The sequence below is a fragment of the Puma concolor genome, chromosome E4 (genome assembly GCF_028749965.1).
Source record: "Puma concolor isolate L17-30 chromosome E4, mPumCon1.1.hap2, whole genome shotgun sequence".
Taxonomy (NCBI): Eukaryota; Metazoa; Chordata; class Mammalia; order Carnivora; family Felidae; genus Puma; species Puma concolor.
Genome location: NC_141683.1, coordinates 67,921,968 through 68,203,944, shown reverse-complemented (window position 1 = coordinate 68,203,944; position 281,977 = coordinate 67,921,968). Strand labels below are relative to the sequence as shown.

The 281,977-nt window shown below is 53.2% G+C and overlaps 4 protein-coding genes and 9 long non-coding RNA genes across 21 annotated transcripts in view; 6 read left to right on the top strand and 7 right to left on the bottom strand.

Moving 5' to 3' along the window:
* Positions 1 to 7,230: 7,230 nt before the first annotated feature.
* LOC147572771 (uncharacterized) lies at positions 7,231 to 17,902 on the bottom strand. 2 transcript variants are annotated; one of them, XR_015246333.1, is made up of 6 exons: positions 17,298 to 17,902; positions 16,567 to 16,759; positions 9,840 to 9,939; positions 8,875 to 9,628; positions 8,404 to 8,529; positions 7,231 to 8,018 (listed from the first exon to the last, which is right to left on the bottom strand). It is a non-coding gene; the product is annotated as an uncharacterized LOC147572771 (long non-coding RNA). The 2 variants fall into 2 exon arrangements; XR_015246332.1 differs by having other exon boundaries at positions 8,875 to 9,104; positions 17,298 to 17,892.
* LOC147572772 (uncharacterized) lies at positions 8,397 to 8,864 on the top strand. The gene is made up of 2 exons (XR_015246334.1): positions 8,397 to 8,519; positions 8,650 to 8,864. It is a non-coding gene; the product is annotated as an uncharacterized LOC147572772 (long non-coding RNA).
* Positions 17,903 to 28,915: 11,013 nt separating the features above from the next.
* Positions 28,916 to 31,942, bottom strand: LOC147572770 (uncharacterized). 2 transcript variants are annotated; one of them, XR_015246466.1, is made up of 3 exons: positions 30,974 to 31,190; positions 30,289 to 30,395; positions 28,916 to 30,201 (listed from the first exon to the last, which is right to left on the bottom strand). It is a non-coding gene; the product is annotated as an uncharacterized LOC147572770 (long non-coding RNA). The 2 variants fall into 2 exon arrangements; XR_015246465.1 differs by having other exon boundaries at positions 28,916 to 30,395; positions 30,974 to 31,942.
* An 11,376-nt stretch (positions 31,943 to 43,318) lies between these two features.
* Positions 43,319 to 76,825, bottom strand: ACBD3 (acyl-CoA binding domain containing 3). 2 transcript variants are annotated; one of them, XM_086694199.1, is made up of 8 exons: positions 76,465 to 76,825; positions 59,993 to 60,134; positions 59,207 to 59,347; positions 56,020 to 56,178; positions 54,355 to 54,529; positions 51,631 to 51,817; positions 49,046 to 49,330; positions 43,319 to 45,478 (listed from the first exon to the last, which is right to left on the bottom strand). In XM_086694199.1, the coding sequence occupies exons 1-8, from the start codon at positions 76,748 to 76,750 to the stop codon at positions 45,267 to 45,269; spliced, it is 1,587 nt and encodes a 528-aa protein (XP_086550325.1). In that variant the 5' UTR covers positions 76,751 to 76,825; the 3' UTR covers positions 43,319 to 45,266. The 2 variants fall into 2 exon arrangements, with proteins under 2 accessions (XP_086550325.1, XP_086550326.1); XM_086694200.1 differs by lacking the exon at positions 76,465 to 76,825 and having other exon boundaries at positions 60,067 to 60,126.
* Positions 75,418 to 83,711, top strand: LOC147572769 (uncharacterized). Its single transcript, XR_015246225.1, has 2 exons — positions 75,418 to 75,983; positions 83,502 to 83,711. It is a non-coding gene; the product is annotated as an uncharacterized LOC147572769 (long non-coding RNA).
* Positions 83,712 to 102,033: 18,322 nt separating this feature from the next.
* MIXL1 (Mix paired-like homeobox) lies at positions 102,034 to 104,534 on the top strand. Its single transcript, XM_086693966.1, has 2 exons — positions 102,034 to 102,318; positions 103,825 to 104,534. The coding sequence occupies exons 1-2, from the start codon at positions 102,034 to 102,036 to the stop codon at positions 104,128 to 104,130; spliced, it is 591 nt and encodes a 196-aa protein (XP_086550092.1). The 3' UTR covers positions 104,131 to 104,534.
* A 3,298-nt stretch (positions 104,535 to 107,832) lies between these two features.
* On the bottom strand, positions 107,833 to 172,621 carry LIN9 (lin-9 DREAM MuvB core complex component). 5 transcript variants are annotated; one of them, XM_086694229.1, is made up of 15 exons: positions 172,525 to 172,621; positions 164,875 to 164,907; positions 162,857 to 162,951; positions 161,513 to 161,617; positions 151,039 to 151,172; positions 149,135 to 149,260; positions 141,210 to 141,367; positions 136,866 to 136,999; positions 134,789 to 134,908; positions 134,402 to 134,503; positions 130,309 to 130,389; positions 114,645 to 114,770; positions 110,209 to 110,388; positions 109,953 to 110,050; positions 107,833 to 109,252 (listed from the first exon to the last, which is right to left on the bottom strand). In XM_086694229.1, the coding sequence occupies exons 1-15, from the start codon at positions 172,601 to 172,603 to the stop codon at positions 109,147 to 109,149; spliced, it is 1,677 nt and encodes a 558-aa protein (XP_086550355.1). In that variant the 5' UTR covers positions 172,604 to 172,621; the 3' UTR covers positions 107,833 to 109,146. The 5 variants fall into 5 exon arrangements, with proteins under 5 accessions (XP_086550355.1, XP_086550356.1, XP_086550357.1 ...); XM_086694230.1 differs by lacking the exon at positions 172,525 to 172,621 and adding an exon at positions 171,655 to 171,831; XM_086694231.1 differs by lacking the exon at positions 162,857 to 162,951 and having other exon boundaries at positions 172,525 to 172,606.
* On the bottom strand, positions 117,639 to 119,082 carry LOC147572767 (uncharacterized). Its single transcript, XR_015246229.1, has 2 exons — positions 118,669 to 119,082; positions 117,639 to 118,439 (listed from the first exon to the last, which is right to left on the bottom strand). It is a non-coding gene; the product is annotated as an uncharacterized LOC147572767 (long non-coding RNA).
* Positions 172,622 to 186,820: 14,199 nt separating the features above from the next.
* LOC147572766 (uncharacterized) lies at positions 186,821 to 190,043 on the top strand. Its single transcript, XR_015246118.1, has 3 exons — positions 186,821 to 187,049; positions 188,392 to 188,463; positions 189,907 to 190,043. It is a non-coding gene; the product is annotated as an uncharacterized LOC147572766 (long non-coding RNA).
* Positions 190,044 to 197,570: 7,527 nt separating this feature from the next.
* Positions 197,571 to 236,004, bottom strand: PARP1 (poly(ADP-ribose) polymerase 1). Of its 2 annotated transcripts, XM_086694303.1 has the most exons (23): positions 235,743 to 236,004; positions 231,230 to 231,395; positions 223,072 to 223,187; positions 222,063 to 222,277; positions 219,955 to 220,054; positions 217,944 to 218,060; positions 217,371 to 217,547; positions 214,654 to 214,798; positions 213,904 to 214,044; positions 211,547 to 211,789; positions 211,322 to 211,390; positions 210,966 to 211,098; positions 209,124 to 209,319; positions 205,971 to 206,099; positions 203,769 to 203,852; positions 202,266 to 202,388; positions 201,577 to 201,705; positions 200,745 to 200,843; positions 200,191 to 200,343; positions 199,708 to 199,835; positions 198,997 to 199,058; positions 198,329 to 198,443; positions 197,571 to 198,084 (listed from the first exon to the last, which is right to left on the bottom strand). In XM_086694303.1, the coding sequence occupies exons 1-23, from the start codon at positions 235,860 to 235,862 to the stop codon at positions 198,003 to 198,005; spliced, it is 3,042 nt and encodes a 1,013-aa protein (XP_086550429.1). In that variant the 5' UTR covers positions 235,863 to 236,004; the 3' UTR covers positions 197,571 to 198,002. The 2 variants fall into 2 exon arrangements, with proteins under 2 accessions (XP_086550429.1, XP_086550430.1); XM_086694304.1 differs by lacking the exon at positions 203,769 to 203,852.
* A 9,939-nt stretch (positions 236,005 to 245,943) lies between these two features.
* Positions 245,944 to 258,808, top strand: LOC147572765 (uncharacterized). Its single transcript, XR_015246114.1, has 2 exons — positions 245,944 to 246,076; positions 258,550 to 258,808. It is a non-coding gene; the product is annotated as an uncharacterized LOC147572765 (long non-coding RNA).
* Positions 249,413 to 281,977, bottom strand: part of LOC147572762 (uncharacterized) — a 174,324-nt gene continuing 141,759 nt past the window's right edge. Inside the window, exon 2 of the long non-coding RNA XR_015246115.1 lies at positions 249,413 to 249,734. This is a non-coding gene — a long non-coding RNA (uncharacterized LOC147572762). The remainder of the gene's footprint in view (positions 249,735 to 281,977) is intronic.
* LOC147572764 (uncharacterized) lies at positions 269,155 to 281,487 on the top strand. Its single transcript, XR_015246176.1, has 3 exons — positions 269,155 to 269,311; positions 269,806 to 269,902; positions 280,564 to 281,487. It is a non-coding gene; the product is annotated as an uncharacterized LOC147572764 (long non-coding RNA).

The following is a 281,977-nucleotide window of genomic DNA, read 5'->3' as shown; positions in this document are numbered from 1 at the left end:
TCCGCTCCCCTGCTCTGCACCCCCCCTCCCCTGCCTTCCTCTTTCCTCCCCTCTCCTGCGGACTTCCCTCCCCTGCCCTCCCCTCTCCGCCCCTTCGGACTTCCCTCTCCTGCCCTCCCCTCTCTTCCCGTTCCCTGCCCTCCCCTCCGCTCCCCAGCCCTCCCCTGCGGCCGCCCCTCCACTCCCTGGCCGCCTCCCCTGCTTTCATCTCCCCTGCTCTCTCCTCCCCTCCCCTGTGGTCTCCCCTCCCCCCTCTTCCCCTCCCTCAGGCGTCCCGGAGACCTCCCCACCGAGCTAGCAGAGCGGGCCAGCCCCCGCCTTCCTCCAGGCCCCCTCGCCTCTCCCCCGCACTCCGCGGGCTGCAGCGGCCGTCCCCAGACCACGCCCCTCGGGATCCACGCCCCTCGGGATCCCGCCGCGCCCTCCCTGACCACGCCCTCCGGCTTCCGGGGCGTCCTCGGGCCACGCCCGGGCCACGCCCCTCCCAAGCGCAGCTCCCGAGACCACGCCCCTGGAGAGTCTCGCCGCGCCCTCTCAGACCACGCCCTCCGAGACCACGCCCCCGCGCTCCCGCCCGGTCCCAGGCCACGCCCCTGATCACGCCTCTCCGAGTCCCGGCCGCTGCGCGCCCGCCTAGCGCTCCGCCCTGCAGCGCGCCCCGCGCTAGTCTCCCCCGCGGCCGTGGGGCTCGGCCGCCCGGAGCTGGACGCGGGCTCGCTGTCCCCGCAGCCCCTCTGGCCACAGGTTCAGGACCCCGGCCCGCGAGCTGCAGCCGCGGCCCTGAGAATGCCGCGCCTCCTGCCGAGGGCGCCCGGCACGCGGCCCCTCGGAAGACAAAGCTGCTTAGTGCTCGCCGCGTCCCGAGCAGGTGGGAGAGAATGATCTCTTAGGCGGCGGAGGAGCCCCCAGCAGCCGCGTCCCCCGGCGGGGCTGGGGGCAACCCCGGGGCAGCCCCCGCCCCCAGCTTCCCCCTACCCGCCGGCTCCCTTGCGCCGGGTTCGGCTTCGTCATTCCCGGGGCCGCGGCCTCGGGCTCGGCCTCTGCTAGGAGCTGGGACAGAGGATGACCCGGCGGCCCCCAGATCCCCGGTCGGGAGAAGGCTCGTCCTACGGGGACACGCGGGAGGGAAGGGGCTGGGACTGAGCGCTTGGCCAGGGTGTCATTCCCGACCGCCTCGACGGTGAGCAGGGCTTACACGGGTCAGGACCAGAGAGAAACACCCGGCCGCGCTCGGGCTCAGGATCAGATTTCACTTAGGAACCAGGCTTGCGGAGTTGCGGCAAAGAGGTCGGTTAGGAGGTCACCCCAAGGCCTGCGGAGCTGCCCCTGGGGAGGAGGGAATCCCAAGTCCTGGAGAAGCCAAGTCTTGGGGACAGGGAAGGTGGACGGGTATATAGGTGGCCTTCCACAGTCCCACGGTGGAAAGTCCCAAGGGCAAGGGCGCCTTAAAGGCTCAGCTCCCATTGTCTGGGGAGAGGGCGTGGGGAGGCGGGAGGAAGGGACCCCAGCACAAGCATCACCTGCAAGGCAGCCTTGCCCAGAGGTCTTAACAGGACCATTTTGTACATCAGAGACTGCCTCCCCGCCCCCCAACCACACAGAATCAAGCTATTTTTCCAAGGAGAGGGCACATCCAGCCAGAAGGTGCTTCCTCCCTTTGGGGATCTCAGCCCAGGATCTCCCCAGAGCCTCCCTCCCTTCCCCTCCGCAGGGGCAGGGGGCGGGGGGGGGGGGGGGGGGCACCAAGGAAGTATTTCCCACTCTGGGGGAGTAAAGAACAATGGCTGAGACCCAGATTTCCGGGGACCCAGGAACCTAATGTTGAAAATGGTTGACAAACCCCTTTCAGGGGGGAGATTTGGCCTCGTATTCGGGGTGAACAGAGATGTTCTTGAATATCTTCTCCACCACGAGCCAAGCACCGTGCTAAGCTTTCACGCTGCCCTCACAGCCACCCTCCCCCCCCCCCCCCCGGATATAAGCGTTGTCCCCCCTGTTTCAGAGACAGGGACGCTGAAGCTGCCGGTGGTGAGATGACAGGCCCCAATCACACAGCCATTAAGGGGCAGAGTCAGAATTGCAAAGCAATCTTGACCGCCTTCAATTTTAGCAGGAGAATGACTCCAGATACGGTACCTAGGAAAGGTGTGAAATGCTCGGTAGGTTTTGTGAGGCCGCTAAGGACGGACACGGACCCACTCTCAGGTCCGGTGAGCGGTGGCTTTCCGGCTGGACCGATGGGGACCGTACCTGGGCGTCTCTGCCCCGGCCCGGGTCCGAACCTCCTGCTTTCCTGCTGCCCCAGCAGGCTCCACTGGGAGCACTGGGAAGGAGGCCAAGGGGACTCCTCCCCCGTGGGCCTCCCGTGTTCCTTCTTGGGCCTCCAGGTCCCGGGCATGCCACCCCCAGTCTGAAGTGTTCAACCCGGTTCGTCGTCTGTCTGGCCTCCTCGTCACACGGCCGCATCCCCAGAGACATTAGCCCCGTGTGGACGGGGCCCCTTTCAGGAGCCCACCCCCCAGCCAAGGCTCAGCGCCCACAGAGCAGCGCCCTCTCGGAGGTCCCTGTGTGAGAAGTTTCCACATTCTCCTAATTCCTGCAGCCCTGGGAGGCTGGCCTTTTCCAGCAGTTGCTGCCTTCATGAAGCCTCACGGTTTTCTCCTTACCTTTCGGTTACTAGCTAACGAGTTTTTCTTACGTGCTTAACACTCCTGTGGTTTGTTTTTTTTTTTTTTTAATTTTTTAATGTTTATTTATTTTTGAGACAGAGAGAGACAGAGCATGAACGGGGGAGGGGCAGAGAGAGAGGGAGACACAGAATCGAAGCAGGCTCCAGGCTCTGAGCTGTCAGCCCCGAGCCCGACGCGGGGCTCGAACTCACGGACCGCGAGATCGTGACCTGAGCCAAAGTCGGACGCTTAACCCACGGAGCGCCCCCCAGGCATCCCAAGACTCTTTTAAAATAAATGTCCGTTGTGACACTTGCGGTGACTTCTGTCTCGGGACCAGGCGTGGGGTGTCCGGGGCTCTCCCGCCCCCTCCTGCCCAGGCCCGAGTTTTGTGGACGCGGGAGGGACAGCACGACACAGTGGGCTGTGATTCAGAGCCTCCGCTGGACCCCGGAAGCCAGGAACCCTTCCACAGTTGCTTCTGAGTGATGAGTGTGTGGTTAAACCAGTTAATTCCAGGGACATCGATCGGCCCCTTTGCTGCTGCGCTTCGGATGTGAAGCGACTTCCTTGATTGGAAGCAGTGTTGCGTGGAAGGTTAGGACATGAGCGAGGCAGGCCCGTGCATGGTGGTGCCGGGGGACCCCTTCCGGGCGGGAAGGACAGTTCCGTGTCCAGGATCTGGGTAGAATCTGCGGGGGACAAGTCTCTGCCCCTTCCACGAGGGGAAGGGACCGGTGTCATCAGCCTGCTGCTAGGAGGCCGGCCGGGCCCCGCGTGGTCGGTCTCTGCCGCTGGCACAGGGACAGCAGGTGGCCCCGTCGGCACTGGGGAGGGGAGGCCACGCAGAGCCCCACACCTGCCACCACAGCCGCTCGGCTGCCTCGTCCCTGGGACAAGACGCTGACTGATGCCCAGAGGACGAGTTTCCTCACCCGTCAGGAGCCTCTTCGGCAGTGGATACCCTCCAGGGGGCAGTCGCGTGGGACACAGGTACCCTGACATGCCTTGTGCATTTGGAGAGACCCGTCGGGTCCTTCCCCCAGCCTCCTTGTCACCAGTGCCCACCATATTCCCTCCCTACCCTCCCCCCCCAGCGGACCTGTGCGGATCCACACTGCTGGCCGTCTCTCAGTCCAAATGTGCCTCGGAGCGCTGTCCCGGGGGCAGGATCCCTGTCACCGCCGTCCGCCAGGGCTTCCCCGGACGAGGGCTGGAGGGCTGCCGCTGTCCCCTTGCTGCCCATTCCTGCGGAACCATCCGTAAACTACACCCGAATTCTTTCCCTCTCAGCTGATTACAGGAATTTTCTTTTCTTTTCTTTTCTTTTCTTTTCTTTTCTTTTCTTTTCTTTTCTTCTTTTCTTTTCTTTTCTTCTTTTCTTTTCTTTTTTTTTCTTTTCTTTTCTTAAGTTTATTTATTTTGAAGGAGAGAAAGAGAGAAACCCAGGCAGGCTCTGCCGTCAGCACAGAGCCTGATGTGAGGCTCGAACCCACGAACTGTGAGATCATGACCTGAGCCGAGATCGAGAGTCGGATGCTCAACCGACTGAGCCTCCCCACCGCCCCCCCCAAGGCGTCCCCAGGCCCGAGGATTATCGGATCTGCTACATCACCCGGTCCAAACAGAAGAGGACCTTGCCCCGCCCCCTGCCCTGGCCGCAGAACCTTCTCGCTTGCTCCGGTCCTCACTCGAAACTCTCGCCTCCTGTATTTCTTTACAATGACCCCCAATTTTTTTACCTGCACGATCGCAACCTCACCCTTAGCAGTGGTGTCTGGGATGGACTGATTGTATTTCTCCTTGTGTGTAAAACAAATACTTGATTGAAAATAAGAAGTTTCCATCTGAACGCTCCCGGAAATACCCCGGGCCCTGCAGTCCCCCCTGGGGACACGCTCGCAGGGGCGAGGCGGGGCAGGACGGGCACAGCTGTTTGACCGCACTTTTCAGTTCTTGTTTCTTGGAAGCAGCTGAAATCTGACTCTGAGCCCTTGGCCACCAAGGTGGGCAGAAATTTGATTTCGGCTGTGATGGCAGATGGGCCACCCTAGGTTCTTCTAGAACTAATGCCAGTCCCACATTGGGGGAGGGGGGGGTCTAGTTACCATCCCCCTGAACCTGGATGGACCCACGGCTCCCCTGTAGTCAGCGGAAAGCCGCGGAAGTGACTCTGTGCCACGGACTGTGACGCAAGGTGCACCTTGTGAGAGCCCGAGGCACCGGGTAGGCAATCTGACGCCCCTGAAGTGACCGGGCCCCAGGAGAGCCCTCTTCTGGGACCAGGCGTAAGCGACAGAGGCTTACGGGACCCAGGTCACCCCCAGCCCGGAGCCCCGGCCATCTCGGGGTAACAACAAGCGGCCTCACTGTAGGTTTGTTCTAAAAAAATTCTTTTTTAATTTAATGTTTATTTATTTTTGAGAGAGACAGAGACAGAGCGTGAGCAGGGGAGGGACAGAGAAGGAGACAAAGAATCCGAAGCAGGCTCCAGGCTCTGAGCCATCAGCACAGAGCCGGCCGCGGGGCTCGAACTCAAACCGTGGGTTTGTTTTTTTCTTTTTGAAAACTCCCGCCCCGCAGGAACCGTCTGCCTTCAAGACAAATGGTTGTTTTGTGCCACCAAGTCTGGGGGGTTTCTTACACGGCAGTAGGTGTGGGAGACCCTTCCCGGTGGCCTTCTTTAGGTGACCGTGGGGTCACTCCCTCAGGACCCATTGTCCCCTCGCCCCCAGCGGAAAGCTGCCTTGTGTCCAGGCTCTGGAGGTGGACATCGAGGCTCGGGGCCAACGTTGCCCACACAGTCCCCACGTCGGCACAGTCTCGGGCTCGGGGCAGGGGCCTGTGTGACTCATTTGGAGCCGATGACAGTGGAGAGGATATATGATGGGAACTTTTGCATTTCAGATTTTATTTTTAAGTAATCTCCACGCGCAGTGTGGGGCTCGAACTCACAACCCGGAGACCAAGAGTCGCACGCTCCACCCACCCGGCCAGCCAGGCGCCCCCGATGGGACCTTCTGAGAAAACAATGAGGATTTCTCCCTCTTTGGAGACAGATTCCACAGGTGCCCCCACACACGTACGCAGCCCCCCACCCCACGGCCAAAGAAGAGGCGCTGACGACTTCGCCGTGACCGTGAGAGGGAGCCAGCTTTCGGAGGAAAGTTAAGAGTGTCGAAACCAGATTCGAGGCAGAAAATAGCAACAAACCAGGCCCCAAAAGGGAGAGCTGTGCCCCTAAATCAAACCCAGCCTGAAGCTGTCTCTAAGTGACCGCAGGTGAAGCCGGGGGCACGTTGTCGTCTCTCAACCAAGGAAACGGGTCACGGGGAGGCATTTAAACTAAACACGTCCCATAAGAATTCCAGGACTTGGGGCGCCCGGGGTGGGGGGCTCAGTCGGTTGAGCATCTGACTCTTGGTTTCAGCTCAGGTCACGATCTCACGGTTCTGTAGGTTCGAGCCCCACGTCAGGCTCCACACTGACAGTGCAGAGCCTGCTTAGGATTCTCTCTCTGCCCCTCCCCTGCCCGTGCTCTCTCTCTCAAAATGAATAAACGTTAAAAAAATAAATAAAATGTTAGGGTAAAAACATTCTTTCTCCATCAGGATGCCCTTGCGTACAGAAGTGAGCCCTGCTCCGCGCAAGGGACGTCGGCGTGGGAAGCAAGCTAACAGAAGCACGAAGAATGAGAGAGGGGCAGAGAGAAGTAGCCAGGGCCTTGGTGACGTCAGAAACCTCTGGAAGCCCTCTCCACCGCTGCACTGCTCAGTTATTAAGTTAATACACTGCCACGATGTTTTTTTATCTAATTATTTATTTTTTCGTTGTTTTCAACGGGTTTTCTTACTTATTCATTTTTATGTAAGCTCTGCACCCAACATGGGGCTCGAACTCATGACCCCGAAATCAGGAGTCTCATGCCCCACCCGCTGAGCCAGCCAGGTACCCCAATAGGCTTTGTTTTCATTTCTCTATCATCTATCAATCACCTATCTATCTGTCTAAAGTTGGTCTCACTGCTCAGCACAAAGCCCAGCGCAGGGCTTGAACTCAGGACCCTGAGATCAAGACCTGAACTGAGACGCTTAACCATCTTACCCACCCAGGCACCCCTAGGCTTTACATTTTTTAGTAGTTTTAGGCTCCCGGCAAAATTAAGCAAAATGTACGAAGGCTTTCTCTACAGCCCTGCCCCACACAGGCACGGCCTCGGCCGTTTGCTGTATAGTTCAGCCCACTGTGAAACCCCCCCCCCCCCACCAGAGTGGGTCATTTGCTACAGTCAGTGACCCTGTGCTGACACATCACAATCGCCCGAAGGCCGCAGTTTAGGGTTCATGCTTGGGCTGTACATGCTATGAGTCCACCATCATTATTGTTTTTTTTAATATTTATGTATTTTGAGGGGGGGGAGGGGCAGAGAGAGAGGGAGAGACAGGCTCCCAAGCAGAGATCAGCGCAGAGCCCGACGCGGGGCTCGAACCTCGAACTCCCGAACTCCGAGATTATGACCTGAGCCAAAGTCAGACACTTAACCGACTGAGCCACCCAGGCGCCCCTTGATAAATTCTTATTTATTGAAAGACCTCCAGTAGAGAAATAGAGAAGTAATTATTAGGTAGGAATACACGGCACATGATTATGAGGACATTCCACCAGATCCTATTCCCAAATTATAGTCTCTCTGCTAAATTCCAGAGCATTTATACTAGGAAGCATTGATTTTTTTTTTTTTTTTTAATGTCATCAGATGCGTCTTTTTTGCAAATATTTTCTCCCCATCTGGGGTTTCTCTTCTCGTTCACTTGATAGCATCTCTGTCCCAGAGCAGAAGGTTTTAATTTTAATGAAGTCTGGCTTCTCGATTATTTCTTTCATGGGTCACGTCTTGGATGCTGCAGCTAAAAAGTCGTCACCAGGGGCGCCCGGCTGGCTGGTCAGTTAAGCGTCAGACTTCGGCTCAGGTCATGATCCGACAGTTGGTGGGTTCGAGCTTCATGTCGGGCTCTGTGCCGACAGCTCGGAGGCCGGAGCCTGCTTCGGATTCTGTGTCCCTCTCTCTCTCGGCCCCTCCCCCACTCACACTCTGTCTCTTGCTCTCAAAAATAAATTAAAAAAAAAAAAAACATTAAAAACATTTAAAAATAATAAAAAATAAAATAAAAAGTCGTCCCCAGACCCAAGGTCAGCTAGACATGCTCCTAAGGGTAACTTCTGGGAATTTTAGTTCCACATTGTACATTTGGGCCTGGGATCCCGTGAGAGTTCGCTTTGGTGAAGGCTGGAAGGTCTGTGTCTCGCGTCCCCTCTTTTGCATGCGGATGTCCGGCTGTTCTAGCATCACTTGTTGGAAAGCACAATTGCATTTCGGTTTTTGAATCTGCAGACAGCTGTCCCCCGCCCCTTATCCTTGGGGCACACCTGCCAAGACCCCCAGGGGACGCCTGAGACCGCAGCTGGTTCTGAGCCCCACCCAGACTGGTACACAGACACCTCCGAGGAGGTTTAATTTCTAAACTAAGCACAGCGAGGGGTGAACAACAGTAACTAATGATCAAACAGAACGATTATTACAATGTATTGTAATAACAGGTATGTGCAGATGGTTTCTCTTTCTCTCTCTCTTTTGCTTTCAGAATATCTTAATTGTCCTGTGCTCCCCCCCTCCCCCAAATCTTGTGACGATGTGAGACGATGAGATGCCCCCGTGGTGAGGTGACGTGCGTACCTGACGGAGCACTGGGCTACCGTTGACCTTCTGAGGCTGAGTCAGAAGAAGGACCATCTGATCCTGACTGTGGTTGACCACGCGTCGCCGGGCTTCGGGGACTTCCGGAAGTTTCCGTGAGCATTTCTGTACAGGTTTTGCATGAATATAAATTTTCATTTCTCTAGGGTAACTACGCACGAACGGGTCCCTTTATCTTTTAGGTCAGTTTAATTATTTGGGTTTTTTTTTCTTTATTTTTTTAAGGTTCTATTTTGGGGGCTCCTGCGTGGCTCAGTCGGTTAAGCTTCTGACTCTTGATTTCTGCTCGGTCCCGATCTCATGGTTTGTGCGATCGAGCACCGCATCCGGCCCTGCGCTGGTGGCGTGGAGCCTGCTTGGGATTCTCTCTCTCCCTCTCTCTACCCCTCTACCACTCACGCTCTGTCTCTCTCAAAATAAATAAAATTTAAAAACTTGAAGTTTACATACTTATTCTCCAGGGAAGGACGCTTGCTCGTGGGGCCCAGGCCCCAGGCGGGGAGAAAGCCCAGCAGCCCCGTGGCAGGTTCAGGTGCAGGTGCGTGGCCACAGGTGCAGCTGAGGTCCCAGCCAACAAGCAGCGTGTGATCCAGCCGTCCTCTCGGTGATTCCGCCCCCAGCCTTTGAGTCCAGGCCCAGGCCGATGCCACAGAGGAGAGACCAGCTGTCCCCGGCAAACCCTGCCCAAATAGCAGATTTGTGAGCAAAATAACTTGACGCTAAGTCCTGGGGCGCTCATTCTGCAGGAACAGGCAACCACAGCAGGACCCCTCTTCTGTCCCCGGCTCTCTCCTGCGGGCCTCACAACGTGTCCCCCCCGCCCCCCACCGGGGCACCCAGCTAAGGCCAGAAAGGACAAGGTGGTAACTTACTACCTTGCCAGGTGTGTCCCCAATACCCTCTCCCCTCCTCTATAGTCACGTGGCCCAGTTCAGGTTAGCCCGTGCCGCGGGACCACATTGGGCCGCATCCCTGGGAGCGAGCTACATCTGCCTGCTTCCATCCCAGACGACGGGGTGTGAGCGGATGTAACGCGTCTGCGGACGTCAGGCCTGGGGCACGTGCCCGCACGCCGGCTGGGACACAGATGGGCTGACCTCCCCTCCAGGGGGTGGAGGGACCACCGCACCCAGGAGACCGCGGTCCCTGAAGGAGGACAGCAGCGGACCCGTCCTGAGCCGCTCTGCTCTCCCGGCGTCGGTGCCTGGGACGGAGAGAAACCGCGATCTTGCCCGAGTCGCTGTCTCGGGGTTTCTCAGTTACCCCGGCTTAGCCTCCACCCAAGTAATACCGGAAGTGAGTGTCTCAAGCCCGGTGAGCTGACCCTCGCTGAGACGCAGGGCACAGGAGAGCCCGTCTGCTTCCTTAACACGGGACAGGAAACACACAGGCAGGAAACATAGCTGGACACTCACCTGCTGTGAGGAGCCCCGCGTAGCAGGTGCCACCGAGGGGGCCGCGGGAAATCGGAAGGCGGAGAGAGAGAGCCTTCAGAAGGAGCCGTGAGCAAGGGTCCTGCGGAGACAGAGGCCGAAATCGAAGGCCAGAACCGGGGAGACGGAAGTGGGGGCCAAGGGCAGTCCAGATAAAGGAAGGAGAGGCACAGGGCTGACGCGGGAGGGCGCCCGATCCTTCGGGGGAGGCGCGGAGGCCACGGTACGCGGTTCAAAGGGCTCGGTAAACACCGAGGAGCCGGTGCCGTGGGGCTTAAACCCAACGTGGCCAATCCTCAACGATTCTTTCCTGTTTCTATTCGGGAACTGTCTGCAAACAAATCTCTACTTGATGAGCAGCTTAAGCATAATTGCACCTCGTGTGTTACGTGCATATTTCACTGCTTTATTAAATCCTTCAAACAACATAGTTCTGGGAGGTGTAATTAACCTCTTGAGAACATTACCTCGCAACACAATAAATGAACCATACGCTTCGGTTAGTCTTTCGAAAGACCCCTCAGTCTGTGCGGTCTGCAGTGGCACTGAGTGGGGCCGTGTGGAGGACCCCATTCCCCACGCCTGAGTGATTGGGCCAGAGAGGGACACGTGGCCCAGGCAGGGCCAATCAGAGTCCTTCCCTACGATCCACCCACAAAGTCAGGAAGGGAAGTTTGCAGGGGACCTAATCGCAGGACTCTAAGGAGGGGCTGCCCTACGGGGGAAGAGAGCCTGTTGTCAAAGCCGAGGGGAGATGACAGATGGACAGAGACCCAACGGTGCCGAGTCCCCGGAGCCCCTCCCCCACCTGTTCCCAGGCTCCTGCCCGACTCTCGGGCTAGTGCATTCCTCCCCAAGTTGCATTTCTGTCACTTGCCACCAAGAATCCTGGCTCAGCGTGACCCTTAGTGCGACATCTCAACAAACTTCCAAACCCTTGACTGCAAAACATACTAACATGTCACGAGCCACGTCCCCCAGGGGGACAAGCTGCCAAATAGCTATGACAAGGCCCTGACCATAAGATGCATCCCGGTTTCAGAAACAGAAGAATAAGGGGGAAAAAGGGACTCCCTAGAACGGATAAAATATGGCAGCCGTGTGCCCGTGGATGCGTCACCGAGTCTCTGTCATCGTCAGTGTCCTCATCCACAAAGCAAGGACGATCATACCCACGACACAGGATCGGGAGGGTTAGAAATACAACACAGTGGAACTGTCTACACACAGACGTTCTTAGCAGCGTTACTCAAGAGTCAAAAACTGGAAACACCGTCAACTGGTTGGAGGGGTAGGCGGAGCGGGGGCCAGCCGGGCTCCCCAGCGAGAAGCAGGAACGACACCATGCTGTGCCACGACGTGCCTTGGAAACATTCTGCACTGGAAAGAAGCCAGACGTGAGAGACAGCACATCGTAGAATTGATTTATGTGAAATGTCCGGAAAAGACAAATCTCTAGAGACAGAAAATAGATGAGTGCTTGTCTGGGGCAGGAAGAAAGCAGGAGCGACAGAGAAGGGGCGTGAGGGATCTTATCTGCGCCGCAGACGCGTTCTACAAACCCACCCACCGTGACGGGCGCGCGGCCGGGCGATCTACTAAAAATGGGTTGGGGTGTATCCTCGAAATGAGTGAATCAGACAACATGGAAAACACGACTCGATAAAGTGATTACTATTATTATTTTTATTTTGAGAGAGAGAGAGAGAGAGGCTGAGCAGGGGAGGGGCAGAGACAGCGGGAGACAGAGAGAATCCCAAGCAGGCTCCGCATCAATAGCCCAGAGCCCGATGCGAGGCTCGAACCCACAGACCGTGAGATCACGACCTGAACTGAAGTCAGGAGTCGGCCGTGCAACCGACTGACCCACCCAGGTGCCCCGATAAAGTTATTATTAAAGAACTAGATGCCGGGGTGCTGGGGGGGAGGGGGCTCAGTCAGTGAAGTGTCCGGCTCTTGGTTTTGGCCCAGGGCACGATCTCACGGTTCGCGAGTTCTAGCCCCACATAGAGCTCTGCGCTAATGGCGTAGAACCTGCTTGGGATCCTGTCTCTCCCTCTCTCCGCCCCTCCCCTGCTCAGTCTCTCGCGCTCTCTGTCTCCCTCTCAAAATAAATAAAAGATTAAAAAAAAAAAGATGTCAAGTGTCTAGAACAGACACGGTGGGTGCTCAAGAAATGGCGACCCTCCTCTGATCCTGGGGTCCAGGTTCCTGACTCCACAAGGCCGCGCCTTCCTGGGCAGCTGGGTGGGAGGCGCGCTGTTCTTTGACGTGCTGCAGGGGCTCCCTGGGGGGCACCTGGAGGAAGCACTGCTTCTCGAAACTGCTGTGGTCAGAGACCGCAGCAAGGCCCCGTCTCCAGAGAGCCGACTGGGGAAACTCCCTCCACCCTCCGCCACCCCCACACACAGACCGAGAGGCTGGTGACCTACGGTGTCTCAGATCCGCCCTGGACTCAGTAAAACTCACAGGAACACCAAGAAACGAGGCTCGTTTCACGTCCTGGAAAACGAGTCGCGTCCCCGAGACTCTGCAACCCAGGTGAACCTTAGGCTTGTGCGCCTCCTGAGGGCGGGCCGGCAAAGACGAGCCTCGGGACCTGTCCGCCCGTCGGTTTAGTGACCCTCAGCGTGTCCAGATGCTCGGACACCGCCAGGAACTTGTGACACCGTCCCAGAGAGACTCTTCTCGGAAGGCCGTCCAGCACAAGGCGGGACTCGGCTCCAGGAGAGGCCCTGGCCTCCCTTCCCTCCCCCTGCCCGGCCGCTGGCCAGAAATGCGGGCTTCGGGATCAGGGAGCCCGCCAGGAACCACGGCGCTCTCTCTCTGCTGCAGACACCCAGCACGGGTCACCTTGTGGTGGACGACATTCTGGGACACTGTGAGTGGCCACACCGCGCTGGCGGCTTCCTTCCCAGGGCTCCTTCCCGGCACCTGCTGGGGCCGATGGGGAACTGAGAGGCAAGGGTCAGAGCGCCAGCAGCCATCTTGTGTCACGAGGCAGCCTCAAGAATGGTGAAGAATTAAATGAGAATTAAATGGTGAAGCCCGGGTTCCTGTAACCGTGGGGCTGCCGTCCCAGCCTGGAGTCCCTGCCTCCCGATAACTCCGTTCAAGTTGACATCGTGTCGCACGAGCCGCGTCTTCCTGAAACACAGCCTGCCCGTCAGATAAACTTTTCATTCACTGACTTCCACATGCAGGACGATCCTGGGTGCTAATCAACGGTCCCCTAAAACGTTCTGTGCGAATCATCTCTCCGCAGATTCAGTCGCTGTTCCCCGTGGACTCACTTTATGAGTCTCAGGGAGGCCTTTGGGAGTCGGTATTCCATCGGCAGTGATGCCCTGCCCGTGTTGGCACAAGGCTTACAAATGTGTCATTCCCCGCTCGGGTGGGCAATGACTAAACAGCACTGGAGAGTCCTGCAGCGTCACTCGAAAGAGAAGAATCTTTCTGCCAGATGGGTGTAATTCCCACCCCTAACGTGTGTGCGACCTTGCAGTCAATAGAGCAGCCCACGGCTGAGGGGAGGTGACCCCGGGTCCACCCTGGAGGGTGGGGTCCGCGTTTTGGGTAGATGTGGCCTCAGAGGCAGGCCCCCGGCCCAGGCCAGGGGACGTAGGAGGAGCGGGCTCACCCGAAGGCCCTCCCGGTCCTCCGGTAACTGCCCACCCTTGAAGCGGGTGCGTTGCAAGCCGGGAGGGTAGAGGCACAGCCCTGAGCAGGTGCATGGGGGGGGGGGGGCCTGAGCTGGCTGAAACGAGCCCCGGGGGAGAAATTCCCAGAGAGCGCATCCTCCCTAGGACATTCACGGCCTCGGGTGTTATTAACAAGCATTTTAAAGGGGTCCAAGGTCAGATCCATTTAGGAAAAGTGCCCACACGGATCTCTCCAAGCCTTGCCCTCGCCCCAGTCCCACTGTTCCAGGACCCTGGGGGTGGGAGAGCGCAGGGCACCCTCAGGGGGCCTCTGCCCGCCACGCAGGCCGGTGCTAGGTTAAGGCGCCGCTTCTTCCCAAGTCCCAGCTTCCTTTCGTTACCGACCACCGGGCACCGGGCACCGCGCTGGGCTCTGCTCAGCGGCCCGGGACCCAGGGTCGTAGGACGGCGGGTGGCCAGTGAGGCGCGAGGCAGGGGCTCCAGGCTCGGCGAGGGCGGCGCCCGTTGGGGTGCACAGATCCTCACGTGGAGGACTGCCAGCCGCACCCCTCCCCAGCACGCTCCCCGAAGGCGGATGGGAAGGACCAAGTTCCTTGTGTCCAGTGGGGCGCCAGGCCCCGCCCACAGCCCGAGAAGATGAAGTAACTCTGGGGGCGGGGCGGGGCCAGCTCTGCCCGAACGGGGGAGGGGAGAAGGGAGGAAGGGAGAGGGAGGAGGGGAAGGGAGGGGAGGGGGAAGGGTAGGAAGGAGGAGGAAAGGAGGGGGAGGGGAGGAGGAAGGGGGAGAGAGGGGAGAGGAGGAAGGGGGAGGGAGGGGCGCCCTGGGGTGCACAGGAAGCAAAGGAGAAATGCCACTTCCTTCTCCCCTGGCTACTTCCCTGTTTTGTAGTCAAAGAGATGAGCTCTCCTGGCCCAGCTCAGTCCCTGGAGACCGCTCTTGAGCTGAGTTGTGAGTTCGAGCCCCACACTGGATGTAGAGATGACTCAAATCTCAGAGAAACAAAGGCGGGCAGGATTGGGAGGGGGGGCACACCCACCTAGGGGCAAATCAGGTGGCTTCCGGCAGCACTGGAACAGCACCACCCAGCGGCCGGGCCACCCATCCGGACACCCACCCATCTGGCCACCCGCCCGGCCACCGCCAGGCCCCAGCTCGCTGCCTTGCCCTAGGTCCTGTGGACGCTTCACGCCCCACAGAAGGCCTCTGCTCTCTGTCCCTCAAGGGGACACGTCCTTGTCTCTGCCCCTCAAGGACGTGACTCCAGCCGCTGTCCCCTCTCCACCGGTCACCTCGGGCGGCAGGGACAGTGCCATTTCCCCCACTTCTCGGGCCACAGGAGCGCTTTCCAGCTCACCTCCCTCCCAGCTACCCGCTCCTCTCCCTTTACTGCGAAACTCTGCGGTGCGCCTCCCCCTTCCTCCTGGACCCGCCCTGGGCTCCCCTCCTTGCCCCTCCAGCAAGGCTCTTGCCACCTCAGCAGTGACCTCGTGGCCGCTGGACCACGTGCTCAGTCCTCATCGTCGACCTCGCGACAAGGGACAGGATGCTCACTCCGTCGTCCTGGCGACACCCTCTCAGGGGGTTGTGGGACACCACACCTGCCCGCCTTCCCACCCGGCTCCCCGCTCCTGCAGGCTTTCCCTCCCTCTGACCGGCTGTGTTATGGGGGGTCCGTGGCTCAGTCAGTCCGTGGACCCCTTCTCTCTCCGAGTCCCTCCCTAGATGGACACTGTCCAACGCAAGCCTAATATGAACCGCGTGTGTCCTTTAGCATTTTCTAGGGGCGCCTGGGTGGTCGGTTACGCGTCGGACTCCGGACTTCAGCTCATGTCATGATGGCGGGTCACGGGATGGAGCCCCGAGCAGGGCTCCGAGAAGCCTGCTTAAGATTCTCTCTCTCCCTCTCTTCTTCCCCACCTGTGCCCCCTCTCTCTCTCTCTCAAAATAGAATATAAAATAAAATCAATTTTCTAGGAACCAGGTTGGAAACGTAAAAAGGAAACAGCGAGGGGCACCTGGGTGGCTCAGTCGGTTAAGCGTCCGACTTCGGCTCAGGTCACGATCTCGCGGTCCGTGAGTTCGAGCCCCGCGTCGGGCTCTGGGCTGATGGCTCAGAGCCTGGAGCCTGTTTCCGATTCTGTGTCTCCCTCTCTCTCTGCCCCTCCCCCGTTCATGCTCTGTCTCTCTCTGTCCCAAAAATAAATAAACGTTGAAAAAAAAAATTAAAAAAAAAAAAAGGAAACAGCGAGATTGATTTTAAGACTACATTAACCCTAGGGGCACCTGGTATTCGATGTAAAAATTATTGAGATACTTTACTTTCTTGTACTAAACCTTCGAAATCCAGTTTGCATTGAACACCTGCAGCGTCTCTCAATGTGGACACTAAATTTTCACTGGACTTTTTATTTTTCGTAATCTCGACACCAAGGCGGGGGCTCAAACTCACCACCCCGAGGTCAGGAGTCCCATGCACTTGCAAGTGAGCCAGCCAGGCGCCCCTCACTGGAAACTCTTTTTTTTTTTTTTTTTTTTTTAATGTATATTTATTTTTGAGAGACAGAGAACGCGTGCGGGAGGGGCCCAGAGAGGGAGACACGGAATCCAGGCTCCAGGCTCCGAGCTGTCAGCACAGAGCCCGACGCGGGGCTCGAACCCCTGAACCGTGAGACGGTGACCTGAGCTGAAGTCGGAGGCCTAACCGACTGGGCCCCCAGGCGTCCCTCCACTAACTTCAAGTGCTCAGTAGCCACAGGAGGCTGGTGGCTCCCGCAGGTCACAGCGCGGAGCTAGATAATCCCAGCAAACTGTGGCTGTCAACGCCAGGAGGGCTGGCGGCCCGCGCATCTCCGCACCGCAGACCCGTCGGACCGGTGTCTGCTCAACCCTGCGCCTGGATCTCTAACGGGTGCCTCGGCCCGGCCTGTTCAAACCGGGCTCCCACAACTAGCAAGGCGTTTTCCCCGACCCAGTTAATGACAACGACTCTCTTCCGGTTGCTGAGGCCCAAACCGTAGTGCTCCTGGACTCCCTTCCCTCTCTCCTACCTCCTATCTGGCGCGGCCATAAGCCCTTCGAGAGACTTCCAGAATCCCACCGACCACTTCTCCTGTCCCTGTCACCCTCCTTGGCCACGCCCGGTCGGCTCTCCTGGGATTGGGATTTGTTCTGAGGACCTTCCGTCTGGGCCGGCAGCTCCGGGCGCGGCTCCTGCCGTCTGTTCCCCACTCAGAACGCTGCCTGGAAAAGAAGTCACACTAGTGCCCCCCTCCGCTCACAAGCCTGCAGGGCTCCCAACTCCCCCAGGAGAGAGTCAGCGGTGGCCCACAAGGCCATCCAGCGCGTGACCCTGCCCTGGTGCCCCTCCACCCCCAGCTCCTGCTGCTCCCGCCACACTGCCCCCCCCCCACCTCTCCCCCCCCCCCCCCGCGGTTCTGGAGCGCGGCGGGCCACCACGTGTCTCTCTCTGCATGACTGCCTCCTTCAGGCCTGTCCTCAAACTCCACCGTCGCCTTCCCAGTCACCTACCTGAAAGCCACCTCTCCTGTGAGCACATTTCCTATCCCCCCCTTCCCTGCTGCTTTTCCCCTAGCCCTCGTCGCCAACATGTGGCGCATTCCACTGAGGCTAGTCTGTCTCTGCCATCACAACCTCCGCTCGATCCCCAGGGCCCGGAACGGTGCCCTGGAACCTCTGAGGCCCCGCATACACATTTTGAACGAACGGATGGAGTCGCAGGCGGGGAAAGCCCTGGCGCAAACCCGGGGGCGGCTGCTACCTTCCGAGGCCTGGAGGCGGGGAGGCCTCGCGCGCCGGAACTGCCCTCTGCGGGAGGGCGGCGGGGCTGCGGGCGAAGGGGCTGCGGGGAAGGCGGGGGCGGCGACCGCCTCCGGGCCCAGGGGGTCCGGGCGGATCCGGAAACTCGGAAGCAGCAGAGCGCGGCTTTCAACGCCAGGTGGGGGGGTGGTGTCGAGGACCCTGAACGACGCACGGCCCCTCGGGCGGGCCGGGCTTTGTCCCGGGAGGAGGAGCCGCGGACCCCGGGCCCCGGTGGGCCCAGGGCCCAGGCGGCCCTCCCCCCGCTCCGTCCTCCGTCCCGCCCGCGGGGCCGCAAAGGAGGCGCGTGGAGGCCGCGGAGGCGCGCGCGAGGGCGCGGGGGCGCGCAGGGGCGCGCGGAGAAGGCGGGCGCTCGGCCGGGAAGGGCGCCGGCGCGGGGAGGCCTCGGAGGCGGGGGGAGGCGAGCGCGGGGGAGGGCGCGGGGGCGCGCAGGGCGCGGGGCCGTGCGCGGAGGGCGGGCGCGCCCCCGCGGGGCGCACAAAGAGGCGCCCCTCCCCGGGCACCTGCGAGCCGCTGAGGGCTTCCCTGCTCGCGGCCGCCGACCCCCCACCCCCACCCCGCGGCCGGTATTTATTTGCGCTGGCGGAGGGGGGCGGGGCCTCCGTCTGGGACGAGAAAATCTTTCCAGGAAGTTTGCTCCTATTAATACTCGAGTTCCTGGCAGCTGCTCTCTGCGCGGGGGGCGGGGCGCAGTCCTGGCGCCTCCCGGGACCGACCCCGTCGGTGCGGGTTCTCGGGAGCGGGGCGGGGTGGCCGGGCCGCCAGCTTTGGGCGATTAGCGGGCGGGTGGCGGTGGGACCCCTTCCCGGGCGGGGGCGACCTGGAGGCCCGAGGTCCGGACGCCCTCCGCGACCTTGGTGCAGCCACCGGGCGGGAGGACGCCGCGGCAGCCGCTTGACCTTTGAAACTTGCGTGCTTCTCGCCGCCACCTTGCAAGCTCAGCGTCAGCTCCAGTCTGCAGAAGGGGACAATGGAGCTCAGAGAAGTTCGGCACGCTGTCTGAGGTCACGGCGCCGCCGCCCAAGCGAGGGCCCAGGTTTCTGACACGTGTCTCGCGGGACGCGGTCCCTTGGAAGCAGGCGTAACAGGATTGATCCTGTCGTAGCGGCCAACGGAATCGGCCCCCAAAGGGGCACCGCGGGAAGCTGTCGGCCCGCACGCGGCATCTGGGAGCCTGCCGGGTGTCGTCGATCCCCTTCGGGCGCCGCAGAGAGGCCTGCGCGGCGCCCATCACCTCCCCGCCCCCCGGCGCATCAATCACTTCGCCAAAGAAAATTTGTTCTTAACATCCCTCAGGTGCATGTGTAGATGAGATCGGAAGCGGTTGACAGCCGCCTCTGGAGTCGTGGGTTCCTGACAAATGCTAAGGGACACGCACAGCCACATGGCACTGTCTCTTCCCCAGTATTTTCTTTCTTTTTTAAACGTTTATTCACCTTTGAGAGACAGAGCGTCAGCAGGGGAGGAACAGAGAGAGAGGGAGACACAGGATCCGAAGCAGGCTCCGGGCTCTGAGCTGTCAGCACAGACCCCCACGCGGGGTTCGAACCCATGAGACCATGACCTGAGCCAAAGTCGGAGCCTTAACCGACTGAGCTCCCCGGGCGTCCCTCTCTTCCCCAGTATTGTGAAGGCAGCCGTGGACACAAGGGCAACCTTTCCGCTCCGGGGTATCGGCCCCCACCTGCTCAGGGACTCTGTCCAGCTCCGCGTGGAGGTGGGTCACCACTCCAGGGCCGCACTTGGAAACTTGGGCCAAAGGAAGTTTGGCTCGTGAGCCTTCTTACTCTCGTCGCCAGGGTCCCCTCCCCCTCCCCGCCTCCTCCGCCACCCACCCGTGTATCTCCCAGGTGGCCGGAGGAGGATGGAACACATCCGGGCATTTTCAGGTGGGACCTGCCAGCCAGAAAGTCCTCCCCGACGCGCCCTCGCAGGAACAATACTTAAAGCCCCCTGATGGAGCACGGAGAGCCGGCTGTCGCATCTGTCTCCCTGGGACACCGGGCTTGGTGATCAGTGGGGGGAATCTCAGCCCTCTGCTGGCTGCAGTCAGCTGAGGAGGCTTTCTGGAAGCTTAAGTCCTCAAGCATGGCTGCCTCCGGGAGCTTCCCCCGCTGCCCTGAGCTGGACCCAAAGGGCCCTGCTTCTGTTTGCATTCATGCTACCAGAGCGGTCCGTGGGGGTGGGGGGAGGGGGGGTCCGCGACACAAATGCCCACTCCCCACTTGGGTGGCCCGGGCCCACCAGCTGCCTTCACTTTTGGTAGCATCAGCTATTTTAATGCAGAGTTAGGCACACAATCCTTGCTAAAAATAAATACAAAGGAAAACCCCAAAGTAGCTGAGCCTATTTCAATACCTTTTACTTTTCTTGTCCCTGGTTCTTTTGTCTTCTCCTTGTAAGTCTGGAGCTGCCTGTCGCACAGGGCCCACCCTGAACGGCGCGGGGCTCCCGCCCTTGTCCTGTGGCCGCACAGCCCAGACGTGACCATGGGCAAGAACAGAGTCAGAGGGACTGAGGGAAGGAAAGAAGGGAGCCCCGACAGCCATTTCTTGCAGCGCGGTTTATTTAAAAAAAAAAAAAAAAAAAAAAAAAATTTTTTACATTTATTTATTTTTGAGAGAGGGCACGAGTGGGGGAGGGGCAGAGAGAGAAGGAGACACAATCGGAAGGCGCCTGCAGGCTCCGAGCTGTCAGCACAGAGCCCGACGTGGGGCTCGAACTCACGAACCTCTAGATCGTGACCTGAGCCCAAGTCGGACGCTTAACCGACTGAGCCGCCCCAGCGGCCCCAGGGTAAAGGTTTTTCTTGGGTTGCTGGGTTCTGATTGCCTTGGGCTCTAAATAACCCACGGACCGGACCGAGGTGGCGTATTTTGGGGTGTTGTGTTCCCCTCTCCCACTGACGCAAAGAGGACAGACACCTTTGGGGTATCCACTCTTCCATTTAATTAAACAAGGAGGCCACGAGACTGATGTGGCGGCAATCCCCTGGGGGCCCACCTGAGCAAACCAAAATCCTAGTCTGTAAATGCCTCAAGGTCCCAATAACCAAGATGGAGACAGGATCACAAAGCGGGGGGCTTAGGCTATGGCCAAGTGCACCATTTCCTTTCTCTGCTCTGCACTTTCTCTATTTAAGTCCTGCCCCTGGCTCCTGGCCGAGCCCTCCTCACCACTTCCTGCTTGGTGCTGGGCCAGGCCAAACGATTTTTGCTCAAATAAATTCTTAAAATGCCTTTTTTTTTTTTTTTTTTTTTTTAATATACAACCTGGACTGGAGTCGATGACCCTTCTATTTTTCTGGGGACTGATCCTCATCCAAGGAGGTAATTTCCACCTGGCGTGTCATTATAGCCTTCCCAATCCCTGGTCCCCTAAGGTGGACAGCCTCAGGGGTGGACACACGGCCAGATCCCTGGAAGTTGGCACTGGGCAAGGGAGAGAAGGAGCGGGACAAAGTCCAACACCTGGGTCCCTCAGTGAGTTTCTACTCCCTCCCTTTTCAGAATACGGGTCAAACTTGCCTGTTTCTTTGCACGTCTCACACTTTTTTTTTTTTTTTTATTGAGAAATGGACATTTTATTTTCTGTCATGTTACGAATACTTTTTTTTTTTTTTTTACAAACGGACATTTTAAAGTTTATTTCTTTTGAGAGAGAGAAAGAGGGAGAGCTTGAGCGCAAGTGGGGGGTGGCGGGCAGAGAGAGAGAATCCCAAGCAGGCTCTGTCTGCACTGTCATTGCGGAGCCTGATGGCGCGGTTTGAACCCACGAGCGGTGAGATCATGACCTGACCCGAAATCGAGAGTTGGGCACTTAACTAACTGAGCCACCCGGGCGGTCCTACAAACGGACATTTTCAGTTTATTTATTTTGAGACAGAGACAGCGCAGTGGGGGAGGAGCAGAGAGAGAGAGAGAGAGAGAGAGAGAGAGAGAGAGAGAGAGAGAGAGAGAATCCCAAGCAGAATCCACGCTATCAGCGCAAAGCCCCAAGAGGGGCTCGAACCCACGAACTATGAGATTATGCCCTGAGCCCAAACCAAGAGCTGGACGCTCAACCGAGTGAGCCACCCAGGCGCCCCCCAGTGGACATTTTAGATAATACATGGTACCAGGTCTGGGTTCCGGGCCCTCCCCTTGCCGTGGTCATTGTTGGATTTGGGGCGTTCATTGGCTTGATAGGAAGAATCCTGTGGAGTGTGGCTCCTGCTCCCTGCTCAGTTTTGTCTTTTCTTTTTAAAATTTATTTTGAGAGACAGAACACGCGTGAGAATGTGAGTGGGGGAGGGGCCGAGGGAGAGAGACACAGAATGCGAAGCAGGCTCCAGGCTCCCACCTGTCAGCACCGATCCCGACACGGGGCACGAACTCACGAACCGTGAGATCATGACCTGAGCCGAAATCAAGAGTCGGACGCTCAACCCACGGGCCTCAACCCCAGGAGCCCCTTCTTGTTTTGTTTTGTTTTGAACAGTATGTGACTCTGTTGTGATTTTGCACGCCTCACTCTTGATACGAATTTGACTCACTTATTTACTTGTGTAGATGACACAGTCACGTGGTTCGGAATTGGAAAGGATCCAAAAGGTACCGAGGGCCAAGCCCCCTCCATCCCCGGGGCCCCGCACGCCAGCCCGGTCTGTGGAGGCCCACCCAGCTCGGCATGCCCAGCGGAAGTTTCCAGCTCCCAGCCACACGGCAAATGTGTCCCTGCCACCAGGGTGATGCGGCCACCGTGCAGGCAGGACCGCCTTGACCAGAGGGAGGCCTTGTCCTTCAAGGACCCAGCGTGTGTTCGTGGGAGGGGTGGGCAATCAAAGGGGCAACACCGTTTAACATTTTAACTCAGGGGAAACTGAGGCTCAGAAAACTCAGGTGACTTCCCAAAGGACACTCAGCTTTTTTTTTTTAATTTTTTTTTTCAACATTTATTTATTTTTTGGGACAGAGAGAGACAGAGCATGAACGGGGGAGGGGCAGAGAGAGAGAGGGAGACACAGAATCGGAAACAGGCTCCAGGCTCTGAGCCATCAGCCCAGAGCCCGACGCGGGGCTCGAACTCGCAGACCGCGAGATCGTGACCTGGCTGAAGTCGGACGCTTAACCGACTGCGCCACCCAGGCGCCCAGGACACTCAGCTTTTAAGGAGTCTTATTGGTTACCTACTGCTGGGTAACAAATTACCCTAAGACTCAAGTCACTTAAAAACAACACATCTTGGGGCGCCTGACTCTTGATTTCAGTTCAGGTCATGATCGCGTGGTTTGTGAGTTCAAGCACCACGTCCGGTTCCACACTGATAGAAGCCTGCTTGGGATTCTCTCCCTCTCTCTCTCTCTCTCTCTCTCTCTCTCTCTCTGCCCCTCCCCCACTCACTCTCTTTGTCTCTCAAAATAAGCAACAACAATAAACTAAAAAAAACCCCAATGCATCTTGCTTATGCCTCACATTGTATGTGGGAGTTCAGGTCTGGCTGTTTCTGGCTCCGGGTCTCTCGGGAGGCTGTCGCCAGGAGAGGAGCCTGAGCTACAGTCATCTGAAGGCTTGACCGGGGCCGGAGGCTTCACCCCCAAGGCCGCTCACTCCCGCGGCTGGCGAGTTAGTGTGGCCTGTTGGCGGGAGCCTCAGCCCCTCGCCAGGGGCCTCTCTGAAGGTGGCTCAAAGGGCCTCACGACACGCTGGCTTCTTCCCCCAGAGCGAGCAAGGCCAGCGAGAGGGAGGCACGCGGAGGCCATGACACCCTTTGTGACCCAGGCTCGGACGTCACCTGTCATGACCGCCACCTCCTGTTCCCTCTACGGGAGTCACCAGGCAAGGTCCAGCTGGCACCCCACGGGAGGGGACTGTGCCCCATCCCTGGAAGGGAGTCGTGCCGAGGAATCGAGGGCACGTTTTAACGCCATCACAGGGCCGATCCAGGCCTTAACTTTAGTGTGCAGGACCCCAAAGCCCTGGGGGCTCGTGGGGCCCGCTCTCAGGATGTGAGGCACTGGGGCGGGCAGTGAGGCCTTTGCCCTCACGATGCCCCCATCTGGATGCGTCACGAGGACAAGACCCCACGAGGCAACAGAGGCCCTGGCTTGAGGGGTGCAGACGGCGATCACGGCCAAGGCCAGAGTGGGCCCGGGGCCCGGGGGGAGACTGACATGCTGACATGACAGGAGGGAGGAGGTGTCCCGGACCAGGGCACGTGTGACAATGAACCCGGAGAGACGGAGCTGGGAGAGCGGCCAGGGGACACCGGGGGGGCCCCCGAATTGAGGGGGAAAGCCACAACCAGGTCCCGGGACTGGAGAGCTAGGCCCTTGTGTCCCAGCCCACCCCACACTGGCCGTGTCTCTTCCTGGAACAGCACGACCGTCAGCTGCCCGGGCCCCAGCATCAGGCTCCGTGGGCCCAGACCGGAACACTGCATGACTCTCCCTTCCTTCTGGGCGTCACGGCTCCACCTGGGCCCCGGGACGGGTGCCGGTGGCCTCACATGTGCCTTGTCTCCCCCGTGATCACAAAAGCGCCTCTCCTTTCTGGGCTCGGATTTCTGCTGAACCTCGTCTTCCTGCCGTGTCCCAAAGCCCTGCTCGGGGACCCGGCCTGTCAGGAAAGCGTCCCACTCTGGGTGTCTCTGACCCCCATCTCCAGGCAGCTCCCGAGGGTGACCCCCGTCCCTGGGAGAGAGGCCCCCTCTTGCCAGACGTACCCTGGATGATGCGAGGGCTGGTAGCCTTGGGGGGGTGGGTCCGAGTCGGGGGGGGGGGATTCTCCCCCGTCAGGTGATCCCGTTCCAGGGGGGGCGATGTCACCTCCTGAGGGGCAGTGTCTGCCATCAGCGGGGAGGTTCATTCAAGGAGCCCCCCCTCGACACTGACGGTAACGATGATGACTGTGAGGGAGCCGAGCCCATCAGCCAGGCCCCGCACCCCTGCAGGCTCCGCCGGGGCTCCTCGGCAGGATGGCCGAGGGGGAGGGCGATGCTCTGTGACATCTGTCACCCCTCCGACCTTGGGCTGCTGTGCGCTATGTTCAGGAAGGGAGGAGGGGGAGGGAGGGAGGGAGCGATATTCAGTGACAGGGAGAAGGGAGAAGGGAGGAGGGGGAGGGAGGACGAGGAGGCTTCTGAGGCCGGGCACCTGCTTTGGTGGGTAGGAGGAAGAGTAAAAGGCCCATTTTTGGGGAGCAGGAGGGAGTCTGAAGGAGGAGGCGATGGGTCGGGATGAAGCAAATGTCTTCCTGCTGACTGCAGGCAGGGAGACTGAGGGGCTTGGTACCTGCCTGAGCAGGCCCTGGGCGGGGGGGGGGGGGGGGGGGGGGGGGGGGGGGAGGGGGGGGGGCGCGGGTGAGGCCGAAGGCAAGAGGGCCCTTGGGGCTGAGCCAGGCGGGACAAGGCCTCCCGACTCTGCCGCTCTTGCTGTCCTCATGGGACATCTGTCCCTATCCAGACAGGGGTCCCAAGGGGCCGTGGCTATTCAATCAGTGGATAACCAGTCCTGCCTCCAGGAGGCGGGGGACATGTGGGAAAATGGAAGGAAGAAAGCCCAAGGGGCTTCAGGGAGGAGGGTCCAGGCTACGTGCACAGCCCCGAGCCCCAGGCTATCCTGCGGTGGCCAGAGAAAGTTCCACGGGGAACCTCTCGCAGCCTTTTGGCCAACCCTGGCGGTGGAGGTCTCTGGGCAAGGCACCCCTGGTCTCAGAGAGGCCGAGGGACTTGGCCCAGGCCACACAGCTCGTAAGCAATGAAATCAGAGTCCTTTGCCCCAGTATTAGGAAGTAAGAAGTGCTCTCCGGGAACCCCCAGCTCCTCGGGACAGCCTGATTCAGAGGAAGGGTCAGGAAGTGCGGGCAGGACAAATACACGAAGAACAGACAGAACAGGACGAATGAGATCTGCAGCACCAGGGCCTTCTGCACCTGCCACCCACGGGACGGGGCCCCTCTCTCCTGAACGGCCTCTAAAGCCTCCCACGTCGCAAAGGTCCGGGACAGTGGGGGAGTGTGCGGAAGGCAAGCAGGTGGCCCCAGGTGGCCCTCACCCTCCGGCCAGGGCAGGTAAGGCGTCACCCCCCCGAGGAGGCACAAGGCTGCTGGGGAGGGGGCTTAACAACCCAGACGGGTGTCAGCAGGGCCCCGCCAAAGACCGGCCTCCCTGGCCTCGGCCTCCTCCCGCAGCCCGGGAGGCCGCCTCTTCGGACTCGGGAAAAATTCACAAAGTGCAGGGGACTTCAACACAGCGAACTGGCAGTGATATCTACTAATGGACGGGTCCTGCCCAGCACCGAATGGCCCAGGGAAGGGCAGAGTGGCCACCCCCACGCTGGAGTCTCTCCTTGCCAGAGGGCCCACACCCCACATGGAGTCCTCGAGCCCAAGATGCCGTCTCCTCCATCCTGGAGTCTTGTCTGGACTGGGGTGGTGGGGAGCAGGGAAGGAGTGGGGGTCCCCACAAGCAGCACCCACTCCAGGCAGGGCTGGAGGTCCTGACCAGCACACCTAGGACAGCTGGCCAGTGAGAATGCTCCCCAGATGGTCTCCAGATCGCTTCCAGCTGGGGCATATAGAGTGGCCAAAGAATCTGTCCTAGGGAGTGGGGGTGTAGAAGGGGAAACTGAGGCAGGATGAGACCCCCCCCCCAGCTTTAGTAGCCCCGAGCTAAGTGGGCCAGGATCCTGACTCCCTTCTGGAAAGGACTGAGGGACCAGGAGGAAACTGGTACCTACTGACCAGCCCCGAGCCAGCTCCCCATCGCACACCTGCCCTTGGCCCCGAAGGGGTTCAGAGCAAGTGTCCCCAGAATGTGCCCCTCTGTGGGCTGGCTATTTGAGGTGAAGGCCATGAAGGCGTAGCTGACTCAAGAGACACTTGTGCCCTTCCTTTAACGTTCTAGAATGAAAATCGTCCTGCCCAGAATGAAGAGTTGTGACCAGAGAGAGATTCTATGCGAGTGGACTGCCTGTGTGGCCGGGCAAACATCTTACCCAACACCATCACCATTTCTTAGCGCCAGATGGCAAAAGTCTCACCCAACCTTTTTTTTTTTTTTTTTTTTTTTTTAATTTTTCTTTTCAACGTTTATTTATTTTTGGGACAGAGAGAGACAGAGCATGAATGGGGGAGGGGCAGAGAGAGAGGGAGACACAGAATCGGAAACAGGCTCCAGGCTCTGAGCCATCAGCCCAGAGCCCGACGCGGGGCTCGAACTCACGGACCGCGAGATCGTGACCTGGCTGAAGTCGGACGCTTAACCGACTGCGCCACCCAGGCGCCCCTCACCCAACCTCTTTGAACCTCTCCTGTGTGGGGTTCCGGGAGGTACGAGATTAAATTCGATGTGTTCCTGTTAGTCTGTCTCGTGTCAGTGTCGTTCGTAGAGCGGCCAGAAGGAACTTGGAAGGGTGAACATCTTCCTCCCAACAGCCCTCCGTCCACCTTAACCAGGGAGGCTGGTCTCCTGCCCCGGGTACTTAAGGGAAGGTCTGCCCAACGCAGCGCCCGGTCTATGCCTGCTCGGGGAAGGGCCACACAAGGGGCCGCCAGGGTGGGGTCCGGAGGACCTTCAATCGCCCAAGTTAGAGACAGACGGAAAACCTTGGCACAGGGAGGGCCAGCACCTGCCCTGAGGTCACACAGTGACCCAGCTGGGTTCTCCGATGGGTGACCCCGAGGCAGGGGTGGCCCGCCCGGGTCTGGGTCCCAGGCAGAGTGTGCTCCGGGGAGAGGGCGACGGCGCCGAGGCGCCCTCCGGTGGCCGCCGCGCGCGGAAGCCGGCCGCCGGAGTCCCCCGGCCGGCAGCCGGACGGGGGCGACAGCGGCCGGGGACCGCCTCGCGTTCGCGTTTCCTTTTTAAAAGAAGCACGTCGGCGCCGAAAGCGAATTTCTGTAAAATCGAGGAGATCGCTAGGGCCCCGCGGTCTGCAAAGCCCCCGCCGCCCAGCCGGCGCGGAAGAGCGAGAGCGGGGAGCGGCGGCGAGCGGCCCCCTCGCCTATTGTTGTGGCCGCGCGGGGCCCACCCCGGGGGGGCGGGGCGCCGGCCCGTGACGTCAAGCCCCGCCCACCGGCCCGCACCGCCTTTGTCCGCCGCCGCGCGACTCCTCCCCTGCGGGCGCCGTCCGCCGCGGGTCCCCAGCGCGGCCGGGCCCCGAGCTCCGGGACAGACCCCGGGCCCCTCCGCGTCCTAAGAACCGCCTTCCTTTGCGGACGCAGCGGGAGGCGCCCGGGCCTGCGTTCCGCTCCTCGTTGCTGCCGGGCGGGGGCGGGGCGGGCCCAGCCGGGAGTCACAGCGGGGCACTGCAAGCACCGCCCCGGGACCCGCACGCGTGGTGGCGGGGGTGGCCGAGCGCAGAGGACTGGAAGGGGGGTGGGGGTGGAGGCCGGGGCCTGAACCTGGCAGGTGCCCGGGGCCTTTTGGGAGGGGTGGGGGGGAACCGCTTGGAGGAGCAGAGGCTGCAGGTTGGCCAGGTATTGGGGGAATGGGGGGGGGGGGGGAGGGAATAAGGCCGAGGGTGCCACAGGGTAGAAAGGGCACCTGTGAGATGGCCCTCGGGGCAGAGCGGGGCCGAGCCTGGGTGAAAGGGTACTAAGCTCACGGCTCGTAGAAGTGGCAGCTTACTGCGGACCTAGGGACAGCACGGCAGCAGCCAACGTGGGCCAGGCGGCTCTTCTCTCGGGCTCCTTCCTGCGACGTGCTGAGGGCGACCACGGTCGGTCCTGTCGGGATGAGGCTCCCAAGTGACAGCTCACCAAACCTCTTAGGTCCTCAACTACTTTGAAAACCCGGCCATATCGCCTCCTGTGGTTGTGGAAACTGCCTTCATAAGGTCACACCCCCCCCCCCCCCCCCCCCCCGCAACACCTGGGTCCTGACCCTTCTTGCTAGGCCGCAGCCCCTCGCTCCGCAGACTACAGGTCGCTGCTCCGATCACGTGTCCCTCACACCTGTGGCACTTGGAAGGAACCCCTGAAAGGTGCCTGGGCCCCACAGGGAGGTGGCCGGCAATCACGACCAACCCTGGCGACCTTCAGCAGAAGAGTTATTGGTGGGGGGACGGGTGGCACATGTCCCTGCATCTCCGCCTCGCTGGCTCCAGGGGGAGCTCTCGGTGCGCCCCCTGGGTCTGGGTTCTGCGCCCCAGCTCCCCACAGGGGGAAAGGGTAGCTGGACCCTGTCACCCCTGGCGACTCACACGAGGGGGATCCCTCCCCATAGGAAGCTGGTGTGGACGCTGGAACCCCCCCCCACCTTAATTGGTGCAGCAAGACACAGGCCTCAGAGCCCCATGCTGGGCATGAGATGTAGGAAGGCGCTAGCATCCCAGGCTGAGGGCATCCCCAGGGGAGAGGAGAGGGCCACTGGGGGCCTGGTAGCCCAGGAAGGGGCGGAGTCAGAGGACGGCAACACGTTTTTGTTTTTGTCTTAGAAACTTTAAAAAAAATGTACAGAAAGAGTATATAAGAGGAAAGCCTCCCTCCCCCACCCCGCCCCCCACCCCCACCCCCACCCCCAGAGGCCCGTGTACTGACCAGCCGCCCCCACCCCCCATTTTCAAAATTCTAAGAGGCCAGGTTTGGGTTTGTTTCTTTCAGTGCCCACAAGCAGACTCAGGCAGGAGGGTGGCTGGACTGTGGATTTGGGACCCACAGGCCGGTGGCGTTGTGTGTGACAGGGAAGTGGCTGGTTTTCCTCCCTGCCATGAATTCCTTTCCCTTTTGTTAGTTTGGGAAACTCTCTCCTATTCTGAAGGATAGCCTTGCCGGCTAGTGTTCTTGGCTACTAGGCAGACCTTTGCCTCTTAGCACCTGAATATATCATGCTGCTCCCTTCTAATCTCTGAAGTTTCTGCTGAAAAATCCGGATAGCCTTATGGGATTTTCCTTGGATGTAACTGCTTTCTCTCCTCTTGATGCTTTTAAAATTCTCTCTTTATCCTTAGGTTTTGCCATTTTATTTACTGGCTGGCCTGGTATGGAACTCTACGGGTTGGTTTTTTGGGGGGCTCTCTGCGCCTCCTGGGTCTGGGTTTCTGTTTCCTTCTCCAGATTCAGGAAGTTTTCAGCTTGTATCTCCTCAAATAAATGTTCTGCCTCCTTTTCTCTCTCTTCTCCTGCTGCAACCCCTGTAACTCGACTGTTACGCTTGATGGTGTCGCGGAGTTCCCTAGGTCTGTTCTCATCTTGCACAACTTTTCTCACTCTCACTGGCTCAGCTTGGTGACTTTCCACTACTTTGTCCGGGGTGCTGCTCTGCCCTTGTCCGGTCTCTTCTTTCTTATTTTTTCCAGATGGTCTCTTGTTCGTTTCTTTTAGTGAGTTGATCATCTCTTCCCGGTCCTTTTTTAGGTGTTTTAGGTCTTTCTGGATGTTCTCCAGGCTTTCCTCGACTGTAGCCAACATCTTTAGGAGGGTTACTCTAAATTCTAGATCAGTTACAGAACACGTCTCCGTTTTGGTTACGTCTCTCGCTGTGGTTTTGTTCTGTTCTTTCATTTGGGACCTATTCCTCCGTCTCCTCATTTTGTCTACTGCTGCGTCTGTGTCTCTGTTAGCAAAGTCAGCTGCGTCTCCCGCACTTAAAGCAGTGGCCTTAGGAAGATGAGGTCCTGTAGTGCCCCGCGGTGCAGTGTCCCCTGTTAACGGGAAGATGGCGCTTCAGGGGCGTCCCTGTGTGCGTTGCTACGGTAGCAGTTGCTACTGCTGTGGCTGAACTGCGCTCGCTTTCCGTGCAGTGGCTCTACCTGTTGTGGGCAGGATCGGGTCCCTGTGCGGTTAGTGGGTGGGTCTGGGGCGCACTGGATCAGACCCGGAGTTTGCTAGAGATCCGGTAGCTCCAAACTGCAGGGCACTTCCCCTGCGCTGTCGGGGGGGAAAGTTTATTGGTGGGCAGGCCGCAGTCACACTGGTGTGTACCTTATCTTCCCCTCTCCCAGGGGCAGGACTCACTGTGGAGTGGTGTGGCCCGTCTGGGCTGCTCGCACACTGCCAGGCTTGTGGTGCTGCTTCGATGGGATCTGGCCACGAACCGACCGAGCGGATCCCAGGGGGTGGATCTGCACAGGGGCGGGAGGGACAGGTTTAGCTCGCTTTGCCCACGGCGGTCCCCTGCGGGACGGGCCCTGCAGCACCGGGAGGGCAGACCCGGCGGAGGGATGGATCCCCAGAAGCACAGCGTTGGGGGATTGCGCGGTGCAAGTTCGGTGGCGGGAACTGGTTCCCTTTGGAATTTCCTCTGGGGGATGGGAGAGGGAAATGGCGCCCGCCAGCTCCTTTGTTCCCCCGCCAAGGTCTGTCCTCCCAGGCTCAACAACTCCCTCCCGTAGGCCCCAGGCGCTTTTCAAACTGTGGTTCCGGCCGGTATCCCCGCGGCTCTTTGTCCCGCAGTCTTTGTAGAGGGAGGACTTGGCGTCCACTCGCCCTCCCCCCTCCCCGCTCTCCGAGAGCAGAGATGCTGACTTTTAAAATTCCAGAGGTTGAGTCCCGCTGGCTGTCAGAACCCACGCAGTCCGGCCCCTCCGCTTTCGCCGGCCAGACTCCGGGGGCTCTGCCTTGCCGGGCGGGCTGCCCCTCCGCGCGCGCCACTCCCTCCCGCCAGTCCGTGCAGCGCGCACCGGCTCTCCGGCCTTCCTACCCTCTTCCGTGGGCCTCTCGTCTACGCTTGGCTCCGGAGAGTCCGTTCTGCTAGTCTTCTGGCGGTTTTCTGGGTTACTTAGGCCGATGTGGGTGGAATCTAATCGATCAGCGGGACCAGGTGAGCCGAGCGTCCTCCTGCGCCACCGTCTTCCCAGCGTGTGCGCTTCCCGCCTCCAGGCTTCCCAAGTCTGCGCCTCCCGCTTCCCAGCGGGCAGTGCGGGGCTGCTCCGGCATGGCCACTAGAGGGCGCCAACGCCAGGAACATGAGGCCCCCGGGGGACGGGGGGGAGGGGCGGGCTCGTGATTCACTGCACTTCCGGGAGCACCAGCGGGGGCCCACAGGAGCGACTGCGGGGTCCGCGCGTCCCGTGACCTGCCCCTGCAGGGGAAGCTGGCGGGGGTTCTCTCCGCTGGGCACCGTGGTTCGGGATGGCTCTGGATGGCCGCACCCGGGGGGCCTGCCATCAGGTAGAGGAAGGAGACGCTGGACGGACCACAGTAGGCGTTCTGGGCCCTGCTCTAGTGGGTCGGTTCCCAAACAGGGTGACGTGAGGGAGACGCGCGGGAGCCCCCAGCCTGCAGCCAGGGGAGGGAGGAGGTGATCCTTGTCCCCTTTATCCAGGAAAGCAGTAGGATTCCTGTCCCATCCCCAACCTCCCTGTCTCCAAGTTCAGCGCCCCCAGCCAGGTCACCCACCCGCATCAGGGCCACGTCTCCCCTCCTCCCCGCGCCCACCCGGGGACTGGCACTCCTGCCTGCCTTTGTTAAAGAAACGAATTTGCAGGGGCACTCGTGTGGCCCAGGTGGTTGAGCCTGGGACTTCGGCTCAGGTCGTGATCTTTCTGTTAGTGAGTTCGAGCCCTGCATCAGGCTCTCTGCGGTCAGTACAGACCCTGCTTCGCATCCTCTGTCCCCCTCCCTGCCCCTCCGCAGTTCACGTGCGCGCGCTCTCTCTCAAAAATGAATAAGCATTAAGAAAACATGAATTTGCAGAGAAACATTAGCCCCCAGCCCCAGTTCCCGCACACTGTAGGTGCTGGAGGGGGGTTGTGGAGGAGAACAGAGTCCAGGCTGATTCGAATCCCCTCCCCAGAGTCTTCTGGCTGCGAGACAAGCTGTGGCCCAGAGGATTTCCCAAGGATGGGTGAGCACCCCCACCCCGGGGTGACCTTGCACACTTGTGCAATGGGGGTGTGTGTGTGTGTGTGTGTGCTCCGTTTCCTCCCCTCGGATCTGGGGAGCCTGGGACTACTTCTGAAGCCACGTTCGAAGATGGTAGTCCACGCACTGGCACTGGATGCTCTCTCCAGGGACATCTCACCCACCCTCCACGCTTGAGCGCCGCGGAGAAGTCCACCTACCCCGAAGATGTTGGGCGGCGGGACCGCAGGGAACCAGACACGCCGAGGCCTCCCTGTCCTAGTCTTAGTGGTGGAGTCACGGCAGCCTGAGCCAGAGGCAGCAGTGAGCCTTCTGGTGGCCGCACCCAGAGGTGACATAGATGGGCACCGATGGGCTGGCCCGACCCGAGCTGCAGATTCGCTACCGACATAGGTAGTTTTAGGTCACTCCATCCTGGCTTGGTGGGTCTCACAGCATCAGACACTGAAACACAACCCCAAAGCTGGGGATGACCGACCGTCCCCATTCGCTTGGGCCTGAACGGTTTGCTAAAACTGAGAGAGCCCCGGGACTGCGGAGGGGGGTGAAGCAGTGACTCCCAACTTGGTGTGTCCCTGCCCAAAAGGCTGCCAGATGGCAGGGCCCTTGCTGGCTCGATGCCCCAGTGTCACAGGCATCCACACCGCGAGGGCAGGTGCTCAAGGCTATTTGCTGTGACTTGTCACTGAATGTTGTAGAGTCCCCGCTCCAAAATGCTCCCGAGCCCCAACAATGCATTTGTGTGGCCTGGTGACCTCCCTGTCCCCGACAGCATCTAGTGTCAAGCTGAGATGATAGGGTGTCCCCCTCAACGACAGACTCAGCCACCTTCCCCAGCACAGTCCGGGGCGTCGGCCCCATCGCCTGCTCTGGAGGTGGGGGTGGGGAACGACACTCCTTGTAGGGACACCACCCACTCCTTACTAGGGTTTGAAGGTGGCCTGACGGTACCGGCAGGAACTGGTGGTTGCTGGAGGTGGGAGACGGATGGTCCTGGGCGCAGAGCAGGTGGGTGAAAGCGGAGAAGGCCCCCGCATCCAAATCTGGCTCATCAGGTTTCCAGAGGGTAACTGTGTCTCCAAACTGGGCGCCTCCCACTTACTGACCGCCAAGGGCGTTTACACACAAATCTCTCTGCGCCAGCTAAGAGGGCCAAGCAGGATCTCCCATTTCCTGGATTACAAAGGCAGACGCCCCTAAACCGGCCTCCCCTGGTCCCCGGGAACCCCGGCCTGAGAGACCCGCGGCCCAGGAACCGGCACAGCGCCAGCAGGACACTGGGGGCCAGCGGAGCAATGATCTTCAAGAAGCAAGCAGTCACTGGGGTCAGATACCGTAAAGCAGCTGGGCACAGAGGTAGCGATAGCTTTACCCACAGATCGTTGGTGACCTTCGGGGGCGGGGGCACAAGCCAGCCTCTTGTGGAGACCGCAGAGGCCAGGACTCCTTCCGCAGCGTGCGGTGAGGGGAGAACGGGCAGGAGCAAATGGGGGCAGGGCTCAGGGATCTCGAGTTTTCTTCCTCTATGACGACCGTGAACCTGCTTCCGGGCTAACGAGGAGCGCGGCCAGGTGGGGGCGGCGGGGACAAGGTCAGCAGAGGTGGGGGGGGGGGCGGGGTGTGTGTGCAACAAACAGGCTCCAGGCTTGCGTCTCTTTGCCCGTCCTGCAAACCTTCCATGAGCCGGCAGCCTCGTCCCCACTTTGTTGGTGGCGCGGCGCCCCGAGTGGCGCTCTTACCAATGAACCACAGTCACGGGCCTGTATTTACAGGAAAATGGTAAATCCACTGGAGCGCACATACCGAGGCCCACAGGATGAGAAGACCAGGGTTCCCGTGTGAAATGGTAGCTTCAGATCTAGTTTGGGTTCTGCCACAAATGACACGTTTGAGGGAGGTGTGGGGTAGCTGGAAGGGGGTGGGACAGGCCGCTGGGGACTGTGACAAGTCTGGACTTGGCTTCCGCTCATTTTTCCTTTAAATGTGTCTCCAGAACCTGGGGCTGTTTCTGGCCAGGGTGGAGGACGGACAGCTCTGTGGTAGGGGTACCAGCACGAACGGACCCCCGCGCCCGGAGGCTCCTCACCTCCTCTCCCGTCCTTGGAATGGGGCCCCGGGAGCCCTCTCCGGGAAGCTGCCCCAAGGACGGCCTTGAGACAGAGATGTGGCGCCGGGACCATCTGGAGGGTATGGGTGACCGAACCCCGTTGCGGCCGCTCTGTGAACTGTTAGGACGTGGCGGGCAGGTGCGGGGGTCCAGCATCCTGCAGCCTCGTAGGTCAGTTCCTTGTGTTCACTGCACCTGCCCCCTGCCCACCTGGAGCGGCCTCTTTCCTCCGTGTCTGGGGGCCGGACTCAGATCACGGCTGGGAGCCAGCACTGCGAACCAGCCCCCAGGAGGGAAGATCGGTCACGGGCATCTCAGACGTCAGTCGTCTGGTCCGACCCTCCTACTTCACGGGCAAGGAACCCAAGTCTGGCCCAGGGAAGTCTACCGTCCCGTCAGCCTCAGAGCTGCTGGCCGTGCGCACCCGTCGCGCTGGGTGACGGGTGGGAGCGGCCGTCCCGGGAAGACGGGGAAACTGAGGAAAAGACACACGCAGCCCGTTCGGACGCTAGCAACTAGCACATGGGGCCAGAAAGTACTCCCGAGACTCCAGCACACCACTTTTAGGCCAGGAGAAACAAAAACCCTTTCATCGTACGTGATCGCCCAGGACTGGCTGGCTGTCCGCGTGCTCTGTGCCGGTTTCCCCCGCGACTCCACGGACAGCCCCTCGGCCAGAGACAACACTCACAGAATAGTGGTAAATGGGACGTGAATGTTTGCCGCAGGATTTTCCAATCCTTTGAGGCATTTAATCATACAAAAGAGCTAAATGAGCCTGTTCCAGGAGAGATTCTGGCCCATTCTCCCAGGCAGCTCACCAGGAACGGCTTCTGGGGACAGGTATCAGCCCTGTCACTCCCCAACCCCCCACCCCACCCACAATTAACTGAGGCTTCAGGCTATCGCTGGTTGCATATTTACAAAAGGCTCGGCTCTGAGGACCCCTGACGACCACTGTGGGGGAAAACCACAGGCTGAGCCCCTCAGTCTCCTCCCAGACTGAGAAAAAAAAAAAAAAAAAAAAGCAAGGGCATAAACTCCTCGAAGAGCATTCAAATAAACGTCTTTGAGACGGCAAAGGAAATGCTTAACCGAGCGCTCACCTCAAAGGATCGGCCACCAGCCACGACAGGGCCGTCCCTCCGACCTGACGGGGACTCTGAAGTCCAGCGGGTGGGCTGGTGTGTCAGCCCCTCCTCTCCGTCCTCTGTGCTGGTCGTCGAACGGGTTTAGCAATCCGACTCATGCCACTCAGTCAAAAAGCAACGGCCTCCCCAAAATTCGTCCGTCCAACCCACAGCATGGGAGAAAATATTCGCTCATCACAGAGCTGCTAAGGAATGGCTACCCAGGATACAAAGAACCTCCACGACTCAAAGACAAAACGACCCGATTTAAAAACTGGCAAAGGACTCGAATAGGTGTTTCTCTGGAGCAAACACATAAACAGCCAAGAGGCAGACAAAAAGATGCTCCAAAGCACAGAGCTCCATGTGGGCTCTGCGAGCTTCCATATGTTGCCCACATGGAATTAAATTACAAACCAACAACAGAAAAACATTCGGGAAATACCCAAATATTTAAAAAGAAACCATGCACTTATCTAAATAACTCCTGCATCAAAGAAGAAATCACACAACAAACTAGAAAGTATTTTAAATGAAGGCAAAAAAAAAAAAAAAAAAAAAAAAGCCAAATACCAAACTTACGGGATGCAGCGTTTTAAACCAAAGTTTAACGGGCAATTTACATCTTCAGATTAAAGAAAGATCTCTAATTAATAACCTAAGTTTCTACCTTAAGAAACTGGTGGGAAAGGGTGACAATTAAGCCCAAAATAAACAAAAAGAATGAATAAGTAGAATCAATTCAATTTAAAACATAGAGACAATGAGAGGAAAAAAAAAAATCAATGAAACCAACAGCTTATTCTTTGAGAAAATCAATAAATTTATATTTCTCTAGCCAATGAGATCAAGAAAGAGAGAAGACAGATATTACCTATCGGAACAAAAGAAGACAACACTACAGATCAAGATAGTATATAATGTGAAAAGTTATGATAGAATTTATGCATAGAAGTGAGTTGATAAAATGGAAAAATTCCTTGAAAGGAAAAAACTACAAAGCAGCTCCACTCAAGAAGAAATCAATAACCCAAATATACACATCAAAGAAAAGGAATTCACAGGTAAAATCAATCAATAAATAAAATTCCAGGCCTACATGTAGCTTCTCTGGAGATTTCTCCCAAAATTTAAAGAAGAAATAACTATTGCAGCAAATAGAAGAGTATACTTCCTAATTCATTTTATGAGGCCTTCATTAGTGACACCAAAGGCAGACCAACACACTACCAGGAAACAAACTCCATATTGATATCCTTCATGAACACAGGCATAAAAATCCTTCATAGGTATTAACAAATTGAATGCAGGGGTATACAAAAAGGATCATTACCAAGTGGGATTTATCCTAGAAATACGAAGTTGGTTCAACATCTGAAAAGAAATCAGTGTAATTTACCACAGTAGCAGGCTAATAAAGAAAAATCACATGATCTCATCTCTGCAGATGCAGAAAAAGCATTTGGCAATATTCAACATATAATAAAAACTCCCAGCAAACTAAGAGTAGATGGGAACTTCCTCAACCTGATAAAGAAAAGCCTAGAGCAATCATCATCCTTCATGGTTCAAGACTGAATGTCTTCCCTTTAAGATGGAATGAAGAAAGGACTTCTTCCTACTCTAATACAATGTTTAGAGAGAGAGAGAGAGACAGACAGACAGACATAGGATATGAAGCAGGCTTCACACTGTCAGCACAGAGCCCGATGAGGGGCTCGAACTCCCAGAACCGTGAGATCCTGACCTGAGCCAAAGTCAGACACTTAACCGACTGTGCCACCCGGGAGCCCCACTACATAGACAGTCTTAAATAATTTACAAAAAAGTGACTAGATGTAAAAAAATTTAGCAAGTACACACTCCATACTAAAAAAGTCAACTGAACAACTGGAAATTGCAATTATAGGGAAAAAAAAAAGTACCATTTATAATATTATCAAAAAAACATAAAATACCTAGAAATAACTCTAAAAAAATGTTTAAGAACTGTACAGTATGAATCACAAACTACCGCTGAGAAAGTTAAAGGCTTAAATAAATGGATATATACCATGTTCATGAACTGGAAGACCCAATATTGTTAAGATGTCAATTCTCCCACACATATCCAACATGAGGCTTGAACTCATGATCCTGAGTTCAGGAGTCCCATGCTCTACTGACTGAGCCAGCCAGAAGCCCCTATGATCAACTCGTTTTTGACAAAAGATGCCAAGGTAATTCAAGAGGAAAGATCGTTTTTTAAATAAATGGTGGTAGAACAAGCAGGAGACAGGAGACCATGACAACACAGCTAAAATAAAAACGGTCACTCTTGAGGGGCGCCGGCACTGGGCGGCAGGCGGGGAACGTGGGGACTCAGTGGGTTAAGCGTCCGACTCTAGATTTCAGCTCAGGTCATGATCTCACAGTTCCTGAGTTCGAGCCCCACACTGGGCTCCGCACTGACAGTGCAAAGCCTGCTTGGGATTCTGTCTCCCTCTCTGCCCCTCCTCCACTCAGGTACCCTCCCTCTCTCTAATACACATTCCCACACTCAGTGCGGAGCCTGACACAGGGCTCGATCTCACAACCATGAGATCATAACCTGAGTCAAAATCAAGGGCCAGATGCTTAACCGACTAAGCCACCCAGACGCCCCACAAAATAATTTTCAAGTGAAGAAAGCTACAGAGTGTATTAAGGCAGAAGGTAGAAATGTGTACTTATCTCCTTGGATTTCATATAAAGTTCAAAAGCATTCTGCATAACCATATTATCTCCCTTTTCTGGCAACATACATTGTTATAATCATATGGAATTAAAACATCAAAATCAGGGTAACGATCTTTGGAAGGAGGAAAGAGCAAGTGTAATCAGGAAAAGGTCCATAGGGATCAAACTCTTTCATTAACGTTTTAATACTTAGACAAGCTCTGAAGCACAGAAGGCAAAGAAAAAAAAAAAAAAAAGGCAAATGTGACCAGTGTGGGTGGTAGGTACGTGAGTCTCATACTGCATACTTTTCCGAATGCTACATTTTTGTTAACTGAAAATTAGGGGAAAAAAAAAGACCAGAAGGAAATTCCCAAATGACAGCTATTCTTAGTGGTAAGTTTATAATTTTAGTTTTATGCTTTTCATCTGTATATACTGTCTAAATTTTCCACAACGAGTAGGACTCTTGTAATGGTAAAAAAATTAACGAGCTACGTGTTTCAACACTCACCTGACAAATGCAGTCTGTCCACTGGAACCCACTCCTTTTTCAGAGCAGACACGCCGTGTCTTGAGTTTTGGCTGGGCGTGAGTCTGCAGCTAGAGGGGGCCATGGAACTCAGTACTTGTGGGTGGAAAAGGAAGAGAAGTGAGGGTTCTCTCCTTAATAGTGGGCATGCACCCCACCCCCAAAGTGGAAATGTGTTCCAGGCAAGCCTGCTTTTTTGTTTTTGTTTTTTTAAATTTTTTTTTCAATGTTTTTATTTATTTTTGGGACAGAGAGAGACAGAGCATGAACGGGGGAGGGGCAGAGAGAGAGGGAGACACAGAATCGGAAACAGGCTCCAGGCTCTGAGCCATCAGCCCAGAGCCCGACGCGGGGCTCGAACTCATGGACCGCGAGATCGTGACCTGGCTGAAGTCGGACGCTTAACCGACTGCGCCACCCAGGCGCCCCATTTTGTTTTTTTAATTTATTTGAGACAGAGCGAGAGAGAGAATCCCAAGCAGGCTCCGCGCTGTCAGCACAGAGCCCGACATGGGGGTCGATCCCACAAACCAAACCGTGAGATCATGGCCTGTGTGAGACCACGAGTTGGACGCTTCACCGAGCCCCCCAGGCGCCCCTAGGCAGGTCTGCTTCTAACCATGCACACAAAACACCACCGTCCCAGGGGATGGTGCTGTGGAGAAACAAGATTAAAGAAACCTGGGGGCGGTGCCTGGGCGGCTCACTCGGTTGAGCATCTGGGCCCTTAATTTCGGACGATCCCAGGGTCACGGGATTGAGCTCTGCGTCAGGCTCTGCCCTGAGCACGGAGCCTGCTTGAACCTGTCTCTGTTCCTCTCCCCCACTCTCTCTAAAATAAAATTAAGAGAAACTCGGGGCTCTCACTCACCTCATGACGTACCAGACAGATTCGCCCTGCATTGCCTGCCTCCTCTGGCCTGTTTGTAAGATCAAATGATCTTATTTGAGCTACTTTATTTTCGAGCCTCTGTTGTCCCAGGTTAGCCCGCATCATAACTAATGATGGCAGGGAAGACCGCTACAGGGCTGCGTTTTCCATCTCTGCTACTGAAAATACCACCTAAGGACACGGAACTATCAATCTTTTATTTATTTATCGTTTAAAAAAAAAATTTAAGGGGGCGCCTGGGTGGTTCAGCCGGTTGAGTGTCCGACTTCGGCCCAGGTCATGATCTCACGGTTGGTGAGTTTGAGCCCCGTGTCGGGCTCTGTGCTGACAGCTCCGAGCGTGGATGGAGACTGCTTCCGATTCTGTCTCCCTCTCTCTCTGCCCCTTCCCAGCTCATGCTCGCACTCTGTCTCTGTCAAAAATAAATAAACTTAAGGGGCACCCGGGTGGCTCAGTCGATTGAGCGTTGACTCCGGCTCAGGTCATGATCTCACGGCTCGTGAGTTTGAGCCCTGTGTCGGGCTCTGTGCTGACAGTTCAGAGCCTGGATGGAGACTGCTTCCGATTCTGTGTCTCCCTCTCTCTGCTCCTAACCCACTCACTTTCTGTCTCTGTCTCTCTCAAAAATAAACAAACATTAAAAAAATTTTTTTTTAAATAAACAAACTTAAAAAAAAAATTAAGAGAGCACACATGGGTGCATGTATGCATGAACAGAGGAGGGGCAGAGAGGGAGGGAGGGAATCTTAAGCAGGCTCCACGCCCAAAATGGAGCCCAACACAGGGCTAGATCTCATGACCCTGGGGATCATGACCTGAGCCAAAATCAAAAGTCAGATGCTTAGGGGCGCCTGGGTGGCTCAGTCGGTTAAGTGTCCGACTCCGGCTCAGGTCATGATCTTGCAGTTTGTGAGTTCAAGCCCTGCGAAGGGCTCTGTGCTGACAGTTCAGAGCCTGGAGCCTACTTCCGATTCTGTGTCTCCCTCTCTCTCTGCCCCTCCCCTGTTCATGCTCTGTCTCTCAATAATAAATAAACGTTAAAAAAAATTTTTTTTTAAATAGAAAAAAAAAGTCAGATGCTTAACCGACTGAGCCACCCACACACCCCTCAATCTTCTATGAAGGCAATCTAAGCTCTCTCAATCAACCTAGAAAGTACTACAATATTCCAAAGTAAATCCCACGAAGGTTTTTCATGACATATGACAGGCTAATGATTAAATGTTCATACAGAAAAATGGTTCAAAAATAGTAAAGAAAAAGCATCAAAAAAAAAAAAAAACGGGAGAGTTGCCTTGCATGAAAATATATTTTAAAACTATAGTAATTTATAGTATTAGCACACTGAATTGTCAGATAAATGGGACAGAGCTCAGAAGCGAATATATATAGATATACATATATATTATCTATGGACACAAACAGAAGTCATAAACGAAAAAGCTGAATAAAACTAACAATGTGGTTTAAAATGTCTACGACCAAACACAGACACGTATAAACACACCTAACACCACAAACAAAATTAACAGACCTGCAAGAAACTGGAAGAAATACTTACATCTAATGAATGATTAGCATACAGCCTATATATATATATTTTTTTTTTAATTTTTTTTTCAACGTTTATTTATTTTTGGGACAGAGAGAGACAGAGCATGAACGGGGGAGGGGCAGAGAGAGAGGGAGACACAGAATCGGAAACAGGCTCCAGGCTCTGAGCCATCAGCCCAGAGCCTGATGCGGGGCTCGAACTCACAGACCGCGAGATCGTGACCTGGCTGAAGTCGGACGCTTAACCGACTGCGCCACCCAGGCGCCCCAAGCATACAGCCTATATTTTTAATGCTAATAAATCCATATAAAAACGATCTAATTGAAAAATGGGTCAAAGGACACAAACCGGCAATTTATAGGAGAGGAAATACAAAGGACCAATAAAAACTGATGCTTCACCTTACTGTTTATCAGGGAAACACACATGAAAATGAAACTTCATCTTTCACCCGTCGGATAGACTTAGACTGAAGTCTGATGATATCAAGGGTTGGAAAAAGCAGTATCTTCTCGGACACTATGGAGCTGGAGGGGAAATTAGTTCAGCCACTCTGGAGGACAATTTGGCAGGGTGTATTAAAATTAAAAATGCACAGAACTCATGATCCAGCAGTTCTCACTCCTCAGTATCCACAGATGTGCGGAAAGACATGTAAAAGAATGCTCACTGGAACAGCACTTAGGATGAAAAATCAGAAGCAACCTCAAAGGTTCAATTCACAGAAAAATGGCCAAAGCAGCACTCTGTGGAAGAGACCCAGCCAATGGCAAGAACACGGCAGACCTACACTTAGTAAAAGGAAAATCCCCCATTAACACAGACTGGAATTTTAAAAGTTGCAAAACGCAGGCCTTAGGAAAACCAGGTTTACATTTCTCTATTTTGCCACACCAAAAAAAAAAAAAAAAAAAAAAAAGTTATGTCACCTTCAACGAGATATTTAAGTTAGTGATCTTGGCAAAGGGGAAAAACTTGGACTTGTACAGACACGACATTAAAGAAAGGTTAAAACAAATCAGCACTTGTAATCAAATTTGTACCTGCTCTCTTCACAGACTTGCAAGTTGCCAGTTCAGCGCCAGGCTGAACTGGGCAATCACGCTTAAGGCCTGGTTAGAGAACTACAAGGAAGGAGTTAAGTGCTCCGGTTTACATACTGTTATCCCACGTGTGATGGCCTGAGTCCAAATGCCAAGGTCAATTCTGGAGAAGCCAGCCAGCTGGTTTCCCGGTACTTAGATTAAGTATCCTAATCAAATCACAACCTACTAAGGGGCACGTCAGCTAATGGAAATGGAGCCAATGCTTCTTTCGTTACAAGAGAAATCGGGCAAAACAGTTAAGTACCTGAGACAGCGATCATGGAATAAGTTCAAAATAAGGGTGTCAAAAGGACAATAACCAAGTTGATTTCAAAAACTTTGAATAAGAAGGTCAAAGAATCCTAGGCAAATAATATGCGAGATCAAACTGCAAACTCTGATCAGTACACATTTTTGAAAAATTAAGTGAAGGGAAATAAAGTTAAGATTCGCTCTACCCCGAGTAGATCACATGCACACATATTTGGGCGGCAGACAGGAGTGCTGGATTGAGCTTGGGGAAAGACAGGTTTGGCTGCAGACTGCCAGTGAATTATCAGCAGTCGCGTATTTCGAACCGGCTGCTTCTCCTCTTCCGGAAGGCAGACGGTCAAGGCTCAGTGGCACGGTCCAGGATGTGCTCACACATCAACAGTTCTCAGCTGTTCTCTGGTCTGGCTTCCCGGAACCCCAACAGCTCAGAATGACCACCTCATTCTGCGTCTCCAAGTTTCAACCAAACAGAATTTAAATTTAAGGTCCGAGTGGCCCTGCGTCTCAGTGGGGTCATTTTTAGAGGAGTTTCTGGCACTCCGCGTGATACGGACCGGGGAACTCCCCTGATGGGTACTTCTCGGGCGTCACACCTCAGGAGCTATTTGAAAGCGGGTGGTCCCCACGTCCTTCAAGGAATGCGCTACGCACGTGGTTGTACAGGGAAAACGATTTTATACGTCCTCAAGAAGTCTTTCCGTCATAAGTCTGGAAAGTTCAAAATCTATTTTCACTCACCGGGATAATTCATGGCAAAAACTATCAATAATCAGTCAGAAATAGTTTGTTGTTGGTTTTTAACTTCTTAAAACAGGAAAGATCATTTAGAACATCTCTTCTGGTCCGTCTAAAATGAGGCAATACGGAACTAACGCTTCCAAGAGTAACGGTATCAATGAAACGTCAACGGGTTACAGATAAACATTTTAATTGATTAAATATATTATTTTCAAGATCTTTTTGAAATCGCACTTGTACTGTACTAATCAACAGCCAAAGGCAATAGAAAAGTCTAAAACCAAAAATGTTCTGACGTGAGCACATGACGAACCACCGCTACGTAAAGTGACATAAACTGCTCCCGAGAACGAGGGTCTTTTCAGAAGACGATTTATCTTAACATGGGCAAGAACAAATCTGTACTCAAAGGCTGGAAGAAATATATATTAGTGCCTGCTTTTTAAAAGTTTATTTTACATTTTAAATACAATATTTTCTCGTTAAAAAAAAAAAAAGCCAAGAAGCGCCTAACCCCATGGTTCCTCTACCGTACGTACGCGCACGCGCATGGACAGCCTGAACGTGTTCTGGACAGAACGGTGTGGACATCTTTGAGCTGGAACCAGTGAATCCAAATTAAAGAACACAAATCAAGCACTGCTCAGAGGAGAAAATAATCCAGTTTCCGAATAACCAAAAGAGAAGAGGGTTAGGTATGTACAAAACCAGGTATTAAAAACCAGAAAAGAAACGCACACACGACAAACAGCCCCTCGTGTAGTGAACTGTAGAGAACGCAGCTTAATCAACGGAGACCCTCCTACAAGAAGTGATTTAAGATCTGAAGTTTTAAAAATCTAAAAATCTAAGTATTTCAGTAACAACATCCAGTAACGTTTCGTGTGTAGTGCCGTCTCGGTCACGTTCTATCTACACCACCCTCCCTCCTGAAAACAAGAATCTCTACGCTAGTCCGTCACTTCTACCAACTTGCAGCTGTTTATCCATGTATGTTCTCGGTAAGGGACACGAAGGTGTCCTCTTCCCATCTACAAAGACATAATGCAGATTAAAGCTATAGAACAATTTAAGCATGGGCATCTGTTTTTCCAATTCTCTCCAGTACGCAATTCCCCACCGGAACTGGGTAGGGTTCGTGCCTAAGCATGAACACAGGAAAGGAAAACAGACTGTCTCTGGCAGTGATTTCCTTGTAGTGCAACGTTATTCCCCATACACTCAATTGTACTGAAGTGATTTTACATACTTTAATTCAGTAGGTGTCAATTTGAGTTTACAAAACCCCCTAACTATATGCTCGTGTAGAAAACAGGTTCAATTTGAGATGCTCTACAAAGCCAAATCGAGACAAAAATGAATGAATTCTGCTTTGTCACCGGTAGGGGGGAGTCCCGGAGGGAGAGAAAAGGACCCGAGTTTGCAGAGGCCTGCTAACAACATGGACCTCTGAGGTGTTGTGTGTCTTGACGGTTCAATTGCCAATCGGCTTTGAACGTTCTTAAGATTATCTCGGAAAATAATTCTCTGTAATAGGCCTCTGAACTAGACGGCGTACTCAATGCAAAGACAATCTGGGTCGTTCAGAACAAAAGCGAATCGAGGCAACTTTTCTATTATAACCTGTGGGGTCTTGAGTCTGTAAGTTTTCAAAACGATGACCTTCATTTCAAAACGATGACCTTCGTCCAAGTCAGCTGCACCTCAGGCAGACTGCGAACGTAAGGATTTCCGATCCGAGGTCACCGTGACCACGGGCTCTCGTCAACCGCATGCAGCGGGCAGCAATGGACTCACCGTCAGCCGGGTGGGGTCAACGTGGGGAGGTTTTATTTCGGAGACCTTATAGATTTCACACGTAGCTCATGTAACTTCTGCATCCACTAGCGACCCTGCCGGTCGGCACCCAAGGGCCAGACGGGTCCGAGGACTCCCTCTAACCCCAGAGGATTAATGCTAGAGTCTCAAGGAAACCCTGAGTCCCGACGAGAGTTCACGGACCATCAGACCAAAATCAAAAGGGGAGACGCTGACTGCAATGCTCCACAAAAGTCAAAGGAAATTCCGAACCAAGTGCAATCTTCTGCCCAACCCTAGACTCCAGACTCTGCGACACCATCTTTATCTAGTATAATAGACTCTGTAGTAGACCGACTTTGACCTCCACAAAGAGTAGGAGTTGTCAAACTTGAGGAGGTAGACTCCTCTCCCTGGGTATTGGTGGCTGCCGGCATACACCTCCTCGTGACAGTCCCGCCGGTACACAGGCACGACCTCGTCCAGCAGGGGCTTGGTGGCGTTCTTTCTGGCTTTCTCCTCACTGCTGACGTTCTCTGTGGGAAAGAACGGAGGCACGTCAGTGAACGGGTCCGGGAAAGCCACGTGCGTCCAGCACCGAAACCCCATCCTTCGAGAAACTGCTCGTCGGGAACTCTCCGGAGCCATCTGTGACTTTCGCACGCGGGCTTATTCCCGCCTTCCTTGGTTCGCTCACTCCTCTCCCTGAGCAGCCACAATCGCGGGATGCGGACGGCCGGCGCCCTCTCTCCCCCTGGACTCCGACAACCGCTCCCGCTTCGGAGCCCCGCTCCTCCCTCCCTGTCCGCACCCAGCCAGCCTCCTCTTCCTCCAGGTGGGCGGCATCTCGCTGTCCGAGCAACACCAAGGGAAACGAACCCCTCGTTCTCTCCCTCCTCGACAATATGAAAACCCCGTTTCGGGAAGGGGGACCGAAGGACTGTTACCTTCTGTCGATCTTAGATATAAAGAGTAAAATGGGGAAGCCACAGTAGAGGTAGGCACCGAGAGATACTCTGAAAGCCCATTACTGTCATCACAGGCCCGTGTGACCCAGGGATGATCCCAGTGGCAAAACACGAGCTCTGGTTCTGGGTTTGCCCCTGGGAATAGTTCCCGAACTGTAACGAGATGAGGTTAGGAAAAAAGAGCGAGCGAGAACAACGTCAAACCAGCTTAAAATCGGTTTCACGTATTGAACATAAACACTGTCGGGAAAGCAGGTCAGAGGAACATGCAGGTTCCTAACTCGGCACGGTGAATTCCGGCCACGGCAGTTAACCGCGCAAGGGCTGTCGTCAGGAATTTAAACCAGGCAAGTCTGAGAAAGTCTTCCGGTCCAGAGGAACTGAATGAGACAGGGTGACTCAATGTAATGCGGCATCCCGGATGGGATCCTGGAACATTAGACAAAAACTAGGGAAATCTGAATACATAACGGCCTTGAGCTCATGACGACGTAGCCACATGGGTCCATCGGTGACGATGAACGTACCACAGTACAACACGGATGCTAGCAACAGGGGAAGCTGGGTGCGCATATACAGGAACTCTTTGTACTATCTGCAACTTTTCTCTGTAAGTCTAAGACTGTTTTAAGATAAAAAATTGAAAAAAAAAAAAGAGCAAACGACACTCTGATAAAATAGGCCCAAATCCAATTTGCTTTATCGCAGCAATACTGAAGTGTTTGCAAATGGGAAATACAGAGTCATTCAAAATGCAGGGGCGCCTGGGTGGCGCAGTCGGTTAAGCGTCCGACTTCAGCCAGGTCACGATCTCGCGGTCCGTGAGTTCGAGCCCCGCGTCGGGCTCTGGGCTGATGGCTCAGAGCCTGGAGCCTGTTTCCGATTCTGTGTCTCCCTCTCTCTCTCTGCCCCTCCCCTGTTCATGCTCTGTCTCTCTCTGTCCCAAAAATAAATAAACGTTGAAAAAAAAATTAAAAAAAAACAAAAAAAACACAAAAAACAAAATGCAAAACCCTTAGGGCGCCTGGGTGGCTCAGTTGGTTAAGCGGCCGACTTCGGCTCAGGTCATGATCTCACGGTCCGTGAGTTCGAGCCCCGCGTCGGGCTCTGTGCTGACAGCTCAGAGCCTGGAACCCGTTTCAGATTCTGTGTCTCCCTCTCTCTGCCCCTCCCCCATTCATGCTCTGTCTCTGTCTCAAAAATAAATAAATGTTAAAAATAATAATAAAAAAAAAAAAACAAAACAAAACGCAAACCCTTGCCTATAAGGATACCCATGGATTATTGGTCCATTAACCCAGGATCCCGATTCTGTCCAAAACCTATAAAACTGGAGGCCGCTGGGATACATGAGCAGTGCACCTTTCGTCAGTTAAGCAAAGACTCAGGACCTGGCAACACTAATGCCAGTGACGAATCTGGACAGGAAGGAGTTACCGGCCACAGAGGAAACCAACCCCTCTGGCTTTCAAGCCCGAGTGGAGAAAAACCAAGACAACGAACGGGAGGACTGGCCTGCCCTTCCCCCTTAAACCAAGCTACGAGGACCCCCATCAAAAGCGCAGTGGCCTTTGCAAGGGGGCACGCGGACAAACGCGGCCTGGGAGCTCATCACCCAAAGGAGACAGGCTCTCTCCTGGCAAACATCTCCCGGGAGCCGGAAATCCTCACTGCGGTCTCTGTCCACACAGAGGGACGAATGGATTAGCTGCAGATGGCAACCATCTCATGACTAGGAACAGCACAGGCACCGGGGACTCCATTCCCACCCGAGGGGCACCGAATGCTAGGGCAAAGGTCCGGGGTCACGGTCCCACCTCTGGACAGGCACCGGACCCCAGCCCTTTTTACCAGCGCCCTTCCCAAAATCGAGAGCCCCCAAACGACTCAGCGGAGGGCTCACACCGGGAAGCAGCCTCCCTCTGAGAGGCTCCAGCAGGCAGGCCTGGAGAAATCTGTCTCCTTCCGAACCGAGAATGCCTCTCTCGGATTCACAAAGCCCTTCAGAATCACGACCGTCTGCACACAAGCTCCCCTTCCCAGACTCCTGCGATGCCCGTCCTTCTGGTGCAGGCAGCAGCGTGCACGGGCAATGCTTTCTCTTGCTGCTGCCCCCCTCCGCCCCGAGACAAGGCCGCTGCGGACAGAATGCCACGTGAAGACAGAGCTCCCCCTCCAGGCCCGGGGCCCACGCGTGTGTTTCCGTAAGTGACCTGAGGGCCAGGCGTGCGCACGTGCGGTGATGCGGTCCCACTGCCCACCTCGAAAGCCGACTCAACTTTTAGCCTCCCTACAACTACCTCTTTTAATCTACCCCAGCGGGATCTCTGTGAAACACCGCCAGCCCTCTCCAGGACAAACGGTCTGTTCACAAGTCAGCCGAAAGGTGAGCTGGGCCCCAGGACGGAGGAGGTGCCTCTCCACTGTCACGGTCAGGACATTCCTCCCATGCCGCCCTCCACCGAGCTGACATACGGACCCAAGCGCCCAACTGGTACGCGCACAAGCCCCGGGCTCTCACTTCCATGCAAACAAAACCAAGGAGACCATCTTCTCAATTAGTAAGCGTGTATCTTATAACCTACCTCCCAGACGAGAGAGTTTACACTGCTCTTGGAAACACTCCGTTTTGCTTACTTAGAGAAAATAAAAAATTACTTTCCTGCAAAATGGGGAATGGCTGAAATTTTTCTTTAGCTACGATATTCTGGCATGAGCTTCTGTATCTATGTAAAAACAAAGTCTTAAGAGTAAAATCAAAAAAGCGAATGATCAGAAATGTAAATTTAAGTAAATTCCAGAGTTGGCAGAATTTCTTGCTTACTCTTTAAAAAATTTTCAGAATCATCTTGCACATTTGGCTTTTCAACACAAAATGCTCAAAGTAAAACACTATTCAGGAGGCAATAAAACGGCCCCCTGCCAGAGAGCCCTGCTGGGCACTACAACAATGTCCTGTTCAGGCCCCAGTCCCTTCCGGGAGGCTGGCCCGTCCCTCAGCCTTTGTGGCTAAGGTCACACTAATGAAGACACGAATCCCTGTCGCAAAAGTGTTAACCAAGAAGCACGAGGCGGGCTGATGCGTGACAGCCCCCACCCCCCTCGGCACCTGCCACTGCGGACCCACAGCCTTACCTTCCTCTTCCTCGTCGTCGTCACTGGACTCGCTGACGTGCACGCTGACAGCAGTGTTTGGAGAGTCTGTCCATTCAAAGTACACCCCAAATCCAATGTCATAATTGTCTGTAGCAAATTCCCAAAAGAGATACGATCCCTCTTCGTGGGTGGGGACGCGAACGGTGACCACTTCCCCTCGGCCCACTGTAATCACGGAGTCCGCGTCCTGCCGAATCTTCTCTTTGAAGTCTTTGATCTGGGGTCGTGTCCACATGGACGGAGCTGCTATTACTGGAAGAGATTCTAAAAACAACAGGAATGCAGGAATGACACACGCTGAAGAGGACGAGCCTTCACCTGCAGGCACCGAACCCGCACACTGCCCCTGCCCGCTCCAGGCAGGTGCACCAAGGGCCATCTGGTCTACCTCAGTTGTACTTGGGGTTGAGGACTCCGAGGAACATACGGGTTTCCCGTGGAAGCCTCCCCCCCACTGGCTACATCTGCCAATGTCACCAGCTATCCAGAGGCCACCACACCACTTCAGGGGACAAATGCAATCCACAATCTAAGAAGTGATTTTTTTTCTTTTTTTCCAACACTCCGATTACGTATGGGGATTTAAGACTGACCCTGGAAAACTTGTAGCTGGACCCAGGAAAATATTCTAATAAAGAAGGGAGACCCGGGGGCCCCGGATGGCTCAGTCGGTTACGCATCCAGCTCTTGACCAGCTCAGGTCATGATCTCACAGTTCATGGGTTCGAGCCCTATGTTGGGCTCTACACTGGCAGTGTGGAGTCTGCTTGGGATTCTCTCTCTCCCTCTCTCTCTCTGCCCCTCCCCCACTCATGTGCACACACGTTCTCTCTCAAAATAAACAAACTTAAAAAAAAAAAAGAAGATGGGGCGCCTGGGTGGCTCAGTCAGTTGAGCGTCCGACTTCGGCTCAGGTCATGATCTCGCGGTCCGTGAGTTCGAGCCCCGCGTCAGGCTCTGGGCTGATGGCTCAGAGCCTGGAGCCCACTTCCGATTCTGTGTCTCCCTCTCTCTCTGCCCCTCCCCCATTCATGCTCTGTCTCTCTCTGTCTCAAAAATAAACATAAACATTAAAAAAAAAAATTAAAAAAAAAAAAAGAAGAAAAAGAAGGGAGATCTGGATTTAGGAATAAATTCACTTTTGGATCTGGACAAAGAAAACCGGGCTTTGACTTCAATCACTCTGTCAAAAACAAACAAACAAAAACAACAACAACAACAACACTCTTGACCTCTGAAGTCAAGTTCTAGGGGCTATTCTAAAGGAGCTCAAAGAAACAGAAAAACTCGGACAGGACTGGCCCCACTAGGGACTGAACAGAGAGGATTAAGTCTTGTCGCTGAGCAGCGTTTATGTGCACCAGACTACTCAGGTTTTCCAGATGTGGTCACAGAACCTTTGACAAAGGTTCATTTGAAAATACTGACAAACGTGGGGCGCCTGACTGGCTCAGTCGGTAGAGCATCCGACTCTTGATCTTGGGATTGTGAGTTCGAGCCCCACATCGGGTGTAGAGATTACTTGAAAAAAAACAAAAACAAAAAACTGATAAACTCTTACAGGGAAAAAAAGAAGACGGGTTAAGCCACAGGATATCAGGTCTTTTCCAAGCTGTTTTCTGTTACTCTAACAAGACAAGGCAGATGTCTGAAACCGCCTTTCTTGTGAACCACACCACCGCCCAGGCCGTGTCCCTGACACGCTCTCCCTTCCTTCCTCAGTTAGCTCCTACTCTGGCTTCGGCTCTCGCGGCTCAGTCGTCTCTTCCCCAGGAAGCCTCTGCTGACCTCTGTGACTAGGTCACAGTCCCCTCATCACACACTCTCCACCTACGACCGCGGTACTCCAGTTTCAAAACCACAGGTAACACGTGACAGGCAGCCTCCGAGACGCACCCCACCCCGTGAGCCTCACCTCTGGGGACTCACGCACTTGGGAGGTCGCCAGCCACCATGTCCCGGGCCCGGTATGTGGGACCAAGAGAATACAGCAGAAGCGCGGACACGTGATTTCCAAAGTCAGAATGTAAGAGACGTGCCACCTCTGCGTTGATCTCTTGGACCGTGTTCCCTGGAGGAGAGGCTTCACGGGGCAAGGAACCGAGGTCTCCCGCCAAGAGCCAGCCCCGACTTGCCGGTCGGGAGAAGGAACCACCCTGGGCAGAACCTCTGCCCCCTGGCAGCATCCTGACCCATGGGACCAGGATGACCACCGCTTGGCTGAGCCGCGCCTCCGTTCCTGAACCCCCCGTAATCCCTCACCCACCGTGTGAGACGACGACCACTGGTTACCCGTGAGCTGCGAAATTTGGGTCTTATTTGTTACACAGCAGCAGATAACCAACACACAACCCCAAGTGTCCAAAAGACATCCGACCTGCCCTTCCTTCCATGCTGTCCTAATGGTCACCAGAAGCATCAGATTCTGACGTAAAGGGTAAAAAAGCATCCAACTCTCACAAATAGGTAACTGCTCTCCGAAGCTAGTTAGCCGGACTCCCGACGTGCCTTCCATGAACTCAATTACGACCTCTGGACAGATCAACACAGAGGCCAAACCATACCTTTTGGTCCATTCTCCACGGCTTCTTCTGCAGCTTCTGGTTCGAGGTCTTTCTCAGAGCTGTCCGTGTGGGCTTTGGCCTGTCCGTTAACCGACGTCCTATCACTCGGCACAGCTGCATTCACCTTTGCCGGCGTAGGCAAAGCGGCTCCCCCAACGGCTACCTCCTGCTGCTTCTGGAGCGCCGCCTGCGAGTGGAGAAAGAGTGAATATCCGCTGACCGGGCCAGCATACCACACGTGAGCCCTGGGGCAGACTCTGGCCCATGTCTGGGTCCTACCAAAGCACTTTGCTCCAAGAAATTACTAATAGACTTCATCCACTGTATCCCATCTGTGATGAACATTACAGATGTGACACTGGAGTAAAAGCTAAAAACGATCCAAATTATCATGGACAAAACCTGCAACGGAAGGTCACGTTTGCGTGACCTGAGGATCACTAGAAAAAACTGACCAGGAAAAATTAAAATAGAGAGAAATAATCAACCCCAAATACAACCGAAGGTAAACACTGAACACAGTAACATTTGTTCTTAAAACGGACAGAAGATCTTGATCAGATTCAGAAACCTACAATCTGAATCAGGAAAATTACACTGGGTAGAAATAAATGATCACGAAGGAAAACTCACAAAGGCAGAAACTATCATTGGTAAAAGCTCCCTTCCGGGCCTTCCCTCCCCCTCCCCCGCTGTAAGCGCTATGACCAGCCTCACCTAGAACACTGCAGATGTGCTTTGCCTGTGTGTCAACATTATCCACTTGGAACGTATAATAAATGCTCTTTTTTGTGTCTGGCATCTTTTACTAAACATTATTTCTGTAAGGTTCATCCACAGAGTGGTAAGTAATTGTAATTTGCGCTGCTAAGACATTTCATTGTGAAATTACAAAATTCATCTGTTTTAGTGTTGGTGAGCCCTCGGGCATTTAAGTAACTTTAAACTAAAACAAGAGGTCATAAGTAAGCGTATGTTTATGAAAGTAGAAAATAAAGCACAGGGGAAAAAGCGTCGGTAATCTCACGGTTCAGGACAGTGACGCAGTTTAGCGTATCTGTATTTACATTTAACGTGTCACCTGCAAACCGACTACTTCAACGAACAGCGACACTTTCTCCGGTGCTAACGCAGGCGAGTGATACACGGAAGACTTCAAAATACCTTCTTCCGGGGCCCGGATTCTCAGTCTTTCCCCATCAGTCTCCAGAAAGAGTACCAGCGTCCAGAAAAAGAGCATGCAACCAACCCAAGTGGGCAAACCCAGAACATTCAGTGAACGACAGGCAAGCAAAAGAAAGCATTTCTGTTGGTGATCAGCAGGCCCGGCTCACACGGTCGCTGTCCAGGAGGCCACGCTTGAATTCCTCCAGCAGAGCGAACCCCCTTGGGGATCCCACTGTTCACCAACGGATTCTAACTATCATGTAGAACAGACCATACCTCTTTCTTTATATCATCTCTCATCTGTACTTTGGGAAGTTTTAAAAGCACAGGAAGGTATAGGAACAATCACCCACGTAACTACACCTCCACACGAACAAGTCTTAGCATTCTGTCACTTTGCTCAGTATTTATAAAGAAAATTAACACTTTATGAGGGCTGAGGTTTCCTCTGATCCTTCCCCAACCCCTTTCCTTCTCCATTCCCAATGACATCCAATATGGTCGATCACGGTAATCCAAATTACGGATTCCAGTTCTTTCTGGTTCTCTTTCCAAGATTCTTGGTTTGCAGGTATCTTGATTTGCAAGGTTCTTGACTGCAAGATTCTGTTCTCTTATTTAAACGACAGCAACCTCTAAACAGGACGGGGCGTGTGAGCCACCCTGCTGAAAAACTACCTCGAGGCCCGTCACAGAAGCAGGGACAGGGGTGGCAGGCTAAAATAAGACACGGGCTTTCGAGGACAGCAGAGAAACCCCTTGGAATTCCCACTTATTGTCTTGAATAAACTAGGTGAACGTCGTTTTCATCCTCTCACGAACGACAAAAATCTGCCTTTTCCCTCTCAGTAACGCTGAAGACCCCAGGGAAGAGGTACTTGAAGCGAGGAGTGAATTTTCAAAGAACTTAAAGAGGCTGGCAAGATGACGAGGAACGCAGAGCCACCGCCGCGCCCCACGTTCTCCTCGCTCTGACTTTTGGACCGGCAACGGGTGCTTTAGGAGCGAAAACTCCATGAGTAAAGCCGGCCAGGTTAACTCCAGAGGCAGTCACGCCTCGGCCCGATGGGCAACGCGAGTGTCAGACCGGCCCTCTGCTGGAGGCACCAGACACTTTCACGTGGCAGCTCGCTCTGTGAGGGGAACGGGACAGGCACCGGGACTTTCATCGCCTTCTTGCGGACCAGGGGAAAGGGCGGGAAACTCAGACGGCAGGCGACGCATCTGAGAGGCAACAAGACAACGGCAGAGCAGAGCCGGGACAGGATCCGAGTGTCATGTGACAACCCCCCCCCCCCCCCCCCCCGCCCCACTGCTGCGCCTCTCCCCTCCTGCATGGGGCAGGGAGCCGGAGGAGCACCGGCGGCCACGGCACCTGCCGCTGCCGTCAACGCGGCCAGCCCGGCTCTGCCGGATCAGCCGACGGCCTCCGGGGACGGTCCTTCCGCGGGCGGTGGTCCGGCCCGTGACCCCCGCCTGCCAGGGCCGCCCTGGGAGACACTGCCCTCCCCCCGCTCCCCTCACCACCACCACCCCCCCCCCCAGCCCCGGGCGCACCTGCTGCTGGGCCAGCTGCGCCTGGTACAGCTGCTGCATGTACTGCTGGTAGTGCTGCTCCTGCAGCTGGCGCACCAGGAGCTGCTGCTGCTCCGAGCTGCCCGGGTACTGCTGCGCCGCGTACTGCCGGAACTGCGCGGCCGTCTGCGAGTTCAGCGCCGCCATGATCTGCTGCCTGCAAAACGCGGAGAACGCCCGCCGGTCGCACCACGGCCGCCGCGCCGGGCCGCGCGTCCCCGCTCTCCGTCCCGACCGGCCGTCGCCCCTCGAAGGCTCCGGGCGGCCGACGCGGACCCGTCGGCCCGGATCCCGGGCCCAGAGGAAAGGTCTCGGGAAACACGCTCGGCCTCGGGTCCATCGGGAGGCTCTCCGAGGAAGAGCCGGCACGGACGCGGAGGGTACTACGCGCCACCGGACCCGGCGCCACCGCTGCGACGACGGACCCCGCGGCCCCCGGCGCGCGCCCCTCGGCCCGAGCGTTCCCGTGCGAGGCCGCCCGGCGCTCAGCACCCCGGCGGGGGCGAGGCCGAGAAGCGGGGCGCGGCGTCCAGGGACGTGCCCGAGATCACGCCAACGGAGCGGCCGGGGCCGGGGTTCAAGTCCCGGCAGGCCTCTCGGACCCGGCCGCTGTCAGAGGGGGACTGGCCTCTAGGCCAGAGGGGAGACACTGAACCGTGGGCCGCGGCTTCTCGACCTGAATAGAGGAGGAGCAGCGAGGGGCAGAAGAGTGACTAGAAGAGGATGCGAGGGGCCCTGGGACGTGGAAAGAAAGCCAGTGAAAACCTGAGGGTCTCTTGCATTTAATTTAAAGCCCGCCTCGGGGCACCGAGTGGCTCAGTCTGTTAAGTGGCCGACTGCGGCTCAGGCCGTTGATCTCATGGTTCGTGGGCTCGAGCCCCGTGTCAGGCTCTGAGCTGTCAGCGCCACTTCGGATTCTGTGTCTCCCTCTCTGCCCCTCCCCCGCTCGCACTCTGTCTTTCTCTCAAAAATAAACAAACATTAAAAAAAAAAATTTTAAGCCCGCCTTAAAGGAGAACACGGAAAACGGTATCCGGGCCCACCTGTTACTATAAATGTCTGTCGTGTTCTTCCAGACAGGCTCCACATGCTTAACTCAGTTATGTGACCAACTCCACAAAGACCTCAACAGGCCAATGACAGATAAAGCAGAATGTCACAATGACACTGGGCATGGCCGCCCCCAGAGCGGTGTACTCCTAGTCTCTCTCCAAAGCGGAACGAGGCCCGGGGTGGGTCGGGGACTAGCCCGACGCCTTTCCGAGGAACAACGAGAAATAACGAGACATCAGCGGACCCTCACGTTCTCTGCAGACCTTCCCCGACGTCTGCAGTGTTAAGCCCTTCCTGCCTGTACCCAGAGCTCCCTCTGCAAGAGCCGGTCCCCTGGGAGACGGCTGCGCTCACCGCCCCGAACAGGAGACGGTTTCGGGTCCCAAACCCCGTACTCAGAACGGCACCTGCCACGGGCCGCACCGCCCGGATTCTCTGTCCCGGGCCCGTGTCTCTGGGCCTCTCGGACTCTGGCCGGTCTGGCGGATGCACGAACACCCAGAGAGGGCAAAGCAGACGCACAAGCAGGGAAGCAAGACAAGGTCACGGGGACCCGGAGACAGAGCGAGCGGACGGCGGGCACAGGGGGCTCACTTCTGCTGTTCCAGCCGCAGCCGCTCCTCCTCCAGCCGCCGCCGCTCTTCCTCCTCCCGCCGAAGCCGCTCCTCCTCCTCTCTCCTGCGCTTCTCCTCCTCCTTCTGCACTCGCTCTCGCTCCTCTTCTTCCCGCCGCCTTCGCTCCTCCTCCTCCTTCCTACGGGGGAGGACAGGGAGGACAGACACCATGAGCGCCGCACGAGGGCTCCCGCTTCAAAATAACCAAGGCCGTCTTTCCCAGTGACCACGGACTCAGCCCCGAGAGGACGTGGTGGTCTTCTCACACTGCAAAACGTGCGCGCTCCGCCAGGAGCCATCTCCCCTCCGGAGCCCACGTCACCGCACGCAGGACCACGGCAGGGACATCGGCCACCGGGCAGCACAGAGAGGTGTCCGTCGGGAAGACACCACTGCAATCACTACCATACGCCCACAGCCCAAAGGTTTCCCAGCCTGGCGGCCTCCCAGCCCGGCACGGTGCTCTCGACACCAGTACAGAAGTGAACATTGCCCCTCTAGTGCCACGGAGCCACAAAACTACGAGTCGTGGCCGAACGTACTGATGTTTACTCTGCTCGTGTAATGCGAAGAGCAGGCAAATACAAAGGACGCCTTCCTGGGTCCGTTACCGTCTGCGGAGAGAAGACGGCACTGACAGCAAAGCGGGGACAGGGCTCTGGCCTGTGCTTTACGTGTTGCTAATGAAAAACATTTATAGGGCACAGATCTGTAGGTTACTTCTGAGTTTAAAAAATATCAAAGCTTTCAGACGCCCACTGGCTTAGTCGGTAGAGCATGAGACTCTTAATCTCAGGGTTGTGAGTTCAAGGCCCACGTTGCGGTGGAGCCTACTTAAAATTAAAATAAGGGGCGCCTGGGTGGCTCAGTGGGTTAAGTGTCTGACTTCAACTCAGGTCACGATCTCACGGTTCATGAGTTCGAGCCCAGCGATGGGCTCTGTGCTGACAGCTCGGAGCCTGGAGCCTCCTTCGGATTCTGGGTCTCCTCCCTCTCTCTGCCCCTCCCTCCTTCACGCTCTGCGTGTGTCTCTCTCTCTCTCAAAAATTAACAAACGTTTAAAAAAATTTATTTAGGGGCGCCTGGGTGGCGCAGTCGGTTAAGCGTCCGACTTCAGCCAGGTCACGATCTCGCGGTCCGTGAGTTCGAGCCCCGCGTTGGGCTCTGGGCTGATGGCTCAGAGCCTGGAGCCTGCTTCCCATTCTGTGTCTCCCTCTCTCTCTGCCCCTTCCCCGTTCATGCTCTGTCTCTCTCTGTCCCCAAAATGAGTAAACGTTGAAAAAAAAAATTTTTTTTTTAAATTTATTTAAAAAAATAAGTTACAAAGCTTTGAACATAAAAGAGAAAAAGAACAGCAGGAAATGCAGGTGCTGCCCCATCCAGCTCTGGCCCTCCCCTGGTGCCTCTCTGGCTACCCGCGGTGTGGACGGCAGGGTGGCTGAGGACGGGACACAGAAGACCTCTGAGGATCTGAGAAGACACCACACTTCTTGGTCTTACCATGACAACTGCTTGGGTCACCCCGCTTTTCTCCCAAAACTCCTATAATTGATTAACAACACATCCGAGCCACAGCCAAGGCTCAAAATATAGCGATAACATGACCTACTTGTAACCGGTCACAGCTGGCAGGGGGTAAGATGTTCCAAGGCCAGAGCGAGACTTCTGGACTGAGGAACTCTAGTCTTAAATGCTTTCAAGGAGTGCTAGATGAACTTGATCTCATGACAGAACTACAGTTTTAAAAAGAAAAATACAGGGCGCCTAGGTGGCTCAGTTGGTTAAACTTCCAACTTCAGCTCAGGTCATGATCTTGAAGTTCAAGAGTTCGAGCCCCACCTTGGGCTCTGTGCCAACAGCCCGGAGCCCGGAGTCTGCTTCGGATTCTGTGTCTCCCTCTCCCTCTGCCCCTCCCCCGCTTGCACACGCTCTCTTAAGAATAAACAAACATGTGGAGCGCCTGAGTGGCTCAGTCGGTTGAGCATCTGACTTCAGCTCAGGTCATGATCTCACAGTTTATGAGCTGGCACCCCACATCGGGCTTGCTGCTGTCAGCACAGAACCCGCTTGGGATCCTCTGTCCCCCTTTCTCTCTGTCCCTCCCTGGCTTGCACGTGCTCTCTCAAAAATAAACAAACACTTAAAAATAAATATCTAAGTAAACAAGTAAATAAATAAATACGCAAATGAACGAACGTTTTTTAAAAAATCAAAACTTGTCCTTTGGATAAAAACAATCTTCTTTTGGATAAGTGCCTTCTGAAACGTCCGAAATGATTTCCTATCATCTTACACAGGAACGGACTGCACCTAGGGCTGTCCCTTGATGAGCCGGTGGTTACAACCACAGACACAAGGGCTGTCTACGTCCTTGTGCTGTGACGGAGAAGTTCACCTTCACGTTAAGTGGCCCTGACAGCTATCCTTCTCTAGTGTTTGTGCCTATTTTTCAAGGTTTCTGTCTTCTTCCTATCAGGCTGTTTTCTCTTCTGTTGTTTCCAATTCAGGTTAAGGTAGAACACCAGAGAACCAACTGTTTCCAAAGTAAATACAATCTGAGGAAAAACTGGTTTTATGGTGTCACTTTCATTACCCAGAAATTTTAGATAATCAAAGTCATCGGAAGTATACCCTGTAGATAAACGCGTTCACTGCAATGCTGCTGGACTCACAACCACGAAAGAAAACCCCATAAACCTGAACAGCGTATTCAGCAACTCCCCCTCCAACCTCTGCAAATACCTAACAGGCCATCTGGGAGCCAGAGCCAATACGAATGTCTCCATAAGGCCGACCGAGTAGCACGGGTGACAGCCGTGCTACGGAGCACACTGTTCTAGAAGACCGAGGGAAAAGGCAGCAAAGGGTGAGTCGGACCAGGGGTGCAGGGTGGGGATGGTGGCCCAGGTTACGGGGGAGCTCGCTCAAAACCTCAGCGTGACCAGGAGGAGGAACGGCGCCACGACGGGGAGGAGGTGTCTGCGGAAGGGACAGCCAGGCGAGAGTGGCAGCCCAGCCCCCAAACTCCCAGGGCAATCGGCCGCTCCCACCAGCGGGGCTGGACGACCGCCCTAAGGAGTGGGCACCCGATGGAGGACAGACCCCACACGCAGCAGCGTCGGGCCGGGCCGCACCAGGAGGACACGCGCCGTGCCCTCGAACCTCACCTTTTCTTTTCTTGCTCCTCCTTCTCGATTTTGTGGGACGCGACGTACGTGGAGAAGAGATGGCAACACCTGTTCAGGAGCTCGACAAACTCTACCATGGCATCCTCTTTAGAGGTATTTCCCAGGGCCGCCCACTCTCTCCTGGAGGGAAAGCGGGACAGGTCACCTCCTCGCCACAGAGCGGAACGTGCCTTCACATAAGCCTACGCGCGAGCAATTCTCAATCAGAACTAAATCGGAGAGGGACCCTGGCATAAGGGAAAGGCTCAAGTCCTCAGTTTCAATGAGCAAGCGGGGTTGACTGAACGAGCTAGGCCACGCGCGGCCCAAACTCACAGCCGTAACCGCGGACTGAACGCCCTGCGGGTCCTCTCCACGCTAGCAAAGGGGTACAGAAGAGTCCCTCTCCTCCTGTCACCGCATTTTAGTCGTAACTGAACGCGCTCCACGGTGCATTCTTTTTCTGCCACAACTCTGTGCGCGTCCCACAAGGACATGTCTTACTGTATACTTTATGTGGCTGCTTTTCGTGTTATTTGGGGAGGATCAACTTTAGCTGCACTTGTCTTATGTTCATAATCAGAGGAGTAAACTTCTTCCACATTATTTATGCAAACACATCTCCACGCCAAACACACACACACGTGAAGATTCCAGAAGCTGCGAGCAGCAATGTCTGTTTCAGTCTGACTCTAAGCTAAGGAGCCTGCTGTCTACATCTTAACCAACTGGCTCTCCACTCAACATTACTGTCGCTAAATCCGTTATACAACAAAACATCGTTACCTCCTGTCATTCCCCAACACATCAAAGAATCCAACCTCAGGACAAGTGTCTGGATTATATGGACCCATAAGAACCTGCTTATGCAGTGCCACAAGCTTCAGTTTTTCTTCGTAAGTGGGATGAAAGGCTTTGCCATCTTTTTCTGCAAGAAAAAGAAACACAAAAACAATCAGAATTGGCAAAAAAAAAAGTACTTTTGGTATCCGACGACGCCGTTTCGCTCTCTAAGGTAGTCACAAACTACCTGCGATAGATACAGATCTTACGGTGAGAGTTTTATTTCATATACTGAATTTTAATAGAGTCTAAGGCAGAAACCCTTTATGCGGAGTTGTTTGTTTTTAATGAAGCCAAACACCAATATCTATGTTAAAACTTCTACAGAAGAAACCAATCTGTCAAGCTAACAGGCACACACATACAAACTGTACCACCTGACATCTTCTCCACATATTAAAACTTGTGCAACAATCATTTTTATAGTTATTTAACTTCATTTCAGAGAGAGAGCATGGGAGCAGGGGAGAGGGGCAGGGGTGGTGGAGGAGAGGGAGAGACAGAGAGAGAGAGAGAGAGAGAGAGAGAGAGAGAGAGAGAGGGAGAGGGAGGGAGAGGGAGGGAGAGGGAGGGAGAGGGAGGGAGAGGGAGGGAGAGGGAGGGAGAGAATGAATGAATTCCAAGCAGGCTCCATACTGTGTCGAGCCCAATGCGGGGCTTGATCCCACAACCCAGGATCACCCCCTGAGCCGAAATCAAGAGTTGGACACTCGGGGAGCCCAGGTGGCTCAATCGGTTAAGCGTCCAACTCTTGGTTTCGGCTCAAGTCATGATCTCATGGTTCACGGATTCCAGCCCTTCATCAGGCTCCACCCCACGAAGCCTCTTTGGGATTCTCTGCTTCTTCCCCTCATCCTGCGCACTCTTCCTCTTTCCCTCTCTCTTTAAAAAAAGAAAATTTTTTTAAATTAAAAATAGTATGTATTGCCTACAAATTTTATCCTAGTACATAGTCGTCACCAAAATAAAATCACTGATGAGAAAAGAATGTGGGTTAAAGCTTATGAACAGGAAACTCAGCAGGAAAAAAAAAAAAAAGCGGCCAATAAGCATCCCAACATATTTAATCAACTAGTCACAAAAATGGCAATCAAAACCATACCAAACCATAACCAAAACTTGTGCCGTGATATGGTCAAAAAAAGTCAGGTAACATCAAGAGCTGGTAAGACCGGGACAAAGAGGCACCCACGCTCCCGGATGATGCTGTTAAGTATACACGGTTACCTTGGAAGGTAACAGTTATGTTAGAAGTTTTCTTGGAAGACAAGTTAGCGATAGATTCCAAAATCATAAAGGTGCACACCCTGCCATCCAGTCCTTCCAATTCTCGTTCTCTCCCCTTCATACTGTCCCGAATACGGACAGAGGCACGTGCAGGGATATTCGCTGCCGCTGTGTGCTTGCCATCCTAAACAATCTAAAAGTTCTTCGAGAAAGAAACGGCTAAATAATGTAACACATTTGGATTGTGGCATATATGACTTACAGGAAGTAGTAAGTGAAAAATGCAAGCGGCAGAAGATGATACACAGTCAGAGCACACAACACGCTTCATCAATCCTAAACACTCCCCCAACCACACACTTGAACATCTCTAAAATCAGATTTGGTTTTACCAGCTGCCATTTTCAAGTTACAAATAAGCAGGTTTTCTTTAGCATGTAAGATATTAGGGAGTCTTAAAGCTTTTAAAAACGGGGTGCCTGGGTAGCTCCGTTGAGCGTACACAACTCCAGATTTTGGCTGCGGTCATGGTTTCAGAGTTGAGTTCGAGCCCATCGGGCTCCGTGCTGATAGCGCAAAGCCCGCTTGGAATTCTGTCTCCTTCTCTTTCTCTGTCTGCTCCTCCCACGTGCACGTACTCACGTGCTCTCTCAAAAATAAACTTTTAAAAAACAGGAAAAAAAAGGATCTTAGAGTTGACACAATACAGCATGTAAACACACCCACATACATATTCTACAGGTACGTTTACGTGAATGTAAATGCAAATTAAAAAAATCCAGGAGTCACATCACACCAAAGGAAACCGAAGGAGTCTCACAGAGAATTTAAGCCTTACTTGTCATTGTAATCTTTCAAAGGAAAATGTGCGGAAGAATAAGCTGAACTGTTAAGAGGAGTTTCCTTTTTTTTTTTTTTAATTTTTTTAACGTTTATTTATTTTTGAGAGAGAGAGAGAGAGAGAGAGAGAGAAAACATGAGCTGGGGAGGGGCAGAGAGAGGGAGACACAGAATCCCAAGCAGGCTCCAGGCTCTATGCTGTCAGCACAGAGCCCGACACGGGGCTCGAACTCACGAACCGTGAGATCCTGACCTGAGCCGAAGTCAGACGCTTAATCGACTGAGCCACCCAAGAGCCCCAGAGAACTTTTATATACTTCTATGTACCTGCACTTTTTTTTCCAGCAAGAACAAACTCATGCGGTATTTGGAAAAAAATATTAAGAAAAGACACTGGGACACTGATCTTATTTATTTAATACAAATCGAAACAACTCAAGCAACCTGTGGACCTGCCATCTGTCTTTGCTACTGAGCAAACAGTATCACTAGACAATTAGCACCAAGGAGGAACTTCCTCTAAAGCTTTTTGGACAGGATTATCAGAGTTATTTATTTACCAAGTAAGAGGCAATTCCCACTTCAAAATCTCTTAGAATGCTATTTCAGGGTGCCCGGGGGTCTCAGTCGGTTAGGCATCTGACTCTTGGTTTTGGCTCAAGTCATGATCTCACGATTCATTGGTTCAAGCCCTGGTCAGGCTCTGTGCTGACGGTGCAGAGCCTGCTTGGAATTCTCTCATATTCTCTCTCTCTCTCTCTCGCTCTCTCTCTGCTCCTCCGCCACTTGCATATGTGCTCTCTCTCTCACTCGCTCTCAAAATAAATAAAAATAAACCTAAAAAAAGAAGGTGTTTTTGTTTTTTTTTAGTATTTTTTTAAAATGTTTGTTTTTGAGAGAGAGAGAGAGAGAGAGAAAGAGAGAGAGAGATACAGCACTAGTGGGGGAGGGGCAGAGAGAGAAGGAGACCCAGAATCCGAAGCAGGCTCCAGGCTCTGAGCTGTCAGCCCAGAGCCCGACGCGGGGCTCGAACTCACGGACCGCGAGATCGTGACCTGAGCCGAAGTCGGACGCTCAACCGACTGAGCCACCCAGGCGCCCCATGTTTTGTTTTTTAAAGCCAAAAAGAACTACTCTAAGGATACCATTTTGAGCCTTATAAAGAGAAATTACGTGCTGGTGACTCAAGGTGAAGTGAGCCTAAGAAACAGCAGGGGTGGAGCACAGGAGGTACAAGTCCTTGCTTTGTTCAGTCAGGATTGCTGGGGTTTGTCGCTTTCTCCTTTAGGGGGAAAAAAAGCCTGAATTGTATGGAAGTGGTTGCTCTGACCTAAATAAATGTAAATAAAGATAAAATCAGATGGAAACTTTATCCACTAGAAGACCAAACACTTTCCCGATTAGTCATGTAATATAGCAATTTTCAAACCTACACACACACACACACATTCCTACTTGCTGCAGGGAGAGGATTTGACACCAACAGTCTAGTAGATATCAACACAATTTTTCTAGCCTATTGACTACTACAGTTATTTCAGTGGAGGGAGGGTCCATTTCTTACCAGGTAATGAATTTACTCCTTTATTTCAAAGACCTAGCCCTGCAAACTAGGAGCAGGGGAAGAAGAGGGAGGGTAGGCAAACATCGAAACTGTGACAGTTAATTAGCAAGTTGTCAGCCTAACCTCCCGCCCTAAAAAGTGACTCACCCACAGGCAGGGTGAGTTTCCGGATTTCTGAATGTCGTTTTAACATGTGCCCTTTTTACTGGAGCAGCATGGTACTCGTGACGTCTGGTCTGTGAGTTTGAGCCGTAGAGATTACTTAAAAATAAAATTTCACAGGGGTTCCTGGGGGGCTCAGTCGGTTAAGCGTCCGACTTCGGCTTGGGTCATGATCTCACGGTTCATGGGTTCGAGACCCATGTCGGGCTCTGTGCGGACACCTCGGAGCCTCGAGTCTGCTTCGGATTCTCTCTCTCTCTGCCCCTTCCCTGCTTGCACTCTGTGTGTCTCTCTCTCTCTCTCTTTCTCTCTCTCAAAAATAAATAAAATGTAAAAAAATAAATAAATAAAATCTCACACAGAAAAAAATAAAGAAAGAAGAATACATTTTCAGTGTTAGCTCTGGCCCAGCGTCAAATTAATCTGTTCACCACCATGAACCCAAGCACTCAGCACCACGCTTGGTTCATGGGTACCACCTAACCCATGCCCGACTAAAGGAAAAACTAACTTCACAGGTCAATTTCTGTGAGAATTAGCAAAACGGTACATTCGTTCTTATCAACTGTACTGGCATTTCCACAGAATCATGTGCACACTTGTTCAAGAACTGTTCTATCATCTTTCGTTAAATTCTACTATGGGATCTTCACATTAATCGGCATCATCCAAGCTGGGGACCAAATGTGTCTGAACCAAAAACAAGCACGACAAGACAAAGAAAAGGAAACGCATCGAAACGTCATCTTTCTGAAGGATCGGCTTACAGAGTTTTCTTTAGTCATTTTTTATTCCCAAATTTTCTTCAATATGCATAACGTACTTTCACATCAAATACATATACGCTTTTTTCTTGTTTAACAAACATTTGTAAAAAGTCAAGACAACTCATCTTTCAGCCTTTGGGACGAGGTTAACAGATCCATTATTCTCCCCGGAAGAAGAGACACAACCCAGGAGGATGTGCAAATCCCGCCCTCGGTACACACAGCCCACACGGTGCTCGTGTTCTCAACGCAGGATGTGTTTTGTTCGGTTTTCCAAGTCAGATGAGAATAATTTTCTTCTCAATTACTTACGGTTCCACAGGCATTAAATACGCTTAATAGGGAAGTTGTAACTGCCATTAACTACACAGAAAAAGCCTTGATGAAACTCAAAAATCTCTCACCAGGACCACATTCCTAAAGGGAAGTTCTAGTTCAGTGCTGCCGGAAAGGAATACAGACTGGCATCACCTTAGGTTCCTGCAGTCACACAGTTAATTATTACCAAGTTATACTCTGTTTTCTACGGCAACCAAAAAACAAATGTGAAGTACGCTTAGAAAGAAACGGCAGGGCTATTTTTCAGGTACAACCGCATAAAGACACAGCAACAAGCAGACGGCTACCATCACCAAAGGGAAGCGTGACTGCAAAGCTAGTCATTCTTTTTTTTTTTTTTTTTTAACGTTTATTTATTATTGAGAGACAGAGCGAGACAGAGCATGAGCATGGGAGGGGCACAGAGAGGGGGAGACACAGAATCCGAAGCAGGCTCCAGGCTCCGAGCCGTCGGCACAGAGCCCGATGCGGGGCTCGAACTCACAAACCAGGAGATCATGACCTGAGCTGAAGTTGGATGCCTAAATGACTGAGCCACACAGGCGCCCCGCAAAGCTAGTCATTCTTAACTGACTGGACTGAAAGGGATCACCTGTTGGCATCTGTCCAGCAACAACGATTTTAAAAAGTTCATTTTCTATAAAACCGAAGACCGATAAAAGGTTACAAATCAGTTTTACCTAAAGGAGACAGACTAAAGCAGGGAGTGGCAAACTGGATCGATCATGCCCACTGCTGTCTTTATAAGACCTGGGAGCTAAGAATGGCTTTTGTAAAGTTTTCTTGTTTAAAGTAAGCGCTATGCCCAACGTGGGGCTTCAACTCATGACCCTGAGATCAAGAGTCACATCTCTACCGAATGAGCCGGCCAGGTGCCCCTGGTTTTTACGATTTTCTTTTTTTTTTTTTTTTTTTAATTTTTTTTTCCAACGTTTTTTATTTATTTTGGGGACAGAGAGAGACAGAGCATGAACGGGGGAGGGGCAGAGAGAGAGGAAGACACAGAATCAGAAACAGGCTCCAGGCTCCGAGCCATCAGCCCGGAGCCCGACGCGGGGCTCGAACTCACGGACCGCGAGATCGTGACCTGGCTGAAGTCGGACGCCTAACCGACTGCGCCACCCAGGCGCCCCAACGATTTTCAAGGGCTGTAAAGCAACAACAAAAAAGCAAAAATGGAAAAACAAAAACAAAGAATATAAATGAACACAGACCATATGTAGCCATTAGAGACTAAAATACTATCTAGCCTTTTATTTTTTTTTTTGATGTTTATTTATTGACAGAAATAGACAGACAGACAGAATGTGAGCAGGGGAGGAGCAGACAAAGGAGACACAGAATCCAAAGCAGGCTCCAGACTCTGAGCTGTCAGCAGAGCCCACAAACCGCGAGATCATAACTTGAGCCAAAGTCAGACGCTTAACCAACTGAGCCACCCGGGCGCCCCCTATCTGGCCCTTTTATAGGGAAAGTTTGCCGACTCCTGACTAGAGGAAGAAGTAAACTCAGAAGCCAAATGACTTCCAGGTATTCAAAAAAAAAAAATGCCAGTATAATTAAAAGGATAGAGAAAGTATTTACAAACTTCCAGCTAACCATGATGAATTAAACACACACCATTAGCTCTGATCCTCGATGAAAAACCTCCACGCAAACAAACAAGGGAGGCAATTTAGAGAACGCTGGGAAGGTTCAGGAACCGGGTTCCTGAGGCTCCAGGTTCATAAGAAGCTGGAGTCTAGACGGAAATAATAATGCTTCTTAGGGGTACTAAGGAGGAGGCACCCCTCCCTCCCACTGTGTTCGACAACCCCAAGCAGGCAGGCGGCTACCCGGCCCCTACTTCAGCAGAGGGCTGACGTTTACTGGAGAACCCGAATCACACGTGCTCCAGATGGGGGAGCACCAGGCTGGGAGTGAAATGCAGGACTAAAAACCGAGCAACGAGTTGCCCTCATCAACCCTCATCAACGGTCAACAACTTCCCCCCACCCTCCCTTCTCCGGCCTACTTCCTGAATGCTGACAACTAAGTTCCTACAACCCAGGAAGCAGCCAGGAGTATCTGCGGGAAAAACTGACCCCAAAGATAAAACCTACAATTACTGGGGCGCCTGGGTGGCTCCGTCGGTTAAGCGTCTGACTTCGGCTCAGATCACGATCTCGCGGTCCGTGGGTTCGAGCCCCGCGTCGGGCTCTGTGCTGACAGCTCAGAGCCTGGAGCCTGTTTCAGATTCTGTGTCTCCCTCTTTCTCTGACCCTCCCCTGTTCATGCTCTCTCTCTCAAAAATAAATAAATGTTAAAAAAAATTAAAAAAAAAAACAACCTACAATTACTAATTCGAAAGGTACTGATGGTTTGAGGGTTCCCCTATGAAACCTCTGCTTCATCACCCTACAATTAAGGCTGCTACTCAAGGCTACAGTAACTGTTCGGTCCCTTACCCTCCAACAGGAATGAATACTTGACGATCACCAGATATTTGAGAATGCTTCCAACACGGGAACACCCACACCCCCACACCTAAACTGTTTTTTTTTTTTTTAACATTTATTTATTATTGAGAGACAGAGGGTGACAGAGCATGAGCAGGGGAGGGGCAGAGAGAGAGGGAGACACTGAATCCGAAACAGGCTCCAGGCTCCAAGCTGTCGGCACAGAGCCGGACGCGGGGCTCGAACTCACAGACTGCGAGATCGTGACCTGAGCCAAAGTCGGACGCTTAACCGACCGAGCCACCCAGGCTTACACTTAATATCCTTCAACTTTCAATATTACTTCAACTTACACTTAATATCCTCAGAGACAGAAGCTAATGTGTCCATTAAGCAAAACGAGGGACGAGAAAGAAAGACAATTTAGGGAATAAAAACTCTTAGAAATGGAAAATGTAAAAACAAATTAAAAAAAAAAAATCTTCCGGGGCGCCTGGGTGGCTCAGTCAGTTGGGCATCCGACTTTGGCTCGGGTCATGATTTCGCAGTTGATGACTTCAAGCCTGGCCTGGCTCTGTACTCACAGCTCAGAACCTGGAGTCTACTTCGGATTCTACGTCTCCTCTCTCTGTGCCCCCCTCTCTAAAACAAACATTAAAAAAGTATTTTTAAATATTTCATTGGCTAGAAAATGGAGTTGAGAATATCTCCTAAAAGACAGAGATGGAAAAGATAAGAGAATTAGAAGTTCAATTCAGAAGATCCAATATCTTTTTTTTTTAATGTTTATTTTTGAGAGAGAGACAGCACAAGCAGGGGAGGGGCAGAGAGAGAGAAAGATACAGAATCGGAAGCAGGCTCCAGCCTCTGAGCTGTCAGCACAGAGCCTGACATGAGGCCTGAACCCACAAACCGTGAGATCATGACCTCAGCCAAAGTCGGATGCTCAACTGACTGAGCCACCCAGGTGCCCCAGAAGTTCCAGTAACTTAGTATTAACATTATCATAGAGTGAAATCAGAGGAAAAAAGGGTGGAAATTATCATGAAATAATATAAGGAAATTTCCCAGAAATGAAGGATGCAGCTTGAGACTAGGATGACTATCAAATATTGAACATAATCATTCAAAACAGAAAGGAGATAAACAGAAATTTTCAAATGCTAAAGACAGAGAAAATTCTCAAACTTGTAGGAAGAGAAACAGGTCACAGCACAGGATCAGGAATAAGAAAGACTACAGACATCTTTAGAGCTGGCATACTGAAAGCTAGAACACAATGGAATTATACCTTGAAATTCTGGGAAGGGACTCATCTTGAACTCTTGACCCCCAGCACTGTAAAATAGGTGTTGTTTTAAGCCACTGAGTTTGTGGTAATTTGTTTCAGCAGTAATAGGACACTAACACAATACACAAAACATATTTTCCCAAGCAATTAAAAATAGAAGTGGCTTCTAGATTATGTTCTTATTAAATTCCTAAAGGGGCGCCTGGGTGGCTCAGTCAGTTAGGGATCCGACTCTTGTCTTCAGCTCAGGTCATGATCTCACGGATTGTGGGATCGAGCCCCATGCTATCAGTGCAGACCCTATCTGGGATTCTTTCTCTGCCCTTCCCCCGCTCTTGCTCACCTCACACACTCTCTCTCAAAATAAACTTTAAAAAAAATTCACAAGTACTTACAGTTCTAATACGACAACATAATCTGATAATAGTGTCATTTTAAAAAATGCACAAGTATTTAACAGTTCTAATACAACAACATAATTGGTAACAGTACTGGAGTCAGTTACCAAGCCCAAAGCTCTGAAAAATTAAGTCCCTTCCACCTGAAATTAATTATACAAAAGGTTATTAGTCTCACACATCGACTGCAAGAATAGGTTTATACACAGAAATCCTATTTTTCTCTTTTCTTTGGAGGTAAAGGTGGAGTGATGTAACAAACTATTTCAATGTCCCTTCTGGCCTTTATCTGTGAAATGAAACCATACAATCTATGAGCCGGAAAGGACAGTAACGATCAGTGACTGAATCTCGCAACCAAAGCTCAGACCCCCTGTACATTTGCACATGGCCCACAACAACGTGTCTCTGGATACACAACATAATAAAGATGTAAACAGCAGCAGCAGTAAACCTGAAGTGTGAGAGAAGGAGAAGCGGTGGAGGTTACAGCTTAAACTAACGTGAACCAGAAACTATTTCACTAAGTCTCGTGGTCACCGCAAAGAAAAAACCTGCAGCAGGTTCACCAACGATTAAGAAAGGGGACTCAAAGCATATCCCCCCTAGCAACTGCTACCTTACGCCTGAGCAGGTGCAGGTGATGGGAACTCCCTGTCCCAGGCACGTGATTCCATCTCCACGTGGCTGTGGTTTTTAGTTCTTTACTGAGTCGATCTCTCGCACTTCTTTTTTTGTTTTATTTATTTTGAGAGAGAGAGAGAGAGCAAGTGTGTGCAACCAGGGGCGGCAGAGAAAGGAAAAGAGAGAAAATTTCAAGCAGGCTCCGTGCTGTCAGTGCAGAGCCTGACACAGGGCTCGATCTCACAAATCGTGAGATCATGACCTGAGCTGAGATCGAGCAGGAAGCTTAACTGACTGAGCCACCCAGGCGTCTCGATCTCTCAAATTTCTATCCACAGGGTCTATTTCCAGCTCTCGGCATTAAAGAAAACACATTTCACAGATAAGACCTCAAAAAAGCCACAAAATACCCATCATGTTTGCCCAGAGTTCTCTACGCTCTAGGCTAAACATCCGTAGCTAATTCCCTCACACTTGCTAAAGATCCACGTTTTATATCCCAGCTCTGTTAAGTATACAATAGGGACAAATTATTTAACCTTTCTGAGCCTCAGTATTGTCACCTATAAAATGGAGATGACTTCTCCATAGGGTTCTTGTGAGGGTTACAAACAACGTGTTCCAATGTGCTGGTGGAGTGCCCACAAAGCACACACTGACAGTGGCCATTATGCTAACGATGTCCCACACCTGGACAAGTGGCTCTCTTCTGAAAGACTCGATTTGTCTTTAACCCTAAAGGATGCTGCCTCAAACAAAAAGCATTACCCAGGGATGGCCGGATCTGCACCATCCGGAGCATGTCTCTCTCTTCCCTCACCCTAGATACTGTATTTCCATCAAACCAGCCCGAGATCAGATTAATGTGCTGGTTGGGGGGGGAGGGGTTGGGCAGAGAGAGAGGGAGACACAGAAGCCGAAGCAGGCTCCAGGCTCTGAGCTGCCAGCACAGAGCCCGATGCGGGGCTCCAGCCCACAAACCAGGAGATCATGACCTGAGCCAAGTCGGATGCTTAACCGACTGAGTTCCCCAGGTGCCCCACAACAAACCTCTGAATAAAGGAAGACACAGGGTTTATAAAACTGAGTGGCAGGATAAGAAAAAGCACCCTAGACGGTGCTGACTCCAGAGCTCAACTTAGTAAATATTAAGCCACAGTAGCTCCCATGTAGCAAACAGATAAAAGCACAGTAGCCCTCCCTTATCCATGGGGTACACAATACAAGACCCCTGAGGATGACTGAAACCACGGAGAGGACCGAACCCTATATATAGAATGCTTTTTCCTATACATATACATCCGTGATAAAACTAGATTTATCAAATTAGGCACAGTAACAGAACAAGAATAATAAAACAATTCTAACAATACTCTGTAATAAAAGTGATGTGGACGTGGCCTTACTGGCCCGTACTCACCCTCGTGATGACGGGAGATGATAAAACACGCATGCGATGAATGAGGTGACGAACGAGGTGATGTGGGGTAAACGACGCAGGAGCTGGGACGCGGCATCAAGGCTACCAAGACCTTCTGACGCGGTGTCAGGAAGATTACCAGCTTCCGGACCCCAGCTGACCACCGTGGGGGGTGAAACCAGCGGTGAGGGGAGCTACTGCAGACACTATCTCCTCTTGGGGGCAGTTTCCAGAGTGGGCGCCTTGTGGAAGTTCATCACCACACACTTATGAGCTGTGTACTTTCCTGAATATGTATTAAATGAAGGGGAGGCCTCTGGGGGAATGTCAAAGTAACTCACATGAAACACACACGTACACATATCCCTGAATCTGTCTTCAGGTGAAAATTTCAGTTCAGCTCAAATGTAAGTAACATGAACTAGCCAGTAAGAAAATCAGACGCGTGAAAGGTATTACTATTCTCAGCGCCTATCGTTCCTTTCTTAGGATAGTCTCGTAGGTCTGTATGTTCTCTTACACTATTACACCCTTGTATCTAAAGGTGAAGACAATAAAGAAAGCAGGAAAATATAAATTCAAAATTTAATAGATGGTGGATAGTAATAATTCAATTTCAAATTATCTGGGGCTAGACCACTCAAGTCCAGGAGGCACACACTAATTACACAGGCTACCGAAGAATGAACGACAGCTGCACATCACTGTAAAACCTCGATGGGGCCATTCATACAAATGGTGGGAAACGCCTGTGCTTAAAGATGACAAAACGAATGGAACCATCTCAGCATGTCCACGTGACTGCCTCTCTGAGACCCGTAACATAACTGAGCGTATGACCAAGTCTAATCAACAGGAATGCTAGTGGAAATGCATCAACAATTCCATATTCCATAAAGACACTGAGTCCAAGACTTACGACTTAAGTTCTTCCGAATTCGACTACAGGTTTTACATACCATACCCTCAAAAATACTCCTGCCATGCTCGCTCACTCGCTCTCACACATGCACTCTCACACACACACACACACACCCCAGATCCCTAGATCTGTCTACTGAAAAGGCCTAGAAACAATGACCAATCCAGTAGCAAAGAGCAGCCACTCCTATCACCCAGATGATGGCTCTTCAAAGGCTGTTTCCCACTAACAGGTTGGAACCTCGTCTCCTTGGACAAACGGCTAATTCCTGCTGAGGCAGGAAATGTATACGAATAACCTGGAACATCTCATCATATCAGATAGCAAGGAAGCTATGAAAAACTACTGGTCATGTCAAAGGAACTTATGAGTGAATTTGACAAGGCTCCCACTTGCTAAAGACAGTATTGAGCATCGATAAGAGCTTAAAAAAAAAATAAATCAGGGGCGCCTGGGTGGCGCAGTCGGTTAAGCGTCCGACTTCAACCAGGTCACGATCTCGCCATCCGTGAGTTCGAGCCCCGTGTCAGGCTCTGGGCTGATGGCTCGGAGCCTGGAGCCTGTTTCCGATTCTGTGTCTCCCTCTCTCTCTGCCCCTCCCCCGTTCATGCTCTGTCTCTGTCCCAAAAAAAATAAATAAAAAAAAGTTAAAAAAAAAATTAAAATCAATCAATCAATCAAATACGTGTAAAAGCATGAGTACATAATGACATCAAAAAAAAGTGTCACCCATTGAGGCCACTAGAGAAAGAACTCATTATTCTGAAAACTAATAAAGGGAAAGACGCATTCTTCCTTTCCTGTTTGAATTTCTACTCCAAACCAGATAACATATGAAGAAAAGCATTCCAGTGAAAGAAAGACCATTAGACTATCACCATTTTTCAATCCCTAATGAATTAACACATCCATTTTCAATTTACACGAGTTTAAAAAGATCATTACATTAGCTAAGTGCAGGCCTCCCAAAAAAATCTAATACTGTATTAGCAGCAATGGGATTTAGCAGGTCAATATTTTGATGAGCACATTTACTTGTCCTTTGGAGGCAATTTTTGCCCCATCACATTCAAAATCTCGAACCTGACAGCAATATTACATAGGAATTCAGATGGCTCTCTCACACTTCACTCCTCCAGATATCCAAAGAGACTCCATAAAGTGATCAGGTGGAGAAAAACCGTATGCATCTTTCCATGAGCCCTTAATATTTCCAGGCAAACATATTTAAAAAGTTCCCAAAAAGCGATGAGGCAGCAGGGCAGTAACTCTGAATATTTTCCTCAGCACACCTTCAGAAGAAGCAGGGTGTGCTTTCCACCTCCTGCAGTGGGGAGACCTCTCTGGAATCAGACAGTGAGCCGGCCCTGCCTCTAACACCCCAGTGGCCTGGATCAAGTTTCTCAACTAGGAAGCCCCAACAATACTCCAAATACTCAAAGGTCTGTGGCAACAAAATAACATATCTAGGGTTCTCAAAATGGTACCTGATGTGACTGCCACAGGGTCTTTAACTCCTCTTTTGGACCCTAAGTCCCTTCACAGCAAAAGTGAATGTACTGTTCATCTATATTGGTGACCTAACCCACCTACTTAGAACGTTATCTGTACTAGGGACTTAACACCGTCTGAAGTTTATTTAGTCTTAAACTCATTTGTTTAAATAATCTTGACACCCAGTGTGGGGCTCAAACTCACAACCCCAAGATCAAGAAACACAGGCTCTACCGACCGAGCCAGCCGGGTGCCCCAACGAGGTCTGAAGTTTAGATGGGAAGATGCTAACTTACATTTACCTGTATTTTCATCTATGATTTTATTTTTACCTAAATAAAATTAAGACAGTAGGTAGTTGACATACTGGGTCCGGTTACCGGCTTGTGACCACAGTGACAGGGTGGAATGAGAAATGGGGTCTGTGACTCCCAATCCAAGTTATTTTCAACAGATATCCACACTCTCAAGGTTCCTATTTATTCCACAGCAGAAGATAAAATGGAATGTCATTTCTAATTCTTGTTGAGATTCTAGTACAAAACCACAAAACAGCGATCTATTAGAAAACGTTGCAGGGCGCCTGGGTGGCTCAGTCGGTTACAGTGTCTGACCTTGGCTCAGGTCATGGTCTCATGGTTCATGAGTTCGAGTCCCCGCATCAGGCTCTCTGCTGTCAGTATGCAGCCTGCTTTGGATCCTCTGTCTCCCTCGCTCTCTGCCCCTTCCCCACTCACACTCTCCCTCTCAAAATTGAACAAACCTTTAAAAATTTTTTTTTAAAAAACCTTGCAAAACCGACAAAAATGCCAAGCACCGCGCTGGGATTACACGTTAAAACAAAGGCAGCAACAGTTGACTCACCCATAATTCTGACTGCTTTTGGACGCCCCCCACCAGGTGTCTCCTATCCTAACAGCCTCATCATTGCTGACCACGAAGTGATCTACACAGAAAGGTAACTTTAACTGCCATGTTATTTCTCCTTTTAAGTATTTGAATGCCGCTTTGAGAGCTTAACTTAGGAACTAAATGAACCATACCTATCAATGTAGCTTTTATTCTCCAAGGTCACTGGTAACTAGGCCCCCAAATTACAGGTTCCTCAAGGACTCCTACTACTCAACAAGAATGTTAAAAGAATGTTAGCTTTAGACCAAATCTTAAGTCGGAGACGTCAAATATCATCATCTAATCCAGCTGTACACACACACACACACACACACACACACACACACACACACACACAGAAACTGAGTCTGGAAAAGTTAACTGCCTAGGAATTTACATGGTAAATAGAATCCGGGGCTTCCCGACCCCCAAAACAATGCCAAATTTACTGCAGGTTATACAGTGTTTTAATCTTACAAAGAAAATATTATTTTCAAATAAGACAGGCTCAGAAAATTGTTACCTTTTTTTTTTGTTGGTCATGTGGCCAAAGCTAGGATTAAAAATTGGCCCTTTCCTATTCTCAAATACCTTTGTGCTACAATATACTTGAAGCTTATTGAACACTGGAAAAGTTAAGTTCCAAAAATAAAAGTTTGAAGTAAAATGTAGTTATAGGAGTTGTATAGGAGCCACCAGATTTTTATCTAAGTGGTAATCTATCACCACCATAGGAAACACGAAATTCAAGCCAGTGACCTAAGACTCATTAGCCATTACCAATTCCCCACGCTGGCCAGTGCTCAGGGGGCTGAACTCAATGTGCAAGGACAATGAACATTTCAAGGGTAAGCTTTTTAATTAAAAAAAAAAAAAGGAATGAATGTGGAATAACCAAATGTTCTAGAAAACTTATAAAACGCTTCCATTAGTTTGCACAAAGTTATGCAGAGAGAAAACAAGTAACTTCTGAACGTATCCCTACCACGAACTACACAACTTCAGCTACTCAAGTATGTCCTGCCCTCCAAAAGGAACTCCCTCTGGGAAAAGTGTCATAAATATGCTGTTCTGGAATGTACCCGAAACCTAGCAACCACTTTTAAAGTTGCATTCGGCCGCGGATCCGCCCCACAAGATCTAAGTATCTCTAAGAATCAAACTAACAGGAGTCTCATCAGTCTTTCCCACTGAAAAGATCATGTGATTGGTATCGCCACCAGTGAATCACCCAAAAAAGGAGAAAGAAAAAAAAAAAAAAACAACCCACACACCACAATCCTGCTCCAACACAAGAGACGTCTTACAATTAATTGTGCGAGAAACAGAGGGTACTTGTAGGCCTTAACTGAGAACTCACTCTTGCACATTGCTTCCAAGTGCAATTTTAACCATCTAGAAGTTACTAGAACACTGAGGGCACCCCTTCCTTTTAGAGGTGGACGAGCCGGAGGGGACGCATTAGCTTAATACTTCCTCCTCGCGGCCACATCAAAACCGCCAGGTGTGCAAGTCCTATTCGAGTTGATGGTTCCCCGGAATGACTGCAAAGGGAAGGTAAGGAACCGATGGGAAGATATCTTCCTCCCCAAAAAGGGGGTAAAAATCGGGGGAACCTGGTGTGCCAAACCATAGGAAGAAAAGGAATACGACCGTTAAAAAAAAGCAAAGCAAAACAAAACGAAACCAAGACCAACCGCAAACAAAAAACCATCCCAGAACGGGATCCTCTAGGAGAGAAAAGGGCTCATTCTTTCACCCCGGCCCGTGGAAACCCGAGAAGCTGAATCAGGTCAAACGTCCTGGTAACCTCGGGGAGGCAGGACCAGGACCGCAAAACCCAGGTTCCGGGCCCGTCAGAGGTGTGTGACCCAGCGGCCCAGAGGGGGCAGACAAACTTCGGGGACCCCCCCAAGGACGCAGCCTGCTCGGGTCGCCGCGGCCCGGGCGGGCCAGGCGGGCACTGGCCCCGTCACGCTCGGGCCCCGGGCGGACTCCGCGGCGCGGCCGAGGCGGGGGTGCGGCCGGGCCGGCTCACCTTTGAAGAAGCGCAGCGCCAGGCCGTACAGCTCCTCCAGGCCGAAGCCCCAGCGCTGCTCCAGCCGCCGCGCCTCCTCCGCCGCGCCCCCGGCCGCCGCCTCCCCGGGCTCCGGCTGCTGCCCTGCGGCGCCCGGCCCCCGGCCCGCCCCGGGAGGAGAGGGCGGCGGCAGCGGCGGCGGCAGCAGCGGGGCGCCCTCCGCGCCGGGCCGCTCCTCCGGGTCCGGGCTCAGCGTGAGGCCGTCGACCGAGACCTCGAGCCGCTCTGCGTTCAGCACCGCCGCCATCTCCGGCTGCTGCGCCTCCTCGGCGGGGGACAGGCGGCGGCCACGTATCGACTTCCTGCTGACCTCTGACCCTCGGCGACGCCGGAACTTCCGCCGCTGAGAAGGATCTCCGGCTCCGCGAGAGGGGCTGAGGCCCGCGCTCCGCCCCTCCGCGACCCCCAGGCCCGCTGGCCCCGCCCCGGCCAGCCCCGGCCCGCCCCCCCGGCCTGCGTCCGCCCGCGGGCGTCGTCCTCCGCCCCCTCCCCCCACCCCGCTCCTTCAGCACGGCGGTCAGGGCCCCGCGGGGCGGGGTCGCGGGGGAACGGCGGAGCCAGCGAGGTCCGCGGGGCTCGGGTCGGAGATGGGGGTGGGGGTCGCGGAGGGGAGGTGCCTACGGGGCCGGAGTCGTGGAGGGGGTGGGGCCTGCGGGGACTGACGCCGCAGTGGGGCGGGGGTCACGGAGGGGCGGGGCCAGCGGGGCCCTCGGGGTTCCGGTCGGAGGGGGGCGCGGGTCACGGAGGGGCGGGGCCCGCGGGGCTGTGGTCGCGGAGGGGCGGGGCCACTGGGGGCGGGGCCAGAGGAACTGGGGTCGCAGACGAGAGAGCTGGGGTGACTGCGGGCACGTGTCCTGCCCTACCGGCCGAGACTCCTCCCGTCCGCGGGGTCGTGTGCTTCCCACAACCGCCCCCCACTCTGCCTCGGTCTCCACGCAAACCGAAGGAAATGCTGAGCCAATGCCTTTTTTTTTAAGGGGTAACTGAGGCTGCAGAAAGTTCCTGGGCTCCTGTGAGGGTGTATTAAATTGGTAGACGCTGGTTTTGCAGGACGGGGAGCTCATACGATTTGTGGGGCCCCTATTAAAAAAAATACCCAAGGGGCTCCTGGGGGGGGCTCGGCTGGTTAAGCATCTGACTTGGTTTTGGCTCAGGTCATGATCTAGTTAGTGAGTTCGAGACTCCGCCTACAGGCTGGCTGTCAGTGAGGAGCCTGCTTGGGATTCTCTGTCTCTCCCCTGCTCATTCATTCTCTCTCTCTCTGTCTCAAAATAAGTAAACTTAAAAAAAACAAAAAACAAAAAACCCTTCTTTAAAAAAATCCGAAAGAAAGAAAAAACCCTTCTTTAAAAAAATCCAAAAATTATGTAGGTAAATATGTTTAGAAAGAGAAATCACAAATGACACTTTGATAAGTTGAAAAAAGCCACAAGCATCACACACGACCATAAAATATTTGTTAACTTCCTGACACACTTCTACAGGGTGTCCAAAAGTCCAGAAACACACCTTATTTTTTTTTAAGATTGAAAATGCCTTTGGCAGCATTATGCATATTTACCTGTGTGTCTAGACTTTATGGGCACCATTTATGATAATTTTCCCCACGTTTTCAGGCCGCATACTTTCTTTTTTTTTTTTTTTTTTTAATTTTTTTTTCAACGTTTTTATTTATTTTTGGGACAGAGAGAGACAGAGCATGAACGGGGGAGGGGCAGAGAGAGAGGGAGACACAGAATCGGAAACAGGCTCCAGGCTCCGAGCCATCAGCCCAGAGCCTGAAGCGGGGCTCGAACTCACGGACCGCGAGATCGTGACCTGGCTGAAGCCGGACGCTTAACCGACTGCACCACCCAGGCGCCCCAGGCCGCATACTTTCAATCACCTTTTCCTATGACATTTTGTAATAGTTTCTATTTCTATAAAGAAAATAGAAAGGTCAGTCTTATTCTCAGCATGGTGATCAAAAACTTTTTATTAGGGAACCCCTGGGTGGCTCATGGCTCAGTTGGTTAAGTGTCTGACTTTGACTCAGGTCATGACCTCACGGCTGGTGGGTTCGAGCCCCAACCTGTCAGCACAGAACCTGGAACCTGCTTCTGATTCTGTGTCTCCCTCTTTCTCTCTGACCCTCCCCTACTCGCACTGTCTCTCAAAAATAAATATTAAAAAAAAAAAAAAACTTTTTATTCGGAGGGAAGGAAAAATAAGATAAAACCAGAGAGGGAGGCAAACCATAAGAAACTTTTAAATAAAGAGAACAAACCAGGGGTTGATGGGGTGGGAAAAATGGGTGATGGGCATTGAGGAGGGCCCTTGTTGGGATGAACCCTGGGTGTCATTTGCGATGAATCACTGGGTTCTACTCCTGAAGCCAAGACTATACTGTATGTTAACTAACTTGAGAATGAAAAATAAAGTCGTAGATACTTTGACAGGACAAAAAAAAAAAAGTGTATTATTGTTTATGTTTTAGTTTCCCACGTCATTACTGTTATTAGTGTGTATTGTTTTAAAGATTATTGTTAAATTTGGAAAAACTTGTATCGAGTTTCTTTCACATCTGAGCTCTAATATTTCAGGGATGTTTGGCGGCTTGAATGGCCATTTTGTGTATGGTTTTTGGTGGATTCCCAGTGTTTTTCAGAACAAGATTTGTCTGCTCCGTTAAGACAGGTTCTGATTCATTAAGATAAACAAAACATGTGACTTCAACTACAGACGGATTCGTTGTAGTAAGAAAGAGTATGAGTTTGTATCCCATAAACCCAAGAATTCTAATATGTTCCATTATTTTTTTTCAATTTTTTAATGTTTTATTTATTTTTGAGAGAGAGAGAGAATGAGCAGGGGAGGAGCAGAGAGAGAGGGAGACACAGAATCTGAAGCAGGCTCCAGGCTCTGAGCTGTCAGCACAGAGCCCGGCGTGGGGCTGGAACTCGTGAACTACAAGATCATAACCTGAGCCAAAATCGGACGCTCGAGCGACTGAGCCACCCAGGCGCCCCTTATTATTTTTTTTTTTTTTCAACGTTTATTTTTGGGACAGAGAGAGACAGAGCATGAACGAGGGAGGGGCAGAGAGAGAGAGGGAGACACAGAATCGGAAACAGGCTCCAGGCTCTGAGCCATCAGCCCAGAGCCTGACGCGGGGCTCGAACTCACGGACCGCGAGATCATGACCTGGCTGAAGTCGGACGCTTAACCGACTGCGCCACCCAGGCGCCCCTATTTTTTTAATGTTTATTTTGAGAGGGCGATTGAGTGCGATCAGGGGAGGGGCAGAGAGAGAAGAGAAAGAGAATCCCAAGCAGGCTCAGCATTCAGCACAGAGCCCATCACGGGGCTCAAACCCACGAACCGTGAGATCGCGACCTGAGCTGAAACCGAGAGTTGCACACGCTTGACTGACTGAGCCCCCCAGGCGCCCTGGTTGGGCATTTGAGATTAGGCATTGAGAGACTTGATTCTTCCACCAATAATTTTTTCCTCTTGATGATTGCAAGGATTTCCTGTGGACCAGTTTCTCATTTCCTTTCACATCTTGTCCCTCCCCCACCCCGGCCCCCCACTGCCCATGTATTTTCTGTGCCAGGTGTCACAGAGCTCCTTTGCCCCCTGGCCGTGCACGTTTGTGACACGGTGCTGGCTGAGTTGGCATTTCGGGTAGTAGGTGTGTTTCAGAAAGCCGTTCCTACACCCACCGTGAGCACTGATTTAACAGAGCTCCAGTTAAAGGTATCCCTTAATCATCGTCCCCAGGTCCCCAGAAAGTCCCATTCCTGAACCCTCTAACGCGGAGGAGTGACAGAGGGAAGTGAGGACGCAAAGAGACAGTGGTCTTACGTATCCTTTTTTAGAAACTTCGACAGAAGCTTTGGACCAGGCGAAAATACCGCAGCGGCCTTGGAAGGGCCTGTGTGCGCGCGGGCTTGGGAACGAGCTTCGTTCATTGATGGTGAACCCGCCTCTAGTCGTAGGGGACTCTCATTCTGCTACTCTGAGCCCCGGTGACTTGTTTCCACTTAGCCTGGATCTTTATTCGTATTACATATTACATATTTATTCGCATTCATATTACATGGCCAAAGCTCTGAGAAGTCCCAACTGTATTTCCTTGATGCGCTAGGCTCACTGCTCCAGCCTGAGTAGCCAGGAACTGTCACGCGACGGGTAAATAGAATTCTTCTTGGAAATACAGATTCCGTCTTCTGAGTTTTCTGCAATAAGCATTCCTTTCGTAACCTGAAAAAAAAAATTTTTTTTAACAAGTATAAATAGGGGCGCCTGGGTGGCTCAGCCGCTTAGGCATCGGACTTCGGCTCAGGTCAGGATCTCCGGGTTTGTGAGATCGAGCCCCGCGTCGGGCTCCGTGCTGTCCACACGGAGCCTGCTCTGGATTCTCTGTTCCCATCTCTCTTTCTGCCCCCCTCCCCCGGCACTCACTCTCTCTCACTTTCTCTCAAAAATAAACATAAAAAAAAAAAAGATTTAAAAAAAAACAGTGTAAGTATTAAAACCTATAGAACATACCTAGGAAGGTGGACAGGTAAAATCTGATAAACTAATCATTGACTTTTTTTTTTTTTTTTTTTTTACTGTTTTGGAGTTTAACATATTGAATAATCTTTTTTTATGTTTATTTATTTTGAGAGAGAGAGAGCATGGGGTAGAGAGAGGGAGGCATAGAATCCCAAGCAGGCTTTTTTTTTTTCTTTCAAAAAAATTTTTAATGTTTATTTATTTTTGAGAGAGACAGAGTGTGAGCGGGGAAGGGGGACAGAGAGAGAAGGAGACACAAAATCCGAAGCAGGCTCCAGGCTCTGAGCTGTCAGCCCAGAGCCCAACACGGGGCTCGATCCCACGAACCATGAGATCGTGACCTGAGCCAAAATCAAGGGTCAGACACCCAGCCAACTGAGCCGCCCAGGCGTCCCAGTTTTAACATTTCTGAAATTCTTCTAGAAGTTTCCTCCCTCAGATCAACGTTTCCCTCTGTTCCCTCCGCACAGTATTCACCTTCTCTGCGAAATGTTATTAGATTCCCAGAGACTGAGTTCAACTCCGTGTATTTCCTGCTTTCTCTGTGATAATCGGTACTCCATGAATGTTGCGCTTTAGTCACACAGAACGCTTTAGTGGGGATAATTATTTTGTACTCCTTGACTGCAAACACAGGGAGGGCCAAGGTCATCCCTCTGGAGCCCCACAGCCCCTGTCACAGGATAGAAGCGTTTTATGAGGCTTGCAAGGTTGTTAGCTTGAATTGGTTGTTACCGCCTTCAGATCTGCGCCTGCCCTTGGCGCTGGATGACCATGACCGGAGGCTGCCTCCTTGAGGAGGGACATGTGCTCTAAGTTTGCAACAGTCGCCCCAGCCAGTCGTGAGGGACACCGTCCTTGCTGTGATTGATCATTTTGCACCAATATCTGTTTACAGTGGTACCTGCGTGGCCACCATGGGCATGTATTCGTGTTTGTAACTCCCTAATACAGAAGAAAGAAAATGGCATCCTGCCTGGAAGATTTGAAGAGATAATTCTGATTGATCATTGATAATTCTTTAAAAAATTTTTGTTTAATGTTTATTTATTTTTGAGAGAGAGTGTGAGCGGCGGAGGGGCAGAGAGAGAGAGGGAGACACAGAATCCGAAGCAGGCTCCGGGCTCTGAGCCATCAGCACAGAGCCCAATGCAGGGCTCGAACTCACGAACCGTGAGATCGTGACCTGAGCCGAAGTCGGACACTTGATGGACGGAGCCACCCAGGTGCCCCTCGATCTGTCACTTTTTAGATGCTGTGACCTTAGACTCACTTTCCGGACCTCTGTCTCTTTATCTGGAAAAAAGTCAAAATTGTTCTGGGCTGTCAGCCTAGAGCCTGCATCGGATCCTCTGTCCGCCTCTCTCTGCTCCTCCCCTACTCTCTCTTTTAAAAATAAATATATTTTTAAAAGTATGTGCCTTTAGGAGCACCTGCATGGCTCAGTCGGTTGAATGTCCAACTTCGGCTCAGGTCATGATCTCATGGCCTGTGAGTTCGAGCCCCGCGTCGGGCTCTGTGCCGACAGTTCAGATCCTGGAGCCTGCTTCGGATTCTGTGTCTCCCTCTCTCTCTGCCCCTCCTCCCCTGCTCATGCTCCGTCTCCCTCTGTCTCTCAGAAATAAATGTTTAAAAAAATTTTTTTAAGTATGTGTTTTTAAAAACAAATCTCCCATAATCCCATTACTGAGATCTTTGCTTAAAAATTTTTTTCTAACATTTATTTATTTTTGAGAGACAGAGCACGAGCCGGGGAGGGGCAGAGAGAGAGGGAGATCCGGAATCCGAAGCAGGCTCCGGGCTCCGAGCTGTCAGCACAGAGCCCGACGCGGGGCTCGAACTCACGAACCGGGAGATCATGACCTGAGCTTAAGTCGGACGCTTACCTAACTGTCTGAGCCACCCAGGCAGCCCCCCATTACTGAGATCTAACCAGCGTTAGCAATGTGGGGTACATTCTTCCCGTCTTGCAAATGCTAAATCCATATAATAATAATAATAATGATAATGATAATAGTAATAAATAGTTATTACCAAGTAGTACCCTCCACTGACAGTAGGAAGAAGCTGTTTAGGAGAGGAGGCCCTTGATTCAAGGACCCGTTTAAAAGCTGCTCAGACTAATGCTGAAGCTACAGGGCCCCGCAGCCCCACCTGCTGGCCGGAGGCGGGAGCGCTGCGGCAGGTGGACTCCCTGCGCTCCCGTCCTCTCCCGGCTGCGGACTCAGCCCCGCGGCCCCGTGGCCACCGCCTAGGTGGGGCAGGAGGTTGGGGGCGTCGGTGGCGACGGCCTCTGTGGCTCCGCCTGGGCTCCGCAGAGCCAGAATAAAGGCCGGGGCTCTGCGCGGAGGGGCGGGGGCGAGACACCGAGCACGGTGACACTTCCCCTAAATGAAGGATGTGAAAACCAAGAGCCCGTCAGCCATGCTGGAGGAAGGACCGAATTATCTTCTTAGGACATTGTTATCGCCTGGAGACAAGGGACATGCAGCCAAAAGAAAACTCGGAAGAAAAATAAGCGCAGAGGTGTCTCAGGAAGTCAAGCGACAGGAATGACAGCCGCGATTCCCGTGTCGTTTGAATTTTGCCCTACGGGTCAGCTCTTTTTAACATTTGCGAGTCATCGGGGTGTCATTTCTCTTTCCAAGTAAACACTCGTTTCTGTACCTCCTTGTCTATTCTTTGTGCTAAAGAACTCCCCTTCAGGGGTGGCTCCTTCGGTTAAGCGTCTGACTCCTGGTTTCGGCTCAGGTCATGATCTCACGGTTTGTGAGTTCGAGTCCCCGCGTCGGGCTCTGCGCTGACGGTGCGGAACCTGCTTGGGATCCTCTCTCTCCCTCTCTCTCATTCTCTCCTTCCCAAAATACATAAATAAACTTTTTAAAAAAAAAATGCTGTTTGAAATAAGTCCCCTGTCCGTATATTAAAACGAGGAAACTGGGGGATGCCTAGAGGGCTCAACGGGTAGAGCATGTGACTTGAGGTCTCGGGGTCGTGAGTTTGAGCCCCACGCTGGGTGTAGAGATTACTTAAATAAATTAAAATTTTGAATCAATCAGTAAAATGAGGAAACTGAGTCACAGAGCCGGTGGAGAAGTCTCCGTGTGTGGTCAGGTCTGTCCGACTCCTCAGCCCGAAGGGCTGGCTGTGTCTCCAGCCCCGGTCGGCCTGTACCCCCGGAGTCTTAGCGGCCTGTGGGGCCCCTGCATTCAGCTAACTAACACTGCTAACAGCTTCTCGGGGCTCCGAACGTCCCTGCCACAGAGCCTAAGCCGCCACCAGCCGTCACTCTCCCTGCGCAGCGCGGATCATGGGTGTTGCTCAAGGCGATGCGTCCTTGCAAGACCTTGGTTGTCCACAGACACCCCGGCCCTGGAACCCCCATCTGGATAAACAGCCCCCCCCCCCGGATATTCACAATGGTCGGTGAATTTATTTCGCACATACCATGCCCCAAGCACTTCCCGTGCCTTGCCTCATCTAGTCCTCAAAGTCTCGTGAAGTAGGTAGTATGAACCCATTTCACGGAAGAGGAAACAGAGGGTCAGGGAGATTTATAATAATAGGACGAAGGCGGGCGAGTATGGTTACTAAGTATGCTGGACCCTAGAGCCGGTCCGTACAATTCTGGAGCCTGTTCTCCCACCAATCTCGCTGTGTGATCTCGAGCATGTTAAATAACCACTCTGGGCCTCAGTGGCACAGCCACAAAGTGACAATAGTCGTACCTTACCAGACGTGTGTCAACACACACAACCACACTGGCACGATAAATTCTTCGTAAATTCTTCGTAAATATCACTTTGTTGTAATGTTTCTTTATTGACTTTTAGACAGAGAGAGAGAGAGAGAGAGAGAATCCCAAGCAGGCTCCACGCTGTCAGCACAGAGCTCCATTCGGGGCTCGAACCCACGAACCATGAGATCGTGACCTGAGCTGAAATCAAGAGCCAGACGCTTAACCGACTGAGTCCCCCCCCCCCCCCCCCCAGGCACTCTTTAGTATCACGGCTTTTACAGAAGCCTCCCAGAGTCCTAAAGAAAAACCATCATGCAGAATTCTGCCCCCCAGATCGCCGCGGTGGACATGGGGTTCTGTTAGCATATGGGCATCGTTTCCTAACTGTGCGCCCTCCCGGCCCAGCCAGGCAGAGGTTGCTATTTGAGAGACTAAGTCCCCTCCGCCCCCACTCACCTGGGGACTCAGCCTGGGGCTGGTCAGGTGAGGACGACATTTGATTTCAGTCTCTTGGCAACGGGTACAGAGAGTCCCTTCAGAGGGTGCCAAGGTAGAGGCCCAGGAATGTTTATTACAACAGCATTTTATTTATTTTTGAGACCGAGAGAGAGAGAGAGAGACAGAGCATGAGCGGAGGAGGGGCTCGAACCCACGAACTATGAGATCATGACCTGAGCCGAAGTCGGACGCTTAACTGACTGACCCACCCGGGCGCCCCTACAACATAAGGGACAAGGGGGATATATACATCCACTAAGTGGAATTTAGTACCTGGCTGGCTCAGTCAGTGAAGCGTGCAACTCTTGATCTTGGGGTTGCAAGGACACATCCCCAGGATCCGCTCTGCAGAGGGAGAGTAACAGTCACTTACTACATGCACAGGACAGAGCAGGGGGCTGGTGGTAACTTCCCCAAATTATTGCCGTAATTGAGATATTCACTCAACGAATATTTAGTGGGCGATATATTTCGGGCGCAGAAAGACGTGGTCCTGTTCTGATGCGCCTGGAGGTCCGAGGGCCGTGGAGCTCAACCTTACGAGACCCAAAGCGTCTTACAAAATGGATCATTTTTGGTATCCCGTTTACTATCTGAAAAAAAAAAAAAAAATCCCAAGGTCAAAGAACATATCTGCACAATCATTTTTGCGCCGGGTCTTAGATGTTACCTGAAACAGAAAGGCAGGCAGAGCTTCTGGTAACAGAACTCAGTACATTTAAGCGTGACTTCCGGGGTTAACAGCCAAGCGGGCCAGGGTTTCGTCTGTGCGCGGAAACGCCTGAAAAGCATCTGCCACCAAAGCAGCCGGATCGCGGGGGGCTGCGGTTGGTGATAGGATTTTCGAAATTGCGAACAACCCGAGAGAAATTAGTGTAGACGTCGATACCGCCCTGGAAATTTTAGCGTGGGTTCAAAGTGTGCAAACCGCTCACCGTGTTCATTGGTCAAATTCAGGTCCTGGGCTCGGATGATCGCGGACTGGCCTGTGGTCTCCACGGCTGTCCAGCCGCAGGAAGTGAGAGTCTGGGGGAAGGATCTGAGCCTGGCAGGACAGACATCCTAGTGTCCCCAGCCCCGCCCACGGTCCCCACCCGCCCAGGCTGCTTGTCCCCCAAGGCCGAGAAAAACAGAAACGCCTGTGAGGCTTCAGAGGCAGAACCTCCCCGGTCACACCGCATATCTTCAAACAGCAGGATGTCCTGATATCCAGGAAAATGTGGTGAGCGAGCCCCCAGAGCAGGGACCTGGGGGTTGTCTTCTAGGTGTCAGACTGCAGGATTCTGGCAGACATCAGGGTGATAATCAAATAAAATCTCCGTTATAAAGGACCTTAAAATAAGTACCGAGAGTGTCCCTGTGGCACAGGGCCGTATATCAGGGTCATCTGTTTATTTGAAAAGAAATTTTTTAGGCTGTCTGGGAGGCAGGGCTGTGGGAATGGACAGTCTTTGCTCATTCTTTTCATTCCCTGCCCGTTTTATTTGTGAGTCTTTCCTAATACTAAGCACAAGTAGTACATCTCCATATACGTTGTATCTGAACAAATACAAAATACGAATATATACCTATAACGTCTCTTTAATGCCTTTACTTTGTGAGTAACCGCAAAATAACACGGATCGGTGGTGACAATGTATTCCCGCGGCACCGAAGGGTGGAAGGTGGAGAGTAGGAGTCCCCTCCCCCACCTGAAAAGCCTGCTTCCCAGAGACTCGACTTGCTCACGCACCCTTCCTTCCCTGCATTCTTTTCTGTGCATCTGCAAATACACGGGCATATGTATATTTGCACACAAATGTGCCTCTCGTACACATCTTGTTCGGCAACTGGCTTTCTTCATGCCACAGTCTCCTGGGGAACTTCTTTCTATGACAGTATGTTTAACTTTAAAAAAAAAATTTTTTTGGGGCGCCTGGGTGGCGCAGTCGGTTAAGCGTCCGACTTCAGCCAGGTCACGATCTCGCGGTCCGTGAGTTCGAGCCCCGCGTCGGGCCCTGGGCTGACGGCTCGGAGCCTGGAGCCTGTTTCCGATTCTGTGTCTCCCTCTCTCTGCCCCTCCCCCGTTCGTGCTCTGTCTCTCTCTGTCCCAAAAATAATAAATAAACGTTAAAAAAAAAAATTTTTTTTTAATGTTTACTTATTTTTGAGACAGAGAGAGACAGAGCACAAACGGGGGAGGGGCAGAGAAAGAGGGAGACACAGAATCCGAGCTGTCAGCCCAGAGCCCGACGCGGGGCTCGAACTCACGGACCGGGAGATCATGACCTGAGCTGGAGTCGGATGCTTAACTGACGGAGCCACCAGGCGCCCCCATTTAACTTTTTTTTTTAATGTATTTATTTTTGACAGAGAGAGAGACAGAGCACGAGTGGGGGAGGAGCAGAGAGCGAGGGAGACACAGAATCCGAAGCAGGCTCCGGGCTCCAAGCTGTCGGCGCAGAGCCCGACGCGGGGCTCGAACTCATGAACCGCGAGATCGTGACCTGAGAGGAAGTTGGACGCTCTGCCAACTAAGCCACCCGGAGGAGCCATACTGGATCCAAAGTCCCCACAGCTCTGCTGACCCACCCACTGTCCCCATCTCGCACCCCACCTTCCTGGATTTCCTGCAGAGAAGGATCCTCCCGGCTCTGGGAGAAGCTTCTCAACGGTTTCTCCTTGTCCGTGGAGGAGAAATGCAGGTGAGGGCAGCAAGCGGCCTCTGGGGCAGCTTCTCTGGGGAGTCCTCCAACTGACTGATGGATTTTTAAAGCAGCATTTATTGGTGGATCCCCCCCACCCCAGATTTAATAAGTGAGTGCAACCTATAATCTTCCTTATCTAAAAATAAGCAGAGTTAATATTTTGGGAGATGCCCCCTCCCGAAGCTTTTCTGCGAATATACCTGTGCGTATTTTCTTTGTTTGTAGAAACTGGTGTATTTCCCGTATTGTGTTGTCACGAACATTGCTTTTCCCACTCAGCAATATATTGTTCGCTCATGGCGATAAATGCCATTTCACAACACAATTTCTTTTTCCTCTTTTAATGTTTTTTTAATTTATTTTTGACACAGAGAGAGAGAGAGAGAGAGAGAGAGAGAGAGAGAGAGAGAGCGCATGAGCAGGGGAGGGGCAGAGAGAGTGGGAGACACAGAATCAAGTCCAGCCTCGGCCGGAAAGCCGCTTGGGTGAGCGAGGCCTCAGTCAGTTATTCCGTCCCATCCCCAAAGCCCCAATTTCTTTACCTGTAAAATAAGTGATGTCCACACAACTGGATATTACCCAGCCATGAAAGGGAACGGAGTAGGGGACACGTTAGGTGAGGCTTGGAAATGTTGCACCAAGTGGAAGAAGCCGGTCACGAAAGGTCACACGTGATATGAAATACCCAGAAGAGGCAAGTCGGCAGAGAAAGACAACAGACCGGCCGGTGGTTGTTAGAGGCTGGGGGAGGGAAAGAGCGGGGCTGGGGAGTGGGCCCGGGGTGGGGGGGGTGTCTCCCTCGGGGCCAAGGACATCACGTGTCCAGACGCAGGTGACCGCGGACGGCTGCACGTGTACAAAGCCTCACTGTTTCCGTCGCTCAGAAGTGGTTAATTTCATGCTGCGTGAATATCACCTCCATGAAAGCAGGGCAATAAAGGGGCCGATGAATGTAGTTACCACCCCGGGGCTGCCTCGGGGCTTCGAGTAGAGAATGTTCCAGTAGGGACCGCAGTGAGTACAGAGCTCAGCACAAGGGGACGCAATCAGTGGCTGCTGTCACAGATCACCGCCCAGGGCGATCCTGGAGCCCCCCCACACACACCCGCTGTCACCTCCCCCTCCCCCCACCTGTCTCTCCGCTGCCTCCTACCTCATACTCTGGACCTGCTGTCCCCGGGGCCTGCTGCGGGCTGTCCCTGCCCAGGTGGCCACGGCCGCCACCACCCAGGAGTCGTTATCCAGTGTGGCCTTCTCCCCGGGGAGGCCCTGCCCTGCGTTCAAGAGCATCGGCTCCACACACCCCCTCCTCCTTCCCACTGTTTCTTTGTAGCACCGCTAATAAGCCATGTGGGCATGCCGTGCCAAATTGTCGTATCATCAGTCGCTTATTTTGTCTCTTCTCTTTCCTCTCCATCAGAACGCGAGCGCCGCGTTCACTCACGGTCCTCCCAGCACCAGGCTCAAGGCAGGCACACGGGGGACACCGTGAGATCATGACCTGAGCCGGAATCGAGAGTCGGATGCTCAACCGACCGAGCCACCCAGGCGCCCCATGATCCGCCTGTATTCTTACGAGGACTTTAACCAGCTGTCAGCACTGGGCTTAGGCCACAGGCTTGAGTGCTGCTCTATACAGAGAGAGGTAGGGTCACCCGGGTGGCTCGCTCGGTTGAGCGTCCGACTTCGGCTCAGGCCATGACCTGGTTCATAGGTTCGAGCCCCGCGTCGGGCTCTGTGCTGACAGCTCAGAGCCTGGAGCCTGCTGCAGATTCTGTGTCTCCTTCTCTCTCTTTCTCTCTTTCTCTGCCCCGCCTCTGCTCACGCTCTGTCTCTGTCTCTCTCAAAAATACATAAATGTTAACAAGTTTTTTAAAAAATAAAACTAAACTAAGTAAGTAAAGATTTTGGACTAAAAGCTCAACGTATTGAGTCCTAAGGGTTTTGAGGCCTCAGATGAAAATGCACCTGCAACACAGGTAACTAGGAGGTGGCTGTCTGGGCAGTCGAGGGCCGCCTTCTGTCCACTGCACACTGCAGCCTTGTTGTATGAAGTGACCCAGGCCTGGGGCATCGCTCAGGGCCGGCCACAGAGCCTCAGACGTGGAGGCAGGGCGGGGGGGGGGGGGGGGGGGGGAAGGGAGGGAAGATTCTGGAAAATGAGGAGGGGCAGGCAGTGATCCTAGCAACAGGAAGGAGGGGCCGGGGGCCAAAGGACTTGGTGCAAAAGAAAAACCCACTGGGTGTCTGGCCACCTCTGTCTGTCCCTTCTGTCCCTGCAACTCCCAACACATCACTCACTCTTCTCCCATTTCCTGTAGCTGTGGAGACAGACGGCCTGAGGGCTGTTCTGGGTCAGGAGGCCCCCGCACAGTGTGTTCCAAGTGGCCAGACTTTGCGGTAAAGAAAAAATTTAGCAGGACACTTGTGAAAAGTGGAAAGGCAGACTTTATTCGGAACAATGTTTTTTGTTTTTTGTTTTTTTGCAATGTCTTTATTTATTTTTGAGAGAGAGCATGCATGGGAGAGGGGCAGACAGAGAGGGAGCCATAGAATCTGCAGCAGGCTCCAGCCTCCGAGCTGTCAGCACAGAGCCCGACGCGGGGCTCGAACTCATGAACTGCGAGATCATGACCTGAGCCGGAGTCGGACACTTAACTGATTGAACCACTCAGACTCCCCGGGACGATCTTGATACAATAGACTCTTGCAGGGGAGGGACAGAGATTGGTCTCATCTGGGAACACCGCACGGGCAAGTGGGGGTACAGCCAACAAGCAGGTGGGGCAGTGCAGGAAAGATTACTGAAAGGTCATTACTAAAATTACATTGAATTATAGCAGGGGGCGGGGTGCGGGGGGGTTCTGGCTGAAATGACCCAACAGGATCCTTGTCGGAGGCAGGCCAAGGGGGCCAGAGATCACCTGGGGGCAGTGGAGAACATCGCGGCACAAGGCGGGGAGGGAGGGCGTGTTCCTGCCAAACTGACCCAGCAGCGTCCTTTCTAACACTGGGTTTTTACCCAGAAGTTTCCAGATGGGGCTGGGAGAAGGTTCAGGGGCCAGACTAAAGCGTGGCCCAGCAAAGAATCCTTGTTGCCCAGCAAGGTCCCGGGGCAGGTCCAGAGCCCCTCGTGGGACCCGGTGAGACTCAAACCAGCACCCCTGCAAGCATACCCCGGGCGGGGATAGCGTGTTGACTTGGGGTCTCCAAGCCAGGGAGGGCAGCAGAGTTGGGGCACAGCCTGCAGTCAGGGTTTTAAAGTCATTCTCCTTTCACACGTGGGGAAACTGAGGCCCCGAGGAGGGGCAGGCCTTGTCCAAGGCCCTGCCTTTCTGGCCTCCACCCTGTGGGCCCAGGGGCCTCGACACTTACCCCAAACCCCCCACCCCCAGGGAAATGACAGATTTTCCTCCCAGATAAGGGCCCCTCACGCCCCAGGTGTGGCCCATCGATCCGCTTGCTAATTCTCCACCCTCATCACCCTCCGGGGCTTCACAAGTACCCGTCACTGACCACTTCCTGCAGCCTCCAAGGCTTCAAAACTGCGAGAAACTTCCTATGGCCCCGAGAACGTTTCATCCCACCAGCGCCTTTCATCGGAGCCTTTGAAAATGCCCTGAGAAGCTTCCAGCCTCAGAGAACCTCCAGGAAGAAGGTGGCAGGCGGGTACCGCTGCGCCCATTTCCCTGCTGGCAACACGGAGGCTGGGGGGGGGGCGGCTGTCAGTCACCCCAGCTGAGCCCCCCCCCCACCCGGGTCAGTTCCTCGCGACATAGACGTACAGGGGCTGACAGAGACCCCATGGAGACTTCTAGAAAGAGACGGTGAACCTCACGGTTGCTCTTGCACGGATACCCCCCCTCCCCGTGTCCTCTGTCTCAGTGATCCTTACCGCGGCACCCTCCGGGGCTCAGGGCCCTCATGCACCCTTTGAGCTGGCCCCAGAGCACCCCTCGCCCCCCACCCCGCACACCTGGGGTCCTGCCCCGCGGGGAGCTCGCCGGCCAGGTGGGCGCCCAGGTGAACACAGCTGAGGACACACTGCAGGGCAGCTGGTGAGACGTGACAGACGGGCGGGGGTGGGGGGGGGGGTGGGCAGAGCCGGAGAGAGCGCACAGGGTCCCTCCAGCACCGCCGTCGGGGTCATCGGGACCCCCAGGGCCGTGTTCCGGTGCGTGTTCATTACCGCGCGTGTTGGCCCGGACTTCCGGCTTGGAGAGCCCTCTCTTGCCCTTGGCCGGGACTTCCGGCCAAGGAAGCCCCCCTGGTGGGTGAGACCCTCTGCTCCCCCAGACACTGCAGCCCGAGAAAAGCAAAGCTTTGAGGGGTGGGGGCCTGCCCCGGATCGGACAAGTGATAAGGGACTGAGTGAAGACAAGTCCGAGAATCGGCGCTTCCTGTCGGAGTTCTTGACCCCGAGACGGCAGGACCTGCCCGAGCTCACTCAGGAGGGACGCTGCGGACCCCCGCCTGTTATTCATGATGAACCGCGCCCTGAGCCTCTGCGGGTTCCAGATACTGCGTTGGGGGCGGGGAGGGGGGACAAGCCAGACCCAGCCTCTGAGGGCCCCCAGGGAGGGCAGGCAGGTGCTCGCGATCCGGGTCAGGTGCGGCGGGCAGGAGGGCCGGGAGGACCCCGCAGAAGCCCTCCCCACCCCACCCCCCAGCCGTCTGGGGGCCAGGGCTCCTTCTGGGGGTTGACACCCACACTTCGTGGGGACAGAGCCCCGAGCCGTCCTCCCCAGGCCCGGAGCTGGGGTGGCTGCGTGGACGAGGCCATGTGCGTGGGGAGGACACGGAGCTGGGCTCAGTGCCAGGAGCAGCCGTGGGGCCAAAACAGAGGCCTTTTAGAGTCTGAGATTGAGACCCCAGCCCTCAGGTCCAAGGTGCCTCATGGACCCCAAGTAAGAGAGACTAACTCCTTATCCCGGCAAGCCGCCTACTCAGCCTCCCCTCAGGTGCTCTCAGAGCAGGGTTTTCCCAGAAGGGGGTGGGGGGGAGCGGCTGGGGAAATGCCCTGGGGCATCCTGGGCCTATCCTGAGTCCTCCCAAGCCTAGAACCCATGGGAGATCACAAGAGTTTCAGGGTAACTGCGGTACGGGGCGCCTGGGGGTCTCAGTGGGTTCAGCATCGCCTTCGGCTCAAGTCACGATGTGGCGGTTTGTGGGTTCAAACCCCGCGTCCTGCTCTGTGCTGACAGCTCAGAGCCTGGAGCCTGTTTCAGATTCTGTGTCCCGGTCTCTCTGCCCCTCCCTCGCTTGCACTCTGTCTCTCTCTCTCTCTCTCTCTCAAAACTAAATAGACATGAAAAAAATTATTTTCAGGTTAGGTAAACAAGATTTGTCTGTATAAAAACCACGCGTGTATAGTTTTCCTGCACAGTTACATATACGTGTACATTGCACACAAGCACGGAAGAGGTTTTACACGAAAGGGTTGAGGGTGGCTGCCCCCAGGTAGAGTTATTTTCGGGTCTCTCGTGCAGGGAGTGCCCCAGAGCTGGGCAGCCCGGCCACCTCTGCCACGGGCGCACTCAACGCTGACAGGTGCCCTCCTCCAGCCACCCCCCCCCCCCCGCCCCGAACCCAGTGAGGGGGCCACTCCCCTCCTCCTCCGCCTGGGCTCCCAGCTCCCTGGGGAGACCCTACCCCCCCCAGAGCGGGGCTCTTGTCCTCCTGTTCAGTGTCTCCCACGTCCTTCAAGGACACTGACTATTGCTTTTTTTTTTTTTTTTTTTTAACTTTTCATTCTGGAAAAATCTTAAACATACACAAAAGTAGAGAGAATGGTATAGTCCGTGATCATGCCCCCGCCTCAACTGTTACCAGTTCGTATCTGACCTTGCTTTTTTCTGTATCTCCCCACTCTGCCCCCTCCCCCCAAACTGGATTATTTTGGAGCAAACCCCGAACGTTTTGTTGATTTCATCTGCCACTATTTCTAACTGTCTCTAAAAGGCGATAAAAATATGACACAGAATCGCTCTCATAACACAAAAAGAGTTAACCCCAATTTCCTAATATCTTCTCATAGCTCATGTTGAAATACCTCATTGGTCGAAGAAATGAACTTTTTTTTTTTTAAATTTTTTTTTTTCACGTTTATTTATTTTTGGGACAGAGAGAGACAGAGCATGAACGGGGGAGGGGCAGAGAGAGAGGGAGACACAGAATCGGAAACAGGCTCCAGGCTCTGAGCCATCAGCCCAGAGCCCGACGCGGGGCTTGAACTCCCGGACCGCGAGATCGTGACCTGGCTGAAGTCGGACGCTTAACCGACTGCGCCACCCAGGCGCCCCTGAACTTTTTTTTAAAGTCATCTCTGTGCCCAATGTGGGGCTCAAACTTACCACCCCGGAGACCCAGAGTCCCAAAGCTCCACCGACTGAGCCGGCCGGGCGCCCCAGAAGTGAATTTTTACGGGGGGTTTGTTCACGTCAGGATCCCAGCGTTGCATCGAGTCGACAGGGCTCTTTGGTCCCTTTTTATCTGTAGATGGTTCTCCCTCTCTCTCTCTTTTTCTCTCTCTCCAATGCACTTGATGAAGAGGCTGACGTTTGTCCTGAATTTCCCACAGTCTGGGCTTTGTTGACGGTGTCCCTGTGGCGCTTCGTGACCTGCTACTTCTCCCCTTTCTTCTGTTGACCCGGTGGCGAGCTCCAATCGCCGGCTTACGTTCCGGATCTCTATTTTGGGGAGAATGACTCACTCCGAGGTGGTGGTGTATATTTCTACAAGGAAGGACAGCTAGCAGCCATGAGGATCGCTGTCAGGCTCACGCCTTCATTAAAGGTTGCCAAATGAGGATTGTGTACCTCTGTCATTCCTTCTCCGCTGATCAGAGCATTTCCACGTCTGGGTGTCGGCAGAGCGCTTGCGTCCCGAGGGCCTTCTCTTTATCCACTGTGTACCTTGAGTGACAGTCGTACAGAAAAGGCAGGATAAACGCTTTGTGTACCAGGTTGTTGTTTTTGTTGTTGTTAACCTTTTTTACACGTGTTATTTATTCTTGAGAGACAGAGTGGGAGCGGAGGAGGGACAAGAGAGAGGGAGACACGGAATCCGAAGCAGCCTCCGGGCTTCGAGCCATCAGCACAGAACCCACCGAGCTCGGACCCACGAACTGCGAGGTCATGACCTGAGCCGAAGCCGGGCGCTCGACCGACGAGCCACCCAGGCGCCCCTACCTGCCAGCTCTTAGATAAAGGGATTGTTCCCTAGAACCGGCCGAACGTGATCAGTTTCGTTTTTTATGACCATCACGAAAGAATGGACTTTAACGTGTTCGATGGGTTGCAACCTATTGCTTTTGTTATTCTTGTTGGCGCTCCACTTGTCCTGTTTGACCGGCGGGGGCCTCTTCGACTTCTTCCTCGAGAGAATGCCTCAGTAGTGTTGAATACTTTTGTCCTCTGCAGATATGACTAAATAGTCCAGACTCTGGAATACTGGCCTGGAATGTGCCATTTCTCCACAGAGCATTTTTTTCTTTTTCTTTTTCCTTTGCACGGGAAGTGGCGCGGGGAGACCACAGTCGGCCCGTGGATGAGTTTAAAGAAACCCGGAATGGTCAACCAAGTTCAAAGCAGGGCCCTCTCTGGCAGGGTTTTTGTTCAGGTGATACGCCCCGAAGCGAAAGCACATTTTGGGCATTATGAGGGGGCGGGCTGAGTCTCTACCGCCCGCTCCCCAGGGTCAGTTTGCTCTGGGTCAGTGGCGCTTGGGTGGGCTTTATTAATGCAGGATTAACTTGGCCCGCTGGCCAGGCAGCCCGGCTGCTAACCAGGAAGGCCCAGCGGCGAGGAGAGCTTCCTCTCCCTCCTGGAGCACAGTGCCCGGCTCAGGGTTGGCGCTCGGGGCTTGCTGAGCGCAATTGGAAAGAAGAGGCCTGTGTTGCTGGCTCCTCCCCTGAGAGAGTGCGGGAAGTTCATGTGGCCGTGACAGCTACACGCCCACAGGCCGAGAGGTCCCTCCCAGGACCAACGAAAATGGAACAGTACCTACTGGAAAGCGGCTCATCTCCCACACCCACCGGGAGCCTGCGTCTGACTGGACCAACTTGGCTTTGTATTTTACCTGCACGATGCCTCTCCTCTGTTAGAGGCAAAAATACCCAGCAAAAGGAAGCATTTTGGAAACACACACCCAATACTCTTGCCGGCCGGGACACCGAGGCCGGAGTGGGTCCTCGGTTACTCCGGGGAGCTCGAGCCCCGTGTCGGGCTCTGTGCTGATGGCTCGGAGCCCGGAGCCTGCTTCGGAGTCCGTGTCTCCCTCTCTCTCTGCCCCTCCCCCACTGGCTCCCTGTCTCTGTCTCAAAAAACAAAGAAAAAACAACAATAATAAAAAGAAGACCGTGCACGGATACTACAGCGATATTCAACACACCGTTCAGCCAAATCTGTATGAGACTGTCCGCGATGAAACCGAGGTAGTCATTTCGACGATCCAGAGTTCTGTTCCAGCCACGTAAAAGGAGAGTCTAGAATTCAAATCCAGCGGGCGATTCTGAGCCACCTACATACGTCTTTGTAAACAGTTCTCAGGGAAGAGGGATTTGCTGGGTGATGATTTAGAGCCGTCCTGTCAGCTGCCGTAGCCACGAGAGGCCGCTTCTATTGAAATCAGTTACCGTGAAATTAAGCAAGATACCAGCTCAGGGGCACCAGGCCCCATTCAAAGCGCTCAACAGGCGTGTTGCAGGGACAGGTGTAGACAAATGTCGGGTGCGAGGGCCAAATCTGCTGCCGGTCGATTCTGTTCTTTGTTATCGAGCGTGTGGACAGAAACCTGGAAAACCTATGGTTCTCAGTCTCCGGCGTGGAGGGGTTCTTTTTTTTTTTTTAATTTTTTTTTTTCAACGTTTATTTATTTTTGGGACAGAGAGAGACAGAGCATGAACGGGGGAGAGGCAGAGAGAGAGGGAGACACAGAATCGGAAACAGGCTCCAGGCTCCGAGCCATCAGCCCAGAGCCTGACGCGGGGCTCGAACTCCCGGACTCGAGATTGTGACCTGGCTGAAGTCGGACGCTTAACCGACTGCGCCACCCAGGCGCCCCTGGAGGGGTTCTTTTTAACTTCACTTGCGTCTGTGAGTCTGGGTGGAGAAAGACGCTACCCAGAGGATTTGGGTGGGAATAACTGAAAGAAAGGAAAAAAAAAAAAACAAAAACAACTCAACATGTGTGTCGAGTTCAAAAGCGATTTGGAGGTTGTGATTGGAATGTGTTTGGCGCTAACCAAACAACAAAAGAAGCTCCTTAACCTTTTATCGCTTTCCTGGCGCATTAATACCTTTTGGGGCGGGGGGGGGGGGGGGGGGGGGGGGGGTGTGTCGTCTCTCAATCTCTTGTAACCTCTGTTTCCAGAATACACTTCAGGAACTGAAGAGGCCGGGCAGGGCAGCGAGAGGAGGGGAAATCAAAGCGAGGCCAGGATCAAAGGGACTCAGGGTGGAAGCAGAAGCCATCGACCCTCCTTTTCCTGGGTCTCTGATCAATAAACACCAGCCCCGGAGCAGGGCGGGGGCGGCTCTCAGGGCCGCGTGGAGGGCCTGACTTGAACAACAAAGCCGGGAAGAGGGTACTTAGCACTTGGAGAGGAAAGGCAGGCGTCTGTGATGTTGGGGGCGTCAAGGACAGGAGCCGTGGGGGGAAAGGTTAAGGATGCAAAGGAAGGACAGTGACCCCGAGTGGCTCCTGCCTGCCCGCTGGGGCTGCTGCAGATCGCGATCCTTTTTTGTTTTGTTTTAGCTCATTGCTTTTCTCTTTCTTCTTCATTTCTCTTTCCTGGATGTGCGTCGTCGTCTATTTCCCCTTGCCCACCCCTTCTGGTTCGACAAGGGTGACCGACACACCAAATGCAAATAAGGGCCCAAGCCCTGAGCAGGCCAAGTGGTGAGTGGGCAGAGCCCAGGTGTGGATGAGGGGGGACCTCGACCCCGGATCTCGGTGGCCCTTGCCTTGGGCTAACCCTGAACCTCAGGGTAGCTATTCCAGAACTGGTAAACTGGCTTTGGTAGAGGAAAGTGCCTTACGGAGCCTCGAGCAAATAACTTGCCGGAATGATTTTGTTTTTCAAAAAAGTTTTTTAACATGTATTTATTTTTGAGAGAGAGAGAGACAGAGTGTGAGCGGGGGAGGGGGGCAGAGAGAGAGGGAGACACAGATTCCAAAGGAGGCTCCAGGCTCCGAGTTGTCAGCACAGAGCCCGACGCGGGGCTCGTACCCACGAGCCACGAGATCATGACCCGAGCCGAAGTCGGACGCTTAACCAACTGAGCCCCCCAGGAGCCCCACCAGAATGATTTTTTTTTTTTTTCAATGTTTATTTATTTTTGGGACAGAGAGAGACAGAGCATGAACGGGGGAGGGGCAGAGAGAGAGGGAGATACAGAATCGGAAACAGGCTCCAGGCTCTGAGCCATCAGCCCAGAGCCCGACGCGGGGCTCGAACTCACGGACCGCGAGATCGTGACCTGGCCGAAGTCGGACGCTTAACCGACTGCGCCACCCAGGCGCCCCCAGAATGATTTTTTTTAAAAAGATATTGCCAGGGATGGGGCTCTCTCTGTTTTCCAAAAACGGGTATAGAAGAATTAACAAAAACACTCATCGTATGCTTCCAACAGGATAACTGGGTAGGGGATCCCGACCTTGGGGTTGGCAAAAACCACTTAGGACTTTAGACGTGTCTGGCAAACAAAAGGGGAGAGGGAAGCCTGTAATTTTCAGCGAACGGATACACATCAGATGAGATGTGTAGAAGCTTCTAGCTTCCTAACGCTGGTCAGTGCAAATCCCGAACCGGGAAATCTATTCCCACGGTGAAACAGCATCTCGTTCCAGATACATTATGTGCATCCTCTGCTTCCGTGTTCTAACAGTTTTATAAAAACATTCAGATTTTACCAGTTTTTCCCACTAATGTCCTTCGTCCTTTCTAAGGATCCAACCCAGGGCACCCGGCTGGCTCGGTCGGTGTGGAGCATGTGACTCTTGATCTTGGGTTGTGAGTTCCAGCCCCGTTGGGTGTAGACTTTACTTTTTTTATTTCCTAAAAATGTTTTCAATGCTCATTTATGTTTGAGAGAGAGAGAGAGAGAGACAGAACAAGAGCAGGGGAGGGGCAGAGAGGGAGACACAGAATCTGAAACAGGCTCCAGGCTCTGAGCTGTCAGCACAGAGCCCGACACGGGGCTCGAACTCACAGACTGTGAGATCAGGACCTGAGCCGAAGTCGGGCGCTTAACTGAGCCACCCAGGCGCCCCAGGTGTAGACTTGATTAAAAAAAACCCAAAAAACAAAAAAACCCAGATCCAACCCGGAATACCACATTGCCACTTACTCATCAAAAACTTCATTCTGGGGCCCCTGGGTGGCTCAGTTGGTGGAGTGTCCGACTTCAGTTCAGGTCTTGATCTCTCCATTCGTTAGTTCGAGCCCCACATCAGGCTTACTGCTGTCAGTGCAGAGTCCCCTTTGGATCCTCTGTCCCCACCCCCCCGCCCCAGCTTGTGCTCTCTCAAAAATAAGTGACACATTTGAAAAAATAAATAAAATACCTTCAAAAAAAACCTAGGTTTTCAAAATATACGTATAACACCAACATATGCGCAGTTCAAAAACAAAAATACAGCAGCACCAGCAGGTGTAAAATAAAGTCTCCCTCCGCAGCCCCTCATTCCCGATCGCGATCCCGGGTTTCCACTGTGTCCCCACCGAGGTTTATTTCTCAGGTAAATACCAGCACACGCAATTAAAACCTCATCGAGAGCAGAGGGAGGAGAGAGGGAAAGGCTGCCATCTTGTTTCAACACGGGGGATATACCGCGAGCCTTCCAGAAAAGTCATGAAGGAAAATGATTGTTTAGTCAGTGTGCGGGACGACCAGGCTGCAAACTGAATGCTGGCATTTCTTTTCTTTTCTTTTTTTTTTTTTTAATGTTTATTTATTTTTGAGAGAGAGAGAGAAAAAGAGAGACACAGAGAGAGAGAGAGAGAGAGAGAGAGCGCTTGAAGGCATATAAGCAGGGGAGGGGCAGACACAGAATCCGGAGCAGCCTCCAGGCTCCCAGATGGACGGAGGGGCTCGAACCCACCAGCTGTGAGGTCAGGACCAAGTCGGATGCTCAGCCAACTTGAGTCCCCCCAGGCGGCCCGAATGCTGGCATTTCTTACCGCCAGTTCAAAAAGCAGAAAAGACCGCCCACGGGCAGCACCTCGTCCCTCTGGGCGGGTCTGTCCTCTAGGGGCACAGGGAGCAGGTGCCTCAGACGGATGGGGCTGCGACACAGGACTGCGGGGGCGTCCACACAGTCCGGGATCGTTGTGACTCCTGACCCTGGGCAGAGTTTCTGGCTGGGCCACCCGGGACTGTAAAACCTCACCTCGGCAGCCACACAGCCAGCAAAGCTCGGCCTTCCTCGGAGGCTGGCCTCCCGGTCCCGGGGGGGGGGGGGGGGGGGGGGGGGGGGGGGGCTACACCCAGGGCACTTTGGGGCTGCGGGGATCTGGCTCCATCATCACTGCCTGAGACCCGGAACCTAATGAGCCCAAGGGGCCTGAAAGACGACCCCCAAGACTGGAGGGGACGGGCGTGCAGGGGAACTGACCAGTGAGCACCCGAGTCTCTTGTGGAGGCCGGCTTGGGAGTCCCCGGGGCCTCTCTGGATTCTGGAACTATCTCCTGATCTGTAAACCCAGCATAGGAACTCAGTATAGCACAGCCTCCCACGATTCAGGAAAGAAGGACCCAGCACAGTCTGACCTCCCGTCCCGCTTGCCCTCTGCCTGAAGACTCCAAGATCCAGGAAAGGAAGGGAGAGGAAGGGCGGGGGAGGGAGACCGAGAGAGGAGGGGTGGGGCGGGTAGGTGGAGAAGCGGGCTGCCCGGGAGAGCCCAAAGGGTTGGACACACAGTCCCTGCCGCCCCAACCGCCCACCAGGAGCGAATCGGGCCCAGGGCTCCCGTCCCTCCCCGCAGTCTGTCTTTCTGCCCGGACACCTGGAAAGCCCGTCCGGGACATCCAAGGTCCGGGACGCCCAAGGTCTTCCGGGGGTGGCCTCACGGGGCCCTGAAGGACCCTGCCCACAGAGAGCGGTCCTGGTGGGATCAGGGCTCGGACGGCGGGGGCAGGAGGCCCGGGACCCACGCCCGTCTCTTCCCACAGGGCGACCTGAGATCGCGGAGGCCTGGCACAGCGCGGGGGCCCTGCGCCCCTCACCCTGCAGGGGAGGCACCCACCCACGACCACAGCGCAAGTGCCGGTGAAACGGCCTCTTCTAACGGGGCCCACCGGGCCGGCCCGCCTCCCGCCTCCCGCGAGGGCCCCGCGGGCACGTCCGGGAAGGCGGGGTCCCGCGTCCACCAGCGTCCCTGGTTCCCCCGCCGCCCAAGGGGTGGGCCTGCGGCCCCCTAATCCGCGCCCCCGGCGGATGCAGGGCGCGTCGGGGAGCGAGGGGCTGGGCTGCTTGGCCCACCTGGCACAGGGTCTCGCACATCGCGGGCGGGGGTGGGGTTGGGGGGGGTGGTAAATAAATACGTCCCAGGCCGCGGGCCGGACGGCGGCCAAGGGTCGCTGCCCGGGACGGAGGCCGACCCCAGGACCCGCCGCCGAGTGGGAGGCCCGCCCCGGGGGATGTGGATTGCGGCGACGGGAGGGAGAGCGGGGGTCGCCGGCGGGGTGGGTCGCAGGGTTGGGGGGGCGGGGGTCGCCGGGGTGCGGGTGGGAGTCGCCGGAGTGGGGGGCGGGCCAGAGGGCTTGCGGGGGGGGTCGCCAGGGTGGAGGGGGGCCAGCGGGCGGTGATCGCAGGGGTAGGGGCGGCGGGCCGGAGGGCGGGCGGGGGTCTCCGGGGGTCCCGGCCCGAGTTCCCGCCTCCCCTCCCCCCGCGCGCGCGGCGGCGGAAGCGGCGGTTCCCACGGCGTCTGGCGGGGCCGCCCCCCCGGGGGGACACGGGCCTCCGCGCGCCCGGCCCTTTGAGGCCGCCGCCGCCCCTCCCCCGGCCCCCGCCCTATATCCGCGGCCCGCGCCCCCCGGCGGCGCACAGGCTGGCGCAGCGATGGCCGCGGCGGGGTCCCGGGAGCTCGGCTTCGGGGCGGGCGCCGCGTTCCCCGCGCCCCCGCCCGGCCCCGCCGCCCCGCCGCCCCCGCGCCCCGGCCCCTTCGCGGGCTTCCCGGGCGGGGACCCCGCGCCTCCCGCCCCGTCGCAGCGCCGCAAGCGCACGTCGTTCAGCGCCGAGCAGCTGCAGCTGCTGGAGCTCGTGTTCCGCCGGACCATGTACCCCGACATCCACCTGCGCGAGCGCCTGGCCGCGCTCACGCTGCTCCCCGAGTCCCGGATCCAGGTGAGGGGGGGGGTGCTGGGGGCGGGGAGCCTCGGGGTCCCGGGCGGCGAGCCGGGGCGTGCGTGCGGCGGAGCGCCTGCCTCGGGCGTCGGGTACGCTCGGGGCCCCTCGAAACGGTCAAAGCCGAGTCCTCAGCGGGAGGGGGAGAGGGAGCCCTTGGATACTTTTTCTTTCTCCGGTTCAACGAGAAGAGACCGATGAGGCCCAGCTGGGGTTCCCCCGCTGGGAGAAGGGTCCTTGGGACAGGGCCAAGCGACTCCCCGAGTCACCCCCAGGAGCCCCGAGGCCACGCTCTGGGCCGGTACTGGGTCTGGAATCTCGGGGTAAAGCCTGAAGCCCGGGCGGCTCCCTGGAGCCGGCTGCGTTTATTGCACATTTAGATCAGAACCCGGGGGGCTCGGGGGTGATGAGGCCCCTGCCCTTCGGCCTGTGTCCAAACGCAGGTCTAAGCGGGAGCCCTCATCTCAGCGCTGGGAGGAGCGGATTTGCTTTTGCGCATCCCCGGGGAGGTGGGGGGTGGGAATGATGTGTGGGTCTCAGCAATTCGCCCCAGAGACTTCCTAAGCAGGACACCCTCAGGATTGGTTGGGACACCGTGAGCAGCAAATTTGTCCACAGCGGTGGAGTCCGCAGAGCAAAGTGCCTTCTTGATTGATTTGATGAGGGGCTGTACTTTTCAGGAATTGATTTGCTAAGTTATTTTAATGCCTATCATCTTTTAATTTTTTTTTTTTAATTTTTTTTTTCAACGTTTATTTATTTTTGGGACAGAGAGAGACAGAGCATGAACGGGGGAGGGGCAGAGAGAGAGGGAGACACAGAATCGGAAACAGGCTCCAGGCTCTGAGCCATCAGCCCAGAGCCTGACGCGGGGCTCGAACTCACAGACCGCGAGATCGTGACCTGGCTGAAGTCGGACGCTTAACCGACTGCGCCACCCAGGCGCCCCATCTTTTAATTTTTTTAATTTTGAGAGGGAGAGAGAGGGAGACAGAGCATGAAAGCGGGAGGGGGACAGAGAGCAAGAGTGAGAGCGAGAGAGAGAGAGAGAGAGAGAGAGAGAGAGAATCTTAAGCAGGCCCCACGCTCAGCACGGAGTCCCAGGTGAGGCTCGATTCCGCGACCCTGGGATTGTGACCCCAGCTGAAATCAAAGAGTTGGAGGCTTAACCGACTGAGCCTCCCAGGGGCCCCCAATTCCTTTCCTTTTTAAGCCTAGAAGCATTTTATCCTCAAATTCTGAGCCATTCTGTTTCTGTGACCCTATCTCTCATTGCAAATATCCCCGTATGGTGCCCAGGCACCCGACAGTGGTGAGTCAGGGAAAGGCGGGGCGGGGGGGGGGGGGGCTCTGAACACCGACCCATCGGCCGGCCCCAGTGCTTTCTGAAACCCGGGGGTCCCGGAGCAGGGAGCTAGGGCCCGCCGCCCTGGAACGTGGCGACGGTGGAGGCCATCGTGGCACAAGGACTCCAGCCCAAAGCCCCTCTTGTCTCCCTGCTTCCAGGTGTGGTTCCAGAACAGACGTGCCAAGTCGCGGCGTCAGAGCGGGAAACCCTGTCACCCCTCGGCCAGGCCGGAGCTGTTCCTCCTCCGCTCTGCTCAGGGGAGCGAGGCGAAATGCCTAAAGCCCCAGCTGCCTCTTGAAACCGATGGGACCTGCCCGCCCGATCCCCACAGGCTGGGAGAGGGCATCTCTGCCCCTCACTGCCAGGGTCAGCGTTTTGAAACCTATTGCCCCCTCTCTGAAGGCCCCAGTTCAAAGCTGGACTTCTGGGAGGAACACATCTTTTCTGCCTTTGGAAACTCTTGAGCACAGGCGGACTCGGGCCGAGCCCACAGGAGCTGGAGGCTGGAGGCAAAGGGGACACACCTCACTCTCCTTAGAAGCCTGGAGAAGCCTCCAGGGGGCACCAGATGGGAAAGACCTTCCACTTACCTTCCCAGACTAGCAGGCGACGTCTCTGGCCAGCAGGGCGGTTGTGCGGATCGGAAGGTCACCCCCGGACAGTGCGCGACCTTCTCGGAGCCGCTCCTGTCCGCTCCTGTCCGTCGGGGACCAAATGAGCCCCCCTCTCTCTCTTAAACGCTTGAGGCTCCCTCCCCCCCCAAGTCTGAACCTTCCCCTGATCTTGATTCTGTACCTCTTCCTGCCCCCACGCTGTGTCTCTTTCTCTCAAAGATAAGTAAATATTAAAAGAAATGCGTGCAAATTACCGTTTGCAAGTTAGCCTGAGATAAATGAAAATCTCGTCTTGGTACGTGGAGGCTTTGCGCCCTCCTGAGGGCCGATGGAGACCGTATAGGCGGTGGCCGGGGGTGAGGTCTGTGTGTAGGCTGTGCAATCTCGACGTTACTAGAATAGTCTGAGCTGTGTTCAGCGTCTCTACGCCAGTTGCCCTAATTTTCAGAGGTGTTATTCAAATGACTTGCGCTTTTCCGAGCAGCACATCCCCTCCGGGAAGCAATCAGGAGACAGTTCAGGCTTTGGTGGCAGACTTGAGGTTTTTTTTTTTTAATGTTTATTATTTTATTTTAAGAGCGAGCGAGTGAGCACAGGGGAGGGGCAGAGAGGGACACAGAACTGGAAGCAGGCTCCATGCTGTCGGCGCAGAGCCCGATGTGAGGCTCGGTCACAGACCGGGAGAACGTGACCCGAGCCGAAGTCGGATGCTTAGCCTAGGACCTCTAAGAACATTAGTCTGTATCTCTCGAACTCTTATGAGACCCTAGCTGCTGTGTTACAGGCGTTATGAGACTGGCTTCCAACTGTCATGCAAGGTAGGGACTATATTTTACTTTAATTTTATTTTTTCAAATGACTTAAAGCAATTTTTAATGTTTATTTTTGAGAGAGAGACAGCATGAGCAGGGGAGGGGCAGAGAGAGAGGGAGACGCAGAATCCGAAGCAGGCTCCGCGCTGTCAGCACAGAGCCCGACGCGGGGCTCGAACCCACGAACCGTGAGATGGTGACCTGAGCTGAAGTCAGATGCTCAACCCTCTGAGCCCCCCCCCCCCCCCCAGGCACCCTGGTAGGGACTATATTTGAAAGAGCAAGGAACTGGGCCGGGACTCAGTCCACCCATCTGTCCACCACCGAATAATGCCTCCTGTGTCAGCCTGGCCTTTTCCGTGAGGACTAATGATCACGTGATAGGCTTAAAGGCCCCCCCACCCCCCCCAGCCCATGCAGAATTTCTGCTTCTGAGTGAGTAGTCTCCTCTTGCAAAGCCATCCTCACGGAAAACCGTATGCTTATTCTCTAGTGACACTCCTGTCGTTTCGAGCGCTTTTGAAACTTGTCTGTTCACTGCACAGACACTTGCTGGCTACGAACAGGCGCTTTATGAGGCCTGGAAATGCGCGGGCCCCGGAGACGGGTGCGTGGTGGTCAAGGAAAGCTTCCGTGAGAAACTGAAGTGTAGGATGGTCAGGAGTTAGCAGGGTGAGGAGGGGAACCTGCACGTGCAAAGGCCCTGCGGGGTAAGGAGCAGGAGAAGTTGTTAGAGGTCAGACCAACCGCGACTTTTGGCGGCTTATAAAAGAGTTCTGAGTTTGTCTAGAGAGCCCTGAGCCTTTAGATGGAGAGAAAATGACCAGTTCTGTGTTTTAAGACTCTTACCTGGTGAAAGCTGCAGTTGAGGGGGCAGAGTGGAATGCTAGAGAAGGTGGGGGGTGACCTCTCCGTTCCGGGCTGGTGGGGACGGTGGCTGGGCGGGGCCAGACAAGTGGTAATGGCGAGGATTCAGAAAGTGCGTGCATTCGAGAGAAAGACTCCCCCCCCACCCCGTGTTACACGTGGAGCCCAGTGCAGGGCTTGAACTCGTGACCCCGAGATCGAGACCCGAGCTGAGATCAAGAGTTGGACGTTTAAGCGACTGAGCCACCCAGGTGCCCCTCGAGAGAAAGGATTCAGTGGGCGCATCTTTTGATAGATTCTCAACGGTAGCAAGGGAATGTGGTTTCCGGAACTCAGCCGAGGGGAGCTCAGAACCGAGCCCGCAAGCACGCGGTGTGCCGGCTTGTGGGCTCCCTCCGGCTTCCACGGCTCTCTTTGGAGCTCGTGCTCAGCGGCAGCGGCGTCGCCAAATTCACATACAACAGACCCCAAATGACTACTCTGAATGATTGAGGTTTCTTCTTCCCGAAACAGAAATCAAATTCAAATATGATCTCAGGGGGGCGCCTGGGTGGCTCAGTCGGTTAAGTGGCCGACTTCAGCTCAGGTCACGATCTCACAGTCCGTGAGTTCGAGCCCCACGTCGGGCTCTGTGCTGACAGCTCAGAGCCTGGAGCCTGTTTCAGATTCTGTGTCTCCCTCTCTCTGACCCTCCCCTGTTCATGCTGTCTCTCCCTGTCTCAAAAATAAATAAACGTTAAAAAAATTAAAAAAAAAAACAAAAAACAAATACGATCTCAGGCACAGTTCCTGCCACCAGCACTTGGGCACTGCTTAATTAGTTACGTGCGGTCTTTTTAATGTTTATTTATTTATTTTTGAGAGAGAGAGCGCACGCGCGAAAGAGAACAACTGGGGGAGGAGCAGAGAGAAAGGGAGACACAGAATCCAAAGCAGGTTCCAGGCTCCGAGCTGTCAGCACAGAGCCCGACGCGGGGCTCGAACTCATGAACCGCTAGATCATGATCTGAGCCAAAGGCGGATGCTTAACCGACTGAGCCACCCAGGCACCCCTAGATACGTGCGTTTACGACCAGGTGGGATTTACGTGTGACCAGTCTTACATAGCACGGGGGAAACAAGTAAAAAATGTTTTACATAATTCTAGGCAGGATAGGTTAAAACCAACCATTCACTAGGTCTACAGTAAGCCAAGAACTTGCTTGCTTAATGTTTTTCAAAGATTTGCAGAGGTGGAAAAACCCCTCCCTTGAAGTCTTATTGGACAGAGTCGCAATTCAAAAGGACTTGGTAATTAATCTGCACTGATTCCCCTAAAATATAACTTCGTGGGAATTACAATTCTTTAAAATTTATTTTTATTAAAAAATTTTTAAGTTTATTTTTGAGGGGCGCCTGGCGGGGCTCAGTCGGTTGGGTGTCCGACTTCGGCTCAGGTCACGATCTTGCCGTCTGTGAGTTCGAGACCCGCGTCCGGCTCTGTGCTGACAGCTCAGAGCCTGGAGTCTGCTTCAGATTCTGTGTCTCCCTCTCTCTCTGCCCCTCCCCCGCTTATGCTGTGTGTCTCTCTCTCTCAAAAATAAACATTAAAAAAAAATTAAATGTTTATTTTTGAGAGAGAGAGAGAGAGAGAGAGAGAGAATGAGTGGGGGAGGGGCACAGAGAGAAAGAGAGGGAGACAGAGAATCCCAAACAGGGCTCCCAGCTGTCATCACAGAGCCCGATGCAGGGCTTGATCTCATGACTCGGGAGATCATGAGCTGAAATCAAGAGTCAGCTGTTTAACTGACAGCCACCCAGGTGCCCCAAAACTTTTTAAATAGAGGGAATACTTATCAACTTGTATCAGTTAAGTGAAAATGGTAGCCAATACTACTTTTCATAGATCAATTTATTTAGAATTACAAATATTAAGAATAAAGGATTTATGCATTTCTTAATTAACATAACTGTTTAGCTAAATATAAACTCTGCACTAAAGGTTTGCAGTGGCACAAGACCAACAAAGAATAGGGAAGCATTTTTAAACTATACAAAACTTTCAAATGGAAAATAATCTGGTTTTAGTTTTATTATACATCAACATATAAAAAGTCCTATTTCATGGGACAGCTAAAAGAATCAAAGTCACCTCTACAGCTATACCTTAAACTCCAAATCTGAAAACAATTTTATTATATTTTGACTTTATAATATTCTATATTAAAACAAAATTCCAAATACACACTTTGTACAAGATTGACATCGTAGGCAGGGTTTTCCTTTAAAAACAACAAAAAACAACCAAAAAAACCCCACGACCGAATACAAACCTTTTTTTTCCTGCATTTCGTTGCACTGGTTATTATATTCGTTTTCCTTATAAAATCTTTTGACTTTATAAATTGTGTACGGTTGGATTTTAACCAGTAATCTGGCTCGAGTTGTGCAAATAAACAAAATATGAAAATAGTGTGTCGTCAGTCTTCTTAAATACATCTCGTCACAGCACTTTTTGCCCTGACGCGGCGGGAAAAGGCCCACCAAATCCACTTGCCGAAATGCAGCCATTTTGCGAGTAATTTGTTTCCTGCTCCTTCATTTTCTTTCGACAGACAAACAACAGAGGTTTCTTTTATAAATTATGATAAATTAAAATATTTATTACTAGAAAATGACGTGCAGGCCCAGGTCGCGCTCCGTCTATCACGTCTGCCGGTCGGGCCCGCGTCTCCCACCCGTGTTCCAGCGGCTTCCTGCAGACCGGGCCTCCGCGCCTCGAGGGCGCGCTCCGTCAACGACCCAAGGGTGCGCGGCTGGGGGAGCCCGGGCCGTCACTTCCCCGCTGTCGCTGCCACACGGCCACGGGCCACCCGCCACAAGGCCGTGTCTCTTGCTCTCCGCTGGGGGCGCCGCCTGCGTGTGTCGGGCTGAGTTCATGCGCGTTAAAAAAAGCGTTCGGACGTTTTCAGCTGAAAGATACCCGCCCCCGAGCAGGTGCCGTAAGCGATGCTGCCGCAGCCGGACCGGAAGAGGCAAATAAGCACGAAGCTGGTCAGCGGCGCGGGGCCAGGCGGCCCAGTGTCCTCAAGTGCCTCGTTTGGAGCTTCGGCCTCCCCCGCGTTCCGGGACCCTCGGGGTTGGGAGCCGGGGGGGCGGGAACACTCCGAAGCGGGTCCCCCGCGGCCGGAGCCGCGACGTCTTCCGCTCAGTCCCTGTTGGTGTCATTGGCGGCGAAGGCGTGCAGGTTCCCCATCTGGCTGAGGCCGCTCTGGATGTGCGCGACGTGGATCTCCACGTTGTTCTGGAAGCAGCTGAGGAAGGAAGAAACGCGGTGAGCTGCGCCATCTCACTACGTCGGGAAAAGCCTTCTGAGAGAAGGAAGGGCTGAACTGGAGTTGAAGAGCGGGCTGTGGAAATGGCCCCGAGGAAGGACTAAATCTCCCCTTGACACGGGCTACGACCCCAGCGGCCCCACCCCCACTGCAGGACAAAGTGAAAAGGTAGGAGGGAAGGGGGGGGTAAAGGCGCTCTCTCTGGGGACCATCGCCTCAGAGGCGCCTCCACCCCGCCCAGGTCCACACGGTGCGCGTCTTCGGATTCCTTCGTCCGCAAAACACACGTCCCATTTCTGTTCTGTCAATAGATGGCACAGAACTGACAGCTCTTTTTTTTTTTTTTTTTAATTTTTTTTTTCAACATTTATTTATTTTTGCGACAGAGAGAGACAGAGCATGAACGGGGGAGGGGCAGAGAGAGAGGGAGACACAGAATCGGAAACAGGCTCCAGGCTCTGAGCCATCAGCCCAGAGCCCGACGCGGGGCTCGAACTCACGGACCGCGAGATCGTGACCTGGCTGAAGTCGGATGCTTAACCGACTGCGCCACCCAGGCGCCCCAACAGCTCTTTTATAATTTATTTAAAGGCCAAAACTTACACGCCTAATTCTTAAAACCTGCGCCGGAAGGCACCGTGGACTAACAAGAGGGATTCGGGTCCATCTAACGAATTACCTGATATTAGAAGCATCTATTGTCCTCTTGATGTCATTTAGTGAATCTGTGAGTGATTTGAATTCAAAGGAGTTCAGGTCTCCTCCTTCTGCTAGACACTAAAAGGAAAGATATTTCAAAATTTAATTGAATCACGGTTCAAAGACAGACAAATAGGCATCGGATATAATCTGTAGATTATAATTTTTCGGCAACAGATCAGCAGAGTTGTTTGTGTAGCTGTCAAAATTTAGGACATGTCTTCTCCCAAAGTTACCTTAATTTGTAATAAGATAGCCGTCAGCCTGGAGATCAAGTCCGTCAGGTTTTCATTTTCGACACAGGGCTGTCCAGCGGCGGAGTTGGCGTGCCTCACGATCTCCTGGGCTTCCTCCTCGCACCTTCGCCGCATGTCTGTTGGCTGATCTGCGGGCTGGAGGCCCTGGTCCGGAGCGAGCTGAGAACCGAGGGTTCAAGCAGAAGACGTTGTTCATAAGGCCATAATCTGTGTTTGTGCCGTTTTCAGAGTCGGATGGTTTTTTAACAAACTTTATTCATTTATCTTGAGAGAGAGGGCGTGCACACGAGTGGGAGAAGGGCAGTGGGAGGGAGAGAGAGGATCCCAAGCGGGCTCCACGCCGTCAGTGCGGAGCCCAACGTGGGGCTCAATCCCATGAACCGTGAGATCATGACTTGACCTGAAATCAAGAGTCGGATGCTTAACCAGCTGAGCCCCCCAGGCGCCCTCTGATTTGGATTTTTGTAAAACTAGCATTTATAATGAAAATGGTCCTTACTCCTACCTTAGAAATTTTTCTTCTCTAACAGTTCCCCCCCCCCCCAATTTCTTTTATATTCTTGGTAACTGTTAATTGATATGATTTCAAACTTCTAAGAAGGAATAGAATAGAAAAGCCTTGAGAACCTTTTACCCAGAGACGCTGTTTGTGGTTTATTCTTTTTTTTTTTTTTTTTTTAATTTTTTTTTCAACGTTTATTTATTTTTGGGACAGAGAGAGACAGAGCATGAATGGGGGAGGAGCAGAGAGAGAGGGAGACACAGAATCGGAAACAGGCTCCAGGCTCTGAGCCATCAGCCCAGAGCCCGACGCGGGGCTCGAACTCACGGACCGCGAGATCGTGACCTGGCTGAAGTCGGACGCTTAACCGACTGCGCCACCCAGGCGCCCCTGTGGTTTATTCTGTTTGACATTTATTTGGTCTCTCTCCGTGTAATGTGTAATTTTTTCCCCTGTAACTATTTGAGAATAACCTGCAAACACTGTGCCTCTTTGCCCCAAAGCACTCCCAGTTTGTATTTTGTAAGTAAAGGATATTCTATTACATCCCCATAGTGCAACTATCACTATCAGGAATTTTTTTAACGTTTATTTATTTATTTTGAGAGAGAGCAGCAGCAGGTGAACAGCAGAGAGAGTATCCCAAGGAGGCTCTGAGCTGTCAGCGCAGAGCCCGACACAGGGCTCGAACTCACGAACCGTGAGAACCTGACCTGAGTTGAAATCAAGAGTCAGACGCTAAGCCGACTGAGCCCCCCAGGCACCCCACAATCAGGAAATTCAATGTTGATGCGAGGCCATACTCCTAACAGAACGCATTCAAATTTCAACTGTCTCAAGTGTCCTACATGTGGCTGTTCCCCCCCCCCCCCCCGCCGAAGACATGTGGTCGTCATGTCTCTGCAGGTTCCTTTATTCTGGACCAGTTTCTCTCCCGTGACCTTGACATTTTTGAAGAGTAGCAGCCAATTATCTTGTACACGGTCCCTCACCGTGGGTTTGTCCGTTTCCTCGTGATTGGACGGAAGTTACGCACTTTGGGGAGGAGAACCACGAAAGTGGCACCGAGTTCCCACGCAGGGCGTCACGGTTCGGAGGCGTCAGGGTTGGACGTGGGTGTGTCCAACTGCTGGTGGTGTTACCTCCGAACACTTGGCTAAGGTAGTTAGGGGTCTGCCAGACTTCCCCGTGGCACAGGATTTCCCGTGTGATCAGTAAGTACTTGTGAAGGGGGATTCTGAGGCTACGTAAAGACCCTGTTCCTCGGCAAACTTTCACCCTCCAGTTTTCGCGTCTAGGGACGACTCTCGCCTTTACCGGTTATTACCAGGACGGCTGCCGAGCGATACCCTTCTCCTCTCACTGTTCCTTCTACATTTATCGGGTGGCATTTGCCTACAAGAACTTTTCCTTAAAAGTTAATTGGTTAATTAGTTAATAAATTAGTATGGACTCACAGATTCTTACTTTCTTCAAAAGGTTATAATCTCTCAGTATAATTACTTAATGCCGAAGCCCAAACTGTCCCAGATTTGGCCAGTGGGGACCCTGTCCGGCTGGTTCTGCTGGACATGTTCCCTTACCCCAGGGGGCACATTTTACTTCCTTGCCCGCTAAGATGGTCCGGGCTCGTCTACCTTCTCTGCCCACGCTCTGGAAGCAGGCTCTTTTTCGAGGAGCGCTATTTGTAGACAGTAGCGTTTGGAACCCAAGATCGGGTGCTGGGGGTGCTCGCTGCTGTCAGGGTGTCTGCCTCCGGGCTCTCTCAGTGCGTGTGCGCACACACATGCACACTTACATCCGTGTCTTATAAATAAAAGGAACCACGGAGTCAGACCGATTCTTCCTCTTCTAATTTAACGCCACAGGGTTCGCCGTAGCCTTTCCTTCTTGGCGCCTTCTCTGGAGGTGGGACAGCGGGCTTCTGTCACCCACAATACACCTCGTTACTCATCTGCTCCATTGGGATGCAGAGTCTGAGAACTGCGAACCCATACCGCCACGAGAAAAAACCTTACTAACTGGAGTTCAGTATTTATTTAAAGTTCGGTTTACCTTCAGCCTAAGAGTATATATAGTCAAAATACTATGTTCAGGTTATGTGGATTCGTTTTGGCCCCCGTCAGTGTTTCTGTTTCTCCTCTAGAATATGGTTAGGTTCGTTTCTTTCTTTTTCTAGTCCATTTTAGAGCTGAGCTCATCTGTGTTTGCTGAGGAAACAGACACGCAAAGAAATGTCACCGCTCCTCCCTCCCCAACCCCCACCCCGTCCCCAAATCGGTTTCCGGTCTGTCCTTCCTGCATTTATTCTTGAAAAACTACGCCGTTACTCGTAGATTCTACTCCTGCGTGTTTCTGATTCCAAGGGGAACACTTAGTAACTTTCACGTACTTTCCTTTTTTCACGTAGCGTAGCCTGGAAATCATCCATGTGGGTGAACAGGAAGCTTCCCGGACTGTTCTTACGGGAGGCACTCCACGGTGCAGACGTGCCCTAAGTCCTTCAGCCAATTCCCTGTGTACGGGCATTTACGTTTTCTCCTAATATTTGGCAGTTACCAGGAGTGCCGCAACGAGTAACCTTGTCTCTAATAAAAAAAATTCTAACGTTTTTAGATGCTCTGAACGTTCCAGCGCAGATCTTTTGGGTAAATACAAGTTCACAAATCTGTTTGGTATACACTGGGAACAGAATTGCTTAATCATAGTGCTCCCTGTTCTTATTTTAAAATCAATACTGTATGTCCTCAAGAGCTTTGTGAAAATTAAATCAGTCTGCTTCCCTGGAAAAACGAGCCTATCACAAGAGGCCTGGCACACATCACGAAGCTAAAGAGCGGTGTCACATAGGTGACAACCAGCAGGAAAATAAAACTAAATGGTAACGGAGGGCTAGAGGAATGAGCAAAATGTACTGAGGTCGGTTATAGGCAACCACTGAGCACGTCCCTACGGTCAGTGCAGGGGGATTGGTAACATGGCCCGAGGCGGGTCTGTGGGACTTCGCTGGAGGCCGGCACGATAAAGGGCTAAGTGGTGCAGAATCTCACATCACAAGTGGAGGAGGCTCACTGGAAACATAAAAATGCGAGTGCGGGAGCATTCCAAACTCATCTCGTTTAATTCCTACCGTATGGTAAGAAAATCAAAATTAAGGAGCGCCTGGGGTGCTCAGTGTGTTAAGTAACTCTCGGTTTCGGCTCAGGTCATGATCTCATGGTTCGTGAGTGATCTCATGGTTCGTGAGTTCGAGCCCTGCATCCGGCTCCGTGCTGTCAGCTCGGTGTCTGTTTGGGGTTCTCTCTCTCTCTCCCTCTCTCAACCCCTCCTGCTCGTGTGCTCTCTCTCAAAATAAATAAATAAACTCTAAAAAAAGTTTTTAAAAGAAAATCAAATTTTAGGTGACGCTGTTGAACTGCCTTCATATGCATGAATTTACACACGTGGTAACAATTCACAAATAACCCTATGCTCTCTATACTGGAAGTTCGAGAATCCACAGTTCTAATGCAAAGCTGAAAGGAGGAAACAAAATTGTATACACAGCAGGACCATAACCTTGTGAGAAGAGGCAGAGGTATATATACAAGACGAAGGGGAAATAAACCAAAATATAGTATTGGGATAGCAGAATTCAGTAATCATTTTTCTTGATTTTCCTGAATTTTTTTCCAAGAGCTCTAACATTTGTGACTCAAACAAAAACCAACAGAACTGATAGCTCCCTGTGCGTAGAGCACTCTTCAAACCAACTCCAAAACAAGTAAAAACGTACGTAAACGTGGTTTTGCTAACGGGCCTCGTAAAGGTAATGGCTTAGTCTGAATTTTCGAAAATGTGAAGGTACCCCGCGTTAAGCTTCAAGTAAAAGAGCCCAGGGGGGCCCCTCAGCGATTTCCTACAAAGTCCCCACCTCATAGCAGTACTGCTGGACTTTGTGCAAGACTTTGTTGAGGTCCTTGTTCAGCTGCTCGAGCTCCAGGACGATGGTCGCGTACCGCCGCTGAAACTCGATGCCGATGGGCATGGAGTAGGACTTCTGCAAGAAACGAAAATCAGGTTCTGGTAAGGATTTTTTTGAGCGGTGCAATTTCTTCCTTTCCTTTCCTTTCTGGGGCGGGGGGGGGGGGCGGGGGGGGGCACGAGAAAGAATGAGAGATCTGGGTAGGGGCAGAGGGAGAGGGAGAGAGAATCTTAAGCTGGCTCCTTGCTCAGTGTGGAGTCCGATGCTGGGCCCTGAGCCGAAATCAAGAGTCGGACACTTGGCCGAATGGAGCCACCCAGGCGCCCTTGAGCAGCGCAGTTTCGCTGATGTAGTAGGAGATCTGACTGATCCCAAACTAAGGTTTATTAACATTTTCTTTCCTTGACATCGTACCTCTCGTGTGTGACGGCGGCATTATCGTTATTTAGGAGACTCCTCTTACGAGTAAATCTGCCATTTACTTTTTTTAAGTTTGTTTTGAGAGAGAGAATGAGAGAGCACGCGCAGGAGGGGCCAGAGAGAGAGGGAGAGCGAGCGAATCTCAAACAGGCTCTGCATGGACTCTCGACCCGATCCCACGACTGTGAGATTATGACCTGAGCAGAAACCAAGAGTCAGACGCTTAACCAACTGAGCCATCCAGGTTCCCCTGCCATTTACTTTTTAAAAAATTTTACTTATTTAAATTCAAGTTAGTTAATACACAGTGTAGTGTTGATTTCAGGAATAGAAACCAGTGATTGATCAGTTTGCATACAACGCCCAGTGCTCATCCCCCAACAAGTGTCCTCCCTCCTGCCCGGCACCCATTTAGCCCATCCCTCCCCGCCCCAAACCCTGCCCGCAACCCTCAGTTTGTTCTCTGTATTTAAGAGTCTCTTATGGTTTGCCTCCTTCTCTGTTTTTATCTAATTTTTCCTTCCCTTGCCCTACGTTCATCTGTTATGTTTCTTAAATTCCACATATGAGTAAAACTGTAGGTCTTTCTCTGCCTGACTTATTTTGCTTAGCATAATACATTCTAGTTCCATCCACATTGTTGCAAATGACAAGATTTTACCTTTTTTTTTTTAAAGATCTTACAGAGAGAGAGAGGGTTTTGTTGTTGTTGTTTTTTTTTTTTTTATCACCACAGAGCCTGGCGCAGGGCTCAAACTCACAAACTGAGAGATCATGCCCTGAGCGGAAATTAAGAGTTGGACGCTTAACCATCTGAGCCACCCAGGAGCCCCAAGACAGAGAATAAGTTATATGAAGCAGAACTGTTGAATCTGTATACCTGTTCATTTCATTAGTCTTCCAAGTTTCTCGTAAGTTTGCCACTTTTCAAAATAAAAAAGTTGGTAAAAAAAAAAAAAACAACAACAACAAACCCACGTATACTCATTTGAAGTATTCTGGTTACGGGAACTCCATTCTTCTCCATCTGGAATCAACTGAATGTAGCACACCGGTTAAGAGCACGGGAGCCGGAATCACACCACAGAGGTTCAAATCGAACTGTCACCTGCTCGCTGTGCGGCCTCAGGCATGCTCCTTAACCTCTCTGTGCTGTTTTCCTCGTGTGCCAAACGGGGACCATACGAATACTTACCTAACGGGAGGACGCGGCGGTGACGGGAAAGCGCGTGCCCGCGCACCGCCTCGCACACAGAAAATGCTCGGAGCGGCAGGTGCAATCGCCGTGCCCTCGTCCGTGTTTGCCCCCCACCCGGAAGCGTGAGCCGCCGTGGCCTTTGCTCCGTCCCCCCCCACCCCCCCCGCCCGCTGGACCGGCCGCAGGTGCTTCGACGGGACCCTCCGGCCAGGCCGAGGCAGCCGCGTCTCCTCCAGGACTTCCCGGAGGGCGGACCTCGCAACCCGTCCCGGAAGCACAGGGAAGGCGGGAAGCAGGCCCGGGCCGCCCACGAGGCCCAGATCGCAGAACTACAATGGTCTGGGAGACAGAAACCGCAGAGGCCAGCCGCGCGACCCCGCCGCGTTACCGATGAGAGCCCCGAGGCCGAAGGAAGCCCACGCCGAGTAACGTGCGGGTGACGTGACGCGGAAAATGGTGACGTGTGCGGAGTGACCATGACGACGCGCCGGACGCTGCCCTAGGTGTCCAACGGGGTCTCCCTGGATCCTCACAACAACCCCCCCCCCCCCCCCCCCCGAGCAGGGGACCGTGCTTAGCCGCATCTTGCAGATGGAGGGATCTGCGCCCCCCGTGTGCACAGCCAGTAAGCGGCAAGCATGCGGGACCCAAAGGCGACTGCGGGGGTGGGGGTGAACCCCCCCGCCGCCAACCCCCCCCCCCCCCCGAGGACCTGTGCAGCGGGGGGCGGGGGGACAATGTTGCAGGGAGAGCAGGGAAGGGAGCACTGTGGAGGCGAGCTTCGAGGCCTTGGCAGGACCTCCGACTCAGTTTACCCCTGGTGCCTCCTGAACCGCGTCGCCTTCCTCGGCTTCAGGTTTTGTGCAGTTAGGCCCAGTGGATGACCCCCAGAGCCCGCACTTAACAGAATACAAGGGTCAACGGGCCGCGGTAAATTTAACTGCATCTCCTTATCGGGGCGGACTGGGGGTGACCGAGGACACGGTGTGGGGTTTCGCCAAGCACCTGACCCAGTCTCTTCTTGAGGGGAAGAGTGTATTCTGGCAGACTCAGAGCTAGTTAATCTATATCAGAATTATTAAAGGTTCTGTATCTTCTTGCACAGAATTCACTGCAGGATGTCAAAGGCCTTGATCCTCAACTTCGGTGTTCAGTGTATTTATGAGCCATTTAAATACAGACAAAGGAGGACTTTACATACATACACCAAAATGTACACAGGAGTGGCTGGCTGGCTCAGCCCACAGAGCGTGTGACTCTTGTCTCAGGGCCATGAGTTCAAGCTCCACGTTGGACAGGAGCCCACTTTAAAAAATTTAAAAAAAAATTTTTTTAAATGTTTTATTTATTTTTGAGACAGAGACAGAGCATGAGCAGGGGAGGGGCCGAGAGAGAGGGAGACACAGAATCCGAAGCAGGCTCCAGGCCCCGAGCTGCCAGCACAGAGCCCGACACGGGGCTCAAATTCACAAACCGCTAGGTCGTGACCTGAGCTGAAGTCAATGAGCTCTTTGTGTTTCAGCCACAAAGACTAAACGATGTAAGAATCGATGTCAGAATCCTACAATAGCTGGCATTGGAGAGGACAGCCCACATTCCCTGGTATTATGAAGTGAGAGCGGAATACGATGCAGTATAACAGTTATTTCAAAATATACCCACCTCCAAATGCTCAATAGTATATACACTATATGTGCTTAAATGTACAAAAACAAAAAGAAGAAAAAACATCAAATTCAAGAAGAGTGGTAATTTTTTAAATAGAATACATTTACTCAGGTTTTACACATACAATTCAAATTAAGAAAAAAATTTTTTAATGTTTATTGAGTTTTGAGAGAGAGAGAGAGAGAGTGCAAGCTGGGGAGGGGCAGAAAGAGAGGGAGACACAGAATCCCAAGCAGGCTCCAGGCTCCAAACTGTCAGCACAGAGCCGGATGCGGGGCTTGAACCCACAAACTGAGAGATCATGACCTGAGCCCAAGTTGGACGCCTAACCAACTGAGCCACCCAGGTGCCTCCTACAATGCAAATTTTTTTAAGCACAAATTTGACATTGAGTTAGGTCTACATGAATAAAGTGAGGCACAGAGTCAGATATTAAGTTGAACTATATAAAATAATACCTGGGGTGCCTGGGTGGCGCAGTCGGTTAAGCGTCCGACTTCAGCCAGGTCACGATCTCGCGCTCCGTGAGTTCGAGCCCCGCGTCAGGCTCTGGGCTGATGGCTCGGAGCCTGGAGCCTGTTTCCGATTCTGTGTCTCCCTCTCTCTCTCCCCCTCCCCCGTTCATGCTCTGTCTCTCTCTGTCCCAAAAATAAATAAACATTGAAAAAAAAAATTTTAAAATAATACCTAATGCAACTTTTGGTCAAAAACAAGGTCTGGTAACAAAGTAATGAATGATTTTCTTGTGTGGCTTATGAGCTGAGGCCCAAGGCAACCGTCTAGAGACACAGAATGTTTTAGGGGATAAGATAGCAGACAGAGCAGTTCGTGTGTAAGGGTGTGGGAGTTTTGGCCATAAATTTATATAAGCCGCTCCTGTGATAAGGCTAATGTCAACCTGCACAGCAAGCATATGGTACCAGTGTGACTTAATCCGGAATATTATAGCCTATCTGGGCCCCACATCATAAGGCAAACTGGAATATCCAGAGGAGAGGAAGCAGAATTGTGAAAGAATCCAAAATCATATTGTATAAAAAAAGGCTCAAGGGAAAGGGATCTTTTATTTATCTTTTCATTTTACTTATTTTTGAGAGCGCGTGTGCAAGCGGGGGGGGGGGGGGGAGGGGGGAAGAGTGGGACAGAGGGTCTAAAGTGGGCTCTGCCCTGAGCCAAAGTCAGACGCTTAACTGACTGAGCCACCCAGGTGCCCCGGGAAAAGGATCTTTTAAACTAAACTGGCAAGTATTTATTACACAAGTAGCTCATCAATACATCTCATTGGGACAGAACAGAACAATATAAAAATAGAACATAACAAGAAAGACCCCGTCACTTATCTGTGCCCACCCACCCCACGCTGCCCTCCGCGGTGGACCCCGTCACATTTGGCGTGTGGCTTTCCAGTCACTTTTTCGAGGCGTTTCATACACACATATGCACAGCTTTTTTACAAAAATGTAATCCGATAAAAATGGAATATTGTCCTACAGTCTGTCCAATGTAATGTGTCTTGGAGAGCTTTCCATGTGGATATAGGCAGATCTAACTCGCTCCTTTTAGGAATTACACGGTGCTCGCGTAGGGAAACCGTGTCAGGATTCATCTGACAGATGGCCTTCAAGACGGGTATTTACATTTTCTTCTTTTGTTGCTCTTACGAGCTATCCTTCGGAGGACACTCCTGTATGCGCATCTCTGTGCACCTGACTGTCCTCCGCGATGACGCCCCAGAACTGGAACTTACGCCCCCACCTACGGTGTAGAGCGGTCCGCCTACTTCTGCACACATTTGCCAACGTTTACGTGAAGTGTTTACAAATCTGATGGGAGACTCTTCAGTCTGCAAAGGACCAGGAAGACAGAAGAGGTGTAAGCTGCCTCCAAATATCGAAACAGTTACCACACAGAAGATGCGGAATCTTTGAGCCTACAACTGCGGCTATGGGAGGAAAGCCACAGAGTCAACGTGAAGACCTCACGGCGAGGGGCGCCCGGCGGGCTCAGTCGAGTGGGCATCTGACTCTTGTTTTCAGCTCGGGTCACGATCTCCTGGTTTCGTCGGATCGAGCCCCGTGTCGGGCTCTACGCTGACAGCGTGGGATTCGTTCTCTCCCTCTCTCTCTGTTCCTCCGCTGCTTGTACACTCTCAGTCTCTCTCAAAGTAAATAAACTTAAAAAAAGCCAAAACTCATAATGAGTTGGCTGTCTTCCTCTCCCACGGCGGGACGTCTTCTTCTGTCCCTGTGTGGATAGCTCACTACCCGCCATGTTCTCTGTGCTCTTCTGATGTTCCACGGGCCTTCTGGTTGGCCGTCTCTTAATTTTTCTCTCGTGTTTTCCATCTCTGTTTTTCTTTTTTAAATGTTTATTTCATTTCTACATAATCTCTACGCCCAACACGGGGCCTGAACTCAAGAGTCAAGAGTCACGTGCTCCACCGACTGAGCCAGCCAGGCGCCCCTGCACCTCTATTTTTCAATCACACACTGTGGGAGAGTTCAACTTTTTCTTCTTAACGGTCTATTGAAAATATTTAAAATTCTTTTTGGAACAGAAAATAACTTTGCAAGTCTGTGTATGTAACGGGATGTATCAACTGTTAGATTGTACGTCAGGCTGAGGGCTCCCTGACTGCCAGGATGAGACGTTTCCGTTACAACTTCACGCTATATAAAACTCAGCATTTCTTTTCAAGTTTATTTTATTTTGAGAGAGAGAAAGAGAGAGAGAGAGAGAGAGAGAGAGGGAATGAATATATGAGAGTGGGGGAGGGGCAGAGAGGGAGACTCCCAAGCAGGCTCTGTGCTGATAGCTGGGGGGCTCGATCTCACAGTTCGCGAGAAGGTTCAATTTAATTTGTAATAGCTAAAAAATGTAGACTATCCAAACACCCCTCAACAGGCAAATGGAGAAACACAGTGAGATCCTACTTAGCAATAAAAAGAATTACGGAATGTTGCATGAACTATGGAACACACAACCAGGTGGATGAATCAAGATCATTACACCCAATGAAAGACGCCAGGCAAAAACAAAAAAAACAAAAAAAAAAAAGAAAAGCACATATACTGAATGATTCCGTTTACGTACAATTCTAGAAAATGCAACCTAATCTGTGTAACAGAAGGCAGACCGGTGGTTGCCTGGAGCCTGGGGTAGCGGGAGGGATAGATCACAAAGGACTTGGGGAAATCTGGTGGGAGCGGAGTTGTAATCCCCTCTGTGGCGATGGTTTCATGGGTATGTGTGTATATGTACACACACACGTATATCTGATCAAACACACATCTTTTAAACAGGTACAGCTCACTGTATGCTAATTATACCTCAACAAAGTTGGGGAAGTAATGGGAAAAACCCACCCAGATCAGCCACAGAAACCACTAACACCCCAGAAACCCCCGACCCACGTCACCTTACAATCCCTTCTCTTTTCTCTCCAAAGCAACCTAACCTTGACAGCAAACATCACAGTTTGACTTTTGAACTTTATAGAAAACACAGTTACACGGTATATACTTTTGTTCCCAGCTTCTTTCCATCAACACCGTGGGATTTATCCACGGGCTGTGTATCTCCCTAGTTAGTTCGTTCGCCGCGGCACAGTATTCCTTTGTAGAAATAGGAGGCATTCAGCCGTTCGACTAGTTCCATCTGGTGCTGGGCAAAAGGGATGCTTCTAGTTCTTGGCTGATAATAGTGCTGCTAGGTTTGGTTTTCGTAAACAGAGCCGAAGAGTTTCCCAAAGTGATGGAATAAGAAAGTTCTAGTTGCTTCACGTATTTTCCGATCTTTGATATTTTAAGTGTTTGAATATTAGCCACTTTACAGGTTGTGAGTCGTCTCTCTTTGTGGTATTAATCTGCATTTTCTCTATTACCTTTTCAAATATCTTTTGTACGTTTGAATATTCTCTATTCAATTCTCTTTCCTGTTTTCTATTTCTGTTTTTTTATTGACTTATAGTTCTTCATATATTCTGGATGCAAGCTTTTGGTCAATTATATGTGCTGTAAGTATTTCTTTCCATTCTGTGGCTTGCCTTTTATTTTCTTGTAGTTGTATCTTTTTTTTTTAATGTTTATTTATTTTTGAGAGAGACAGACAGAGAGACAGAGAGCGCGCGCAGGGGAGGGGCAAAGAGAGAGGGAGACACAGAATCCGAAGCAGGTTCCAGGCTCTGAGCTGTCAGCACAGAGCCTGATGCAGGGCTCAAACCCACAGACCACAAGATCATGACCTGAGCCAAAGTCGGAAGCTTAACCAACTGAGCCACCCAGGCACCCCCGACCCACCCCGTTACCAGTTTTAAAGAGAAAGGTTTTTTGTTTATTTTTTTTAGGTAGTCTCTATGCCCCATGTGGAGCTTGAACTCATGACCTCAAGATCAAGAGTCATGTGCTCTACAGACTGAGCCAGCCAGACACCAAAGTTTTTTTTTCTCCCCAAAGAGAAAGTTTTTAACACTTCACTAGTAAGTATAATATCTGCTTTAAGTTTTTTTTGGTAAATACTCCGTTAGATTTGGGGATATCCTTTCTATTCCCAGTTTGATAACAGTATTTATTTTTCTCCCAGGGAGGGATGTTTAATTTTGTAAGACAGCTTTTCTGCATCTATCGAGATGCTCTTAGGGATTCTCTTTTCTCTCTTAATGTGGTGAATTACATTTAAATTTTTTTCTGAATAAATGATGATCTTCAAGAGTCGGACCTGCTAGTCTTTTAAACAAACATCTAAGGCGACTTTCTAATTTAAAGGTTGATAACATACACTCTTACAACCTTGTCCGCTTTCCAGACAGATAAAAGGAAAACTGCGTCGCAATCGGTCTTCTTTTTGGAAAGCAGCCTGGCACTTCCTCAAAAGCTTAAATGAGCTACCGTGTGGCTCAGCGACTCCACTTCTAGGCAAACACCCAATGGAAACGACAACACACATCTGCGTGAAACCTTATACGTAAGCTTTCAGGCAGCCTTACTCGTAACAGCCCGAGAGTGGCAGCGACCGAGGAACGGATAAGGAAGACGGGGTGAGTCTACACCACGGAATGTTATCTGTCAACAAAAGAGGTACCGGTAACGCACAAACCAGGCGGATGGGCCTTCACAACATGGGCCCACAGCAAAGAATCCAGTCCCCAAAGACCACACGTCGCACGATTCGTTCACGGTCAACGTCCAGAACGGGTGGACGGAAATCAGATTAGCGGCTGCCGAGGTACGGGGGGTGCGGCTTTTGAGGGGAAATGAGGAGTTACTGCTAAAAAATAAATGGGGTTTCTTTCGGGAGTGATGAAGATATTCTGAAACGGACTGTGAGAATGTCTGCACAAGCCACGAACTGAACTATGAACTGAAAACCAGTTGTCCCCTTCCTGTAAATGGGTGTATGCAAGGTATCAGTAAAGCTGCATTAAAAAAAAACAACAAACCCTGACCTTTTAAATATTTACTATAATCAGACATGGTTTTCTACCAACGGCTCCCACGATCGATCAGTCAGGCTGCCACACGCAGGTTGGGTGTGACGTGCAAAACGGATTACACTTTGAAGGCTGGTTGACTGGGAAGCAGATTTCTGCAGAGGTCCCCGAGCCCCCAAATAAAGGGGACTGAAGCATGGCCAGACAGTTCCGACAACGTATTCTGGGCAGGAAAACCAACTTCCAAAGTTGGTGGAAAAGAGGGCGGGAAGCAGCACGGAGGGCGTATCACTCGGCGAACCGCTAATACAAGGTTTTAAGTGCGGTTCCGACAGAATTCCCAGGGACGGACGCCTTTTCCTGGACCTCCTTGGATTATTACGCATCTTTACTCATGTAGGGTAAGGCATCTTTTCAAAGTGGGACTGTTGGTTCAACATCCACTTTTATATATGCTGAAGCAATTCAAACCTATTTTAATAAATTCCGTGTGCACTATCAGCTTGTGAATGCTCTGCATATTTTTAAGATATTCAAAGAACCCAAAGTAGAAAAGGCATATTGAAATGAACAACCTCAGACAAATTTTCCCCGAGTTAATACACTACATAATTTGAGCAAGGTATATGATTGAGAAATTTGTCCTTGTTGGATTATGAAAGCGACGAAATATTTTGGGGCGCCTGGGTGGCTCAGTCAGTTAAGTGGCGGATTCTTGATTCACCTCAAGCCACGATCTCACTGTTTGTGAGTTCAAACCCCACATTAGGCTCTGTGCCAACAGCATGGAGCCTGCTTGGGATCCTCTCTCTGTCCATCTCTATCCCTCCTCCCTCTCAACAATAAATAATAAAACATTAAAAAATAAAAGTGACTAAATATTTTATCATAATCTAAAATAAATAATCTCAATCACTTTACAAATAGAAAGTTTGAACTTCTGAGTTCATATTTTTGCCGAGTCAAGTCTGAGATAAAAGGTTAAGCTTTCCAACATCAAAGGAGACTTTCTCAGACCGATATTCTGTTTTCCTTGTATATTCCGTAAGAAAATATACTTTGAACAAAATAGCATGTCCAGTCCTTTGAGGTGAGAAACAGCAAGCTACTCGGGATATTTTGGTAAAAATAAAACTTAAGTTAGCTTTCAACTTCCAAATTAAATTAATGAAATTAAATATTTGTTAAGGTGGAGGATGGGTGGGGATAGGGAAGATAAAATCACCCGTCACTGGTGCTAAAAACAGGAGGGGTTAGCAAATGTTCAGTTAGTTTAACGTTGTTAACTTGAAGCTTTAGAGAAAAATAAAGAAAAAAGTTACGTGGCATAAATGGAACGTATACTCAGAAAATTTGTAATTCATAATTCTGGAAAAATTGCTGTATTCCCTTTCTTTTAAAGAACAGCTCTTCTGTTTTATTTACTGCTTTTTGAGATTCACAGAGAAAGAGCATGCACGTGGGGGAGGGGCGGGGGGGGGACAGAGGATCTGAAGCGGTCTCTGTGCTGACGACAGCGAGCCCGATGCGGGGCATGAACTCAAGACCCATGAGATCATGACCTGAGCCAAAGCTGGAAGCTTAACTGACTGAGCCACCCAGGCACCCCACAAAGGAGGTACTCTGCGTATAAATCCATCTGTCTGTGACAAAGACGGGTATCAAAAAACACTCCCGAACATACTTCTGATACTATTTATAGTTCGCATCTCTCCAAAAATCAACACAATTTGCAATAGCATTCATTTAAGTTTTTCTTTATAAAAAAATTTTTTTAAATGTTTATTTTTGAGAGACAGAGCACGAGCAGGGGAGGAGCAGAGAGAGAGGGAGACACAGAATCCCAAACAGGCTCCAGGCTCTGAGCTGTCAGCACAGAGCCCGACGTGGGTCTCGAACCCATGAATTGCAAGATCATGACCCGAGCCGAAGTCGGATGCTTAACCGACAGAGCCACCCAAGCGCCCCTAAACAATTTAAGGTTCGATTCTCTAAGTAAACACGTGATTTAGGCTTTTCCTTCCTCGGGAAACGTATCATTCTACAGTAATCTGATACGTCGTGCCTTGATCTCATCCCATGAACCTGAATGCCAGGTTTATGTTTAAATGCTAGTGCTTTTGTAACATTAACATAATGAGTGAATACGTTTTATTTATTTTTGAAGATTTTATTTTTAAGTAATCTCTATGCCCAACGTGGGGCTCAAACTCACGACTCTGGGATCAAGAGCCGAATGCTCCACAGACCGGGCCAGCCGGGAATCCCGAGTGAGTGTGTTTGAAACATATTATTACCAATGCCCAGGTTATGTTTACCAGTTGGAATGATTTTACTAAATGTTTTGAGAGTTTTGCATTGTGAGACTCAATCAAGATATTAACGTGAGTAGACTGTCGATCTGTTACCACTTGGAGATCCCCTAAAATCAGTCACTGTCTGCTTCATCTTTTTATGCCCATGGAAGTGCCATATTTTCTTTGGACATCATCAGACTTCCTGGGTGTTTGAGTAATGTTCTTTTTTTTTAATTTCTTTTAATTTTTTTTTGAGAGAGAGAGCGAGCGAGCGAGCAAGCACGAGAACAGGGGAGGGGCAGAGAGAGGGTGACAGAGGATCCGAAGCAGGCTCCGTACTGACAGCAGAGAGCCCAGACATGGGGCGTGAACCCACAGACTGTGAGATCATGACCTGAGCTGAAGTCGGACACTAAACCAACTGGGCCACCCAGACACCCCTTCGAGGAATGTTTTAACGTTTAAGGAGTTTTGCCAGTTTGTCAACTCTGGTATGTCGTTAATATCGTATCCATATTAAATTTTCTTGGATACGTAACGGAGGAGCCTCTGGATATGTGGTTCATTCTGTGAGGCAGGAAGCTAGGCACGGGCGACGGGAGGGTGGGCCTTAGACGTCCCCGACAGGGAGCCCCAGCCGAGGGCCGCCCAGGGAGCACCCCAGTGCAGCCACCTAGGAGTCGGTGTGCGGTTACAACGTCCCAGCAGAGGAAGAGCTGTCTGTTAAGCTTCTTGCCCTTGTGCAGAGAGCAGCGCTTGTCCTTACCTGACCTGCGCCTCTAGAATAGAAATGATGCGGTTTCCTACTCCATGCAGGCACGTCCCCTACCTCTTGGGTTTGGTTTTGTTTTTTGAATTTATTTTTGAGAGAGCGCAAGCAGGCGACGGGCAGAAAGAGCGGGACAGAGGATCCGAAGTGGGCTCCACGCTCACAGCAGTAGGCCCGATGAGGGGCTCGGACTCCCGAACCGGGAGATCACGACTTGAGCTGAAGTCGGGTGCTTAACCTGAGCCACCCAGGTGCCCCTCGAGTACATCCCGGGAAAGGACGGGAGGAGTCGGCTGATTATTACATTATCAGGGCCTGTCAGGCTGTGGGCTCTGCGGACTGGAGCGCTCCTCCCCACGAACGGACTTTCATAAAACCTTGTCTGCTCTACCTGCGCTCTGCTGTCCTCCAATTCTTCATTGTGGCAGAGAAAAGACCCGAGGCCTCTTTCCTTTCCCATCTCCCTCTTGGTAACAATTCGAGCTTCTGGGCTTTTTTTCAAGAACTTTTTAAAAAAAGTTTATTGGGGCGCCTGGGTGGCTCGGTTGAGCATCCGACTTCAGCTCAGGTCACGATCTCGCAGTTTGTGAGTTCGAGCCCCACGTCAGGCTCTGTGCTGACAATTCAGAGCCTGGAGCCTGCTTCCGAGTCTGTGTCTCCATCTCTCTCTGCCTCTCTCCTGCTCATTCTCTGCCTCTCTCTCTGTCAAAAATAAATAAACTTTAAAATAAATAAATAAATAAAATTTAAAAAAGTTTATTTATTTATTTTGAGAGCAGGAGAGTGAGCAAGAGTGGGAGAGGGGCAAAGAGAAAGGGTGAGAGAGAGAATCCCAAGCAGGCTCCTCACTGGCAGAGTGAAGCTCGACGCGGGGCTCGAACCCACTAACTATGAGATCATAACCTGAACCGAAGTCAGACTGACTGAGCCACCCAGGTGTCCCAAGACTTTTTCACTTTAAATGGTGGGAAAGTTCAGGGAAGGCATGGAAATATAAAGTGACTTGGGCAAGTAGAAACAGAATTTAGTTTTAATGATTTTTTAAAAGTTTCTTAATGTTTATTTTTGAGTGAGAGAGAGAGAGAGACAGACAGAGCACAAGGAGAGGAAGGGCAGAGAGAGAGAAGGAGACACAGAATCAGAAGCAGGTTCCAGGCTCTGAGCTGTCAGCAAAGAGCTCGACGTGGGGCTTGAACACAAAGAACTGTGACCTGAGCCGAAGGTGGATGCTTAACCGACTGAGCCACCCAGAAGTCCCGAAATTTTGTAAATATTCTATGTGAACTTGAAAATAATAGGTACCCTATAGCTGGTAGGTATAATATTCTATACATGCCAGCATGATCGAGTTTGTTAACTGTGTTGTTAAAATCTATATCCTTACTAGATATATTTTAAAGCTGACAGCAGAGAGCCCGATGCAGGGTAAGCTCTATGCCCAACGTGGGGCCTGAACTCACAACCCAAAATCAAGAGTCACGTGGTCTATCAACCGAGTCAGCCAGGAACCCCTCCTGAGTAGATTTTTTGACTACTTGTTTTATTAGTTACTAAGAGGGCTATGGAAACTGTCCTTCTATAGAGTGGGATTATCTTTTCCTTTGAATTTTGTCAATTTTTGCTTTATGTACTTGGAAGTCATCATCAGGTACATATAAGTTTCAAATTATTATCTTGAAATTATAACTTTTCATCAAGAAGCAAACTTCTTTATATCCCGTATCTGTTGCCCTGAATTTTACTGTCAGATATTAATATAGCTGTCAGACCTTCTGTTATTTTAAAACTTTGCCCTGTATATTTTTCATACATTTAAAACTTTATATTTTCAGGATCCTTTAATATTAAATGTGTCTCTTCCATTCATCATAGACTTGGGGTTTTATTTTTCATCCAGTTTGGCAATCTTTGCCTTTTATTCAAAAGAGCCCGAAGTGGGCTCCACGCTGACAGCAGTGAGCCTGATGCAGGGCTTGAACTTTATTAATGTTAAATATAACTACTGATTTGGGGCACCTGGCTGGCTCCATCGGTAGAGTATTCAACTCTTGATCTTGGGGTTGTATGTTCAAACCCCGCATTGGGTGGAGAGATCATTTAAAACAATAAAATCTTGGGGGGGGGGAATAAAACAATAACATCTTGGAGCACTTGGGTGGCTCAGTTGGTTAAGTGTCCAACTTCGGCTCAGGATATGATCTCACAGTTTGTGAGTTCGAGCCCCAAGTCGGGCTCTGTGCTGACAGCTCAGAGCCTGGCGCCTGCTTCGGATTCTGTGTCTCCATCTCTCTCTGCCCTGTCCCTTCTCATGCTCTGTTTCTTTGTATCTCAAAAATAAACATTAAAAAAATTTTTTTAATAAAAGAACCACGGTTTTTGTCATCAGTCTTACAATAATTGGATTTTTATAATGGGAACTGTTTTTAACCATAAATCAAACAAAACTAACGATAAAACATATCAAGCCATCTAGACTTCTAAAAAGTTCTCTCATGCCAAGAAGCAAGCCAACATCCAATCGGGCCTCCATTCGAAGTAGGGAGCACTAAGTAGGCTAAGGCGAGCCCAGTAGTTAGTTCAAGGTGTGGAGCACAGACGCAGGGAAAGTCCTAGCTAGTGACACGGAAGTGAAGTGATTTGATTGTGCATAAAGACGGGAGAGATGACGAAGTGATCAGAGGAGGTGCAGTGGGGGAGCGTAGCGAAAAGGGCAGGGGTAGAGCTGTTGGAAACCAAGACTAAGAATTAAGAGTCCAGCAGGGAAGAAGCAGGTGCACATATTTTTATGTTTAGGACGTGTCACGGCAAAATGTTACGGTTAATTTTCTGCTCTCTTTGATAAGCCCTGTCTCTGTCGATACTAACGTCATATCGCACCTAAGTGAGTTAACCTGGGACCCAGAAGCCCATTTTAGTATTTGTACTACCAAGCAGCAGATGATCTCAGACTGAAATCCCTTGACGTCTTTGGTCTTCAGTTTCCAATTCCATAAAACGGAGGTTCAACTTAGAAAATTCGAAGTCAAGTTCAGATAAAAAAAATCCCATCATCCTAAAAGAAGACTGTTCCCCTCTCACTCGGGTATCGCTTGTCCATGTGTTTGCCCGCACACACTAGAGACGGATGGGTGACGCTGACTCCCTCTCCTGCAGAGGTGGGTAACTAGCTACAGTGCTCGCCCAGGCTGGGCACGAGCTCGCCGTTACGTCCAAATTCCCACAAGACCATGTGCAATCACGTGGAGACAGCACTTGGGATGAAATCTATTTGCCACCCTATAAATCCATAAGCAAGTTATGACTTCCAGTATACTTCAAACACTTTCCTAGCGAAGTTTTTACATTTTTAAAGAAACTCTGATAATTCTCTCCTATGAATAAAATGGGGACTCTCACATTTTTGGACCGATTAGATGAACAGAATAGGATATAAACACTGTGAAGATAATCTGAATATGCCAATTTATGTATTTCTGGATTTTATTCATTCCGGATCACTTTTCATAACCACTGTTAATACGACTTCCTTAGTCAGAGGTGCCAACGCTAGGGGGCCTACCTTCACGCAAACTGTCAACGAACCCAGCAAACCCATTAATCCCGTTCAACGGGACACTCGGTGGCATAATGAGGTCTGGGGTAATGAACCGCAATGCACTGACAATTTGCTCGGCTGTGTTCAGTACAACGAGAGATAAAGATAGCAAGTGAGGATTTAACAATAACATTTACCTCAAGGTTTTCGTCTGTAAAAAATTTGTACCTCCTCAGATAACAGAAGTCCCCACCATTTGAAAATTAAACAAGCAAACAAAAAAGAGAAACATCCTTACCAATTTTTCTGCTTCGGTGTTCATTTCCCTTAATTTTTTGATATGTTCCTTTTTAATCATGAGGATTTTTGATAATTTGGTCTACGGACAAAGACAAAGAAATGTTTTGGAATAAATAGAGGCATTTAAGTAAAAGAGACATCAAATTACCAATTTCTCGACTATGGTATTTTAGCAGATTTTGGCATTTCAAAATAAATAAATGTAGCACAGGCATTTTTATTTTATAAATCTGATTGGCTGGCAGCAAAATATTAAAAAAAAAATCCACTGTAACCAGGACATGTCAAAAGGACTAAGCAGTCAGCCTGAACAAGCTTTCATTGGCCCAACATGGGACAATTCAGGGACCAATAAGAATAACCCCTTCAATGGATGGAAGCACAAATATGTTGAAACTTAGGAGTTCAAACCGATGCCGTAAAACCATTAATCATTACTGGAGAATGCTAGTGACCAAACTCATTATTTTATAAGCTGGAAGACAAAGAGAAAGAATCCTGTGTTTACCCTGTCTTCCTATACAAACCATATAAACCAGATCATCGGGTAACCGGATAATAGGTTAGGGGAAGTTTTTCTTTATAAAGCTATTTCAGTTAATAAACAAAAAAGGACTGACAGAACGAGAGCAGTGCCACGCTGCGATGCTAATGAACGGTTACATCGAGGCACTGATCGTCACCGCGGCCACGTCACATAGAGGAACATAGAAAATGTGCGGGTGTCCTGTCAGAACAAAAAATTCCCACAAAAGTAGTTTCTTCAACAAGTCGTATGGGAAAAAGAACATTCGACGACCTTAAAGTGTATTTATTTTGAGAGAGAGAGAACACACGCGCACGCAAGGACAAAGCGCAGAGAGAATCTCAAGCAGGCTCCGGGCTGTCAGCACAGGGTGTGATGCGGGGCTCAAACCCACAAACCGTGAGATCATGGCCTGAGCGGATGTCGGACACTTCACTGACCGAGCAGCCCAGGCGCCCCTCTTTTTCTGTCTTTTAATTATTATTTTTTTAATGTTTATTTTTGAAAGAGAGAGAGCATGTGCGTGCGTGCGTTATTTTTGAAAGAAAGAGAGCATGTGCGTGCGTGCGAGAGGGGGAGGGGGCAGAGAGAGAGAGAGGGACAGGGGATCCAAAGTGGACTCTGCTCTGACAGCAGTGAGCCTGACACGGGGCTCGAACTCACAAACCGTTAGATCACGACTTGAGCCGAAGTTGGTCGGTCACCCAACTGAGCTCACGCAACTTAGTTGTGTTTCTTTAAAAAAAAACAAAACAACGGGGCACCTGGGTGGCTCAGCTGGGTGAGCGTCCGACTTCGGCTCAGGTCATGATCTCGTGGCTTGTGAGTTCCAGCCCCGAGTCGGGCTCTGTGCTGACCGCTCAGAAGCTGGAGCCTGCTTCGGATTCTGTGTCTCCCTCTCTCTCTCTCTCTGCCCTTCCCCTGCTCATGCTGTCTCTCAATAACAAATAAATGTCAAAAAAAATTTTTTTATAAAAAAAAGAAAAAAAGAGCCCTTATCTCTTAGAGATAAATGAATACATTTACATATAAAGGATATGATATTTAGTGTCCGCTTCTCAATAATGCAAAAGGGAGACGAGGGTGGGAGCAGCAATGATATCGGACCAGCCAGCTGGTGGACGGGCACACGGAGACACAGTAAACGAAGCTACTTCTTTTAAGTCTGTACATTTTCAACATTAAGGCGCCCTAAGAAATTGGCCTCTAAGTTGATCCGGGCAGAGGTGCTGGTAAGACATGCCCCAGGACTGTCATGGGGCAGACTGTATTTAGTGACTATATTTAGATCTCTGGACAGGCCTCCCTTCTCCTCCAAGGTGCTGGATTTTCATGGAACTATGTGTGATTCTTTAGAGTTGGAAGCAGTAAAAGATGGCAAGGGTCCCTTTTTTGTTTCTATTTCAGTTTTGTGGTGTTTGCTTTTGATAGAAAATCATGACGTTTCCTTTGAATTCTTTTCAATACTGAGTCTTCTCTGAAAAAGCAGACCAGTCTCTTTAGATTCCTCAAAGTCTCTAACCCCAGGAAATAAAAAGTTTCCTCGAGGGACGCCTGGGGGGCTCAGTCGGTTAAGTGTCCGACTTCAGCTCAGGTCATGATCTCACTGTGGGTTTGAGTCTCACTTCGGGCTCTGTGCTGATGGCTCAGAGCCTGGAACCTGCTTTGGATTCTGTGTCTCCCTCTCTCTCTACCCCTCCCCCCCTCATGCTCTGTCTCTCAAAAATAAACATTAAAAAAAAACATTAAAAAAAAGTTCCCTCGAAAAGAAAATTCATTGTAAACTATGAATTATGAAAACTTGCCAAATTTTTTAGTATTTATTTTGTCATAAGAAAAAATATTCAAAACAGAAGAAGATAAAAACATATCTACTTCAGAGGTGTCTGGCTGACTCAGTCAGTAGAGGGTGCAACTCTTACTCTCCAGGTCATGAGTTCAAGCCCCACTTTGGGCAGAGAGATTACTTAAATATGTATATATTTCAAAGCTTGAATAAGCAACCTGCATTTCATGGAACCTTACATAACACAAAAGACTAGTACATAAAAGAACTTTTACCTTTTAGATAGCTTAAAATAATAATGAAATTAGTGTTTTAATGGAGGTTTACACCTAGGTTTTTGAATTTTAAGATTAAGCACTGAAACCAAACATCTAAGCATTACTAAAAATATCAATGCTTTAGAAGTAGTGCAGTAGTACTTAGCTTCTGGCTCCCTCTGCTGGTCAGTGTCTCTCTCTCTCTCTCTCTCTCTCTCTCTCTCTCTGTCTCTCTGTCTCTCTCTCTCTCTGTCTCTCTCTCTCTCTCTCACACACACACACACACACACACTTGTCCAAATAGGACATATTAGCTTTGTTTTTACTTCCACTATTTAAAAGAAAGAAGTTCTTTAAAAAATGACGTGTCCTATTTGTGAACATATGATCAAGGAATACTAACTGTTATACATACCCACATAAATGACACAATTTTCCCTTAAAATAACATCAATTTTGCAAGTGGGAACACTGAATATTTTAACAAATTATGTTATGGACATTTTTTTTTTTTTTTTTTTACTCTACCCCCACCCAGCCAAAGTGGTTTTTCTTTTCAAAAAAGGAAGAGAAACAAATCAAACATTATTAGACTATGGTTAAAAGTAAATCATTTATTTAATGGCATATTCAAAGAAAACAGCTCATTGCATTCTTCTGAATCAGGCTCTTCGGGAATCTTGTTCTACAGAAGATTCTACACTCGCTTCAGGTGGGGCTTGCATGTCTCAGTGTCTGATCGCTACTTAGCAACCTGATGCATCAGGACAGCTCAGCTGACGGCGGCGGGATGCGCTGAGGTCACTAAATACAAGCCTTCAGGAGCACCTGGATGGCTCCGTGGTTAAGCGTCGGACTCTTGGTTTCCTAACCGCTTCTTTTATTATTATTTTTTAAGATTTTATTTTTCAGTAATCTCTATGCCCCACATGGGGCTTGTAACTCACAACCCTGAGATCAAGAGTCAGGCACCCCTCTTCTTCTGGGGTGCCTGGGTGGCTCAGGCAGTTAAGTGTCCAACTCTTGATTTCGGCTCAGATCATGAATCTCATGGTTCATGGGATCGAGCCCCGTGTCGGGCTGCGTGCTGACAGCACGGAGGCTGCTTGGGATTCTCTCCCTCCCTCTCCCTCTCTCTCCGCCCCACCCCGTTTGCACTCTTTCTCTCTCAAAATAAATAAACAACAACAAAAAAACCCCTCATACTTAACCAGTTATTAAGTTAACCATTCAGAATGTGACAGAGCATATGCTGTAATGTTAGAGGCCCTAACACAGCAAAATAGGAAGAACCAAACCTAAGAAAAGCTCAACAAAGAAGACCTTCTGAGTCTTTTTTTGCCTGTTGTGACTTTTACTTTCCAGCTTTGTTAGAAATAACAAGAGTTCTTAAAAACAACACAATGATTTAAAAAAAAAAAAAGGAAAAATATTTGGTCATTGACAAATTTTCAGCTTTAACAACACAGAAGACACTGAGTGTTTTTCAGAAGCACGCCAAGCTACTCTGAGCAATTCTTACCACTTGGATCAGGAACTCCACGGGGAAACCGCCTAACGTCTCAGTGTCAGAGCCAGAAATTTTACTTCTCCACGGTGACTGTCCTAGTAAAGGGTCATTATCCTACGGGAACAAAAGGGAATCATTTAACCACCGACGGTTCAAAAGAAAGCATTTTATTTTTAGATAAAAGTAATTCCTATTTTAATGGATATTACGTTACAAATCTTACAAAAAGGAAAATACAGAGTTGAAGCAACTATGTACTCATTTAACTGACGACTTAAGATAACGCGGCTACCTCCTGAAGGTGCCGTCACAGATGTGTATTTCACACAAATGCAACTCACATGCGTAAGAATCATTTATGATGGCATCACTTACAGATGCCATTTAAAAAATATTTACCGTAATCGGCGACTGGAGAGGAGGAGTATAATGTAACCGTGGTGGCGTCATAAAAAACCGAGAAGGCCGCTGTTTTTGTCCAAAGGCAGCAATTGGCATCGTCTCGTGGGGCTCATTACTCTTTGAGAAGAGAGAGGAGTACACAAGACTCGAATAACTTTACCAATTGTTTCGGCTTTATAAACATTACGTTTCAGCTGGAGAGACGCACTAGCCCATATGCCAGGATTCATCACAGAATATTTTATCCTACAGAGGTCAGGGGGCTAAACCTTAAGTCATAGTGTGAAAATACTACGTTGCTGGGGCACCTGGGTGGCTCAGATCAGCTCAGGTCATGATCTCACACTCTGTAAGTTCAAGCCCCGCGTTGGGCTCTGTACTGACAGCAAGGAGCCTGCTTGGGATTCTCTCTCTCTCTCTCTCTCTCTCTCTCTCTCTCCCTCTCCCTCTCCCTCTCCCTCTCCCTCTCCCTCTCCCTCTCTCCCTCCCTCCCTCCCTCCTCCCCCCTCTGCTCCTCCCCCAGTTGTGCTGTCTCTGTCTCAAAAATAAATAAAAACATTAAAAAAACTACTTTGCTATCAAAAGGCTGAATGGAAAAAACAATTAAGGAAAAGACCAAAGGATCAAGACAGAAAATCCCAGATTAATATGAAAGTGTCCTGTGGCCACCTGTGCTTGCTGAGTGCCGCAGGCGGTCTCCCTGCCACCCACTGCCCATCCAGTCCACTCTTATCTGGCCAGGGAGAAATGTGTGGGTGATCTCATAAAGCACATCACCAATTACATTAATGAACCAGACAGGCAATTTCCCTTTTTTGAAAGGACAGGTTGAAAGATTGCATCCTTTAAAGAAAAAAACAAAAACAAAAACAAAAACCTGAAGGCTGGGGCACGTCGCTCTATGGACAGTCCAAACTTTCTCTCTCTCGTATTTCTCCTTTCTAAAAAGTATGTTTGATAAGGAAGTCCTCAGGACAAACAGTCATAATTTTTAAAAAAAGTAAAAATCAGAAAAGGAAGATTCTTCTCTCTTTGCACTAAGGAGACAAAGAAATTTTGATTTTTTTTTTTTTTTAATTTTAGAGAAAGAGAGGTAGAGTGCACAAACAGAGGAGGGGGCAGACGGGAAGGGGGAGGGAGACAGAGAGAGAGAGACAGAGAGAGACAGAGAGACAGACAGAGAGAGACACAGAGAGAGAGAGAGAGAGAGAGAGGATCCCAAACAGGCTCCAAGCTCAGCACAGAAGCAACATGGGGCTCAATCCATGACTGTGAGATCCTGACCTGGGCCAAAATCAACAGTCAGACGCTCACATGACTGAGCCACTCAGGTGCTCTGAATTTAAGTTCATAACCCCTAAAAATCACATTTATAATAGAAATGAAAAAAGGGAGGTTAAGAGTGAATAATTTAATTCCCATGAGGCTCAGAGGAAACCAACTGTTATGAACAGTTAATTATTCACTTTATAAAAACTTTATCGGATTGCAGAGTTGTCTGAGTTCTTGAAATTATGTTGACTGATCAGAAAGGTGTAGAACTCTCAAGGCATTGCTAAATCAAGCACGATCAGGAAGTAATGGTCTAGTAGTAGAAAGGACTGTATCACGAATTCAAAAGGCCTGGATCCTGGTCTCAGCCTGGCAGGGCCCACTCTAGGGTCTTGAATAAGTTACTTCACGTACTTCCGCCTTAATTTCACCATGCAAAAAGTGCACAATTCTGAGGCTAAAAGAGGAGAACAAATGTTAAAGTGCAAGATGTTACTTCGTGTTTTTCAAATCTTCTTGCAAGAGGAGTAGACTTTAGTGAAGCAGCCGGACCAAGAGTGCTCTGTGGCCGAGACTGTTCAGTGAGGAGTGACTAGTGCTGTCACACTCGAATGCTGCGTGGGGAAGGACGTTAGCTCCGGGAACGTCAAAGACTTTGATATCGTTCTGCTCCGGGGGCCAACCCCCCCGGGATCTCTTCCTCTGTAACCTGGAATCTGGAGTCCCTCACAAAACGGCCTGTAAGAAGATTCTACAGAGCGTCCTTAAAGGCATAAACGTGCGTGTATTACGAAATACTCACCAGGACTTCGTAGTCAGGGACGGTGTGGGTCCCGAGCCCTGCCCTATCAAAAGTGACTCGATAAGTGGCATTAAAAGTATCCACGGCATCTATTTGTCCAGTGAAGAGACCGTCATGAACACCACGTAATCGTGCTGGGAAAAGAGACGAAAAGGCATTACACTGTTTGGAAGGATACAACAAACTGTCAAATACAACACTGCTCTAAACATGTGATTTAAAATGTAGGAAGTGTACAGGGGGGTGCCTGGGGGGCTCAGTCGGTAAAGCGTCCAATTTCGGCTCAGGTCGTGATCTCGTGGTTCGTGGGTTCGAGCCCTGCGTTGGGCTCTGTGCTGACAGCTCGGAGCCTGGAGCTGCTTCAGATTCTGTGTTTCCCTCTCTCTCTGCCCCTCCCCAGCTTATGCTCTGTCTCTCTCGCTCTCAAAAATAAATAAACTTAAAAAAAATTTTTTTTAACGTAGGAAGTATAGTATTATTGTCTATTATAGTATCACACAAAGCATGCACTTTATTTTAGGTTGAGAGAAACAAAAAAAATTTAAAGAACACCTATAATGATGATCACTAATTTGATACATGAACGAAATCCTAGATCTACCAGGGGAAAATTTATGTATGTATGTATATATGTACGTATGTATGTATGTATGTATGTATGTATGTATGTATATAATCTCTACCCCTAACGTGGGGCTCAAACTCACGACCCCAAGACCAAGAGTTACATGCTCTACCGACTGAGCCAGCCGGGTGCCCCTACCAGGGGGAAATATTTTTAAGTCTTGCTTTGAACCCCAAATTAAAAAAAAAAAAAGTCAACAGAAGAACTTTGGTTATTATACACAAGTGAAACACTTGCTGCCGTTTAACTAAAAAAAAAAAAAAAAGACAACGATGCTGTTCAGAAAAGATGAATCCACCAGGCCTAAGACTGCTCTCCTTAGAGGGGCCTGTCTGCAAGGTTAGCATCCGGGAACTTGAATGTCCAGCGTTCCCACTGTTCCCACACTAACAAAGACGGTTTACTGGACCTACACCGTGTGCGCCAACAACGTGGTTGATGTGGCATACCCCCTTTCGTTTGGGGGGTCCAGTTCCAGAACATGCTAGGTAGCGGGCACCTATGTAAACCCTTGGTCACGGTGACTGCTGAGTCTCTTTCTTGTTTTCTTTCTTTCTCTTAATGTTTATTTAGTTATTTTGAGAGAGAGAAAGAACGAGACAGAGATAGAGAGTGAGCAGGGAGGGGCAGAGAGAGAAGGAGAGAGAGAATCCCAAGCAGGCTCGAGCCCGACGCGGGGCTCAAACCCATGAGCTGTGAGATCACGACCTGAGGTCAAGTCAGACGCTTAACTGACCGAGCCACCCAGGCGCCCCGGGCATTTCTTTTTTTTAAACCCAGTTTGATAGTCTCTACTTTTTAAGTATAGTGCTCAGTTCACTGACATTTAAAATAATGAAAATAGGACTAGACTTGAGCCTACCATCTTGCTCTTTATTTTCTAGTTATCCCCTGTTTTTTCTTTCCCTGTCCTTTCTTTCCCGTCGTCTTTTCATTCAATTACTTGTTACAATTTCAAAATTAACTTCTTTTAAAAAAATTTTTTAATGTTAATTTATTTTTGAGAGAGAGAGTAGGAGCCGGGGAGGGGCAGAGAGAGAGAGGGAGACACAGAATCTGAAGCAGGCTCCAGGCTCCGAGCCGTCAGCACAGAGCCTGACGCGGGGCTCGAACCCACGAACCGCGAGATCACGACCTGAGCCGAAGTCGGACGCTTAACCCAATGCCACCCAGGCACTCCCCAAACTAACTTCTTTATTGGTTTTTCAGGTATGCCTTTTAGCAGTTTTTTTTTTTTTTTTAGTTTATTTATTTATTTTGAGAGAAAGGGAGAACGAGAGCACACAGGGGAGGGGCAGAGAGAGAGAGAGAATGAGTGTGCGCTCAAGTGGGAGAGAGGCGGGGAGAGAGAGGATCTGTGCAGAGCCTGCCTCGGATCCTCTCTCTCTCTCCGTCTCTCTGCTCCTCCCCCACCTGTGTACATGTCTCTCTCTCTCTCTCTCAAATAAAAAATAAACATTGGGGCGCCTGGGTGGCGCAGTCGGTTGAGCGTCCGACTTCAGCCAGGTCACGATCTCGCGGTCCGTGGGTTCGAGCCCCGCGTCGGGCTCTGGGCTGACGGCTCGGAGCCTGGAGCCTGTTTCTGATTCTGTGTCTCCCTCTCTCTCTCTGCCCCTCCCCTGTTCATGCTCTGTCTCTCTCTGTCCCAAAAAATAAATAAACGTTGAAAAAAAAAATTAAAAAAATAAAATAAAATAAAATAAACATTAAAAAAAAGAGCCCCAGCAATGGATTCCTACACACTTTTCTCGTATCTTCATACATCCAGTCCAACCTATTCTCCACTGTCATGAGAACACCTACTCACAGACCCTCTATAAAATTCTCAGTCTCTTCAAATAATACTGCCAGTCCTTAAAATTTTGAAGCAACTGACTTTTACAAATTTCCTAACTGGGGGGCACCTGGGTGGCTGGGGTGAGTGTCCGTCTGACTCTTAGTTTCAGCTCAGGTCATGTTCTCCTGGTTTATGTGTGAGATCAAGTCCCACACTGGGCTCTTTGCTCTCAGCACACAGCCCGCTCAGGATTCTCTGTCTCTCCCTGTTTCCCTCTGCTCCTCCCCTGCTTGCACACGTGTGTGCACACTCTCTCTCTAAAGAAATAAATACACTGAAAAAAAAAAAAGTCCTGTGTTTCTGTGTTACTCTATTCTTCTCAACGCTTCTCTGATTTGTAGTTACCCTGTAGACTTTGTACCTGTGCTTTTTTATATGGGGTTTTTAGAACCAATGTATCTTTTCTTTTTTTTTTTTTTTAATTGAAGCAGCTTTTTAATGTTTATTTATTTTTGAGACAGAGAGAGACAGAGCATGAACGGGGAGGGTCAGAGAGAGAGGGAGACACAGAATCCGGAGCCGGTCCCAGGCCCTGAACTGTCAGCACAGAGCCCGACGCGGGGCTCAAACTCACGGACCACGAGATCGCGACCTGAGCCAAAGTCGGACGCTCAATTGCCTGAGCCACCCAAGCGCCCCTAGAACTAATGCATCTTTTCAAGACTTTTCGAGATCCCTCACTTCATTGCCAGCCTCACCCCCAGACCAATTTTGTCGGGAGAGAGGTCATTGGTAAGTTTTGTATGTGGTAAGTTGTCGTGGCAAGCCGTGACCAAATCCGTTCACCTCCTTGTATGCATCTCATATGCACCACATAGGCTCTTCTCTATTATCCACCTTTCCTCGGAATTACTCCTCTCTACAGCGTCATGGAAATCCGTACCACTTCTACGACTAGAAAAGTGATATTAACGTAACTCGAGGTTACCTTTCCTCCAGAAAACGTTCCTTGATAAATCCAACCATTTTTAAAACCCTTTCAGTACAGTTACTAATCTGTCTACCCACTCAACACCTTGTTATTTTTTATATTACATAAGTTATGATTTTAGTTTACCACATTATGAAGAATTACCTTAAACTTGAGGCTTCAGTGCTACTTTCCTTCCACGTTGTAACCAAAAAGAATACACAGAATCATATCCACCAACTGACAGAATTTAGATCCTTAAATAAAACTTTGAACCAACTACCTACTGAATAATTTCGTTTATTCAGTCCTTAGAAATGGACTATCCCCAAAGCCAAAGAGCGTAAGAACAATGTGTTTGTGAGCTAACCACTGAAGAGTGGTTAGAAAGGCAAGTAAATGATGTGAAAGCCAAAGACGGAATAATGTAAAAATTCAAAATGTAAACAATGTACATTGCAGGGACCCCAGTGAACTGTCGATTTCGTCTTTGTGTCAGTTTGCTCCGCCTTACGTCGTAGTAGACGTTGCTTCGAACCGGTACGCTTTTCCCCAAGTAGTTTAAAACGGGATGTCATAGGGGTGCCTGGGTGGCTCAGTCAGTTGAGCGTCCGACTTCAGCTCAGGTCATGATCTCACAGTCCGTGAGTTCGAGCCCCGCGTCGGGCTCTATGCTGACAGCTCAGAGCCTGGAGCCTGCTTTGGATTCTGTGTCTCCCTCTCTCTGCCCCTCCCCTGCTCATGCTCTGTCTCTCTCTGTCTCAAAAAAAAGTAAATAAAAAAAACTATTAAAAAAAAAATAAAAAATAAATAAAACGGGATGTCATAGACGAACAAACAGTACCTTGTACCGCATGTTACTACAGAGCTACAGCGTAAGCTTCTCAATTTAAAAGCCACGTGTCTAGCGGCCAGCAGTCGGCACGGTGAAACCTTACAAATCAAACCAGTAATGAACTTGTGCTCACTCACCTGTAACTTTGGTTCCGATAACCAGGGGCAAAGGGATTTCGTCTGGGAGATCTTTGAACTGGGAAACGTCTGCAACTTTCCTTTGTTGTAAGAGTCTTATTTTCTGCCGTTTCTGTTTTAATGCTGATCTCTCTTCCTCAAAAAATGCAGAAGAACATCTAGAATAAATTACAAAAACCATATAAACTGATAACCATCCTATAGGGAAACTTGACGACATCAGACCATCCACCTCACCGTGCCCTCTTTTCCTCTCTTGAGGAATTTGTTCAAAAACAGGCTCTTAGAAATAGTCATTGTTTCTCTTCAAAGTAAATTATCTAGATCTTTTTAGAAACAGGACCTTGCAAGACTCAAAGACATACAAGCAAGTCTAGATCGTCCTTTCCTACAAAGGAGGAGGATTGGTTCACTATCCTTTGACACCACGGCATCTGGATCCCAGGTCTCCTCCTGGGACCAAATTCAATTACAATATTCTATTCAGAAGAACAAGATATCTTCCTTGTGACCCAGTGAGCGTACCAATACAGAATTAAAGATGAGGCTTACCACTGTGTAAATGTTTAATCATACTTCCTGCCTTGAAGCATAAACACTGAATTTACTCTTATCTTTAGGGCCTTACTTCCTCTTTTTTTTTTTTAATGTTTATTTATTTTGAGAGAGAGAGAGAGAGAGAGAGAGAGAGAGAGGGATCACACGCATGCACGAGCAGGGGAGGGGCAGAGAGAGAGGGAGACAGAATCCCAAGCAGGCTCCCTGCTGTCGGCGCAGAGTTCAACACGGGGCTCAGTCCCATGACCGCGAGAACACGACCTGAGCCGAAATCAAGGGTCGGACGCTCAACCAACAGAGCCCCCCAGGCCTGTCATACTGCTATTCTCAAATACTGGGATGAACCAAAGTGACTTCAGCACAGCTTTCATGCCACAAAATACAGATCCACGAAACCATCACCACAGACAAGATAACGAACATTTCCAGACGTCAATCACTCCCCAAAGTCTCCTCATGGTACTTTACTATCCCTCCTTCTACACTGCACTTCTCAAGCAATCACCAAGTTGCTTTCTGTCATTGTAGCTTCTAGCTTCTAAAATTTCATATAAATGAAATCATCTGGTACCAACTCTTTTTGTCAGGCTTCCTTCACTCAGCCTAATTACCCCAAGAGTAATCCATGTTGTTGCAGGCGTCGATGGTTCATTCTTTTTACTGGAGAACAGTATCCTGCTCCACGAGTGTGTCATAACTTGTTTATCTGTTCACCTAGTGGTGGACAGTCGGGCTGTTTCCACTTTGGGGCGATTACAACTTAGGTGACACGAACATCTGCGGATAGGTTTTTGTATACATTTTTGCTTTAATTTCTCTTCACTAAATACCTAGGAGTGGAATGGCTGGGTCAGATGGTCAGTGTCTGCTTAACCTTTCAAGAAACGAAAAACAAAAGAAGCCAACTATCGCCCAAGAAGACCTACAGATGACAAATAAGCCTATTTGATGCTCCACATTGTGTGTCATCGGGGAAATGCAAATTAAATGAGACACTAGTACACACCTATTAGAACGACCAAGACCTGGGACGCAGACAACACCCAATGCCGGCAAGGATGGGGAACAGAAACCCTCCTTCCTTCAGGTGGGGACGCGAAACGGCACGGCCGCTTTGGAAGACGGTTAGATGGTTTCTCGCGAAACGACGCACCCTCTTACCATACCCTCGAGTAACCACACTCCTTCGTATCCACCTGGATGAAGTGGAAACTTCCGTCCGCACCAAAACTTCAACACAGACGCTTCGTCCTTCAGTGAGGCGAGTGGGATATTCGGACATATGATTCAGCGCTCACAAGGATGAACGATTGGGGCACCTGGGTGGCTCAGCCGGTGAAGCGCCAGACTCTGGATTTCGGCTCGGGTCACGATCTCAGTCGGGAGATCGAGGCCCACATCGGGCTCCGCACTGACCGTGGAGCCTTCTTAAGATTCTTTCCCTCCCTCTCCCTTTGCCCCTCTCCCACCAGCGTGCTCTCAAAAAATTTTTTTGATTTAAAAATTAAAAAATAAACCAACAAAAAGGATGAACTGGCAAGCCAAGAAAAGATACAGAGGGCCCTGAAATGCATACCACTAAGTGAAAGCAGCCAATCTGAAAAAATCACACACCGTGTGATTCCAATATATGAGACTCTGGAAAATGGAGACTTCTGGAGACAATCAAAAGATCAGTTGCCAGTAGCCGGGACTGTGGGGGGAGGAATGACTAATTGAAGTGCGAGAGATTTTTAGAGCAGAGCAAATACTCTATGACATCCTGATGGTAGATATGTCAGTGTACGTTTTTCAAAACCCGTAGACTGTACAAAACCGGCAGTGAACCCATCAACCCACTCTGGTGGGAGATACTGAGGACGGGGGAGGCTGCATCTCTGTGGGGGCTGGGGGTATATGGGAAAATCTCTATACCTTCCTCCTGATTCAGTTGTGAACCTAAAATTCTCTAAAGAGGTCTTCAAACTATCAGACGGTTTTCCAAAGTGGTTGCACCATTTTATGTTCCCATCAATAGCACAGAGGATTCCAAGTTTCCCCAGAGCCTCACCAACACTTGGTAAGCTTAATCTCGTAAGTTTTTAAAAAAATTTTTTTAATGTTTATTTATTTTTGACAGAGAGAGACAGAACATGAGCGGGGGAGGGGCAGAGAGAGAGGGAGACCCAGAATCCGAAGCGGGCTCCCGGCTCCGAGCAGTCAGCACCGAGCCCCACGCGGGGCTCGAACCCACAAACCATGAGATCGTGACCTGGGCCGAAGTCGGGCACTCAACCGACTGAGCCACCCAGGCGCCCCTCTGCCTTCTTTTCTTAATGTATCTCAGCAATCTGTTCCAAGTCAGCACACAAGGAATGATCTCTGATTTTATTTTGGTTTACATTAAGTGGTTTCCAAGTTGTTTACTATATTGAGATACCACATTTGAATGAATCATTCCCCTATTATTGGACATTCACGTTTTGCCAATCTTTTGCTACTGGAAGCAATACTGTAATTAGTAACACCCAGGTACAGACTTTTCTGTAACCTAACGTTGTAGAATTACTAGGTCAAAGGGTATGGACATTTGTAAATCTGAGAGATATTATCAAATTGCCCTCCACAGAGGTTATCTAAATTTACTCTCACCAGCAAGCGTGACCACTCACCATACCCCTGCCAACATAACATATTAAAGCTTTACGAACTAAAAACCAGTATCCTAGCATACTCTGATTTTTCCATTTCTTACTATGAGTAAGACTGACCTCTTTTCATGTGTTTACAAGATCCATTTTTTCTTCTTTCCTATGTACTGTTTATAATCATTTTTATCATGGATTTTTGGGCTTTTTCTTATGGACTCACAGGAGTTATTTACATATTAGGAAATTGGGCTTTGTGATAAGAATTATAAATATTTGTCATGGTCTTTTGATTTCATGTTGCTTTTGGAGAGGGTAATGCAAAATGTTATTATTATTTTTAATGTTTATTTTTGAGAGAGGGAGAGAGAGAGAGAGTGTGCGCACGCATGAGTGGGAGAGGGGCAGAGAGAGAGGGAGACACAGAATCCAAAGCAGGCTCCGGGATCTGAGCTGTCGGCACGGAGCCTGACGCGGGACTCGAACTCACGGAAACATGAAATCATGACCTGAGCCAAAGTCAGGCGCCTAACCAACTGAGCCACCAAGGTGGCCCTGAAATATTTTTATGCAGCTAAATTTGTTGATATTTTCCTTTATGATGCCTAGCTTTGTGGACTCTTAGAAAGACCTTTCCCACTCAAGATTAAGCAAAACTCTCCCATAAATTTCTCTAGCAGTTTTACTGTTTCATTTTTTAAGATTTTTTAATTTTTTAGTCATGTTTACACCCAAGCTGGGGCTTGAACTTACAACTCCAAGATCCAGAGTCGCATGCTCTACTGACTGAGCCAGCCAGGCGCCCCTCGTTTTAAAAATATTTCAATCATCTAGGGACGCCTGGGTGGCTCAGTCGGTTGAGCATCCGACTTCAGCCCCGGGGATGATCCCGCGCTTCATGGGTTCGAGCTCCGCGTCCAGCTCTGTGCTGACACCTCAGGGCCCTGAGCCTGCTTCGGATTCTGTGTCTCCCTCTCTCTCTGCCCCGCCCCCGCCCCTGCTCTCTCTCAAAAAATAAAATAAAATAAAAATTATGAAACCGGCTTCTTTTCTCTCTAGGTTGCTAGAGTGGTCTCAATATCCATGAAGTAAATAATTTAGCCTCTTCCTCCCTCCATGTATTTGAGAGGCAACCACCGCTATTATGCATTAAATTCCCAGAGACATCTGTGACACTATCTGGATTCTCTTTTCTTAATCCATCTATTTACGTGCCATTACTATACTTTGTTAATGATGATCACTTTGTAATCGACTTCAATATCTGGTAAGCATAGTTACTTTGCTGCTTCAGATTTTTCCTAGATCTTTTTGCTTGATTTCACCTCTCTTAAATCTGAATTTGAGAATTAGTTCATCTAGTTAAAAAAAAAAAAAGTCCCAATGATTTTGTTTGTTTTAATGTTTATTTTTGAGAGAGACAGAGACAGAATGCGAGTGGGTTAGGGGCAGGGAGAGAGGGAGACACAGAATCCGAAGCAGGCTCCAGGCTGAGCTGCCAGCACAGAACCCGACGTGGGGCTCGAACTCACGACCTATGAGATCATGAGCGGAGCCAAAGTCGGCCCCTCAACCGACTGAGCCACCTGGGCGCCCCAGTTCTACTGACAGTTTTATCGAGACTGATTTGAATTTACAGATTAACTTAGAACCTTCAGTCTTCTTATCAAACCTCAAACACATCTCCCCATTTCACCATCTGTATATCGCACATTTTCTTCCTGGCATTGTATCATTTTTTTACGGTATTTTAAGAAGTATATTGTAGCAATAATATGTATTGTACCTTGACTTCCTCAGAGAAAAGAAAAACTACAAACTTTTGTTGAAAATAAAGACTTCATTTCAACTGTGAATTAACTTTGATGAAGTAAAGATAAAGAACTAAACCATTAAGCAATGTTATAGAAAGGTAGCGGAATAAGTTAATGAGAAATATTTCAACGACACTCTTAAGCTACAGAATTATAAGAAAACAATGAAAAAGTGACTAACGTATGATGCTGATGGACAATAATTAGAAACGAGAACCTCAATTTACGCAAACATGTAAAGTCACAGTTTTGTACCAAAATGGCCTAAAGGAATTAATTACCAAAGACCAAAAACTACCAGGATGGAACACACGGGTCCATCTCATTTTAATTCTGTTCTTACAAAGGAGGGAAATATTAAAGACATATCAGCAATGTGGTCTTTCAATACATAGATGAAATACTACCAGTTCCATTAAAAGTTCTCCTTGTGTTTCATTGCTAACTACAGAAATCATTAAAACTGGGGCGCCCGGGTGGCTCAGTCGGCTAAGTGCCCAGCTTTGGCTCAGGTCAGGATCTCACGGTTCATGAATTCGAGCCCCACGTCGGGCTCTGTGCTGACAGCTCAGAGCCTGGAGCCTGCTTGGGATTCTGTGTCCCCCTCTCTCTCTGTTCTTCCCCTGCTTGCACTGTGTCTCTCTCTCTCTCTCTCAAAAATAAACATTAACAAATTTTTTTTTTTAAATCATTGAAACTAGATTCTGTTTCTACTTGCCCAAGTCACTTTATATTTCCATGCCTTCCCTGAACTTTCCCACCATTTAAGGTGAAAAAGTCTTGGGGCGCCTGGGTGGCTCAGTTGGTTAAGTGTCTGACTTCAGTTCAGGTCATGATCTCGCAGTTAGTGGGTTCGAGCCCCACGGTGGGCTCCACACTGCCAGTGAGGAGCCTGCTTGGGATTCTCTCTTTCTCCCTCTCTCTCTGCCCCTCCCCTGCGTATGCACACATGTCCTCTCGCCCTGTCTCAAAATAAACTTAAAAAATAAAGTGAAAAAAATCTTGTACGTGCCTCTAATAGGCAGAGAATATCAGAACTCATGACCTAACATTTCAAAAAATTTTTAAAGTTTCATTTATTTAAGTAATCTCTATACTGCATCGGGGGCTCGAACTCACCACCTCAAGATCAAGAGCCACATGCTCCTCTAAGCCAGCCAGGTGCCCCAAATTTCAAAATTTCACTCAAAAGTAACATAAGGTTTTCCGGGGCATCTGGGTGGCTCAGTCGGTTGAGCGTCTGACTTTGGCTCAGGTGGTGATCTCACGGTTCGTGAGTTCCAGCCCCGTGTCGGGGTCTGTGCTAACAGCTCGGAGCCTGGAGTTGCTTCGGATTCTGTGTCTCCCTCTCTCTCTGCCCCTCCACGGCTCGTGCTCTCTCCCCCTCTCAAAAATAAATAAACTTAAAAAAAAAAAAAGTAATACAAGGTTTTCCAATGTGTTAGAAAGAAAGATAAAACTGGAAAAGAAGTAATGTCACATGAAAAGTAAGTTTTAGGGTGATGGGGTGGCTCAGTCAGTTAAGTGTCCAACTTTGGCTCAGGTCATGATCTCTCAGTTCTGGAGTCCAAGCCCCATGTAGGGCTCTGTGCTGCCAGCTCAGAGCCCAACGTGGGGCTGGAACTCACAGACCGTCAGATCATGACCTGAGCTGAAGTTGGATGCTTCACCGACTGAGCCACCCAGGCGCCCCTAAAAAAAAAAAGTTTTTTAAGCAATTTTCAGGAAATAACAGATAGATTCACTTGATTTTTCTTTCTGGGGTTTTGTTTTTTTTGAGATAGAATGTGCTTTCACTTATTTTATTGAGGTATAACAGACATATAACACCTTATATAACTTTTAGGTGTACAAGGGAAAAATTGGGAGAACCACATTATTTCAAATTTTGTACAGAAAGTGGGAATTTGGGGCACCTGCATGGCTCAGGTGGTTAAATGTCTGACACTTGATGTCAGGTCATGATCTCACAGTTCATGAGATCGAGCCCCACATCAGGCTCTGCCCTGACAGCACAGAACCTGCTTGGGATTCTCCCTCCCTCCCTCCCTCCCTCCCTCTCTCTCTCTCTGCCCCTCCCCTGCTCGGGGGTGCTCTCAGAATGGTTCGATATTTGTATATATTGCAAAAAATATCACCACAATAAACCTAGTCAACATCTGTCACTATATACAGCTAAAATTTTTTCTTGTTGAAGAGAACTCTTAAGATGTGTCAGCAATTTTTTTTTTTTTTTCTACTGTGGGCAGCCCAACATCATGGGGCTCAAACTCATGACCCTGAGATCACAACCTGGGCAGAGATCAAGAGTCAGATGGGGGCACCTGGGTGGCTTAGTTGGTTAAGCATCCAGCTCTTGATTTCATCTCAGGTCACGATCTCAGTGTTCCTGAGATTGAGCCCCGAGTCGGGCACCCAGAGCCTACTTGGGATTCTCTCTCTCTCTCCCTCTCTTTCTGCCCCTCTCCCGCCCTTGTGTTCTCTCAAAATAAATGTTTTTTAAAAAGCAAAAAAATTAGGGGCACCTGGGTGGCTCAGTTGGTTAAGCATCAGACTTCAGCTCAGGTCATGATCTCATGGCTTCGGAGTTCAAGCCCCACATCGGGTTCTCTGCTGTCAGCACGGAGCCTGCTTTGGATCCTCTGTGTCCCTCTCTCTTTGCCCCTCCCCCACTAGAGCTTGCTCCCCAAATAACAGCCCCCCTGCCAAATAGTGAAGAAAATAATCAAAAAAAAAAAAAAAAAAAAAGTACGTTCAAAGCCTGTCATCTGAACAAAGGCTGGTTAACAGGATATATTTAACATACAATTATTCTGAAAAGTTAGGTTTCCAGTATCAGTCCTTGTGAAGATGAAAAAAAACCAATGTGTAATGATACTATCGAGTAATTTATTGATTTTATTTTAAATAAAAATGTTATTTTTACCTCCGTGGTTTTCCCATAAGCCGCCTGATTTTTCCCCATTCTACTCTTGTTAACTTTCTTGTTTTTAGATTGGGAAAAGATTCCTTCAGACATACACAGAAGTCATTATCACCTTCAAAAAGTGGTCTGTAAAACAGAAATGGTATTTTAAAGGTTAATATACAACAAGCTGCTTCAGACGCATAAATTTCAAAATATGCTTTCCAATTTTCAACATTATACTAATCACCAAAAGCCATCTTACGCTTCTACCCAGAACACGTATAAAATGGGCACAGATTCAAAGTGCTAAAACCAAAAGTGGTGTTTGTGAAAGTCTGGGAAACCACGAGTGTTACAAGCTACTTGTGAAACAGGTCTGTGCCTGAGGTTCTAGGAGACACTGCTTTTTGTGAGATCTCACATGAGAGTGTATCCTTTGGGAAGCAGCCTAGCATTTGTCATTATATCTTGGGAGGATGAACGTCGGCTACAAAGTATCTCCGCCCCAAAGGCAATGCCAACACCAAGGAGTCCTCTTGGAGATTAAATCATTTTTAGAAAACTGGAGAACTCGAGAGGGTCAGACCAGTTCCTGGAAATTCCAGAAGAGCTCCGATCACACCAGGACACCCCGGGAGTGTCATAAGCCTATGGAAAAAGCTGTGGCCAAAAATAAAACAATCATTCGTGAGTTTGGGAAACCAGGAACCAGACTTAGCAATCAAATCACACGTGAGTTTCAGGGTCAGATATGACCATCCACGAGAGTCACTGCAGTGTAGGCAACTGGTTTAGAAACCAGGAAGGGGAAGTCAAGATAAGTAGCCAGCAGAGCAAGCATCAGTGATTAGCACAGATCCAATTTGATTAGGATGGATAAGAATTCAGAATTGTTTCTATTGTTACTATTGTTGAATAATTGGATTTCGCCCGGATCTCTATGTTCTATTGAAACATTTATGTATAATTAAAGTATATAAATACTATGTCCCAAATAAAAAGCTTATCTTAAAAATCTCACTGAGGGGCGCCTGGGTGGCTCAGTCGGTTAAGCGTCCGACTTCAGCTCAGGTCACAATCTCGCGGTCCGTGAGTTCGAGCCCCGCGTCGGGCTCTGGGCTGATGGCTCAGAGCCTGGAGCCTGCTTCTCATTCTGTGTCTCCCTCTCTCTCTGCCCCTCCCCCGTTCATGCTCTGTCTCTCTCTGTCTCAAAAATAAATAAATGTTAAAAAAAAAAAATTAAAAAAAAAAAATCTCACTGAATCATTTCTACCATTAGTAACTGCTTCTCTACCAATATACTAGCATGTTTTTAAGTAGCACGCCCAATGGGGCTTGAACTCACAACCCTGAGATCAAGAGTCGGATGCTCTCCTGACTGAGTCATGAGGGAGTAACCCAATATACTAGCATTTAAAAGTCTCAAGATCTGGGGCGCCTGAGTGGCACAGTCAGTTTTGTGGCAACTCTTGATTTCAGCTCAGGTCATGATCCCACAGTCGTGGGATGAGCCCCACATTGGGCTCTGACCTGGGCACAGAGCCTGCTTGGGATTCTCTCTCTCTCTCTCTCTCTCTCTCTCTCACCCTCTCCCGCTCTCTCTCTCACTCTCTAAAAAAAGAAAAAATCTCAAGATTTATAAACCACATCTGGTTCATTACAAATAAGGGAGCTCTGTTTTAGGGTATCCACTCCACAGTCTGTAAATTATGATATAGAAATTATACTTTCATTTGACTTTTCATAAAAATGTGTAACAACTTCTGCAAAAGGGGGGAGGGGAAAACTAGAATGGAGAATAGAAAAAGGAATCAGAAAAAATAGAATCAAAACAGACCTATAAGAAAGAGGATGGCTTATAACATTTGAAAAAGTTCAATTTTTGGTTCAAGTGATATTCACGATGTAAGCCAGATACATACTTATCTATATTTGAGTAGAACCATTCATATATGCACCATTTATGTGCTTTGGGAAGCTTGAGTAGGTTACGTAATCGAAAACCAATCTTCTGTGAGGCTTTCTTATCTGGTGTTGACATTGTTGCTGTAAATTTCTACACAATAAAAAGAGATTAATTACAGGTCCATCAAATAAAAATGAACATCTGTAACATCAAAGACACGTGTAAGAAGGCAGATTATGGTTAAGTACTCGAAAAGGTTCTACAACAACATTTTCTGTTATTACTTAATAAAATAAGCACTCTGATTATTTCTTACAAAGGTAAAACCTCCAGTTTCCTAACCTATTCTGATAAGGAAGGTGACGTGATCGTCCCCATCATGTTAGCACTGTGCTACATACATGTCATACAGAAGTGTGACACAGAGAGAAAATGCAAGCACACAGCACTAGGCCCGGAAGGTTCACCGGTGAATCTCGATCAAACCACAGCACCAGTGCTATCAAAATGCTTCAACTCAAGGAAGAAAGAGCTTCCCAACTATTTTTATGTAGACAGCGTAACAATAAAATCTGCCAAAGTATAATAAAAGGAAATCTCAAAAAATATCACTCATTTGCAAGAATGTTAAAAATGCTTGGAAAGACCTTCCGTGCTCATGGACTGGGAGAATTAATATTTGTTGAAACGTCCATACTATGGGGGCACCTGGGTGGCTCAGTCAATTTATGTGTCGACTCTTGGTTTTGGCTCAGGTCATGACCTCACGGTTCATGGGATCAAGCCCTGCATCGGGCGCCATGCTGTCAGCGAGGAGCCTGCTTGGGATTCTCGCTCTCCGCCCCCCCGACTCGTTCTCTCTCCAAGATAAATAAACTTAAAAAAGATGTCCATTGTATCTAAAGCAATCTAAAATTCAATGCAATCCCTATGAAAACTCCAATGGCATTTTCCCCAGAAGTATAACAATCTGAAAATGTTATGGAATCACAAAAGATTCAGAGTAGCCAAAGCAATCTTGAGAAGGAAGAACAAAAACAAAGCTGGAGACATCACATTCCCTAATTTCACACTATACTATGAGCTACAGTAATCAAAACAGTATCATACTGGCATAAAAGCACGTAGATCAATAAAACAGAATAGAGAGCCCAGAAATAAATGCGTGCACATATGGCCAATTAATTTACAACAAAGGAGGCAAGAATGTACAATGAGGAAAGGACAGTCTCTTCAACAAATGGTGTTGGGAAAACGAGACAGCCACATGTCAAAGAATGAATCTGGACCACTGTCTTTCTTACACCACACACAAAAATAAACTCAAAACAGATTAAAGACTCGAATGTAAGATTTGAAACCATAAAATTCCTAGGAAAACACGTCAGTGGTAAGCTCCTAGAGCTTGGTCTTGGTGAGGATTTTTTTTTTTTTTAATTTAATACCAAAAGCAAAGGCAGCAAAAGCAAAAATTAACAAGTGGGACCATATCAGAGTAAAAAGCTTCCTTACAGCAAAGGAAACCATCAACAAAACGAAAAGGCAGTCCGCAGAATGGGTGCAAATATTTGCAAACTGTGTATCTGATCAAGGGTCAATATCCAAAATATATAAAAAGTTCATGCAACTCAACGGCAAAAAAACCAATCCAACTAAAAAATGAGCAGACGTGGGGCCCCTGGGTGGCTCAGTCGGTTAAGCATCCGACTTCAGCTCAGGTCACGATCTCGCGGTCCGTGAGTTCGAGCCCCGTGTCGGGCTCTGGGCTGACGGCTCAGAGCCTGGAGCCTGCTTCCGATTCTGTGTCTCCCTCTCTCTCTGCCCCTCCCCCATTCATGTTCTGTCTCTCTCTGTCTCAAAAAAAAAATAAAACGTTAAAAAAAAATTTAAAAAAAAAATGAGCAGACGATATGAAGAGACATTTCCCCAGAGACATACAGATGGCCAACAGGTACACAAAAAGGTCAACAGGAGTCATTGTCAGGGAAAGGCAAATCCACAATGGGGCATCACCTCCCATCTATCAAAGTGGCCAATATTATAAAAAAGACAAGAAACAACAGGTGTTGGCGAGGATGTGGAGAGAAAGGAACCCTCTTGCACTGTGGGTGGGAATGCGAACTGGTGCGGCCACTGTGGGAAACACGGAGGTTCCTCAAAAAATATGAAAGTAGAACAACCTTGGGGCGCCTGGGGGGCTCAGTCAGTTGAGTGTCCAACTTCGGCTCAGGTCATCATCTCATGGTTCATGTGTTCGAGCCCCACGTCGGGCTTTGTGCTGACAGCTCAGAGCCTGGAGCCTGCTTCAGATTCTATGTCTCCCTCTCTCTCTCTGCCCCTCATCCAGTTGTGTTCTGTTTCTCTCTCTCTCTCTCTCTCTCAAAAGTAAATAAACATTAAAAAAATTAAAAAAAAAAATAGAACCTTATTCAGTAATTCCACTTCTGGGTATTTATCTGAAGAAAACGAAAACACTACCTTGAAAAGATATTTGCACCGATGCTCACTGTAGTATTATTTATAACAGCCAAAACACAGAAGCTACCTAAGTGTCCACCAATGGATGAAGGGTAATGAAGACATGGTGGGTATGCACATTCACATGCACATGTGCACGCGCGCGCACACGCACACACACACACACACACAGAGAGGAATATTACTCAGGCATAAAAAACAGAATGAAACTTTGCCACCTGCAATAACACGTATGGGCCTTGAGGGAATTATGCTCAGAGAAGTAAGTCAGAGAAAGACAAACACCGTATGATCTCACGCATATGTGAAATCTAAAAAAAAACTCCCTGAAAAACAAAACAGACCAAAAAAACACAAAGAAAACAAAACCCAAACTCATAAATACAGAAAGACTGGTGGTTCCTGGGAGGGGCGGGGGGGACTGAAATAGGGGAGAGGGGTCAAAAGACACAAGCTTCCAGTTATGAAGTCAGTGCTCATGGGCATGTACGTACAGTGTGGTGACTGTAGTAAATAGTGTCCTGAGTATTGAAAGGTTCTAACAGAAGAGATTTTAAAAGTTCTCATCACAAGAGGGGCGCCTGGGTGGCTCAGTCGGTTAAGTGTCTGACTCTTGATTTCGGCTCAGGTCGTGATCTCCTGGTTCGTGAGGTCGAGCCCCACATCAGGCTCTGTGCTGACAACACGGAGCCTGCTTGGGATTCTCTCTCCGCCCCTGCCCTTCCCATGCACACACATACACAAGTACTCTCCTTCTCTCAAAATAAATAAATAAAACTTAAACAAAAGTTCTCATCACAAGAAACAAAATTTGGAACTACAGTGACAGATGTGTTAACTATTCTTATTGTGGTAATCGTTTTGCCATGTACACAAATATCAAATCATTATGTTGTGTGCCTGAAACTTATATAACATTATACATCAATGACATCTCAATTTTCTCAAAGTGTAAAAAAAAAAAGTTGCCAGGGGCGCCTGGGTGGCGCAGTCGGTTAAGCGTCCGGCTTCAGCCAGGTCACGATCTCGCGGTCCGTGAATTCGAGCCCCGCGTCGGGCTCTGGGCTGATGGCTCGGAGCCTGGAGCCTGTTTCCGATTCTGTGTCTCCCTCTCTCTCTGCCCCTCCCCCATTCATGCTCTGTCTCTCTCTGTCCCAAAAATAAATAAAAACGTTGAAAAAAAAAAAATTAAAAAAAAAAAAAAAAAGTTGCCAGATACGACATCACAATATCAAAAGAATGGAACAACACAATCAAGTGGAATGTGGGGACGGTCCAGTATAAGAAAACTATTAACACAGTCTGCCATTATTAACGAATTAAAACAATACAAATCATATGATCACCTCTATTGGTGCTAAAGATATTTGATAAAATTCAACATTCGCTAAAAAAAAATCTCAGTAGAAGTAGACAGAATGAAAATACACAACATACCAATAGTTAAATAAGTGATACAGCTAAATCAGTGGTTGGGGGGTTAATTTATAGAATAAATGCCTATATTAGAAGAGAAGAAAGGTCTAAAAAAAAATAATAATAATAACCTATTCTTCCACCTTAGGCTAGAAAAAGAAGAGCAAAGAAAACCCAAAGCAAGCAGAAAGAAAAAAATTAAATAAGATTAGAACAGAGGGGCGCCTGGGTGCCTCGGTCGGTTAAGTGTCTGACTTTAGCTCAGGTCATGATGTCACAGTTTGTGGGTTCAAGCCCCACGTCGGGCTCTGTGCTAGACAGCTCGGAGCCTGAAGCCTGCTTCAGATTCTGTGTCTCCCTCTTTCTATGCCCCTCCCCTGCTCACACTCTGTCTCTCTCTCTCTCTCTCAAAAATAAATAAACATGAAAAAAAGATTAAAAAAAAAGATTATGGGAACGCAAGCTGGTGCAGCCACTCTGGAAAACAGTATGGAGGCTCCTCAAAAAACTAAAAGTAGAACTACCCTATGACCCAGCAATTGCACTACTAGGCATTTATCCAAGGGATACAGGTGTGCTGTTTCGAAGGGACGCGTGCACCCCCATGTTTATAGCAGCACTATCGACAAGAGCCAAAGTATGGAAAGAGCCCGAATGTCCATCGATGGATGAATGGATAAAGAAGACGTGGTATATATATACAATGGAGTATTGCTCGGCAATCAAAAAGAATGAAATCTTGCCATTTGCAACTATGTGGGTGGAACTGGAGGGTATTATGCTAAGTGAAATTAGTCAGAGAAAGACAAAAATTCTATGACTTCACTCATATGAGGAATTTAAGAGGCAAAACAGATGAACATAGGGAAGGGAAACAAAAATAATATAAAAACAGGCAGGGGGACAAAACAGAAGAGACTCATAAATATGGAGAACAAACTGAGGGTTATGGGAGGGTTATGGGAGGGGGGATGGGCTAAATGGGTCAGGGCACTAAGGAATCTACTCCTGATACCATTGTTGCACGATATGCGAACTAATTTGGATGTAAATTTTAAAAAATAAAAAATGAAACAAGTTAAAAAAAACAAGGAAAAAAAAGATTAGAGCAGAAATAAATGAAATAGAAAAATAAGAGACAAAATGATGAAACCAAAAGTTCTTTGAACAGATCAACAAAACGGACAAACCTTTGGCTCTACTGACCAAGAAAATAAACATAGATGGACACCTTCTGAACCTGTAAAACTTATTTCTCCTCATTCCAACCCAAAAGTCATCATCATAGTCAAAGTCAAAGTACTAAAACCACGGTCACTAACATGGGAGATAAGACCAAGGTATTGACTATCACTATTTTTTAACGTTGTTTTGATGGAATTACCCAGTAAGAGGAATAAAAACTGTAAAGGAGAAGACAAAAATCGTTATTTGTAGGTGATATGGCTGTCCTAGCAAACTCAAGAACATCAACTGTAGTCACTGACAATAGTAAGAGAATCTAACGAAGCGGGCGAATACAAAGTTGACGTGCAAAAATCAGTACCCTAGGGGCACCTGGGGGGCTGGCTGGCTCAGTCGGTTAAGCGTCCAACTCTTGACTTTGGCTCAGGTCATGATCTCACAGTTTGTGGGATCGAGCCCTACACTGGGCTTGGCACTGGTAACACGGTGCCTGTTTGGGATTCTCTCCCTCTCCCTCCCCCGCTTGCAGCTCTCTCTTAAAATAGATAAACAGAAAAACAAAACAAGGGGTGCCTGGGTGACTCAGTAGGTTAAAAAACCGGCTCTTGGTCTTGGCTCAGGTCATGATGTCACAGTTCGTGGATTCAAGCCCTGTGTTGGGCTCTGCGCTGACAGTGCGGAGCCTGCTTGGGATTCTCGCTCTTCCTCTCTCTGCCCCTCCCCCACTCATGCTTGTGCTCACTCGCTCTCTCTCTCTGAATAAACATTTCTGAAAAATCAGTATCTTAAAAAAAAAAAAATCAGTACTTTCCTCTGCATAAGTGAGAATCAGTTAGATAATAAAACAGGGGAAATATCCTGTTTATGAAAGCAAAAATGACCAGCACAACAGTATTAAATACTTAGGAATACCATGAAGAAATGTACAAGATCAACATGGAAAAGTCTGTAAAGTCGACAGAGGAACACCACGGCCCGAATAAGTGGAACCTACCAGCAGTTCTTGGACGGACGGTCTCAGTGTTACAAACACGTCATAGGACATAAAGTAATTCATATTAGTGTGAAACCAATAAAAATCCCAACAAAATTTTTCTCCTAGTTGGGGTCACTCTAAAGTTCCTATGGAAAAATAATTGTGCAAGAAGGGGCACCTGGGTGGCTCGATTGGTTAAGCGTCTGACTCTTGATTTCAGCTCCGGTCATGGTCTCCCGGTTCGTGAGTTCGAGCCCCACATCGGGCTCCACGCTGACAGTGCAGTGCCTGCTTGGGATTCTCTCTCCCTCGCTCTCTGCCCCTCCCCCACTCATGCTCTCCCTCTCTCTCTCTCTCGCAAAATAAGCAAACTTAAAAAAAAAAACGTGCAAGGATACTTTTGAGAACCTAAGAAAAGGATATGTAATAATATCTTACCAGATACGAAAACACTATGTAAAAGCATATTAAACAATTTGACACTGGCACATACAGGGACATACTAGACAGAAAGAGATGCAAAGTCTAGAAATAATCCCAAAAATATACAGGAACGTAGCTTGTGATGCAGGCAGCATCTTAATTTTTTTTTTTAATTTTTTAACGTATATTTATTTATTTTGAGAGTGAGCGCGAGCAGGGAAGGGGTACAGGAAGAAAAGAGAATCCCAACACACCCAGTGAGGAGCCCGACAGGGGACTGGATCATGCGACCTCGAGATCATGACCTGAGCCGGCCAAGAGCTGGATGCAGGCAGCATTTTAAATCGTGATGGACCACTCAGTCAATGAGACCAGGACCACTAAGTAGTCCTCTGGGAAAAATCAAGGTTGCAGTCTCACCTAATCCCTTGCTCCAAAATAAATCCCAGATGAAGTGAAAATTGAAGCATTAAAAAAAAAATGAATTAAATACACGTGAATTCAAAAACTATAAATGTCAGACTAAGGAAGATCTTTCTGAGTAAGTATAAACCCAGGGAGTGCTAAAAGGAAAGAGTTGTATTTGACCCTTCAATGTTTTTCAGTCCTGCATGGTAAAAAATGCAGAAACAGAGTCAAAAAAACAAGCTACAAACTGAGAAAAATTACAATCAATATAAACAGGCCAAATGGCTAATATTCTTAGCATATAAAAAATTCTTTTTTTTTTTTTTTAAATTTTTTTTTTCAACGTTTTTATTTATTTTTGGGACAGAGAGAGACAGAGCATGAACGGGGGAGGGGCAGAGAGAGAGGGAGACACAGAATCGGAAACAGGCTCCAGGCTCCGAGCCATCAGCCCAGAGCCTGACAAGGGGCTCGAACTCACGGACTGCGAGATCGTGACCTGGCTGAAGCCGGACGCTTAACCGACTGCGCCACCCAGGCGCCCCTAAAAAATTCTTATGAGGGGCGCCTGGTCATGATCTCGCGGTTCGTGAGTTCGAGCCCCGTGTCGGGCTCTGTGCTGATGGCTCAGAGCCTGGAGCCTGTTTCGGATTCTGTGTCTCCCTCTCTCTCCGACCCTCCCCCGTTCATGCTCTGTCTCTCTCTGTCTCAAGAATAAATAAACGTTAAAAAAAAAATTAAAAAAAAAAAATTCTTATGAACGAATAAGAAAATGATCAACAGTCTAACAGAAAATAGGAAAAAAGACAAACAGTTTACGGGAAAGAAATCGTTTTTCTCTTCTCTTCTTTGATTATTCATTTATCTTTTTTTTTTAAATTTTTTTTTAAATTTTTTTTTATTTTTTTATTTTTGAGACAGAGAGAGACAGAGCATGCAGGGGAGAGGGGCAGAGAGAGAAGGAGACACAGAATCGGAAGCAGGCTCCAGGCCCTGAGCCATCAGCCCAGAGCCCGATGCGGGGCTCGAACTCACGGACCGCGAGATCGTGACCTGAGCTGAAGTCGGACGCCCAACCGACTGCGCCACCCAGGCGCCCCTATTTATCTTTAAAAGTAGGTTTCACATCCAGCACCAAGCTCCGCACGGGGCTTGAACTCATGACCCTGGGATCAAGACCTGAGCTGAGATCAAGAGTCGGATGCTTAACCAACTGAGCCACCCAGGAGGCCCCAAGAAATCGTTTTTAAACCTATGTGAAAAGTACTCGAGGTCACTCACAGATGAAATGCCAACGAAAACCAGGAAGATGCTATTATCGGATCGGCAAAAATCAGACGCTTGGTTCCGTGCGGAGCAGCAAACGCTGGGGAAGCAGGCACCGGGACGGGCTGTGGGGGAGCACACCAGCCAGCACGGGGCCTCTGAGAACGAGGTGGGACTGCTGTGCAATGTTTAACTGCTGCAACCACGGGGATGGGGCTGGAGGGTGTTATGCTAAGTGAAATTAGTCAGAGAAAGACAGATACCGTATGACTTCACTCATATGAGGACTTTAAGAGACCAAACAGATGAACGTAAGGGAAGGGAAGCAAAAAGAATATAAAAACGGAGGGGGACAAAACAGAAGAGACTCTTAAATAGGGAGAACAAACTGAGGGCTGCTGGAGGGGCTGTGGCCGGGGGGTGGGCTAAACGGGGAAGGGGCATTAGGGAGGGCACTTGCTGGCATGAGCACTGGGTGTTATACGTGGGGGGTGAATCACTGGAATCTACTCCTGAAATCATTATTGCACTAGATGCTAAGTAACTTGGAGATAAATTAAAAGCAAATAAAGCCAAACAAAACGTTTAAATGTGCACATCCTGTGATCTGGCAGTTTCACATGTCAGGCATCTGTCCTAGAAAAACACCTGCAAGTTTATACAGACAGGCCTGGGGTGTTCACGACACCATTATCTGTACTAGTAAAAACTTAGAAACCAATTAAATGCCCGTAAGCCAGAGAACGTACAAACTACGGTATCGTAAGGCTCAATAATATATGACGGTAAAAAGAAAGCAAACACTGAAGTCTACCTATCATCTACCTCAATCAATCAGCATGGCCAAATCTCAAAAACAGACTTAATTAAAAAAAATTTTTGTTTTAATCTTTATTTATTTTTGAGAGAGAGAGAGACAGAGCGTGAGCAAGGGAGGGGCAGAGAGAGGGAGACACAGAATCCGAAGCAGGCTCCAGGCTCCGAGCTGTCAGCACAGAGCCCCATGTGGGGCTTGAACTCACGGATGGTGAGATCACGACCTGAGCCGAAGTCAGATGCTTAACCAACTGAGCCACCCAGGTGCCCCAATTTTTTTTTTTAAACGTTTGTTTATTTTTCAGAGAGAAAGAGAGAGAGGGCGCGCATGCAAGTCGGGGAGGGGCAAAGAGAGAGGGTCAGAGGATCCAAAGCAGGCTCTGTGCTGACATCAGCGAGCCGATGCAGGGGCTTGAACTCGCGAACCACGAGAGCATGAACTGAGCCAATGTCAGACGCTTTACTGACTGAGCCACCTACGCACCCCCAAAACACTTTTAAATGAAAAACTAAATTACAGAATGATGTGTATGTTATCATGAAAATAATACTACAAATAGAATTTTAAAACCAGAAACATTAAAGAATACCACATATTTTCTGTGAACACCTATTTAAAGTTTTAGAAAAGCCCTAGAAAGACCTAAAAGGATAATCAAACTCATGACAGCAGTCACTAGTTACTGAAGGAAGCATACCTAGGGAACGGGTAGAGGTAAAAATTAACGATTGGAAAAATTGTAAATTTACAGAAAAGTTGCAAAGATATGCCCCTCACCCAGCTCTAATGTTAACACCTTCCATAACCATGGTTTGTCAAAACTAAGACATTAGTAGTGGCACAACAGTATTAACTAAACTACAGACTTTACCACTAATGTCCTTTTCCTGTCCCAGAATCCAATTCGGGATAGCACATCATACTTCAAAAAATGAACTTTTTGGGGTGCCTGGGTGGCTCAGTCGGTTCATCACCTGACTCTTGGTTTCAGCTCAGGTCATGAGCTCATGGTTCGTGAGATTGAGCCCCACATCAGGCTCTGGGCTGACAGCGTGGAGCCTGCTTGGGATTCTCTCTCTCTGCCCTTTGCCTGTGAGTGCTCTCTCTCTCTCAAAAATAAATGTTTAAACACACACACACACACACACACACACACACACACACACACACACACACACAAAACATACTTTCCAGTCATCAAGTAAAATGTTTTCTCCCCTCTCATTTCTTTACAAAACTCTGAACTGACAAATTCTATTACCAAATCCTACTTGTTTTCAGTCCACTCTCCTCTCCATGCTTGCAAGTGTGCATTTGTGAGACAGGTCTGGCTTTCTACGCTGGGAAAAAGTCCACCAATAAAAATAATGGCCTTTCTAGGTCACTAATGCAGGAGCTGAGTTGGAGCGCTGACTTAAGAAGAACTTGTTACTTGAGACGTAACAGAATAATAAAAACAAACCTGATCACGTGAGCACTTGCCTCCCTTCCCGTGGAACAAAATGCTTGTGACACACGTACCTGCGGGACCATCGCCACTCTCTGGTTTCTTTTAGGGGACCTGGTATTTATTTGTCTGTCGTCTTCGTCAGAAAAGAGTCGACTTCGCTTTGAGTTTCTGAAAGGCTAGGATAGAAATTTGTTTCTTTAATAAAAAGACCGAACACTTCTCATTTTTCTTCCAAAATCTAATCCTGTACCTGGGTGATCCAGCTGAGGTTGGAAGGATGGAGTGTCGGTGATACCAAGCGCTCAAAGTCAGATGTGACTGATCTTAGATTTACAAAGCAGTGACGTGCATACTGATGCAATCTGTTTACAATTCAAACACCTAGCTGATGAGTAAAATTGGAACCCAAGTGGCCTTAGAAGCCTTGAACGTGCAAGAGGAAAGTAAGCTCTGACAATTCCAGACCTCGTCGTGTCAGTGCTCAGACTGACAGCAGGGGGTGTATCATACGGCGTCCGCCGCACAGGGCTGGGCTGGACAAAGTTACTACATCACGCGAGAGACTCAACTGAAACGCGTAATAACATACTAGACACTCTGTCGAGAACTGTTACCCGAATTTCCATTTGTGAACAAAAGCACAAGATTCCTATCTCGGGTATCTGATAAGTGCCCGGAGAACCGAACTAGACCACAGAACCAGAACTAACTGGCTTAAGTGCCCAAAAGACACCATACGCTTAAGGGTCAGTAATACGAACAATTTTACAGTCCACCCTGGGTTCGGAGGCCTCGGCAACAGAGAAGGACAACAGAAGTAATATCCCAATCGTACCCACATCCTGTTTCAAATCCTTGTCCCAGCACTGGACACGGTCTCCCGCCCAGCTGGAAGGGAGGTAGGCACAGAGGGTTCACAGCATACGGCCAGCATCCAACAGAGTCAAGGCTAGAGGTGCCGGGCCTTGAAATTAAACCCACCGAGAGTCTTAACACCCCATAGCCCTGGCAGGAAGTCCCTTCTATCATACCTGTACTTACCCTTGACCTACGTGAGATTTTGAGATCTTACCACTTACTTCTATATCTTTTTGCAGGGAGCATGTGAAATTTTCTGTATTCTAAATAAAGTATGACTTGGAGTGATCAGAGGTTGGTGTGTGTGGTTGTTTGTTTGTTTTTTGTCTTGCCTACTAAAGACAGTGCAATTGCTTAATAAATGCCTGATGACCAGATTATCAAAGGCTACTGATGGAGTATGATCGTATACTACTCAATGACACTTAAAGACTCAAATGCCTGGAGATGGGGAAAACCTTGGGAAACTCTTGCTGTCCTGTAAGAATCTGCACATGACAATAATACAGACAATTTAGCTATCATATTCTAAAGAGTAAGAAACACTAATTCCTTACCATTTCCACAGTAGACCCCGTGTTCCTGCCTTTCCAAACAGGTGTTTTTTGTAAAGAGCTGTACTTTTCATTCCGTGTGTTAGATAAGCTTCCCTCTGTAATAAGTAATTATTACTAATAAGATTTAAGTTCAAAGGATTTTATACTACAAACATTGCCTTTTTATTAACAGCAATATATCTGCAATATTTACCAATATGGAAAAAATATACTGAGCATAGTAATTTTGGTTTATTACAAATGAAAAATCTCTTCCGTATTTTTTTTTGTCAAGCGCTACATAATCGGACAAGGCACTGAATCTTGAAAGTGTTAAATTCTCCTATTAAAATATGTGTGGTTTCTTTCTTTGTGTTTTAGTAATTCCTTCATTCTAATTTGCTAAGAATAAGAAGCACAATCTGATTGAAAACAGGCAGTGGAAAAATGGAAAAAGCTTCTGACTTTGAATTTAGAGTATATTTCTAAACGTTTCCTGCTTCGATATGTGAAACCCTGGCTATACAAAAATAAAACGTGTGGGTGTTTCTGTTTTCCTTGATTCAAAGAAATGTCTTCAGAGCTATCTGCAACCGGAAACAATCTGATCAGGTAACTGATGAGAGATATTATGAAAATAAAGAGAGCGAGCTCAATTTTTACAAAAAGGATATGTTTATATAAAGACACAGAAAACTAGGATGAATACACACAAGACAGTTATTTTTATTTCCTTCTAGGTGCTCATCAGCATTTTCTAACCGTTTTCTGTAAGAAATATATCACTTGTACATGTACTTTTTGAAAGCGAAATGGTTTTAATATTGGGAGGAAAAGAATAACGGAATACTTTTTTCAGATGTACATTTTAAGAAGCACAAAAAAGGCAGAGTGGGGCCGACCCTGCCAGGCAAACACATCAGGGTAGTCGTAGACACAAGCGTTCTCAAGCGGGGACTTAATGCGGAAAATCACCGACACAACACACAACACAGTAGCTCTAAAAACTAAAAGTACTGAACAAGTACTGAAAGTACTCTGAGCATAGCCTGGTTCAGGATTTACTTACCCGGCAGAATCCTGCTCAAGCAAAATCTCAAAACAAACTACAGTAAGAGGGGTGGCCAGTGTACGTGCAGAAAGAAAAAGACCAAGGAACATGTACAACTTTTCTTCCGAGAAAAGTACTATCATTCTTTTATTTCAAGAGACTTACATTATTATTTTTAAGGCCAGATTCCTAAGAAATAAACTCATGCAAAAATACAGCTGAGCACAGTTGTTCAATAAAATACTTTCACTCTAGGGGCGCCTGGGTGGCTCAACGGGTTGAGCATCCGACTTTGGCTGGGGTCATGATCTCACAGTTCGTGGGTTCGAGCCCCGTGTCAGGCTTTGTGCTGACAGCTCAGAGCCTGCTTTGGATTCTCTGTCTCCCTCTCCCTGACCCTACCCCACTTGTGCTCTCTCTCTCTCAAAAATAAATAAGCATTTTTTAAAAGCCTTAATTAAAAAATGCTTTCACTCTACTATGATGTCTGCAATGTTTACTTAAAAAGTTCTTGGGGTTTGGGGCACCTGGCTGGTTCAGCCGGTAGAGTGTGTGATTCCTGATCTGGGGGTCATAAATTTGGGCCCCACGTTGGGGGTAGAGATTACCTGCAAATTATAAAAAAGTTATTTAATCAATAATTCTAGAGAAAATTTTTCTATGTCTTTTTAAGATTTTATTATTCATAAGTAATCTCTACACCCGCTGTGGGGCTCAAACTCACAACCCTGAGATCAAGAGTCGCATGCTCTACCGACTGAGCCAGCCGGGCACCCCAGGGGAAAAAATTTCTTAGTAATTTCCAACAACCAAGGACCAATTCTCCTATAACAGTCTATGAATTTAAAATTTCATCAGTGAAAACCAATACTTAAAAGTTAGAATGAAGCCTAATTTAGAAAGAAAAGAGAAACATTGTATCCCCATTAATTTAATGAATTAAATTTCCACCTTATGCCATACCTGAAGGATCGCGCTATGATCTTACCTTTTAAACTGACAAGGGCTTTTGCTGAAGAGCCTGCAAGGAAAACAAATCAGTGTTATTTCAGAATCAACATGAGAGAAACAGAACTTGGCTACAGGGCGAAAGTGGCCCATCTGGTTTTAGGGGCGTAGAGACTGAAGTGGCAGGGGGGTGTGCAATCAGATGGAACCAGAGCTGGGGCACCTGGGGGGCTCAGTCGGGTAAGCGTCTGACTCTTAATTTCAGCTCAGGTCGTGATCTCACGGCTCCTGGGATGGAGCCCCGCGGCGGGCTTTGCGCTGACAGCTCAGAGCCTGCTTGGGATTCTCTCTCTTCCCCCCTCCCTCCCTCTCTGTCCCCCCTCCGTTTGCACTCCTCTCTCTCTCGAAAATAAACACACATGAAAAAAATAGAAAGAAAGAACCAGCGGGTCATCCCAGCTGCAGGCCAGAACTCAGGCAAAGTAAGGACAAGCTAGAGAGAGCTATCGGGAGTCCTGTGGAAGTTGTGAGAGTTGGGGGAGGGAAGGCAGGGAAGCGTCGGCACAGAGGGATTTGGGATCCTCACCCAGAAGTGTCCTGGTGCTGGAGAAGGAAAAGAGAAAGGAACACGGCCATTTACTGAAGCAAAGATCAGCAGTGGCAGCGGAGTGGAGAGAAGAGAAGGTGCAAAGGATCCAGCGGGACTGTCAATCAGGCCGGGGGTCCCCTGGGAGTCTAGAATGCAGGTGTGTGCACCCTTCAGGACTCCCCAGCTGGAGTCAGAGCAGCCCAGAGGGGCTGGCACACAGCTGGAGGGCTTTCTGACGAAAACACGCCTTCGTGTGTATTTGAGTAACCCGGAGGCTCCTCACACACCCAGAATCTGTTGTCAATAAAGGTCCGAGGGGCTCTGTCGCGGGGAACCCTCAGCCCCCCTCTAAACAGCCGGCCTCCAGGCTCTGGTCGCTGTCCTGCGGGCGCTGGGGGTGAACGGAAGCGGAGAAACCACAGGGAAGTACATGTTGATGAGGCAGGGAGCGCGTTACATTGAAAGTATCAGAACTGGCTACGTATATTGCAAAGAAGTCCAGGTCACTTGCAAAATAATAGGGGCACCTGGGTGGCTCAGTTGAGTGTCTGACTTCGGTTCAGGTCACGATCTCTCAGTTCGTGATTTCGAGCCCCGCATCAGGCTCTGTGCCGACAGCTCGGAGCCTGGAGCCTGCTTCGGATTCTGGGTCTCCCTCTCTCTCTGCCCCTCCCCCCCTCAAAAATAAATAAACATTAAAAAAATTAAAAACAAACAAAAAGTCACACCCGAACTCACAGACACAGCGAACAGTTTGGTGGTTGCCAAAAGCGAGGGCTGGGCTGGGGGTGTGGGCAAAATGGGCAGAAGTATCAAAAAGGCACTAACTTCCGGCTATAAGAGAAGTAAACGCTGGAGATGTGATGCACAGCACAGCAACATGAACGCTGCTAAGAAAGCAGATCTGAAAAGTGCTCGTGGTAGGAGAAAAAAGCGTAACCACGGGTGGTGATGGATGTTGACTAACCCACGTGAGATGATCACTTCACATGTGTCAAGTCATGATGTTGTACTCCTGAAACTAACACAATGTTAAGTATCAATTTTATCTCAATGTTGAAAAATCAACAAGAAAACCCTTTCTCTGCTCCAGAATAGAAACTGTTCACAGAATTCCAGATGAGCAAAAACTCCCTCTTTTAACTTTAAAAACAAAAACAAAACTGTTGAGAACACCTTTTTTTTCTGTTACTACAGTCATAGTCAAATTATTACATATCATTCCTCATTTTTAAGTCTGTTTCATTAAAAAAATTTTTTTAATATTTATTTTTGAGAGAGAGAGAGAGAGAGAGAGAGAGAGAGAGGGAGAGAGACAGAGCATGAGTGGGGGAGGGACAGAGAGAGGGAGCCACAGAATCCAAAGCAGGCTCCAGGCTCTGAGCTGTCAGCACAGAGCCCGACGCGGGGCTCGAACTCACATACCGCGAGATCATGACCTGAGCCGAAGTCGGACGCTTAACCGACTGAGCAACCCAGGCGCCCATAAGTCTGTTTTGTTTTAGAACCAGCTACTTCTCATCTCAGTTACTGTGACACCCATTTATGTTTGATGGAATATAATCTACAATCAGGCAGCAGTTAAGTTATTCAAAAGTTTGGTCATTTACCTGCACTGAGAAAAGACAAAATTTTAAATGGCATGTTCAAAATGTGTATAAACATCTTTAAGGAGCCAATCCGTTAGGGCATTTCCTAAAACACAAAAACAAATACAGGATGATCTCGGGGGATAAAGTAAGAAAGAGGATTATGAACTAGGTAAAAAATCAGAGAAGGCAGAGTCATTCTCCTTGTTGTTTAAAGGAAAGAAGCAGCCATGATTCACAACTCGTACGAATGGACAACAGACTTGAAATGAAAAGCCACGGATAAGGTACGGCAGTTCTGGCTACGAAACGTTCTCACGCAGCTCAGATCCCGAACCTCAGCCGACTTTTCCTCCGCAGGCAGGACGAGAGAGGCTTGTAGAAACAGACAAGCCATCAACACCAAAGCCACTCTTGCTCTCACTCGACTCTCTTGCCTCGATGTGGAGAACGGGTGGGTAACAGGACACCTTAACAGCCTCCAAGCAGCAGCCGGGTTTAATGACGGCGGAAGTAGAAGCATGGGGAAGAAGTGAGGGAGCGAGGCCATAAAGTCTAGCTAAAAAGCCTCACGCAGCACAACGTGACGGGGAAGCAGCTGGTGGACAGGGCACGTATCCACCTGGCTGCCAAGAGAATCTGGTTGGTTTTGGAAAGAGCAGTGAGCATTCACTCCCCCGGCGAATACGCAGAGTGCTGACTGCACCCCCGGTCCCTGCTCGAGGCACTGGGGCTTCCCAGTGGCTTCAACAGCAACGCAGAAGAGCCAAAGGCCCCACTGTCATGCACTTCACATTCTAAGGAGGGGAGATGAACAGATACATCGAGTGGTGATAAGCACTGGGCCGGGACGGGGGGTGGGGGGAGCGGGGGCAGGATATCAGGAACGTGGGCAGGGGGTGGGAGCGGGAAGACTGTTTCCATGAGGTGCTCGTGATCAGCTAGCTGCTCTGGAAGGTGATATCTGAGCAGAGATCTGAAGGAAGAGGTGCGAGCCTCAAGGATATCCATTCCTGCTCCGTGAAGGTAAGACTCTGTCCTAGGGATTCTGACCTACCCCTTTTAGCCTTTTTTTTTTCTTTTTCGAGGGGCCACATAGCATAATGGTTAAGGGCACACATCGAGACTAGCTATATTTGAATCTTGGTTCTGCCACTTTTTTCCTGTGTTACCTTAAACAATTTACTTAATTTCTCCGTGCTGCTGATTCTTCATTTGTGAAACAGGGATTAAACGAGTTACCGTATGTGAAAGTGCTCAGAGAACAGTGCCCATAGCACATGGCTAATTTTTATATCGTGCTTATCATTAGTATTACTTTGATCAACTAGAAAAAAAAAACTTCTAGGCTAAGCACATGGATTTTACAGGCTGGTGCACAGAAGTTAGGACACGGGCTGTACGTGTGTATATGTGCTATGTGCTGAATATGTTCGTTCGTTCATTCAACAAAGTATTCACCGAATGCCTCCTGCAGCACCATTCCAGGGGCTGGGATCAGCTGCCGGAAGAGACAGAGCCTCTGCTCTCAGCACGCTTACAGTCTAGTGGGAAGAGACACACAATAAACAAGTACAGGAAATGATAATGATATGTGCAGTTGTCATAAAGCAAACAAACGAAGTGATCTCACTGTGTGTGTGTGTGTGTGGGGGGTACTTCACATAGGGTGATGAGGGAAGTCTTCTCTGAGGAGGTAACATCTAAAAAGGACTACTCTTGAGGGAGCAGGAGGTCAAAGCAGTGGGTCTGGGCAGAAGAAATACCAGGTACAAAAACCCTGAGATAGGGCGTTTAGAGCATTCAAGGAGCAGCAGGGCAAAGGCCATTGTGCTCAGGGAGCAGGTCATGGGAAAGGGTCAGAGAAGTAAGGCAGGTGTCAGGCATGAACCGGAAAGGCAAGCAGGAAGAAAACCAGAACCGGTGCCTTCTCCAGGGGGCTTCCAACCAATCTCATGGACAGACGCAAAGCCACAGCTGTGACCACTGCCAGCAAGAAGTTACAAGACCGAATAAAAAGATTTCATAAGAAGGTGTCACCTTGGGGGCGCCTGGGTGGCTCAGTCGTTGGGCGGCCGACTTCGGCTCAGGTCACGATCTCACACTCCGTGAGTTCGAGCCCCACGTCGGGCTCTGTGCTGACCGCTCAGAGCCTGGAGCCTGTTTCAGATTCCGTGTCTCCCTCTCTCTCTGACCCTCCCCCGTTCATGCTCTGTCTCTCTCTGTCTCAAAAATAAATAAACGTTAGGGGCGCCTGGGTGGCGCAGTCGGTTAAGCGTCCGACTTCAGCCAGGTCACGATCTCGCGGTCCGTGAGTTCGAGCCCCGCGTCGGGCTCTGGGCTGATGGCTCAGAGCCTGGAGCCTGTTTCCGATTCTGTGTCTCCCTCTCTCTCTGCCCCTCCCCCGTTCATGCTCTGTCTCTCTCTGTCCCAAAAATAAATAAAACGTTGAAAAAAAAAAATTTTTAAAAAAAATAAATAAACGTTAAAAAAAATAAAATAAAAAAGAAGGTGTCACCTTGTCCGGGAGGATGGAAAATAACTTTCTAAAGAAGCTTGGGAGTAAAGGATGTAAAGGATAAACAGACATCAACTGCAAGCGAGGGAAAGGAAGAACATTCCAGATGGTGAGAAGAGCGTGTGCAAAGGCCTTGCAAAAAAAAAGAAAGCCTGGTGAGTACAGGGACTGAAAAAGGTCAAATTTAGCTCAAAGGGACAGGATGAGGGGCTCCTGGGTGACTCAGCTGGTTAAACATCCGACTCCTGATTTTGGCTCAGGTCATGATCTCACAGTTCACGGGTTCAAGCCCTGAGCCAGGCTCCGAGCTGGCAGTTCAGAGCCTGCTTGGGATTCTCTCTCTCTGCCCCTCTCCCATTCGTTCTCTTTCTCCAAATAAATAAACTTAAAAAAAAAAGGGACAGTAGGAGAAGAAGAGTGGTACCAAAGGAAGCTGGAGAGGTGGGCGTGGCCAGAGTCCAAAGGCCCCTGTGGCTGTGATAGTGTCCCCAGCAGCAGGATGACACATGCCCTCTAGAAGGACTGCTCTGACCCCTTGGAGGTTGCAGGGTAGGGGCGGGCAGTGGGTTAATGGGAGGCCGGGAGGCCGAAGGGATTGGTGCGCAGGCGAGTCGGGTGATGGGGAGAAGGTGAAAGTTACAAGACGTGGTCAGGTCCTTGTCACAGGAGGTGGAAGACGCAAGTGCCCAAGTTTTCATGAGCGCTGGGGGGAGCTGTTCATTAAGGCAGGAACTACTAGGAGGACTTCGTCCTGGGCGGGGGACTATGAGGTCGGTCCTGAGCCCCTGAAGTTGAGGATTTCACACCCGACAGCAGATGTGAAATATGCAGCGGCTGCAAGGAGAGGCCTGGGTTTCCTCGCACACAGGAAGTGGCGAGAGGACTTCCGTCAACCGAAACGAGCACTTAAGGAGCATCTGGGTCACAGCAAGTACGCCTATGGCAGCTTTCATTATTGGTAACGTTACACTGGCTCCTGGCTAATGCATTGGCCAGTCCCTTCGACTCAAATTGGCAAAGAAACCTGCTATTTCCAGCATCAAACTGAAAATCACTTCCCACCAATCTTCTCCAGGTTCGTTAGTAGCGCGTCAATTCAACATAAATCAAGCGTTCACATCCACCTGACACGTGGCACCACGTGTGACCAACGAGGGCGGCAGTCCCTGCTTGCAGCAAGTTGTGGTCTCGCTAAACAAGACGTCCCTGCACGCACACAGGTGCACCCCTGCGACCCGGAGAGGTCACAACGTGACACAAACGATGGTGACGCAGTCTGAGAGCGTCGCTGGCGTTTGAATCCTGGTACCTACGGCCCCCAAGTCTCTACCAAGAATCCTAGTAGGTCCTCAATAAATACTTAACGGTGACGAGCAAATATTCCAAATGACAGTTACAAGAAAGCCGCTTCGAACACCCCTCGTCTCATGTCAACAGAAGGACCGGCCTTCAAAATCACAGGTCCGGTGGTGGTGACTCCTGACACGCGCTGACCACCCCCGTCCCCAAGAGAGCAAGGACTCCCGGGTGGCCGGCACGTGGCGTGCAGGCCCACCCTCACCTGGGGACGTCCGTCGCCACAATCCCTGTCCTCTCCAAACCGGAAACAACGCTCACGGCAGGTCTTCCCTTGCGCCACGTCCAACGTGGGGGGGGGGGGGGGCAGCCACACCTGACCACCTGCTGCAATTAGCAGACGTTACCATTGAAAACCCCGCTCCCCAGTCACTCCAGCCCCACGTGGCGGGGGCCAGCACCCCCACGATCCCGCGGGCACTCGGTTCTGGGCCCACAACAAACCCACAACTCCGACTCTGCCCACACAACTTTCCGCCAGTGGGGCAACTCGAACTTTCCTAACTCCGCGACGCGGTCGGAGGCCGCGACCCCCGCGAAGAGCACGGAGGAGGCTGCGCGCCGCCCTCCTGGGACAAGCGTCCACGTGTCCCGCGCGCCCGGCGGGAGCGCACGGCGACGGGGACCCGCTTCCGTTCCGCCGGGACCCTCGCGACTCACGGGCGGGCGGGCACGCACGCACCGGACGGGGAGCGGGGGGGCCCTTCTGCGACCGACTCGAGCGTCCGCCTCCCCCCGACTTCAGACGACGGCGCCGCGGATTCCCACCTCGCGTCCCACGGCGCCCCGAGCAGGGGCCTGGCGCCCTCCGGCGCTGGCCGCGGGCGAGCACCACCCGGGTCACGGGGGCGGAGGGAGGCGAGCCAGGAAGGGCACGGGCGGTGCGCGCCGCGATGCTCTCGGCCGTGGAGGAGGGCACGCGCGCGCACGGGGAAGTGTGCGGGGTGGGGGCGGCCCGGGTCCTCCCCGCCTCCCCCCCCCCCCCCCGCCGCCCCCGGGAAGGTCCACGGCCACCTGTGGTCCCGGGGGAAGGGGCCAGCGCTGTGACACGGAAACACTTCCAGGGGTGGACACGCCGGAGGAGGAGGAGGCGGGGGGAGGGGGGGGGGGGCGGACAGCGGGGGATCCCCCGGCGCCCGCAGAGGCAGGAGCCGCGACAGGACGCCCGGCCCGGCCGGGGCGGCCCCCTCCCCGGCCCCGGGCCCTCGCGGCCGCGGCCGGGCGAGTTACATAACCCCGCCGGGCGAGCGGGGCGGGCGGCGAGGACGGCCCCCCGCGGCCCGGGGCCGCTCCTCCCCCACCCGGCCCGGGGCCCGCGTGCGGCCCGGGGGCGGCGGCCCCCGCCCCCACCCCCCGCCCCGGCCGGCGCGCGCCGCTGCCCCCGGGCTTTCGGTTTCCGGCCCCGGCGCTCACACCACCCCAGAAACCCACACACACACAGGCACCATAACAAAGGCGGCGACGCGGCGGCAACACGGCGGCGGGAGCCCTGGGGGAGCGCGCCGGGGCCGGCGGCCGGCCCCGCCTGCCCGGCGGAGGGCACGGCCGCCCGCCCCGGCCGGCGCGGCCCGGGGCGGGGGGGGCGGGGGCGGCGGGCGGCCGGCGGGAGGCAGGGGCGCGCTCGGAGGCGCTACTCACTCTCGTCAGGCAACTGGTCGAGCTCCGCCATCTTGAACGAGCCGCGCCGCTTTTTCAAAGGCTGCCCGCCGCGGTGCATTGTGGGGCGGAGACTGTCTTTGCGAGGGAGGTTCGAATGCGGCGCTCGCTGCCCGCGGCGCGGCCGGCTGAGGCGGGCCGGGGAGGGGTGCGGCCGAGCGGGCGCGGGCCTGGGGAGGCGGGGGGCGGGGGGGGGGGGAGGCGGCCGCGGCCCGGCCCGGCCCTCCCGGGGCCCCCGCCGCGGGCGCCGCTGCGGACGGAGGGGGGCGCGGCGGGGCAGGCGGGCCCGCGGGGCCCGCGGGGTGGCGGCGGGGACCTGCGGGACAGCCCCGGCCGGGTGGCCACGTTGGGCGCTCGGGCCGCCGCCGCCGCAGGGCGGCTGCTCTACTCGCCGCGACACCGCGCGGCGAGCGCGGAGGGCATCGCCGGCCCGGCGACCCGAGGCGGCGGCGGCGGCGGCGACGCGGCAGGGTGGCGGGGCCCCTGCCCGGGAGTGTGCCCGGGACACCGATGAGAGAGCCCGTCCCGCTGGGGGACGGTCCAGCGATACGCCACCGTGGCCGGTGCACAGCGCATTTAACAGAAGTTAACGAGCCCCGAGCCCTTCCCTCCGGGGGTCGTGGGGGTGGGGGAGGGGTGGGCAGAAGGCGTAATGGAAAGACGACACGGGTGACTTCCAGGGACTAGAAGCGGAGGCGTGGTAGACAGGTGAGGCCGGATCAGCGCTCGGAGGCCGGGCCGAGGAAGCCCTCGGACTTGCACCCGGGCAATGCGGGAGTGGGCTTGGCAAAGATAGGGGTGACATGCTTGCATTTGTGTTGAAGAACAAAAATGGGGGCGATGGATGGCCCTGTGACAAGGTGACAGTCTTGGAAACCAGTCCAGTCTCGTTGGGGGGGGGGGGGGCGGTGGTGGTGGTGAAACGCTCCGTGGGGCAGGCCGGCCAAAGAGGGGAGAGATGCCTGCCTGCACGAGTCCCGCTAGAGGTTCAGAGGGTGGGCTCCGGAGCCCTGAAAACCTGCTTGGGGTTCCGGCTGCTAGTTGTATAATCCCCGGCTGGTTTGTTTCTTACCTTAAGTCTCTGTGCAGTCACACTCGCCCCTGACAAGTGCAGATAATAACACGGTTGCTTTGCGGATTAAATGAGCTGGTAGATAAAGGCGTTCTCGTAGTTGGTGACACATTTTGACTCCAATGTTAGCTGTCGCTGCCACTTTGCTTGAGTATCACCACCAGCCTGTGCCTTGGAAACCGGGTGCTGCCGGCTTGCCGGGGGGAGGAAGGGGGCAGAGTGTGAGCAGACAGGGTGAAAAATTCAGTTTTAGAAAATAATCCTTAGGTCACTGATTTAACCCCTCCTGTGCCTTCTTAGACACGTTCTGATGGGCCCTCTAAGAAGTTGAAAGGCGTGCATCCCTATTGTCAAAGTCATGTCAGTGTGGAGAGGAGTTTAAGAGGTCAGATCTGAGAAGGGAAGAGCAGGCAGGTAGAGGAGTGAGGGAAACCACCTTTGGGAAAGTAAACCTGTGGTCAGAGTATCATTGGACCAACGCAAGGCTGCTGTTTAAGTAACTTGAGGCCCTGCCTCTGATAATCTGCAGTTTGGTGTTCGTTTTTTAATTTTTTTTAATGTTTATTTTTTAATTTATTTTTGAGAGGGAGCGCGAGAGTGGGGAAGGGGCAGAGAGAGACAGAGACACAAACTCCGAAGCAGCTCTAGGTTGTCAGGACAGAACCCGACAGGGGGCTCGAACTCACGAGCCTGGAGGTCGGGACCTGAGCCAAAGTCCGATGCTTAACCGACTGAGCCACCCAGGCGCCCCAGTTCTTGTTTTTCAAACTTTATTTACTATCATTTTTTTAAACTTCCAGTATAGTGAACGTACAGTGTTATATGGTTTCAGACGTACAGAATAGTGATTCAACACTTCCGTACATCACCCAGTGCTCATCACAAGTGCCCTCCTTAATCCCCATGTCCTATCTCCCCCATCCCCCACCACCTCCCCTCTGGTGACCAGTAGTATGCTCTCCGTAGTTAAGAGTCTATTTCTTGGTTTGTCCCTTTTCCTGTTTGTTTCTTTTTTTTTTTTAATTTTTTTTTTCAACATTTACTTATTTTTGGGACAGAGAGAGACAGAGCATGAACGGGGAAGGGGCAGAGAGAGAGGGAGACACAGAATCGGAAACAGGCTCCAGGCTCCGAGCCATCAGCCCAGAGCCTGACGCGGGGCTCGAACTCACGGACCGCGAGATCGTGACCTGGCTGAAGTCGGCCGCTTAACCGACTGCGCCACCCAGGCGCCCCTGTTTTGTTTCTTAAACTGCACAAATGAGCGAAAGCATATGGTATTTTTTTTTCTCTGACTTGTTCAGCATAATACACTCTAGCTCCATCCACGTTATCGCAAATGGTAAGTCTTCATTCTTTATTTATGGCTGAATAATATTCCCTGGTGTGTGTATGTGAATATCCTTTATCTCGTATGTCATTTGCAAATATCCTCTCCCATTCCCTAGGCTGCCTTTCAGTTTTGTTGTTTCCTTCGCTGTGCAGAAGCTCTTTATTTTGACGTAGTCCCATCGCTTATTTTTGCTTTTATTTCTGTTGCTTCAGGAAACATCTAGAAAAACGTTGCTATAGCCGATGTCAGAGACATTACTGCCTGTGTTCTCTGATAGGATGTTATGGTTTCGGGTCTCAGGTTTAGGTCTTCAGTCCCTTGTGAATTTATTTTTGTATGTGGGGTAAGAAACTGGGTCCAGATCCATTCTTCTGCGTGTTGCTGTCCAGTTTTCCCAGCACATTTGCTTAAGAGTCGGTCTTTTTCCCACTGAATATTCTTTTCTGCTGTGTCGAAGATTAGTTGACCATATAGTTGTGGGTCTACTTCTGGGTTTTCTGTCCTGTTCCTTGTGTCTGTTTTTGTGTCGGTACCATACAGTTTCGATGACTACAGCCTTGTAACACAGCTCGAAGTCCGAAATCGTGATGCCTCCAGCTTTGCTCTTCTTTTCCTACATTACTTTGGCTTTTGTGGTTCCATACAAGGTTCAGGATTGTTAGTTCTAGCTCTGTGAAAAATGCTGCTGGTATTTTCGTGGTAGCATGAAATGTGTAGATTGCTTTGGGACGTATAGACATTTTAACAGTATTTGTTCTTCCATGAGCATGGAAAGTCTATTTCTTTGTGTTTTCAATAAAGACATATCCGTATTTTGTTTATTTAAAAAAAATTTTTTAACGTGTGTTTACTTTTGAGAGAGACAGAGACAGAATGCGAGTGGGTTAGAGGCAGAGGCCCCCCAACGTGGGGCTCGAACTCACGAGCCGTGAGATCAGGGCCTGAGCGGAAGTCGGACGCTTAACCGACTGAGCCCCCCAGGCGCCCCGAGACATATCCGTATTTTACAGTTTTCAGAGTACAGGTCTTTCCCCTCTTTGGTTAGGTTTATTCCTAGGTATCTTATTCTTTTTGGTGCAGTTGTAAGTGGGATTGTTTCCTTATTTTCTCTTCCTGCTGCTTCATTATCGGTGTATAGAAATGCAACCGATTTCTGCTCATTGATTTTGTATCCTGCGATTTTACTCAATTCATTTATCAGTTCCAGAAGTTTTTTGGTGGAGTCTTTCAGGTTTTCTATATAGAGCTGATAATCTGCATTTTATTTTTTTTTTAATTTTTTTAAAGTTTATTTATTTTTGAGACAGAGAGAGACAGAGCATGAACGGGGGAGGGTCAGAGAGAGAGGGAGACCCAGAATCCGAAGCAGGCTCCAGGCTCCGAGCCGTCAGCACAGAGCCCGACCCGGAGCTCAAACTCACGGACCGCGAGATCGTGACCTGGCTGAAGTCGGACGCTTAACCGACTGCGCCACCCAGGCGCCCCATAATCTGCATTTTAAACAAAAGCCGCAAATGAGTCTCCTCATACTCTGAAGCCTGAAGCTACATCCCAGTCCCAGATTTACCCACATTAGCTGCGTGACCACAAGCAAGGCACTAAACTATTATTCTCAGTGAGCTTCTGTATTGGATATTTATGAAAGAGAGTTTGTAGTCATCGGCTTGCTCGGTTTTCCCAACAAGCTGGAAAGTTGCTCAAGGACAGCATCCAGGTGAGGGAATCAGGAGTCTGGTCCACCCTCTCCCTGCCTCAGTTTCTCCCTCTGGGGTGTGACGGTAACACACCCATCACAAGGCTGTCATTGCCTCCATTAGAGACAGAAAAACTAACATTCGGACAAGGACACTAAACTCATCAAAAACTCTGAGTAAAAATACAACACAAGAGAAGTCAATAGAGCTGCATTTTAGACATACCGGGTTTGAGTCTTTCCAGTCCCATCACCTATTTATCAAACACTGAGTGATTGCCGTGTAAACTCGTATGCTTCAGAGGGCACTATCGCGGGGCACCCGAGGGGCTCAGTGAGTTGAGCGTCCGACTCGATTGCGGCTCAGGTCATATTGGGCTCTGCTCTGACAGTGCAGAGCCTGCTTGGGATTCTGTCTCTCGCCTTCTCTCCCTGCCCCCCCCCCCCAATAAATAAATAAAAACTTAAAAAAGGGCAGGATCAAGAATACAAAAAGACAATCCTCAGAGTGGCAGATAATAATTGCAAATCGTACATCCAAACTACGTATAAAGAAGCCTTACAGCTTACTAATAAAATGACAACCCAATCCCACACTGGCAAAGGATCCAAAAAGAGATAAAACAGACCAATAAGCACATGAAAAGATGCTCAACTGCATAGTCATTAGGGAAATGCGACTCAAAATCACAATGAGATACCCCTCCACACCCACCAGGGTGACTAGGACCAAGAAGATAAAACGCGCTGGCAAAGTCGTGGAGAAATTCGAACTCCTGTCCGCGGCGGAGGGGAACGTACAATGGCGGAGCCTCTGTGGTCGTTGCTTAAAAGATTATACACACAATTTCTGTATGATCCTGCAGTTCCACGCCTGGGCGTACCCCCAAAAGACCGGAGGTACTTGTACGCCGTGTTCGTAGCGGCTCTGTTCACAGTAGTCAAGACAGTAGTCCGGAGGCAGAAGCGAGCCAACGGTCCGTCGATGGCGAGTGGATAAACAACGTGGTGTGGACACAAAATGGAATATCGATCTCCACAAGCAGAGAAGTTCTCACGTGTGCTACCACGGGGACGAACTTTGAAGACATTATGCTGCGTAAAATAAGCCAGTCGCGAAAAGACAAATATTGGAGGATTTCCTTCTACGAAGTACCTAGAGCCGACATGTTCACAGAGACAGGAGGGAGAACTGTGGTTGCCAGGGGGAGGGAGGAATCGGGGTTGGCGTGCAGCGGGTACTGAGTGTCAGTTTGGAACGATGAGAAAGTTCTGGAAGTGGATGGCGGTGGTGACGGTCACAGGGCAGTGTGAATGTGCGGAAGGCCACTGAGCCGTGCACCTAAAAGTGGTTCAAGTGGGGGCTCGGTCCGTGGAATGTGCGACTCTTGGTCTCGGGGGTTGTGAGTTCGAACCCCACGTTCGGCATAGAGATTACTTAAAATCTTTATGGGCGCCCAGGTGGCTCAGTCGATTAAGCGTCCAGCTCTTGGTTTCGGCTCAGGTCTTGATCTCACAGTTCGTGAGTTCGAGCCCCATGTCGGGCTCTGTGCTGATGGCACAGAGCCTGCTTGGGATTCTCTCTCTCTCTCTCTCTCTCTCTCTCCGCCCCTCCCCCCTCTCACAAATAAATACATAAACATTAAAAAAATGAAATCTTGGGGCTGGCTTAGTCGGGTGGCTTAGTCGGTTAAGTGTCCAACTTCGGCTCCGGTCACTATCTCACAGTTTGTGGGTTTGAGCCCCATGTCGGACTCTGTGTTCACAGCTCAGAGCCTGGAGCCTGTTTCAGATTCTGTGCCTCCCTCTCTCTCTCTCCCTCTCTCTCTCTCTCTCTCTCTCTGCCCCACCCCCCTTGCTTATGTTCTGTCTCTCAAAAGTAAATAAATAAGCATTTTTTAAAAACAAATTAAAAAAAGGTTACAATGGTAAAGTGTAGATTATGCACACTTTACAACAATAAAAAAAACCGTGTTGCAGAAACAGTGCACGCAGTATGATTCCATTTACAAATATATATGCATAAACTAAAATCCAGAACAACAGGTATCCAATGGTGGTTATCCCTGGATGGTGGAATTATGGGTGATTTTTATTTTCTTTATATCTGTATCACTTTTCTACAGTGAAATTCTTATTTTATAATAAAAGCAGCTATTTTTAAAAGCTATGTCCATATAATGAATATTATTCAGAAATTCAGTACTAATACGTACTACAACATAGCTGAACCTTAAAAACATGCTAAGTGAAAGGAGGCAGTCACAAAAGACCACATATTACACGACTCCATATATTTATTTATATTAAATTTATTTATGTATTTTTGAGAATGCGTGGGGGAGGGGCCGCGCGAGAGAGGGACAGGGGATCCAAAGCGGGTTCTGTGCTGACAGCAGAGAGCCCGATACGGGGCTCGAACTCAACAAACCACAAGATCGTGACCCGAGCCGAAACCAAGAGTCAGACACTTAACTGACTGAGCCACCCAGGCGTCCCTGTATGACTCCATTTATAAGAAATGTCCAGAATAAGTAAATCTACAGAGACAGCAGATCATTGATGGGATGGGTGCTGGGCGGGGGTGGGGAGGTAGAACAGAATAACTGGTAAAGGGAATACGGTTTCTTCTGGGAGTGATAGGGAGGGTCTAAAATTGTAGTGATGTTGGCACAACTCTACCAGAAACCATTGAACTGTTTAAAATTGTACCTCGTAAACAGGCGACTTGTATACGAATTCTATCTCAATAAGGCTGTTAGAAGAAAAACCTTAATTTTGGACTTTTTGGCTTTTTTTGCCATCGAAAATCTTTGGTGGTCACTTTTTACGGAATGCTTTTCTAAGCCACTTAATGGAAATGCAAAGTCAAAGACACTCTGCTGGCAACTTTATTTGACTATTATTTTTTTAAGTTTATTTCACTGGAGAGCGTGAATGGGGGAGGTGCAGAGGGAAGGAGAGAGAGAGAATCCCAAGCAGGCTCCGTGCTCAGCGCAGAGCCCAACTCAGGGCTCGATCCCACGACCCTGGGATCATGACCTGAGCCGAAATCAAGAGTCGGACCCTCAACTGACAGAGCCCCCCAGGCACCCCAAGTGTTGTTTGGTTCAAACAAAATGAAACACAACAGAGAAGGGATCATTAAAGCCATTTCCCAGGGCTGAAGTGAGCTCTGCGTGAGGCCACACAGGTAAGACAGCGGGCCCACATCCCAGCACGCAGACCAGCCCCCTGCCCCCTCTCCCGTGTCCCCTTCCCCTAAATTGTACCCAGAAGGAACCACATGGTGTTTGCCGTGTTTCTGAGACACGACTTCTAAAGACTATGCTCAGTGGACCCCAGGGGACTTACGAAGGTCTCTGTTTCTCAGTCTGTGACATGGAGCCTGGACTAAGGAAAAACAACACTTCCTCGAAGGAACAACGTGGAATAACGCAATCTCTTCCACCAGGTACCTCGTGTAACAGACTATGAAGACGTTATGATAGGTTATCCCATAGGGAGGGCAAGTGGAAAGACCTACTCCCTCCACACACACGAACACACTGTCATTGTCCAGAATTTTCTACAGGAATCGGGGGGACATCCACGAGGGGAGCCCACGAGACCACAGCGACCCAAGGAGGAGTTTCTTGTCACCACAGCTTCCAAACCGGAAGGACTGGACGGCTCAACCCAGTGGCTTTTGGATTCTAACCCAGAAGGACTATCCCTTCAGGTCACATACGTGTCCCCGGCGTGCAAGGACACCCTCGATCAGTGAGCAAAACAAAAAAAGACAACTCCAGTAAACATGACTTTGTTTCTGTTGAGATCACCTTTCCCGGAATGTGTCAGGTCTCCGCTTGGCTTTTGGATAATTCTGTTCTTCCTGAGTAAACACTGACCGTATCCGTTATTAGCTGCCCCCCAGGTAGATACACCTGCTGTCACATCAGCAGGGGTGCTGGGTGGTCCTCAGCTCCCTGATCTAGTAGAATGAGGATCCTGCGTCTGGGTTTTCTTGTAACTCAGAGCTGAGGCTCTCTGGTCGATGTTTCTAGTAGAGTTAAGTAAAATCATGTTGCAGTACATTCGATTATCGAATTATGAGACCCCCCCACCCTCTTTCCAGGCAGGCTCAGGCTCAGGGCCTCTCCCCCTCCAGGTAGTCTCCACACCGGGCCTCTCCAGCAGGAGGCAGATTTCTTTGAAAAAAAGATTCTTTTTTTAATGTTCGTTTTTGAGAGAGAGAACAAGAGAGAGCATAAGCAGGGGAGGGGCAGAGAGAGAGGCAGACACAGAATCCGAAGCAGGCCCCAGCTCCGTCAGCATAGAGCCCGATGCGGGGCTCAAACTCGCGAACCGTGAGATGATGACCTGAGCCGAAGTCTGACGCTTAACCGGCGGAGCCCCCCCCCCCCCCCCCAGGTGCCCCAGAAGCGCCAGATTTCTTACTGGTGCCTCAGTACTTCCAAGAACACAACAGCAGAAGCTACCGGGAGGCTGGGACTGGCCCAGCGTCACTTCTGCCCACATCCTCTTCGTTAAGGCGAGCCACGGGTCAGCTCAGATGCCGGACGAGAGGAGTACATCCTGGGACGCACGGTTCATTGAGGGCCCTCAGTGTAACCGACTCCCACACCTCGGACAGGTGACTTTACCTCTCTAGGCCTCATTTCCTTGTATTAAATGATGGTTATAATTCAACCTACTTGGTTGGATTGAAATGGAAAATAGAAAAGTAAGATACTTAGAGCGTCTCACGTGCTCTTAAGTGACCGGCTGATGGTATCACCCAACGTGCAGGACTCCTGGGTGGCCTCATCGGTTCTGGGTGATTGCCTGATACGCTTATCCCCTCAGTAAATACGGCTGAAGGGAAGACAGTGATTTTTGGATCTGGATGACGCGGGCACGACATAAGGAAGCCCTCACGTTGTATGAGCGAATATACGTTTTCAGGGAGGACACTCACATCCCAAGTGTCATTATGACCGCTTTGTAGCTGGACGAGCCAAGGCCCAGAAAAGTCAAGTAACTTGCCCCAGATCACATCCATTTTCATTCAAGGCACATTTATGGCGCACGTCCTAAGTACAAGGCACGGAGGACAGAAAAGGCCGTGTCTGCTGGAAGCTTCCCATCCAGTGAGCGGGACAGGAGCAAACAGAATGTGCAAACACAGGACGCAGTGCCCACCGTGTGGGGTGGGGGGCGTAGTTATGGTCGGGAAAGGCTTCGGAGGGGATGATGCTGGAGTCGAAACGGAAAAGGGGGCTTCTCTAGGCCCTGCAGGTGGGATGTGGACTCCGGTATAAGGCAAAGAGGTTTGAAACGGCATGGGCCGTAAACGCTGGCCTAGGATGCCTAACCAGGCCATCTGATCCCTAGTGTGCACCTGTCTAGCACCCAAAACGTCCCTCTGGGGGAAATGAGCCAAGGTCATGTAGAAATGAATGGCATAATCTGGGCATGATTCAGTTTTGCTGTGTGTGCGCAAGCAAAAATAGAAGAGAGAAGCTGTCCACTTCAGAACAAGGCTGGCCGAATGGTGTTAAAATGATCTCCTTGGGGGGCGCCTGGGTGGCTCAGTCGGTTAAGCCTCCGACTTCAGCTCAGGTCACGATCTCACGGTCCGTGAGTTCGAGCCCCGCGTCGGGCTCTGGCCTGATGGCTCAGAGCCTGGAGCCTGCTTCGGATTCTGTGTCTCCCTCTCTCTCTGTCCCTCCCCCCGTTCATGCTCTGTCTCTCTCTGTCTCAAAAATAAATAAACGTTAAAAAAAAAATTAAAAAAAAAAAGATCTCCTTGGTCTTTGAGACCCGCATCCCCGCTCGGTCACGCATTCGGCCAGCACGTCCTGGGTCCCGCCCCGACGCCAGGTACTTGCTTGGAGCCGAGAGAGCAAAGGTGAATCAGACGGTGCCCACGGGCCTGCAGATCACAGAACAGGGTGGAGAGGAACAGTGCCCGAGCAGACGGTCACTTCAGTCCCCAACAACACGGGCGTTTCTGCAGGACTGAAGGGCTAGACGACAGAAAGAGCTCAGAGACTGTACGTGGACAGACCTCCAAATATATCGTAGAATGAATCAAAGGTGGATTTTAAGGAATTCCTTCCAGAGGGGCGCCTGCTTAAGCGCCGGACTTCGGCTCAGGTCATGATCTCACGGTTTGCGGTTTTGAGCCCCGCATCGGGCTCCGTGCTGACAGCTCGGAGCCTGGAGCCTGCTTCGGATTCTGGGTCTCCCTCTCTCTCTGCCCCTCCCCTCTTGCAGTCTGTCTGTCTGTCTCTCTCAAAAATAAATAAACATTAAAAAAAATTAAAAAGAAACATAAAAACTGCTAACTGGAGCGCCTGGGTGGCTCAGTTGGTTGAGCGGCCAACTTTGGCTCAGACCATGATCTCACGGTTCATGAGTTCGAGCCTCACGTCGGGCTCTGTGCTGTCAGCACGGAGCCCGCTTCAGATCCTCTGTCCCTCTGTCCGCTCTTCCCCTACTCGTGCATGCGTGCGTGCTCTTTCTGTCTCTCTCAAAATAAAAAAAATAAACATTAAAAAAAAAAAAAAAAAAGCAGACCAGAAAGAAATGTACCAAAATGTTACTAGTAGCTCCCTTTGGTTATTTCATTGTTATTTGGTAGTTGTTGGTTATTTTGTTTCCTTCCTTTCTGGCCCATTGGATTTTAAGCATTAGACTATCTGCACGCCTGTGGAAATGGTTATTTTGCATTTATATAATCACCAGCCGTTACCATTTACAGATTACCCGCTACACATTAGTCACTAGCTCACGCTACCTACACTTTTCTCGCTCAATTCGTGTAACCCATCAAGAGCAGCGGTGTTATTATCCCTCATTTTACTAACGTACCAAGAGTTTACGGAACTTTCTAGGATCGCACAGCCAGTAAACTTACGTTCCTCGTCCCAGAGTGGCTGGAATGGCTCCAGTGTGTCAACAGAACGAGCACAAGCTTTGCAAAGTCTCTCTTCTAGTAAAGCTTCTTCATGGTGCTCATTGATTAATTTAAAAATATAGGGGCACTTGAGTGGCTCAGTCGGTTGAGCGTCCAATTTCGGCTCAGGTCATTTTCTCACAGTCCATGAGTTCGAGCCCCACGTTGGGCTGTGTGCTGACAGCTCGGAGCCTGGAGCCTGCTTCGGATTCTGGGTCTCCCTCTCCCTCTGCCCCTCCCCTGCTCCTGCTATGTCTCTCTCTCTCTTTCTCTCTAAAAAATAAATAAACATTAAAAAAATAATACTAAGGGGCTCCTGGGTGGCTCAGTCGATTGAGCACTCGACTTCAGCTCAGATCATGATCTCTTGGTTCGTGGGTTCGAGCCGCGCACTGGGCTCTGTGCTGATGGCTCGGAGCCTGGAGCTGCTTCGGATTCTGTCCCCCTCTCTGCCCTGCCCCCACTCGTGCTGTGTTGGCTCCTTGATCATGTATTGGTCCTGCTTGATCCCACCCATATTTATTGCATGGATCTTATGTGCAGGACAGAGTGCTCCCAGAGCACTTCCAGAGAGGAGACCTACCTGGACGCTTGGTTGCAAGCATTCTCGGCTTTATGGTGTCACAGGCATGAGCAAACACATGGGTATTTAATAACTATTTGTGCATTCCCTGGCTCCCACCCCCGGGCCTGGAACTTGTCTTCCTCCTATGACCTTAGCCCTTTAGCTCTAATCCTTGCCCTGGGCCTCTGTGTCCAGGAACCACGTTGCATCTCCGTTCACCACCAGCATTTTTGTCCTCTCAAAGTTATTCATTTCTTCCTGCATTGTTCGAATTCCTCTTCTAAAGCATAATTTCTTCCCCAACGAGGCATATGGATTTTTGTCTATATTTAGTTTTTGGCTTTTTTTTTTTTTTTTAAGATTTTATTTGTAAGTGATCTCTACACCCAACATGGGGCTCGAACTCACAACCCTGAATGCGATCAAGAGTCGCATGCTCGGGGCGCCTGGGTGGCTCAGTCGGTTAAGCGTCCAACTTTGGCTCAGGTCATGAATTCACAGTTCAGGAGTTCGAACCCCGCGTCGGGCTCTCTGCTGACAGCTCGGGGCCTGGAGCCTGCTTCGGATTCTGTGCCTCCCTCCCCTCAGTTTCTCCCCTGCTCACACTCTGTCTCTCTCTCAAAATAAAGAAAGATTAAGAAAAAAACAAGTCGCATGGTCCACGGCCAGCCGGGCACCCTGGCTATTTTTTAAATTAAAAAAAAATTTAATTTCTTTAAAGTAAGCTCTATGCATAACGTGGGGCTTGAACACATGACCCCGAGATCAGGAGTCTCATGCTCCACCAGCTGAGCCACCCGGGCTGCCGCTAACTCTGGCTTTTTATTCCCCTCTCGTCCTCTGTTCTCATGTTGTATTTTCTCCTCCTCCTCCTTTAATGTTTATTTATTTTTGAGAGACAGAGGGCAAGTGGGGGAGGGGGAGAGATGGGGGGGACAGAGGATCTGAAGCAGTCTCTATGCTGACAGAAGCGAGCCCAATGCACTGATGAACTTTGAGACAGCGACCTGAGCCGAAGTCAGACGCTTAACCGACAGAGCCACCCAGGCGCCCCGTCCATTGATTCTTTCCTTCATTTATCCCCTGTTTCAGCAAACATTTATTGGGATCCCACGATGTGCAGGAGATGAGGAGTCACAGAGCACTATTGGGGAATGAGGAGAACTTATAGGTCAGATAAAATAGAAGAAGTACACTCCTCTGGGTAGACACAACCCCCAGTCGTGGAGCTTGATTAGGGAAGAGCAGGCTGGATTTCAGCCCTCACTCATCCCCCTGGTTGGGCATCCCCCTTGTGCAGTGTACAAACTCATTAACCGTACATGGAGGCCCGAAGAATAAAGATAAACAGAACATGGGTCCTGACTGCTGGGATCTCAGTCTGCAATGGAGAAACACACAGGCAGGCATACCCACTGTTTTTGATGGTTTATCAAGTTTATCGGAGGTGGCCAAAGAGCACGAGGCATCTGCAAGTAATTGTTATGGGGGCACCTGCGTGGCTCAGTAGGTTGAGCTTTGGCTCAGGTCACGATCTCATGATTCATGAGTTAGAGCCCCACATCCAGCTCACTGCTGTCACTGCAGACCCTGCTCCGGATCATCTGCCCGACCCCCCCCCCCCCCCTCCCCGGCTCGCAGCCTCTCTCTCTCAAAAATAAACATCGGGGCGCCTGGGTGGCTCAGTCGTTAAGCGTCCCACTTCAGCTCAGGTCATGATCTCATGGTTCCTGAGTTCCAGCCCCATGTCGGGCTCTGTGCTGACAGCTCAGAGCCTGGAGCCTGCTTCGGATTCTGTGTCTCCCTCTCTCTCTCTCTCAAAAATAAATAAACAAATACAAAACAAACACTTAAAAAAAATACTACCTTGTTATGGCTTTTTGGGAGAGACAAACGCTTTTAATTTGGTCAGTTTCTAAGTAGGAGAGTGTATGTGCACACTCTTAGATGATGCCATCCCGCATAGCACTAACTCACTGTAAAGTCACTTGTCTTTAGAAACGTTTTTCTTGGGGCGCCTGGGTGGCTCAGTTGGTTAAGTGACCGACTTCGGCTCAGGTCATGATCTTGCAGTTTGTGAGTTCGAGCCCGCATCCGGCTCTGTGCTGACAGCTCAGAGTCTGGATCCTATTCCAGATTCTGTGTCTCCCCCTGTCTCTACCCCTCCCCTGCTCACGCTGTGTGTCTCTCTGTCTCTCAATAATAAATAAACGTTTAAAAAAACAAAAACAAAAAACGTTTTTCTTTTAAATCACAGCCCCCGCCCCCCAAACTTGCGCAGTACTTTTGTCCTAACCTTCCTTCCCCTGCTGGGAGAGTGCCCACCAGGCGGGCACGGTGAGCCAATGAGAGCGGGCTGGGCAGTGCCACCTGAGCCAATGAGAGTGGGCAGTGTGGTGAGCCAATGAGAGCGGGCTGAGTGGTGCCACCTGAGCCAATGAGAGCGGGCCGTGTGGTGAGCCAATGAGAGCGGGCTGAGTGGTGCCACCTGAGCCAATGAGAGCGGGCCGTGTGGTGAGCCAATGAGAGCGGGCTGAGTGGTGCCACCTGAGCCCATGAGAGCAGGCCATGCGGTGAGCCAATGAGAGCGGGCCGTGCAGTTAGCCAGTGAGAGTGGGCCGGGCCGTGCCACCTGAGCCAATGAGCGCCAGCAAGCACCTCCTACTGCACGAGCTCCCAGCCAATGAAAATCCCGCGTCCACCTGGTTGTGCGCGTTCTGGGAAGAGGTTCGTTGCCCTGTGGTTTCTCCTGTGTCTGTTTTGTTTCTGAGCCACGGTGGCCGGCTTTGGAAGTAATGGGGCCGGACCTGTTTCAAAGGAGCCAAGGGAAGTATCCTGTTGGATTTCAACGGACACTAAAGGGGCCTTGAAGGAAACAGTCCAGGAAAGGCAGATCAACAGGTGAGTAGGGATTGGGGTGGGGGGAGGGAGAAGAGAGAGAGGGGGAGGAGGGCACAGAGAAGCTAAGTTTTGATAGGGTTCCAGGAACTGGTAAGGAAACCTGAAAAAAACTGGTCAGCCTCAGGGCCGGGAGCTCAGGCAGCAGACTTTGGCTCGGTTCAGTACAGCCGCATTTTTTAACGGTGAACGGAGTGACCTTACGAGGCAGTGGACTATTCAAGCACCGCGAGGCTGACCAGCGCTCAGGAGTGTTGTGCAAAGGATTTTTACACTGGCAGGGAGGCTGGCCCAGATCGGGGTTCTTAAACGGTTTGGGGTCAGGTGCCTCCTGAGAACCTGAAGAAACGTGAGGACGCTTCTTTTCCTTTGAACAGCTCACGTGCCCGCTGACTTGATTATTTATGGCAGCACGATAAACACCCCCAAGAACTTTATGCACGTTATACATTGTATCAAGTGTGTATTATATATTTTACCTATTGTGTAGAGTCTATGAGTTCACCGTTTCTGTGGGTCAGGGATTCTGAAGCCACTTAACTGGGTGATTGTGGCTCATGATTTGATTCACAGGGAAGTTGAGGCTTTGACCGTGGCTGCAGTCATCTGATGCAGTGGCTTTGTCCCCCCAGGGGACGTTTGTGACTGCCACCAAAGGCAGTGTACGTATGCCCTTGGCATCAGTGAGTGGAGGCCAGGAATGCTGTTAACGGCCCCCGCTCCGTTACAAAAATTATCTAGCTCCAAATGTTCATAGTGTCAAGGTTGAGAAGCCTTCTTTCATTTCAGTCCCTTAATTTATTTGCTTTCCATTTCATTAAATACGAGCTCTTTCCAAGATGGTGATTCCGAGAGGGTTTCTCGGAATGACAAAGAACAGGCTATATGTAAACATTTGACTTAGGTCTTTTTAAAGATTTTCTATAAAATCATTTCTTCCTTTTCTTTCTTCTTCCTCTTCTTCTTCTTTTTTTTTAAGATTTTATCTTTAAGTAATCTCCACACCGAATGTGGGGCTCGAACTCGCAACCTCAAGATCAAGAGTCACATGCTCCACCGACTGAGCCAGCCAGGCACCCCTGAAATCATTTCTCGAAACGATTTTCTCTTCGAAACGGAGAAGGAAGTGCTTACAGGCTTCAGGATGTAAAATGGCTTTCTCAGTCCGGTGGCTCCATAGATCGGGGGGGGGGGGGGGGAACTCTTAAGACAGGTGGTTCCTTGCCCTTGAAATGCCTCAGCTGAGCACCTGGGGCAGAATATCAACAGAGCCAAGGTGTTTAAAAACTGGGGCCCGGGGCCCGAGCGGCTCAGTCGAAGCATCTGGCTCTCCATTTCGGCTCAGGTCATGATCTCACGGTTCCTGAGTTCGAGCCCCGTGTCAGTCAGCACAGAGCCTGCTTGGGATTCTGTCAAAGTAAGTAAATAAACATTCAAAATCAAACCCAAACGAACTGGGTCCGGGCGTCTGTCCTGGCCCGGAAGAGGTGCCGGGTTGATCCTGTGCTGCCCCTTAGTCCCGTTGGGCACTGGCAGGGGGTGTGGAGAGAACGTTCAGGCTCAGCCACTGTTCCCTCTGTGCCCCATGCATCACCCTGCGGGGGCACCCAGGGGCCGGTAGGTTCACTGCACCCTCACGGGCGACGTCCTGGGTTTCAATCCACCTTTTCGGGGGTCACTCAGGACGGGGACTTCTAAGGTGAAGGGGACTCTGCCGGGGACTCCGTTCTGGATTTCCCACTGCCCAGGCCCAGCACACCCTTGGCCAGGCTGGGCGCAGGCTTCGCCCCTCCCCGGGGGCCTCCACCCCTGCACCCCTTGGGGAGCGGAGGAGGGGGCCCGGACACCCCTGCTTTGCTCTCGACGCTTTTTCATTTCGAGAGTTTTCATCACGCGAGCCGGTAAGCGTCAGCACTCAGGGCCCATCTGGGGGACGTTGCCTCAGCTCCTGGAGCTTGTCGAGGTCTCACAGTGGGGACTCGCCCCTCTTGCGCTGTCCCTTATTCTCCGTCAGCCAGAGAGCTCACTGATTCCCTCGCCTCGGGGTCCACCCTCGACCAGGTGGGCCTTTTCCTCTGTAAAACCCAACCTCCCGGTCGGAAAAGACGACGGTGCTTTGGAAGTGCAGAAAAATGTCTCTCCAGCGGGCGGTGCCCGGGTGCAAGGCCTGGAAAGAGTTGTCTCGGGCACCGAGGCCACAGCCCTCTGTCAGGCAGCGTTCTGGGACTAAGGGCCAGGAGCCTCTTGGGGATGAAGCCCCGCAGGTGCTAATGGGCCCCGGTGAGGGGGCGGGGGCAGCAGGTGAAGGAGGCCCCAGCAGGGAGCCACCGTGGTGCCCTCTGCCCCCCCCCCCAGTGTCTTCTGTCTCAGGCCTGCCTTGGGGAAAACTCAGGAGAGACTGGGATACCGGGGACCGAGTGCAGGGGTGAGGAGAGCGTGGCCGGAACACAGAGACTCCCCAGCCATGTTAAAAACATTCATTGTTGGGGTGCCTGGGGGGCTTAGTTGGTGGAGCGTCCGACTTTGGCTCAGGTCGTGATCTCGCAGTCTGTGAGTTCGAGCCCCGCGTCGGGCTCTGCACTGATAGCTCGGAGCCTGGAGCCCGCTTTGGATTCTGGGTCTCCCTCTCTCTCTGCCCCTCCCCCGTTCACTCGCTGTCTCTCACAAATGAATAAGCTTAAAAAAAAAAAAAAATCAAAACATTCATTTGTTTCTATGACCTGAATCGAAAGCCTTGTTGTGAAAAACCCTGAAAAACCCCAAAGATTAAAAATCCCCCATCAGTCCACCAGCCGGAGAGTGACGTTTTTACATTTTGGGGGGGTTGTCTTCTTGATCTTTTTTTTTTTTTCTCTTCTAGGCATGTACAGTTAAATGTTTTTCCCACAGAATTGCATTGCGCTGTACCACACAGATTTTCGGAAACCTAAGACGCGGTATTGAACTAATTCTACGTCTAATTCCAATTGTAATAAAAGTTAATACATGCAGACGGTCTGATGAGCAAGTGTAATGGTTGAAACGTTTGACACGGACGGAGGCCGCCGAGAGGGGTACGTGGGGGGCCGGAAGGGCTCCGTGATGACCGGGTGTCGGGGAGACTTTCTGAAGCCATGTGGGTCTGGCTGCCGTGGCCCCACGCCAGTAACTGCGTACCGGGCACCGATCTAAGTCCTTCGTACCTACTAACTCGCGAAAACTGGAGAGGAAAAACACCCCACCTGTCCTTGGAAGAGCTTCATGAACAGGTGCCGTGAGCCCCACTTTACAGATAAAGAAGAAGGGGGACACGGGTCGGCGCGCTGTCCGGGGCTCCCGGCTGGACCAGCCAGGTCCAGGCAGTGTGGCGGGGACCACAGTCTCACCCCCGGGGGTCACCGGGTCGGGCCCCCCACCCTGCAGGCTATGAAGAGGTCAGAAGAGGGCAAACCCGGTGTTCGCTCCATTCAGAGGCATGACCTTTTGCCGAAGTCGGACGCTCAACCGACTGAGCCACACAGGCACCCCCAAAAGCATCTACTTAAAATGAGCAACTCAGTGACTCTGATACCACAACCAAGATACAGAGCATTTCCACCCACCCCCCCCACCCCCCCCCACCCCCCCCCCCCCCCCGCCCAGAAGATTGCTCGGAGGTGCGATAATCCTTCCTTTGTACAAAAGACTGAACCCAACTTTCATCGGCTGCCGGGTTAGGTGACGGGGGTTGTCGCTCGGTCCGCCCGTCCAGCACGGCCTGTAGGGTTCGGGCAACGAAAGGCATGTCCGGAACTTAGCCCCGTCGTGTACGTGACTGTGCGGCCTTTGGCAAGTGACTCAGCTGTGCCTCAGTTTCCCACCTGGAGACTGTGGACACTAATGTCTACGTCACAGGGTTGGAGCGAGGGTGGAATGAAATGGTGTGCAATGGGGTGTTAAGATTGAAGTTAGGAGGGAGACCTCAAAACACAGCACGTGTGCAGGGGAAACAGTCTGAGAAGAGTCCCAGGCCTCTGAGAACCTCCCGCCAGGTCAGGGGTCAGTGCCTGGGGAGAAGCCGAAACTGTGTTTGAATCTCAGGGTCATCGTGGGGTGTGAAAGGCCATTTGTCTTTTATGGAAGGAAAGAGACCCGGACTTTTCTTCCGGGGGCAGGAGAAAGGTTCCCTTGCTGAACTATTTAATTTTTTATGTTATCTTATTCTATTTTATAAGTAGGTTCCACGCCCAAAATGGGGCTTGAACTCACAACCCTGAGGTCAAGTTACATGCTCTACTGACTGAGCCAACCAGACGCCCCATATTTATTTAAAAAAAATTTTTTTTAATGTTTATTTTTGACAAAGAGACAGGGCATGAGCAGGGGAGGGGCGGACAGAGAGGGAGACACAGAATCCGAAGCAGGTTCCAGGCTCCTAGCTGTCAGCACAGAGCCTGACACGGGGCTCGAACTCACGAACTGTGATGTCATGACCTGAGCCAAAGTGGGATGCTTAACCCAGGCGCCCCTATTTTTAAAAAAATGCTTTGGGATGCCTGGGTGGCTCAGTCAGTTAAGTGTCCCATTTTGGCTCAGGTCATGATCTCGTTCGCGGGTTCGAGCCCCACGTCGGGCTCTGGGCTGACAGCTCGGAGCCTGGAACCTGCTTCGGATTCTGTGTCTCCCTCTCTCTGCCCCTCGCTCATTCTCTCTCTCTCTCTCTCTCTCTCTCTCTCTCTGTTTCTCTCTCTCAAAATAAGTAAGCTTTAAGGAAAATGTTTTATTTTTAAGTAATCTCTACACCCAACACGGGGCTTGAACTGACAACCCTGAGACAAAGAGATGCACTCTGACCGACCAGCCAGGCGCCCCCACCCTCCGAACAACTTTCAAAGGGCAGCGGGAGAAAATGAAATGGTTTTGATCACATGCTGTGCTTGTTGGACACGATGAAGATAAGACGTGCTGGGTGACGTGTTAGCTTGGCGGGTGTCGCGTGCGTTCCCTCAGTCGCTGCCACAAGTCAGCTGCCCGGAGCCCAGTCCCTGCCGGGACCACCCGCCCTGCCCACAGAGGGCTGCCAGCCCCGCCCTGGGGTCTTCACCGCCTGTCACTGCCCGTCACACTGTCCCTGGTGTCCTGGGCACCGCGGTGGCACCGAATCACCACCAGTATGACAACCGGGACCCAGGAACTGCTCAGGCAAAGGTTTCCCACTCCAGACACGCAGGGGAGGACGGGCCATCCTCGGGGCGAGTTCATGGCAAAACACCAAGAGGAAAATAAGAGCTCAGTTGTCCCAGGAGCGACCTGGGCAGCGTCACCAAAGCCGGACGGTGGCTGCGAGATTAGCCCGAGTACCGCCACTTGAACCGTTCTGGGCGCGGGCTCTGTCTCCGTGGTTTCCATCTTCGCAAAAAATCACAGAATGTCTTCGTGATGCTCTGCAGCCATGGATTTGAACGTCCAGAGAAGTCCCAGAGGACGTGGGCCCGAACCCACGCCTCTGCGCCCCCTCCGCCCCCGTGTGCCGCCTCGGTCCTTGCTGGAGGGGCCCGCCTCGGCCCAAACAGGCTGCTGATGCCCGACACCCCACATCCACCTCCCTTGCGGCTGGGGCTCGGCGTGTGGCCCGACCTGGCCTATCAGTCCCCGGGGACCAACGGAGAAAAGTCTCTTTTTTCCCTTTTTTTTTCGGGAGAAAGAGAACGACGAGGGGGCGACTGTCTCCTTCCCTGCTGTCGGCCGCGTGGCCAGCGTGAAGGGAAAGCCCAGAGAACAGAGCCGAATTAGAACCCCAGCACCGATGACCGCGAAGCACCTTCTAGGAGCTCACGGACCCAGCGGAGGAGGCCACGGACCAGATCCCGGGCTCCTCACTCTCCTGCCATTGGCTCTGTCCTCACCGTTCTCCAGGGGCTAGTCATCGGCCGAGAGAGGGGCCGAGGCAGCCGCGACGCAGGCCTCCGGGCCACACGGGGCTGGCTCTTCACCCTCTGGGAGTGGGGAGAGCGGGGGGTCAGTCCAAAGGGGACTCGTGAGGAACATCACGCTGGAAAAACCAGCTCAATTCTTTTTTTTACGTTTACTTATTTTGGGCAGGGGGAGGGGTGGAGAGGGAGAGAGACAATCTCAAGCAGGCTCCGTGCTAACGTGGGCCTCGAACCCACGAACCGTGGGATCGTGACCTAAGCCGAAATCAAGAGCAGGACGCTAAACCGACTGGGCCCCCGCAGGCGCCCCAAAACAGCTCCGTTCTGACCTGTGTGGGGACCCCAGGCAGTCTGCTACTTCCTTGAGCCTCAGTTTCCACAGCTGCCGACTCCACACTAGGTTGTCACCGGGTCCTTGCTGCCACCTGTGGCCGATTTCTTCCTGGTCGGTCCTTCCGTGGCCGGAAAACGCAGCCCATCGGCCAGATGTGGCCCAGAGAAGGAACCGGGGGTAGGGGGTGGGGGTGGGGGGGCGGCTAGAGAATCAGCTTTCTTCTTTCCTTTTGCCGAGAGAGCCCGCGCGCCCAGGACACCGAGGACCCCGCCGCCTGCCTGTTAGCGGCCACAGCGAGGCAGGACCCTGCTTCCCACCCCCGCGCCCCCACCGGCGCTCGGGCTCCAGGCTCGTCCCCAGCGCCCCACGGGCCTCCCTGCCCCCTGGCTCTGTAGTTCGGGCTCTTGTTGGCTCAGAGCAAACAGAATCCCGCAAAGACCGTCTTTCTGGGACGCCGGGAAAGTGCTGGGCGGACACGCGGGTCACAACAACTCAAAGCTTTGCTGCCGGCTGCAGAGCAAAGCGGCGCACCGGCTTATTCAAATCTCCAAAGCCCGGCCGGGTCCCTGGGTGAGCACCACACGGCTAAAATTAGCCCGGCCATCTGCTGAGGCGGCGGCTGGGCTATTCTGAGCCCTGGCAGGGCCTGCCTCCTGGAAGCGGGGCCGGCCTGGTGAGGCCAGTGGTGGGGACTGGTCCCTGTCAGTCAAGGTGGATGCGGGGAGGCAGACGGGGACGGTGCCACGCGGAGCGGGAGGGCCAGGGTCACGGCGAGGCTTCGTGACGGATGGAAGGGGCGCCCGTGGCCCCTTCACAGCCTTGGGCTCTTCCTCCCAAGACTGTCCAAGTCCCCCCTACGAAGCACAAGGGCTGGTGTCTTTGTCCTGGTCCCCGGCTTCCCCTCTTCCCTCCGGAGCTTCTTGCGTGGACTCACGCCGCGGCCAGACCTGGGCTGGGATTTCAGCGGTAACGGCGGAGACGCACTGAGGGCGCATCAGGGTCAGGAACCACACCGAATCTTTCGCAGGGATCAGCACACCCATTCTCAAAACAACTCAAAGGGGGCGCCCGGCTGGCTGTGTCGGTGGAGCGTCAGACTTTTGACCCCAGGGTTGTGAGTTCGAGCCTCACGCTGTGTGTAGAGACAACTTAAAATCTTTTTTTTTTTTTTTTTTTAATAAAATCTTAAACAAACAACTCGAAGAGGTAGGTACCAAAAGATTTCAGGGATTCTGAATGGCTCGAGTCATCTTTTTGGTCAATGAGGGAGAAAGACTTGGTTAAAGGGCCAGGCCGGGGCCATGGCTCAGGCGACCCCCAGGAGTACACCTGGAGTCCTGCCTCCGTTTCCCCACATGGAACCTGTCACTGGTTCTCCAAAGGTCCTGAGTTGAAAATGCATTGAGCTAGGAGGTGAGGAATCCGGGGTTACAGACAGACCTACCTAAACATTTATAGATACCAACAGACAGGAGTCCGTTTTTATGGTTATTGTTAATTTTTTTTCATGTTTAGTTTTGAGAGAGACAGAGCATGAGTGGGGGAGGGGCACAGAGAGGGAGACACAGAATCCGAAGCAGGCTCCAGGCTCCAAGCTGTCAGCGCAGAGCCCGACACGGGGCTCGAACCCACGAACTGGGAGGTCATGACCTCAGCCGAAGTCAGACACTTAAGCAGCTGAGCTACCCAGGCGCCCCATCACTTTTTTTTTTTAAGTTTATTTATTTTGAGTGTGTGTGAGAGAGAGGGGGGGACAGAGAGGGAGAGAGACAGCATGGGCAGGGTAAGGGCAGAGAGGGAGAGAATCCCAAGCAGGCTCTGCACCGTCAGCACAGAGCCCGACGTGGGGCTCGATCCCACGAACCGTGAGATCATGACCTGAGCCGAAACCAAGAGTCGGACGCTTTACCGACGGAGCCACCCAGGTGTCCCCAGATTACCCACTTTAGAGACTGGTCCTCAGCCAGGAAAAAGGGCAAACCGTGGGGTGCGGTTAATCAGCAGACCTCCCTAAACCTGCCATTTGAAGGTCTTGCCTGCAAATGGTGGAAATACCATTGCTTAAGAAAAAGTGCAAACTCTAACCTTTTGAGAATTGACACAGAATTTAAGGGAAGGGGCCTTGGGAACAGAAGCCCCTCAGGAACGTGGGTGATGCCGCAGTGTTAACGGGACGAACCTGGCAGGTGCAAGAGAAGCCACTCCCGAGACAAAAGCCTCAACGGCGACACTCGATGTGGGGAGGAGGCGGTGGGGGCGGGCTGCGTGAGGGCTAGCAGACTTGGCGGGAGGGTGTCCTCTCCCTCAGGGGACGGTCCTTGGGCTCTGGGACGTCGGCGGGGCGACACCCCAAGTGCAGCAAGGCAGAACCGCCACCGCGAACCCACCGGCCGACACCCTGCAGGGACAGGCCTCGAAGACCAGAGCGCGTGTGCACACGCCACCGGGTGGACCGGCGTGGTCGGGCGGGTGAGCCGAGCTCGTGTGCACGGCTCCCCGCTGCAGGCAGAGGGCAGAGGCCCGGCACTGCACCTGTTCGCTTGGGTTTCTGTGAAAGGCTTAACCACCAGGATGCACTTAGCTCCACCCTGGGTTGGGACCTGTTTTCTAAGGGAGGAAAGACACCCAAACTATAAATACCGGAGAACATAGCAGGTTCCCTTACAGAAAAGAACGTGAATTCCAAAACGCAAATCTCTTGAAGACCTCAGTTATGACCGGGGCGCCTGGGGGGCTCCGGGGGTTAACGTCTGACTTCGGCTCAGGGCATGATCTCCATGTCTGTGGGTTCGAGCCCCGTGTCGGGCTCTGTGCCGACAGCTCGGAGCCTGGAGCCTGCTTCGGATTCTGTGTCTCCCTCTCTCTGCCTCTCTCCTGCTTCTGCTCTGTCTCTCCCAAACATTAAAAATAAATAAATCCTATCAGACCTAACGTCCCCTTAAAAAAAAAAAAAAAGACACCAGTGTTGATTACAGGGAACCCCTTGAGCAGTCACTCCAGCCTGAAACTACTCTGTCCCATCAAGGGCTGTGAGGGTAAAACTGCCTTTCCCTGGGCCGCCCGGGGTGCCGAGGACACAGAACAGTCGGGATCCAGGAAGCCGGGCCTGACTGAATGGCTCTCATCGGCAGCAGGCCTCTGGTCAAAGGCGCCAAGGGCTTTCGGCTGGTCGACGACTCTACTGTTATCAAGTTGACTTGCTCGCGTGGCCCTCAGGTAACCGTGTGGAGTCACGACCGCGGCTACCGTGGGACACAGCCCCGGCCACACACAGCCCATTACCGTGGCTCCGTGTAGCTCAGCTCCGGGAACACCTGCTTCGCGTCTCTGCCGTCGCGGAGGACACCGGGGGACCCCTGCATGGTCTCCCTCACCAGACCCTGTGTCTAACCCAAGGTTTCAGACCGCGGTCCCCGCGCCGCCCACTCCCCGTTCTCCTTCCGTCGGAGGTCCACGTGTCACGGCCCTCCGCCTCCCCCCACCCCCCCCAGCATCACTTCCGCACGCCCCTTGGGTCGGAGCCTCAAGCCGCCAGCACATCCCGCCCCGCGACGGGTCCACCGCCAGAGAAAGCAAGCCGCCTTCCGACGTCTGGGGTTTGCTCTTCGGCCACTTGGATGGGGCACCGCCCGGGGCCGTTCCGGGGTCCCACGGACACAGGCACCAAGTCCCCTCCGGTCTTCGCGGACCTTGTACCATGAACAGTAACCAGACCGTAGCCAGAATGAGACCAAACGCGCGGACACAAACGCAGAAGCTGGTCCCGCTTTGAGAGTTACGATGAGCCCTTGGGGGTGTCAGCGATAGTCTCCACTCGCCAGACGGGGTGCTTGCGGGAGGTTCGGGAATTTCAAATGCAGCTGTTAAGTCGCTACGCTCTATTTTTAATGTTTATTTATTTTGGAGAGAGAGAGAGAGAGAGCGCGCACGAACAGGGGAGGGACGGAGAGAGAAGGAGACGCAGAATCCGAAGCAGGTTCCAGGCTCCGAGCTGTCCGCACAGAGCCCCACGTGGGGCTCGAACTCACGAACGGTGAGATCATGACCTGAGCTGAAGGCGGACGCTTCACCGACCGAGCCCCCCAGGCCCCTCTACGCTACAGATTTTAAGAGCTTCCCTGTCCACGTCTCTAGAAAAGGAAAGCACTTTTTTTTTTTTTGGTCTAAGTATAAGAAGAAATTGTTGATCTCCCTCCTCCTGGTCTCCCCACAGAACTCACACACGGGGGGGCGGGGAAGGGGGGAGAAAGGTCTAAAAAAAAAAAAAAGGCAATTGATGCAAAATAAAGAAAATCTAAGTAGTATGAAATTAGTTTTTATTTTTACCTCAAAATAAACGCTTAACATTTTTCCAAAACCCGAACTAAAGGCAGATGCTTAGAAGTGGCGGAAGATTATTCTTTCCTCCCCTGGGGAAACCAGTAAGGCAGACGTTCTGACCGGGCCTGGCTCTTCCCGCGGGACTAGTCTGGACGAATACCTGGCCCCAGCCTCTCGTGTATCGTCAGCTGTCGCCACCCGGCTTCTGGCTGGCAGGACCCCACCGCCCGTCCCACCCCCAGACCCACACAAACGAGGGGTTTGAAAAGCTAGGAACATCGTTTCACACGTGACCAAACGCTCACAGAGAATCCTTTCTGAGGGGATTTAGGAAGGTTCGCGCTCTCGGCCGCCGAGCGGGGGCGCACCGGCCCCCGCCCCCGGCTGCGCCTCGGCCACACGTCCCCGGGCTCACCACAGGGACGTCTTGAAGTTGAACTTGAGCTTCAGCAGGTACTTCAGATTTACCTGAGCGACGTCGTACACAATGTACCTGGAGGGGGCGCGTCAAGGAGCACACGGTCTCACGACGGAGCGAGCGCCCGCGGCTGCCAAGGTCACAGCCCGCAGACCAGGCCCCCCGGGTGCGGAGCGCCCGTTCTCTCCCCCAGGGCAGGCCGCCGAGGGCACGTCGGCCGGAGGGTCTCCGGTCAGGCTGCGCCCGGGACGCTGGGCGCGTGAGGGACCGCTGCCCCCTGCGCGGACGGCGCGGCCCACGGCCGCGCGGAAAAGGATACTCGTTATATAGCAGACAGGTATCGTTGACGCCCGACGGGATCCCCGTCCCAAGGGGAACTTCTACGCCATCCATGGTGATGCTAGCCGAAGGGTCGGGGGTCGTCTTGCCCAAACCTGCAGAGAAGGCCGGAGTGATGCGGATTGTGAGGACAGAGGCGGAAAATGTTTCCAGGAGAGGCGGTTCACGTTATGTTGGGTCTATGCGCCCGTTTTAAAGCCACACGCAAATCCCGTGCCCTGTCCTTCTGGATAGAGAAGCCTGTAGGTTACACGCCACGTTCCCGGGGCACGAGCCTTACTCAGGTCAAGAACGGCCCCCCCGCCCCCCGGATCCTCTTTCCGCCGAGCAGAACTGCAGTCACTTCCGCCTGGCAGGTGGAGGCCCCAAATCAGCAGGGGCCACGAGCCGCACGATCCAAGACGCCCCAAGCCCCACTGCGTGATGAGAGGTCACGAGACGCCCTCGAGCCGCAGCGGAGTCAGGTCAGAACCCAATGCCCCTGCCTGCTGCCGCCCGCGCCAAGACCCTCCTTTGCCGTCTGTGACACCAGCCACAGGGCGTGAGCGGAGTTTGTACAACAAGCTACGGGAACACAGCCTTCTGGGGGGACAGAGCGCCCTCCCGGTGGTGTCCCAGGCGCCCGGGGCAGTTTCTGAGCCACCCTACCTTTGACACTGTGCTTGCCCTTGGGTAACTTGCTGATATGCGCGGCATGCTTCAGCTCGTACCTATTCAGGAGAGGTCAGTGTCAGCGGCCTCCACGGCCCGAGGGCTCCCACCCCAACAGTCTGACCGGCGGGAAGCCACGGGAGAACCGACAAGCGCCCCGAGAACCCAGCGCGCCCTCGCCGCCGGAGCTCCCTCCCAGCCCGGCTTCAGAAAGCGAGGGTGTGCTCTTCGTGCGTCGACCGCGTCCACGACCACGGCTCCGGGGCCACTACGAAGGAGAGGGTCTGTCTAGAGCCGCGGCCGGCCGCTCTCGAGGCTTCTCTGCCCGGGCCACGATCCCCAGGCCCCCAGCTCATCACCGAACCCTGCTTTCCGTGTGACATCCGCAGGATCAAGGCTGACGCCCGACCCACACGGGACCCACCAGATTTTCTCTGCGGGGAACTTGAAACTGGGATGGACTTGGACGAAAAATCTAAACACCGCTGGGGTGTGCGCGCTACGGGGTGACCATCGTCTGCGCGAGCCAGCCCGGCTTCTTGGGGCACAGGAAGGTAGGCGCCGCCGGTTCCCGAGGCCGGGCTGGATCCCCGATCCTGGGTTTTGCGAGGCGCTCCTGGGCCTCCCTAGTTCACTCGGCCAGAACCGGTTCCCCCGTCGTGGTGGCCAAGGGAGTTCTGAGACCCGCCCGAGGCCAGGCTCACTCACATGTTTCCAAGGGCAACTTCTCCCAGCAGAATCAGGCCTATGGGGTCTCCCTGGGACGTGTGGCAGTAGTTGGCGCTCTTGGACACCATGTCGGCGAAGTAGATCCCTTTACCAAACATGTAGCCGGTCTGGAGGGTTCGAAAAGGGACACTGAAACCTGCCAGCCGACATCCGGAGCACCGCCGACCGGGGCCAGGCACCAGGGACGCGGGGCCGCTACATATCCCTCCGGACTCCCCTCTCCTCTCCTCTGAACTGGGCGAGAACCTCACGGGGCTCTTGTGAAAATCCAACGAGTCTGTGCGCGCTCAGCTCAGTGCCTGGCGCGTGTCAACGCCTCATAACGTCGGCCGTTACTCTCACCTCCTCCCGAGAGTCAAACGCGGGGCTCAGGGTCTGGCAATGGCCACCTGTCGGCCGTGGCGGAGCCCAAGCCCACCCTTAAACGAGGCCCCGCCCCCGCGTCCCGGGCCAGGCACGTACCACGGGCGCTTCAGGCGGGGCGATGCGGAGCCCCTGCGACAGGATCCCGGCGAAGTTGGTGGTCCTGGATCCGTGCCACAGCAGCCGCCGGTTCCGCAGCTGCTTGAATGGCTTATAGCGCTGGCTCTCGCCTTCACGCTCAATCTTAAAAATCTGCCCGAGGAGACGGACGCCACTTGTTACTCCGCCTAACACACATCTACCGGCCACCGTCCGTCCCCCCCCCCCCCCCCCGCCAGAGGTCGCGGCCCGTTTCGGTAGGACAGTTGGTTCGGTGGGGTGGGGCACGGGGCGTGAGCCCACCGCGGACCCTCGGACCCTCGATGCGTGTCTGATACAACTTCCCGATTCCCAAACTTGGCTTTGGGCCGGAAAACGAATAAAAAAAGAAACAAAACAGGAAAAGAGTAAGAAGCCACCCTCAACCGTGAGACCACTACTGTCCCTGCTCGACAAACGAGTCGCTTCCTCCCGTTACTCGAGGCGAAGTCAACGTTTCTTTCCCATCCAGGCCCACGCTGGAGGGAGCGGGCGGGGGAGGGAGAGGTTCTTACGTCAACAACTTCCAGGTCATAGGCGTTGTGTGTGGTCGCGTGAGTGTTCTTCACGTACTTCCTGATGGTCTCCGCTTCCTCGGAGTCTCTGTCCACCACCTAGAACATCGTGTCTTGGAATCAGAGCGAGGGAGACCCCCTCGGAGTAACGAGAGCCCCCGACGGAGTAACGGCCACATACGAGGCGCCACACACGGCTTCAAACACGCGCCGTGGGAAAGGCTGGGTGTTCTAGGAACTCTGGTTCCCTCCGCTTAATTAAAATAGAGAACGAGTCCCGCACCAAGAACCAGGCCCACAGCATTACGGTCAAGAAGGTGCCCCCGGGACCCATCGAGGGGCGTTTGGTGCCTTATTCTACCTGGCCCTACAGACGCGTTTTGTCCCAAGCGGGAAGCAAACGCTCTTTTCAGGGACGTAAACACCCCGTTCCAGGCTCACACTTACAACCCTGCCGGGTCCGAGGCAGGGGGACTTCAGCCCAAGCCCCGGCCCCCCGAAAGTTGAGGGGCCTGCGGCACAGTCCCTCGGCCCCAGAGCACGGACCCGGCACCGTACGTTTGTCACGGCTGCCGTCACCTTCTGCACCTTCTAGGGTTCACACCACGCAAACGTCCAAAACAGACCCTCTCTAGACTGAGGAAGAAGGAACTTTCTGGAAGGCCCCTCAAAATCCTATAGCAGAGGTCCTGGCCTGGAAGGCTGCCCAGCCACCAAGGTGCCTGTTTACAGGTGAGCTGCCCCATGGTTCCATACGGGCCACCAGCAATCTGCTTCAGGGCCCACCGCTCCCCGGGGACAGCGGTCAGGTGCGCCAGAGGGGGGCTGTTACCTTGATGTCAGTCTTGAGCTTCTCGTAGTTGACATCGATGGGGTCCTTGCTGCTATCGTCCGAGCCACCCCTGAGCAGGCTGTAGGCCACTTCGATGTCCAGCAGGTTGTCCAGCATCTCCACCTTGGCCTGGAGGAACAGAAGGCACACGTCGGGCTGGCACCAGGGTGGGGGGACCTTCCAGCTGTGTGTGTGTGTGTGTGGGGGGACAGCCTGTCACCCACCCGCCGCTCAGTGAACACTACCGAGGACTCTCTGGGATGCCGGGGTGGGGTGGGGGCGGCTTGCTCCCCGAGGGAGGGGACGGTCGGAAGCTACAAGCCTGCGGCGAGAATGCATTTCCATCCCTGCACACGAACAGGTGGGGACAGGTGGGGACCGGGGGCCGGCTCCCTGAGGCAGGGAGGGAAAGCAGGGGAGCGATGCTGTCAGGAGAGGCTGTCCTGCCCCGCGGCTCCTTCCGCCAGCCCCGCGTGGCACAGCCAGGTCAGAAAGCCCATCTGTTTTGCCTGGGGTCTGTCTCCACTGACGTGGGAAGAAATCCCACTTTGAAGCGAGGGCCCCGAGGTCCTCCCGGCACTGCCCCCGGCCCTCAGGGGTCACGACACGGAGGAGCGGCGGCAGGGAGTGACACCCAGGTGCATCCGCGCCCAGCGGACCCGGGGCCCCCGCCGGGACCCGCAAGCTACCTGCACGCTGTCCGCGTTGTTCAGGAGCGGAGGCTTCTTCATCCCAAAGTCGTGGGGGATCAGGGTGTAGAAGCGATTGGAGAGATCCAGGATCTGGGAATCGCTGCTGCCCTGGGACACCGCCTTCAGGGGAGGGAACAGAGGGGACACGGACTGAGGCGGCAGCTGGGAGGGCCCCACATGCGGCAGGTCTGAGCCGGCTCCGGAGTGGCCCGGAAATTTCCAAGACCAGCTAGAGTTGGTGCCACTGCACCCCGAGCACAGGACCCCTCCCCACGTGAATTTCCGTTTCTAGGAAGAACTGTGCACCCGTGGACCTGTCACTCCCCACCGCCACGTGAAACGTTAACAGGAGCGGCCAGGTGACGACCTCACGGGCACCCCCGAGGCACTCCTCTTTCTGAAACGCCTGGGATTTTTACACTAAAACGTTGAGGGGAAAGACCCCACCGCTATGAACTCTGGCAAAGCCCCTTACCCGCCAACCTTCAGCTTTAAGGCAGGGACTCGTTTCTATCACACCTGGAGGTCCAGATGCAGAAAGGCTTAGCTCCCCTACTGCCGCGATGACGACTAGAGCCCCGTATGCAGAAAGTGCTCAATAAATGCAGACACGGAGGAGCTGGACCACTGGGACACTTGGCAGACACGGCAGGGGGGGGCACGGGCGGCAAAGGGGCGACGACGTGGCCCCCACGAGGCCCCAGGCCGCGCGTGTGCTTCTCACTGGGACACAGGCTTCCCCGATTCCTAACGTTTCTGTCTGTAGTTCGCTCTGCTTGGTGGGGGGTGGGCAGGGCATCCCAGCCTTTCCACCGGGGGTTCTGGAATAGCAAACGCTTTCGTGTCCCAGCCGGCGGGCGACAAGGAAAGGGGCCAGGGCTTAGGCGCAGCTGCTAGCTGGATTGAAGGGCTCCGGTTCAAGGGCTCTTTTCCAGCACTTTCCGCTCTCGGGGTCCCACTTTAGCTTCCCGGTGCTCTTCCCTCACAGGCTAGGCCTGCACCCTGCCCACCGGGGCACACAGGGAGGGACTGGGGACCAGGAGGGTGATGTCCACTGAGCACAAACAAAATGGAGAAAACATTTCGCTCTCTGGCTGATGGTTTCCTAGCAACCGCAAAACAATTTCAACTTCTCGGTTTTTTTTTAGGATTTTCAGTGATCTCGTGATCTCTATACCCAACCTGGCGCTTCTACTCACGACCCCGAGATCAAGAGTCGCACGCTCCACGACTGAGCCAGCCAGGCGCCCCCAGCTTCAGCCTGACTCCGAAGCGCACACAAAATCGGGTCATTTTTATGAGGCAGGAGAACCAAACACCTAATCCGGTTTCTAGACTTACGTATGCCATCACTGAAAACACGGCTACCTCATCAGTCTCGCACCCACCTCTGGCACGTAGCAGACGCTTGTGACGCTTATCTGAAGAAACCTAAGCCCCGTGCGCCGCGGCGTGGGACGTTGCTAGCCGGGGTGCAGAGGCCTGGGAGGCCCTGCCTACCTGCTGGACCTCGCCGAGGATGGAATAGGCCGCCTGGATCTGCCTCTTGCTCAGCTTCCCCAAGGGCATCTTCTGAAGGTCAATCTGAGGACACAGGGGGCGTTTTCCCTCCGAAAGCCGCTCAGCGGTGGAGACGGGACGGTGGGCAAGTGCCCCGTCTTCCCGGGAGATCGGGGACCCAGCGCTACAGCTCGCGGCCCCGCCCGCACCCTGGGTCTGCGTGCGAGAAGGATCTCACTCGCTGCAGGCAGAGCCCGGATGAGGTCCCCCCGGCCCCCGCGACTCCCACCAATCCCCGTCGGGAGGATGAGGTCCCCCTGCACGGCTAAGGCTGCTCCCAGCTGAGGGAGAACGTAAAGCGGCGGAAAATGTTTTTCCCAGAGCACATGCTTCTGAGCATACGCGTTTATGTTCGAATTAACGCTGTCCCTTTTCGCCAGTTACCCGAAAAGGTCACACATTTTTCCAGCGACACCATTCCTGCTCACCGCCTTGGGAATGACCACCAACACAGGCGTTGAGCTGTCGCGGGAGGACCGGGGACGCGGCTCCACAGGGCCCACATCTAGGGACGCACCTGCCCTCGGCCCCGCTCTCCCGTCTGTATGAGGGACCACGCTCCTCAGAGGGCACCCGCCCCCCTGTGAGACACTCGGCCTGTGCTCCTTGCTCCCGCCTCCCGAACCCTTGCGAGTCCCCAGGGCCCACCTGTGCCAGCGGGGCCGAGCGGGCATCCCAGGAACGGAGCCCCTGCGGTGACTAACGCGGTACGAGGACGTGCCAGGCACAAGTGGGGCGGCGGCCACGGCGGCCACTAACGGCCTCCCCCCGTGGCACACGCTTCTCTCCCCTCCACCCTGGTGGGGGCGGGGGCCGGTTTCCGGGAAGTTGAGCAGCCGGAGCTGGGTCTGGGGGAGAAGGTGGGCGATCTACCCCGAGGCCAGCACAGGGCATGGGACTGAGCGCAGCACCTCCGGTCCGACCAGAAACGGGGGCTGGAAGCCGCTGAGGAAAGTGGCTCTGAGGGGGGCCGGTTCTCTGAAGCGAGCGGCACCCCGACCGTGGGGCCCTGGTGCTCATCTGAGGAGACCAGTCTCCTGGCCTGCACCCCTCAAAACCTACACCCTGGCCGTGGGGACGAGAGAAACCGGGGGCCCAGCCCTACCGACCTGGCCGGGACAGCGAGCCACAGGGGACACGAAGGCGGGTGGCCCCCTGGGACAGAGCTCCCAGGCCGCCACGTTCTCCCATCTACCTGGGACCCCATCCCATGCGGGCCCCCCACCCCCCACACACTCCCCACGGGCTCTCTCCCCACCAGGGGCCCCGCTCTTCCTGAGAAACCGAGTCTCCCGTGTGAGAGAAAGCCAGCCCCAAACCGGCTTTTCCCAGGGAGACGCCTGTTCTGCCCGGAGTCGAGAAATCCCACGAACCAGAGCACAGGGAGCCAGAAATGACCCACGGGGCGCTTCTTTTAAAACATTAAACACACGGAGACAAGACCCTCTTCCCTGGGCGCCTCCTCGCTCCTCCTCACGCACCCCCGACCCCGTGAGCCTGTCCCCAAGCCGCCACGCTGGCTGCCCATCCCGACAGAAGGCGGCTCGGGGGTCTACGGGAACAGGACGGCACAGCCCAGCCGCTGGCAAACCCGCCAAGGAACCTCCAGGAGAACGAGACGCGTTCTCGAACAGCCGCTGGGCCGAGTCCCACAAGGGGATCCGCGCTCACCCCCGGGGCAAAGCGGAGCCAGGCTGGAGAACGAACGGGGACACCCGGCCGCACCCCCAGGGCCCCCCGGCCCTGCCCCGGGCAGCGGGAGCACGGCAAACCCACCCCCTGCCCTCTTCTCGGAAACGGGAGGAGTTCCGTCCCGTGGCACCCGCGGAAAGTTCTCCAGCCTCCTCGGTACTGCGCGATTCTTTCGCCGTAAGCAGACGCACCCTGGGCTTCCGGGACAAGTGCGCTCGGCATCGAGGGGCCTGGCGCGAGGGGACGGGGCCCAGGGCCGGCTCCCTCCGTACCACGGGCCTCACGGCAAGTCAACCGTCTTCTCAGGAGCGCCGGCGGCCCCGTGTCGGCCTCGGGCTGAGGACCGCTCCGGGGCCCCGCGCCAGCCCCTGCGTAGCAGCCCGCGGGCTCCGACCCGGCGTCAGGCTCCCGGCGCCAGGGGCAAAGCGCGGATCAGAGAAAGGCGGTCACCTCGTACTCCACCATGGCCTTCTTCATGCTCTCCACGTCGAAGATCATTGTAATAAGGTCCCGCACCGGCTTGGGGAGCTTGGACTTGGTGCCGGGCTCCACCGTCAGCTTCTTTACCGCCTCTTCGTCCTGGAGGGAAGAGGACCGGTGAGAGACCCCAGGCGACAAGCCAAGAGGGGCGGCGGTGGCGTCCGAGCCGCAGACAGAGGTGGGGGGATCCAAGCACCAAGGGCGCGGAAACCACGGCACGGGGAGGGCCGCAGCGGGAGCACCGGGGCCGGATGCCCCCCATGCGCCCCCAAGTCCCCGCGGCCGCTCTAGACCCTTCCTCCGACCACCGTGGCGGCACCCAGCTCCGCGCAGCCTGACCCGCAGGCACACGCGCCCCCCTGGTGCCCTCACCCTTTCCTAACTCGTCACCTCCCACCCGGGAACCTGCCCAGGGCCCGCCACAGGCCAAGGGGACACCAGACCAGTGCTCCCCCCCTTACGCCGCCGAACCCCAGGGTCAGCTGAAGAATGAGCGCCTACAGCCTCCCACGCAGTCCCAGAGGATCGCGCTCGCAGACCCACTCCTGCATGAACCCCCCGCCCTCCCCGCCTCACCCCCGCTCCCTGGGATCGCACTTCCCGAGAAGCTAAGGGCACAAAGCTTTACTCCTGCACAAAGCCTGGAGAACCCGGGCTAAGTCGACACCACGCTGCACGGAGAGGCTGCACGGAGAGCGCCTGAACGCTCGTCGCTTCCGAATGAGGGCAGGGAGCGCGCCCTGTCCGTCACGGTGTCCCTAGCATCTGAGTGAGCCTAACTGGCGCCGGACACGGATCCTGGAACCCGCGCCATCCGCGTCGCGTTCCTGCTCCTGGCCGCTGCTGTCCACACACGGCAGATCCACGCTTCCTGCATTGGTAACTTCACCAGAAAGCAAACCGGCCACGCGTTAGAAGCCTTATTTATCTGCATTTACCGTGTAACCCGGTGCCTCCGCCACCGACGGGAACAACCACAGAAACGTTTATGTAAACGTTCGCGCAGTTATAGGCGATTCGCAGCCTATGAACCGTGACCTCTGACCACCTGCGCGGCCTCAACAGATGCTGCTCTAGATCAGTGTGCGGCCTCGTTCAGTAGCTGCTGGCTCTGAAATGTACTCAGTCGCAGCAGAGACAGGCTGCAAGGGCTAAAAATGCAGCGAATTTCAGAACTTTAGTTTCAAAAGAAAAAAGGAAGCAAAACAAAAGGAAAATAAAGTACTAAAATTAGTTTTACAGTTTGTTTTTGCTTTTTAAAACGTCGCTACTGGGGGGGCAGTGTGCCTGGGTGGCTCAGTCGGTTAAGCGTCTGACTCTTGATCTCTGCTCAGGTCATGATCTCAAGGTCGTGGGATAGAGCCCCACACTGGGCTCTACGCTGCCAGCCTGGAGTCTGCTTGGGATTCTCTCTCTTGGGATCCCCTCTCTCTCTTTGTCCTCCCCCGCTTGCTCTCCCTGCCCCCCTCCCCCCTTCCCCCATGCGAGCTTCTCTTTCTCTCTAAATGAAACAAACAAAATGCAGCTACTGAGACAGGTACGACGTGGTCGTGCATCTGGACAGCGGGGAAACGCTCCAGGTCTGTCCAGGGAAGGAGCAGGTGGTCTCAGCACAGCTGGCAAGGTAAGGCTCCAATTTTCTGGTGGGGACAAGTGCCCATGGAGGGAGGGGAGCACGGAAGACATACACCGTGATCTTAACTGCACTTAATTCTGGGCGATCGTGATTTTTTTGTATTTTCGTCATTCTCAAAAATTTCTAAAATGTATTTTTGAAACCAGGAAAATTAACCAGTAGGGGGCACTGCCGAGTCAGACGATCTCTGCGATCTCAACCTCAACGCGACACACCAGTTTAATTCTAATAAAGATATTTGATTGTAATCTCCACACTCAACGTGAGGCTCCAACTCATAACCCCAAGATCAAGAGTCACATGCCCCACAGACTGAGCCTGCCAGGCTCTGCTAAATTCTACTTTTAATGGTGAGAGCTCATGGCACTCTCTAAGCTAGAGAGCTCCCATCTGAGACACTTCAGGCCTCAAAGGCTGGGAATCAAAATCTCTACTTATCCATAAATCTTTCCTTCTGTGAAAAGAAACGTCTTTCCTTTAAAAGTGCAGCTGACCCTTGGGGTACCTGGGTGGTCAAGTCGGTCAAGTGTCTGACGCCTGATCTCAGCTCGGGTCAGGATCTCACAGTTCGTGGGTTCGGCCCCCATGCTGGGCTCTGCGCTGACAGAGCGCAGCCTGCTTGGGATTGTCTCCCCCTCTACCCCTCCCCCGCGTGCGAGGGCAGGCTCTCTCTCTCTCAAAATAAACACAAACTTCACGTGGATTCGTGACCGCACTGGCAGACTGCGCTGTGCCCCCAGACCCCCATGCTGGCCAAAGATCAAGCGTAACAGATTCCTGCATAAAAAACAGGGTAAGGCATTTTGCCAGAACGAAGGTCCAGATGTCCACAAACTACCAAGCAAGGCATAATGGAAGACTCTCCGGTGACGGAACAGGTGAGCTACCAACACACGACAGAAACCATCAGGAGACAACGTGGGGCCCAAACCATGACCCAGCAGAGCCCAAGTCACTGTAATTCTACCTGGAACCTAAGCCAGGTCATGCGACAGAAGCCACACCCGCAATCTCGAGCGGCACGCCGTCCTCACCTAAGCTCCACCTCACCCTCGAGGGTGTGCATCTCACCTGTGAAGGGCTGCTGGGTTTTAGCAGATGCTTCTTCTGCGTCTACTAACGCGACCGCATGCCCTGACCCGTCCGATCCCTCTGCGGTCCGCCCATCTGCGTGCGCTGCCCCGACCTCCCATTCCCAGGGGCCGGTCCCACTCGGGGTGCCGCACAAGCCCTCCCGCGCCAGTAAGCGTGCTGCGGTCACGCTCGCAGGGCTTTTGGCGTTTCCTGGCGACGTCTTTGTCTGGTTCTGCTCTCCATGTGACGCTGGCCGCGTCGCTCCGTTGGGGAGCGCTCCCCCCTCTTGATCGTTTGGGAAGGGCCGGTGTTCACTCTGAGCGTCCAGCAGCACTCCCCAGTGACGATGCCACCCGCCCGGGGCGTCCCTCCCTCTCGCTACAACCAGACGGCGCCGGACCTTCCGCAATTACCTGGCCGTAGTCGATCTCCAGAGGGTAGAACTTTTTGGGAAACTTCGTGAAGGTTTTGGCCTGCCAGGCGTTGCCGGTCTTCTCCTCATATAATTTCATAAAGTGCTCAATGGCACCGTCCTTGGACGGCACCTGCTCCAGCTTGTTGCTGCCAATCACGGTGCCCACGCGGCCCCAGGACCTGAATATCCAGTACCTGGGGCGGGGGTGGGCGGGGGATCAGACAGACCTGTGGGTCAGCCACTCACACTCAGGGGTCTCCCCTTCCCTGCCGTCCTGCTTGGGCGCAAAACGACACGGAGAAGTAAAGGGAACTATTACAACAAAGCACCTTTACGTTTTATGCAACTGAGAATTAGAAGTTTAAACACTTGCATCTGGCAGCCAAGCTTGTGGAGCAAACCCCGGGCTTTACCAACTTTTACATAAAACGCCCGGATTTGCTCCTCAGAGAAACACAACAAGCTTTGTCGGGGAGTCCTGCGGCTCGACAGATGCAACCGTTGCCGACGCGCCCGAATATACTGGGACCGCTGGGCTTGGATGGGACGGCACGTGGGGATGACGGGGGCAAGCCGGCTGAGCCTACAGACCTGACCACCCCTCTCCGTTTCCACGTCAACCGGGGTACACGGCACTGGGTCCCCTAGGTGCGCCGCTTACCTCTGGGGGACTTAACTATCCTCAGGGAAAAGAACACGTGACCTAACTTTTACATCACGACATACAAAGACGTAATCAGAACCCCAAACACAAGATTTGTATGCGCTTTCAAAGTAAACCAAAGAATTCAAAGAAAACTTGGGGTTTCCTGGCAGTTTTCTGGGCTGTGGCCCAAAGGCAGAGAAATTCATCCTCTGCTCCGTTTCTTTCCCTGGAAACGCTTGGGAGGCGCTATACTGAGCTGTCCTGAAAAGCCGGCCCGACCCAACAGCCCACGTGGCCCCTTCACTGTGAGCCCCAGTGAATCTGGGCCACCAGAAAAACATGTCCACCAGGGGAGGTGGGAAGCCACGTGACGTGGGGCTCATTTCTTCAGAAAATCTAAAGAGCCCACTGGTCTCTCTCAGGGTCACTTTGGGATTCACTTGGTGGGTGAGCGCTCTGATGAAAGCGGGAACGACGGGGAGACGCCGAGCCCTCGGGCCGCCAGACAGACGCCGCCAAGATGCACTAGGGCCTGGCTGAACTGGCCCGGGGTCGCTGTGATCACAGGGCCTGCCTCCCAACCAGCAAAGCTTCCAGGCCCCCTGGAGCGCCGGGGGTCAACAGCGTCCATGTGCTAGTAAGGACGGTGAAGCTGACCCCCGAGAGGAACCAGGGGTTTTAAGGAACACGATACAAGGAAGTTGGTGGCGCGCCTGGGGGCTCAGCCGGTTGCACGTCCGAACCTTGGTTTTGGCTCAGGTCGCGATCTCACAGTTTGTGAGTTCGAGCCCCTTGTCAGGTTCTGTGTGGACGGCAAGGACGCTGCCTGGGACTCTCTCTGTCCCTCTCTGCCCCTCCCCTGCACGCACCCGCTCTTTCTCTCAAAATAAATGAACCTTAAGAAAAAAAAAAAAAAGGAGCAGATTTGGTTCCTGCCCAACTTTACCTGCTTCAAGAAGCTTTCAAGTTCATGTAAAGGGATCAGGACTCGGGAATCTTTGAGGGGCCGTGAGAAGTCTTGGGAGATGGAGTGCCAGCTCGTCCCCCGAAGTCGGGGGCCGGACGCTGGGGGGCCAGGCCGTCTGGGGCGACGGTGGCTTCCCTCCCACCGAAGGCCTAGCCACACCAGTGCTCTCGGCGAGGAGGCTGGCTCCGCGGTCCCCACAGGGCCTCTGTCCCGTCCCCAAGACACACCTGCTTTCCTTGTCGTCCTCCAACAGCTGCAGCTTGTAATAGGAGTTGGTTCCCTTCACGATGTCCACCAGGCCGAGGGTGGCGCTGAACACCTTCCCGCCTTTCTCCAGGACGTGCGCAGAATGTTCCAGACCTGTCATGGAGGGGAGGCGCCTGCTTTTCTCTCCGAGGGGCTGAAGCGCGCGGGGAGAAGAGGGTCTGCGGGTGTGGGGTTCACACCCACCGCCTTCAGGAGGCTCCCCATGAAACACAGGTGTCCTCAAGATCGGGGGAGCCCGAGGAGACAGGAGGGCCCAGGCGCCACGTGGCCCAGCCTGGCCCCCCGGCCTCCGGCCCGCTCGCTCGCTCACGCTCACCAGAATCGGGATCGACGGCGGCGCCACCTTTAAGGGTTAACTTCATTCTCTTCTCAGATTTGTTGACGCCTTGGAAAGGGACATAAAGGTTCAAGCATGAATAAAAAGTGCCTGGGAGGTGGCAGGGGCAGGGCAGGGCGGGGCGAGGGGTGGGGGCGGGAAGGAGACGGGGGCCATGGGGGCGGGGAAGGGGGCGAGGGCACCCAGGGGTCCGGGAAGCCTCACCTTCCTCCTTGGCGGGGCCCTTGCTCTTCTTGGGCAGTGCGGCCCCCGACTTCCCTTTGGGGGCCGTGGCCTCCATGGGCTCCGCCTTCACGTCGGCCCCCCAGGGGGCCAGGACGTGGGCCGAGAGCAAATCCTGCAGTCTGCTGGTGGAGGCAGACGCGTCCTGGAGGAAGTCCTCAGACACCACGCGGACGCCGGCTTCCCTCACCTCCTCCATCTTCTTGCTCATCTTCTCCACCTCCTCTGTTCAAGTCGGGGGAGAGACAGCCGAGGCGTCAGCGGGGACACGCACGACGCCATGGTTGACGGAGCCCGAGCCTCCGACACGGGCACCGCGGCCCCGTCCTCGTCGCCTAGCGCTCGGGGCCGTGGCCGGGGCCGCCTGCTGCGCGGTCGGCAGCACCACAACCGGGCGAGGAACCCCGAGCCCGCCTCTGCCGGGCCGCCCTCCCCCAGCACATCACCCAGCGCACCGCCACGCACCGGGCCACACGCGGGACTCGGGTCACTTCCCCTGTTCTGCGGGGGCCCCCGTATTCCGTCCCGGTTTCCCGTACGCACAGGGGCTTTTTAGTTCCACTATTCCCGCTGGTTCGTTTCTGCGTTTGGTGTCAGGTGGGAGAGAACCGTCGCCAAGGCCGAGTCAAGCAAGACCCGAGCTAACCGCCTGGGTTTTCTTCGAAGACTTTTATGGCCTCGGGCCTCACGACACCGTAAACACGCACTGCCGTCTGCATCCCACTAACGCCTCGGCCGTTTCTCCCGGCTTGAACAGAGAAGTGGAGAAGACGGGCAGTCGAACAAGATGGAGGTGAGGGAAGCCGGATCTGTAATCCACTCGGAGATTTTTGTGAGTGGGGCGAGCTAGGGATCCAGCTTTCCCGCTGGGTCGTCTCGGCTCCTCTGCTGTAGGTGAATCGACCCTTTACGCCAGGTTTACCGCTGGGCTCCCCGGTCTGCTCGGCTGACCGACCTCTGTGAGGTTTCAGGCCGGCCTTGCGTGGTTTTGCTTCCTCCAGCTCCATACCACGCGGGACAGCGTGAAAGCGAGGAGCGCGATGCCTCCAGTTTCGTCCTTCTCTCAAGACTGTTCTGGCTCTCTGGGGTCCTTGGTGGTTCCACACAAATTTTAGGACCGTCTGCTCCATTTCTGTGAAAAACACCCCTCGGGTTTTGACAGGGAACCCGTGCGTCTGTACTGCCCTGGGTAGGAGCTGAGGATCCCACGGGGCTCCCCTGCACACAAAATGCTCTCTCTGGAAGCTTCTAGCATCCTGTCTTTAACTTCTGCCACGTTAACTAGAATGAGTCTCGGCGTGGGTCTCTCTGGGTTCGTCTCTGGACCCTCTGGTCTGGATGTCGGTTTCCTTCCCCTGATCGGAGAAGTTTTCAGCCGTTATTCCTTCGAGAAAGATTTCCCCCTCTTTCGGGGCATCTGGGCGAATTAGCCAGTTACACGTCCAGCTCTCGAATCCAAGCCCCACACTGGGCTCCGCGCTGGGCAAGAAGCCTACTCACAAAAAGATCTTTGTCCCTTTCTCTCGGTCTCCTTCTGGGAGCCTCTAATGCGCACTGAGTCCCTCTGATGCCACTCTGCCGTCCCTCACGCCATCTTTCCTGGTTTTCCTTTCTTTCCGCCGCTCTGAGCTCCACGGTCCTGTCTGCTTCACGGACTCAGACGTCGAGCCCGCGAGCTACCTTTCTGTTCAGATACGGCCTCCTGCAGTTCGGTGACTTCCGTTCAGTACTTTCGAGCATTATCCCTGCTTCACCCACTCTTCTAAGTTCAGCGAGCACCTTAGACCCTAATCTTGAACCGCTGACCAGGCGAATTGCTCACCTCCCTTTCGTCGAGACTTCCGAGGCTTTACCTCGTTCTTTCACTCAGAACACCCCGTTTCTTCCCCTCACCTCCCCAGGCTTCCAGCCGGTGGACGGACAAGAACCTCTCCTACTCTCGAGGGGCAGCCCCCGTCGTTCAGCGCCGTCCCAGCCTCGCTCTCGAATCCGAGCCTATCTGAGCGGTCATTACTAGGAGCTGACAGCAGCCGGGGCTGCACCGAGGCCATCAGAGTCCCCCAGGGGAGGGTCCCAGGCCGGCAAAGAGCAGCCGGCAGCCCACGGCCGGGACAGAAGGCCCGCAAACATGCACACGACCCCACGCCAGCTTCGCCAAGTACCACGCTGGCTTCCCTCCACAAAGCACCTCGACAACAGTGCTGAGCAAAGAGAGCCAACTCGGGGTGCCCCATGCGGCCCCGCACCTCACTCCTCCCTGCTCCCCGCGCCACCTCACCACCGTTCCCAAAGCCTCAGGAGGTGCGTGCACACCCGTCCCACATCAGAATCAAACTCACTTTTGGTGCTGATGCACAGGGATGCCTTGCTGGCCGTGCCCGTCAGCTTTCCCCCGAGTTTCTCGATCATGGCCTTCATCTCATCCTTGTTCCGGGACAGCTTCCCCAGAGTCAAGATCTTCATGTTGGACAGCGGCTTATCTGGAAGGGATGCTGTCGTCAGGCGGCAAGGTCCCGGGGGGGGGGGGGGGGGGGGGGGGCGGGGGGACCGGACAGCCCGGGCTCCCCTCTGGTCAGCATCCCCCAAGGGCAGAGTCCCAGGGCCGGCAGGGAAGCGGAGGACAGAACACAAGGCAAGGGGGGCAGCCACAGGACACTGCCCCCCCCCCCCCCCCACCACCCCCCGGGGCAGACCGGCGAGGCTGTGCGGGGACAAGGGCCCAGGAGGCTGGCGGTGGGACCACGTGGGCCCCCAACTACTTTTCTGCTTTTCCCACCTCACACCTGAAACCGCAGCTTCTTACACGACACTCATTAACCCCATGGGACGAAGCAGCCCCGTCAAGGACGGTCACTCAAAGCTCTGCCCGCGCGACACCGAGGGAAGTAACCCTCCCACGCTTCGGGTGTCCGGCACGGACCCCAGAACGGGAAGCCCCAGAAGACAGGGTTGGGGTGGTTGTGCAAGGCGGTGCTGGCCCGGCCCTTCCTAGGGCGCCCCTCCCGAGCGTCCCCCTTGTGCAGAGGAGAGCAGGCCGGCACAGCACCCAGGGGACCCGGGGACCCTCCCCGAGGCCGCCCCGGCTGTACCTGATGGGGCGGAGCTGTTCACGCCAGTGGGCGCCGAGGCCGCGGAGGGTGGGGGTGCCGGCACCGGGGCTCCGGTCTCGGGTGGAAATATTCGGTCCTGTTTTTTGATCTTCAGTTTTTTGAGATAAGAGATTTCTCGGAATTCCTGAAATCACGTAAGGCTCAGCTAAGAAACCGGTTCTCCCTTGAAACAACCACCCGACAGAACAAAGGGGATTCGGTTAGTCTAAACGAAGCAATTTTTTTTTTCCCTCTCGCAGCAAGGAGCGACCTAGGAGACGTGAGGCTTCCGGCACGAAGTACACAGTTATGGCAAATATGGCACTGGCTTCTGGCGCTTCCACGTGGATGATAAAGCTGCCACGTGGACGCCGTAAGCGGTTTCCTTAAATAAAACACGAAACACGAACCCCTCCCCTGTCAGCTGACCATGTGGTGGGGGGGCCCACTGCTGGAGCCTCACCCTCAAGTGGCCCCTCAAGGGTCACACGCCCCTCTCCCGACGGAAAGCCTACGGGGACTGTCCACACTGGGAAAGAGATTACTTCCCGAGAGGAAATCAGGCGATTCCCCTCCCTTCCTAGGAAGGAACGAGGCCGGGGCACCCGGGGAGGGGGCGCTCAGGGGGTTGAGCATCGGACTTTTGACGTTGGCTCAGGTCATGATCTATCTCACGGTTCGCGGTATCGAGCTCTGAGTCGGGCACCGAGCTGACAGTACGGAGCCTGCTTGGGACTCTCTCTGTGCCCCTCCCCCACGCACTCTCTCAAAATACATACTAAAAAACAACAAGAGAAGGGACCGTGGCCACAGAGAGCCCGATGACGGTGTCCCCACGGATCCTGTCCCAAGCACGGTCCGTCTCCATCCCGGGCGACTCACAGCGGCCGCGCTCCTGTGTCCCTCGCTCAAGGCCCGTCCCTGCTACCCCCGGGTTCAGTGAACGCCTGCGGACAAGAGAGGAGGCAGACCGCCTCCCGCACACCGGGCACCCGGCATGCCACGTCTCACGGCGACGTTCTAAAAACCGTTTCTCCCGCCGAGCAAGAAGGTTGGTCTTGACCGGGCCAGATGCCTGAAAGGGAACTTTAACACAGGAGCCGAGCTCTACCACCGAGGCCGACGTGACCCACGCAGGAGCTCTGGGAGGGCGGGCTCCTCGGAGGTGGTGACCCGCTCAGGCAGCCAGGGCCGAGGACGCAGGGCGCACGCGAAGCCTTGTGGCCGGCGCGCTGTGGGGCTCGGGGAACGTGGCGTGCTCGGTTCCCTACTGCCGGGGGCTGAAGACTTCGTGGAAGTGCGCGTGCGTGCGGGGGCGGGGGGCACGGTACTCGAGGGGGACAAGGGCGGCGGAGAGGCCGCAGAAGGCCCACGGAGCCAGGCGGGTCCTGGGCGACCCCGGAGGGCCGAGCTACGGAGGCGCCCTCGACTCTGGCCGCGGCCCTCGGGCTGCGGTCTCACTCGGCTCCGGGACTCTGTGACGCCGCACAGGCGGCAGGTACCGTCGGCCTGAAAACACGTCTTACACGTGCAGGTGGCTTCGAAAACTAACCCTCCAAAAATAGAGACAGAAGGGCGCCTCCGTGGCTCCGTTAGTTAAGAGTAAGACACTGGATTTCGGCTCCGGTCGTGACCTCACGGCTCCAAGTTCGGGTCCTGCGGCGGCTATGTGCTGACAGTGTGGAGTCTGCCTGGGATTCTCTCTCTCTGCCCCTCCTCCACTCAGGGGGTCTCTGTCTCTCCCAAATTAAATAAACTTAAAAGAAATACACAAATGCCGCGCAACTGGCATATAAAACACAAACTAGTTCCTGCCTTTACGGCCTTATTGTTTCTTCAAAGACAGTAAAAGGAACACAAATACCACAGGCGAGTGTGCAATACTTGCACACTCAGAAAAACCGGGAAAATGCTTTACGTGACCTGTGGCATCACCGGAAGGTTTTAAGGGTGCAAGAAACGATGAGGTCAGAGTTGATTTCGAGCAATCGCTCAAGAGCGAGTACACAGGACAGAGTGGGGCGGGGCTGTAACCACGGCAGGGGAGGGGTGAGCGGCGCTCGGGGGCCGTGGGTGCGGGGGACGGTTCCGGAGTCCACCCACGGGCCTCTGTGCGCACAGCAGCGAGATGAGACGAACTGGCTCGAAGCCCAGTCCCCGGCAGAGGCGGCGCCACTGCTCTGCCCCAGCGGCCGGGCGCCAGCTCGCGCGGGTCTGCGGGTATAGGGAGTCCCAGCCGAGGGCCCCAGATGAGTTTTTTGCATTGAGGATATGCAGCTCCATTAAAACAAACAACCAACCAAGACCGAGAGGAGATACTTGAACTCTGGACCCAACCCCCCCCCCAGCACTAAGACAAGAACATGGCCTCGGGAAAATCGGGAAAAGGAACTCTCGTCCACGCATCTGCCGTCTGCCCCCCCCCCCCCCCCCAGTGTCCAGAACAGCGCCCAGCACAGAGGCGGCACCGCATCGGCAGGTATCTTGGCAGGAGGGTTTTACACAATCGGACAGAACTGTCCTCCCGTTATAAGACTTGGGAGTCTGCAAACGCACGGACCTGACAATGCCATCTTGCGTTCAGACCGCGAGGACGACCTCGCCGTGAGGGAGCCTGGGGAACGCTGTACTCCAGTCGTGGGGACGTGTGGTGTGGACAAGCCCAGACGGGGGTGAGGCTGTTTTTCTGGCTAAGCTCCTGGAACCACCCCCCTTACCTTTGGAGTCACCCACTCCTTCCGGCTGGGTGTCTGTGTCTTGACCATACACTTGGTCCAGGCAGTGACGTCCCCGGTACAGTAGTAGGCGTCGCTCTTGAAGACCAGCTGGCCCGAGCATTCCTCGCAGGGAAGGAGGGCCCCGAACACCATGCCGTCGGCCACTCGGTCCAAGATCTGAAGCCGGCAAGAAGCGGGTCAGAGAGGAGGGCTCGCCCCCCCCCCCTCCGCTCCCGGCGGAGCTCGGACTGCTGTGTCCACGTGACACGCCGCAGCCCCCGCCCCTGGGTGGCTGAGGAGTAAAGGGAGGGCCAGGGCGTCCCCAGAGCCAGCGGGGAAACCAGGGGAAACGAGGTGGCTCCACTGCCCCAACACCTGGAGGCCCCGGGCACCTGGGCCAAAGTGTGTGGTGTGAATGCACAAGGCAGACAGACACACGGCCCACTCCCGTCTCCCCAAAACCCTAGACGTGGAGTGACGTATAGAAAAGTCTTCGCAGCCCTGGAAAGGGTGGCCATGTGGACGATGGACCCTCCCCCCCGCCCCGAGGTCACTCAGCAGAGGGCAGCTCACCGCCGACTCCCCGGAGGGCACTTGCTGCTTGTTGAAGATGAGCAGCTCTTTTAAGTCATTTGTCGAACACGCTTTCTTTAGCTCATCCTTGATGTTCCAGATCAGCTCGTTCTGGGCCTGCGGACGAAAGCCAGGCGGCTGAGCGACCGGCTCCGTCCAGAGACCCAACCGGGGGCCCCCACCCTGCTCGGTCTCGGCGGCGTCCTGGCGCATCAGCAGAGCCGCGCCTCCAAGCTGGCGTCAGCGACAGGGAAGTGCCCCGGCCCCGCTCCGAGAATCCCGCTTCTACCCGGAGCCGTCCCTGGAACCAGCCCCCCCGTGGACCGACTCCCTTGGGGAAGAGCCGGGGCGCGGCAGGCTCACCCCCCGCCCCGACACTCACGCCTCAGGGACGACGGGGGTGGGTGTTCTCGCACCCGGAGGTGAGTAGGGACGAGCACCCCTGCTCACCTTGATGGCGAGCGGATCGCACAGAACAGACCTACGCTCCGGAAATGGAGTTTTCAGTCTCAGGGGCCGTATTCACGCAGTGCCTACGCTCCACATCTCGCTTATCCTCACTACCACCCTGCCCAGGATGGCACCAGCCTCCCTACATCAGGGCACTCGGGGCGAGCCTCCTCCCTGCTAGGGCCACCGGCAAACTGTTCACCTCTTGGCCGCAGACCGCACCCCTGCAAACCAGAGGTGAAAATGCCGGCCCCTCCCGCCCCATGGGGACGCTCTCTGCACCAAGTGAGAACTTTAACTGTCTTTTTTTTCCCCCTTTTAAGATTTTAAGCAATCTCTCCATCCAACGCGGGGCTCAAACTCATGACCCCGAGATCACATGCTCTCCCGAGCCAGCCAGGAGCCCCTCCAAGCGAGGAAGGTTTTAAATTTTTTTTTTTTTTTTCAACGTTTTTTATTTATTTTTGGGACAGAGAGAGACAGAGCATGAACGGGGGAGGGGCAGAGAGAGAGGGAGACACAGAATCGGAAACAGGCTCCAAGCTCTGAGCCATCAGCCCAGAGCCTGACGCGGGGCTCGAACTCACGGACCGTGAGATCGTGACCTGGCTGAAGTCGGACGCTTAACCGACTGCGCCACCCAGGCGCCCCACGAGGAAGGTTTTAATTCAACCAACAAAGTGTTCCCACACACATCAGCGCCTGCTCTCAGCTTTCCCGTCCCTGCCCTCCCTGCGCCACCAGAACGGTGTCTCCAGCCACGGACTGAGGGCATGAGCCTCATCAGAGGAAGCAGGAACTGCATCACCTCCTTGGCCCAGGACGCGGAGGCTGGGGCTGCTGGGGAACATTTGGATTTCCCTCTGACTGCACTCAAGAAAACGCCAAACCCACTGGGGGCAAATGCAAAATAAAACCAACTCTACCGCGTCCGGATGCACGCACGACAGACATCGTTTCACTGATCGACAATCGCACCGAACCGGTGATTTTCATCAAGCGGCTGGAACCAGATCAGACGCTGCTTCTAATCTTTCTCGCACCGGCAGGACGGAAAAACGCTCAGAGCAGAGCTGAGCGGACAGCTCATGGAAATCACGTTCCCACAATGGGACTGACAGTTCTCCCTGGTTTTCCCGAACACCCAGCATTTTCCCATCAATAATTTTTACTCTGATTCAACACACGCGTAATCAACACAGAGCTAAATCTGCCAACGGCTACGGAGTTAACAGGTGGTTCCTGCCCCTTTCACGGCACGCCTTCTACCCCTCTTGTAAACAAGAGGTGTTCATTCTAGAAACGGGGAGCGAGTGTCTCTTCCAGCCACTTGTCCGGGCCGGGCACTCGACCTGCAACGTTCGCCAGCGGCCCCCGGGTCCAGTGCGCACAGCGCTGTGTCCCGCGCGGGGAGGGAAGAGACCCCGGGGGGAAGCCATGCTATTAACAACCGTGAGGGGTGGCGGAATCCTGGAGGTCTCGTGAGGCGGGACGCACATATCCCTGGAACGAGGGAAGAGAACGGAGAATGAGGAGTGCGGGCGCCCGGCTCGGAGCTCACCTTGAGGGCCTTCTCGAGCTTACTATCTTTGTCCTTTTCCTTTTTAGATTTCTTCTTGGCCACTTCATCCATCCCATCCACCTCGTCGCCTTTCCTCTTTCTGAAAGAGACACGGGACGAAAGAGAGCCATCAGAGCCCTGGAACCCAGTGACTCGGGGGACGCAAGACCTCCACGTCCCTATAACGCCACGTGCCGGCCGCGATCACAGCACAGCTCACTCACTGCCCTCGGGCGCTCGCAGGAGGCCCAGAGGGCACTGGCAACTGGCCTCATGCACCTTACGGGACCTCTGCTGCTGCAGGTACCCCAGGGCCTGGGAACAGCTGGTAAAGGACCCAGGGCTCAGGCCCCATCTGATGTCGAAAACCCATGTATCTCTAGGCACAAACGAAGCAGCCTGGCAAGTTCTGGCAGGGACTGATGGGCCAGATGGCCAAGGGGCTGAGCCTTAGGGCTGCTCCTAAGGCCATCAGGTTGTTCTCAGAGGTGGGACTGCACTGCCATTCAAACCCCAAATGGGGTCTCGGCACTGCTAACTGGTCCATCGTGGCTGGTCACCAGTCACCGGACTTGAAGGAGGCACGGGGGGTCGCCATCAGCCCCCTAAAACAGAGCAGTCCCAGTGGCTAAGTTTCAGCTGTCACAGACCTGAGTTCAAAGCCTTGCATTTTCTGTCATCCACGAAGCAGGGGATACCACCCACTCCCGGGGCTGTGCTGATGGCTACACGACCCCCCCCCGCCCTCCCCCTCACCCCCCCCAAGCACAGTGCCTGACGAACCACAAGGGCTCGGTCGAGGCCAGGTGGTGATAGAGCATAAATGTGAGCTTAGCATCCCTGCCCACACCATGAGCTGCACTATCCTGAGAACTTTTTTAATTTTTGTTTTGTTCATTTTTGAGACACAGAAACAGAGTGTGAGCGGGGGAGGGGCAGAGAGAGAGGGAGACACAGAATCCGAAGCAGCCTCCAGGCTCTGAGCTGTCAGCACACAGCCTGACGCGGGGCTCGAACCTCTGAACTGGGAGATCGTGACCTGAGGAGCTCGAACCCATGAACTGTGAGATGGTGACCTGAGCCAAAGTCGGACGCTTAACTGACTGAGCCACCCAGGCGCCCCTGTACCAGACTTTTTTAGTAGGAAAGCTTTCAAGGTGGATATTCTGTCCTTTAACTTTTTTTTTTTTATGTTTATTTTTGAGAGAAAGGCAGAGCACGAGAGGGGGGAGGGCAGAGAGGGAGGGAGACACAGAATCCGAAGCAGGCTCCAGGCTCCGAGCTGTCAGCACAGAGCCCGACGCTGGGCTCCAACCCATGAACTGTGAGATTGTGACCTGAGCCGAAGTCAGATGCTCAAGTGACCGAGCCCCCCAGGTGCCCCTGTCCCGAGGACTATTGACCCCCGATTTCCCACCTCTCTCACATACTCCACGGCTGCGTGTGCTGCACAACGAACTTGTGTGTTACGACCCCAGACGGCACAGGACAGCGGCTCGATGACAGGGAGGTCAGGGCCACCCCCATCCTCACAGCCACAGCCACGGTCCAGGGAGCAGGGCGCACACCATGCGTAGCCCCTCCGCGCCTCCCTCGCTGCGCCTGGGGCGCAGGGACCAGCAGAGGGAACAGGCAAGAACGAGTGCCACCCAGGATCGGCAGGGACAGGCTTCCCGTCCCGACGTTAGCACCACGGGAAGCCCACACCGCTCCCGGCGCGGAACCAGGGGACGTGCCATCTGCCACCCCCCCCCCCCCCCCCGGCACCATCATCAGACCCAGACACACTGGGCCACGTCCACAGGCGCAGACGCTGCGGGGACGGGGAGCGGGCCGTGCCAGGGTCACAGGAAACGTGGTGGCTGGCCTAGGCGGGAGAGCCTTGCTCTCTTGGGCCAGGGTGGGGGTGGAGGGCTAGAGGGTCCCAGGTGTCTGTGGAGCAGACCCGTGCGAGGAACGCCCTGCAGGTCCCCATGTCCTCTGCCCCCGCCCATCATCCCGTACCCCTGCGTGCCGACCGTCAGCAAAGGGGGGCACGGGAGTGGCCTGGAATCCGCGCGGTCTCCCCGAGCCCCCCTCCCCTGCGCCTCCCACGGCCCCACACCCACCCTTCACTCTTCACTCCCGGGAGCTGCTTCTTCAGGGTCTCTTTATCCTCCGGGGTGAGGAGGCCGAAGCCCTTCAGCTGGCCGGCACTGAACTCGGGCCGGAAGCCCAGCTCCTCCCTGTTCTTGACAAAGCAGTCTGGGTGGTACCAGCGGTCGATCATGCCCAGCTGGGGCTTCTCCGGGTCCAGCATCTTCTTGGACAAGCGAATCTGGCCCTGCAGGAAAAACCGTACACGGTACCAAGAAGAGGGACGGTGACCCAGGGGCCTGGGGTGACGAGGGCCGGCGGGGCCTCGGGTCCATGCCAGGGGCGCTGTGAGGTCTGAATGTTTTCTGCCACCGAGGACTGTGCGTTACCCCGAGCCTCGGCAGCCCCATGTTATTTTTATTAAAAAAAAATTTTTTTAATGTGTATTAATTTTTGAGAGAGGAAGGGAGACAAGTGTGAGCAAAGAAGGGGGAGGGAGGGGGAGAGAGAGAGAGAGAGAAAGAATCTGAAGCAGACTCCAGGCTCCAGCTGTCAGCACAGAGCCTGACGCAGGACTCCAACTTTCAAACTGCTAGGTCACGACCTGAGCCGAAGTCAGGCGCGCACCCGACGGAGCCACCCAGGCGCCCCTCAGCAGTCCCGTCTTAAATGGGGCCAGCTCCCGCCGGCCGTCTCCCTGCCCACCCACCCGGGGACTGGAGGACATGCTGACGCCGAGAACGTCCTCCCGGCCCAGAGCAGACACGAGCAGAGCGGGCCTTGGAGCGCCTCCCAGCAATTCCGCCCACCCTGGACCGTGTCCGTACCCAGGAAGGGCCCGCGGGACTGGCAATAAACCCACGAGCCGGAATGCCACGTGGCTGCGCGGGCCAGGCTTACGAGCCCACGCCCGTGCGGTCTCCGCGGCACGTCTGACCGCCAGGGCCAAGCCTGCGCCGAAACCCACGCTTTCTCGAAACTTCCTCGAGCCCCACGCCACGCCGACGCCAGAACCCGGGCGGCCCCAGCCCCGGCGCCCACCTTCTCGATCTTCTCCATGCAGCCCTTGCACGTGCTTCTGCTGGACTTGGCGTATTCTGCCGCGAAGTCGGCCAGCGTCTTCTCCGCCTTGCCGCCACCTGCATCCTGGCCTTTGCCTGGAGGATGGAACACAGCCACGCTCCCGTCAGCCTCACGGGGGCCTCGTCCACGGGCCACCTCGGGCTTCAGGCGGGACGACCGGCCCCCCTCACCCACGTCTGCTTCCAGCGGCGGCTGGCGAACAGAGCGGCTTTTCTGGCAAGAGACACAGCCCTTCCCCGGACGGGCTCTCCGGCTGGTGCCGGCTCACCTCCCGGCTCTGGCGCCTCTGGGCCCTCCCTCACGCGGCAAAGCGCTTCCTCCGCGCTTATTAGGAAAGCCACACGGCGTGCTAAATTCCACACCCACCTTCTGGTTTCCGTTGCACTTCTGTTTATGAGAATTACATGCTGGAATTAAAGGGAGTCTCTCGACACAGAAGGACACAAGGACATGTAAGAAACACAGTGAAGGCATTTCAGAGTCACGGGGCAAGCTGCCATCGCGCAGTAAGAAGTCTCGGGGATAAACGGCCAGGGATGCGGGACCAAGGCAGATTCTTACATAAGAGGAATTCCAAGACTGGATGTTTCTCTCCTAAGACCGAGAACAAGACGGGCTGTCTTCTCCCACCACGTCTAAGCAGCATTGAAACGGAGGCTCTAGCGAGTGCGTTTGCGCAAAAGAAAGAGCCAGAAGGTGTACCGGTAAAGCCACCTCTACCTGTACGTGACGTGATTGCACGTGCACGATATCCTTGGGAACATACAAAAAACCGACTCCTACCATTAACTGGATTGAGCAAATTTGCAAAACCGAAGGTCAGTATATAAAACGTTTCTAAATACACATAAACCTATTAGAGAAAAAAGTAAGCCACGCGTCTGTTTAAGTGGCACTTAAACACATAAAATGCTTAATCACGGATTTACAAGACACCCAAACCCTCTACACTGAAAGCGTTAGGTTGCCGAAATTAACGAGGACTCAAGTAAACGGAAAGATATCTCACGTTTACGGACTGGCTCAATTTATTAATATATCAGTACGTCAATCCAGTTTGATCCAGATTCCAGGTGATGCTAATCAAAATCCTAGCAAGTGTCTTCGGGCAAGAAATCGACACGTTTGCCACAAAATTTGTAAGGAACTACAAAGGACCCAGAGAGGTGAACACAGTATTGAAAAAGGACAAAGCTGCAGGACTCACTTTGCGATTTCACGACGTCCCGTGAAACTAGGAATTGAGGCCACGGATGAAGACACCCAGCCGAGGGGCCCGAGTCCAGACAGACCTACAGTTTTGCAGTCAGCTGGTTTTAACAAAGAAGTCTTTTCACAACTGGTGTGGGCACAAAACAGTATCCACACGGAACACACACAAAACCACCCCTTCCTCACACCCGACACGAACGTTCGGTTCGCACGGATCAAGAAATCAAGTGTGAACGCTAGAGCTATGGAATTTCCAAAGAAACCTAAGGGAGTTATCTTCGCGATCTGTGAACAGGCAAACGTGTCTCAGGAGGCAAAAGCACAAACCAAAAAAGAAGAAAATCAACGACTGCTCTTCATAAAACGTCAGTGATTAAACAAAAAGGCAGGCCCCAGAATGGAAAAAGGTATTCACATGTTATTCCCATCTAATAAAGGACCTGCCTCTAGAATATTCTAAGAACTCTTACCACTCAGTAAAAAGACAAAGGCGAGTTAAAACCACAAGGTCTCACTACACACCCGTCAGTGGCTAAGACCCCAGAGAATGACGGGGCCAAGTGTGGGCGAGGCCGTGGACGAGTCAAAACGCTCACATCCCTCGGGCGGGGGGAGGGGGGTACAACTCGGGAGGACAGTCGCCCACACCTACTGAGTGAACCCCCGCTCCACTCCCAGGTCGTCACCCGGAGAAACAGAAGCTTGTGTTACATAGACACCTGGACACAAATGTTTACCGCAGCCGTACCTGCAACAGCCCAAAGCCGGCAACAAAAGAATGTGGAACAGACGGTGCTCCTTCCTGGGAGCACCCCTCGGCAATCCGGGGCACGAACTGACCACACGGCCAACCCGAGGAGGCTCACAGGTGCCATGCTGTGGGGAAGGGGCTTCTGGGAGCACGTTCTCTCCCCCTTCTTCGGACATCCTAAGTCACACAACTTCATCCGTGGGGACTGAGGTCAGAGCAGTGGTTACCCAGGTGGGGAGGGTAAGAGAGAGGGCACAGGGGAACTTTCTGGGGGAACAGAAGTGTTCCCGACCTCGATGGGGTGTATGTTACAAGGGGCACGCATTTGTCAAAACTCCCTGAACTGCATGTAAATTATTTTAAAAATTCCAGGTGAGGAGCGCCTGGGTGGCGCAGTCGGTTAAGCGTCTGACTTCAGCCAGGTCACGATCTCGCGGTCCGGGAGTTCGAGCCCCGCGTCGGGCTCTGGGCTGATGGCTCAGAGCCTGGAGCCTGTTTCCGATTCTGTGTCTCCCTCTCTCTCTGCCCCTCCCCCGTTCATGCTCTGTCTCTCTCTGTCCCAAAAATAAATAAACGTTGAAAAAAAAAAAAAATTCCAGGTGAATAAGTTAAGAATAAGACCAAAACCAGAGACTGAGCAGACAGGGCTACAGGACATTTCAAACAGGATGAGGCTTCCATGTGGCAAAACACAGAAATATGCTTCAAAGAGAAACGTCCAGGAGCACCCAGCTGGCTCGATCACAGGGTCATGAGTTCGAGCCCCACGTCAGGGGTAGCGCGTACTTAAAAAAAAAAATCTTTGTATTGGGGCACCTGGGGCGGGGGGCGCAGTCAGTTAAGCATCTGGCTCTTGGTTTTGGCTCAGGTCATGATCCTACGGTTCATGAGTTTGAGCCCCACATTGGGCTTTGGGCTGACAGCCCGGAGCCTGCTTGGGATTCTCTTTGCCCTCTCTGCCCCTCCCCCAGTCGTGACGTGCTCTCTCTCAAAATAAATAAACTAAAAAAGGAAACCTTTGTATTAAAAAGATCTTGATAAAGAATCAGTACATTCCGTTTCACTTAAAAAAAGACAAAATGCCCTAAAAGATGAGGCAAGGACACAAACACCAAATTAACGAAACTGCTGATAAACACGACGAGGTGTCCCACCCCTACCAGGAGCACAAAGCAATGAAATCCTCGAGGGTGAGGAGGTGGAGGCAGGCACGTAAATGCACGTGTCTAAGCGATGCGGGCGTTCAGGGCCTCAGATCAGGTCATTGCTTCGAGCGGGAATCCCACTTGTCAGAATGAGAGAACCGGACAGGTGCCCCGGCTGTACGAGAACTTGCAGAGGCTCAATCCGCAATGCAGCGCGACGGCTGAAAACCCGTGGCTGGACTTGAACCTGGTTCTTGCACCCTTGGCATGACCTTAGCCCGGTTACCTCACCTCTCAGTGCCTCGTCTATGAAAACTGACTCGGGGCTGCTGTGAGGGTGCCATGACATCAACGTGTCAAGGGTCTTGAATGGTGCACAAAATTTAGCAAACCTTCAATAAACAAATACCGCACACCTTCACAAAATAACGATGGAACCTTAAGACTCTCAACATGGAAAATGAATGCTGAATTATAAAATGTAGGTCATTAGGGACGCCTGGGTGACTCAGTTGGTTAAGCGTCCGACTTCGGCTCAGGTCATGATCTCACGGTTTGTGGGTTCGAGGGCCGTGACTGGCTCTGTGCTGACCGCTCGGAACCTGAAGCCTGCTTTGAAATCTCTGTGACCCCCCCCGCCCTCCCCCACTTGCGCACGCGCGCTCTCTCTCTCAAGAATAAACATTAAAAAAAATTTTTTTTAAATAAATAAAACATAGGTCATCACTAATCACTAGGAAAATGCAGATCAAAACCACAGGAGATAACACTTCATGCCTTAGAATGATCAGGAGAAACAAAAACCACACACACAGACACAAAACCCCAGACAACAAAGTACTGGTGAGGGTGTCAGGAAATTGGAAACCCGTGTGCTGCTGGCAAGGCTGTAGAATCACGCGGCCCGTGTGGAAGACAGTATGGCAGTTACACAAAAATCTAACACAGAATTACTGTGTGACCCCGCAAATCCGCTTCTGGGCACGTACCTGAGAGAACAGAAAGCGGGGTCTGGAACAGGTATTTGTACACCGATGTTTGCCTCAACGTGAGTCATAACCGCCAAAGGGTGAAAACGACCGAAATGTCCATCGGTGGGTGAACAGATTCACAAAACGTGGTCCATCCATAGTACGGATACGGCCTTAAAAAGGCAGGCAGTTCTGACCCCTGCTACAACGTGGACTCTGAGGACACACGCCAAGTGTGTGATTCCACTCCCACGAGGCACCGGAGTGGCCAAATTCAGACAGAAAGAACCGCGGTTGCCAGAGGCTGGGGGGGGGGGGGGGGGCACGGGCAGGTGCTGCAGATGGGTATGGAGTTTCAGTTTGGGAAGATAAATTAGTTCTGGAGGCCACGGGGGGTGATGACCGAACCACAGAGTGAATATACCGACGTTGCCGAAACGGACCCTTACGGGTCGCTAAGATGTAGATATTATGCCATGTGTGTTTCACCACACACACAAAACTAAGCATTTAATACGGATGCACTTGGGGTAGAATCCCATTTCTGCAGGGAAGAAATAACGTTAACACACGTGAGTCGACATTTGAACAGAAACCTTTCTTTCCTCCTATTTAAAGGTATTTTGTCAGACTGTAGGCTTGTCTTTTTGGTTTTTCTTTTCTTAAGTTTATTTTGAGAGAGAATCCCAAGCAGGCTCCGTGCTGTCAGAGCAGAGCCCAGCGTGGGGCTTGATGACTTCACAAGCGAAACACATTTATAACAAACTTACTGTGCCTTTTCCCATTACGAAATCCATAAACTTGCCGTTACTCTCATTCTGGAGTCTGAGCCGGGTCCCGGGCCTCCCAGCTTCCCGCAGACCAGTGGCAACTGGAGACACACGGGCTGCGGCGGGGGAAGGACGGGAGAGCCCAGCACCGGCGCGGGGAGAGGAAGGTGGCCGGCGCCCGCCGAGGCCCAGACTCACAAGACCGGGTTCAACGGAGGAGGGCCGGGTTAGGAAAGCAGAGACAGAAGAGCACAGTCGGGGGAGACTTCCGACAAGTGATGGGAAACTATTTCAGGTTCAAAGGCGTCTGAAGCAAGTTAGGTTTGTGGTATCAACAAGCGGACTTGAGTTTACGCGGAAAACCCAGAACGGCCCACACGATCCTGGAGGTGAAAAAGTCAGAGGACAGACAGCATCTGACCTCAGGACTTAGGGTCCAGCTACGGCCATGGAGACGGCGTGGGGCTGGGAGGACAGACCGCTAAACAGAGCAGCACACAGATCAGAAACACACCCGCCAATGACTGATGTCTGACAAAGGGGCAAAGGTGACATACGGGAGAAAAACCAATCTTCAGGGCGCCTGGGTGGCTCAGTTGGTGAAGCGTCTGGCTCTTGATTTCGGCTCAGGTCATCACCTCGCGGCTCATGAGTTCAAGCCCTGCATCTGCGCCATCGGCGACAGCCTGCTTGGATCTCTCTCTCCCTCTCGCACCCTCCCCTCCCCCACCTCAAAATAAAAAAACACAAAACCAAACAAAAAAAGAATTTTCAACGAGTGGTGCTGGAATAACGGACAGCAGCACACAAAAATCAATGCAGGCACTCTGCACCCTTTACAAAACTTAACCTAAAATGGACCGCAGACTTAAGTGTAAAAGACGTACCCGGAGAACAGACAAGAGTCAGGGCAGGATTGTTCTGTCCCAGCACAGGACACGGGACAGAAATCTAGCTGACCTTGGCATGGCGATGGCGTTCCCATGCAACACGACCCGGAAAAGAAAGAATCTGTTAATTAGCCGGACTTCCTAAAACCGGAAACTTCTGCCCTGTGACAACCAAGAGGATGAGAGAAGGCAAGCCGGGACGAGAGATCTGCAGAAGACCCCTGATAGATGACGGCTCTCCTGGATCTACAAAGAACTCTAAAACCCAATGATCACAGGACAAATGACAAAGGGGGAAATATCCAGCGTCCTCATGGGAGCAGAGCTGCAGACGGCAAGGAGCTCAGGATGACATGCTCTGCGTCACGGCGCCAGGGGACTGCAAATTAAAACAGGACACCTCTCCGCACCCATCAGAACGGGCCTGACCCACAGCAGGGACACCCCCGAGGGCTGGGGAGGAGTCACCCCCTCGCTGCCGGTGGCATGCAGAATGGTGCAGCCGCCCCGGGAGGGTTTGCTGGCTTCTTAGAAAAGTAAACAGACTTTCACCGTATGATGCAGGAATCACGCTCCCTGGTTATTTACCCAAACGAGCTGAAGACACGTCCACACAGACAACTGCACGTGGACGTTTACAGTGGTTTTGTGGTTTCCCAAACCTGGAAACAACCAAGATGTCCTTCTGCAGGCGAGCGGACAACCCACGGTCCGTGTAGACAACGGAGTATTATTCAGCGCTAAGAAGAAATGGGCTATCAAGCCATGAAGAGACATGGCAGAATCTGAAACGCACATTTTTTTTTTTTGTTTATTTACTTAGAGAAAGCGTGCGCACGCGTGGACACACAAGCCAAAATCAAGCGCTTGACGCTTAACGACTGGGCCACCCAGGTGCCCCTGAAACGTACTTTTCTTTCTCTTTTTGAAACGTTTATTTATTTTTGAGACAGAGGGACAAAGCACGAGCAGGGCCGGGGCAGAGAGAGAGGGAGATACAGAATCTGAAGCAGGCTCCGGGCTCCCAGCTGTCAGCACAGAGCCCGAGGTGGGCGTCGGACCCACGAACCATGAGATCACGACCTGAGCCAAAGGCAGGCGTTTAACCACTGAGCCACCCAGGCACCCCTGAAATGCACGTTTCAGAGTGAAAGAGGCCAACCTGAAAAGACTACATGCTGTGTGATTCCAACACTTGACACTTGAACAACGCGGGAGTTGGGGCGCGGACCTCCTCGTGCACTGAAAACCTGTAACTTTTGATTCTCCTCAAAAGGTAACTACCAACAGCCTACTGCTCCTAGCCAATAGTTGATCAACACCTAGACTTCCGCGGATTTGTGCATATTAAATACCGTCCTCACAATAAAGTAAACCACACATGAGAACACGTTATTAAGAAAACCATACAGGGGGTGCCTGGGCAGCTCAGTCGGTTGAGATTTGACTCCTGATTTCGGCTCCTGTCGTGATTTCATAGTGACGGCTCCTGAATTCAAGCCCGGGGCTGACAGGGAGGAGCCTGCTTGGGATTCTCTCTCCCCATCTCTCTCCGCCCCTCCCCGGCTCATGAATTCTCTCTCAAAAATAAATAATTTAAAAAAAAAAAAAAAAAAAGGAAAACGTTACGGAAAAGGAAAAACGTTTATGGTACCATACTAAATTTTATCGAGGAAGATCCACGTACAAGTGGGCCTGCACGGTTCAAACCCACGTTAAGGGACAACTGTATACCGTCCAGACCCATAAAATGCACATCACCAGTGAGCGAGCTCTTGATGTAGACTATGGACTTTGGGTGATAGCGAGGTGTCAACATAGGGAGAGGCTGTGGCCAACACGCGGGCGCAAGAGGTCAACGGGAACGCTCTGCACCCCTGCATAACTTTGCTGCAAACCTAAACCCGCGCTAAAAAAAAAGCCGATGAGAAACAAAATGGCAACGAGAAAAGAAAAAGCTACCTTACCCGGGAGGCTGGCTGGGTCAGTCACCAAGCGTGTGACTCTTGACCTCGAGGTTGTGGGTGGGTTCGGGACCCATGACGGATATGCAGGTTACTTAAAATCTTAAACACTTAAACACACACACACACACACCCACACACACCCACCCACCCCAAAAAGAAAAGCTCCATTTCCAGCATCGTGAAAAGTCAAATACCCCGCCACAGGACAATCCCAAGTCACCAAAGTGCCCCTGAAATGACACACTGGCATCATGTTCTCCACACACGCACGTCTGAAAAGGAGGGGGGGCGGGGGTGGGGTGGGGAGCAGCTAAAGGGCTCAATTCTTTGCTCTCTCAGAAAAGGTCCCGGGGAAGCTCCTGAGTTGGGGCTGGGGGACCAGACCCGCTGCCTTCCTGGTCAGTACGCACCCGTCACCCCTCCAGCCTCTGCGGTCTTCTTGACTTTCTGCTGGTCGTCCCACCTGAGCTCGGAGAACCCATCCACCTCTACGTCAGGGTGCCGGATGGAGTGGCCGACCTTCCAGAAGCAGGAGAAGTGGTACCAGTGTGGGACTTTTCCATCGAACATGGGCGACTAGGAGAGAAGCAGAGAGAGAGGTGAGCCAGCAGCCGACCCCGACCCCGCCGACGCCCAGGCCTCAGCAGCCGAGGTTCCTGTTCTTAAGAAGGAGGACAGCCGTGCCATGTTCTCCACATCACACACAAAGTGGGAAACGCGGCATCTCTGGAGATCCTCCCGAACCGCCTGGAAGACTGCTGCCTTTCGGTGCTGAGGCTGTACTCTCTGGATGAGGGACCCTGCTCTGCGACCTGACCCCACCTCTCCGTGCCTGCCGGGGAAGCCAGCTGCCACCCCACTCAGGCCTGGACTCAAAGGGCCCGTGTGGCCCAGAAAGGGCTCTTCTAGCACCTCTGCAGTTGGAATAATGAGAACAAGTCGCAGATCGTGCGCAAAGAAGGGAAAATGTGTCAGGAAACAGTGTCAGGCTGGCAGCAGGCGCAGCGAGGGGAGTGGAATGAACGGACTTCTCTGAGGGAGGATCAGGGGACAGAAGCCCCTGCCCACCCCCCCCACCCCCCCCACCCCGGCCTTCAGTATGCGGGAACTGCAGATCCTGTCACGGGGAAGCTGCTTCCCTGCTCGTGGTGGCTTCCCGATGCTTCGGGCTCCGGGCATCCCAGAGCGACGCGACAGCATCAGGCCCCCTGCCCCAGAGCCCGAGCTGTCTGGCCTGACGGAGCGGGTGTGGACGGGGGCCAGGCAGAGCGGGACTAATGCTGGCATTTACTGGGTCCCTGGCGCCATGCACAGGCCGTCCTCTGGGTAGAAGCGGCACCCCCGTCTCGCAGATGTCTGAGGGGAGCGGCACACAGGTGGCAAGTGCCTCAGCCCCGCTCGAACCTGACACTAAGGTCCTTCCGCCACGCCATTCACTCGGCAGGAAGAGCTACTAAAAACGCACAAACGGTTCTGACCAAAGTGAGGGAGGCCCCAACCACCTGCTCTTATAGAAGATAAAGCCAAATGCCATGCGGGTGGAAAAAAATAAAAATAAAACAGCATCAAAAATAAATACCACATAGAAATTTTCGGATGAAGCTGTCGGACAGGGGAAATATTCTGGAAAAGCAGAGACAAGTTCTCCCAAGCAGCCCCCCACCCCCCACCCCGGGGGAGTGGCCTCACAGTGTCACAGATTCAGACAGAAGGTTCTCACCAGGGCACGCCAAGGGCTCTGGAGCAAGCAGCCTTGTGTGCAGCACATCGCTGTCCTCTGGGCCCAGATGCCCCACGGCCCTACTCGGTAGGCCCCCACCTCCTCAGGCCCCCAGAAGGCTTTTCCCCAGCTCCCCGCAGGTCAGGGTGAGTATTCGGTCAATGCCCCTGTCCTGCACCAGGTAGGAACACCTCACGTCCGGAGGGGAGACCGAGGAGGGCAGGGAGAATTCCTGCTAAGGAAGAGATGGCCTCCAAACCCAACAAAAGGCCCTGGAGAACGGACTTGTGTTCTGGGTCTCAAGGCTCCACCAAAGTAGCCGACACACCCAGCAGCGTCCAGCCACCGTGCTTGCACATCGCAGTGGCTTCCACGTGGCTCCTCGGGCCCCGGTGCCCCTTGTCTATCCTCCTCTGCAATGCTGGGTCACATTCACGCAAAGGAGGCAGGTGGCCCACTGCCTTCGCCCCGCACCGAACACGCGTGGCATTTTTTCCCCAGCTCTGGTGGGGCCCCACACCTGCCCCCTAACCTTGGTCTGGGGGCCGAGTCCCAACCACCGACGCAGCGTGGGGTGACCGAGAGGTGCAGCCCAAGGGTGTGCTCACAGCACTAGCTTGAGGAGAGAGGGGGTTTGTGGGGGCTCCCATCCTTCCTTGAGAGGAAGGACCCCTAATCAAAGCAAGGCTTCACCCTAGAACTTGGGACTGATGAGGACACGGCAGGAAGGGAACCAGAACAAGGTCACCAGACGGTGCTTCCACTTGGCAGCCCTGAGAGGCAGCATCTGTGTACCCAGAAAACACTGAGCACCTCCCGAGTACCAAGGTCCTCACTGGGCCCCTCTGCTTCCATCTGCACATTGCAGGCCAGAGTGCTGCCTGCCACCCCACACACAGCACAGAACAACACAGGGTGTGTGACCCGCGGTTTGCTCCAGCCCAACACAGGACGAGGAGCCCGGCACAGCCCTTTCCCTGCCCAAAGCACCCCCCCCTCCCCGATGGCTGAGAGGCCCAGTGGATCCCCGGAGCTTGTCTCAGGGCCCACCACCTAAGGTATCGGGTATCTGATAACAATCCTCCCATACAAATGGAAAAGAAAAGTATTGAAATCCAAGTGGGAGAAGAATGACTTCTTTCTTTCTGACCTCCACCAGCTCGGCCTACAAGACCAGACTTTCCATTCTGAATTAAAACTCCACCCCCAGTTACAGTCCCAGAAAACCACTTACATTTAATAATTGTTTCTTTCGCCATCAAGGGCCCAGAATGCTAAATTTTATTTGGTCCAGGAATCAGTTCCTCCGTAGGGCCATCCCCCACTCCCCCAGATGCAGGAACCCTCCTTTGTACCCAACAGCGTTGCTCAAGCTTTACACTGGCTGTCCTAAGGTCTTAGGTCTGTCCTTCCCTATTGGGACAGGGTCCTCTCTGGCTGAGTATAGAGAAGCCTACGAATGTCCTTTTCTCGGAATGAAATTTAAACATGCACAATGGACCACACGGGCTCACAAGAGAAACCGATTAGGCTGAAGTAATCATCAAAACACAGAAATTCACAGAAATTCAGTGGGATACAGTGAGCTTTAAAGCATTAAATAACAAGATTTAGCACCTACTCTCCCAACTGCAGTAACTTTGAATACTGATGAGCATAACGGGTTATTTTGAGAAATCCCCAACAAACGTAAAGTGACATAAAAATATCTATATTAGTATTACTGCTGGTGACAAAAACCCACAGATACAGATTTTATTTTTACTTTGCTGCTTATATACACAATTAGGAGATAAGGAATCTTATCTAGTGTTAGTAACCGCTAGAGATGTAAATTTCTTCCAGAGATGTAAATTTCTTCTTCGAACCCCCAGATCTCCCAAGAGCCCCTTTGCGGTGAGGGAGCTTCTTCTTTAGATTGTTTGTAAAATGTTAATTCCCATGTAGTTAACACCGTTATGGGAGGAAGCTTAAGATCAGGCAGCCCCTACATTCAGGTTTAAGATCAGAGAGCCTCCGTGGGAGATAATGCTTTCCAAACGGCAGGCCTCGTCTCCTTTTCCAGTCTCAACTTCCTGCCCCTTCTGTGCGTAAGAAATGCTGACCAAGCTCCCACCCAGGGACTCCATGCTAGTGCACAGCCCTCTGGGGTGGTACGCGCCCCAGTACGGCAGGGTTTGTTTACCAGTCATCTTTCGCTTAACCAAACTGGTGACTGCCAAGGAAGGGGGTGGGGTGGTGGTCTCTCTCCCTTTGCCCCTAGGACCTAACCCGGTGATGCTCCGTGTTCACTGAATGCTTACGCATGGGGCGGCAGGCCCTGAGGGTACGATGACAGCACAGCCTCTATCTGGACGTACCCACCCTTCTCCAACTGGTTAAGTACTGAAAACCCAACGAAGACTATCTGGTTGATCCTAAAACACGCTGCTGCCTCACCGCAGGGAAGGAAAATCAAGTTACCTGGACCGTGAGCACTGAATACAGCTACCAGAAGGTTCATGTTGGAGGGGAGGAGGGCAGGGACAACCAGCATATTGGGGGCCGGGGGATTGGGGAGCTCCCCCCCCAACCACGCCGTGGCAGGGGCTTTAGGTCATACACCCCGGGGGCATCCCCCACGTGCCCAGAAGCCTCGAGGGGCGAGGGGCACCCCTGCAGCCACTCTTACTCAAAAGAGACAGCTGGAAAGGCCTCAGGAAGAGAGCGCGCCTGTGAACGTGGAAAGTTTGGGGGAAATACGATTTCAAACCACGAATGAGGCCAAAAGTGAATGCAGTTTCCGGAAAGGACACGGACTCGCATAGTTTTGCACAATTAAGAAAAAACCGAGAGTGAGCGAGTGTTGAAACGACACCGAAAACCAGATTAAACGAATCCTTACACGCCAGTCGCCATCACCAACGGAGGACAAAAACCTTCCAGCACGAGGTGGGTCAGAACCGGACCAGCTCCAAAAGCCCACGCGTGCATTCCCCCGGCGGATGGCAGGGAGACGAGGAACCCCCCCCCCGCCCCCCCGCCCCCCCGCCCCCGAAGCAGAGCTACCACGGCCCCCAGCTCTGCAGAGCGGACGGCACCGCCTGCCCCGCCCGGGGGCAGGCTTTCGCGGGCGGGCGGGCCCCTGCGGGCAGCCCCTCCCCCTCGGGTCCCCCTCCCCCTCCGGGCCCCCCCCAACGGCGCGCACAAAGCGCCGCGCGCACCTGCACCATGATGGCCATGCGCAGCGAGTCCTTGGGGATGCTCTCGCTGCATTTCTTGCAGGACGCGCGCCCGCTCTTGGCGTACTCGACCCGGTAGAGCTTGTCCGAGGACGCCGCCATCGTCCCCGCGCACCGCCGCCGCCGCTCCGGGAGCCCCGCGCCGCGACCTACACCCGCTGCCGCCCGCTCCCCGCTCCCCGCAGGCGCCCAAGCGCCCGGAGCCGCCGCCGACCACGCCGCCTCCGCCGCTCCCCGCCGGACTGCTGACGCCGCGCCACGGGCACGCCCCCCGCGCACGCGTCCTCGGGGCGGGGCCAACGCGCGCGCATCCTCGGGCCCGCCTCTCCGCGCACGCGTCCTCGGGGCGGGGCCGCCGCGCACGCGTCTTCGGGGCACGCCCCCCCTCCCCCCCCCCCCCCCCCCCCCCCCGCCGCGCGCGCCCTCTGCCGGCCGGAGGGGCGGTGTTTCCCCGGTGCCGGCGGCTGCGCCTGCCCGGCGGGCGGAGGCTGCGGGCAAGGGGCGGGGCGTGGAGCTCTCTCCGCCTTCCAGCCCGTCCGTCCCCGGGGTGGAGGGGCTGGCCTGCTTCCGCCGCGAGCTCTGCCCGGGTGCCCCTGCTAGTAAGAGCTCCCCAGTGCCCTGGGGACTGTCCCCGAGCGCCGGGGCCCAAGCGGACCGGCGCCGGCACCGCATCGCGAATCGGGTGCACGGATTCACCTCGCAGGTGTTTTCGCGCACCTGGCAGGTAGGCTCCTCGCCCCTCGAAGTTGCCGTCATTAGAGGACCTGCTGTTATAGAACTGTTTTTACGTTTCTGTTTCAATCCTATTTTGTGATTTTATTTTTACTTTGTATTTTATCTTATTTTATATTTTAATTTCATTTTATTTTATTTATAATCCTATGCATTTTATTGTAGCCATATAAAACATCACAGTAGCTGGGGCACCTGGCTGGCTGGATTGGAAAAGCGTGGGACGCTTGACCTCAGGGTCGTGAGTTCGAGCCCCACGTGGGCGTGGAGCCTACTTTAAAAACATAAATAATAAAAATAAAACGTTGTAGTCCTACGTGCTGTATCTGAGAATACTCAGTTCTGCTAGGGCGGACGCGAGAAATGAACAGGACCGATGAAACTCATGAAGCGTGGTCCGCATGGAGAAGAAGCAAGCTAGCAGCTTAAGATACTTGATGTTGAGCAGGCAGGTAGGTTGCGAGGCATAGGGAAGAATCTTAGGTATGGCGAAGGTAAATAGAATAATTGGGCTCTGCGATGGAACAAATCAAATAATTAGAGAGTAACCAAATCGAAAGACGTGATCGTTCCACTTCCGGGTTCGCCCCTTGGTGCTCACATGCTCCCGTTGTGGCCCCATCGGCGCTGCCCAAGAATTGCAGGTAAAACGCTTGTCTGTTCAGCAGGCTACTTGTGACCCGCCGCGCTTGTCCGTGTCTCTGTGAGTGGGCTCCAGGCTCTCCGTGGAGGGGCTTTGAGCATTCTCAGCCCCGGGATTCGTAACCCCACTGCCTGGCTGGCTGATGCAGCGGGAAGAGAAACATACCCACACTGCACGACCCAGGTTCAGATGGCGTGCTCGCCTGCCTTGATGGACTCTGTGTGTGTGATCTACCCGGTCTTGAGGCTCTTTCTGCAGGAAGGTTAAATCAGGCGTTTCAAGTTGATTCAAGGAACCCTGTAGCTCAAGCGTCTTACTTTGGTCTGTGTGGCTTCCTCTCCCGTGACTTCCGGGATAGCTCGCCCGATAGCGGTGCCCGTGGACTTCGCTGGGCCGTGTAGGGCTCCTGGGCGCACTGGAAGGTAAGGAATTCCTGTCCTGGGGCCCAAAGGAGAGCGAGCCATATCCGACTGCTTGCTCAGCGTTTTGGCTTGGGTGTCTTAACGTGCTTCTCCAGTGATGTCCAAAACCTCCCTGTGAGCAGCCCACTCAGGATGAGGCCCCGGTTCTCCCGCTGCTTACGCCAGACACCTTGACCCTTCTCTTCTGTCCCACACCCAACCCGTCACCAAATTCTAACTTCTGACCCCAGTGGTTTCTTCTATTTTTAATGTTCCGCTATCCGTGCACCTGCTGCCTCCCACTCTCTACCTTCTCAGCTGCATAGGGAGAGGGGAGGCTCTGGCCTCCTGGCCTCTCCAGCTGCCACCCCCTGGCTCTGAGGGGGGGTGGTGTCGCAGGGTCACTTCCCGGCGCCTCGCAGGGGCTCGGACTCATGGAGCATGAGATCATGACCTGAGCCGAAGTCGGACGCTTAACCGACTGAGCCACCCAGGCGCCCCTATTTTGCTGAGTGGTGCCATGCACTCACAAATATTTGTCGAATGAATGAATGAGTGAGTGAATGAACGAATCCCTCACTTGGCATGTCCTCTACACAGACTGTTTCATAATAACGTTCCTTCACGCTTAAATAGATTTTCATTCTTTACAAAAGGCGTTCATAAACATTGTTTCCTCCTTACTATAATGCTCCGTAAAGCTAGGTTTAAAAAACCCTAATAACAGATCGTATTTACTTGGAAGCATTCAGTCTGTCCACAAAACAGCTGCCGCTCCCCCTCCCCCAATCGGTAAACAGAACAACAATTATTTCCTATAAGCTTCAGGAGAAGAAAGTTGGAAGCCGCCATGCGGTCAGGTATAACAAACCAGGCATAGCTAATTTGCACCAACAAGAACCTGCCTTGAAGGCCAATGCTGATTCACAGCCCGAACGCTATGCCCGGTAAGGTTGGTGGCTATCGAAAATACCACCGGGGGGCGCCTGGGTGGCTCCGGTCGGTTAAGCGTCCGACTTCGGCTCAGGTCATGATCTCGCGTTCCGTGAGTTCTAGCCCCGCGTCGGGCTCTGTGCTGACAGCTCAGAGCCTGGAGCCCGCTTCGGATTCTGTGTCTCCCTCTCTGCCCCTCCCCTGCTTGCGCATTCTCTCTCTGTCTCTCTCTCTCAAATATAAATCAACATTAAACAAACAGACAAAAAGAACACTCTGGGGGGCGCCTGGCTTGCTCCTTCCGGCAAGTTTGCACAGAGCACCTGTGATGACATTCTCCTGTGGGCTACGTAGGGTCTCCTCCCCCACGTATGGGGGTTTCTCCCCAACAAGGAGAAGAATCAGCCCCCAACCCCGGGCAGGACTCAGCTGCCCTTCGGACTCTCTCTGCTTCTGTTTGGGACATCTTTGTCGTAGGAAAGTGACTTCTGGCACACGGAGGTCACCACTACAGTGTTTCCCGACCTGCCTTTCTTGTGTTTTCTTCCACGGTGGGGACGAAGGATCTTCTCAGTTTTGGTTAAGACATTCCAGGTAAGAACTCTGATGAAACCATCGTGGGTCAGAGGCCCCCTCCTGGACCCACCAACAGTGACCGAGAGGTCCGGGAGCTGTATTACGGCCATGTGGGTGGGGCGAGGGGGGGTCCCCCAGAAAAGAAGGTGCCAGGCAGACAGTAGTCATTCCAGTTTGCCTCACGAGAGACTGACAGCTGGTGGCCTGAAGGCCAAATTCAAACACGCAGTATTGTCTCGATCAGGTTTAGAATGGTTTGAAACCATTTGTTAACATTTCAAAATGTGGATATTTTTCATAAATGTCTGGATTTCTGTGTTTTTTTTAATGTTTATTTTTGAGATAGAGAGTAAGAGAGAGAGCAAGGGAGGGGCAGAGAGAGAGGGAGACACAGAATCCAAAGCAGGCTCCAGGCTCTGAGCTGTCCGCACAGGGCCCAATGCGGGGCTCAAACCCACGAACTGTGAGATCGTGACCTGAGCTGAAGTCGGACGCTCAACGGACTGAGCCACCCAGGCACCCCTGCGTTTCTGTTTTCACCTGAAAAATGTCGAACTGTGGGAACATTGGGCCCTGTGTTCTCACACGGGAACGTGGCTGGAGCCCAACGGGGGCTGCTCATTAACAACCGGGTCCTCAGCACCCCCCCACCTCTCCCTACGTCCCTGTTGTAATTGTCCGCTGCTGTCCCCCACCCCTACTTACATCTCTGCGTTGTCACATTTTATTTCTTTCCAGTGTGTATTTAAAGCTACATCCCTTATCCTGTAATCAACCATCCAAAACGATGGGGCGGAAGACAACAAAAATCCTTTCTGGGGGCTGGCTGGGCTCAACCACAGGTGCCTGTCACTCAGGCTCTGGGGGGCTGCAGTCGCAGGGGGGTTGGAGTCCTGTCCGAGTCTTCTTCCTGCGGGGGCTGCCGCTGGCCCCGGACAGGTGGTTTCTCCTGGCGGCCTCAGGACAGACTCCGTCGCTGTGCCCCATGCTCTGCCTTCTTCCTTCCCTTCAGCCCCATCCTTTCCAGGAGCTGTTCTCATTTTCAGAGGAGAGAACGGAGACCTGGAGGGGGGGGGGGACACGCCCAAGGTCACCCAGTATGGAGCCTGGAGCACCGAGCCCAGCCTTTCTCTGCAGATCACAGAGCCCCTCCCCCCGGGTCTCGCTCTCCCTCGTCCTCCCCACCGTCTGTGCGAAAGCGGGGGTCTCCCGCGCCCCTCCTGTACCGTGTCCAGAGCTGGCTCCCCTCGGCAGGAACTGTATCACCCAACTTTTCTTTCTCTACGCCGGCTTGGTGTCTGATATTTAGGTGACCCTCAGAGAAGAATTATCTGAATTTTTTAGGTGTCTGTGGCTCTCAGTTTTCTGTCTGGCTCCAAAAGGAACCCAATTCCTGGGGTGGTGTGGGGACGGGGGTGGGGGATGGCTGAGCAGGAGACCGGGAACCTGTCCCCACCAGCTTGGCTGTCCACGGTCCCAGCCAGGCCCACGGAACCTGCTATCTTGCAGGGGGAGGGGGCGTGAGAGACAGAGTCTGGATGACCTTAAGGAATTTACCGTGATTTTCCTTCGAGTATAAACAACACAAACGAGCAGAAAAGATTAAGTGATGTGCACATAAACAGAATAAAGAGTGAGAATCTTTCCTCCTGTCCGTCCCTCCCGTTCCTACATTCGAGAGGTCACCCCTGTGACCGTATTGTTTGACCTGTGTCCTGCAAGTCTCTTCCTTCCCGTCCCCCCCCCCCCCCACACACACAGAGTTTGAGATCCTATGATGGACACACTGTACCCTAATTTGCTTTAATATCCCAGAGGCATCTCTTCCTGTCAGAAATAGGGGACACGTCGTTCATTTTCACGCCGTGTGCAAATTCGTAATACAGATGAACTGTTGGTTTGTTGGTGTGCTGGGAAGGAACTTTAAGCAACACGTTGTTTAGTTTTTCCTCACTTTGAATTTTATATAAATGGATCTAGGATGGGATGTTATTTGCATGCGTGTTATTCATACAGGGTTTTCATAGTTCACACGCGATAGACACGTCCTTTTTGTGAAATGCTCGGATCTGCTCTGTCCGATGCAGCAGCCGTGGGAACGGCCACTACAGAGCCCGGAGGGATGACGGGACTGAGAGGACGTGTACAGTGAGTGGGTAAAGGCACATCAGATGTCTGAAGACTTGGCACAAAAAAAATGAAGGGAAATAGCTCGTTAGTAATTTCTTTAGTTTGCTCCAGGCTCTGAGCTGTCACCATGGAGCCCGACCTGGGGATCGAACCCACGAACCGTGAGATCACGACTTGAGCCGAAGTCGGATGCTTAACCGACTGAGCCACCCAGGCGCCTAGGGTGAATAGGAGGTGATCGGAGCACAGTGGTGGCAGGCACTCTTTCTCCTTTTCCCGTGTCGTATGGGTCTATCCGTGTACCTTAATCATGTCTTCTCTGGGGAGCCTGGGGGGCTCAGTCAGATGAGCGTCCGGCTCTTGATTTCGGCTCAGGTCGTGATCTCACGGTTCATGGGATCGAGGCCCATGTCAGTCTCTGTGCTGACAGCTCAGAGCCTGCTTGGGATTTCTTCTCTCTCCCTCTCTCTCTCTCTCAAAATAAATAAACTTAAAAAACTGCATTTCTTCTCTGACTTCACAGGGACTTGGTATTTTAAATGACATGAGTATTTTAAATGACATGAGGTATTTTAAACGACACGTACTCAGTCTATCTCCCAGTAATTTCCTTGGTTTTTATTTACTATTATCATCATCATTATTATGGGGGGGGAGGGGCAGAGAGAGAGAGGGAGAGAGAGAATCTCAAGCGGGCTCCAAGCTCGGCTCAGAGCCCGAGGTGGGGCTCGATCCCACGACCCTAGTATTGTCCGTTTGTAATGTTATTTTTATTTATGTAGTGTCTGATTGCCGAGGAGACCAAGTATCTTTTCGTATGGCACGAGCTATGTCAATTTCTTCCTCTGTGAATTTCCCCTACTATCATTAAAAAAATCCCCCCATGTTGTACTTTATGTTAGGCTTCCTGCTTTTTTTTTTTAAATGACATACACACGTTTGACTTTATTTCCCTGTTTGCTCCCAAGTCCCAAGTGCTCCTTCCCACACGCTCCGTTCGTTAACACAGCGGCCCGAGGAGAAAGCTGTGGCCTGAGGGAGGTGCTGGGAGAGGCCGGCGGGGGGGGGGGGGGGCGTCTTCGCGAGGGAGAGGCCCCTTTCCTAAAAACCCACAACATCCACGGTCCTGTTGTTTTCCCTCCTGATCTGTAATTCTTTTTTTTTTTTAATTTTTTTTTCAATGTTTATTTATTTTTGGGACAGAGAGAGACAGAGCATGAACGGGGGAGGGGTAGAGAGAGAGGGAGACACAGAATCGGAAACAGGCTCCAGGCTCCGAGCCATCAGCCCAGAGCCCGACGCGGGGCTCGAACTCCCGGACCGCAAGATCGTGACCTGGCTGAAGTCGGACGCTTAACCAACTGCGCCACCCAGGCGCCCCCTTTTTTTTTTTTAATTTTTTTTTTCAACGTTTATTTATTTTTGGGATAGAGAGAGACAGAGCATGAACGGGGAGGGGCAGAGAGAGAGGGAGACACAGAATCGGAAACAGGCTGATCTGTAATTCTTGTGCGCAGCCCATAAAAACAACACCCAGCCTCATTCCTCTGGGGATGGGGAGGAAGGTCGGGGGCCACCCCAGCAGGCGGGCACCCCTGGCCGGGGCTCCGAGGCCTGGCTCTTGTTTGCCGGATGGCCCTAATGCCGGAGCAGTGCCCGGGCGCAAGTGTGGGCACACACGCGACCACGGGTCCCCCTCCCTGGGCGGACCGCCCCCTCGGCCTCATGCGAGACAAAGACGTGTGGTTTGAGCTGTAGGGGTGCCCTGGGCACCGGGCCTTGCGGGCTCAGGGCAGGGGGACAGGAGCGGCCAGGAAAGCCTGGTGCTTTGGTTGGAAACGCAGGCCACAAGCGGTGTCGGAAGGGAGCCCCTCTCCAGTGGCCTGGGCGCTGGTGTCCCGGGGGCCTTGTCACCTCCTATGGAACCAGTGCAGTCAGAGAAGGCGGAGGTGGTGGGTGGGTAGAGGGTTGGGGTCTTGCCTATTTCTCCCGGTCCCCCCCCCCCCCCCCCGCCGTCCCCCTGCCCAGTATGGGGTCTTTATGTCAAGGAGAACCGGGCAGGGCACCTGTGTAGGCCACACCTCAGAAAGAGGGGGCTCGGAACTTTTTGAGTCATGGGCAACACCTGGACAGACCCCTCCCAGAGGACACCTGCAGCAGGGGATTAGAAAAGACAGCTTCTCAGGGCGCCCGGGGGGCTCAGTTGGTTGAGCGCCCAACTTCGGCTCCGGTCATGATCTCACGGTTCGTGAGTTCGAGCCCCACGCGGGGCTCTGCGCTGACGGTACGGAGCCTGGAGGCTGCTTCGGGTTCTGCGTCTCCTTCTCTCTCTGCCCCTCCCCTGCTCCCACGCTGTCTCTCTCTCTCAAAAATAAACAAACATTAAAACTTTAAAAAAATATATTAAAAAATGAAAGAAAATTGCATCAAAATTCGGTGGTTCTCCTTCCTCTGCGATGTCAGAGGGCAGGAAATTTAGTTAGAACGAAATACGCGCACATGATCTGATGTTCTAAGATTGGAGGTTTTGAATTACGGCGGAACCCCACCGTGACGTGATTTATTTGAATTACTGAGAAATAATCGAGTCAAATTTAATTCCCCGCATAGGACAACAAGGGGCAAAACCCGGGACTCTTCAAACAGGGAGGCATCTCTGAGCTGCGTCTGGTCTCCTAGATTCACAGCGGGGCAGAGGTGATTCCGCGAAGGGCAGCCGGCTGGGGCGGCAGAGTGGGAGGGCTGAGCTGTTCTGGCCATTGCTCCCTCGTGCTGCCCGGACAGGAACACGGTGAACTTAGACCAGTTGAGGACTCCTGTTCTGGAAAGAGGCAGTCTCCAACTGAGAGACTGGGCAGTGGTGTAAGGACGCATCGGTGAGCGAGCCTGGGATGATTCAGGCTCAGGAAGCAGGTCGACCTGAGACGGGCTTGGTCTACCGGGATTGTGGACAGCTTGTCCCCCTCCAGAGCCAGGGACTATGTCGTGGGGACACAACCAAAGCATCCTTCTCTCCAAGCTGATCAGAACCTAGTATAAACTCATGCACTCTCCCATCTAACCTGTGAACTCTCGAGGACAGAGCCATTATCTGGCTCATTTTTTTTTTTTAAGTTTATTTATTTATTTTGAGAGAGACAGAAATAGCACAAGCAGGGGAAGGGCAGAGAGAGAGAGAGAGAGAGAAAGAGAATCGCAAGCAGGCTCCACGTTATTAGCACAGAGCCCGACGTGGGGCTTGAACCCACGAACTGTGAGATCATGACCTGAGCCGAAACCAAGAGTCGGACGTTTAACTGACTGAACCCCCCAGGCGCCCTGAGTGTCTGGCTCATCTTGGAAGCTCTGTACCTGGGACAGCGACTGGCACGAAAATAACTCCATAGATGTTTGCAAAATAAATGACAACCGCCATATTTGGAGCTGACCCCGGAGCAGACTAAAATCACGGCCGGCCCATTGCCTGATAGAGTTGAACTTGCTCGTCTCCTCCGACCTACTAAGGACACACCTGCCCATTGGCGTCAGAAGACCAGACATTAAAAAAAAAAAATGCTTGTACCAGGATCGTTCACAACAGCCCCAAATGGAAACAACCCAAATCCCCACAAATGGTAGGATAAACGTGTTGTGGTATATCCATTCAGTGGAATACTGTACAACAATGTCAATGAGTGAACTACAGCCCATGCATTAACGTATATGAATCGCAAAGACAGTACTCAGTGAAAAAATTAAGTCAGAGAAAAATTAATTGAGCCTAGATCCATTTATATAAAATTCAAAGTGAGGAAAAACTAAACAACGTGTTGCTTAAAGTTCCTCACGTATGTCGTAATACATTAAAGAAAAGCAAGGAAATGATTAACGCACGTTTTCGATAGTAGTTATTTCAGGCGGAATGGAAGGGAATACATCTCAGGGAGATTCGAAGTCATCGGTGTTATTCTGTTTCAGTCAGATAATGAGCACATGACCATTATTATTCTTTAAAAAGGTTATACGTGAGGGGTGCCTGGGCGGCTTGGTCGGTTAAGCACCTGACTCGGTTTCCGCTCAGGCCGCGATCTCACGGTTCGTGGGCTCGAGCCCCGAGTCGGGCTCCCGCGATGACAGCGTGGAGCCTGCTCGGGATTCTCTCTCTCCCTCTCTCTCTCCCTGCCCCTCCCGACTTGCGTGCTCTCTCAAAATGAATGAACTTAACAACAACAAAAACATCTGGATGGCAATTTATTAATTTACCATGGGAAACTGGTATGCAGTAGACCTGAACTTGGAATTGACTGGTCAAGGTTGTTATCCTTTTAGGAAAGAAGGTAGGGTGCCCTTTGGGAATCCGAAGGGAGAGCAGGACCCTGTGTCTGTGGCTCGGACAGAGGGTCTGCAGGGCCAAAGTCCGCAGGCTGCGGGGCCACAGACTGCCCTGCGCTCCGGGGTCACCGGGGCACTGCACCGTCCCTGTGCGCTGGCTGCGTTTGGAGCCTCAGCAGCTCACCTGCAAAGGGTGGGCAGGGATCCTGCGTTCGCTGCTGACTCCCCCTGGACAGAGGGCAGGGGTGGAGCAGAGGTGGGGGGGGGTCCTGAGAGGGACGGGGGGGCCCTGGGAGGGGTGGGGGCCACAGCCAGCTCCGGGAACACCGCAGCAGGGCCCAGACCTGTGATCAGAGACCCAGGGCGGCCGGGCCGGCGCGTTCCCCGTGGCCAGGACTGTCCTAGCTGGCACCTCCAAATCCTCGGCCTGCCGACCTTTTCCCGTCAGTTCCCAGCGTGGAGGACGGCGCTTTGGGTCAGCGGCGAACACCCGACCGCAGGAGAAAGCCCACTCTGGGGGTGCGTCTGGGCCCACCCCGGGGGCGATGGGGACAGAGGGACGACTGGGAACCTCCATCTCCTGGGGACAGGTGAGTCAGGGAGGGGAGGAAGGCCGGGCCTGGGAAGAACCCGCCCCCGTCACATGACCGGTGGTGCGCTTGGGGGGGGTGCCCTCCTGGGTTCGTCTTATGCTTACAACCCTCGATCTTTCGTTGTGCGTCAGGCCAGGCCATCTCTCATTCTTTTCTTCTTTTCCCTGGAAACATTGCCCACGGGGTCCAATGACACCTTCCCCGAGGCCCAGCGCCGCAGACTCTGGGGGCGGCCCCCCTCCTGTGTCCTCCTCTCAGCGCACGTCCTGCCACCCCCCCCCCCCATCCCAGCAGCCGGACCTGCTCCCTGCCGGAGGGCCCCCCACTCTGCTCCTCTCTCAAAGCTTCAGCACTGCCTCGCCCACCTGAGCGGGAGCCTCTGCCCTCTGAGCCCCCAGCAGTCGAAACCGATGCTGGCCGAGGATGTGTAAACCCCTGGGCCCCCTGACCCCCGGGGTGGGATTGTTCTGGAATCTCCAGGGTCTCCCATCAGGATTAAGCTTCAGCTGCCCTCGGAGGCGACTGGCCTGAGGAAGTGGCCCGTGTGGTGACTGTCCCCCCCTCCCCCTCCTGTCCACAGTAGACATCAGGAGCATCCTTCCGTCAGGTCTGCTTCTGGAGAAAACTGTAAGGTGCTCTGGACAAGGGACTGTCGCCCTTCCTACGCTTGGGACAAGCGTGGGGCGCGTGTGGCTGTCACTGACGGTTCCAAAGCTGTCTCTTTACAGGTGGGCGGCCATTCATCCTGACTTGCCCGGACCTGCGCTCCTGGTGTCCGTCTGGCTTAGCGTTTCCCTTGGAGGGAAGTGGCCCGGCTTGGGGGACCAGGTGCGCCATTCCTAGGACAGTTGTGGTTGGGCAGGGGAGCGGGGTTTAACAGGGCCCCGGAGGTTAGAGCCGGTGGTGACGGATGAGGCAGCTGAGGCCCAGGGCACACGAGGGGGACTGCTCCTGGCCAGTCCCCCTTCCCCTGGCCCACCACTTTGCAGCAGGCCATCACTCAGCGGTGCCCCGTTGACCTTACCGTGGGGTCACAGCATCCTTGCTTCGGAAATCTGGCTTTGTTCTACGGGCGCCCGGGGGGCTCAGTCACTTAAGCCTCTGACTTCGGCTCCGGTCGTGATTTTATGGTTTGTGAGTTCGAGTCCGGTGTCGGGCTCTGTGCTGACAGCTCGGAGCCTGGAGCCTGCTTGGGATTCTGTGTCTCCCTCTCTCTCTCTGCCCTTCCCCTGCTCTCCCCCTCTCAAAATAAATAAAGTTTGTAAACAAATAAAACAAAATCTGGCCATGTTCCGAAGGAAGCCTCGCTACACCTTGGCGAGTTGGTGCCTTGGCCTGAAAAGAAGTTGGACCCACTGACCACTAGGTGGCGTCCAACACACGCGCGCTCGTCCCCGGCACGCGCGTCCCGGGGGCGCGCGTATAGACGAGCTGACGTCACGCACACACGTCCCCTGCACGCACACATCTCCAGCACGCGCGTCCCAGGCTGCGCGGACCGCTTGACGTCACACACACACACACACACACACAGACACACACACCCTGCACGCACATCCCGGGGCCGCACAGACGGCCTGAGGTCACTCATATACACACACATACACGCACACACACACACCCTGCACGCGCGTCCTGGGCCGCTCAGACGGCCTGACGTCGGTGTAAGGACCCGCGAGGTCCGAGTCCCGGCACCCGGGGCCTCACCTCGGCTCGCAGATGCACACCCACATCCGTTGGGCACACTTGGGGTGGAAAAGGTGAGGTGCGCCGTGCTCACGGGGAAGGGAGGTGAGCCTCCGAGAAAACATTCAGGGAACCTGCTGCCCCTTACAACTCGGCTCAGTGTCCCGGGAAACCTCCAGCCCCCTTGGGCAGAGCCTGGGTGACTTAAGAGCCCCGCTGGCACAGAGAGCCCTGGTTCCGGGCGTCCCTCTGCCCCTGCCCGCGGGTACCTTTGGGCAGAAACCCTGTCTCCACTTCTGGCTCTAGAAACCAGGGCCCCTCGCACAGCAGTGCTTGTATTTGCTTGTTGAAGGAACGGCAGGTGCCGTCCGAGCTGGGCCTTTGTGAACAGGGAGGAATGAAGGGTGGGGGTGGCCGGGTGCGGGGAGGGGGAGACTCATTAGGAAGACAGGAAGCAGAGGCAAGAGGCTGCTTCCCACCCCCTCCCCCATCACTCTCTGGAGCATCTGAGCCACAGGGACCCCTTCTGGCTCCGGAAACCAAGAGCTTTGCAAGGCCGTCTCCTCCTAGGCCGGGCTCTGCCACCCCGTCTCCTGGTTCTCTGGACATTTGCACGGACTTGCAGGGGAGGCGTGTGGCCAGGGCCACCACGATGCTCCCGCCCCCTGGTGGCAGCCCTCGCTGAGCCCATGGCTCTCTTCTCCGAGTGAACTTCAGGATCACCAGGGAAGCTTTTCAAAAAATACGGAGGCTTGGGGCGCCTGGGTGGCGCAGTCGGTTAAGCGTCCGACTTCAGCCAGGTCACGATCTCGCGGTCCGTGAGTTCGAGCCCCGCGTCAGGCTCTGGGCTGATGGCTCAGAGCCTGGAGCCTGTTTCCGATTCTGTGTCTCCCTCTCTCTCTGCCCCTTCCCCGTTCATGCTCTGTCTCTCTCTGTCCCAAAAATAAATAAAATAAACGTTGAAAAAAAACTTAAAAAAAAAAAATACGGAGGCTTTATTTAATTGGCCTGGGGTGGGGCTGGGGGGCATCGTGTGATCCTGGCGATTGGCGACACTGAGAAGCCCTGAGCTGCTTCCCCCAGCCTCCTTCCCCGCAGGACGTCCCAGAGCCCTCTGGGGGCTGCGTTACGTGTCCCTGCGGCCGGCCTGCGGCTCCGTGGGTCCCGGAGACCTCTCCTGGGCAGATAAATGGAAGCGTTCGATCATTCGGCCAAGAGCCACACGGAGAAAATCTTGGCCCCTGGAGAGAAGGACTGGGGGTTTGCGGGAAGCGCAGAGAGACAAGGGACAGTGAGGGGGGTGCATTGAAACAGGGGACAGTGAGGGGGGCGCCGAGAGGCAGAGGGAGAGAGCATGTGCGGGGGCTGGGCCGCAGCGAGAGAAGAGTCCCCTCTCTGGAACAGAAGACCCGCAGGGGGCCGTGGGGGCCACGGGCAGGTGGGTGGGCAGCCCAGAGGTTGGGCCGACTGGGTGGCGAGGCCTCTCAGGGTGGGAAGGGAGCTTTTAGCCCCCACAAGTGGGACAAAAGAACACCTCTGTCCGCAGCAGCCCTTCAGGGCCCCAGCCAGAAATTTCCTCCCTGAGGACCGAGGCCCCGGCCTGCCAGCCCTGAGGACACAGACCACTGGGACTTCTGCGGGCAGGGCTCCTGGGAGCTCCTATCAGGCTTTTATTCACGCGCTGCTGAACGATGATTCCCCAATAGTGGCCCTGGCTTTGGGCAGAGGACGGGTCCGTGCTGGGGAGGGCTTGGCTTCTCAGCGGGGGGCCCAAGCCGTGGCCGTGGCCGGGCTGGGGCTCCGTGCTGCCGGATGGAGCCTTGTGGAGCCTGAGGCTCGTGGTGTGGGCGTCCCTGTGGGGCAAAGGGACAGCAGGAGGGTGGCGGTGGTGTGTGTGCTCTTACTGGGACAAGTTTCTAGAGACAGCTCTCGCGGGGCGCCTGGGTGGCTCAGTCGGTTGAGCGTCCGACTTCGACTCAGATCACGATCTCGCAGTTCGTGAGTTCGAGCCCCGCATCCGGTTCTGTGCGGACAGCTCGGAGCCTGGAGCCCGCTTCGGATTCTGTGTCTCCCTCTCTCTCTGCCCTTCCCCCTTACGCTCTGTCTCTCTCTCTCCTTCAAAAATAAATAAACATTAAAATAAGTAAAAAAATAAAAATCTAATACTCCTGTGTCCACGGAATGGACTAGCACGGCTGGGAAGGACACACACGGTGTCCGTCACGGGAGGCGCGCGGGGCTGTGGGAACACAGCTTGGGGTGAGGCCCCGAGGCCCCAGGCCTGCAGCAGGACCTGCCTGTCCCTCACCCGGAGGCTGTCATCAATTTTCAATTAGCCGGCGGCTGCGGGCTCCAGACTCCCGCGCACTAATGAAGGCACTGGAGACAGCGCTGGACCAGGACGGGCCTCAAATTAGGTTACCCTGTAGAGGGACATCCAGGCTTCGCTTTGGAGCTGTTGGCTTACCTCCGGCAGGGCGGGGCATCTCCCTGGGCTCGGGGGTGGGGGGTGAGCTCTGCCCCCCCCCCCCCCCCCCCCCCGTCTTCCTCTGGGCCCGAGTGTGCCGGGGGTGGGGGGGTGGGGGGGTGGGGGGAGTGGTGCTGGTGGTCAGAGACTTTTGTACCCCAGGGGCGGAGTCTCACGCCTCTGGAAGTCTTCCTTCTGGAAGGGCAAGCAGGAGCTGAAGACAGGGCCGGGGGTGGGGGGCTGTGTCCGCTGCCCACGTGTAGACGAGGCCGGGGGGAGCGAGGAGGCCCAGGCTCCATGACGGGAAGCCCGTCCGCAGGCAGAAGCGAGGCTGTTGCCGGAACGGGGATGGGGGACAGGGCAGAGGGCCGGTCAGAGCACCGAAAGCTGGCCATACGACCCGGAACGGTCGCTGGGGAGCCCGGGCGGAGCCGTCCACTCTTCCCGGCAAAGCGCCTGGGGAGTACCCGCTGCCCAGACCCGCTTGCCCTAGTCTGTCTAGTCTACCGTCCAGGCCAGCCACAGGTGGCCCGCGGTCAGGGCCGGCCCACTGCCCTTCCGCCCGGATCCTCGGGAAGCTGGAAACGGGGGACGGTCCTGACAGGCTGGGGACCTGGCAGAAGGGGTGGGCGGGGGCTCGTCGTGACCCTCGGCACCCAGGTTGCCGCCTCAGGGCTTGCTGGGTGTGTCCCGCCCTGGACTGGGGGGCCCGGGAAGGAGGCAGAGGGTCTGGGGGTGGGCGGGGGCTCCCCGACCTCCAGGAAGTTGAACCGACATCTGTGAAACGCCTTTCCCCGAAAGTGTCATCGTCTTTTCAGCGTGTGTCCTGGCGGCTCGGACACGGGCATGTGGGGGGGCGCTCGGAAAGCATTTGGGGGGGCGGATGAGTGGGGAAGCCTCTGGGTGACTCCTGCCTTCTCTCCAGCTTCAGGTAAGGCTCTGGGGTTTCAGGAGCCCGACAGCGTGCTGGTGGCCCGACACCAGCCGTGAGATTTGAGAGCCGGTCAGAACCCCACCTTTGCCCCCCAACGTCCCCGCGAGTGTGAAGTCATGGCCCACGGCCACCTGCCAGGGCCAACCTGCCGTGCCCCGGAGGGGCCGCTGCTGGGTCAGAAGAGGGTCGGGTCCAGAGCCTCAGCCACACCAGTGGTGGCCGTCCGGGCTGCAGCAACAGGGCTCCCGGGGCCATGGTGGCCGGAGGGGCCTTCTCCTGGAGAGCGGGAGACAGAGGAGCGGCAGCTGGCACGGGACAGCTGGGACAGGTTCGGAGCACGCCTGCCAGATCCCCGGGGAGCCGCAGAGGTGACGCGTGTCTGCAGGTGGCGGGTGTCTGAGCCTAACAGATGGGACAGGACGAGCTAGCAGGGCTCGGCTCTTGCCAAAGGGATCCGACGGCGCCTGGGGTGGGGTGCGGGGGGAGAGCACAGCGCACAACCCTCTCTCCTAGCTCTGCGCCCTCCCGGAGGGAGGACTCCCCACCGCTTGGACACGCAGCCCGGGGAAGGCCAGCCGGAGAAGGCTGGCCCAAGCCCTTCTCTTTGTGCGAGCCTGGTGTTCATGCCTGGTGTTCACGCCGGCTGTGGTTCCCGGGGGTGGTGCCGGGACACTCCCCTCCCCGCCCTCCCCATACGTTGCCATTTCTTTTTAACAATTGTCAAGAAGTAGAATTTCGGAGTAAACATAAAACGTGGCTGTTTCACTTGATAAGGAGCCGGCCCACCGCTTTCCAAAGGAGCCGTTCTGTCTCACGCTCGGAGCGAGGAGCAGATTTCCAACGGCTTTGCGTTGTCATCGACGCTTTGTACTCTACATTTGAGCCACTCTGGTGGGGCTCCAGTGGTATCGAGTCGCGGATTTAATCTGCACTTCCCTGGTGATTAACGACGCCCGGCGTTCTTTTGCGTGCCGGCTGGCCATTTGTATCTCCTGTGAAATCTTTTCAAACCCCTGTCCCGTTTTTTGTTTTGTTTTGTTTTGTTTTGTTTTGTTTTGTCTTGTCTCCTGTCCCACTTGTTTATCGAGTTATTTGTCTTAAGCCTGAGTGGTGCGAGTTCTTTATATATTTCTCAGTGAGGGCGTGATTTGCGTATTTCTTGGTCGGGCCCCCGCGTGAGCGTCTTTTCTTCTGTGACTCTAGGATTTTGAGCCCTAGCGGGAAGGGCCTTTCAGGCTGCAAGGTTACAAAGGTGCAGAGCTGCTTGGCTCTCTTCCTCCCTGTCTTAGGTTACCTGGAGAGCAGCAGGAGGCGGAGCGATCCGTTGTGGTGTACGAGATGCACGTTGTTTTATAGAGAGAGGGGCCCGCAGGCAGCAGGGAGGGCGGGAAAGGGCTGTGAGGAAGCAGGGCCAGGAAGGCGCAGACAAAATAGTGTGCCATCGGCCCCACAAGACACAGACACTTTGCCTCTCAGCAGGGCTTGGGCCGCCATGCTGCAGAGAAGGCCCTGCTGGAAGGAGGGAGAGGCCTAATCCCCTGGCCCCTTCTGGTCTCTTGTGCCCCATTGGTCCCGGTGGCCCCGGGGGGGGGGGGCGTTACTGCCCTGGACTTTCTCTCTGGGGGCCAGACTCTTTCCACCCCGTTGGGGCTCCTTCCCAATCTGGACGCGGCCGAGGAGTCCGGGCTCCCTGGGTTTGACTGTGTTGGGCCCAGGGCTGTGTTGCTACCCTGGAGGCCGTGTCGGAGGCTGGCCTCTACCTGGGAGCCCGAGGCTGGGGCATCCGGGAGCAAGGCTGCCGCACCAGCGGCCCATGTTCTGTGGGAGCAAGTAGCCCGGGCCCCGGGGGGGTGCGCGAAATGGGCCAGCACGTGTCACCTTAGGGTGCCTTCTCTTCTCTCCCATCTTCTTTTCTTTAAACACTTGCATACTGGGGCGCCTGGGTGGCTCAGTCGGTTGAGCGTCCGACTTCGGCTCAGGTCACGATCTCGCGTTCCGTGGGTTCGAGCCCCGCGTCGGGCTCCGTGCTGACGGCTCGGAGCCTGGAGCCTGCTTCGGATTCGGTGTCTCCCTCTCTCTCTGCCCCTCCCCTACTCGCGCTGTCTGTCTCTCTCAAAAACAAATGAACGTTAAAAAAAAAAAAAAAGAAAAGAAAATAGAGACCAAGGTTAAAATGGAGGCAGTTGAAATCCTCTTTCATTTAGAGAGGCGTTATGAATTCGGGGAGACGAAGGTTTCGAGCGAATCAGGGATTTGGTGGCGAGGGTCCTTGTCCTGCGTCCGCTGGCTCAGTCTTATCGAATAGCTCTGTTGAAGGACAGGAGTTTATTGGGCTCTGCCCCAGGAAAACAAACCAACACACCGTGGTTCCCCAGATACTCCTCAAGGGAGAGGAGGTTTCGGCCAGCGTGCCCGGGGCTGTGTGGAATACGAAACACGGCTCAACTCGTTTGAACCACGAGGACTGCTGTCGTCCCGCACGTTCTGGTCCCTGGGTCCCCGGGTGGGGCGGGTGTCGGGGTGGACGCCATCCGCAGCCTCTGGCTCTGTTTCTGTCGCTCGACCCTCCTCTGGGCTGGCTTCGTCTTCAGACCGGTGCAGGCCGGTAGCCCCAATTCAGTCTCGGGGTCAGGCTGGAGAACATTCTACGGGAAGAAAGGGAGGCTCATTTCGCAGAAGCCGTATGCCTCGCTGGCTTCCATGAGGTCACATGCGCTTTCTAGAACCAACCACCTCGAGGGAGATGAGAATATCCTGAGACGGATGGGACCTACTCCGAATGCTGGTGCCCCCAGGTGCCCCCAGATCCTTCTCATTCGTGATTACCCTCTTCCGGGTCTTGCTGAAACTGACCTTGAATGACAGGAACAGTCGAAAGCCCAGGGAAGGAGGTGGAGAGGGGAACCGTTCTGTGACTCTGTTGGAGCGGGTGCCCTGACCTGAGGAAATGACCATCTGACCACCGCACGAGCTCGGTCATCTGGCGATTCCAGCTTGAGGGAAAGAAGCCACGTGATCTACCCGTTTTGTATCCGCTGGCTTTCGTAATTCAATTTCTCAAGTAGATTTTCTTCCCAGGAAGACAGTGTGCCGAGTGGACAATGTGTCTGACCTTCTTGTCAATTAAATAGTAAATATTATAGCTCTCATTCGAAACTAATAAAGAGTCCCCTGGTTCCTCAAATAATTCCTTTGGAATTTCAGTTAAATCAGTTGGCCAAGGCCTGATCACCCCTGGAGAGCAGGGGACATTAGATCTCCTGGACTGAATAACTAAACCCTACATTAAAATACCTGGGGGGGGGGGGGGTTGCGCCTGGGTGGCTCAGTCGGTTGAGCGTCCAACTTCGGCTCAGGTCACGATCTCACGGTTCGCGAGTTCGAGCCCTGCATCGGGCTCTGTGCCGACAGCTTGGAGCCTGGAGCCTGCTTCCGATTCTGTGTCTCCCTCTCTCTCTGCCCCTCCCCCACTCGTGCTCTGTCTCTCTGTCTCTCAAAAATAAATAAGAACATTTATAAAAACATTTTTTTAAAAAAATACCTAGGTAAGTGTAAGTGTGGAATATTATCCTGATCAAGGTTGTGAGCTACCGGTGTTGGGTTCTGGGTGATCATAACAGATGCTGGGTGGACCCATCCCGAAAAGGATGTCCTGCTTCCAGTCTGACTACACAGACCTGCTTGGCCAAGGGGGCAACTGATACGTTAGTAGGTAATAATTCTGTCTGGGAAACACTAGGACATTAAAAAAAAATTTTTTTTTTTTAAGTTTATTCATTTTTTGAGAGACAGAGACAGAGCGTGAGCAGGGGAGGGGCAGAGAGAGAGAGGGAGACCCAGAATCCGAAGCAGGCTCCGGGCCCTGAGCTGTCAGAACACTATGGAAACAATAGCACAGAGACACAATGATCAGAACTTCACCGGGGGTGGGGGGTGGGGGTTGCTGGCCGGCTCAGTCAAAAGAGCATGTGACTCCGGGGTCATGAGTTCGAGCCCCACATTGGGTGTACAGATTAAAAGAGGAGGGGGGTGCTTCTGGGTTGAACAGAAAACCCAAGCTGCCTTGTAAATAGAAGTTCTGTTCGCATATATAACAGGGTCGCTGTCCCGTTAGACGCAGCTAAATCAGCTGCTCAAATGAGGCTCTCGGGGGTTTCTCTTTCCGTCGGGCCAGCCGCTCGTGGACGCATGGGGCTCTGGGGGACCACACGCTCTGCCACCATCATCCCACATCTCCTCGGGTCCCCGTGTGGCTGTTTGCAGGGGTGCCAAGTAGGGATGACGGGAGCCAGACGATGTGATCCCCGCACTCCACGTGGTTACACGCTCTGTACTCATGGGATGGGAGGAACCTGATTAGCCTCTGGTTTCATCCCCCCCCCCCCCCCCCCGGCTCACTACAGGGATTTGGGGGAAGGGCAGCTTGAGAAGGACTGACAGAATACGGGTTCTGTTCTAAGGAAGGCGGCAGCATATTCGCGTGGTGTATGAACAGTGACGCCTTACCAGCGCCCCCCCCCCCCAAGGGCGGCCTGCATCCCGATATAAACCACCTCATCCTATCTGCATTAATATATTTGGATGCCTCATTTGCATGCCCACAAGACCTACCGGCGGATGGGGCGGGGGACAGAGCCAGCACATACAAGTGACCGGATCTAGGATCGACGTAAGCGAGTCCGCTATTTTGCACGAAATCCAGCCTCTGACGCGTATTTTCATATTGGGTCCCGCCGTCAGGTTGTGGCCTCCCCAGCTGCTGCGCAGGGCCCGGGTGGGGGGTGGGGGGAGAGAATGTCTGACCGGGTGGCTCAGAATCTCAGGGGCGTGTGTGGCCTTTCACCCTGACTTCGCGGAGGTACGCTCCAATGAAAAGAGTCAGTTTAGGTGACTTTACACTGGCTGATCTTTGTGACGTTGAACACATCCCATAACGGATACAGTCCGAAAAACGCTGCCTCTGGTTGGTTTCCCCTGGTGACATCAAAGCTGGTGACTGTAGGAGGGTCCCTGTAGCTTGACATACACCAGCCCCCACCCCCGTGGAGCTGACATCCACTTTGGAGGGATGCGCGATGAGCAGAGAACAAAGGCCCAGTCGGTGGGTGCCGGGAGCTCACCCCCAGCCTTGCGGGTGCCCACACCCTCCTCTCGGGAGCCTCCCTTGCCAGGAGGCTCGAATCCACAGACTCCACAAACCGTGAGATCACGACCTGAGCCCAAGTCAGATGCTTAACCCCTTAACCGACTGAGCCCCCCGGGCGCCCCTAAGTGTGTTTTTAAACGCAGGGAAGTGTGGGTGCCTAGGGGGTGAGTGAGTGGGGGAACAGAGGCAGGTTCAAATAAGGCTGCCCTTACCCTCTGGAGAAGGGCCCTGGATGAGATGCTGGTCTGGAGCGCGGCCTGGCGGCCTGGCGTGGGGGGAGGGGAGGGGAGGCTGGTTCAGGAGTGGGGTCGGTGACCCAGTGTCTGTCCAGCTTTCTCTGCAACCGGTCAGGAACGAGGCAGTCAGCTGGGCTGTTTTCCCCGCAAATTTCGGTGCGGGATCAGCGAGGGGCCGCCGTCCAGGCTCTGTTCTGGTTCCGCACTTGACAGCGGGGTGGGGGGTGGGGGGACCCCCGCCTCCCTTAGGAGTCCAGGGCGCTTCCCAGCGGAAGGGCTCGCTCACTTGTCTCTCCTCGCTGGCAGGGGGGAGAGAACAGTGAGTCCTCCCTCCCTCTCCCCGCTGCCGGCACCTTCTAAAAGCGCCTCCCTGCCCACCTCCCCGTCCCCCAGCCATCAGAGCTTTGGGAGAGAGCCATAAAACACACGCGGTTCTCGGACAAGCTGTTACTGCATTTCCTCCGTCAAGTTCATGGCCGCGAGGCGCTTCAAGTAATAATAAAGACAGAAGTAACAACTTGCAGTCACAGAGGACTTTGGCTTTCGGGCCCTCCCGCCCCTGTTCTCTCCTTGTGCACAGTCCTGCTAACCGAGCACAAGCACTTAGGGGGGAAGGGGCTGGCGGCCCAGAGCTATACTTGTCCCCAGGCCCTGTGTGTTCTCACTTAATCTTTGGAGCCTCACGCCTGGTCCCCTGGTCCCCCAGGCGCTTGGCATCAGGAGCCCAACTCGTCAGGTGAAGAAATGAGATTCAGAAAGATGCAAGGCGCTACCTCCCCTCGGTGCTTTTTTTTTTTTTAAATATCTGCAAAGACGCAGATATAAACGAATCAATGGTAAATAAAAGCCACTTGCTCACGGCAGCCCTTCAGGGTCCTCGTCTCCGCTTCCGACCTGGAGCTGGGTCACATCTGAAGAAGGGCTCCGGTCAACAAGGAGTGAGTAACTGAATAATTGCCCCCACTACTGCAATCTCTGGGCATCGTGGAGGGTCCCAGGTGCAGTTCCCAGAAACGCCTCCAGCGCCCTTCCTGGCCCCTCCAGTCCTTCCAGAATCCCATGTTCCCCACCCCCGCAAGCCCCGAGCTCCCCTCCCCTCTGTATTCTTTTTTTTTTTTTCTTCTTTCAATGTTTATTTAGTTTTGAGAGAGAAAGGTGCTGGAGAGAGAGAGAGAGCAGGGGAGGGGCAGGGAGAGGGAGAAAATCCCAAGCCGGCTCCACACGGTCAGCGCAGAGCCTGAAGTGGGGCTCGAAGCCACAAATCAAACTGGGAGACCGTGGCCTGAGCCAAAGTCAGCCGCTTAACCGACTGAGCCACCCAGGCGCCCCCCCCCCCCCCCTTTGTATTCTTGTGGCTTAGGGCTTTTCATTTAAGACTGACTGAAAGGGTTCTTCTGGGCGTCGACAGAAACATGGACCCTACCAAATACCTTGTCTGCTCTTGTTCTTGAACCGCTTTCTAAGCGAACTATCTCATACGTCATCTTCTGTGTCTCGCTTTTTGTTTGTGTTTTTTAAAGACAGCTCTGTTGGGACGTAATTCACCCACCATGCGATTCACCCGCGGAGAGAGTACATTTCAGTGGCTTTCGTGGTTCCCAGGCCGCGCGGACCCCACTGAGGTCACCTTAGAGCGGCTCATCCCCTGGGAAGTCAGCTCAGCTCCCTTCTCACTCTCCTTTTTCACCAACCTCACCCCTCCCAGCAGCCAGGAATCTGCTCTCTGTCCCGAGCACAGAAAGAACAGGGCTGGCCTACTGGGGCCTTGCCTGTGAATGGAATCAGACAGCAGGTGTTCTTTGGAGACCGGCATCTGTCCCTGAGTGTAATGTTCTGGGAGTTCACCCCTGTGGCCAAGGGTCAGGACGCCGTTCCTCTTCTGACCGAGTAACGCTTCATGGTGTGGACATACTACATTTTGTTTCTCCATTTGTCTGTTGCTGGAGGCTTACCTTTTTTTTTTTTTTTTTAAATTTTTTAATGTTTGTTTATTTTTGAGAGACGGAGCACGAGCGGCGGAGGGGCAGAGAGAGAGAGGGAGACACAGAATCCGAAGCAGCTCCAGGCTCCGAGCGGTCGGCACAGAGCCCGACGCGCGGCTCGAACCCACGAACTGTGAGAACATGACCTGAGCCCAAGTCAGACGCTTCACCGACGGAGCCCCCCAGGCGCCCCGTCCTTGCTTCTGTTCTTGAACGTCTCCCATCTCGTTGCGGCCGTAAGACTAACGCCCAATAATAAACACGAAGAATTCCTTCTGTCTGTCTAGCGCTTAGCGGTCAGCATGACGGACAGAATTCAGTTTGTCTGAACCGTTCCCCGGGACGAGCCACTAAAGGCCCAAGCGCAGAATGGCAGAGGGCGGGCATTTTGCTCTCGGGGGTCTGTGGTGTAGACCGATGTGGCCTGTGGGCAGCTTTCAAATCCCCCCAACACTCGGCGTCATCTGAGATCATCGTGGGGTTTCTTTTTTTTTTTTTTTAACATTTATTTATTTTTTTGGGACAGAGAGAGACAGAGCATGAACGGGGGAGGGGCAGAGAGAGAGGGAGACACAGAATCAGAAACAGGCTCCAGGCTCTGAGCCATCAGCCCAGAGCCCGACGCGGGGCTCGAACTCACGGACCGCGAGATCGTGACCTGGCTGAAGTCGGGCGCTTAACCGACTGCGCCACCCAGGCGCCCCAATCGTGGGGTTTCTTATTCCACCCCGAGCTAAGCCGGGGTAAGACAGCATACCGCATCGTGTTCCCGGGAGCAAAACGGGGGTCCCTGTCCATCCTGCACTTTGAGATGTGGGAACACCCCTAACCAACCTCAGCCCGGACGGGTGCTTGCCTGTGTGAGCTGCACGCGTGGGAGATATTGCAGGTGATTCCGGGGGGCTCCCTGGGGGAAGCATGAGCCCCGGGTAGGCAGGAAAAGCACTGTCAGGGAGGAGAGAGCAGCCCATCTCAGGCTCGGGGCTGCCGAGTAGTGGGGCTGGGGCCTCGGTGCCTCCATCGGTGCTGTGGGCCCGACCCGGATGCGGAGCCGGCTCTACAGGAGAGGAGGGCTCTTCCTTCTTTGCCTGCAGGGGGGAGTTTTTGCTGAGAAATGGGTAGCAAGTGACTTTCTCTTCCGTGGTAAGAACCAGTTTACAGAGATAGAGGACAAGCCCTCAGGAGTGTAGTTCTGATGACCTTGGGAGCTGCTGGTGGGCTTCCAGAAGTTTCTGGGAGCTGCCAGTGGGCTGCTGCAGGAGGAGCCCTGCCTCGCCTCCCTGCCACCTGCCCTGGCCCCTTGTATTCCTCCTCTCTAGTTAACCGGGCCCCAGACACACGATGATAGCAGCCGGGGGAGAGCCTCCGCGGGGCCCCGGCCCTCGGGCCCGGACGCGCCCCTGCCCTGGCATGTGCCACCGCCGTCCCACCGCTGCGTCAGGTGTGTTCGCAGGGAGCATTCCCACCGGCCTCCAGGTGGCCCGGGGCCTTCGCTGCCGGGCCCTCTGCGAAATGTAACGGCCGCAGGCCGCCAGCATCCGGCCCGTGTGGCTCCCACAGCTGCCACGCTGCAAGAATCAGCTGTCCCAGAACCTGATCATGCATCGGAGTTGCCATTCCAGCTTTAACCTTACACAGTTTAACTGATAGGACGTAAACTGGTAAAAACCTGAGTGCAAAAACTATTGGGAAAGTGAATGTAAATGCCTTGGGAGGATTTAATAAAAACAAGTCATACAGGAAGGAAGGAAGGAAGGAAGGAAGGAAGGAAGGAAGGAAGGAAGGAAAGAAAGGAAGAAAGAAAGGAAGGGAAGAAAGAAAGGAAGAAAAGTAAAAAAGGAAGGAATGAAAGGAAGGAAGGAAGGAAGGAAGGAAGAAAAGAGAGAAAGAAAGGATAAACCAGAAAAACCAGAAGTGGGTGAGACTCAAAAAGACTGTGGAAACGACATTGAACAACCAGGGTTCTGAAGGCAGATGGCCTCACGAGCGTCTCTGCGCCTCCCTTTGCTGGAGAGGTGTCGCACGTGGAAACCCCGGGGTAAAAGGCAACAGAGCTTCCCCTGAGAGAGAGGGTCAAGTCCAGACGGCAGACCTGCAGGCACAGAAAGGCCCGGACCGCACACTGTGAGACTGGAACAACGGTTAGGTCATTTCCACAAACGTAAAACGCTTGAGACGCATCATTTTCTGTGATTTCTCTCTGCTCCGGTGAGCGCACACCGGGGTTGGCTGTGCTGGCGAAGAGGGCTCGGGCTGGCCGCGGACACGGGTGGGGACGCGGTGCCCCCTGCCCACGTGGCCGCAGCTGGGGGACACGGAGGCCCGTGGAAGCCCGTGGAACCCGTGGCGCTTGGGCCTCGTCTGAGCGGGTCCGCCCTGGGCTGTGGTGTTACCACCGCGGGGACCACCCCTCTCGCGGAGCCCTGTTCCCTCTCTTCCTGGTCCCTGGGGCCGGGTCCGCTCCGCTCAGGCCTGAGCAGCGCCCAAGCAGGGACGGGAGCTGTGTTTTGCTCCGCCGCGTTTCCGTAGTGCCTGGCACGTAGTAGGTGCTCAACTAATGGTGGCCCATGAATGAATGAGTGAAAGGGTCTTGTGAACACTAGAGAGGTTACCAGTGTGTGTGTGTGTGTGTGTGTGTGTGTGTGTGTGTGTGTGTGGTATCGGCACGTAAAGTACCCACGAGGTCTCTGACTTCAGAAAGCTCACATTAAGGGGCACCTGGGTGGCTCAGTCGGTTGGGCGTCCGACGTCCGACTTCGGCTCAGGTCACGATCTCACCCTCCATGAGTTCGAGCCCTACGTCGGGCTCTGTGCTGACAGCTGGAGCCTGGAGCCTGCTTCGGATTCTGTGTCTCCCTCTCTCTGCCCCTCCCCTGCTCACGCTCTGTCTTTCTCTCTCTCTTTCAAAAATAAATAAATGTTAAAACGCACTTTTGTAAAAATGCCATGCAATTTACAGTTAAAAATTTTTCTGAACTTACAGTGATTATCGTCAGGCCGAGTCATGTCAGGTCAGTGGATGCTTGTGCCCGCACGTGCGTGTGTGTGTGTGCAGTGGGCGTGCAGTTCCTGCACGGGCTTTGGCTTCCTCCGATGAAGTAAGCTTCTAGATGTCAGAGACTTGGCCCTCAGCACCTGCAGCTTGGTCACCCCCCGGGAGCCTGGCTTATCCCTAAAACGGACATAATATAATTACGGCGAGGCCATGTCGGGAGGGTGTCTGTGGGTGGTCTGAATAACGGCCCCCAAAGAATCGGACCATGATCCCCGAAACTTGTCACTTCTGCCGTGTTTGGGAAAAGGATCTTTGCGAACGTGAATACGTTAGATGTCTCGGGATGGGGAGACGAACTTGAGCTAGCCCCGGTCGGCCCTGAATGCGATCGCACGTGTCCTCCTAGGAGGCAGGGCGGGGAGGCCCGACCACGTGCTAAGGAGAAGCCCGGGTCGCGTTGGAGGGGAAGCTTCGGGGACGCGCGTGGTGTGGCCGCGAGCCGCGTTCTCCCCAGAGCCCCTGGAGGGAGCGCGGCCCTGCCCACACTTGGAGTTTGCTCCAGATTACTGATCCTGGACGTGTGGCCTCCAGCACCGTGAAAGGACAACATCTGCGTGGTTTTAAGCCTGCGGGAGCGGACACGCTACGCGCACCACGCCGCGTGGCTCCCGGGCACTGCGAGCTGAGGGACCCATCCGCTTGCTTTGTGACTTTGGGGGAGCTCGTTCATCTCCCGCTCGGCTTGCTTTTTCACCAGTAAAACGGGTACGTCAGCACCTAGAACAGCGCCCATCTCCGAGGATCGTGGTGGGAACAGGGGGGGAGGGGGGCAGAACTTCCTTCCGGACCCTGGGGCCATTTGGGGCCCATCGGTCCTTGTTGTCGGGGGCGTGGCTGTGCTCCCCTGGCCTTTACATCCGCTCAACCGACAGGGACTATTTTATTTATTTTTTTTAAATTTTATCTAAATCCAAGCTGGTTAACATATCGTGTACCGATGGTTTCAGGAGTAGAGTTCAGCGATTCATCGCCGACATACGTCACCCAGGGCTCGTCCCAACAAGTGTCCTCCTTCATGCCCTTCCCCCACCCACCTCCCTCCAGAAACCCTCAGTTGGTTCTCTGTATTTTTTTTCCTCTAATTTTTAAAAAAAAAAATCTCTATTTTTGAGAGACAGAGAGATAGCGCGAGCAGGGGAGGAACGGAGGGAGAGGAAGACCCAGAATCCGAAGCAGGGCTGGAACCCACGAACCGCGAGATCGTGACCTGAGCGGAAGGCGGACGCTTCGCCGACTGAGCCACCCGGGCGCCCCTGTTCTCTGTACTTAAGAGTCTCTTACGGTTTGCCTCCCTCTCTGGTTTGATCTTATTTTTCCTTCCCGTCCCCTACGTTCATCTGTCTTGTTTCTTCAAACACGCCCTACCCCCTCCCAGCTCCGTGACCCCCGGCACGTTAGGTGCCACAGTCACCTGTGGAAAGGGGGTTAGTGTAAGGATTGCACAGGACGATCCAGGCCGAGCATTTACAACAGAGTCTGTCCTACTCTCAGCTTCAGTTATAATCATCGCCGTCGTTAACTGCTGTTTGCTGTCTATGGACGGGACGGGCAGCCGGGAGCCAGAATGTGAGCACTGCTTGGGCAGGTGGCCAGACGGCCTCGCGTCTCGGTGGCTTCTCAGGGCGCCGGCCAGGGCACCGCACACGTGACTGTGGTCACCGCGTTGTAGAAGGAGTCTCGCCACAGGCGGGATCTGCCCACGGCGTCGTCGTTGTCCCGGTGGGTCGCCCCAGACGGAGAGGCACGGCGTCACACTCTGTAAGATACTGCGTGGCCGGAGGGCGGCTCTGTCCCCAGGTGCGCTGGGGACGCGGGGGCACTGGGTGCTCGAAGCCAGACACGGGGACCGAGGAAGCCAAGACCCCCCGTTTGACAGTAAGGACAAGGGCGCTCGCTACGGACCTTCCGACGGGTGCCAACCAGGCTACGCGCGAGCTGGGAGCCGATGCTGTGAGGTCTGGGGGGGAGGGAGGCACACGGCCTCCTCTTGAAGACGCCCTACGAGTCCCTCCAGCTGCTCCCCGCCCTTCCCACTGTCCAGGCTGTGGTCACCAGGCCACCCCGGGAGCTATGAGGCTCTGGCAACGGAGGTTTCGCCGAGAGCACTGCTAGAAACGCAGAGTAAATCTGGGAGTCGGTTTCCGGAAGAAGGGAGAATGCGTGTTGGGCGAGCAGCGCTGGTCACGAGGGAGTCGGGTGAAATTTCCCAGGAGGAGGAAGCTGCCACTGCCACATCCTGGGGTTTCCCCAGAAGGGACCTGACGCCCAGGGTTGCAAGCCAAGGAGGTAGGTCTAGTCGATCGTTGGGAAGGGGGGAAGGAGGGAGAGCAGGCTTTCCAGTGGCCGCGATACTCCTCCAGCTCACCTTCGGACTCAGTTTCCCCAGCTGGCCTCCAGCCGCACCCCGATTAATATCCCATCCGTGTCCGTCCACAGCACTTGTATCGTTTTAACCCTAACCCCGAAATAGCCGTAACTTGAACCCAACCCTGACGCTAACCCCCCTTTAGGATGAGCCCCGACCTTACCCCCACACTGACCCTGACTTCCACTGCAACACCACCCCACTCGAATTCTTGGCCTGAACCCTAAGCCCCACCTAAGGGAACCTGCCCCTGAACCCAGTCACCACTGTAGCCTTGTGATGGGTCCTTCTCAGAAACAGAACCAAGTGGTTGTGCCCACACAAAAGCGTGTCGAAGGAGTTGGCTTACCTGGTTGCAGAGATCCGGCAGGAGCCGATGCTGCAGGTCTGGCGTGAGGGCCGCCGCTGCAGAATCCCCTCTTGCTCAGGGGAGGTCCGTCTTTTGTTGTATGTAGGCCTTCAACTGCTTGGACAAGGCCCACCCACATCGTGGAGGACAATCTGCTTTACTCAAAATCACAGAGGGGTTACCAGCCGGCTGGGGGGGCGGGGGTGGTGGTGGTTGGGCAGCAGAACCACAGTAGGCGCGGTGTCTGCTCAGCCCCTGGCCCACCAGGCGTGTGGCGGCCGGTGGTGTTTGCTGTACAAGGAGAACACGTTCACAATACAGCGTCACCTTCCCGTTGACTTTAAGTGCGACCGTAGTGAGTTGCGCTGAGTTCTACCTTCACTGGCTCGGGTTTAGTGGCTTTTGAATTCATCTTCTAAGTGTATGTAAATCACCCTTTCTGGTCCCAGATCCAGGAATTTGTGTAAGAGGATGGTGGGGTGTTCCTGGAGGACTGCGATTTCTGGAGGGGGACTTTGTTCCAGCTCCTGCCGGCATCGGCTCACTGGCATGGGCCCCGCGGAAGATTCGAACGGGGGACGAAGCATCGAGACCGTTCGGGGGAACGAGGAACACTTCTTAGCGAGCAGAGGAGAAGCGATAGAAGGTCCTGATGCTGGACGGTCCAGCCGTGCGCTTTGGACACGTGCGGCCGGCCGGGGTTGGAATCGCAGGACAGCGAGCAGGAGAGCCGTGGTTACCAGGCTGGGGATGGGGGCGGGGGAACTTGGGGGGGGGGGGGACGAGAACAGCGCCCAAGCGACACCCCACCCTCCTCTGCCTCAGTGTGGACGCATCCGAAAGGTCGTCCCCGCGTGCTCTGTGAGAAAGGGCAGCTTTCCAGTGTGACTCCAGGCCCCGCGGGAAACGGGGTGCATTCTACGGGAATCTTGAGGGGCCCCAATGAGTCAGAGGCAGGGAAAGCTCCTGACTAGGGTAGTGAGACCCCCCCCCAGGCATCGCTGAGAAGCCATTCCCAGCCCTGGGCCTGAAGCTGGAGGAGGAGGAAACGGTAGATGAGCATCTGGTTAGAGCCGGAGTGGTCTGTGAGGCATTGTTGGCTACTGCTACGGTCCTGGCGGGAGGGACGTAGGCCCGCCAGGACCACCCGTAGGAGGAAGCAGGAAGACATTCCCAGACCCCTCGCTCCTCCTACCACCGGTGTGCTGGAACCCGCTCCCGCTGGCTCACGAGGGCCGAAGAGCGTGTCTCCGACCCCAAATTCAAGCTGGTCTCTGAAACCTCTCCGGGTGGAGTATTTACTCCCCAGAAGTGGGCCGATGCTACCCATCAGGTTGCTTCTCCCTGGCCGGCTGGCGGATACGCTCTTAGTAGCACACCGCTGCCCCCCCACCCCCCAACTCTGGCATCTCTCTCTTTTTTTATTAGTGTTTATTTATTTTTGAGGGGGGGAGGGGCAGAGAGAAGGGGACAGGGGATCCGAAGCGGGCTCTGCGCTGACAGCAGCGAGCCGGACGCAGGGCTCGAGCTCCTGAGCCGCGAGGTCATGACCTGAGCCCAAACCAAGAGTCGGTCGCTTAACCAGCTGAGCCACCCCGGTGTCCCCTGGCATCTCTTCTTTCTGCCTCATCCGACTGGGAAGTCAGAGGAAAGGAGCTCGGGTGAAGGAATCACTTACGGGTCGGCCCCCAGGGGCACAGGACAGGGCTCGGAGGGAGGAGAAAGAGCGGACGGTCGGGGGGGAGAGGAGCAGCTGGCGGGGGACAGCCGGCACGCGCACCTGTCACGCTTCACCCGTCCAGCCTGCTTTGTTTCACGGACCCCATCACCACCCGCGTGTGGATCTTAGGGTCTGTCTCTCGCCCCAGAGTGGAAGCTTCCCGGGAGAAGGGGCTTCATTTCCTCCTCTTAACCTGCCTCCGGCAGGTGCACGGCTTGCAAACTGGTGCCGAATGACCGAGTACCAGGCCGAACCGGAGTGGCTTCAGAGAAGCGGGAAGGACAGGGTCCTTTCACACCGTGGGTGGAGCACCCAGAGAGAAACGTCTAGCGGGCAGCTGCAAACAGGTCGGGGCTGAAGACGCAACTTGGTGCTGACACTGAGGACACCAGGCTGCCGGGGACCGCGGGGGTGGGGGGACCACGGAGGGGATGAGCGTCAGGGCCAGCCTCTTGAGATTCCTGTACTCAGAGCGAGGAGGGCCGGGGAGGAGGAGCCAGGGAGCACACGGGCAAGGTCAAGGCGGTGGTGGGTTCAGCAGCCGGATTCCAGTGAGCTGGGGGCTGATGGGACCGCTTGGGAAATGAGGCAAAATGCTACCACGGGGATGAACCCTGAAAACTCCCTGGGTGTGAAAGAAGCTGGTGACGGGACACTGGTCCCCGCGTCTGTTGCCTGAGTCTGTTGATACGAGACGTCCGGAAAAGGCAGATCAGTGCAGACAGAAAGTGGGTTGGTGGCTGCCGGGCACCGAGAGTGTGCAGAGCAATGGGCGGCGATGTCGGGGTGCAGGGAATCCTCGTGGGGGTGATGAACGTGATCTCCGGTTGGCTGTGGTTGCACAGCTCTGTGAATATGCTGGAAGCCAATGAACGGTACGCGTTCGACGGGTGAATCGTGTTGTAGGTGCCTCACCTCTCAATAAAGCGGTTCTGGAAACACTTATCCGGAAATATTTCTCCTTACAGATGCGGGCCGCGTCTTTCGTCTCCTCTGAGGCATCATCGATCGCCAGAAGCATCGCGGTTTCAGGTGCCACGGAGAAAGCGGCCTACCAAACACGTTAGGGCGCGAGGCTTTTTGGTTCTTAGCCCACGGATCGTGAGATGCAGCCCGATTTCCGAGAGGTTACGTGTTACAAATGCGTCTCTGAGAACCAGGAGGACACAGAGCATCCGTATGTGGCCGTGGAGAAGGCAGGTGTGGGCACAGGCCGTGAACGAGACGAGTCTAACAGAACGAACCCCCGTACTTCCCACAGCACAGCGGCACCCTCTGTGGATCCCTCCCCTCCCCCTGCTGTGACGTCATCGTGGTTTTTTTCTTCTTTCTTTTTTTTTTTAACCTAGTATAACATCCTCCGGGCTCGTCCATGTTGTAGCAGGTGTCCGAATTTCCTTCCTTTTTATTTTTATTTTTATTTTATTTTATTTTTTTAACGTTTATTCATTTTTGAGACAGAGAGAGACAGAGCATGAATGGGGGAGGGTCAGAGAGAGAGGGAGACACAGAATCCGAAACAGGCTCCAGGCTCTGAGCCGTCAGCACAGAGCCCGACGCGGGGCTCGAACTCACGGACCGCGAGATCGTGACCTGAGCTGAAGTCGGACGCTCAACCGACTGAGCCACCCAGGCGCCCCCCCCTTCCTTTTTAAAGTCGAACAGTCTTGCCCTGTACGGATACACCATCTGTGTTCCGCGTTCACCTGCCGTGGGGATTCGGGTTGCTAACTTTGGCCTTCCAGGAATAATGCTGCTGTGAACATCGCTGTCCAGACCTACCTGTTCGAGTCCCTGCTTTCAATTCTTTGGAGAAGGGCGGGAGCGGGGGGGGGGGGGGGGGAGAGAATCCCAAGCAGGCCCTGCACTAACAGCCAGGAGCCCGAGGCAGGGGTCCATCCCACCAACGGGGAGGGGAGATCGAGACCTGAGCCGAAATCGAGACTCGGACTCGTGCTTGACCTCCTGAGCCACCCAGCCATCCCTCTGTACCTCTAAATGACACATTGTTTACTTTGGCAAGTTTTAAACCTTTATTTCAAGAAGTCGTTTAGGTATCTGGGGATGCAGGTGCTGGGGGAACCCCGCCTTCCCGTGGACAGCCTGGTGGGCAGTTCCCAGCAGGTGCGGGCTCGAAGGGGATTCGAGTGGCTCGTGGGAGAGGCTTGCTGGGCAGACTGACCCAGATGGAGGGGCAGGGAGGCCTTCTGAGGACGTAACTTACGAAGTTTGACGGTGAAGAAGTGCCACATGCGACGGCTGTGTGGAGGGCACGCAGGTTCGAGAGAAGGCTTTAAAACATTTTTTTAAAATGTTTGCTTATTTTTGAGAGAGAGACAGAGCTCAAGCAGGGGAAGGGCCAGAGAGAGAGGGAGACCCAGGATCCAAAGCAGGCTCCGGGTTCTGAGTTGTCAGCACAGAGCCGGATGCGGGGCTCGAACTCACAGACCGTGAGATCATGACCTGAGCCGAAGTCGGGTGCTTAACCGACTGAACCACCCAGGCACCCCTGAGAGAAGGCTTTTTTGGGAAGAAGAACTCAGTCCAAAAATAGGGTGCAAGGGGAGAGGGAAGGGTTGCAGACACCTGGCCCGCAGGGCGAGTTCCAGCACTGCAGGGGGGTGGGGTGCGAGTCCCGGAGCAGGGTGTCTCCAGGATCCCCATGCTTCTCCGCTCCGCAGTCCCCCTGGCAGGGCCTGGGAAAGACAGGGCGGACAGCAGGGAGGGGGCCCTCAGGGCAGAGAGCAGGGGTGCAGAGCAGTGGCAAGGGCAGTCAGGACGGAAAGCAGGGGAGGGGGCGCTCTGGGCAGAGGGCAGGGGTGGGGGCGCTCAGGACGCAGAGCAGGGGTGGAGAGCAGGGGCTGGGCGCTCAGGGCGCAGAGCAGTGGGGAGAGCAGGGGTGGAGAGCAGGAGCGGGGGCGCGGGGGGGGGGCGGGGAGAGCAGGGGCGGGGCGCTGGGGTGCGGGGAGAGCCAGGGCGCAGAGCAGGGGCGGGGGCGCCCGCAGCCTCGGGCTCTCACCGCCTCCCCCCCCCCCCCCCCAGCACGAAGAGGAACCGCTCCGCCCACCCCTCAATCTGTCGCCTGGTCACCCTCTGCCGCGTTCTATTGATAGGCGCCCGAGCGGTTCCGCCTCAGCACAGAGCCAGGTGGAGTCTATGAAAAGCCTCCTGCAGGCAGACGGCGGGGGCTGCAAGCGGGAGGGACTCAGGCTTGCAGCCGCCCCCACCCCTGCCCTTTCCTTTGACCTCCTCCCCTCCAGGGCCGGTGAAGCCCGCGGAAACAACACCAGAGGTACTCCGCCGCCCCTCGGAGATGTCCCATGTTCCCCCCCCCCCCCCCCCCGCAGGGAGGGCCGGAAGACGCCTCCAGGGTCCTCGCAGGGAAGAGCTTTGGAGGGCAGTGACCCCAGGGAAGGTTCTGGAGGCTGTTTGGAGGCCGCACCCACCCCTCAGTGAGGACACCTGCGCCTCTAGGGAGAGCTTCCCTCCCGGTCCAGCCAGGGTGCAGGGACCAGCAGGGGGTCACTTCTGTCCCTTTGCCCCGGGGACCGTGGACGGGCAGACGACAGCTGTGGGACTTCTCTGGGCTCCTTTACAGCCGGGCTTCTCGTCCTTCGTGTATGCTGTGACGTATCCGTTGTAACTGCCGCCATCCCTCCCCTGCCCCGCACCCCGGGTAATAACGGCAGCCAGTGAGGTCACTGTCAAAGGCAGGTGGCCCGAGCCCAGGGGCCCAGGATCTGGGGTTCCCATCACAGAAGGTGACTCAAGCCTTTTTCTGTTCAGGGGAGACAGAGGCCCAGGGCAGCCGGCTCCCCTGCTCTGTCCACCAAGCACGGGCTGTGCCTCTGTCCCGCTCCCTGGCTCTCCCTCTGCCAGCTGGGTAGGTGACAGGGCTCATCTGGGGAGCAGGCGGGGGGGGGGGGGAAGAGGGGGCAGCCTCCCTGGGGTGCTTCCAGGTCTGTGTTCGTGGAGAGTGTGGGGTCCACGCGGGAGGCATGGCAGACTGCCAGGCCAGGTTCCCAAGCCCCAGAGGTGGAGGCGGGAGGGACCCCTGTGCAGGGCATGGTGTGCAGCCTGAGGGCGGCCCCCCGGGCTGATGCCATCAGACCCACACGTGTGTGTGTGTGTGTGTGTGTGTGTGTGTGTGTGTGTGTGTTTTCCACTGCATTCCTTGCCAGGATGGAAAAACTGGGAGATTTCAGTAAAAAAAAAAAAGTCCGGAGTTGCAGCTTCCTTGACAAACAGAAAGATCTGGCATCACAGGTCCACTTGACTGAAGGACAGAAGCTGTTGGGGTGGGGGCCTGAGCCACGCCTGCGCCTCTAGCAGTCAGGGTCTGATAAGAGCTGGACCCCCGGTCCCAATGGCTCGTCCTCTGGGCTGCTGTCCTGGGCTGATAAACGAGCCAGCGTGGCTCCCCAGCACCAGATGCTTCTAGATACATTTTAATCTCACTTCCGCCACTTGGCAATGCCCCTCATCTCACCCTCTGCCTCCTCCTGTCACTTCCCAGCGAGCAGCTGCCTTTGTGATCTGGCTTTTGGGAGGGCAGAAGAGCCCCCTGAGCAAGGCCAACCCCAGCGGCCAAGGATGAAGCAGGGGACAGGATGGGCGGGGAGCTTGCTGGGCTCCCCGATGCTTTGTCCCCTCGGGAAGCTCTAGAGGGAAAGCCTTGATGGGATCTCAGGTGGCCTTGCCCGCTTGACTTGGGCAAGGCATTTGAGGACGGTCTCAAGTCCTTTCAGCCACACCGAAAAAATGTGGGCCGGCGGATAGCGGCGTTGAGTGGCTCTGTACATGTAGAGACCACACCCAGTCAGTTGTGGTCATTGGACGGACGTCAGTGTGGGTCGTCAAGAGGGCCAGTGCTCGCCAGAAGGAAAATGGAAAATATGTTTTTGCTGTGCATTTATGGGACAAACCCCACGGTGCTGACATTAAGAGCCTGGAGATGAGTAGACACAGGTTTAAATACCGGCTCTGCCGCTCGTTAGCTGTGTGACTGCAGGCAGATCACTGGCGCTGTCCAGAGGTCTAGTTTCCTCATCTATAAAGAAGGTATAGCAGCGATACTGTCTTGTCGGGTTGCTGTCTTGTGAGGATTACACGGTCTAATCACAGGAGGGCACTCAGTAAATGTCCCTGACGGTGACATCAGGCAGCATTGCTGTGAGAGGATGGGGACAGAACACTGAGCGGCAAGGCGTGGTGTTGTTACCCAGTGAAAATGTTGTGTACCTGCCTCACTGCTACAAACACTATACTCTGTCTGTCGTCCACCTGGGACAGAGCCGGGCAGCAGGCGGAGGATCACAGGGTCTCGCCCCCACCCCCTTGGACACTCAGGGACTGTGTTAGTGTTTTGGCTTCACGTATTAAGAGGGACAAATGGGACATTTTGCCTAAAAAGAGAAGCGTTCTTTCCCCCTTGCGTCCCAGCCTTCAAGTGCCTGGCACATAGCTAATGCTCAATAAATGTTGAGCCCTGGAGAAGAAAGAGGCTTGGCGGGGGGTAGGGGGGGGCGGGTGACAGTTCACGGTGAGTTGGAAGCCTGTGCTAATGGTGGTGAGGGCAGGAGGGCCTCCCCGTGTAGCCAGCCTTCCCCCCCCCCAACCCCCGAGGAGATCCCATGGTCCTTATTATAGTTATTGAAGTACTGTGTGTACAGAGTCAAGATCAAGTACTTACAAAAGCTTATAATGGTCACAGTGGATCCTGCCCTTTCCTGTCCCACTCCCCAGAGGCAGCTGTAGTTGCACAACGGCCTCCCCTGGAGATATTTGCAGTAGGAAAGGGCTGGGAATGGCTTCCCCAGCGGCGGGAAAACAATGAAGAATCTCTTTATGAACCAATGTAAAATGATCTTGGCATCTATTAAGTGCAAAAAAATGAGGGGCAGATGAGTCCGCCTGGCATTTGCTATCAGTAATCAAAACAGGGGGACAAAAGATGTCTGTGGGTCCCAGTGTCCCAGAGTGCTCGGGGAAGTCCCGGCCAACCACGACAAGCGCTGGCAGAGCCCTGAGGGGCGTAAGCGGATAGAATTTAGGGTGACCCCACTGATCCCGGTCTGCTGGCGTTCACCCCTCTTGAGTGTGGCAAAGGCGATGGGGGGTTACTGCCACTTACTGTTGGACGAGGCTCCTTCTTAGCGGGACCAGAGGCCGTCCCCGTGGGCTTGACAGAGGCCGCGGCCGAGGTGGAGAAGCCCACGCGGCAGGGAACCGTGGTGGCTTTTGGGGACTTTCTGTAGCCCGTAGGTCTGACGGCAGTAAGGAGCTGGGACTCTCAGTCACGCAACCACAGGGAGATGCTTCTGCTGACAACCTGAGTGAGTCTGGAAGAAGATTCTTCCTAGGTCGAGCCTGCGGATGAGGACGCAGCCCGGCTGCTTTGGTCTGGGCCCTAATGGGGCTGCAGACGGCCCATGCTCAGCCCCCTGACCCAGCGAAACTGTGAGATGATGAATATCTGTTAGCCCTTGACTGTCTGCTCACCTTTCAGAGAAGCTCTGTGAAGCCACTGCAGGCTCTGAATGCGTGGGGGCTGCTGGTCTTCCGGGATCTTTCTCTCCAGGGGCACTTCAACTACCGGAGAGGAGAATCCTCCATCTGCCTGCCCGGGGACAGGGTGCCTCGGCAGGAGCAGAGGACGGGAATCGGAAATCCACCGTGAAGTTTCAGGACTGCATTCCTGAACCTTCCTCCCCTCCACGCTCGGCCTGGGATTCCCCAAGCTCCTCCGGAGAACAAGCTTTGGGCTTCTCGCCCCGGTGCGTGGCGGGGGAGGGACTCTGGGGTCCAGCTCGAGCAGGCTTCCACGCGAGCCCCCCGCCCCCTTTTTCCGCCCCACACTCGACCGTTGCTCTCTGCACCTGTTGCCTCCCCGTCCCGAGTGTGTCTGGTTTTCCGCAGGCAAATGGGTTTGCTTCTCATCTGGAACCTTCCTCGCCGGAGCTTTAGTTTACAGCCCCCTCTGCCAACTCTCCTTCTCCATCTGCTTTCCGTCTTCTTTAAACTTTGTTGAAATCTCCTGTCTATAATTATCGCGTCTCATTTTCTCCTAGGCTTTGGGTTTACTTTCAAAGAATGCCTTTGCTTTCCTCTTGGTGGGGGGGATTTGGAGGAAGAGAGGACAAGGACCTGTAGACGCGTCTTGTGCTACCGGCTGGGGCTCCGGGGCCTCTCCGGCATCCCCTGAGGGCTCCGAGCAGGGGCTGAGCTCAGACAGCTCTGGGGGGAGGGGGAAGGAGGAGTGGGCAGCCCACAGGCACCCCGCCGTCCCAGGGAGGTGGACGTCTGGGACAACAGGCACATGCGGTTGACCTTGGGGACCTTCGTCCTCCGGGAGTGGGGTTTGGCTCAATGACTGGGGTCTGAGTTTTGGGGAAGGTAAGATACCTAGTCCCAGGGCATGGCTCAGATGGGGATACCGAGGCAGATTGTGGCAATACGGTTCTGGGGACTGAGTTACAGAAAGAGGGAGGGCCAAGGGGACGAGCCGAGTGTCCTGGAATCTGAGCTGGAATACCCGCAAGGCAGACAGTCAGGGCCCCTGTGACAGCGGGGAGCGGGACTGATTCTCACGCAAGGGCCCGGAGGTGACGTCAGGTGAACACAAGACCTGGAGGCAAGGAATACCGGAGAGTCTCTTCCACCAACAGGGCTTGAACTCAAATTGTGCCCCCCCGCCTCCCCCAGGACCTTTCCTGGGGCAGGGACTGGCTTTGACCCCTCATCGGCTCTGGAGGGAGACACACACCGTCGTCCGCTGGGAACCAGACACGCGTGCTGGTAACTGACCGTCTGGATGAGCTGGGCAGGGGGGTGAAGAACGAGCCTCTGCCGAGCAGGTGCGTTGCAGACATTATCTCCTTTCATCTCGCCATCGGCCCTCAAGGCGGGTCTTCCCCATCAAGCAGACGACGAACCAAGGCTCAGAGAGGCTGACCGGGTCGGCCAGGATCACACAGCTGGTAAGCGGCAGACCCAGAGCCAAGTCAGGCCCGCCTCAGTCTCTCCCCACGTCACCTGCCACCTCGCTGCCTCCCGAGGAGTGACTCGTGCTCCTTCGTGGCAGGAGTGGGGTCCCATGCCTTGACTGCCAGGCTCCTGTGCAAACACCGAGGCTGTCGCTGAAGCCGAACAAGGCTGGAATGAACCTATGGGCGTGCCTGTCACCTGACGCAGCACACGCGGAAGCCCCGGGTGCCAGACAAGCCTGATGTCTGCCTCTCCCGGCACACGGCCCTGGGGGCAGGATATGCCCTGTGGAGCCAGCAACAGGATTTCATTTGCAAGCCTGCTCTAAGTCTGCGGTGTTCATTGGGTCTGGGGCATTGCGAGCCCTGACGAAGCATCTGTTATCCGGGAAGGGCTGGTCCAGCCAGTCTGTGTGGATGTGTCCCGGGTCCTGAACCCGAGTCCGTCCCCGGCTGCTGCCTGGGCCCACCTTGCAGGGGTCTGAGCTCAGACTCGGAAGGAGATTCCGGCAGAAGGGAAAATGTATGGAGACAGAGAGGTCACGCGCTAGACGTAGAAGTAAAACATAACAGGCACACGAGTGCGGACGGACTCAGCCCAAGCAGAGGCCCCTGGAGACAGCGGCCCCTCACTGAGTTCATCCGACCCTCCCGCCACCCCCCTGCAGGAGTTTTTATCCGCAGTTTACAGAGGAGAAAGTGGGGCGACTCACCAGACCATACGGGGCTGGAGAGGAGACAAGGTGGGGTCCCGATGGCTTGGTCAGAGCCCAGCCCCCCAGCCTCTGGCTCTCAGCCTCCTTGGGCTTCGCTCAGCCTTCTAAGGCAGCGGGGAGGGAACCCCAAGCCCCACCTCGTCGCGATGCTTTGGTGGTAGGGAAGGGGACCCTGGGTTTAAACCCTGCTGAGCCCCCTGGCGGCCCTGAGAGCAGTGAAGCTGTCTGGGTGGGCACAGCAGGGAGGAAGGCTCAGAGAGAAGGGGCGAGAGGGGTCGTGCCTGGGCCCCACTGGATTCTGCTGGACACCCCGCCCTCTGGAGCTGTCTCTGACTTATTTGATTCCAACTGTAATAAAAACCCCACTGAACCGCACGCAGCGCAGGGGAGGCCTGGGAGGGTGGAGGCTACGGGCTGAGTTGTCCTCAACGGGCTCTCGTGCCCACAGTCAGAGTGCGGGGACGGGAGCCCGGCGCAGACACAGCGGGGGCTCGGGGGGCAGGAGAGGGGCCGGCACTGCCCTCCTTTTCCTCAGTCAAGCCTCCACAGAACTTCTTCTCCCCGGTCGGCCCTGGGCCTCCACCCACCCGGTCTCGGGGCCCGCGGGCCGCACACCGGGACCCCGGGAAACAGGCCGCAGGCTCCCTTGTGCTACTGGCGTCGTTAGACTGGAATCCCAGCTCCGGGCCCCCTCCTAAGCCTCTAACCACATCGTCCTTACTCTTCCAGCCTCTGTCTTTGAGGCTCATCTCCCGCTCTGGCCTCACCTCGCTCCGCTCCACTCAGGGCCAACTCTCCAGCGTTGACTTCCCGAGCTTCCGGTCCCTTCTGGGCCACAGTGGCCCCCCGGCCCTGGGCCCTTCCTCCAGCCAGCCTGCTTCACCAGGGTCCCGCGGGGGTCCAGGCAGGCTTGGGTGTTGCCCTACCGGGGGGGGGGGGGCTCCTGAGAGGTCGGGGTGATGGGCCGAGGAGGCAAGCATCAAGACAGCGGATCCTTGCCCACGGTGGGAACGGGTTTCAGCATTTTATCCACAGGCACAGCCGCACAGTGCAAACCAGCTGGTCAGCATCCCCGGCTGGTCCCGCCGAATGACGGTTGGATAGAAAAACGGGTCTCGATCGTAGGGGCTCGAACTCACACACTGTGAGATCACGACCTGTGCGAAAATCGAGGGTCAGCCGCTTAACCACCTGAGCCCCCCAGGCGCCCCCTGTTTGCTCTTGCTGAGAGGAGGTGGGGGGGAACGGAGGGGAGAGGTAGCGGTCAAGACCTCAGGCTCTGACATCGCACTGTCCTGGTTTGACAGCTGGCTGCGTCACGGGCTGTGTGACCTTGGGAAAGTTGCTTACCCCCTCTGAGCCTTGGTTGCCTCATCTGGTACACAAGGCTAAACACGCTTCTCACTGGGGATCCGTGAGGTCGGTATGTTGGAAGTCTGTAAAGCACCTGGCATACAGTAAGTGCTCAATTAATGGTGACTCAGTTAATTAAAGTGCTCAATTAGGCACTGGAGCCTAATATTATTCTAAGTAACTTTGCTCTGATGGTCCAAGCTGCCTCTCACCCTTCCGGACGGTCAGGCCTCCGGGGATCAGGGCAGGGTGGGTCCAGCCCGGAGGACCAGCCGCCTGCTAGAGGCTTCCTTTTTAAGTACAGCCAGACGCTCGCGGCACTAAACGGGGTCTGTTTCAGGGGCCGCTTGTATTAGAGCGGGTAGATCCGGGCTGCCTTCTTTCAGAGCTTTGCAGGCGTGTGTACTTAAACAGACCACCAATCTGTCTTCGCATCTACGCTCCGATCCATTGTTCCACCAGACATCACGACTCCAGCTCCGATCCCGGCCGAAACTGATGACGAACGATCTGTCCTGCCTGGAAGTTTCCACCTCAGCCCCGCGGCGCTGTTCTCACGCACGAGCCCGAGAGGCCGCTGGTGACCATAACAAGCAGTTAGAGTTCTCATACCTTTGAAATGGAGATAACTGCTCGATTTTCTCTTCTTAAAAAATTTTTAATGGTTATTCATTTTTTGAGAGCGACAGAGAGAGAGAGAGAGAGAGAGAGATAATAAGTGGGGGAGGGGTAGAGAGAGAGAGAGAGAGAGAGAGAGAATCCCAAGTAGGCTCTGCACTGTCAGCTTAGAGCCCGATGTGTGGTTCGAACTCACAAACCTTAAGACTGTGACTTGAACCAAAGTGGGCCATTTAACCAACTGAGCCGCCCAGACGCCCCTTGATTTCTAATGCTGGTAATTTGTAGATCAGGATTTGTATACACTGCCTGACGCTGATGCTGCAGCAGACCCCATCCCTTTAGGGACGCCCGTGTCAGGCGTGCACGCCCACCTGTGACCTGTGCGCACACTCGGTCCCGGGCGGGCGGCAGGTGCTGGAAGGCGGGCGAGACGCCCAGATGCGCGGAGCCCGTATGTTTCGCACATTAGGCGTGGAAAGAGACCAGGCTGCATTTGCTTCTTGTCAAGCACTAAAGCTTAATTGGGCCAGAAATACTCCCCAGTTCCTGCTTCTGGAAGACAGATCTCGACTGTCGCGGAGCATCTGTGGTCCCCGGAAGGGGCTAGGGGAGTTCTGTGGGCTGGAGGCTTTGAGAAAGAGATGTTTTCCCCCCTCCGCGCCAATTGTGTGCATGGCGTTTGCTTTTCTTTGAACCTCTGTGTCTGGAACGTGGGCCCTGGGGCTGACGTCCTGAATGCGCGGGGGAAGCGTGCCCACTGAACCCTGGTCCCACAGGGTGAGAGCCAAGGGGGACTCCGAGCGGGGTGGGGCGGCTCAGGGAAGGCCTCCAGAGGCAGGCGGGGGGACTCTGGAGAGCTGACGACCTTGGAAGAAAGGGGGTGCAGGCAGGGGAAGCTGGGGTGCTCAGGCGTGGAGGCAGCACATTCACCCGCTCCCTTCTTTGGAGGGTACCTGGTGCACGTGCGGCAGCCAACAGGGCAGATCGGCTCCCGCCCCTGCCGTCGGGGAGGGGGAGGCGGAGGAGGGCAGCAAGCAAAGGCAGGCTTTGATGATCTCTGCTCCTGGATGTGCGCGGGCGGAGCCCACGGGCAGAACAAGTGCAGCGGGCGTGAAGGGCACCGCCAGGCCAGCCAGGTGTCTGGGGGAGCAGGGAAGGCGGCTGGCTGGGGAGGGCCGTGCGGGCACCCCCGGGGGCAGGGAGGAGGTCGCGGCACGTCCGGGCCAGGCCCTCTGCCCTGCGAAGGGATCCGTTACCTTATTCCACCCAACCCCCCAACCAGCCCAGAGGTGCGTGGAGAGGGGCCGTGACTCACTCCAGGTCTCCATACAGGTGCTCCTGCCTGGGAATGGGGGTGGGGGGGTGGGCACGGCTCGCTGGAAGGTTGGCCTTCCCGAGGGAGGTGGGCAGAGAGGGAGGGCAGGTCCCGGGGCCTTGGGAATGTTCTCGGGGGGGCTTTGCATTTCCGGGCGAGCCCCCGCCCAAGTGACCAGAGACACCTTCCCGGGTTCCCCCACCCCTTTCTGTGTCCCCTCCTCAGTTCCAGCCCCTTCTCTCGCCAAAGCCCCTTCTTCATGTCCCCACCCCCCCCCCCCAACCGGGCAGGCTGCGAGGCTGGGGTGAGTCTGCAGGTGTAAGCTGGGGACTCTCACAGGGCTGGCGAGCTGAGGGGCCCAAAGCTACCAGGGTCTTAAGAGGCCAATTAATGCCACTGGGGCCACAGCCAGGCCCCCACTGGCCTTTCACTGTCCCCTGGGGCCATCCTTCAATCCGCATGGAAGTCTGAAAGCATCTCCGTAGAGACGTCAGGAGTGTGTCCGTCATTTGTCTGTGAGCTGGCCCGCCAGTCATGATGAGGCTCGGGTGTCTTCTCATCAGGACAACCAAACAGCCACACGTGAGCATCAGAGGGGTCTTTGGAGCTGCGTCTGTTTCGTGGCCTGTCCCTAACCATCCTCCCCCCCCAGCACGGCCCGGCCGCAGCTCACACAGCACCCGGACCCCAGCTTGCTGGGAGTCCCCTCCGCCCCCCCCCCAACCCCCAACCCGCGCACAGCAGCTCTCCCTTTAATTAGCAGCTCTGGAACGAATTAAAGCGTCTCCATGGAGTGAAGACGCCGAGGTGTCTCAGAATGATCCTGAGCAGGCTGTAAGAGGGTGGGGGGGAGGGTTCCGCAGAGGCTGGGGCAAGGTCACCCCTCTGTCCCCAAGAAGAGGACCTCGCTGGCCCGTGCAGGCAGCTGGGGTGCAGGGGGTGGGGGAGAGACGGCAGGATGCGGTTCCTAAGTGGGCTTTCGTTCACATGGCAAGCAGCTCCTGACACCCACCCTGCTGTTGTGCGGGAGGGACAGCGTAAAGCCCTCCTCAGAGGAGGGTATCAGCCCTGCATGGGGAGCGGGGGTGGGGCTGGGGGCGCGGGGGGGGGGATGAGGAAGGACCTCGGGGGACAGGAGTGTCACTTGGGCCAGCCCACCGGTCCCTCCTTTCCTCCCTGGTTCAGCCCCAGCAGTGAGCTCAAGATACGCTGCTTCCTGACCCGCTCCCGCCCCAGGCAAAGCCCGGACCAGGAAGGTTCTCGAAGGGGACAGCAGGGTCTTTCGCACAGAAGTGGGGATGGGGATAAAAAGGTCAGGACGGTGAAAGAAGAGGGCGTGTGAGACCGACATGCTACCTCCCCTGACTCCGACACGCACCTTCACGCAGACACGTGCATGTGTGTAAGTGCACACACACACACCAGCAACGTGAGCGTGCGTGCACACACACGCATGACCACACACACGCACGCGTGCACGCACACACGCAAGCACGCACGCGTGCACACACCAGCAGGCGCACAAGCACACACAGCACGCACACGAGTGTGCGTGCACACATGCACACGAGTGTGCGTACATGCAGCATGCACGCACACGCACATGCACACGAGTGTGCACACGCACGCAGCATGCACACGAGTGTGCACACACAGCATGCACACGCACACACGGCATGCACACGAGTGTGCACGCACGCAGCGGGCACACACAAGCACACTCACACGCGCACACAGCATGCACACGAGTGTGCACGTGCACAGCATGCACATGCACACATATGCACATAAGTGCACGTGCACACAGCGTGCACACTCGTGTGCACGCACACACAAGCACATGGCACACGCACGCCCATACACGTGCACGCACGCATGGCACACACGCACAGGAGCATGCACCGCGCATAAGCGCATTGCACATGAGCGTGCACACCCACACCCACACACGTGTGCAGGCACGCATGCGTACACACACACATACACGCACGCACATTCTCAGATACAGATGGCAGACGGGAGGAGTGAGAAAAGAGAGGGAGATGGGCGGATGGAGGGCCGTGTGACAGGAATCCCGCTCCCTAACCATCACTCAAGCTGGAGCAACCAAGCAGCGGGTGGCCCCTTATCACTGCTTTTGAAATAGGCCTGCAGTTGGCAAGCATGCGCCTGGGGGGCGGGGGTGTCTTTGGTGCTGGCCGTCCTGCCCAGCGCTGGGCGACACAGATCTGCCTTTAGGCCCCTTTGCAGTCTCCCGGCGAGAACCATCGGTATTCAGGCCGCCCCCTCCGTGGGCTCCCCCTGTGCCCGGGCCTCTGGGGCTGCTCGGTCGTGTCCCGGGTGGGGGGATGCCTAGAGCTTAGCCCCACTTTGGGCATCACTGCAGGGAACCCCCCCCCCCCAAACCTGGATCCAGACCCTGGAACCCGCCCCCTGTTCCTGAGCTCAGGGCCCCCTTGTAACCTGAGTCGGTGATGATGTGTTTATGACTCGTGTCACGGTCCCATGGAGGGAGGCTCTCCTCACTATTACCAGCCCCTTGTTTTGTCCCTAGCCCCCTGGGTCCCCCTGTCCCCTGAGGCCTGAGACCACGTGGCCGTCCCCAAGGATGTCCGACTGTTGCCTTAGCTCCTGACGCCACCCCTGTGCCTAGATCACGTGCCACCTGTTTGCGGTGACATTTTCTTCAGCTCCCCGGGGTGACCACCGGGCCACACCTGAGCTGGCTCTTGCCGCTCCCTCCCAATTAAATGCCGCTTGCTTCGCATCGGAGCCCCAGCCCGGGGTCTGACGGTGATGACGGCAGCGAGGACACCATGGCGCTTACTCCTGTACGTACGTTGCTTCTCTTTGCTTATGAGAAAACAGGAACCAGAAAGAAAGGGACAGGATTGTGAGGAATCCCTGTGTATCCATCACCCAAGTCACGGCCCATCTTGTTCGCTCGGTTCCGCCTGCTTTCGCTGGCGTTCATTTGTTTGCTGGAGAATTTTGAAGCCGATCCTAGAGGCCGTGACATTTGGGTCAGAACGAATCTGGGTCATTTTGAACTGGTTTGATATGTTCGCGTGTAAGACGCAGCCGTCGGGTCACTGTCGCGCCTAGCGCGTGTTAACTTCATGACCTGTACCGGATGGTCTTTAACCAGCTTGGTTTGTCCAATCGGCGCCCCCTGAGGCCTGCATATTCGCTCATCGGTTGTCTCCTTGGACCCCTCCATTCCTTTCCCTCCCCCACTTAGAGACCCCTGGCTGTCTGCCCCGTAGAATGCTCCGTCTTCCGGACTGCGATGAATGCTGCCTTATGATGTCAGGTGACTTATTCCTCCCTGTTCCATGTTTTCCGTAAGCTGTTATTCAAGCAGAGGTGTGTGAAGGCTGGAGAACCACCGGGGACAGACCTCCTGGAGGAAGAGGAATTTTATCACTGACGTCGCTCAGGGCAGCCGGTGCCCGGTGATAATAAAAAGCAAACTGACTTTGTGTTGGTTTTATTATTGGTTTAAAATTCTCTGTCGCCTGCACACGGGTGGACCCCTGCCTCCCCCGACCCCCTCCTTGGCCACTGGGTCCCAGTTGCATTTTTCAGGCAAGAAGATTCTTACAGGTCGTGTTGTATGCTCTTGACCTCGTCCGGCACCAGGCGCGGGGTCTGGTTTGTCTTGTCAGGTGGGTTCAGGTCGTACCAGCGAGATGGGCTTAGCAGCTCAGATCCGTGATTTCCTTAGAGGTTGCAGACTTGTGATTTTTCCAGGCTATCATTTCTTCTGATTTGTTGTCTGATGATCACCTTTTACAAAGAAGGATCTCTCTCCTTTTAGTCAGTATCCAGAGTAAGGAGTTCTGCCCTAGCCTTGAATATTGACCAGTGGCTTTTATTGTTTTTAGTAACCTTTATTTTATCTTTTTAGAGAGTGTGTGTGAGAGACAGAGAGAGGCAGAATCTTAAGCGGGCTCCACGCTCAGCCC

Bases quoted from the DNA above. Each gene is read 5' to 3' on its own strand.
- MIXL1 (XM_086693966.1), top strand. From the start codon at position 102,034: ATGGCCGCGGCGGGGTCCCGGGAGCTCGGCTTCGGGGCGGGCGCCGCG. The intron at 102,319-103,824 runs GTGAGGGGGGGG...CCCTGCTTCCAG, and splicing joins TCCCCGAGTCCCGGATCCAG to GTGTGGTTCCAGAACAGACG.
- PARP1 (XM_086694303.1), bottom strand. From the start codon at position 235,862: ATGGCGGCGTCCTCGGACAAGCTCTACCGGGTCGAGTACGCCAAGAGC. The intron at 211,391-211,546 runs GTGAGGCTTCCC...TCCCTTTCCAAG, and splicing joins GGGCCCCGCCAAGGAGGAAG to GCGTCAACAAATCTGAGAAG. The intron at 200,344-200,744 runs GTAAGAACCTCT...CTCCTCGGGCAG, and splicing joins ATGACCTGGAAGTTGTTGAC to ATTTTTAAGATTGAGCGTGA.
- ACBD3 (XM_086694199.1), bottom strand. From the start codon at position 76,750: ATGGCGGCGGTGCTGAACGCAGAGCGGCTCGAGGTCTCGGTCGACGGC. The intron at 60,135-76,464 runs GTGAGCCGGCCC...TTTTTCTTGCAG, and splicing joins GGCGCTGCGCTTCTTCAAAG to AAAAAGATGGCAAAGCCTTT. The intron at 51,818-54,354 runs GTGCGCCCGGGG...CTCCACTCGCAG, and splicing joins CGCAGCTGGCCCAGCAGCAG to GCGGCGCTCCAGAAGCAGCA.
- LIN9 (XM_086694229.1), bottom strand. From the start codon at position 172,603: ATGCACCGCGGCGGGCAGCCTTTGAAAAAGCGGCGCGGCTCGTTCAAG. The intron at 164,908-172,524 runs GTGAGTAGCGCC...TTTTCCTTGCAG, and splicing joins CGACCAGTTGCCTGACGAGA to GCTCTTCAGCAAAAGCCCTT. The intron at 130,390-134,401 runs GTAAGAATTGCT...CTTTGTCCGTAG, and splicing joins TGGAGTTCCTGATCCAAGTG to ACCAAATTATCAAAAATCCT.